Source organism: Ambystoma mexicanum, chromosome 8 (assembly GCF_040938575.1).
Source record: "Ambystoma mexicanum isolate Mex_15411 chromosome 8, UKY_AmexF1_1, whole genome shotgun sequence".
NCBI classification, from domain to species: domain Eukaryota; kingdom Metazoa; phylum Chordata; class Amphibia; order Caudata; family Ambystomatidae; genus Ambystoma; species Ambystoma mexicanum.
The window spans coordinates 1,699,801,585-1,700,089,942 of NC_090929.1; the positions used below are offsets into that span (position 1 = coordinate 1,699,801,585).

Consider the following 288,358-nt stretch of genomic DNA (forward strand, 5'->3'; position numbering starts at 1 on the left):
GGAAACCAGAAAACACTAGAATGTTTAAATGTGGTTCCTGGAGGTAATCCCGATTCCTCGATTCTCCTCCCTCGTGTCAGCACCTGCAAGGTAATCCTCGGGAAGGCAGGTTGTCTCCTTCCTCACCAGTACTTTTTAGGGTAATGGCAGAATGACCACCACTTATCAGTCCATTAGGTACAGGGTTTCTATGGTCAGGAAAAGGTTGGGGATTTTGCTTCCTTTTCCGGATATCACCACAGAAAGGGGTTCCTCCCCATTTCGAAGTGATGATGCCTTGTGCTTTGTCACACCCCACTCCATCGTGTGGCACTGGGTCCCTTCTTCCACTCGCCATTGCCTGGTCACTGTGAAACTGTTGTAAGGCCCGAATACTGTGGGTGCCCTTCCCCCTCCAGCGTACCACAGAAAATCCAACCAGCCCCAACACAAAGAATCAGTCTGGAGAGAATCACCCCATCCAGACGTCTTCCCCATTTCAGGGCCCCACTCTCCAATTCCTGGCCCCCAGGAGACTCCCAAGCACACCTGCACCACCCTTCTGAGGGCTTCCCATGCAGCCCACAATACTGGAGTGCCTCGCCAAAAGGTCTCCCACACTGCCTCTTTCTTTGTCCTCCATTGAGTGTCCTCACTGTGGTGCCCTGCGGGCCCCAACAGCCTGCACCAGGGTCGCTCATGGCCCAGGTCCAACCCAGAGAGTCATAGTCCATCCTCCGAAGCCTCTCCACACTGGGCCCAACACCTCCACTACCACAGCGTGGGCCCCACCCCACTGACACCGGGGTCCTGGCCACGGCCTTCCACCGCAGTCTCTTATCGAACCTGCGCTACATTGTCAATTGGCCAAGGGCAGGCCGTATCGATCCAGGCTAGTTTCTCTTGCGCCTCCTCCAGTCACTGACCTGATTACAGAGCCTGCACTCCACTTGTGCCGGCTCAGCACTGCTCCGCCAGACTCACCCGTCTCCGGGGGAATCCAATCCCGGCCTCCACAACACTAGCCTCTGGGCCACCGCGCACTTGAATGCAGGGGTCAGTGTGCACAGGGAGCCCCCTGCACACGTCAGTTGCGCCCTCAGTCCACGCTGGGCCTTCCTTTGGTTCCCAGGATATGGTGCAACTCTGATGCCTTCATACTCCCCAAATCAAGCCCACACCTGGCCAGTGTCCGGAGGCTCCCAAAGCGAGCCGACTGCAGGGGGTCAAACGCACTTGGTAATGTTTCCGGAGTGGGGACTTAACAGAGCTCTACTTCTGGCAGCCATCTTGGTCCACACCTCCTAGTGGTCTCCGACGCCCGATTTTTCGAACTAAAATACTCCGAGCCAACCAATAGATGGCAGACTATGCCAAGCATGCAGATTTATAAGCCTCAGAAACTAGCGTTTCTGTGGAATTGGACTCCTCATAGGCTGTGAAATGTTCCTATTCATAGGACTCAGAGGGAGAGGTAGAGTGAAAGTGCTCCATGATATATGCCATGCCATTTATAATGCACCTGTACACAAGTGTTTCTCCATGGGAGTGCTTTGCAAGTGGGGGAGTCCAGGTTGGGTCACTCTTGGATGGATCCTGGTCTCTATAAGAGTGGCCTTATAGTTAAGCTTGTAGTTAAAGGTGGCCGAGGCAATTCACTTGGCCAGCCTCACCTTCTCAGAAGTCTGTCACTACTCTAAGCGGTGGGTCCAGGTAAATTAAGAGGTAATTGCTCTCTATTGGGGTCTTATGTCTGCAGTGGACAGGTGCGCAGTTCCCCCTCTAGCAGTTAAGTGCATGGTTCTGCTGGCTTTGGAAATCTTAAGTAGGTAGTCACCCCGCAGGGGGCTGGGGGGGATACTTCCAAGCACGATTGCCCATTCACCCCCCATCTGGGTGAAAACTCTAGGGGTTCTTGGAGGATGTTGGCGGATAACCCACTAATTGCCACTATGGTCTTGGCCCTCAACCCTCACTATGTGGTCTGGGTGATATAGCACCCTGGCCAATATGCCACCTTTAGGGGATATAGCAAGTCTACCTCGGACATCTGCTTCAGGTTCTTGCACAGTCATCCTGCCTGGTCTCTTCCTCACTGTGTTTCCCTGGAATCAGCCACCCCTTCCTCACTGTGCTTCCCTGGAATCAGCCACCCATTCCTCACTGCGCTTCCCTGGAATCAGTCACCACTTCCTCACTGTGTTTCCCTGGAATCAGCCACCCATTCCTCACTGTGCTTCCCTGGAATCAGCCACCCCTTCGTCACTGTGCTTCCCTGGAATCAGCCACCCCTTCCTCACTGTGCTTCCCTGGAATCAGCCACCCCTTCCTCACTGTGCTTCCCTGGAATCAGCCACCCATTCCTCACTGTGCTTCCCTGGAATCAGCCACCCCTTCCTCACTGTGCTTCCCTGGAATCAGCCACCCCTTCCTCACTGTGCTTCCCTGGAATCAGCCACCCCTTCCTCACTGTGCTTCCCTGGAATCAGCCACCCCTTCCTCACTGTGCTTCCCTGGAATCAGCCACCCCTTCCTCACTGTGCTACCCTGGAATCAGCCACCCCTTCCTCACTGTGCTTCCCTGGAATCAGCCACCCCTTCCTCACTGCGCTTCCCTGGAATCAGTCACCACTTCCTCACTGTGTTTCCCTGGAATCAGCCACCCATTCCTCACTGCGCTTCCCTGGAATCAGCCACCCCTTCGTCACTGTGCTTCCCTGGAATCAGCCACCCCTTCCTCACTGTGCTTCCCTGGAATCAGCCACCCCTTCCTCACTGCACTTCCCTGGAATCAGCCACCCATTCCTCACTGTGCTTCCCTGGAATCAGCCACCCCTTCCTCACTGCACTTCCCTGGAATCAGCCACCCATTCCTCACTGTGCTTCCCTGGAATCAGCCACCTCTTGCTCACTGTGCTTCCCTGGAATCAGCTCTCATCCTCTTCTTTCTCTCCCTTCTCCTACAGCCTCTAGCGCGACTCCTGGAGCTTCTACCTTGAGCATCTCTCTAAAACAGTTTGAAGTTGTGCCACCTTTTATGTTGTGAATAATTGGGTCATTGAGGGCTGTGATTTGCTGGCCTATTCCTTTCTGGCTTTCCCATGCCCGGATTGGCCCTGGTTCTTTGAGGTGGGTATACCACCTCCTTAGCTGCACTGCAAATGAGGTTTATTTTGATTTATTTTTAAAAACTTAAATAGCGTTTCTCCAAATGCTGTACAGAATAAAAGAGGGTACACAAATGTAAATGAAAAAGGCAACGATCAAGTAACAGCTCAGCACAGGTATTGAAATAATTTAAGACGATACGGACTGAAGTAAATGAGATTCGAGACGCTTCTTGAATTGAGGGGCAGCAGCAAATCTCAAGCGGGAGGGTACTCCAGAGAGTGAGGGCGGTGGGGGGAGCAGTCAAAGGAGGTTTGGGGGGCGGGAGGAGGCCGAGGAACAGGAAGAAGAAACGGAGAAGATGAAAGCTTGCGGACGAGGTGCTACAGAGAAATCAGGGAACAAAAAAGGTGGGGCCAGAGAGTCAATGTTCTTAAAGACTAGACATAGAAAGTGAAACTCAAACCAAAGGTGAATCGGAAGGAGCAGATCAGGGGAAATTCGGGAAGACGAGGGAAGGTTGAACAGAATTCTAACAGCAGAGTGGAGGGTTGAGCGCAGAGGAAGAACGCCATAGTTAGGGAGACCAAAATATAACAACAGTAGTTAAGAAGAGAAAGGACGAGTTTGTAGACGTTTAGTGGATAAAGATGGCAAATCTTACTATTAAAGAGGCAAAACCAGCAGAATTGCACAGTAGAGGGGATCTGGGGAAGGAAAAGGAGTGTCAAACAGGAAACAAAGATTGCGTGCTTGCTAGCAATGTGAAGCTCAAGAGGAGGAAAGGAAATAGTACGGGAAGAAGGAATAGAGGGAGAGAGGCAGGGAAGAACAATATGTCATTGTGACATGTTTCAGTCTGGCCGTATGTGGGTCCAACATGCTAAAGTCGTGCAGGGGAATCATGGCAGCATCCAGTCCTGACTCACATGTTTGGCGTGAGGCCTGGTTTGAAATACATGCCGGGCTTTGTCCATTTCACGGTCAAGGAACTTTAAGTCCTGCTCCACGCAAGGGCCCTGAGAACAAGCCCAGATCATCATGCAGCAAGTGCTTCTGCATACTGCTGGGGGGGGAGGGGTGTTGGAGGTTGCTAAAGCAGCTATGGGGTCCACACTGGATACCTTGGCACATATTTTCCTAAACATCTTCACCATCAATGTACTGCCTCCAGGTGGTTGCATCACAGACTCTCCCTAACCCCAGTCACCACGTTCTACTCAGCTATAGGGACTTAATCACAGTCCATTCAGGCGTTTTCAGGACATTGAGCCTCATTCCAAGTCAGACTGTCTGGTAAAAAAAAGGCCAGTTTTTGTGGATACCGGCACTTTACCGGACCACCTGAATACGGGTTTGCCGGTGGGGCACCTAGGTTACCTCCAGCTAAAAGCTGGAGCTCAGCCAGGCACCCTACCGGCAATAAAAGCCATCATTACCGTAGGCGGTAAAGACGGCAAATCCCCTCATGGAGACCTGTGGGACTCCATGAATGTGGATGAACTAGTCCCGCCGTCACTTGAAAATCTGGCAGCAATGCCGCCGGACCGAGTACTGATAAGTACCAAATGCTGGTATCCTGGCGGCTCTACCGGCAGGGTGAGAATGAGGCCCATAGTGCGTGGCACTCACAAAGCCGAATGGTAAAAAGACTCCTACTTTGTACCCTTGGCATTCTAGTAAGGTTATCTGTGGGCTGTTTGCACAGGGGCCTCCTTTCCTTTGTCTTACTCTTAGTGTTCACAAAGCATTATGGAGGGTTTCCTTTAAGGTATCCTTTGAATAACAATGCCTCTTGTGGTTTTGAGTGGGAATCAGATTCAAACAGTGTCACCTTCTATGCTGAAAGCAGTACAATATATGCATTCATAGAACATTACTCCTTTTGGTTCCCCGGAAGGGTGGAGGAGTAAATCCTTCACCAGGCAGAAACACAACGCTCTGAAGCTTGTAACGAGGGGCTTCGTGCAGAACCAGCAGAGTTCTGTGAACCATTGCCCCGGCCACTGGGAGCATCAACATTAAGCCTTACATCTGGCCTTAAGCCCTAGAACACATTCATAGACTACTGCCTTAGACATTTCCCCAATCGTCCACTCAGCCCCAATCCTCTTATACGCCTGTTCATGCTCCATCCTATCCATCTCTGCAACCTCTGCTGACCCTCGCACCACCTGTGCCACCCTGGGCGCAGTCACGATGTAGAGCACTCCGTTCCATCCTAGCTAGTTTCAAACTTTAAAAAAAGCTCAAACATCCTCTATACCGAGTGGAAACCTACTGCATTTTCGTTTTATTTAAACCTTTGTATGTGCTTTTATAAAAGACTAATGGTTCAGCATGGCATAAACTCAGCAGCAAGATCTTTATTGTCAATATAAATAGCTTATCCATGAGTGGCCAATGCGAAGTGCAATTGCCACAGCTGTTCACAGGAACATAGAAAAAGTGGATTTTACCGTTTTATTCAGGTGATGTAGTTATATTACGATTTATATAAATTAATCAAAGTTGTACTAGATGGGCTTGCCCACTGTAAAATTCAGATCTGCTAAAACACCTGGGACAAGGAACACCAGGAAAAGCGGTTCATTTTTTAGGTTTTACACGTCCAAGGAGAATGGCAAATGGTAGTGCATCTCTACGCCGTATTCCAACCGAGGGTACAAAGGCCTTTCTGAGTGGCCTCCATTTGAGGCTTATAACGCTAAGGGGTATATTTTACTCCGATAGGCAGCAGCACACAGCTGTCTGAAACAGCATGCACAATGCACTACTCCACAAGGTCCAAGCAAACAGACTAGAATGCCATTTATGCCAATCCCCCCATGGACAGCAACACATTTTAGAAGATAAATTGCAACTTTAAAAACACATTTTTCTTTGTTTGTTCTGTCCCACAGCCGCTGGTAAGGGAGTGGCCTAGTGCAAGGACCACAGCGGAAAAGACTTTGTAAAAATCCCACAAAAACCGTGAAAATATTGTAAAGATGTCCAGTGCCCAGGGCAACAGCGAGTTGAATCTTTGAGGTACCACATGGTGCTGTGAAGAGGTTACAAATCATTGAAGATGTGGATATCACCGTTGGTGAGACGCTCCCCTGACGTGAGGTTTGAGCTTCGGAGCAAGTCTGCTAAAAGCATCATCCTTGAGTCCATAAGCTCCTGCATCCTGTTCATGCGATTGTCAATGTGGTCCAAGAGCCGCTTCTCCATCGCACCCATCTGTCTGGAAAGGACTTCCTCCAGGTAAGAGCAGGTTCCAGGGTGGTCCAGCCTGCAGAACAATATAAAACACTATGTGAACGAGAAGATGACGTCTCAACACATAAATACACGGATGAACCTCAAACTCTCAACAATGCCACAGATCGAATGAAGCCCTACAATGAGACCCAATACTTGGCCTGTCCACCTTGTGTCTAGCACCGGGAGAAGCTTCCCATGGCGGATTAAAACCAGGGGCGTGAGCAGCTTGCAACCGTGCATGCACGCGCAGCCCATTATTCAGCCATGCCAGTTTTCCCGTACAGCATGCACACCTTTGCTACTTCACTTAGAATTAGCAAATCAAACAGAATATCCTGGTGGTAGAAGAATGCTAGAAATAGGGGAAAACACAACTAGGGATTGTCGGCACAAAGATAAGACAGAGAAAGAATTCCTAACACCATGAGAATAAGAATGATGATGTAGAGGGAGGGATAATCTAGGAAGACAAATTAGGTATGATTTGCTAATTCTAAGGGAAGACCAGATTAAAAGGAGCACCACTTGTACGGATGCACCCAGTGCCTGCAACATGCATGTGGGGTAGCCCACATCGCTGCTCTGCACATCTCCGGAACTGAAACGCTTCTGGAGAAGGTAGCTTGGCACAACTTAAAGTCTTGGTTAAAGGGCACAAAAATAGAAATCTTTCCAACAGTAGTTTCAGTACACACGGCCATGACCTGGTTAGTGCATTGGTTAAGCCAGAATTAAATTACCCCATTGGCTGTTTGACAAGAGGAAACAGTTGTAGGAGGCTGAAAAGGTGACCTTATGGAGTCAATGGGGCAATAGATCCCTTTAGGCACCAGGCCCTCCCAAGTAGGGTCTGCAGGGATCAATTTCCACACTTTATGCACAGTCTAAGGTACAGTGACACTGGTAAGATCACACTACGCTACCTCTCGGACAAAACTCTGGTTCCGTAAGACCACTACGGTTGTGATGGGTGCAGTATTGATATTCGATAACCTTTTGATTCTGCCAACTATCGGAGAAAAATAGGCTATTGACTGGGCAATCCTTGGAAATACTACTTTTTCAAGTGCGCAGAGGCAAGTACACAGAAAGTAGGAAATACATGAATGGTAAAAAGGCCAAGGGGTAAGGAATGCAGCAAAATGGAGGGCACAGGGAAGGGAAAAAAGGGGTGGAGACACAGATCTAGGGTTAAAAAAATATAATGTTTTCAAGCTACAAAAAAAGTCTCCCGTCACACTCAGTTCTCCTCATGCACATATTTCTTTCTAAGCTGGAGTCATTTCGAGGCCTGGTAAATAACGACTAAATAAAATCACTTCATACATAAAAAGAACACTTTGCCAAGCCCGGCAGAATGACCAGATTTATTCTGTCAAAAACCTTCAACCGTGTGAATGAGTTGCTTGCAGTTGGCAAGATACCCACGTTTTCTGGAGAAGTGACCCGGATAAGCAAAAGTCAGATTTTGAGGTACCAGACGTTCAAGTCAAGCGATTGAGGGAAGGTGGTTAATGATCGCGAGGGGAACATTGCAACTGCTGGGATTAATCAGGTCAGATTAACAATTCTGGCCAGATCTTGCTGGTGTGGTTAGCATTAGAGCTACTTGAGAATGTCTGGCACATGGTGCCAATCGGAGGATACAAATGCTGAAGAGCGAGTCATCAATTGAAACACAGTTTTTAATCAAACTTTTACTGAGCAGTTGGCACCAGAGTTATGTGAACTCTACAATCGGTTTCTTATGGAGGGTACTTTATGTCCCTCTATGAGAGAAGCAGTAATTTCAGTGATCCCCAAAGATGGGAAAGATTTATCGAATTGCTGCAATTATCGCTTCTGAATGCGAAGGTATTTACGGAAATGTTAACTTCCAGGCTGGATAAACATACAGGTGCTTTAATTGATGAGACTCAGGTGGGATTTATGAAGCAACGTCATGGATATGATAATATCAGGACCCTCTTAGATATTTTAAATTTGTCATCTACGGGATCAGATGATTTACTTTCTAGATTTCTAGACGCCGTGAAGGCATTTGATAGTGTGTCTTGGGCTTTTTGAAATGTTACTTTGGTAAAAATGGGTTTTGGACCCTTATTCATAAATGCTGTTGGGGCCCAACAGTCGGTTATCAGTGCTAGGGTGTGGGTAAATGGGGTTCTTTCAACTTCTTTAAGATTATTTCAAAAGGTACACGTCAGGGATTTCCCTTATCGCCTTATCGATCTAATTTGGCTCTTGAACCAATATATATATATATATATTGGAGAGACTGAAGTTAAGATTCTGGTTTATGCAGATGATGTAGCAATTCTTCTTGAAAATCTTGATTCCTACCAGTATGGCGGAAAAAAACAATCTGAGGATCCTACACGCGTGAGGGATCTTGGGTACAGTGGACGTCACACTAGGGATAGTATTACTGGCACGCCTGTGTCGACGCCCATTTTCGACTTTCGAAAAACAAACTGTAATACTCCGCAGCTTCCACTAGATGTCGGCCTATGCACAGCATGTGATCTAAGCAGATTCCACAAGCCTCAGAAATATATATATATTGGAGAGACTGAAGTTAAGATTCTGGTTTATGCAGATGATGTAGCAATTCTTCTTGAAAATCTTGAAGTAGGGGGTGGCGTTTTAAGTAATAAGATTACTGAGTTTGGTAGACTCTCAGGTTACAAAATTAATTGGGAGAAGACTGTTGTATTCCCAGCTAGGGATACTCCGGCGCTTAGCCAGTTATTAGATTGGAATTGTAAATGGGAAAATTGTCAGGTGAAATATTTAGGGGTATTTTTGTCCAGGGACATGAAAGGAATGGCTGGGTTCAATAAGGTTTTAGAAAACATTAGGAATATTGTCCATAAATGGAGTAGGCTCCCGTTATCCATCTGGGCTAAGGTTAATGCTATCAAATGGTGCTCTTACCTAAAGTTCTATATATTGTTCAATCTCTACCTTTAAGATTCACATACAAAGTTCTGGGTCGTGTAGATCGGGTTTTTCAGGAGTTCTTATGGGGTTTTGGGAAGAAACCTAGGATACCCCGATATTTGATAATTAGAAGTGTACATGATGGAGGTTTTGGTTACCCTATCATTGAAAATTACTACAAAAGTTTTTTGATTAAAATGAGACCCTTCTGAATTGAATCTTTGTACTCTCTTGGTAAATTACCTAAATCGGTCAGTAATTTGCAGACTGTGCTTGCTACCAAAGATGCAGTCACATCAATGATTGTAGGTGGGCGACAGGGGCTGGATTTGTATCAGGAGGCCTCCATTTGGCAGAATCTGGGGTTGCAGATCGATAATAAAATATGTTGGAGAAGTTGAATCAATAAAGGTATATTGCTTATAAGAGATGTCTGGGGTGAGGAGGGTATGTTATCATTTGAGTCTCTGAAGGTGAGGTTTGCACTCCATAATAGGGAACTGAAGAGATATAATTTGTTGAAAGGTTTTATATCTGAGAGATTATTCATGCTTAATGATCCTTTGTTATTAAGATCAGAAAGATGTAGTGTTATTGTAGTTGCTCCTTGTGAAGTGTCTAGTTATTTAAAGCTGTTTCCGGAAGAGGAAAAGATCAGATTTTCATGGAATGCTTTAAGCCGTGCATGGTGTGATGAATTGGGTGGGGACATTTTGATAAAGGATTGGGAAGGTTTATGGAAAGTCCCAGTTAGGATGAAGATTGATCTGAATTTACGGTATATTCAGCAGAGGATTCTGGGACGTCTTTTTTGGAACCCCGGTTGGAATGCATAGATTTGGTTTAAGAGAGGATAATAAATGCTGGAGTTGTTCTAGGGAAGAAGGAACTATGCTCCACATGTTATGGGATTGTTTAAGGCGAAGGGATTTTTGGAATTATATTTTGGATAGAGTTGACTTGATTTGGAACATATCTTTTCCTAGGACACTGTTATCGGTACTTTTGAAATCACCAGTTGGCACGCGTCATTTGAGTAATGCGACTCTGTGTTGGGCTACTAAAGTGTTTCTGGTGGCGACACAGCAAATTTTGCGCCTCTGGAAGACAAGGAAAAAGCCTAGTATTGACGAATGGTTATTACAGGTGCAGGTGCTTTAAATAGAGAAGAATTTTATAAGGAGCAATGTAATGCTTTTAATGAGCTCTATGCTTGAAATGAGTGTTGACAGGTTGTGGTTTGTTTTACAGTCAACTTTAGAGTGGTTAATTTGATGAAGTGTTTTTTATGTTCGTCTTGTTTTGTGTGGTAGTGTGTTTTGTGTTTTTGTATATGATATTATTCTCTTATTTTTCGACTGTCATTTCAAAATGTGATTGTTATATTTTTAATGGGGACATTTGGATAAATTCACTTATTGATTCTGTTCAATTTTTATCAACTTACTCAATGTTATCCTATTTCATTTGAATTTATAATGTTGTTAATATATGATATGTTTATTTGGAATGATGTTTTTCTTTTGAAAATTTTAAATAAAGATGTCAAAATTATTTCTGATCCCAGTATTCACATTCAGACCGGTCCATGGTCACATCATTCCTTAATTACATTGAAGCTAAGTCCCCCTGCAGCACCTCTTAAACTAAACTCTAATCCACGAGTTGAAATAAAATACAGAAAATGTAAGGACATCTCTTCCTCTGACTTCTCCAACGTTCTCGCTTCCAAGTTAAGTGTGATATCTATCCATAATGATACCTCTGATTTGGCCCGTCATCTGTTTAAAACTTTACAGATACAGACGACAGTTGATATTTAACCTCTAGAAAAAACTATGTCGAAAAAGAAGGAAATTCTTTTTAAAAAAATCTTGGTTTAGTGACTCCATCACCGAGTCTAAAAAAGCTAAGAGTGCTATGGAACGTGAATGGCGGAAGAACCCCTGCTCCTCCACCTTAGGCAAATATAAGACCGCAGCACGTAATTATAAAACTATCATTATCGAAGCAAAGGCATACAACCTTAACTCTCGCATTGATGGAGCTAAATCTTCTTCTAGCAAATTATTTAAGATTCTGAAGGAATTTGATACTAAAACCCCAATCTTTTCCCCTATTAAAGATACGGTATGGTGCCAGTCTATTCAGGAAGAATTCTCCAATAAAATCTCGAGAGAAGGGAAGATAGAATGACGATTCAGATAAGGGGTTACCCGAGCGTAGGCAGCCCTCTCAAGAATTTTAGAAAGAAAAGGCAGAGGAGAGATAGGATGGAAATCGGCAGGAATAGACTAGTCAAGAGTGGGTTTTTTCAGAATGGGAAGAATAAGCGCATGCTTAAAAGTGGTAGGAAAGCAAGAATTGGCAAAGGAGGAGTTAATAAGAGGTAAGATAGGGAAGAAGATGAGAATATACTTGAGGGATAAGAGTGAAGTGGATCAGAAGGCAAAGCTTTAGGGTGAGCACAAGCTAAAAGGCCAGAGGTGTCTGAGTCAGCAAGAGGAGAGAATGTAGAAAAAGAATGCAGAAGTAGGGCAGGGCAGAGAGAAGAGGAAGGAGTAACAGGAGAAATGAAAGCTGAGCAGAGCTTTGCTACTTTAGATGTAAAGTAATTACAAAGTCAGAGGAAGAAAGAGACGAAAAAGCAGATGGATCGGCCCATTGGGAGACTGAATATTCTGAAGAAGCCTATAGAGGCGAAAAGGGTAGAAAGTGAGAGTACTGAAAAATATGCTTTTTTGCAATAAGTAAAGCAGAGTCAAAAGGAAGAGTGCAAAGTTGAGAGCGTGACAAGGTCAAAGGGGGAGCCAGAATTTTTCCATTGCTGTTTGGCTTTATGCAAGCTGCGGCGAAGGGAAACAAGACCGGAAGAGAGCCAGGGCTGTGAAGTTATGAGTAGGAGAAAAAGGGTGCAGACGAAAAGTTGAGTCAAGTACAGATAGCACAGAAGAATGTAAAGTACTAGCAGCTGTAGCAGGGGGGAATAACACTCACAGTAGTGACTACCTTACTCCTAGTCCATAGTCCCCCTTCCTCCATACTTTTGGGACATACCGTCCATCGGAGCACCTTTGAAGTATCAAAAATAACTTTGTCCTTTTATTTTTATGCAGGGCCAGAACATGTGACGGTAGCCCCGCCTTCCTGAGCTCCGCCCCGTGCATCGCCCTTCAGTCTTTTTCTATCACCAAGGTCGAATGACCATTAGCAAAACAGATGTAACTTTTTAGAGGGGAAGGAGGGTGGGCGTATGGAGGAAAGGGAACTATAGACTAGGAGTAAGGTAGTCACTACGGTGAGTAACTTTGTTATACTCCTACTTCCCGTCCCCTTTCCTCCATACATTTGGGAGATTCCCAAGCACTGGCCAAGAAACGGGCGGGTGGAAATTTCTTTTACTGGAACAGGTTCTTAAGAACTGCCTGACCAAACTGAGCATCAGCCCTGGAGCTCAGGTCAAGACAATGTCTACAAAAAGCAGAGGGAGAAGCCCATGTAGCAGCCCTGGCTATGGTCTCCCAAGGGACATATTTCTGGAAGGTAACAGCAGCCGCTTTACCTCAGGCCAAACGCGCATGAACGTACGCCCCTTGCGGGCTGAAAGCCTTGAATTATACAAGCTTCCGAGGTACATGAAGTGACCAAGCCAGAGATGGACGCTTTTGAAGCCGGTTTCTGTTTTGGGTCCCCGAAAGTAACAAAGAGTTGTCAGGAGCTTCTAAGTTCGCTTGTTCTGTCAAGGTAAAACTTCAGAGCTTGTCCGACATCTAGGTTATGTAGAACCTTTTCTGCATCCGAGACCGGTTTAGGAAAGAAAACCGGTAAGGATAGTGATTGATTTATGTGGAACTCTTGAGACAATTTTTGGAAAGAAAGAAGGAGGAGTCCGAAGCACAACCTTATCCTTGTGGAAAGTCGAGAACAGGTGTTCAACAGAGATCTTGAAGCTCACATTCTTCTCGCAGGTGTTACCGCAATCAAGAAGGCCACTTTCCAAGAGAGAAACTTGAGCTCAATAGTGCACATTGGTTCAAATGGCTTGTGACACAAAGCGGTAAGGACCACGTTCAGATCCCATTTGGGGTGAGGAGGCCTGACCGGCGGAAAGAGATGAAGAAGACCCGCGTAATGCCTCTGGATTACTGGGTTTGCCAGAGAAAACGAGCAACTGCCTGTGGAAAGATAAGGTGCAATGGCTGCCAGATCTGTTCTGCACAATAAGACGTGGATGCCAGAGGCAGCAAGGTCTGATATAAACGACAAGACTCAGTCAATAGAAGCATGTCGAGGATCAAGCAGTTTAGCAAGACCCCCCCCCCCCAAAAAAAAGAAGGCATTTACTTTTGTGCTGTGCCCTCGTAGAAGGCTTATGTGCCACCTGGATTATGCACATTTTATCCTCTGAAAGGTTAAACTGTGTTAAGGACTTGAACTAAGGTGCCAGGCCGGCAAGCTGAAGAATTTTGGCGATGTGTGCCACACCTGGTGATTGCTCTGGTGTAGGAGGTTGGAATCTGCGGCAACCTGATCAGGTCGCGTATTGATAGGTGCTGCAGCTCTGAAAACCAGAACCTGGCTGACCACCAAGGAGCTTTGAAAAGGAGAGTGCAGTTGGAGGCACTCCTGAGCTTCCAGAGCGACTGATTAATCAACGGCAAAGGAGGTAAGGCATAAGCCTTCATGTTGTCTTAAGGAATCTCGAGGGCATCCCCCAGGGAAGATACTCGAAGACCATCCCTGGAGGCATCGAGTGGTTGTTTCCTGTTGAAGTTGCCAAAAAGGTCCAGAGAACCCCATTGCTGGAAAAGCTTTACAAGAACATAGTTGTTCATTTCCCACTCGTAATTCGCCATAGATTGGCGACTCGGGGAAACTGCCGCAACATAGATGTGACTCGGAATGTGCATGGCCTGTAGCCAGACATTGTGTTGGACTGCCCAATTCCAAATCTGAATAGCTAGACCCGCCAGAGGAGGTGCCCTGGTGCCCCCTTGTTTGTTGATGTAGAACATAGCTACAGAGTTGGCTGTGCTAATTCGCACCACTCTGTTGATGATAGAAGGCTGGAAAACTTTCAATGCCAGAAAGGCCGCCAAGAGTTCTAGGTAGTTGATATGAGACATTCTGTCCTATCGTACACCTCGAGATGACCCAATGTCGATCCCCAACCTAGGAGGGAGGAGTCTGTTGTAACCGTAACTGGTAGAAAGGGCTCCTAGATGGAGGTTCCCACTGAAAGGTTGACCACTATTGAAGAACTGCCGTCATGGAGGATGGTATCAGAATCATTTTAGAGTCCAGATCTACAGCTTGGGAGCAGCAGCTCCAAAGCGCGAGCTCTGTGTGCCTCATTTTCAGTCTTGCAAGAGGTAGGGCTAGAACACATAAAGCCATCATGTCCAGGAGTCTCTGGAACCACCAGGCAGACATGTGCAAGGAGTTCAGAAAAAGAAGGCACGTGGTCGATAAATCTACTATTCTGTCTTCCGTTCGAAAAACTCAGGTCTTGAGCAACTGTCAGACTATTTCCACCTGCTAACCGACAGCCCCAGTTGGAACAGGAGCTGGAGGAGTGGCTGTTGCAGACCGTGGGCAAGGACTACCCAGAAGCCAATCGTCCAAATATGGATAGACATGAACTCCCTGCAGTCTGATGAGGAACGCTGCAATAACCTCCATCATCTTCATGAAGACACGCAGTGCCGAGCCGAGACCAAACAGCAGCACTCGATATTGGAAGTGTTCAGTTCCCACGGAAAACTTAAGGTATTTCCGATGTGGGCCCCAGATCAGAATGTGCATGTAAGCGTCCTGAAGATCTACCACACTGAGCCCTTCCAGAGAGACGGTCGTACTTGGGGTAGGAAAAGATTGAAGTTGGAGAGGTCAAGGATAGTGCGCAAGCCAGTTGGTTGGGTTTGGGCACTGTAAACAGGCGGGAGTAATACCCCTCCCTTGCTCCTGCAAGGGAACAGGTTCCACCGCTCTGAGGTTCAGAAGTTTCTGTATCTCGGCTCTGAGGGAGGGAGCCACAGTCTGCTGAAGAGTGGGGCGAGTGGGTGGGGTATGAGGGAGGGCAAGCAGAAGCCCACTCGATGGACACAACCCATCAGTCTTCTGTATACGCCCTCCTACCGGAGTCTGGTGTGACCGATGGAAAACATCATTTGGATTGTTTGTCAGTGGCAAGATCACCTGTTGCCGATGAGGAGGCTGATGACCAAGAGAAAAACCAGCCACTTTGACTTTGCTGCTTGCGTCGAGGTGCATCAGAGGAACCTTCTGCCCGGCTCTACGCTCCTGGAACCCTCCAAAACCTGAGAACCTTTTCTGGGTCTCAGACCTCTGCGTATAGGCCTGCAAGGACCAACAAAGATTTAGCTGTGTGCGTGCTTGCCTTTGTTTTATGGAGTACCTCATCGGTGAAGGAGTGGAACAGCTCTTTACCTTCGAAGAGAAGGTTGCATCCTTTGTCCTGAACCTCTTTCGGGAACTGTTGCGTGCAGCCACGCTTGGCGGGAGATGTTTACCCCAACTAGAAGGCCCAAAACACAAGTATCTACTTGATGGGCCACGGCCTACCGCAGGTCCTGAGCCAGAACTTTGGCATCGGATAGGCCCTCTTTATAATGTTTCAGCCTGTCCTGTGGGATACATTCCTGAAATTCGGAAAGCTCCTTCCACAGCTTTAGATTTGCCGATGCAAGGATGACTTTGGTCTTCGCTTGCCACATCTGAAAACCTGAAATGGAAAAAACGTTCCCACCCCCTCACCCCCGAATGCGGCAAGAATTTTGTCCCCCTTGGACAGGACCTGAGAGGCAACCATGGAGGATGTTGATGGCTTAGACTGGAGCGTAGCTGGTGCCAAAACGGTTGATGGAGTGGACATGCAGTCAAGGGTATGTCCTCTGACGAGTGTAGCTTGTAGAAAGCATCAATTTTCCGGAATGAGACTTCCCTCAGACCTTGCAGGCTTCAGCAGGCACATCCTTTGAAAGAAGAGGCCTGTGCACTCTTGTGTCGAAAGAGTTAACGCTCCTAAAAGTATTCCTTCTTGTGGAGCCGGAGGCTCAGGTATTGGAATATCCAGCAACGCCAGCATATCCAAGAACCAGTCATGAAAAGCTCTGACAGAGTGGGGCAGGTCTTCATTATCCTGGTCCGCTTGGTCCTAGTCAGGTGTGGCGGGAACAGAAAACTGATGCAGCACGTGATACTTCAGACACTGTGGGAACATTTGTTTGCACAACTGGCACCTTAAGCACTGGTGAAAGTGGAGGCTGTGGTGGCAGTGTATGAAGGGGTCTCACTGGAAGAGGAGGCACTACCGAAACCTTCTGAGGAGTAGGAGGAGCAGGCTGCGGTTTGAGAGGCTTAGGATACATTTCTTTGAATAGATCCTTAAAGTAACCCTTCATCGGTCAGAGTGCATGAGGGCCTGGAATTTGCCAAAGAACGCATCCTTAGAGGAAGATCTAGGCAGAAGAGTGGGTAGAGGCTGCTCTGTAGGGGCATATCCCCAGGATTGTAATGAGGCTGATTGCCAAGATTGCCCTCCCCCACTGGATCCCCAAACTAAGGAAGCGGATGCAGGAGGAAGCAAGGGAATTGTACTTTACCCGACCATAAAGGTTCTCAAGGACCAAAAGCTCAAAATGCTACCACCAACGGTTCGAAGACCAAAAGTTCGATCCTTTGCTGGTAGCATTGTAAAAAAAAAAAAAAAAAGTATAGTGAGCGGGGGTAACCCCTGCAGCCTTCCGTAAAAAACGGAAGTGAAGGGGAACTGGCACCGCAGGGACCCAGCGTGAAGAAGAAGGTAAGTGGGGTTTGTTTATGTTGGGTGTGTAGGTGGGGGTGTGGGTATGTATGTGTATGTGGGTTCACAAGTTACTCTCTTACCTTGTAACGTTCTTTCGATGGGATGGTCCGACGACGTATTCCATATCTATGACAGGTAATGTCCACAGCTGTGCTGCTTTGGAAAATTTCCGGCGTCTGCGTCCTGCGTCGATGACGTTGATGCGCCGTCCCCGAAGACCTCCTCCGCCGTCACCCGATGTGATAAGTAGGACGCACGACGCCCGTAGCCTCAGTTGTAGTTTTTTCCCCCAGAACGTGTGACACCAGTTTTCTGCCAGTCAGACACACAAGGCCTTGCGGAACGCAAGCTGCATTCGCATAAGAAATTCTGCAGCGGGGAAGGTAGGGAGGGAGCGATATGGAATACGTCGTCGGACCATCCCATCGAAAGAATGTTACCAGGTAAGAGAGTGATTTGTTCTTCAAGGGGATTGGGTCCTCCGACGTATTCCATATCTATGACAGAATCCCAAAGCAGTACCAAGCAAGGAGGTGGGAAAAGAATTTAAAACACAAAATTTAGCATGCCCAATCAAATTGGAGAATAAAGGACTGCCTTGCCAAAGGCCAGATCCTGCCCTCGGATGGAATCGAGGGAGTAGTGACGTACAAAAGTATGTACCAAAGCCCAGGTGGCTGCATCACAGATGTGAGGAATAAGAACACCCCTCTGCAGGGCAGTAGACGCAGCCACTCCCCTGGTAGAATGGGCCCGCAAGCCAGCGGGAGGGTCCTTACCCGCCAAGCATTAACACTCGGAGATAGCTAAAATAATCCAACGAGACAAAGTCTGTTTCGTCACAGCTTGTCCCAAACGCTTTCCAGCGTAATCAATGTAAAGTTGATCGTCTACTCTGACCGGGGACATGCGCGAAATATAAAAGCTCAACGCTCTCCTAGGATCAAGCCTATGGAGCATCTCCTCTTCCTTACCAGGATGTGGAGGAGGATAGAACACCGGAAGAACAACCTTCTGGCTCAAATGAAATTCCGAAACCACCTTCGGAAGAAAGGAAGGACGAACTCTAAGGACAACCCTGTCCTTATGAAACACAGTGAATGGTGGCTTAACTGAAAGTGCCTGTAACTCACTCACTCTGCGAGCGGAAGTAACCGCAACCAAAAACAGTCTCAAAGGGCAAGAATGCAAAGGCTCAAACGGAGCACATATAAGAAACTTAAGAACAAGGTTCAAATCCCAACCGGGCACCAGAAAAGGTGACGGAGGGAACACATTAGTGAGCCCTTTCAAAAACTGAAAAATTAAAGGAATCTTAAAATAGGAACATTCTTCAGACGAGCGCTTAAATATGGACAGTGCCGCCAGGTAACCTTTAATGGTCCCCACTTGCAAGCCCCTGTGGGCCAAGGAAAGCAAAAAAGACAGAACCATGGGAATGTCACACTCAAAAGGATCCAGATTCTTAACTCTGCACCAGTCGCAGAACTTCCGCCAACGGCAACGGTACAGAGACTTTGTTGCCGGCCTCCTGGCTGAGAGCAACACCTCCATCACGTCTTCAGGGAGGTCCCAATCCTTATACCTCAACCTTTCAGAAGCCAAGCGTGAAGGTTGAGGGATCTGACCTCTGGATGGAGAACCTGACCCCCCTCCCGTGAGAGCAGATCGTCTCGGTAGGGAAGACGACGTGGAGGGCAGATGGACAAGTCGAGAAGGTCTGGGTACCACGTCCTCCGGCGTGCCCACGCCGGAGCAATGAGGATCATCCGGGAACCGAACCTCCGTAACCTCCGCAGTTCTTGCGGGATGACGGGGACTGGAGGAAACGCGTACAGCAGTGGGAATGACCACTCCACCATGAACGCGTCTCCTAAGGCTCCTTTTGGAGGAAATTCCCGTGAGCAGAACCTCTTGCACTTCCCGTTGACACTGGAGGCGAAGAGATCCACTTGAGGGGTCCCCCAAAGGGCAAAGATCTCCAGGAGAATCTCCTGAACCAGCTCCCACTCGTGAGAGATCGTGCTCTGCCTGCTCAGAGCGTCCGCCGTCTCGTTGTCGTCTCCGGCCAGATGAACAGCCGAGATCGAAACTTCCTGCTGGATGGCCCAGAACTCGAGCTGCATTGCCTCCCTGCACAGAGGAAGTGACCCTGCCCCCCCTTTTTGTTGAGGTAGTGCATGGCCACTGTGTTGTCTGTTAGAATCAGGACACTCTTTCCTCACACAGTCAGCAGAAAAGCCTTCAGGGCTAGCCTGACGGCCCTCAGCTCCAACGGATTGATATGGAGTCTGGACTTCGACGGAGACCAACGCCCGCTGACTGTCAACTCGTTGGCATGAGCTCCCCATCCCGTGAGGGATGCGTCCGTCACGATAGTCACCTCCGGCCAGGGCAGCCAAAATGGGGCCCCCTTCATCAGATTGCCTTCGACGGCCCACCACAGAAGGTCCTGGGCGACCGAGTGCTGCACCTGAACAGGGTCCGACATCCTGCCAGAGGACTGAGACCACTGGAGCTTGAGTGGCCGTTGCAAAGATCTCATCCGCAACCTGGCCTCTAGCACTAGAAGAATGCAGGATGCCATGAGGCCGAGCAGTCTCAAGAACTCGGACGCTGGGAGAGTCTGGGCAAGTTGAAACTTGTGCACCATCTGCTGAATGTGAAGAGCCCTCATCTGGGGAGGAAAACACAGCCCCAGGGATGTGTCGAGCACTGCTCCGATGTACTGGAGCCGCTGTGTTGGCGTCAAATGGGACTTCTTTAAATTGAGGGAGAAGCCCAGCTTGTGAAGGGAGTGGCAGGTGACGGACAGATGATCCAGGACTTGATCGGGAGAGCTCCCCCTGATCAACCAATCGTCCAGGTAGGGGTAGACGTGAATCCCCCCCTTTCCTGAGATGCGCTGCCACCACCACCGTAAGCTTGGTGAAAACCCTCGGTGCAGAGGTCAATCCGAACGGCAGGAATCGAAACTGAAAGTGTGAGTCGCCAACCGCGAAACTCAGGTACTTCTTGTGCTTGGGATGGATCGGCACATGGAAGTAAGCGTCCTTGAGGTCGAGAGACACCAACCAGTCCTGAAGTTGAAGGGCCTGGAGGACTTGAGAGAAAGTAACCATCTTGAACTTGTCCTTCCTGAGGAGTTAGTTCAAACCGCGCAAGTCCATGATGGGTCTCAATCCCTCGTCTTTCTTCGAAATCAAAAAATAAGGGGAATACCATCCCTCGTTCCTCTCCGCTACAGGCACCAGTTCTATGGCGCCTTTCTCCAGCAGGGCTTGAATTTCCTGCGCAAGGAGCGGATCCAGACTCTTCAAAGAGAGGTTCCCAGGTGGATTGTCGTGAGGCCTCTGCCGAAAGGGAAGACAGTAGCCGTGTGTTATGATCTCCAGAACCCACACATCTGAAGTAATGGCACGCCACTCTACAAGATGTTGCGCCAGCCTTCCCCCAACCGGCGAACCATGGGACCTGGCCTCATGACTGAGTGGTAGCGGCTGCGGCGTTGCCTGAGGGCAAAGAGGCAACTGCCCAAGCGGCCTTGGCACCTCGAGTACCCTGTTTTCCACCTCTGGCACTCTTACAGTGGCCTCTTTGACTGACAGCTCCTCTCGCTTTACTGAAGGACGAGTAATAGCGAAAGGAACCTCCCCTCCATTGTTGTCCCCTAGGACGAAAAGGCGGAGGTTGTCGAAATGCAGCGCCCAAGGACTTTGCTGCAGCTTTGGAGGTCTGCAACCTCTCAAGGCTCTCGTCAGCCTTTCTGCCAAAAAGATGTTCACCGTCAAAGGGCATGTTGAGGTGCCGGGACTGCACATCAGGAGCGAACCCAGACTTCCGCAACCACGCAAACCTGCGTATTACGGTGCTCGCTGCCATGGACCGGCTGACACAATTTGCCATGTCCAAACCCGACTGAACGGCCTCACACATGGCATCCTTGCATCCTGAACCATAGCAAGGAAACCATCCCGTTCGTTCCCTTCGGGAATATGTTCAGCCGCTAATGCAACACAGTTCCACAGAGTGTGTGTGAAACAAGACAAGGCACATACGGAGTTGGCCGCCTGAAGCGCCATACCCACTGAAGAAAACACTTTCTTCGCCCAGCCATCAAAACGTTTATCGTCCCTATCCGGAGGGATGGTAGGATACGACGCCTGCTTTGCCGGGGCCGTAGCCGCCTGCACCACCAAACTCTCCGAAGTGGGGTGCCTGGACAAGTAGCAAGGGTCGCTACTGGCTGGACGGTATTTTTGCGACAAAGACTTGCCCACTGCCGGGAGACACTCCGGAGCAGTCCAAGCCGCCGCCACCCTTCTCTGCAGAGCCATATGAAACGGCAGTACCGGGTCAGTGGGGGGACCAAGATCAAGGATGTCCGTGAGATCATCCTGAACAAACTCCCCGGGGGGAGCCGACCATCCCAAGTACTCGGTGACCCGAGACATAAGGCGCCGGTACGAAGAATCGGCATGAGTGCCAGGCTCCGGCCTACAAAACACCACCTCCAGAGAGGTGTCCAGTCCACTGGCATCATGCAGTGTCTGCCTCAGGTCATCAAACTGGCTATGGCCCGAGAGAAGCTCATCTGGCACCGTAACCAAGCCTTCATCAGAGCCTTCATCACCCTCTGAAATGTACTCCAGGCGGTGAGAGGAAGACACCTGAGGACCAAAGCGATGCCTGACCTTAGCCAGAGCCTTTCTAGGGGCTAACCCTGTACCACGGGGCCCCTCCGACACCACCGCCTCGAAAGGCGTTGAGGGCGCCGAACGAGTCGGCGCGCGAGCGAATCGGCGTCAGCCGGAGCGCCGCCAGCGTCGACACAGTCCTCGAAGCCAGAGCTCCGAGCGTGTCTCTCGACGACCTAGGAGCCAACAGCGTCGACGACCCCTTCGGAGGCGGAGCCTCGAGAGAGATCGTCGATGACCTCGGCGCCACAGGCGTCGACGTCTTCCTTGAAGACAGCACAGGATCACTCGGTCTCGAGCGCGTCGAGGACTGGGACCTGGAACGGGCATGGCGAGAACGGCTACCCTTGTCCGAGCGGGACATCTCCCGCGAGCCGTGCCGACCACCCGAGTCCGAAGGCATACGAGCGGTGTCTCTCGACCGGGGCCGACCGACCCCGCTTGGAGGCACGGACGGACCGGTGCCCTGCGATTCGAGAATCGCCAACATTTTCTTCCCGAAGGAAGCCCATTTCTCTGGTGTCACTTGCATGGTGGGATAAGCGACCCCCTGACCGGCGGAGTCCTCGGAAGAGGACAGGGAAGGCGACCGATGCCGGTGCTTCTGGGAATGCCTCGAAGAGGCAGAGGAGGGGCGAGACCGACTCCTGGAAGGAGACCCACTGGACTTCCGACGATGACGCGGAGAGTCGCCTCTCGAGTCATCAGTCAAAAGCCCCGTAGACCTCGACTTCCGGGGTGTAGACCTACCGACAACAACTTCTTGCACTCCCGCAAGGCCTTGGCCGTGAGCGACTGGCAGTCGACAAAGTCGTCCGTATCGTGGGCCTCCCCGAGGCACAAGAGGCAGGTGTCGTGCGAGTCCGTGACCGACATCTTGGACCCACAGTCCCCGCATTTTTTGAAGCCCGGACGTGGGGTGGAAGACGAGGTAGACATCGTCACGAACAGGCTTTTTTCACAAAAACCGAACAGGTTCAAAGAACCGAGAAGAATACAACAAACTCCAAAGAGTCGAGGCGTATCGAGATTCACGAAGCGAACACGTTTGCGGAAAAAAAGGAACTTATCACATCGGGTGACGTCGGCTGTCGGAGGAGGTCCTCGGGGACGGCGCATCGACGTCATCGACGCAGGAAGCAGACGCCGAAAATTTTCCGAAGCAGCACAGCTGTGGACATTACCTGTCATAGATATGGAATACGTCGGAGGACCCAATCCCCTCGAAAGGTGCAAACTTTTGGTGGTTCGCACCTTTCTCATGCGAACCTTCCGGCCGTGGCAAAATAAGCCGCGGTCGGGTCACGTAGATCCGAAGCAAGACCATGTCTGGCAGCGGAAACCGTGCACGTCAGTCTATTGGAGGGAGAAAAGGATATCTATTATTCACATTCCATGGAAAATGCTGCTCGGCCCCAAAGATGGGCTCCTCTGTACCAGCCGTTGAGAATGTTGGTGTGGAAGAGCTCGTCAAAATGGCCACCTCAGAGTGTGCAGGTTGAGCCGCCATTTTGTCACTGCCGGAAGTGATCTGCGGTTTCAGTGAGGCCACTCGAGACTAGGCTCGGTACATTTAGTCCCAGACTAGGAAGCTTCGGGAAAAACCCTGGTCGAAACAGCCCCAGTAACGCTTAACCCCCAGATGGGGAACCTCAGAGGAAAATCTGGTCTTGACAGCCCCCTTGACCGCGTGCCTCGGAAATAACTGGACACCTCAGAGAAAACCCTGGTACCAGAGCCACTTACACCCCTCCTGGAACCAGAAGACCCCGGGAACGAGTCCCCTGGCCGGGGTGCCTTAAAAAGGAAGGAACTTCCTACGCTTCCCTTTTTTTGTCGATGAACTGCTGTAAATGAGGCGGGGATACCCGCTGGAACACCTCCTCCCACCTGACGAGCCTACGCTGGAGTGCTCAGACGGAGAGAGTCGCAGTAGAAACAAGCGTCCCACCGATCTTCCAGGCCCAAGCACTCGAGACAGAGAGAATGGGGATCCATCCTCGCGAAACGACTTTCACACGAAGAACATGACACGAATCCCAGACGCTCCGGCATAGACGGAGGAAAGAAGGCAGTGGAACCGGAGCAGCAAGTTGAAGGACAAGTGGGGGAAAAAACCAAAAAATTCCCTATGATGCAAGTGTGTCCGACCCCGACTGCGCAGAGAAAAATACTGAAAGGCGATGTGTGGCGCAGAGTTCAGGAAGGCGGGGATATGGTCACGTGCAGTGGCCCAACGTAAAAATAAAAGGACAAAACATTTTTGATGCTTCAAAAGTGCTCCAGTCCCATCGCGATCGACGGAATGTCCCAAAAGTATGGCGGAAAGAGAACGGGATATAGGAGTAGGAAGAGAAAATCAGGATTGATGGAAGAGGAGAGTGTTAAGAAGAAAGAAAAGATAGGAGAGTCAAATAAAGAAAGATTACGGCAAGTAAAGACAGTCAAAGAAGAAGAATTAGGTAGCTCAGGAGGGGAAAACAAATAAAGTAGTAGGTGATCAGAAGCATAAAAGGGGCAAGACACAGGAGAGGGAGGAGGAAGTGTAGAAAAAATGTAATCAAGGGAGGAACCATACTGATGAGAAGGGGCGGGGGGTAATGAAATGCAAATGATAAGAGTCAGTGAGTAAAGGGAACAATGAATTAGAGGAGTGGAGGTTGAAACCCCCAAGAAGAAAAAGAGGCAAAGAAGATGGGATAAGAGAAGATCAAGATGTTCAAGAAAATCCACGAGTGGACCAGGAGGATGATAGATGGCAAGAAGAGAGACAGTGAAAGAATTAGAAAAGGACGAAAAATTATATTCAAAAGGAAGGGAGGCTAGAAAGGGGAAGTTGAAGAGTCCACAAGGAGTTATAGAGGATTCCCATGCCCCCACCATGCCTGTGTAGGCGAGGAGTATGAGAGAACAAAGTAGAATCAGTATGAATGGAGGCTGGAGTAAAGGTTGTCCGGACTGATCCAGGTTTCAGTTAGCGAAAATGAAAACTGGAGCGAAGAAATAAGTCAAGGATAGAATGGGATTTGTTGAAAACAAAGTGATCAGAAAACCAAAATGAAATTGGGGGAGAACAAAAGAACTAATGAAGAGACAGAAATATTAGAATTATCACGTGTGCGAGCAGAGGATAGCAGGGGAAAAGTGCTATGGATTATCCTCGATGGAATAGGACAGGGCATGAAGACAGAGGAATATAATGAATAGGTAGGTATCCAGTTAAAATTTCGAATGCATTAATGTCGAAAAACAAAAATGTCGAAAAAATGTTTTCGAATATATATTTTTTTTATTTTATAGCTTTTTTTTGGTTTAGTTAGTAAAAAAGGGTCAATTAAAAAAAACGGGGGGGGGGTCGACTTTCTTTTCTCAACATTTTTCATTCGACATTAAGGCATTGGAAATTATTACATTTGAAAATTTCACTATAAACCGAATAGGTAAGTAGGTGAATAGGTGGCTAGTCGGCACATGATCCGACGCGAGCAGGGGTAAACAGAAATAGTCAAAGCCTTTAAAAGGTTGCCCTTTGAATGGGACGTCCTAGAGGCACTTGCTGATATAGCTGTCATGTGAGATCACGTGACTGCACCAGTCACAAAACACGGGAGGCGGGGCAAAGTTGGAGAGCCCACGGTGGCAGCGTTGTAGTGGCCAACGGAGGAACATTGTTCCAAAGTCCCAGACAGGTGCACAGGCAGCAGATGACAGCAAGTCAACAGCACGCACACACACGCAGCAACCTGCAAGTTGCAGCAGCAACCTTACACTCCTGGGGCACTTCCCAATATGGCGGTAACGTGGAATCACGTGACTGCACCAGTCACCAGTCAAGGGAGGCAGGTAAAAGCTGAAAAGCCTGTGGCGATGTAGAAGCAACTGAGGATGACAGCTCCAAACGTCCCAGACAGGGGCAAAGGCAGCCGGTGGCAGCAAGTATACAATGCGCACATGCTGTGATTTATAAGTTGTAGGAGCACTTCCTGCTACAGGGGTCGCGTGCCTGCCCGCCTGCCCCAGTCATGGGAGGAAGGGCAAGGGAAGTGGCAGTTTCCCAGAGCAGCTGCTTCCAACCTAAGAGGGAAGAGGGAACCTGAGATCTCCTGCCACCACATCAGTTGAAAGGCTATTCTGACAAGCACATGAAGTAGCAAGTAGTAAACACCTGCCACCACATCAGATGAAAGGCTACTCTGACAAGCGCATAAAGTAGCAAGTAGTAAACACCTGCCACCACATCAGATGAAAGGCTACTCTGACAAGCGCATAAAGTATCAAGTAGTAAACACCTGCCACCACATCAGATGAAAGACTACTCTGACAAGCACATAAAGTAGCAAGTAGTAAACACCTGCCACCACATCAGATGAAAGGCTACTCTGACAAGCGCATAAAGTATCAAGTAGTAAACACCTGCCACCACATCAGATGAAAGACTACTCTGACAAGCGCATAAAGTATCAAGTAGTAAACACCTGCCACCACATCAGATGAAAGACTACTCTGACAAGCACATAAAGTAGCAAGTAGTAAATACCTGCTGCCACATCAGATGAATGGCTTTTCTGACAAGTACATGAAGTAGTAAGTAGTAAACACCTGCCACCACATCAGATGAAAGGCTACTCTGACGAGTACATGAAGTAGCAAGTAGTAAGCACCTGCCACCACATCAGATGAATGGCTATTCTGACAAGTACATGAAGTAGCAAGTAGTAAACACCTGCCACCACATCAGATGAACGGCTTTTCTGATAAGTACATGAAGTAGCAAGTAGTAAACACCTGCCACCACATCAGATGAACGGCTATTCTGATAAGTACATGAAGTAGCAAGTAGTAAACACCTGCCACCACATCAGATGAACGGCTTTTCTGACAAGTACATGAAGTAGCAAGTAGTAAACACCTGCCACCACATCAGATGAACGGCTTTTCTGATAAGTACATGAAGTAGCAAGTAGTAAACACCTGCCACCACATCAGATGAAAGGCTACTCTGACAAGTACATGAAGTAGCAAGTAGTAAACACCTGCCACCACATCAGATGAAAGGCTACTCTGACAAGTACATGAAGTAGCAAGTAGTAAACACCTGCCACCACATCAGATGAACGGCTTTTCTGATAAGTACATGAAGTAGTAAGTAGTAAACACCTGTAGTAAGTAGTAAACACCTGCCACCACATCAGATGAAAGGCTACTCTGACAAGTGCATGAAGTACATTCCTGAACTGCTCCAACAACCCTCACAAAGAAAACCTTCCCACCACTGATCCAATGACCCCCCACAGTAGCCCTTAGGAAAGGAACATCCCCTTGGGTGGGGGGGGGGGGGCAGATATGTACAAAGGGTTACTGGCTTTGGTACCAGAACGAGTTGAAATTTATTTATTAATTGACTGATGATATTTAGGATACGTTCTGACCAAAAAAAGAATACAAAGTTAGTAACTTCATTTTTTCTGTGTAAAGAAACAGGCCCCACCATCCCTCCTATGCAGCCCCTGCAGGGCTTAGAAGAGAAAGAAGCCCCACCATCACTCCTATGCAGCCCCTGCAGGTCTTAGAAAAGAAAGAAACCCCGCCATCACTCCTATGCAGCCCCTGCAAGGCTTAGAAAAAAACAAGCCCCGCCATCACTCATATGCAGCCGCTGCAGCCCTTTGAAAAGAAACAAGCCCCATCTTCACTCCTATGCAGCCCCTGCAGGCCTTAGAAAAAGAGCAAGGGCCACCCTCACTCCACTCCTATTCAGCCCCTGCAGGCCTTAGAAAAGAAAGAAGCCCCACCTTCACTCCTATGCAGCCCCAGCTGGACTTAGAAAAGAAAGAAGCCCCACCATCACTTCTATGCAGCCTCTGCAGGCCTTAAAAAGGAAGCAAGCCCCGCCATCACCTCTATGCCGCCCCTGCACACCTGAGAAAAGAAAGAAACCCCGCCATCACTCCTATGCAGCCCCTGCAAGGCTTAGAAAAAAACAAGCCCCACCATCACTCATATGCAGCCGTTGCAGCCCTTTGAAAAGAAACAAGCCCCATCTTCACTCCTATGCAGGCCCTGCAGGCCTTAGAAAAAGAGCAAAGGCCACCCTCACTCCACTCCTATTCAGCCCCTGCAGGCCTTAGAAAAGAAAGAAGCCCCACCTTCACTCCTATGCAGCCCCAGCTGGACTTAGAAAAGAAAGAAGCCCCACCATCACTCCTATGCAGCCCCTGCAGGCCTTAGAAAAGAAACCAGCCCCACCATCACTCCTATGCAGCCCATGCAGGCCTTAGAAAAGAAACCAGCCCCACCATCCCTCCTATGCAGCCCCTGCAAGGCTTAGAAAAAAACAAGCCCCACCATCACTCATATGCAGCCGCTGCAGCCCTTTGAAAAGAAACAAGCCCCATCTTCACTCCTATGCAGCCCCTGCAGGCCTTAGAAAAAGAGCAAGCGCCACCATCACTCCACTCCTATTCAGCCCCTGCAGGCATTAGAAAAGAAAGAAGCCCCACCATCACTCCTATGCAGCCCCTGCAGGCCTTAGAAAAAGAGCAAGCGCCACCATCACTCCACTCCTATTCAGCCCCTGCAGGCCTTAGAAAAGAAAGAAGCCCCACCTTCACTCCTATGCAGCCCATGCAGGCCTTAGAAAAGAAAGAAGCCCCACCATCACTCCTATGCAGCCCCTGCAGGCCTTAGAAAAGAAACCAGCCCCACCATCACTCCTATGCAGCCCATGCAGGCCTTAGAAAAGAAAGAAGCCCCACCATCACTCCTATGCAGCCCCTGCAGGCCTTAGAAAAAGAGCAAGCGCCACCATCACTCCACTCCTATTCAGCCCCTGCAGGCCTTAGAAAAGAAAGAAGCCCCACCTTCACTCCTATGCAGCCCATGCAGGCCTTAGAAAAGAAAGAAGCCCCACCATCACTCCTATGCAGCCCCTGCAGGCCTTAGAAAAGAAACCAGCCCCACCATCACTCCTATGCAGCCCATGCAGGCCTTAGAAAAGAAAGAAGCCCCACCATCACTCCTATGCAGCCCCTGCAGGCCTTAGAAAAGAAACCAGCCCCACCATCACTCCTATGCAGCCCATGCAGGCCTTAGAAAAGAAACCAGCCCCACCATCACTCCTATGCAGCCCCTGCAGGCCTTAGAAAAGAAAGAAGCCCCACCATCACTCCTATGCAGCCCCTGCAGGCCTTAGAAAAGAAACAAGCCCCACCATCCCTCCTATGCAGCCCCTGCAGGTCTTAGAATATAAGCAAGCCCCACCATCACTCCTACACAGACTTTAGAAAATAAACATTTACCTTCCATCCACACACGCTCCCCTGGAATCTCCCAGGAAAGGAACATTCTGCCAGCCCCACACAACCACATTTTCCCCCTTGGTAAATATTTTAACCAGAGATTTCAGGCTCAAGAGCAGGGCTGTGAATGTGGATTTCAGGGAGACAAGAACTAGATAAGTCACTTACTGAATGGGGACATTGCTCTCCCCATACTGGCCTCTCTGGGGCTGCTGGTCCTGGTCTCCGATGCGCAGATTCTTCACTTCCCCACACAGGCTGTGCAGAAAAGGAAGCAGGCTTGGGCTCCCTGTGCTTGTATCTTTTGCTCCTGATGTTTGTAGAAAAGAAGAGACCATTGCTTTTAAGTCATCTCTCGAGTCCAGTGCCTTCCTAGCACCACAGCTCTGTGCGCCATCACCAGTCCCATAGTCCCGAGCAGGATTACTGCCAGCAACGCCTGATATACAAGAAAAGGGTAGAAGGGCTGGTCCAAGGTCGGAGGCGTTCCGCAATCCATCAGCTTGATGACCACCACCAGACACAGACAAATCTGCTTTTCTTAGGAAGTGTTGAACCTGATCGCCAAAGGGGAAGTGATTCTGGGGGCAAAGGGAAAGTAAAGGCATGAATGCACAGCAGTGAAAGATGACACATGCTCACTCTTGTGGACACAGACATTAGTGACCAGGATATAGCCTGAGCGAGAGATCCCACAGAATGGATACCTGGGTGCTCAGCCCTTGAACGGGATACAAGAAACCCCTCACACAAAAACATGTACAATAATGAAGTGCGGTCGAGACATGGAGATCAAAAGTACAGTGAAAAAGGAAGACCCACTAGAGCAATGGATGACAACTCAAATCAAAGATAAAACCACAGAGCGCACCTCAAGCACACTGTTTCACATGCTGCCCAACCTCAGCCAGGCCTGCACGCATGCTGCCCACCCGTCAGCCAGGCCTGCACACATGCCATCAAACCTTCAGTCAGGCCTGCACACATGCCATCAAACCTTCAGCCAGGCCTGCACACATGCCATCAAACCTTCAGCCAGGCCTGCGCACATACCATCAATCCTTCAGCCAGGCCTGCGCACATGCCATCAAACCTTCAGCCAGGCCTGCGCACATACCATCAATCCTTCAGCCAGGCCTGCGCACATGCCATCAAACCTTCAGCCAGGCCTGCGCACATGCCATCAAACCTTCAGCCAGGCCTGCGCACATACCATCAATCCTTCAGCCAGGCCTGCGCACATGCCATCAAACCTTCAGCCAGGCCTGCACACATGCCATCAAACCTTCAGCCAGGCCTGCGCACATGCCATCAAACCTTCAGCCAGGCCTGCGCACATGCCATCAAACCATCAGCCAGGCCTGCACACATGCCATCAAACCTTCAGCCAGGCCTGCACACATGCCATCAAACCTTCAGCCAGGCCTGCGCACATACCATCAATCCTTCAGCCAGGCCTGCGCACATACGGCCCATCCTTCAGCCAGGCCTGCGCACATGCCATCAATCCTTCAGCCAGGCCTGAGCACATGCCATCAATCCTTCAGCCAGGCCTGCGCACATGCCATCAATCCTTCAGCCAGGCCTGCACACATGCCATCAATCCTTCAGCCAGGCCTGCGCACATGCCATCAATCCTTCAGCCAGGCCTGCACACATGCCATCAAACCTTCAGCCAGGCCTGCGCACATGCCATCAATCCTTCAGCCAGGCCTGCGCACATACGGCCCATCCTTCAGCCAGCTTTGCACACATGCCATCAATCCTTCAGCCAGGCCTGCGCACATACGGCCCATCCTTCAGCCAGCTTTGCACACATGCCATCAACCCTTCAGCTAGCCCTGCAGCCATGCCAGCCACCCTTCAGCCAGGCCTGCGCGCATGCCACCCACCCTTCAGCCAGGCCTGCACACATGCCATCAAACCTTCAGCCAGGCCTGCAGCCCTGCCGGCCACCCTTCAGCCAGGCCTGCGCGCATGCCACCCACCCTTCAGCCAGGCCTGCACACATGCCATCAAACCTTCAGCCAGGCCTGCACACGTGCCATCAAACCTTCAGCCAGCCCTGCAGCCCTGCCGGCCACCCTTCAGCCAGGCCTGCGCGCATGCCGCCCACCCTTCAGCCAGGCCTGCACACATTTCGCGGATCGGGGTCCAAACCCTGAAAGCATAAACTTTCTTTTCAGGGTCAATTAATTGAGCGGCAAGAATTTAAGTGTTAAACATTGTTCGAGTGTACAGAGAGAATTGAGTTTTTGTTGTGTCACATAAAGGTCATTATTACTTTTCGGACTAAATCCACATTAGAGTAGCAGTGCATACACTGATGTTATAGCCCTAGAGTAGAGCCAAGTAACCAAAGAAGAAAAGCTTTCTGGGCGCATCCACATTAGGGTAGCAGAGCATACACTGATGTTATAGCCCTAGAGTAGAGCCAAGTAACCAAAGAAGAAAAGCTTTCTGGGCGCATCCACATTAGGGTAGCAGAGCATACACTGATGTTATAGCCCTAGAGTAGAGCCAAGTAACCAAAGAAGAAAGGCTTTCTGGGCGCATCCACATTAGGGTAGCAGAGCATACACTGATGTTATAGCCCTAGAGTAGAGCCAAGTAACCAAAGAAGAAAAGCTTTCTGGGCGCATCCACATTAGGGTAGCAGAGCATACACTGATGTTATAGCCCTAGAGTAGAGCCAAGTAACCAAAGAAGAAAGGCTTTCTGGGCGCATCCACATTAGGGTAGCAGAGCATACACTGATGTTATAGCCCTAGAGTAGAGCCAAGTAACCAAAGAAGAAAGGCTTTCTGGGCGCATCCACATTAGGGTAGCAGAGCCTACAACGATGTAACAGCCCTAGAGTAGAGCTAAGTAGACACTAGTGCAGAGGGTTGGAGTCACTGGAAATATTGGCCCAATGGTTGGACCCGCTTCAGTAGGATCCTAGTTGTACATCCCAGCCACTATCGGATGTGCATATCATGGAAAAATCCTGCAGGGCCAACCAAGTCATTTAAGTGGCATACCGAGATGCCAGAATCGAAACCTTCCGATGCCACCATTGTATATCCAGACTGAGAAAGACTTGATCTTGAATGTAGATACAGAATGGTCTTCAAAACCTTGCAGTAGAAAAATGTGGCTTTGGAATCTTGTAAACCGTGTCTGATCAGGTTTCTTCCATTCCCTTGGCAGGATGCGCTCATCAAGAACAGAACAGAGGCCAATTCCTACTGGACCATCGTGGTTGATCTGGAGTCTCAATTCCCAATGTCAGGCAGGTATAGGGCAGAACCACTGCCATGACCTCTGTTCCTATATTCCCAGCCCATAACCCATTATTTTCTCATCGGCTTCATCCTTCACTTTCACCACATCAGTCCTGCACTTGAACAGAGGAAGTGTGAGTCTTTTGCACCGGGACAGTCTCAGTCTTAGAAGCTTCAGTTGGTCCCAAAATGTGGCAGAAAGAGTAAGTGCCGATGAAACATTGGGAGGAGATGGGATGCCAGGGCGCTTAAAGGTGGATACAGCGCACCCTGGGAAATCATAAAGAGTGGATTGTGAGAGTGAGAAACGTTTCACGAGTGGAAAGTATACCACGAAATAAACAAAGGGTTGTGGACCCAACACGTGGGTTGTACAAGTCTGGGACCTGCACCTAAAGTGAACTGCATTATAAAGTGAACTGCTTAAGAAAGATCTGGCAGGAGAGTATACCAGGCAAAACCAAGTACGTGAAGTGAACTACATATCATAAAAGGATAATCCCAAGGAAGACCCATGCCCTTTGGTTGTTTGAGCCGCACTGAATGAGAAAAATAACCTGGCAGGAGAGTATACCAGGTGTCTTGCGATGCTGGGTATCACATTTGAGTTGTGTTGTTTTTCTGAAAGGAGAATCCCAAGAAAGATCCATGCCTTTAGGATTTGAGTATTACTGAATGTCATAAAGAGCCTTGGGGAAAGGGGTCATTTCTCCTGGAGTGAATTGTGATTCCAAGAGGAGGAGTGATCATTTTGGGCTACTAAGAAGTTGTTTCTTAGAACTTTTTTTTCTGAGAAGAAATCTGGGGAAGGGAGTTATTCCCAGTAACTGTGAAGCGTATCTACTTTGGTTGGAATTCTACCTTTTTGCTAAACTTTGTGCACCTGTAAAATCAAAGACATATCCTTTACCGCTTTGAATTAGTTTCTAGAATGTGATGGGCTAAGATAAGATTTGGGACACAGGACATTTTTGCTTTGCACATCTTGACACAGGACAGACCCTTAGTTTTGGTTGAGGTAGGGAAATACTTAGTAGGGACAATGAAGCTTTCCCCAACCCTTTTATTATTTAAATAAAAGTTCACAGCAACTGCTATGAGTTCTTTCGTGCGTTTGTTTTATTTTTTATTTTTTTATCTCTCCGTCACAAAGTGTACAGCTTGCAGCACACACCAGAAAAGACATCTTTCCCAAAGAAGCTGCCACAAACTTATCACAGTGCATAGTGATGCTTGCATCTCATTGGCCACATCCAAAATGCATTGTAGGGTGCAACATGAAACATTTTAAGTATTTAATGCATAGGAATGATGCAGCCCCTTGTGGCCCGCTCTAATGCAAGTCACTGCACGCCCAATGCATGACAAAGCCTCCACGAGGAAGTATCAGATACCTTGTACTGGGTACTGGTTGGGTGTCTGGTCTGAAGCCTCCTAAGTAACCTCTCTGAGAACCGTTCAACGGGCCCCTCATTGCAGATTTTCTCCAAAATATTGCTTAATAGCTTGGTCTGGAAAGGGTGGTCACCCCTCACTTTGAATAAAACTGACAGGAAGAGGGACAAGGCGGCAACATGCCATTGTGACTTATTACACAGACACCCACAGTGAAACCTGCTACCCGTCTGTACCATTTTGTAAAAATATCTAAAAATAAATGAAACGTAGGTCTTTCCTGTGCTCACCCATGTTAGCAGCTATGCCTTGCAGGCCAAAGGGTGTGCAGATTGCGGGCATGAACAGTGTACGTGTACCAACTACATCTCCATGTGTGTGGCAGAGGAAACATGAAGACTGCCCCCACATGCGGGGGAAAAAAGTGTACCCCTCCAACTGTTTCTGCATTATTAAAGGAAATCCTTCAATGATTTTTCCCTTTTAGGAGGCATCGGTACCCAAATATTGCCTCATTTGTATTGGAGCTTAGGTGCATCTGCAGGAGCACAGTTTGTGTCCCGATACATGTTTCCAAGTATTAGTGTATATTTTGTATGTGAATAAATACAGAGAAACGAGAATAGCATTGTTTTTTAATGCACCAAAATCTTTGTGGATTAAATACTGACCAAAAGAATGATTAAAAAAATTAACATGGAGAGGTAAAGACAGAAAATAAAAAAAAGACACACTACAAAGGAAGGGGCGACTGTGGGTTGGGCCACTTTGGAAATAGTATGTCCCGTCCACAGTAGTCATTGAAAAATATTAATTCACATTGTGCCCGCAAGTGCTTAAAAATGTATTTACTCCTATTGTAATGTGGGAAGATCTGTACTAGAAATAATAATATTCCATTTACTGTGCAAGTTCTGCAGACCGAGTGAATTCCACTGCAAGAGTGTGATGGCATTCTGGATCCCCAAGTAAACTGTACATATTTGTAGGTGCCCCCTACCATCCATCCCAGCATGGTCTCTGTAGTATCTGGTATCTGGTTGTATCTGCTCTGCATCAAGAGCACTGATGCAGGCAGCGGAATGAAGTGAGGAAGCCTGGAACCTAGTGGGGCTCCAGGGTTCCAGGACTGGCAGTTGATCATTCAGGATGGGAGACATGACAAGAGGATGCATATTGAATAGCTCCTACCCCCCCTCTTCCTAGCTTACCCTGAAACATAATAAAGCCCACTTCCTTTTGTATACTAATGTCTCCGGCGAATCCTGATACTTCAGTCTGTATATTTTCGTATAAGGTAAAAGTGGGGTGTGAGGAAATATGTAGACTCACCCCAGCCTGTACCCTTCCAGCTGCCCTCTACCCACCCCGCATGGGGGGGCACTCCCTCGCTTATTCACCTTCTCCTGGAGCTGCACCATCCTCATGAGCTGCTGGGCACCGGAGGAGAGCGGGGAGCCCTCCAGCATCGACTGCACCGAATCCAGGTCGATGCCAGCAGCAGGGAAGCCCCGGGGACGCCTCGGACGTGCTGCTGCCACACCAACTGAAACTCCTCTGACAAAAACACATGCACGGCCCCCGAGTGAAAGCAGCTGTGGGAAGAACACAAAGCAAGGGTTACAGGTCACTCCGCAAGGCAATGCCCAGAAAGGAATAGCCGGAGATGGTGCAGGTCAGAAATGCAGGCGGTTCCTAGGCATGCAACAATGGAAGGGGGATGTTACATACTCCCCAAAAGCCGCTGCTGAGCAAATGACTCAGAAGAAGAAATGGTGTGCTTTTTGCATGTGGAGAACTGAGGGGGGAGCGGGGCGGGGCCAGTGACTCTCAGCCTGTGTACCCGTGTGGAAATGATTGTGGTGGCCTGGACAACATGTGAATGAAAAAGGGGGCAGGAACCCTCTTTTTTGTAAGGGGGCCTGACTCTAGAGGGTTAGGTAGTAGTAGCAGATTGGAGAACAGAGTCAAAGGCTGTGTATTGCTAGTTGATGCAGCAGTCACTTTTTATTTGCCTACTAACCCACGGATATGCATATTGTTTTCTTGTTAGGCATACCCCACGTGCCACTTAAGGCACATATACATGTACTCTTAAATGTGGGTCTATGTAAGAAATTAAACTTTGTTTTAGACATTTCTACTCCAGGGGGACCTCCCGTGCGTCAATGACAAGGGTAGCCTTTGATTCTGTTCTCCAATCTGCTGGACAACATGTGTACAGGTGTCATGCTAGAGCTGGGACTTCAACAGGATTCGGGAGCATTGGTAAAGCGTGTCTGGAAAGTGTCCGGGTGTGCAGCAATCTCACCTTGACTGTGCAGGCTGGCACTGGAGACTCCATCCGCAAGAAGGTCTTATGCAGAGTTACCACCTCATCAGAGCTGGAAAGAAACAAGCAACAGTTTAGAGCTTCTGACCATCAACGGGACACCTAAAGATCGATGCAAACGTGGGCAGTAGCAAACACCAAGCATGTTTAGGAGCATAGTAAATGATGTGCACATGGAGCAAAACAAGCCTCGAGCCCACAGAAAACCACGGTCATTACTGCGAGGGGCGGTTTCACATGCATCTAACAGTGGATGAGAGGCATGGCTTCGGAGAAGTCATTTTCCAAACCCTTACAGACTTTCTAATAGAGATTGTAGCCGTCAGGTTTATGCTCTGTGGTCCTTTTCAGGCTTCCAATGAGATCAAAAGCATGCGTTTATGTTCAGAGATCCTTGGGGTGGCTGGGAGGATCAGTGAGCGCTGAGCACGCTGGGGCAGGAGTGACCCCAATAAGTCGATCAAAGAACCAACTACTTTAGTGTGCCTCAGCAGATGCCTATCGTTGCATATGATTAGAAACTACCCGCTTCTCTAAATGCGCTGGCAGTACAGCTCCCGCTAGTATCCTGAACACAGGCCTCTCTAGATTCAAACGGCTGGATCCAGCATTACCCCACCCACATTCAATGCACTTGTAAAATTAACCCAAGAGAGTGGCTCTCTCTGCACTTACCCCAGTCTCAATCGACCGGGTGCACTTGATCCTCCCCCTGCCTGTGACCGTCTGTGCACTTGCTCCATCCGTGCGCACTGCGCCTGAAGATTGTCTGTCTGTTTCTCCCTTGTCTTCACCCCTTAAATGCACTGTTAAAACCGCAGAATCGCTGTCAGGCCTATTTGCTGTCTACCAAACTGTTTGTATTTTTTACGCACCTACTCTGCCTGTGCAGACTATTATCGTCTCAGAATTTCAAGGGCTCTGAGAGACTGTTTGTTCCCCCCCCCCCAATGTTCCCACCCTCCTGGAGCACTTTGAAACACTTGCCTGTGTTTAGGCGCTATATAAATAAAACAATACCAAACCATTATCCAGCAGCTCATTACAATTCTCATCTGTGGGGCGTGATCTGCCCTGCAGGTCACAGGGTGGAGAGCAACCCTGCTACGCACAAGCCTAGATGGATGCAACAAAGTAAGGTCATCGGAGACTCACCCAGGGGGGTAGCTGGGATGGGTGGGGGAGGGAAGGTTAGTATAGGTCACGTTAGATTTTTCAAACGGAGCAAAAGGGAATCAGGATCTGATTAATTGAACAGATATGACACAAGTATTGCACATTTCCATCATTCATAGCAATATAGTCCACATCAATGTTTTAAATATCGTCATGATGCCTACCCCCGGGCATCCGGATCGAGGCATCCAGATACTCATTAAAACCCCAACAGCCCCGGCTGGGGGCTGTTTGGATTCAGTCCTGGCGCCTTAGGCGCCAGGCTCATCATAGAAATCAGTCCTGGCGCCATAGGCGCCAGGCTCATAGACTTTACTTACCTTATGCAGACCATGCTGCAAATGAGTCCAAGCCAAAGTGAGGCCTGAATGGGACTATTTTATTACAGGGACTATTTTTTACTCGGGTGTGGTTCTGGGGAACTTCTTACCTGGGACTAAACCACGTATTCTGCATCCAGCAGCGTAACGCTCACCGCGTCTGCAAGTCAGCATCCAGTCTTCTGCCACACCCGCCTCGAATCCAGAGCTCCTAGACAAAAGGAAAAGAAAGGAGAAGAGGTTAGATCACGGACATTATTTGATTCCTTACCTGATTCCGGACTCAGCACATCTCCGAGCCTGGAAAGGACATTATTTCAGCACGCGTCGCTTCGCCAGCAGCAGCGCCGCGTTATACTCACCAGTCCACCGCATCTTTCAACTCGGCGCTGCCTCCATCATTTTCTTCGTAGAAACCCAGCACCTGGGGGGAAAACAAAAGGAATAACAAGGTGAGCCGAGAAAACCGACAAAGACAATCTCTTTGCCACCATAGGCTTACCTGCTTTACCACCGGAGGTATTATTCTTTTATTTGCCGCATCTTCCTATGCCACACCTATAAAGGGAGAGAAAACAGCAAGTACACTCATGCAACTTTTACTGGACAGTATTTGGTAATACAGACTCTTACCTGAATGCCATCAGCTGCCTCCAGGCAATATTCTTTTGGACCCAGCTGCAACCTAACGAGGGAATGGAACAAGAGTGAACATCGGACATATTGAACTCTTTGAACTTTATACACACTGGCGTCAATATTCCTCCGGAACTCCTCCAGTACCTTCAAACCAGTGAAGTAACTGGCATCTACGCGCCCCTGCATGCCATGCAGGATGGAGACCTCATCATTTAAAAACATAAGGTGAGGTTACCAAGAGGGGAGATCGGAGGTGATTAGTCGGGAGAACGAGAACAGTTGGGGGCGGGGGGGAAGGGGGCATCACTAAAGTCCACGGGTGGCTAAATCCCTTTCTCCACTTGCAGGAGAATACTTCTACGAGTCCAGCAGACAAGATTAGGCGGGCCAGTCCAGACTGTCATCTCTTCACTACGCATCACGTTGGTGGAGACCGCAGCTGTCCGGGTCCGATCGACGCCCCTGTGGGAACCAGGTGAGCGTAACAAATTTGTTCTTCCAAATACTTCATATAAAACATTTATAGGTCATGGTCATGAATCATTTTATTGCAAAACATTGAAGTAATTCCCAGTGGTACCTTGGAGAATGTGAAGAGACTGGGGGCCTCATTACGACCCTGGCGGAAATCGCGGTGCAAAATGCACCGCGGAGCACGGCGGAAAGCCGCCGATAGCGCCATGGGGGTTGGCGGATTTTCCGCCCCATGCCGACCTTGGCGGGGCGGTAAATCCCCATTCCCCATTTTACCCTTCCCCATTCCCATTTTTGCCCCATAGGGTATAATGGGAGTGGGGAAGGCGTTAATTGCGCCACCGTAAAATACGGTGGCGTAATTAACATCAAGGTCCCGTAGCGCCATGGATTTCTCCGCCCGGAAAAACCAGGCGGAAAACGGCTCCATGGCGCTACGGGAACTCGTAGTAGGCGGACGGGTCCGCCGCGAATAACGCTGGCGTAAACCCACTCCGCCAGGGTCGTAATGAGGCCCTGGGTCTTTTGAGAGATGTGCACACCTATTTTTCGCTGCCAAAGGCAACTATCAAAACTGCCACACAAGTGAGGCATACATTTTCAAACAGAAGCGACAACACAACCATATTGACATAAGGCCAATTGGCTCCAGCGTTTGCGTATTCCATGTGCGCATTGCGTGCCATCATCACGCCCACTCGTATTCCATCTGTGCCTGTACCTCATTATACTCGCGCTTCATGGCACAAAAACTAATGGCCATTAAGTATATACTTACTTCCATGGGGGGCTTGGGTGTATTATGCTCAGTTTGCGTTTTATCGAGGTTGTCTTATGAGACACTAACACCCCATCACATTCAGTGGGACTGGACCCCATACTGCCTCCGCCTACCCGAGACACGCCAAATTGTTGGGAGCAGTCAACATTTCAGCATTATTACCATTTTCCGAATTCTCTGCCGCAGCATGCATGTCCAGGCTGGTGTTGGCGTGGAATAAGGACCCCTGGGGACACCAACGTGGAGATGGACGGTGAATAAATGTAGGGTTAGAATTTGGAGGGCAAAAATAAAATAAAAAATAAAAGTGAGGGCGTGGGGGGGGTGTTTAGGCTGCAGTGCTCCTGCTAACATTTGTATTTTACTCCCTATTTTTTAAAGTGGGAGTAAAATGTTTTAAGGGAGTATAAACCTAAATCCAACTCCCAATGAGAGTATTTAACTGAAAACCAGAAAGGTTTTTGTAATATGTATTTCTTTGCACCTTCGCACATTTATTTTTATTTTCTCATTCATAGCAGCGCACCAAACCCTCAGGCATCAGGGTGCTAGTTAAATGTAGGTGATAAGCAAGCATTACAGATAGAACCTACAGAGAAGATACCGTACACAAATTGTAGGGCCAGAGCCATGCACCTCTGGTGCGAACAACCCAGTCTTCAGATTCTTGCGGAATGCTCAGTACAACAGTTCAGGTCTGAGGTGGTGGGGAAGGGCATTACAGTTCTCAGAAGCAATAACCGGAAAGCTCACACCCCCAGATCTTTTCCGCCTGAATCTTGGGGTGACCAATTTGTTCATTTGAATTGACAGAGTAGGTCTAGTGAAATTGGCCTTTCGGAATTTCAATGATAAGTATCTAGGGTCAGTGTTGGTTAGGTACTCGTGCGTGATAGAGTCTTGAAGATGATCTGCTGTTTAATAGGGAGCCAGTGCGCTTCTCTTCTAGCCGCAGAGATGTGCTCTCATCTGGGGCTGTTCAGGGCTGGATGACCTGACGTTTATTAGTGTTCCTGGTAGAAGTGCCTGCAAAAAAGGGCATTGCAGTAGTCTAGCCTAGACCCGATAACGGCAGGGGCATAGTAAGGCAGCTGTCTGCTGAGAGAAAGGTTCTGCAGGCGTTGATCAACTTCGTGGTGTGGGCAGTGACGGATGCAATAGCAGTGACCTGCCCTTTTAAGGACAGGGTGGAGTTTGGATACATGCCTAGGGTTTTAACATAACTTGAAAATGCTACTGTGATGCTGTTGATTGTAAAAGATTTGTATTTAGGGTCAAGTGTGGTTTGTGAGATAGTCAAGAGGATTTCCGTCCTTACATCATTAAGGCATAACGAGTCGGTGCCCATCCAAGCTTGGATTGTTTGGAGGATAGAATGTAGTGCTTTAGAGTCAAGAGTGTAGGGGAACTTTCCTTGAGCATATAGCAACCGGCTTTCTAGCTTGGTTGACAGGAACGAGATGTAGGGAGAAGACATTGGAGAGCATGCATCCAGGTGCTTGCTTTGCTCACATTAACACAAATTATGTAACTTAAGAGCAAGGGGGAGTGTGCCACTAATGGGTGCAAAGGGGATCTCAGTCAGCAAGTGCAGCACGGGGGAGTGTGCCACTAATGGGTGTGAACAGGATTTCAGTCAGCAAGTGTGGCAAGGGGGAGTGTGCCACTGATGGTTAGGAAGGGGATTCCAGTCAGCAAGTGCATAAAGGGAGAGTGTGCCACTGATGGGTATGTAGGGGATTCCAGTCAGCAAGTGTGGCAAGGGGGAGTGTGCCACTGATGGTTAGGAAGGGGATTCCAGTCAGCAAGTGTGGCAAGGGGGAGTGTGCCACTGATGGTTAGGAAGGGGATTCCAGTCAGCAAGTGTGGCAAGGGGGAGTGTGCCACTGGTGGTTAGGAAGGGGATTCCAGTCAGCAAGTGTGGCAAGGGGGGGTGTGCCACTGATGGTTAGGAAGGGGATTCCAGTCAGCAAGTGTGGCAAGGGGGAGTGTGCCACTGATGGGTGTGAAGGGGATTCCAGTCAGCAAGTGTGGCAAGAGGGAGTGTGCCACTGATGGGTATGTAGGGGATTCCAGTCAGCAAGTGTGGCAAGGGGGAGTGTGCCACTGATGGTTAGGAAGGGGATTCCAGTCAGCAAGTGTGGCAAGGGGGAGTTTGCCACTGATGGTTAGGAAGGGGATTCCAGTCAGCAAGTGTGGCAAGGGGGAGTGTGCCACTGGTGGTTAGGAAGGGGATTCCAGTCAGCAAGTGTGGCAAGGGGGGGTGTGCCACTGATGGTTAGGAAGGGGATTCCAGTCAGCAAGTGTGGCAAGGGGGAGTGTGCCACTGATGGTTAGGAAGGGGATTCCAGTCAGCAAGTGTGGCAAGGGGGAGTGTGCCACTGATGGGTGTTAAGGGGATTCCAGTCAGCAAGTGTGGCAAGGGGGAGTGTGCCACTGATGGTTAGGAAGGGGATTCCAGTCAGCAAGTGTGGCAAGGGGGAGTGTGCCACTGATGGTTAGGAAGGGGATTCCAGTCAGCAAGTGTGGCAAGGGGGAGTGTGCCACTGATGGTTAGGAAGGGGATTCCAGTCAGCAAGTGTGGCAAGGGGGAGTGTGCCACTGATGGTTAGGAAGGGGATTCCAGTCAGCATGTGTGGCAAGGGGGAGTGTGCCACTGATGGGTGTGAAGGGGATTTCAGTCAGCAAGTGTGGCAAGGGGGAGTGTGCCACTGATGGTTAGGAAGGGGATTCCAGTCAGCAAGTGTGGCAAGGGGGAGTGTGCCACTGATGGGTAAGAAGGGAATTCCAGTCAGCAAGTGTGGCAAGGGGGAGTGTGCCACTGATGGGTGTGAAGGGGATTCCAGTCAGCAAGTGCGGCAAGGGGGAGTGTGCCACTGATGGGTGTGAAGGGGATTTCAGTCAGCAAGTGCGGCAAGGGGGAGTGTGCCACTGATGGGTGTGAAGGGGATTCCAGTCAGCAAGTGCGGCAAAGGGGAGTGTGCCACTGATGGGTGTGAGGGGATTTCAGTCAGCAAGTGCGGCAAGTGGGAGTGTGCCACTGATGGTTAGGTAGGGGATTCCAGTCAGCAAGTGCGGCAAGGGGGAGTGTGCCACTGATGGGTATGAAGGGGATTCCAGTCAGCAAGTGTGGCAAGAGGGAGTGTGCCACTGATGGTTAGGAAGGGGATTCCAGTCAGCAAGTGTGCAAGAGGGAGTGTGCCACTGATGGTTAGGAAGGGGATTCCAGTCAGCAAGTGTGGCAAGGGGGAGTGTGCCACTGATGGGTGTGAAGGGGATTCCAGTCAGCAAGTGCGGCAAGGGGGGGTGTGCCACTGATGGGTGTGAAGGGGATTCCAGTCAGCAAGTGTGGCAAGAGGGAGTGTGCCACTGATGGGTATGAAGGGGATTCCAGTCAGCAAGTGTGGCAAGGGGGAGTGTGCCACTGATGGGTAAGAAGGGGATTTCAGTCAGCAAGTGCAGAAAGGGAGAGTGTGCCATTGATGGGTGTGAGAGGGTTTTCAGTCAGCAAGTCTGGCAAGAGGGAGTGTGCCACTGATGGGTATGAAGGGGATTCCAGTCAGCAAGTGCAGCAAGGGGGAGTGTGCCACTGATGGGTGTGAAGGGGATTCCAGTCAGCAAGTGTGGCAAGAGGGAGTGTGCCACTGACGGGTATGTAGGGGATTCCAGTCAGCAAGTGTGGCAAGGGGGAGTGTGCCACTGATGGGTGTGAAGGGGATTTCAGTCAGCAAGTGTGGCAAGAGGGAGTGTGCCACTGATGGTTAGGAAGGGGATTTCAGTCAGCAAGTGTGGCAAGGGGGAGTGTGCCACTGATGGTTAGGAAGGGGATTTCAGTCAGCAAGTGCAGAAAGGGAGAGTGTGCCACTGATGGGTGTGAGAGGGTTTTCAGTCAGCAAGTGTGGCAAGGGGGAGTGTGCCACTGATGGGTATGAAGGGGATTCCAGTCAGCAAGTGCAGCAAGGGGGAGTGTGCCACTGATGGGTGTGAAGGGGATTCCAGTCAGCAAGTGTGGCAAGAGGGAGTGTGCCACTGATGGGTGTGAAGGGGATTTCAGTCAGTAAGTGTGGCAAGAGGGAGTGTGCCACTGATGGGTATGAAGGGGATTCCAGTCAGCAAGTGTGGCAAGGGGGAGTGTGCCACTGATGGGTAAGAAGGGGATTTCAGTCAGCAAGTGCAGAAACGGAGAGCGTGCCACTGATGGGTGTGAGAGGGTTTTCAGTCAGCAAGTCTGGCAAAAGGGAGTGTGCCACTGATGGGTATGAAGGGGATTCCAGTCAGCAAGTGTGGCAAGAGGGAGTGTGCCACTGATGGGTATGAAGGGGATCCATCAGCAGGTGTGGCAAGGGAGAGTGTGCCACTGATGGGTAAGAAGGGGATTTCAGTCAGCAAGTGTGGCAAGGGGGAGTGTGCCACTGATGGGAGTGGGAGGGTTTTCAGTCAGCAAGTGCAGAAAGAGGGAGTGTGCCACTGATGGGTGTGAAGGGGATTTCAGTCAGCAAGTGTAGCAAGGGGGAGTGTCCCACTGATGGGTATGAAGGGGATTTCAGTCCGCAAGTGTGGCAAGGGAGAGTTTGCCACTGATGGGTGTGAAGGGGATTTCAGTCAGCAAGTGCAGCAAGGGGGAGTGTGCCACTGATGGGTGTGAAGGGGATTTCAGTCAGCAAGTGTAGCAAGGGGGAGTGTGTCACTGATGGGTGTGAGAGGGTTTTCAGTCAGCAAGTGTAGCAAGGGGGAGTGTGCCACTGATGGGTGTGAAGGGGATTTCAGTCAGCAAGTGTAGCAAGGGGGAGTGTGCCACTGATGGGTGTGAAGGGGATTTCAGTCAGCAAGTGCAGCAAGAGGGAGTGTGCCACTGATGGGTGTGAAGTGGATTTCAGTCAGCAAGTGTAGCAAAGGGGAGTGCACCGCTGATGGGTGTGAAGGGGATTTCAGTCAGCAAGTGCAGCAACGGGGAGTGTGTCACTGATGGGTGTGAAGGGGATTTCAGTCAGCAAGTGCAGCAAGGGGGAGTGTGTCACTGATGGGTGTGAGAGGGTTTTCAGTCAGCAAGTGCAGCGAGGAGGAGTGTGCCACTGATGGGTGTGAAGGGGATTTCAGTCAGCAAGTGTAGAAAGGGGGAGTGTGCCACTGATGGGAGTGAGAGGGTTTTCAGTCAGCAAGTGCAGCAAGGGGGAGTGTGCCACTGATGGGTACAAGGGGGTTTTCAGTCAGCAAGTGTGGCAAGGGGGAGTGTGCCACTGATGGGTGCAATAGGGTTTTCAGTCAGCAAGTGTAGCAAGGGGAGTGTGTCACTGATGGGTGCGAGGGGGATCTCAGTCAGCAAGTGCAGCAAGGGGGAGTGTGCCACTGATGGGTGCGAGGGGGATTTCAGTCAGCAAGTGCAGCAAGGGGGAGTGTGCCACTGATGGGAGTGAGAGGGTTTTCAGTCAGCAAGTGCAGCAAGGGGGAGTGTGCCACTGATGGGAGTGAGAGGGTTTTCAGTCAGCGAGTGCAGCAAGAGGGAGTGTGCCACTGATGGGTACAAGGGGGTTTTCAGTCAGCAAGTGTGGCAAGGGGGGAGTGTGCCACTGATGGGTAAGAAGGGGATTTCAGTCATGCAAGTGTGGCAAGGGGGAATGTGCCACTGATGGGTATGAAGGGGGTTTCAGTCAGCAAGTGCAGCAAGGGGGAGTGTGCCACTGATGGGTGTGAACGGGATTTCCGTGAGCAAGTGCAGCAAGGGGGAGTGTGCCGCTGATGGGTGTGAACGGGATTTCCGTGAGCAAGTGCAGCAAGGGGTAGTGTGCCACTGATGGGTGTGAGAGGGATTTCAGTCAGCGAGTGCAGCAAGAGGGAGTGTGCCACTGATGGGTACAAGGGGGTTTTCAGTCAGCAAGTGTGGCAAGGGGGGAGTGTGCCACTGATGGGTAAGAAGGGGATTTCAGTCATGCAAGTGTGGCAAGGGGGAATGTGCCACTGATGGGTATGAAGGGGGTTTCAGTCAGCAAGTGCAGCAAGGGGGAGTGTGCCACTGATGGATGTGAGAGGGTTTTCAGTCAGCAAGTGCAGCAAGGGGGAGTGTGCCACTGATGGGTGTGAACGGGATTTCCGTGAGCAAGTGCAGCAAGGGGTAGTGTGCCGCTGATGGGTGTGAACGGGATTTCCGTGAGCAAGTGCAGCAAGGGGGAGTGTGCCGCTGATGGGTGTGAACGGGATTTCCGTGAGCAAGTGCAGCAAGGGGTAGTGTGCCACTGATGGGTGTGAGGGGGATTTCCGTCAGCAAGTGCAGCAAGGGGGAGTGTGCCACTGATGGGTGCGAGGGGGGTTTCAGTCAGCAAGTGCAGCACGGGGGAGTGTGTCACTGATGGGTGCGAGAGGGATTTCAGTGAGCAAGTGCAACACGGGGGAGTGTGTCACTGATGGGTGTGAGAGGGATTTCAGTCAGCAAGTGCAGCACGGGGGAGTGTGTCACTGATGGGTGCGAGAGGGATTTCAGTGAGCAAGTGCAACACGGGGGAGTGTGTCACTGATGGGTGTGAGGGGGATTTCCGTCAGCAAGTGCAGCAAGGGGGAGTGTGTCACTGATCGGTGCGAGGGGGATTTCAGTCAGCAAGTGTGGCAAGGGGGAGTGTGCCACTGATGGGTGTGAGAGGGTTTTCAGTCAGCAAGTGGGGCCTATGAACAGAGGTTTCAACAGAGGCTTCTGGGACTGGATTCGAGAATGAAACATTGACGCATTAACCACACAAGCACTACAGCAACTTCCCGGAATCAATCACCAGAGAGAAGCCGGCATTGTACACAAACGATGAGCACCTTCAGCCTCAACAGTATCAAAGTGAAATTTGTGTTTATTCCACCTTTGTTTTTTCCGGCCTGTAAGATGCCATTAGGAAGGATGGAAGACTTTGCTCAGAAATAAACTGGTTGCACATATAAAGATGGCCACTTTAAGTATAAAGATACCAATTATATTTACTCTTGAGAAAAAGCATCCAACTTCCCAGCAGATAATACATCACCGTTACAAAATGGCAGCAGCAGAGCTGCTGCAACACTGATACAACTTTAGAAACTAAAAGAACCTTAAACCTAAACAAGTTCCAGGGGTTCTATAATGCAAAGCCCAAAAGGGAGCTTGTCGAAAAGCCTTGGTTGTGCAAGCAAGGCTCCTACGTTCCCCTTTACCAATAAACCTCCCGCTGCCGATGGCCATTATGGCCAGTCAGAGGCCTGTGCCAAGGGGATGGTGGTGGCAACACCCTATTAGAAGATAGCCAGGTCAGGAGACGTGAAAAGGATCCAGGACCATTGTGTAGCCAGTGACCTTGGGTAATGTATGGCCTTAGATTCATAGAAAAGTTGCAACGAGCACTAGTGAAAAGGCAGCCAGAAACGGCTGCAAGGACTACACCAAAAAAATCTAAAACTAGCATCACACAGAGTAGAATACATTCAAAGGGGCCATCCTGATGTACAACAGGGACGGGCAAAACGTGCAAGGCTACTGTGTGAACAAAGGTCAAGTATCTACGGAGGATTCAAGTAATTCTGACCACGATCCCATACCAGAGGGGGCAATAAAACACTTGCACCCGTCATCTCTCACAGGTAGAGCTTTACCACAACCTAAATGCAGACTGGTGTGGAGAGTGGGGGGCCTGTATTTTGGACCGACATGTTTGTCTGCAAAATCGAGCAATTAAAAGACAGACTTCCATTTTCTTTTGTGCTTGGAATCTTTTTCTCCTCCAGGATCTGGGATTTCTTAATCCATCCGCATGTCCTGGTCGATGGAATGGAATACTGTTAAACTTCCACCTTTTAAAGCACACGAAACGGGTTCGTAATTAAATCATGCATAGGAGTCACCAGACTTGCAGGGACTAAAAATCTTGGCACGGAAGCTGTTAAGCATATGTACTCTTGACTGGAGTCCCCCAAATCACACTTTACAAAGGGTGCTCGCTGCAGTGAGCCCTTAAACTCTAGAACGCCTTTGTTCAAGAAGGCGGCAACACCAACATATCAAACTGTAGTAAGATCACTAGAGTCTGCATGGACACCTGCATCAGACATCCAGAGAGCAACTGGTTCAAGGATGAAAAACGTGTAACAAAGGCGCTGTTTGGGATCGTCTCCTCTTGAGCATTAAGCAAGAGATTTGGTCAACCCTGGTTTTGGGAGACGGATCTTGAGAACCGATCTGCCTAAAACTATGCCGATTGGGAACACAAACACTGAGAATCTTAACTAAAAAGGTAAATGTTGAAAGTAAGTCACATAAAATAGGAATACCTCTGCCCATCTCGCTATTCGACTGAGAACATGCCACCACATCAGAGTCGCCTGCATTAAAGCCCCCCTCTTTTAAGGAGGTGTTGCTTTTTCTGTCATTAGGGCTGTCGCATACAACCCGCCCTCATTTGGTCTGCTTCTTCCTGGTCCAGAGTTGTTAACAAATAGGTTGTTGGCTTTAGAGCCTTAACACACGACTGAAGATTCAATCTGTTCTCCCTCGTCTTTGACGCCTTTATTGAATAATTGATTAGTTTACACATTCAATTCTCACCGACGTCCAGGTTTCCAGTGATTTCCAGTGTGTGCAGATGCTTCACCAACTCTCAGGTGGTTTTATGACTGCTCATTTTTCAAGTGTTTTTGGATCCTTTATAAATCTGTCACAATGGCGGAGGGAACAGACAACTACCAACACCAGAATAAGCTTCAAGGTTTAATAAAAGAAAAGTAAAAGCATAAGACTATTATTGCATGGAAATTGGTCTAGGGCGGAGGTAACAAAGGTTCTTGGGAAACTTTCAACTCGAAGGACAGCAAACAAATAAGCATCCAGAAAGTTCCAAACATGAAGTTTGTTTCAGTCAATTCTAGGGGTCACAATTCCTCTTGGGATTTGGGGCTGCCTTCCTGCCTTTGACTGGGTCTCTCCTCTTAGTTACTTATTCCCCTCTTCCAGGCCCAAGGGCTCTCTTCTGTTCCTCTTTTCCTCAGGGATATGGTTCCCCGCTCACTCACTCTTCACTGTAGCCCACCACGCTTCTGGATTCCAAGGGCTTTCCTCCACTGCTCTTTTCCTCACAGATAAGCTGCCCTGCTCCTCCTCCCACACCAGGGATATAGCACCCTGCTCACTCATTCTTGACTGGAGCACACCCCTCTTCTGTGGTCAAAGTTACCACCTCTCCTTTAATTTGCATCAGGGGTCCTTCTTCTGGTCTCAAAGGGCTCTCCTCCCACTCCCTAGAGCCCACCACTCTCTCAGTTTCAAGGTGCCCCCCCACACTGGCGCAGACACCCCATTTGGGTTTCAGGAAGGGGGCTCTTCTCCCCCTCACTGGAGCAGACCCCACTTTTGTGGTTCAGGGCAGGGGGTGGAAGGGCTGATCATCTCCCACTCACTGGAGCACACCCACCTCTTCTGGGGTTCATGGAGCTCTTTTAACCCTCACTGGAACATACCCTTCTTCTGGGGTTGAGAGGCTGAAAGGTATCCCCCCTGCTCTTGTGTATTCCTGCTTCCTCAGCAAACTCCTCTCCTCAGCTCCAGCCAAAAGACATGGTTTCTTAGCCTCAAATACAAACCCTTACCGTTCTTCCATTGGCAGAGGCAAACCTTTGAATTAATTATTTAACTGGTTTCTATTTCAAGCCAGATGAAGAAAGTCTTCAAAAGGCTTTCCATCATGTTGAATTTCTTTTAGTTTGCTCCCAAGTCCAGGAGCTGCTGTTTGTCTGCTGCTCTTCTGCCTCGCTTCATGGTTGTCCCTCTGCAGCAGAGGTGGAGGCGAGCCAGGGCGAGCGAGCGAGGCACTGCTGAAAGACCGGAGGGAAGAGTATGCCGGTGAAGTGCTTTGGGAGTCCTCCACGGGTCCTCCAGGAGCAAACTCAGGTCAAAGACCAAGTAGGAGAGTGGAGTCAGGGAACAGACGGAAGAAGTACTGTGCAGCCGATGGAGCAACGGCAGTGAACCAGCAGACCTGGAGAGAAGACCTGCAGCCCCAGGACATCCCCGTGTGGCAAGGGGGAGTGTGCCACTGATGGTTAGGAAGGGGATTCCAGTCAGCAAGTGTGGCAAGGGGGAGTGTGCCACTGATGGTTAGGAAGGGGATTCCAGTCAGCAAGTGTGGCAAGGGGGAGTGTGCCACTGATGGTTAGGAAGGGGATTCCAGTCAGCAAGTGTGGCAAGGGGGAGTGTGCCACTGATGGTTAGGAAGGGGATTTCAGTCAGCAAGTGTGGCAAGGGGGAGTGTGCCACTGATGGGTAAGAAGGGAATTCCAGTCAGCAAGTGTGGCAAGGGGGAGTGTGCCACTGATGGGTGTGAAGGGGATTCCAGTCAGCAAGTGCGGCAAGGGGGAGTGTGCCACTGATGGGTGTGAAGGGGATTTCAGTCAGCAAGTGCGGCAAGGGGGAGTGTGCCACTGATGGGTGTGAAGGGGATTCCAGTCAGCAAGTGCGGCAAAGGGGAGTGTGCCACTGATGGGTGTGAGGGGATTTCAGTCAGCAAGTGCGGCAAGGGGGAGTGTGCCACTGATGGTTAGGAAGGGGATTCCAGTCAGCAAGTGCGGCAAGGGGGAGTGTGCCACTGATGGGTATGAAGGGGATTCCAGTCAGCAAGTGTGGCAAGAGGGAGTGTGCCACTGATGGTTAGGAAGGGGATTCCAGTCAGCAAGTGTGCAAGAGGGAGTGTGCCACTGATGGTTAGGAAGGGGATTCCAGTCAGCAAGTGTGGCAAGGGGGAGTGTGCCACTGATGGGTGTGAAGGGGATTCCAGTCAGCAAATGCGGCAAGGGGGAGTGTGCCACTGATGGGTGTGAAGGGGATTCCAGTCAGCAAGTGTGGCAAGAGGGAGTGTGCCACTGATGGGTATGAAGGGGATTCCAGTCAGCAAGTGTGGCAAGGGGGAGTGTGCCACTGATGGGTAAGAAGGGGATTTCAGTCAGCAAGTGCAGAAAGGGAGAGTGTGCCATTGATGGGTGTGAGAGGGTTTTCAGTCAGCAAGTCTGGCAAGAGGGAGTGTGCCACTGACGGGTATGTAGGGGATTCCAGTCAGCAAGTGTGGCAAGGGGGAGTGTGCCACTGATGGGTGTGAAGGGGATTTCAGTCAGCAAGTGTGGCAAGAGGGAGTGTGCCACTGATGGTTAGGAAGGGGATTTCAGTCAGCAAGTGTGGCAAGGGGGAGTGTGCCACTGATGGTTAGGAAGGGGATTTCAGTCAGCAAGTGCAGAAAGGGAGAGTGTGCCACTGATGGGTGTGAGAGGGTTTTCAGTCAGCAAGTGTGGCAAGGGGGAGTGTGCCACTGATGGGTATGAAGGGGATTCCAGTCAGCAAGTGCAGCAAGGGGGAGTGTGCCACTGATGGGTGTGAAGGGGATTCCAGTCAGCAAGTGTGGCAAGAGGGAGTGTGCCACTGATGGGTGTGAAGGGGATTTCAGTCAGTAAGTGTGGCAAGAGGGAGTGTGCCACTGATGGGTATGAAGGGGATTCCAGTCAGCAAGTGTGGCAAGGGGGAGTGTGCCACTGATGGGTAAGAAGGGGATTTCAGTCAGCAAGTGCAGAAAGGGAGAGCGTGCCACTGATGGGTGTGAGAGGGTTTTCAGTCAGCAAGTCTGGCAAAAGGGAGTGTGCCACTGATGGGTATGAAGGGGATTCCAGTCAGCAAGTGTGGCAAGAGGGAGTGTGCCACTGATGGGTATGAAGGGGATCCAGTCAGCAGGTGTGGCAAGGGGGAGTGTGCCACTGATGGGTAAGAAGGGGATTTCAGTCAGCAAGTGTGGCAAGGGGGAGTGTGCCACTGATGGGAGTGGGAGGGTTTTCAGTCAGCAAGTGCAGAAAGAAGGAGTGTGCCACTGATGGGTGTGAAGGGGATTTCAGTCAGCAAGTGTAGCAAGGGGGAGTGTCCCACTGATGGGTATGAAGGGGATTTCAGTCCGAAAGTGTGGCAAGGGAGAGTTTGCCACTGATGGGTGTGAAGGGGATTTCAGTCAGCAAGTGCAGCAAGGGGGAGTGTGTCACTGATGGGTGTGAGAGGGTTTTCAGTCAGCAAGTGCAGCAAGGGGGAGTGTGCCACTGATGGGTGTGAAGGGGATTTCAGTCAGCAAGTGTAGCAAGGGGGAGTGTGTCACTGATGGGTGTGAGAGGGTTTTCAGTCAGCAAGTGTAGCAAGGGGGAGTGTGCCACTGATGGGTGTGAAGGGGATTTCAGTCAGCAAGTGTAGCAAGGGGGAGTGTGCCACTGATGGGTGTGAAGGGGATTTCAGTCAGCAAGTTCAGCAAGGGGGAGTGTGCCACTGATGGGTGTGAAGTGGATTTCAGTCAGCAAGTGTAGCAAAGGGGAGTGCACCACTGATGGGTGTGAAGGGGATTTCAGTCAGCAAGTGCAGCAACGGGGAGTGTGTCACTGATGGGTGTGAAGGGGATTTCAGTCAGCAAGTGCAGCAAGGGGGAGTGTGTCACTGATGGGTGTGAGAGGGTTTTCAGTCAGCAAGTGCAGCAAGGAGGAGTGTGCCACTGATGGGTGTGAAGGGGATTTCAGTCAGCAAGTGTAGAAAGGGGGAGTGTGCCACTGATGGGTGTGAAGGGGATTTCAGTCAGCAAGTGCAGCAAGGGGGAGTGTGTCACTGATGGGTGCGAGGGGGATTTCAATCAGCAAGTGCAGCAAGGGGGAGTGTGCCACTGATGGGAGTGAGAGGGTTTTCAGTCAGCAAGTGCAGCAAGGGGGAGTGTGCCACTGATGGGTACAAGGGGGTTTTCAGTCAGCAAGTGTGGCAAGGGGGAGTGTGCCACTGATGGGTGCAATAGGGTTTTCAGTCAGCAAGTGTAGCAAGGGGAGTGTGTCACTGATGGGTGCGAGGGGGATTTCAGTCAGCAAGTGCAGCAAGGGGGAGTGTGCCACTGATGGGTGCGAGGGGGATTTCAGTCAGCAAGTGCAGCAAGGGGGAGTGTGCCACTGATGGGAGTGAGAGGGTTTTCAGTCAGCAAGTGCAGCAAGGGGGAGTGTGCCACTGATGGGTACAAGGGGGTTTTCAGTCAGCAAGTGTGGCAAGGGGGAGTGTGCCACTGATGGGTGCAATAGGGTTTTCAGTCAGCAAGTGTAGCAAAGGGAGTGTGTCACTGATGGGTGCGAGGGGGATTTCAGTCAGCAAGTGCAGCAAGGGGGAGTGTGCCACTGATGGGAGTGAGAGGGTTTTCAGTCAGCAAGTGCAGCAAGGGGGAGTGTGCCACTGATGGGAGTGAGAGGGTTTTCAGTCAGCGAGTGCAGCAAGAGGGAGTGTGCCACTGATGGGTACAGGGGGGTTTTCAGTCAGCAAGTGTGGCAAGGGGGGAGTGTGCCACTGATGGGTAAGAAGGGGATTTCAGTCATGCAAGTGTGGCAAGGGGGAATGTGCCACTGATGGGTATGAAGGGGGTTTCAGTCAGCAAGTGCAGCAAGGGGTAGCGTGCCGCTGATGGGTGTGAACGGGATTTCCGTGAGCAAGTGCAGCAAGGGGGAGTGTGCCGCTGATGGGTGTGAACGGGATTTCCGTGAGCAAGTGCAGCAAGGGGTAGTGTGCCACTGATGGGTGTGAGAGGGATTTCAGTCAGCGAGTGCAGCAAGAGGGAGTGTGCCACTGATGGGTACAAGGGGGTTTTCAGTCAGCAAGTGTGGCAAGGGGGGAGTGTGCCACTGATGGGTAAGAAGGGGATTTCAGTCATGCAAGTGTGGCAAGGGGTAGTGTGCCACTGATGGGTGTGAGGGGGATTTCCGTCAGCAAGTGCAGCAAGGGGGAGTGTGCCACTGATGGGTGCGAGGGGGGTTTCAGTCAGCAAGTGCAGCACGGGGGAGTGTGTCACTGATGGGTGCGAGAGGGATTTCAGTGAGCAAGTGCAACACGGGGGAGTGTGTCACTGATGGGTGTGAGGGGGATTTCCGTCAGCAAGTGCAGCAAGGGGGAGTGTGTCACTGATCGGTGCGAGGGGGATTTCAGTCAGCAAGTGTGGCAAGGGGGAGTGTGCCACTGATGGGTGTGAGAGGGTTTTCAGTCAGCAAGTGGGGCCTATGAACAGAGGTTTCAACAGAGGCTTCTGGGACTGGATTCGAGAATGAAACATTGACGCATTAACCACACAAGCACTACAGCAACTTCCCGGAATCAATCACCAGAGAGAAGCCGGCATTGTACACAAACGATGAGCACCTTCAGCCTCAACAGTATCAAAGTGAAATTTGTGTTTATTCCACCTTTTTTTTTTCCGGCCTGTAAGATGCCATTAGGAAGGATGGAAGACTTTGCTCAGAAATAAACTGGTTGCACATATAAAGATGGCCACTTTAAGTATAAAGATACCAATTATATTTACTCTTGAGAAAAAGCATCCAACTTCCCAGCAGATAATACATCACCGTTACAAAATGGCAGCAGCAGAGCTGCTGCAACACTGATACAACTTTAGAAACTAAAAGAACCTTAAACCTAAACAAGTTCCAGGGGTTCTATAATGCAAAGCCCAAAAGGGAGCTTGTCGAAAAGCCTTGGTTGTGCAAGCAAGGCTCCTACGTTCCCCTTTACCAATAAACCTCCCGCTGCCGATGGCCATTATGGCCAGTCAGAGGCCTGTGCCAAGGGGATGGTGGTGGCAACACCCTATTAGAAGATAGCCAGGTCAGGAGACGTGAAAAGGATCCAGGACCATTGTGTAGCCAGTGACCTTGGGTAATGTATGGCCTTAGATTCATAGAAAAGTTGCAACGAGCACTAGTGAAAAGGCAGCCAGAAACGGCTGCAAGGACTACACCAAAAAAATCTAAAACTAGCATCACACAGAGTAGAATACATTCAAAGGGGCCATCCTGATGTACAACAGGGACGGGCAAAACGTGCAAGGCTACTGTGTGAACAAAGGTCAAGTATCTACGGAGGATTCAAGTAATTCTGACCACGATCCCATACCAGAGGGGGCAATAAAACACTTGCACCCGTCATCTCTCACAGGTAGAGCTTTACCACAACCTAAATGCAGACTGGTGTGGAGAGTGGGGGGCCTGTATTTTGGACCGACATGTTTGTCTGCAAAATCGAGCAATTAAAAGACAGACTTCCATTTTCTTTTGTGCTTGGAATCTTTTTCTCCTCCAGGATCTGGGATTTCTTAATCCATCCGCATGTCCTGGTCGATGGAATGGAATACTGTTAAACTTCCACCTTTTAAAGCACACGAAACGGGTTCGTAATTAAATCATGCATAGGAGTCACCAGACTTGCAGGGACTAAAAATCTTGGCACGGAAGCAGTTAAGCATATGTACTCTTGACTGGAGTCCCCCAAATCACACTTTACAAAGGGTGCTCGCTGCAGTGAGCCCTTAAACTCTAGAACGCCTTTGTTCAAGAAGGCGGCAACACCAACATATCAAACTGTAGTAAGATCACTAGAGTCTGCATGGACACCTGCATCAGACATCCAGAGAGCAACTGGTTCAAGGATGAAAAACGTGTAACAAAGGCGCTGTTTGGGATCGTCTCCTCTTGAGCATTAAGCAAGAGATTTGGTCAACCCTGGTTTTGGGAGACGGATCTTGAGAACCGATCTGCCTAAAACTATGCCGATTGGGAACACAAACACTGAGAATCTTAACTAAAAAGGTAAATGTTGAAAGTAAGTCACATAAAATAGGAATACCTCTGCCCATCTCGCTATTAGACTGAGAACATGCCACCACATCAGAGTCGCCTGCATTAAAGCCCCCCTCTTTTAAGGAGGTGTTGCTTTTTCTGTCATTAGGGCTGTCGCATACAACCCGCCCTCATTTGGTCTGCTTCTTCCTGGTCCAGAGTTGTTAACAAATAGGTTGTTGGCTTTAGAGCCTTAACACACGACTGAAGATTCAATCTGTTCTCCCTCGTCTTTGACGCCTTTATTGAATAATTGATTAGTTTACACATTGCCAGCATATCTCATAAACCAGACGTATGTGGTTTGGCTCAATTTCCATATACCCAATTCTCACCGACGTCCAGGTTTCCAGTGATTTCCAGTGTGTGCAGATGCTTCACCAACTCTCAGGTGGTTTTATGACTGCTCATTTTTCAAGTGTTTTTGGATCCTTTATAAATCTGTCACAATGGCGGAGGGAACAGACAACTACCAACACCAGAATAAGCTTCAAGGTTTAATAAAAGAAAAGTAAAAGCATAAGACTATTATTGCATGGAAATTGGTCTAGGGCGGAGGTAACAAAGGTTCTTGGGAAACTTTCAACTCGAAGGACAGCAAACAAATAAGCATCCAGAAAGTTCCAAACATGAAGTTTGTTTCAGTCAATTCTAGGGGTCACAATTCCTCTTGGGATTTGGGGCTGCCTTCCTGCCTTTGACTGGGGCTCTCCTATTAGTTACTTATTCCCCTCTTCCAGGCCCAAGGGCTCTCTTCTGTTCCTCTTTTCCTCAGGGATATGGTTCCCCGCTCACTCACTCTTCATTGTAGCCCACCACGCTTCTGGATTCCAAGGGCTTTCCTCCACTGCTCTTTTCCTCACAGATAGGTGTGATGGGTGTGAGAGGGTTTTCAGTCAGCAAGTGTGGCAAGGGGGAGTGTGCCACTGATGGGTATGAAGGGGATTCCAGTCAGCAAGTGCAGCAAGGGGGAGTGTGCCACTGATGGGTGTGAAGGGGATTCCAGTCAGCAAGTGTGGCAAGAGGGAGTGTGCCACTGATGGGTGTGAAGGGGATTTCAGTCAGTAAGTGTGGCAAGAGGGAGTGTGCCACTGATGGGTATGAAGGGGATTCCAGTCAGCAAGTGTGGCAAGGGGGAGTGTGCCACTGATGGGTAAGAAGGGGATTTCAGTCAGCAAGTGCAGAAAGGGAGAGCGTGCCACTGATGGGTGTGAGAGGGTTTTCAGTCAGCAAGTCTGGCAAAAGGGAGTGTGCCACTGATGGGTATGAAGGGGATTTCAGTCAGCAAGTGTGGCAAGGGGGAGTGTGCCACTGATGGGAGTGGGAGGGTTTTCAGTCAGCAAGTGCAGAAAGAAGGAGTGTGCCACTGATGGGTGTGAAGGGGATTTCAGTCAGCAAGTGTAGCAAGGGGGAGTGTCCCACTGATGGGTATGAAGGGGATTTCAGTCCGAAAGTGTGGCAAGGGAGAGTTTGCCACTGATGGGTGTGAAGGGGATTTCAGTCAGCAAGTGCAGCAAGGGGGAGTGTGCCACTGATGGGAGTGAGAGGGTTTTCAGTCAGCAAGTGCAGCAAGGGGGAGTGTGCCACTGATGGGTACAAGGGGGTTTTCAGTCAGCAAGTGTGGCAAGGGGGAGTGTGCCACTGATGGGTGCAATAGGGTTTTCAGTCAGCAAGTGTAGCAAAGGGAGTGTGTCACTGATGGGTGCGAGGGGGATTTCAGTCAGCAAGTGCAGCAAGGGGGAGTGTGCCACTGATGGGAGTGAGAGGGTTTTCAGTCAGCAAGTGCAGCAAGGGGGAGTGTGCCACTGATGGGAGTGAGAGGGTTTTCAGTCAGCGAGTGCAGCAAGAGGGAGTGTGCCACTGATGGGTACAGGGGGGTTTTCAGTCAGCAAGTGTGGCAAGGGGGGAGTGTGCCACTGATGGGTAAGAAGGGGATTTCAGTCATGCAAGTGTGGCAAGGGGGAATGTGCCACTGATGGGTATGAAGGGGGTTTCAGTCAGCAAGTGCAGCAAGGGGGAGTGTGCCACTGATGGGTGTGAACGGGATTTCCGTGAGCAAGTGCAACACGGGGGAGTGTGTCACTGATGGGTGTGAGGGGGATTTCCGTCAGCAAGTGTGGCAAGGGGGGAGTGTGCCACTGATGGGTAAGAAGGGGATTTCAGTCATGCAAGTGCAACACGGGAGAGTGTGTCACTGATGAGTGCGAGAGGGATTTCAGTCAGCAAGTGCAGCACGGGGGAGTGTGTCACTGATGGGTGCGAGAGGGATTTCAGTGAGCAAGTGCAACACGGGGGAGTGTGTCACTGATGGGTGTGAGGGGGATTTCCGTCAGCAAGTGCAGCAAGGGGGAGTGTGTCACTGATCGGTGCGAGGGGGATTTCAGTCAGCAAGTGTGGCAAGGGGGAGTGTGCCACTGATGGGTGTGAGAGGGTTTTCAGTCAGCAAGTGGGGCCTATGAACAGAGGTTTCAACAGAGGCTTCTGGGACTGAATTCGAGAATGAAACATTGACGCATTAACCACACAAGCACTACAGCAACTTCCCGGAATCAATCACCAGAGAGAAGCCGGCATTGTACACAAACGATGAGCACCTTCAGCCTCAACAGTATCAAAGTGAAATTTGTGTTTATTCCACCTTTTTTTTTCCGGCCTGTAAGATGCCATTAGGAAGGATGGAAGACTTTGCTCAGAAATAAACTGGTTGCACATATAAAGATGGCCACTTTAAGTATAAAGATACCAATTATATTTACTCTTGAGAAAAAGCATCCAACTTCCCAGCAGATAATACATCACCGTTACAAAATGGCAGCAGCAGAGCTGCTGCAACACTGATACAACTTTAGAAACTAAAAGAACCTTAAACCTAAACAAGTTCCAGGGGTTCTATAATGCAAAGCCCAAAAGGGAGCTTGTCGAAAAGCCTTGGTTGTGCAAGCAAGGCTCCTACGTTCCCCTTTACCAATAAACCTCCCGCTGCCGATGGCCATTATGGCCAGTCAGAGGCCTGTGCCAAGGGGATGGTGGTGGCAACACCCTATTAGAAGATAGCCAGGTCAGGAGACGTGAAAAGGATCCAGGACCATTGTGTAGCCAGTGACCTTGGGTAATGTATGGCCTTAGATTCATAGAAAAGTTGCAACGAGCACTAGTGAAAAGGCAGCCAGAAACGGCTGCAAGGACTACACCAAAAAAATCTAAAACTAGCATCACACAGAGTAGAATACATTCAAAGGGGCCATCCTGATGTACAACAGGGACGGGCAAAACGTGCAAGGCTACTGTGTGAACAAAGGTCAAGTATCTACGGAGGATTCAAGTAATTCTGACCACGATCCCATACCAGAGGGGGCAATAAAACACTTGCACCCGTCATCTCTCACAGGTAGAGCTTTACCACAACCTAAATGCAGACTGGTGTGGAGAGTGGGGGGCCTGTATTTTGGACCGACATGTTTGTCTGCAAAATCGAGCAATTAAAAGACAGACTTCCATTTTCTTTTGTGCTTGGAATCTTTTTCTCCTCCAGGATCTGGGATTTCTTAATCCATCCGCATGTCCTGGTCGATGGAATGGAATACTGTTAAACTTCCACCTTTTAAAGCACACGAAACGGGTTCGTAATTAAATCATGCATAGGAGTCACCAGACTTGCAGGGACTAAAAATCTTGGCACGGAAGCTGTTAAGCATATGTACTCTTGACTGGAGTCCCCCAAATCACACTTTACAAAGGGTGCTCGCTGCAGTGAGCCCTTAAACTCTAGAACGCCTTTGTTCAAGAAGGCGGCAACACCAACATATCAAACTGTAGTAAGATCACTAGAGTCTGCATGGACACCTGCATCAGACATCCAGAGAGCAACTGGTTCAAGGATGAAAAACGTGTAACAAAGGCGCTGTTTGGGATCGTCTCCTCTTGAGCATTAAGCAAGAGATTTGGTCAACCCTGGTTTTGGGAGACGGATCTTGAGAACCGATCTGCCTAAAACTATGCCGATTGGGAACACAAACACTGAGAATCTTAACTAAAAAGGTAAATGTTGAAAGTAAGTCACATAAAATAGGAATACCTCTGCCCATCTCGCTATTAGACTGAGAACATGCCACCACATCAGAGTCGCCTGCATTAAAGCCCCCCTCTTTTAAGGAGGTGTTGCTTTTTCTGTCATTAGGGCTGTCGCATACAACCCGCCCTCATTTGGTCTGCTTCTTCCTGGTCCAGAGTTGTTAACAAATAGGTTGTTGGCTTTAGAGCCTTAACACACGACTGAAGATTCAATCTGTTCTCCCTCGTCTTTGACGCCTTTATTGAATAATTGATTAGTTTACACATTGCCAGCATATCTCATAAACCAGACGTATGTGGTTTGGCTCAATTTCCATATACCCAATTCTCACCGACGTCCAGGTTTCCAGTGATTTCCAGTGTGTGCAGATGCTTCACCAACTCTCAGGTGGTTTTATGACTGCTCATTTTTCAAGTGTTTTTGGATCCTTTATAAATCTGTCACAATGGCGGAGGGAACAGACAACTACCAACACCAGAATAAGCTTCAAGGTTTAATAAAAGAAAAGTAAAAGCATAAGACTATTATTGCATGGAAATTGGTCTAGGGCGGAGGTAACAAAGGTTCTTGGGAAACTTTCAACTCGAAGGACAGCAAACAAATAAGCATCCAGAAAGTTCCAAACATGAAGTTTGTTTCAGTCAATTCTAGGGGTCACAATTCCTCTTGGGATTTGGGGCTGCCTTCCTGCCTTTGACTGGGGCTCTCCTATTAGTTACTTATTCCCCTCTTCCAGGCCCAAGGGCTCTCTTCTGTTCCTCTTTTCCTCAGGGATATGGTTCCCCGCTCACTCACTCTTCATTGTAGCCCACCACGCTTCTGGATTCCAAGGGCTTTCCTCCACTGCTCTTTTCCTCACAGATAGGTGTGATGGGTGTGAGAGGGTTTTCAGTCAGCAAGTGTGGCAAGGGGGAGTGTGCCACTGATGGGTATGAAGGGGATTCCAGTCAGCAAGTGCAGCAAGGGGGAGTGTGCCACTGATGGGTGTGAAGGGGATTCCAGTCAGCAAGTGTGGCAAGAGGGAGTGTGCCACTGATGGGTGTGAAGGGGATTTCAGTCAGTAAGTGTGGCAAGAGGGAGTGTGCCACTGATGGGTATGAAGGGGATTCCAGTCAGCAAGTGTGGCAAGGGGGAGTGTGCCACTGATGGGTAAGAAGGGGATTTCAGTCAGCAAGTGCAGAAAGGGAGAGCGTGCCACTGATGGGTGTGAGAGGGTTTTCAGTCAGCAAGTCTGGCAAAAGGGAGTGTGCCACTGATGGGTATGAAGGGGATTCCAGTGAGCAAGTGTGGCAAGAGGGAGTGTGCCACTGATGGGTATGAAGGGGATCCAGTCAGCAGGTGTGGCAAGGGGGAGTGTGCCACTGATGGGTAAGAAGGGGATTTCAGTCAGCAAGTGTGGCAAGGGGGAGTGTGCCACTGATGGGAGTGGGAGGGTTTTCAGTCAGCAAGTGCAGAAAGAAGGAGTGTGCCACTGATGGGTGTGAAGGGGATTTCAGTCAGCAAGTGTAGCAAGGGGGAGTGTCCCACTGATGGGTATGAAGGGGATTTCAGTCCGAAAGTGTGGCAAGGGAGAGTTTGCCACTGATGGGTGTGAAGGGGATTTCAGTCAGCAAGTGCAGCAAGGGGGAGTGTGTCACTGATGGGTGTGAGAGGGTTTTCAGTCAGCAAGTGCAGCAAGGGGGAGTGTGCCACTGATGGGTGTGAAGGGGATTTCAGTCAGCAAGTGTAGCAAGGGGGAGTGTGTCACTGATGGGTGTGAGAGGGTTTTCAGTCAGCAAGTGTAGCAAGGGGGAGTGTGCCACTGATGGGTGTGAAGGGGATTTCAGTCAGCAAGTGTAGCAAGGGGGAGTGTGCCACTGATGGGTGTGAAGGGGATTTCAGTCAGCAAGTGCAGCAAGGGGGAGTGTGCCACTGATGGGTGTGAAGTGGATTTCAGTCAGCAAGTGTAGCAAAGGGGAGTGCACCACTGATGGGTGTGAAGGGGATTTCAGTCAGCAAGTGCAGCAACGGGGAGTGTGTCACTGATGGGTGTGAAGGGGATTTCAGTCAGCAAGTGCAGCAAGGGGGAGTGTGTCACTGATGGGTGTGAGAGGGTTTTCAGTCAGCAAGTGCAGCAAGGAGGAGTGTGCCACTGATGGGTGTGAAGGGGATTTCAGTCAGCAAGTGTAGAAAGGGGGAGTGTGCCACTGATGGGTGTGAAGGGGATTTCAGTCAGCAAGTGCAGCAAGGGGGAGTGTGTCACTGATGGGTGCGAGGGGGATTTCAATCAGCAAGTGCAGCAAGGGGGAGTGTGCCACTGATGGGAGTGAGAGGGTTTTCAGTCAGCAAGTGCAGCAAGGGGGAGTGTGCCACTGATGGGTACAAGGGGGTTTTCAGTCAGCAAGTGTGGCAAGGGGGAGTGTGCCACTGATGGGTGCAATAGGGTTTTCAGTCAGCAAGTGTAGCAAGGGGAGTGTGTCACTGATGGGTGCGAGGGGGATTTCAGTCAGCAAGTGCAGCAAGGGGGAGTGTGCCACTGATGGGTGCGAGGGGGATTTCAGTCAGCAAGTGCAGCAAGGGGGAGTGTGCCACTGATGGGAGTGAGAGGGTTTTCAGTCAGCAAGTGCAGCAAGGGGGAGTGTGCCACTGATGGGTACAAGGGGGTTTTCAGTCAGCAAGTGTGGCAAGGGGGAGTGTGCCACTGATGGGTGCAATAGGGTTTTCAGTCAGCAAGTGTAGCAAAGGGAGTGTGTCACTGATGGGTGCGAGGGGGATTTCAGTCAGCAAGTGCAGCAAGGGGGAGTGTGCCACTGATGGGAGTGAGAGGGTTTTCAGTCAGCAAGTGCAGCAAGGGGGAGTGTGCCACTGATGGGAGTGAGAGGGTTTTCAGTCAGCGAGTGCAGCAAGAGGGAGTGTGCCACTGATGGGTACAGGGGGGTTTTCAGTCAGCAAGTGTGGCAAGGGGGGAGTGTGCCACTGATGGGTAAGAAGGGGATTTCAGTCATGCAAGTGTGGCAAGGGGGAATGTGCCACTGATGGGTATGAAGGGGGTTTCAGTCAGCAAGTGCAGCAAGGGGGAGTGTGCCACTGATGGGTGTGAACGGGATTTCCGTGAGCAAGTGCAACACGGGGGAGTGTGTCACTGATGGGTGTGAGGGGGATTTCCGTCAGCAAGTGTGGCAAGGGGGGAGTGTGCCACTGATGGGTAAGAAGGGGATTTCAGTCATGCAAGTGCAACACGGGAGAGTGTGTCACTGATGAGTGCGAGAGGGATTTCAGTCAGCAAGTGCAGCACGGGGGAGTGTGTCACTGATGGGTGCGAGAGGGATTTCAGTGAGCAAGTGCAACACGGGGGAGTGTGTCACTGATGGGTGTGAGGGGGATTTCCGTCAGCAAGTGCAGCAAGGGGGAGTGTGTCACTGATCGGTGCGAGGGGGATTTCAGTCAGCAAGTGTGGCAAGGGGGAGTGTGCCACTGATGGGTGTGAGAGGGTTTTCAGTCAGCAAGTGGGGCCTATGAACAGAGGTTTCAACAGAGGCTTCTGGGACTGAATTCGAGAATGAAACATTGACGCATTAACCACACAAGCACTACAGCAACTTCCCGGAATCAATCACCAGAGAGAAGCCGGCATTGTACACAAACGATGAGCACCTTCAGCCTCAACAGTATCAAAGTGAAATTTGTGTTTATTCCACCTTTTTTTTTCCGGCCTGTAAGATGCCATTAGGAAGGATGGAAGACTTTGCTCAGAAATAAACTGGTTGCACATATAAAGATGGCCACTTTAAGTATAAAGATACCAATTATATTTACTCTTGAGAAAAAGCATCCAACTTCCCAGCAGATAATACATCACCGTTACAAAATGGCAGCAGCAGAGCTGCTGCAACACTGATACAACTTTAGAAACTAAAAGAACCTTAAACCTAAACAAGTTCCAGGGGTTCTATAATGCAAAGCCCAAAAGGGAGCTTGTCGAAAAGCCTTGGTTGTGCAAGCAAGGCTCCTACGTTCCCCTTTACCAATAAACCTCCCGCTGCCGATGGCCATTATGGCCAGTCAGAGGCCTGTGCCAAGGGGATGGTGGTGGCAACACCCTATTAGAAGATAGCCAGGTCAGGAGACGTGAAAAGGATCCAGGACCATTGTGTAGCCAGTGACCTTGGGTAATGTATGGCCTTAGATTCATAGAAAAGTTGCAACGAGCACTAGTGAAAAGGCAGCCAGAAACGGCTGCAAGGACTACACCAAAAAAATCTAAAACTAGCATCACACAGAGTAGAATACATTCAAAGGGGCCATCCTGATGTACAACAGGGACGGGCAAAACGTGCAAGGCTACTGTGTGAACAAAGGTCAAGTATCTACGGAGGATTCAAGTAATTCTGACCACGATCCCATACCAGAGGGGGCAATAAAACACTTGCACCCGTCATCTCTCACAGGTAGAGCTTTACCACAACCTAAATGCAGACTGGTGTGGAGAGTGGGGGGCCTGTATTTTGGACCGACATGTTTGTCTGCAAAATCGAGCAATTAAAAGACAGACTTCCATTTTCTTTTGTGCTTGGAATCTTTTTCTCCTCCAGGATCTGGGATTTCTTAATCCATCCGCATGTCCTGGTCGATGGAATGGAATACTGTTAAACTTCCACCTTTTAAAGCACACGAAACGGGTTCGTAATTAAATCATGCATAGGAGTCACCAGACTTGCAGGGACTAAAAATCTTGGCACGGAAGCTGTTAAGCATATGTACTCTTGACTGGAGTCCCCCAAATCACACTTTACAAAGGGTGCTCGCTGCAGTGAGCCCTTAAACTCTAGAACGCCTTTGTTCAAGAAGGCGGCAACACCAACATATCAAACTGTAGTAAGATCACTAGAGTCTGCATGGACACCTGCATCAGACATCCAGAGAGCAACTGGTTCAAGGATGAAAAACGTGTAACAAAGGCGCTGTTTGGGATCGTCTCCTCTTGAGCATTAAGCAAGAGATTTGGTCAACCCTGGTTTTGGGAGACGGATCTTGAGAACCGATCTGCCTAAAACTATGCCGATTGGGAACACAAACACTGAGAATCTTAACTAAAAAGGTAAATGTTGAAAGTAAGTCACATAAAATAGGAATACCTCTGCCCATCTCGCTATTCGACTGAGAACATGCCACCACATCAGAGTCGCCTGCATTAAAGCCCCCCTCTTTTAAGGAGGTGTTGCTTTTTCTGTCATTAGGGCTGTCGCATACAACCCGCCCTCATTTGGTCTGCTTCTTCCTGGTCCAGAGTTGTTAACAAATAGGTTGTTGGCTTTAGAGCCTTAACACACGACTGAAGATTCAATCTGTTCTCCCTCGTCTTTGACGCCTTTATTGAATAATTGATTAGTTTACACATTGCCAGCATATCTCATAAACCAGACGTATGTGGTTTGGCTCAATTTCCATATACCCAATTCTCACCGACGTCCAGGTTTCCAGTGATTTCCAGTGTGTGCAGATGCTTCACCAACTCTCAGGTGGTTTTATGACTGCTCATTTTTCAAGTGTTTTTGGATCCTTTATAAATCTGTCACAATGGCGGAGGGAACAGACAACTACCAACACCAGAATAAGCTTCAAGGTTTAATAAAAGAAAAGTAAAAGCATAAGACTATTATTGCATGGAAATTGGTCTAGGGCGGAGGTAACAAAGGTTCTTGGGAAACTTTCAACTCGAAGGACAGCAAACAAATAAGCATCCAGAAAGTTCCAAACATGAAGTTTGTTTCAGTCAATTCTAGGGGTCACAATTCCTCTTGGGATTTGGGGCTGCCTTCCTGCCTTTGACTGGGGCTCTCCTATTAGTTACTTATTCCCCTCTTCCAGGCCCAAGGGCTCTCTTCTGTTCCTCTTTTCCTCAGGGATATGGTTCCCCGCTCACTCACTCTTCACTGTAGCCCACCACGCTTCTGGATTCCAAGGGCTTTCCTCCACTGCTCTTTTCCTCACAGATAAGCTGCCCTGCTCCTCCTCCCACACCAGGGATATAGCACCCTGCTCACTCATTCTTGACTGGAGCACACCCCTCTTCTGTGGTCAAAGTTACCACCTCTCCTTTAATTTGCATCAGGGGTCCTTCTTCTGGTCTCAAAGGGCTCTCCTCCCACTCCCTAGAGCCCACCACTCTCTCAGTTTCAAGGTGCCCCCCCCACACTGGCGCAGACACCCCATTTGGGTTTCAGGAAGGGGGCTCTTCTCCCCCTCACTGGATGGTGCGCGCACACACACACACCCCTACCTACCTTCTGGGTTTCAGTAGGGCTCCTCTCCCACTCACTGGAGCAGACCCCACTTTTGTGGTTCAGGGCAGGGGGTGGAAGGGCTGATCATCGCCCACTCACTGGAGCACACCCACCTCTTCTGGGGTTCATGGAGCTCTTTTAACCCTCACTGGAACATACCCTTCTTCTGGGGTTGAGAGGCTGAAAGGTATCCCCCCTGCTCTTGTGTATTCCTGCTTCCTCAGCAAACTCCTCTCCTCAGCTCCAGCCAAAAGACATGGTTTCTTAGCCTCAAATACAAACCCTTACCGTTCTTCCATTGGCAGAGGCAAACCTTTGAATTAATTATTTAATTGGTTTCTATTTCAAGCCAGATGAAGAAAGTCTTCAAAAGGCTTTCCATCATGTTGAATTTCTTTTAGTTTGCTCCCAAGTCCAGGAGCTGCTGTTTGTCTGCTGCTCTTCTGCCTCGCTTCATGGTTGTCCCTCTGCAGCAGAGGTGGAGGCGAGCCAGGGCGAGCGAGCGAGGCACTGCTGAAAGACCGGAGGGAAGAGTATGCCGGTGAAGTGCTTTGGGAGTCCTCCACGGGTCCTCCAGGAGCAAACTCAGGTCAAAGACCAAGTAGGAGAGTGGAGTCAGGGAACAGACGGAAGAAGTACTGTGCAGCCGATGGAGCAACGGCAGTGAACCAGCAGACCTGGAGAGAAGACCTGCAGCCCCAGGACATCCCCGTGTGGCAAGGTGGAGTGTGCCACTGATGGTTAGGAAGGGGATTCCAGTCAGCAAGTGTGGCAAGGGGGAGTGTGCCACTGATGGTTAGGAAGGGGATTCCAGTCAGCAAGTGTGGCAAGGGGGAGTGTGCCACTGATGGTTAGGAAGGGGATTCCAGTCAGCAAGTGTGGCAAGGGGGAGTGTGCCACTGATGGTTAGGAAGGGGATTCCAGTCAGCAAGTGTGGCAAGGGGGAGTGTGCCACTGATGGGTAAGAAGGGAATTCCAGTCAGCAAGTGTGGCAAGGGGGAGTGTGCCACTGATGGGTGTGAAGGGGATTCCAGTCAGCAAGTGCGGCAAGGGGGAGTGTGCCACTGATGGGTGTGAAGGGGATTTCAGTCAGCAAGTGCGGCAAGGGGGAGTGTGCCACTGATGGGTGTGAAGGGGATTCCAGTCAGCAAGTGCGGCAAAGGGGAGTGTGCCACTGATGGGTGTGAGGGGATTTCAGTCAGCAAGTGCGGCAAGGGGGAGTGTGCCACTGATGGTTAGGAAGGGGATTCCAGTCAGCAAGTGCGGCAAGGGGCAGTGTGCCACTGATGGGTATGAAGGGGATTCCAGTCAGCAAGTGTGGCAAGAGGGAGTGTGCCACTGATGGTTAGGAAGGGGATTCCAGTCAGCAAGTGTGCAAGAGGGATTGTGCCACTGATGGTTAGGAAGGGGATTCCAGTCAGCAAGTGTGGCAAGGGGGAGTGTGCCACTGATGGGTGTGAAGGGGATTCCAGTCAGCAAGTGCGGCAAGGGGGAGTGTGCCACTGATGGGTGTGAAGGGGATTCCAGTCAGCAAGTGTGGCAAGAGGGAGTGTGCCACTGATGGGTATGAAGGGGATTCCAGTCAGCAAGTGTGGCAAGGGGGAGTGTGCCACTGATGGGTAAGAAGGGGATTTCAGTCAGCAAGTGCAGAAAGGGAGAGTGTGCCATTGATGGGTGTGAGAGGGTTTTCAGTCAGCAAGTCTGGCAAGAGGGAGTGTGCCACTGATGGGTATGAAGGGGATTCCAGTCAGCAAGTGCAGCAAGGGGGAGTGTGCCACTGATGGGTGTGAAGGGGATTCCAGTCAGCAAGTGTGGCAAGAGGGAGTGTGCCACTGACGGGTATGTAGGGGATTCCAGTCAGCAAGTGTGGCAAGGGGGAGTGTGCCACTGATGGGTGTGAAGGGGATTTCAGTCAGCAAGTGTGGCAAGAGGGAGTGTGCCACTGATGGTTAGGAAGGGGATTTCAGTCAGCAAGTGTGGCAAGGGGGAGTGTGCCACTGATGGTTAGGAAGGGGATTTCAGTCAGCAAGTGCAGAAAGGGAGAGTGTGCCACTGATGGGTGTGAGAGGGTTTTCAGTCAGCAAGTGTGGCAAGGGGGAGTGTGCCACTGATGGGTATGAAGGGGATTCCAGTCAGCAAGTGCAGCAAGGGGGAGTGTGCCACTGATGGGTGTGAAGGGGATTCCAGTCAGCAAGTGTGGCAAGAGGGAGTGTGCCACTGATGGGTGTGAAGGGGATTTCAGTCAGTAAGTGTGGCAAGAGGGAGTGTGCCACTGATGGGTATGAAGGGGATTCCAGTCAGCAAGTGTGGCAAGGGGGAGTGTGCCACTGATGGGTAAGAAGGGGATTTCAGTCAGCAAGTGCAGAAAGGGAGAGCGTGCCACTGATGGGTGTGAGAGGGTTTTCAGTCAGCAAGTCTGGCAAAAGGGAGTGTGCCACTGATGGGTATGAAGGGGATTCCAGTCAGCAAGTGTGGCAAGAGGGAGTGTGCCACTGATGGGTATGAAGGGGATCCAGTCAGCAGGTGTGGCAAGGGGGAGTGTGCCACTGATGGGTAAGAAGGGGATTTCAGTCAGCAAGTGTGGCAAGGGGGAGTGTGCCACTGATGGGAGTGGGAGGGTTTTCAGTCAGCAAGTGCAGAAAGAGGGAGTGTGCCACTGATGGGTGTGAAGGGGATTTCAGTCAGCAAGTGTAGCAAGGGGGAGTGTCCCACTGATGGGTATGAAGGGGATTTCAGTCCACAAGTGTGGCAAGGGAGAGTTTGCCACTGATGGGTGTGAAGGGGATTTCAGTCAGCAAGTGCAGCAAGGGGGAGTGTGTCACTGATGGGTGTGAGAGGGTTTTCAGTCAGCAAGGGGGAGTGTGCCACTGATGGGTGTGAAGGGGATTTTAGTCAGCAAGTGTAGCAAGGGGGAGTGTGTCACTGATGGGTGTGAGAGGGTTTTCAGTCAGCAAGTGTAGCAAGGGGGAGTGTGCCACTGATGGGTGTGAAGGGGATTTCAGTCAGCAAGTGTAGCAAGGGGGAGTGTGCCACTGATGGGTGTGAAGGGGATTTCAGTCAGCAAGTGCAGCAAGGGGGAGTGTGCCACTGATGGGTGTGAAGTGGATTTCAGTCAGCAAGTGTAGCAAAGGGGAGTGCGCCACTGATGGGTGTGAAGGGGATTTCAGTCAGCAAGTGCAGCAACGGGGAGTGTGTCACTGATGGGTGTGAAGGGGATTTCAGTCAGCAAGTGCAGCAAGGGGGAGTGTGTCACTGATGGGTGTGAGAGGGTTTTCAGTCAGCAAGTGCAGCAAGGAGGAGTGTGTCACTGATGGGTGTGAGAGGGTTTTCAGTCAGCAAGTGCAGCAAGGAGGAGTGTGCCACTGATGGGTGTGAAGGGGATTTCAGTCAGCAAGTGTAGAAAGGGGGAGTGTGCCACTGATGGGTGTGAAGGGGATTTCAGTCAGCAAGTGCAGCAAGTGGGAGTGTGTCACTGATGGGTGCGAGGGGGATTTCAATCAGCAAGTGCAGCAAGGGGGAGTGTGCCACTGATGGGAGTGAGAGGGTTTTCAGTCAGCAAGTGCAGCAAGGGGGAGTGTGCCACTGATGGGTACAAGGGGGTTTTCAGTCAGCAAGTGTGGCAAGGGGGAGTGTGCCACTGATGGGTGCAATAGGGTTTTCAGTCAGCAAGTGTAGCAAGGGGAGTGTGTCACTGATGGGTGCGAGGGGGATTTCAGTCAGCAAGTGCAGCAAGGGGGAGTGCGCCACTGATGGGTGCGAGGGGGATTTCAGTCAGCAAGTGCAGCAAGGGGGAGTGTGCCACTGATGGGAGTGAGAGGGTTTTCAGTCATCAAGTGCAGCAAGGGGGAGTGTGCCACTGATGGGAGTGAGAGGGTTTTCAGTCAGCGAGTGCAGCAAGAGGGAGTGTGCCACTGATGGGTACAAGGGGGTTTTCAGTCAGCAAGTGTGGCAAGGGGGGAGTGTGCCACTGATGGGTAAGAAGGGGATTTCAGTCATGCAAGTGTGGCAAGGCGGAATGTGCCACTGATGGGTATGAAGGGGGTTTCAGTCAGCAAGTGCAGCAAGGGGGAGTGTGCCACTGATGGGTGTGAACGGGATTTCCGTGAGCAAGTGCAGCAAGGGGTAGCGTGCCGCTGATGGGTGTGAACGGGATTTCCGTGAGCAAGTGCAGCAAGGGGGAGTGTGCCGCTGATGGGTGTGAACGGGATTTCCGTGAGCAAGTGCAGCAAGGGGTAGTGTGCCACTGATGGGTGTGAGAGGGATTTCAGTCAGCGAGTGCAGCAAGAGGGAGTGTGCCACTGATGTGTACAAGGGGGTTTTCAGTCAGCAAGTGTGGCAAGGGGGGAGTGTGCCACTGATGGGTAAGAAGGGGATTTCAGTCATGCAAGTGTGGCAAGGGGGAATGTGCCACTGATGGGTATGAAGGGGGTTTTGAGTCAGCAAGTGCAGCAAGGGGGAGTGTGCCACTGATGGGTGTGAACGGGATTTCCGTGAGCAAGTGCAGCAAGGGGTAGTGTGCCGCTGATGGGTGTGAACGGGATTTCCGTGAGCAAGTGCAGCAAGGGGGAGTGTGCCGCTGATGGGTGTGAACGGGATTTCCGTGAGCAAGTGCAGCAAGGGGTAGTGTGCCACTGATGGGTGTGAGGGGGATTTCCGTCAGCAAGTGCAGCAAGGGGGAGTGTGCCACTGATGGGTGCAAGGGGGGTTTCAGTCAGCAAGTGCAGCACGGGGGAGTGTGTCACTGATGGGTGCGAGAGGGATTTCAGTGAGCAAGTGCAACACGGGGGAGTGTGTCACTGATGGGTGCGAGAGGGATTTCAGTCAGCAAGTGCAGCACGGGGGAGTGTGTCACTGATGGGTGCGAGAGGGATTTCAGTGAGCAAGTGCAACACGGGGGAGTGTGTCACTGATGGGTGTGAGGGGGATTTCCGTCATCAAGTGCAGCAAGGGGGAGTGTGTCACTGATCGGTGCGAGGGGGATTTCAGTCAGCAAGTGTGGCAAGGGGGAGTGTGCCACTGATGGGTGTGAGAGGGTTTTCAGTCAGCAAGTGGGGCCTATGAACAGAGGTTTCAACAGAGGCTTCTGGGACTGGATTCGAGAATGAAAAATTGACGCATTAACCACACAAGCACTACAGCAACTTCCCGGAATCAATCACCAGAGAGAAGCCGGCATTGTACACAAACGATGAGCACCTTCAGCCTCAACAGTATCAAAGTGAAATTTGTGTTTATTCCACCTTTGTATTTTCCGGCCTGTAAGATGCCATTAGGAAGGATGGAAGACTTTGCTCAGAAATAAACTGGTTGCACATATAAAGATGGCCACTTTAAGTATAAAGATACCAATTATATTTACTCTTGAGAAAAAGCATCCAACTTCCCAGCAGATAATACATCACCGTTACAAAATGACAGCAGCAGAGCTGCTGCAACACTGATACAACTTTAGAAACTAAAAGAACCTTAAACCTAAACAAGTTCCAGGGGTTCTATAATGCAAAGCCCAAAAGGGAGCTTGTCGAAAAGCCTTGGTTGTGCAAGCAAGGCTCCTACGTTCCCCTTTACCAATAAACCTCCCGCTGCCGATGGCCATTATGGCCAGTCAGAGGCCTGTGCCAAGGGGATGGTGGTGGCAACACCCTATTAGAAGATAGCCAGGTCAGGAGACGTGAAAAGGATCCAGGACCATTGTGTAGCCAGTGACCTTGGGTAATGTATGGCCTTAGATTCATAGAAAAGTTGCAACGAGCACTAGTGAAAAGGCAGCCAGAAACGGCTGCAAGGACTACACCAAAAAAATCTAAAACTAGCATCACACAGAGTAGAATACATTCAAAGGGGCCATCCTGATGTACAACAGGGACGGGCAAAACGTGCAAGGCTACTGTGTGAACAAAGGTCAAGTATCTACGGAGGATTCAAGTAATTCTGACCACGATCCCATACCAGAGGGGGCAATAAAACACTTGCACCCGTCATCTCTCACATGTAGAGCTTTACCACAACCTAAATGCAGACTGGTGTGGAGAGTGGGGGGCCTGTATTTTGGACCGACATGTTTGTCTGCAAAATCGAGCAATTAAAAGACAGACTTCCATTTTCTTTTGTGCTTGGAATCTTTTTCTCCTCCAGGATCTGGGATTTCTTAATCCATCCGCATGTCCTGGTCGATGGAATGGAATACTGTTAAACTTCCACCTTTTAAAGCACACGAAACGGGTTCGTAATTAAATCATGCATAGGAGTCACCAGACTTGCAGGGACTAAAAATCTTGGCACGGAAGCTGTTAAGCATATGTACTCTTGACTGGAGTCCCCCAAATCACACTTTACAAAGGGTGCTCGCTGCAGTGAGCCCTTAAACTCTAGAACGCCTTTGTTCAAGAAGGCGGCAACACCAACATATCAAACTGTAGTAAGATCACTAGAGTCTGCATGGACACCTGCATCAGACATCCAGAGAGCAACTGGTTCAAGGATGAAAAACGTGTAACAAAGGCGCTGTTTGGGATCGTCTCCTCTTGAGCATTAAGCAAGAGATTTGGTCAACCCTGGTTTTGGGAGACGGATCTTGAGAACCGATCTGCCTAAAACTATGCCGATTGGGAACACAAACACTGAGAATCTTAACTAAAAAGGTAAATGTTGAAAGTAAGTCACATAAAATAGGAATACCTCTGCCCATCTCGCCATTCGACTGAGAACATGCCACCACATCAGAGTCGCCTGCATTAAAGCCCCCCTCTTTTAAGGAGGTGTTGCTTTTTCTGTCATTAGGGCTGTCGCATACAACCCGCCCTCATTTGGTCTGCTTCTTCCTGGTCCAGAGTTGTTAACAAATAGGTTGTTGGCTTTAGAGCCTTAACACATGACTGAAGATTCAATCTGTTCTCCCTCGTCTTTGACGCCTTTATTGAATAATTGATTAGTTTACACATTGCCAGCATATCTCATAAACCAGACGTATGTGGTTTGGCTCAATTTCCATATACCCAATTCTCACCGACGTCCAGGTTTCCAGTGATTTCCAGTGTGTGCAGATGCTTCACCAACTCTCAGGTGGTTTTATGACTGCTCATTTTTCAAGTGTTTTTGGATCCTTTATAAATCTGTCACAATGGCGGAGGGAACAGACAACTACCAACACCAGAATAAGCTTCAAGGTTTAATAAAAGAAAAGTAAAAGCATAAGACTATTATTGCATGGAAATTGGTCTAGGGCGGAGGTAACAAAGGTTCTTGGGAAACTTTCAACTCGAAGGACAGCAAACAAATAAGCATCCAGAAAGTTCCAAACATGAAGTTTGTTTCAGTCAATTCTAGGGGTCACAATTCCTCTTGGGATTTGGGGCTGCCTTCCTGCCTTTGACTGGGTCTCTCCTCTTAGTTACTTATTCCCCTCTTCCAGGCCCAAGGGCTCTCTTCTGTTCCTCTTTTCCTCAGGGATATGGTTCCCCGCTCACTCACTCTTCACTGTAGCCCACCACGCTTCTGGATTCCAAGGGCTTTCCTCCACTGCTCTTTTCCTCACAGATAAGCTGCCCTGCTCCTCCTCCCACACCAGGGATATAGCACCCTGCTCACTCATTCTTGACTGGAGCACACCCCTCTTCTGTGGTCAAAGTTACCACCTCTCCTTTAATTTGCATCAGGGGTCCTTCTTCTGGTCTCAAAGGGCTCTCCTCCCACTCCCTAGAGCCCACCACTCTCTCAGTTTCAAGGTGCCCCCCCCACACTGGCGCAGACACCCCATTTGGGTTTCAGGAAGGGGGCTCTTCTCCCCCTCACTGGATGGTGCGCGCACACACACACACCCCTACCTACCTTCTGGGTTTCAGTAGGGCTCCTCTCCCACTCACTGGAGCAGACCCCACTTTTGTGGTTCAGGGCAGGGGGTGGAAGGGCTGATCATCTCCCACTCACTGGAGCACACCCACCTCTTCCGGGGTTCATGGAGCTCTTTTAACCCTCACTGGAACATACCCTTCTTCTGGGGTTGAGAGGCTGAAAGGTATCCCCCCTGCTCTTGTGTATTCCTGCTTCCTCAGCAAACTCCTCTCCTCAGCTCCAGCCAAAAGACATGGTTTCTTAGCCTCAAATACAAACCCTTACCGTTCTTCCATTGGCAGAGGCAAACCTTTGAATTAATTATTTAATTGGTTTCTATTTCAAGCCAGATGAAGAAAGTCTTCAAAAGGCTTTCCATCATGTTGAATTTCTTTTAGTTTGCTCCCAAGTCCAGGAGCTGCTGTTTGTCTGCTGCTCTTCTGCCTCGCTTCATGGTTGTCCCTATGCAGCAGAGGTGGAGGCGAGCCAGGGCGAGCGAGCGAGGCACTGCTGAAAGACTGGAGGGAAGAGTATGCCGGTGAAGTGCTTTGGGAGTCCTTCACGGGTCCTCCAGGAGCAAACTCAGGTCAAAGACCAAGTAGGAGAGTGGAGTCAGGGAACAGACGGAAGAAGTACTGTGCAGCCGATGGAGCAACGGCAGTGAACCAGCAGACCTGGAGAGAAGACCTGCAGCCCCAGGACATCCCCGTGACTTACCAAGATCCCAGACAAGGCATCAGGGGGTACGGGAGACCTGGAGGGGACATGAGCGTAGAAGAGAGGCTGGTTCACGAAGCTCTCGCTCACCTCAGTATTGGGATGCCTGCTACTGGGTATAACAAGAGAAGTGTCTGGGACCCAAAAGCAAAAATTGAGAACATTAAAGGAAATATTCCTCGTCACAGTGGGAAAGAGAAAACCACTGACCACCAGAGAAGGGTCGGGGACTCTAAAGCAGGAACTGAGAGCATTAGAGGAAGTCTTCCTGGTCAAGGAAAGAGAAAACAACTGACTACCAGACAAGGTGTGAAAATATACTTAAGTGTCCTATAGGTATGCATATTGGCCTAAGCACATTCGCATCACGCTACAAACCCACTGCTACAATAATTGTGGCCATGTTGCCATTTTGTTTTTATTCGCCATCTTCGATGCAATGTTCAGCTCAGTTCCTTGCTCATTTCGCCTTTCGCACTCTGAACACGGTAGAAGACCGCGGCAGAAGACTGTGGCATAAACTTTCCGACAGCTACGAGACAGGAATGCACATTCTGCTAATCGTGTTGTTTGTCTTACACTGTAGAACCTTTACGTCATTGCAGAAGCACAGCTAATCTATAAGTTAGGTGCGTGCCGGTCTCGACCACGTTTCTCCATTGAGCCATTAATTGTAATAATGGGCAGCTGCAACGTGCTCCTCTGGTGAAATCCCCGTTTTCTAAGCTTTAGAGCGGACTGACCTCAGGCTTCAAGAGCAACATAAGTAAACTCTACAGCAAATGTTACCTTGTACCAGGGAACACGATATGCCCCCCACGCACGGCATTGCCCCGCTCCCAGACAGTAAATTGTCATTAGGAGGACATGGAAGAATGCACAAACATTGTCTCAGTATTCTCACCTACTTGGAAAGGTCATGAACCCTACCGACTCTGTTACATGAGAGGGCTGGACAAGTGTATCGTATGCTATTCCTGTAATGTATATATGCAACTTTTGACACAAAAGGACCAAGAAAAGGGTCTCAAGCCTGAGTGTACCCTTACGTATTCACACAATAGAAGACTCAGGTTGATCGATTCTGTAGGGATATTTTCACAAAATGTTTAATTTTTTATTTTTAGTTTGCCCTCTAGAGAGGTACTTGGAATTACTTTAAAAAGACTGTTTCATAGATGAAAAAATGATTTTATTCGGTTTCTCTATCCACAGGGTATAAAAATGAGGTACAGATAGATATATTTCTATTGTGTACTGATATTGCTTGTTTTTTTTTTAAAAAAGGATAGTGTTTCAAATCTCCCGTGTTTCTCTTCTGTTCTGATCTTTCTCATAATTTTCCTTAATTTTCAGAATCCAGTTTGGAAGTTTTTAGATGATTCCCATCTTTTTGTGGGGAGTCATGAATCAGGAGGCCCGGATGAGTTTTGAGTTCATTATCTACTCGTCTGAGACTCTTCCTGATATTTGAAGCCTACCGGTTTCAGTGGCACAGGGGCCACATTCATCAGGGCTGGAAAGACACTTAAAGGTTAATGTGTCAATGTCTATGTAGCTGGTTGGATAGTGCTGGGGGATCACACCTAGTTAGAGGGGTCCCCACGAGTATCCGTGTGGTTGGAAAAAATGAATTTTGTACTTCCCAAAGACGCATGAAAAATTTGTCATGCTCTGGAATCTTCTCCGCTTTAAAACTTTCAGGTCGGGGAGGGACGGTTCACTGAGGATGATGCCGGTCCGTGTGCGGTTATTTTCGTGTACAGCCAAAAATATTTTTGATCGATCTGGTTTTCCTAGCACGATTACTTTAGATGACTTACTTGCGCAACCATGCTGCAACCTTGTCGCATGTCCTGGACTTTCTGTCTGGGACCCAACGTGCCGCCGTGCGGTGGCACCCACTGCGACAAGGTTGCCTTAAATTGTTTGATGTGTTGTTTCTTTTATGGACTCCCACAGCTACAGTATTCATCGAGTTTCTTCTAGCATTCTCATAGTATTGTTTCCATTTCCATTAATTTGTTTCTTTGGATTCAGCTTCATTACAATATGTAATATCACCACATGTAGCCAGACAATTGTTTAGTTTGCTGATTATCGTACACATGTACCCGTGAACAGCATTATTTCACAGCCACGCGCCCCACCTGGACGCGAGGCGGTCACGTGTTATTAAAGTATCGTTGCCCCGGCAACAACTGTACGCGGCAGTCGGAGACTTCACTCGCCAGCACACGGAGGATCTCTGACTATCTGTGAGATACACGGTACGTCTTTTGCCTACCAGTGTCCTTTTCTATTTTCCATGCACAATCTCCCATTGATTATGGTTTTATCCTGCATTTTAGCCGCAGGGGTGACGGCATCTGTCCGCCCAGAATCGCATTGGGCGCCCATTACGAACGCCTTAATGGCTTCCATGACCATTTCATCCCTGCATGACTTTTGCACTAAGTCTGCCACAATACACAGGTAATGGATCCCCCTTTATACACTTCTTTTTGCTTTTGCTTTTCATGACGAACTGCAAATAGTTCACTCATACTTTTCATTTATGTGCTTCTCCCATTCTTTCCGGCATATCACCCATTGAAACCTCAACCGAATGGTATGTTTTTCACTTTGATGACATCTATGCGTTTTTTCTTGTTTTATTCCTGATGTGTCTTTTCTTAACAATTATGATGATACTGGATTGTGGATTTAATTAACTTGCACTATAACAGACTAGCCCTGATGAAGGAAATTGCTTTCCGAAATGCATTGGCACATCGAGTCTGATTCATTAACGAGCTGTGGCAACTGCTTCCTCACTAAGAATGTATTAGCAATTGCTCTACTTTGAGACTGTTTCTTTGATAAACCATTATTTTTGAAAACTTCAAAAGACTCATTTGAACGAGTACATCACCTTGGATACATGATCTAATTGATCTAAACCTGTAATAACTCCTCACCCAGGTTGGGTCTAATGGAGAGCGGCTGTGTGACTTGGTATTGTTACTCGGTCTCTAGCTTCACTTGTATTTCGAGTCAGGGTGTCTCCAGACTCATCACAGTCAGCTCCTTTGGAACAAGATGTACCATTGCAACTATATGACCATCTCGCAACTATATGACCATTCAGCAGAGCACATCCAGCCTAACAAACTATTAGACAGCTTTACAACAGACCACTTCCCAATTCTTTCACTTATAAAAAATTGTTTTCCTTTCCAGTTGAAATAACTAACAAAGCAAGCTTCAACTAAAGCAAGAAAAAATTACAAAAACTCTAGATAAGTTAATCACAACCCTCCTGGGGAGCTTTTCATGAAGCAATACTAAAAGGGAATCAGGTACTAAGGACCTTACTATGAAGCAATATTAAGGACCCTGAAGATACAAGATAAAAATCAGACATTAATGACCTTACTATGAAGTAATACTAAGGACCCTGAACACACAAGATAAAACAAGGACCCTTTGTGTGGAAACACCACCAAGGGAAACAATAAGAAGAAGCAATTATTGTACCAAGAACACATTCAAAACCCAACGTGAACAATCAATAAATACTAATTTTTACTCACTTTGTGTCTCTGCTCGTGATGCCAAAATATCTCATCAACAGAAATCTGCAAGCGCAACTTAAAAGGTAATATACCTTTTTCCATGTAGCTCTCGGTATCAAGCTAACCAGGCTACAAGCAGGCGCTAAACAGCTCCCAGCTCCTGGCAATTTCGAACCGTGCCAGGTTTGGGCCAACCAGATTTGCCAGAACTTTTCCCTTCCATTTCCACCTCTTGATGTTCTTCTTCACCAACCTCCTGAGACCGTCCCATCTCCATCATCTAATGTTCTATTCCACCAACCTTCACCTACTACCTCTCTGGCCACCAGCCTCCTCTAATAACTCTCCATTTGTCTCGCACCCTCCTCCCCCTCCCCCCAATCAACTGATCCAGCTAAACTAATGCATTGACTGGGAGCCAGAGCTTATGTAGTGTGGTAACCAGTCCCCTTCGGCTGGACTCCAGGTGAGAATCTGCACCTGTAGCCCCCCACCTAATTAATGGTGTCCCATAATTGGTTTCTTCCTTTAAATTCACCTTGAAAAATGATGCAGAGAAGGGTGCCGGGCCAAGCCTTTATCAGTCACGACCACCATCTTTGTTTTTACTTTATCTGTTTGGGCCATTTGAAGGCTGTGCAAGAGTGGGTCGTGGTAGGGAAGGGGGGGTCACCTCTCTGGTATCACCAGCATATGTGTATGGCATCAGAGAGTTGGCTTCTGTGAACTCTATGGATACAGGGTCTCTGCAACAAATCCGCAGGCCTGACATCCTCATGACAACCAAGCTAGCTGGTAAAACCTTGTTTGGTGAAGAGGTGCAAGGTTTTTGGGCCAGGCAAGAGGTTGTGCTTGGAAATCAGCCACCTGGTCCCTTGGTTTGGTGCACAAGGTTGACACATGGCACTGGGAAATGAAAACACTTGTGTATAGGCGCGTTACAAATACCATATCATATCATATCATATCATACCGGAACATCACAAACCCATGTTCTAACATGGGGTTTGCAGGGCTCCCCCCCCCTAAGCTGGGCAGTGGGACAAAGAGTCACTCAAGCACAGACCCATTGTAGCTAACCTCTGTGTGCACATAGAACAGGGACAATACAAGTGGGCATAAGAACAGCAGTGAATATCACCATTACTAAGGCTCCCTCTGCTGGGGCACAACCCTCAATGCCCCTCTCCCCTCTCCACCTCTTTCATGAAGATGCCTTGCACCGATTCTTTAGAAGAGTACAGACACACCCGTTCCTGTTTGACTTTAGCGTGGACACGTAAAGGCAGATTCTGACGCCTCATCAATATCCAGTACCTGGCCCAACTAATAAACCAATCATCCAAAGACTTATACAGTCAATTCTGTCTATGCCAATACTTCTGTACAACAATTGAGGCCCACCTGTTACTTGGCATGGTGCAGACTTGTTCACCCCGGCAGGTGCCCAGGTATTCCTCACCCGTGTACACTTCAATGGTTCTTGCCTGGCTTTCAAGCCCCAGTGAGAGGATCTCTTCGCCAGAGTGAGGGTCGCACTGTATGTAGAGGCAGCAAGAACGGTCATCTTCAGCGGCAGAACTTCTCTCCAGCAGGACCAAGTCATCACTTGAGAAATAGGAACAAACAAATAGGAGGCATTAAATCACAAATCCAAAGACAGATGGGACAAGGCAATTTCCCACTTCATGCAAGACGAGTGGTTAAGTGCAGCCACCCTATCCCCTTCCCAGGGTGCCACAATCTGGTTTTCTAGAGACCCCCCTAAGCTCCTCCCTTTTGCCTCTACCGTCCGCAAACAGTCCACACTCCTTCCCCAACACCCTCTCGCTATCCACCTCAGTACCCACCAAATAAATAGAAAAAGTACACCGTCCCTTTCCTCATTAATATGGGCGATGGCTATCTTTATGGGAGATTGGGTTTGCACAGATGGAGATCTGGAGTGCAAATAGCTCTCACCCCCTTGTTGGAGTTGAACCGGGCCAGTAACAGCCCTGATCCGTTGCCGAAGCTCAGGTTGATGCGCCATTAACAGCCCGGTACGCTCTTCGAGGCGGGCGATTGTTACATTCATATCAAAGAAAAAATATCCAATGATAGTAAAATAACCAGTAACATTTCAACCTCAAACCCCCACAAGCAGTAAAAGTAGTAACACATTATAATTGATAATTATTAAAATTAAGAATAAAAAGGCCATGGGGAAAACGTTAGATGATTAGAATCGAGATGAAAAGAAACAAACCGAAAGGCAGAAGGGATTTAGGTTAGTAGAGATGCAAGGATCATTGTTAGTGAAACAAATAAATGTTGATAGGAAAAGGGAGGACTAAAACCCACCCATGAAGCCCTGCAACGCTTAGTGAGGGATGTTTCTGCACATTGCTTGCAGGCTCCCAGAATTAATCAGTGAGTGGTTTCGTGATGGATTGGAGATGTGCTCAAGTGGGCCTGAAAGTGGGGAGGCTTCTTTGGCAGGCACGTCCCTCCCAGTAAAGCAGGAGGACAATATGGGTGTGCCAAGGCTAGTGACGAAGCATCAGGACCAAACGGTGTCATTCTACAAGATGAATACAGGAAAAATAAAAGTGAGCGAGAGAAGGCGAAATGTTGACCCTTCAAGACCGAACCTGGCCACCGGAGGGAGGTGGATTTGGGTTGTTTGCCCGTAACGGAAATGTTTGCGACCCAAAAGACGTAGCCAACATGACCGTTATAACCCAAAGTAAATGCCTCCCCAAGCATACCCTAAAAATAGACTCCCCCCCGCCCCCTTATTTACCTTTTGGCGGCACACCTCATTGTGTGCCACCGACTCCCTGGAACACCTGCGTTGCAGGGTCTTTTTCCCCCCCCTTACTTTATTCTCCTATGCAGGGAACACTCCCGCAACCCCAGAATCAGAAAATGCCAAACATGGGGACACCCCGCAATCCCCGTTTGTCATGTTTGGTATTTTCGGATTTGTACAGACCTTTTTCAGTCTTTTGTACCATTCGTACAAATGGATGCGGCCTTTTGGGGTATTTCCAGGGAAAACACCGAATGATTGATGCAGCGAGTCTGTGCGAATGGCTGCAGAAAATTAAATCCGTAATAGTATGAGAATAGACACTGTAAACCCCATCTAAGTTGTATTCAGTAGCACAGGTGAAAATGCCTTCCATTTAATCACACAGACAGACACCATCAGGGGGTTTCTACAAATTAAGGTGATGTAGATACACGTTCCCCGTTTAACTATCGCCCAAAACAACAATGCATGTCTTATTTAAGTGCCCAAGTATATAGAATTGGCATGGCAGCCACACAACCACACTAGAAGTACTGTGCATGCCCGTTGACAGCAATTATACATGCGTGCTAGAACACTTAATGCAATATAGGCAGATGAAGATCAGAATTCTTAATTTCATCTAATGGCACTTTTCAGTCAAGTCAAGGGCTTACAAACGGTACGATCACGCAATATTGAATCTGTGGAGTTGCCAACCATCCATAGGTCTCGGGAACTGGGCCACTGCGAGTTTCGTCTCTCTGGTGGTGGTAGAAAGGATGCTTTTAGTAGCGCTGGAGCTACGCATTCTGGGATTTGATATTCGGAAATGCTAGGGAGGTTGGCTGGAGGGTGAATTGACCAAGCCCAGGAGCCATATGGGTGAAGCAGGACAGCTAACATAATCAACCCAATGGTTTATCCTGAAATGCCAACAAAAGCCAAGGACAGAGGAAAATGGCCGCATGGCAGTCGGTTCATGCAGACTACCAATATTGATCCAGGGTGAACAGTTGGAATTGCTCTGCTTTATCCTGGCATGCTCGGGGCCATCATTCTTTCTCTTCCTACACAGCGGGCATTGAGGCCCTTATTCCAGCAGACATGTCCATCTTACAAGAAACCTGGCCTTGGATGGGTACACAATATTTACTCAGAACGCCTTACTGAATACTAGCGGTCGCCCGAAGGGGGGATTGGAGTTCGCTCCACTTTGGACACTAAATGGTTAAGCATGGAAGGGAAGCCCTCCAACTGCATGGCGGTCACCATAGCCAAATTTCCATCGATTAAATGAAATACGTTGATTGTTAACATCTGTCCGACCTTCTGAGGGAGAGTATTAATAGCACCATTGAGAAATGGTGCAACTTATACCCTGGCAGCAAAATATTGGTGGCAGGGATTTTAATGCGCATTGTTTAACTATTTGGGATCTACAGCGGTTGGATGGGGGCCGTTCTGCAGCAGCCAACCTATATGCATATGAATGAACTAACCGCAGGGCAGTGTGGGTGGATAATCGGTTACAACATCACTTTGAGCCCCTTATACACAGTGGGCAGACTTCTCTAAATCGATATAGTCACGAGGCAGGCAGGCGATTCTGCTTCGAATTTAGATTGAATATTTGTCACCAAAATGCTTTGCCGTCTACTCGTAATTATGCGATCAACCCTGATCATGCAATGTTGAAGACCACCAATCTGCAAACAGCTATAGGGCAACACTGAGCAGGGCCGAGACTTCCGCACAAGGTAATCTTATTGTTTGGTCTGAGGCCAACATCCGGAAAATCTATGAATATAGAGAAGCTGGGTTGGAAGCCTCACAAACTTTTGCCAACTGTAATGGACAATTACGATCCCTGTTGCAGTTGATATGGCAGAGCATGCACAGGCCTGGGCGTGTCCTCCATCAAAATGGCATTAGATCTAAGCCATTTGATATAGGGATACATGAGAAGAAAAAATCCCCAAGACGCGAGCTGGCAAACATTAGGCATAAGAAAGCCTTTTCACTTGCTCAGCAAAAATCTGTATTGGCCATCGTGAAAACAAGGTATAAGAATTGGCTGGAGCAACATAAAAGCAGTGTCTCAACTGCCAATTGGAAATTGTTTTTTAAGCTCATCAAAACGATTCACGTAATTTTGGTCACTATATCGTACCTATACGGCTGATAAGTCTACAAAAGAATTGTGTGGGATTGGTGAACAACGGTGGATTCAATTTATAATGGACACATATTGGGACTGTGAGCCATGTAGTAGCATGGATATTAACCCAACCCAAGAAGCGGAGATCTTAAGGGACAGGATGAAGGGGGAAGGTAACCAATAAAACGAATCTACTGAAAATCACAGCTAAATACAAACTAGAAATCTTACAAACTAAACGCGGAACCTATAACGATAGGATTAATAAAGCCAGTTCTAACACAAGGGAACTCTTTGTCATCCCAAGAGAACTTGAGTCCCCCACCCCTTCCACAGACACTTGCAACAAGGATAAAGCGTTGTGCACTAACATCCAAAACGCACTGGCCAATAAAATATCGTTCCTCCAAAACAAAATAGCAGCCAAAAAAAACTCATCCTCCCGTATCTTGCTACCCCGCAGAGTACCCAATCTAATGATGCTAAACTGCCCCAGTCTCCATAAAAGAAGTGGAAAGCATCATAGCTTAGCTGAAACCCTTCAGATGCCAGAGTGATACCTGCCCTGCCTCGGGAATTAAAGAAGCTGCCAGTGACCTTGCCCCTTTCATCATGAGTTTAATCAACTCTTCTTTCACAACTTCCACTGTCCCTACTAACCTTAGGAACACCCGGGTTTTACCACTCCTAAATTATTTTTTTTGAATCACATCAAAATAATAAATAAATAACTAACTCTTCGGACCCAAACATACCAACTAACTATAGACCGATTACACAAACTAACCATAGACAGATTACAACAGTCCCTTTCTTATTAAAGATAATCGACAAAGCAGCTTACCCCCAGATACAATCGTACCTTGAGTTTAACAACCTACTAGGGCTCCGGCCGTCGGCTTCAGACCTCAACATGGCACAGAAACGGCCTGGATTGATCTGAAGAAGCAAATTGATAAATTTAAGGATAATGGGAAACTAGCCCACCTTCTCCTATTAGACTTGTCAGCTGTGTTTGATTTGGTGGACCATGTAGTGCTTTGTAAGCATCTCTCCACGTCAGCCCACTTCTCCCCGGAAGCAACGGCCTGAATTAATTCCTTCATGAATAATAGGTGATGAGGAACTTCTTGAGGGATACCAACGTTGGGGCCTCTGCGCCCTTATGTCATTTGTAATACCAACACTGTGTTGCATGCATATGAAGATCAAAACGGAGAAAAAAGTTCCTCTACTCCATTTGGCATAAAGTAGTACAAAGCCACTTCATATTAGATCATGCGCCACAAATAATCAAAATTCTGCACACCTGTTTATTAAATCCAACTCAAAAATGTATATCCCACAGACATGAGGGGTGGGAAAAGGGGCAGATGGTTAGGGAATACGAGAGAGAGGGAGAAGTGAAAAAAAGGAGAGAATATCAAATGAGCATTGTTGATAAGTATTTATATAATAAATAATGTGTAGATATGGCCATTCTTAGGTGGAAGCCCACCTCTTACCAGTCTGTGTCAGTTTTCAAAATGCTTGAGTAAAAGGCGAGTCATAGGTTAAATCCCTCCTGGCAAGTAAAAGGTTATTCGTTACCGTTTCACTTCCTGAATAATAGGTCCATGAGAGTGTTCAGCCTCGGCAGACCCCACATCTATAACATGTGGAGTACTGCAAGGTTCTTGTGTATCACCCACTATGTACAACAACTTCACTAAACCACTGTTTGATGATCTGGATCATCTGGGTGTCACCTACACCAACTATGCAGATGACACCCAGATCCTCATACCGTTACCTGGTTTCTATGATACAGACCTGGCCTTAGTTAACAAAATGCACCTTATCATTCAGGCCTGGATGGCCAACAACGGCCTATGTCTGAATGAGGAGAAGACTGAGCTACTGATCTTAGGAGCATCTCCCAGCCTCAACAAACTTAGTAATCACTACCTCTCCTTTAACATTTACAGCATTAACATCGAAATTGCAAAAGAAGAGGTAAAAACCTTGAGTTTCTACCTAGACTCTGCGCTGAACTTGTGTACGCAAGTTAACACCACAGCCTCATCGACAGCCCACACCTGTAAGCTGATCCACGCCTGTAAACCCTTTTTATCTACAGACAGTTGCATTATCTTAGCGAGAGCCCTGGTTCTCCTCTCGAAACTGAATTACTGTAATGTACTTTACCTAGGTGCCAACAAATATATTGTCAGCAAACTTCAAATCCTACAGAATAACGCACTTAGAACTGCGCTAAATATTCCTAGAAGACAACACATAACCGAGGCTAGACGAAACAACAGGCTCTCTACTAAGAACAGAATACACATAATACACTTCAAAGATGGCCTCACCTATAGATGCTTAAACAACTCAGTCCCCAAATACTTAAATGGAGAAAATTGTCAAAAACACATCAACACGCCCCATGAGAACAGCAAACTCCTTTTGCCTTTAAGTCCCGAGATACAAAAAGGAAAAAAGCCGGGGTAGTAGCTTTCCTGTTATGGTCGCCCAGCTGTGGAACTCCCTGCCCACAACTCTAAGAACTGACCAATCCTTCTTTAGTTTTGCCAAAGATTCTTAACCTTCCTCAGAATGTTTCCGTTTATATCCACGTATACTGCCTATTGTATTTATCTTTTGAATAATACTGTGAATTTTTATTTGTAAATAATAGAACCATTGTACTATGTATGTAACCTTTTTATGCAACCTGTACTCAAATACTCTTGTAAATGCTCCCAGATACCTTCGGGTGAGGAGCGCTATATAAATAAACTAAACTAACAAACAAAATGCACAGAGTCGGTTTAATACACTACCATGTGGGTCGTCTGATGGGGAGTCGGGTGTAAGATTTTCGCTGTGAAGAGTTAGCGATGGAGTATCCAAGTGGAAGGGTGGGATAAGCTTTGGGTGTTTGGTTCTAAAGTCCTTCCTGGGTTTTAGGGATGGTGGTCCGGTTATAAGCCTCGTAGGAGAGGAGATGAGCCCCACCGGACAGGGTGCCCCTTGATTGAAGTTCACACGAGGAGATGCAGAGTGAATCAATTTCGTACTAGGATTTCGTGGTTATAGCGCGATTTCCCTTTAAACTGAAGGGTTGGGAGGGTGTAGTATGGTTCCTCAAGTGGGAGCTTCTAGCTGGTTTGTGAAAGGGGATAGGCGCATAATTCATGTATGAGGAGGGGCACAGGGATTGGGGAGTTTCTTTTGTGCATCTTGGTTTGTTGCCGTTTTTCCATGTTTAGTTAGTTTTATTTATTTATTAATACATGTATAGCCTCACAGCTTTATGGATACATACAAACAACAGCAAACATATACATTTAAAATTTTAAATCTATACAATTAAAATCATATTACCTCTAATTCCATATAAATTCTTAAACCAAATTAGGTTAATACAGGGTTGTCTATTAAAACTACTAATCACCAATCAAATACAATTAATAAAACACTCCATTGGATAGTAAGTTTAAAATGTCAATACACTTCCAATAAAATTTGACCATAAAACAAATTAAATTCATGTCATCGCCCTTCATAAAATGTTCTCATATCATGGACACATCAGAGTCATACTGATTATCAAAGGATTTTAAAAAGCGGAATCTGATCAATGTTAGGCTCTTACAATCTACTGACAGATGTTTAATTGTTTCGAATTTAGATTCACCCCACAGGCGGCACACCTGATCATGTTGCAAAATGCCTAATTTTGCACCTTTTCGTTTCTAATACATCACTGAGCTTGAATTTCAGTAAGATGTATTGTCGGAATATCTGCGTGCAAGGTTATGCCATAATATAAAGTGGAGTCGAAACTCGTTCCATTATACACCAAATAAACCTACAACTGTTTCTTAATGTAGACAACTGTGCCAAGTTTTGATCTTTACTGTAGTCATTAATGGTGAATCTCAACCGCCGTTTGAATTCACAAATATTCCTTGGTACAAAATTGACATAACCATCAGTCCATTTTTAAATTAGGGACAGGATTTTAACCAGGGTGCCCATTTTATAACACTGGTCAGTCATCATGAATGTAATTAACCGCAATAGTAGCGTTCTCTAGGTGCCTCCATTTTTCATGGCACATCACTGTTTTATATATGAAATCCGCTTCTATCCCTTTGAGTGCAAATTCTAATAATATCTATTCCGCTGATATACAGCTCGGTAGCCGGAATAATTTATGCAGAATCCTTGCTTCAAATTTTTTTTTGTTCTCGTAGATAGTTATGGCCCCAAATCTCAATTCCATATTGTAGCATTGGCAATATTTTTGCTGTATGTAACAGTAATATTATATGCGCCGAATAGCCCACATTTTTACCAATAAATACGCTTATAGCGTTCAACGCCTTCATGCATTTATTTCTGATTTCACTCCAATGATATTTCCAATTTAGTTTTTCATCTATGTAGACACCTAAATATCTGTAAACCTGAACTTGTTCAATCGCAAGACCTGCATAAATCCACCGTATCTGTTTAGGGGTAAGTTGTTGATCTGAAAAGACCATAGTTTTACTTTTCGCTATATTAACGATCAAATAATGTATTCTTGCATATTCACTTAAAGCATTAAGCATGCTTTGCAAACCATTGGGGGTATGATTTAAAAGCAGGAGGTCGTCTGCATATGCAAGCAAGCTTACTGTTGTTGTGCCTACTTTGACTGGACAAGTATGCAGGTCTGAAAGATGTTTATGCAGGTCTGCAAAATGAAGATAAGAGTGTCGCTGCTACGATGCACCTCTGTTTTACACCACAGTGGGTCAGGAAAGATTGGGATAATTTCCCTTGGCCATCGAGGCTTACTCGTACTGATGTTTCATTATATAGGCGCGTTAGCATTCCAAGTAGCCCAGGCGGGATTTTCCATTATATTGATTTACGCCATTGTTTGTGGCGATTGATGGAATCAAATGCGGCGCTAAAATCAATATAAGCGTAATAGACTTTAGTGTGGCGCCTCTCCCATGAATATTCAATTGCGGACGTGAGTATTCGAATATTGTGTGAAGTATTCGATTTTGCTGTGAACCCTGTCTGATTAAGAGGTAGAATGTTATTTATTTTAATCCAGGTATTCAGTTCATCCAGTAATACTCTTGCAAAAAAGTTTGCGGGATGTCAAGCAGCGCTAACAATCTATAATTGTAAGGAGCGTTCAAGGCTCCTTTTTTGTAAACTGGCAAGATACTACCTTTTCTCCAGGAATCTGGAAGCTTACCATGGCGGCCTATTTCATTAAACAACATGTGTAGCGCGTTGCACCCAGGTTGCTGCTGACATTTTCAGCAAATGATTGCAGACCCCCTTTGGGCTGCTGCTCGTGAATTATGTAGATGTTCAATGATTACGGTTATGTCTAGTATCAACGCTTTCCATTCCCATGTGTCCTTTCCCGGTAACACTAGTACTGCTCCTAGAGTGGATGTAATGTGCTTTATCCACGTTAGTTCAGAGGCACAGTTAATCATTCTCTTTTCTTGGTCCTACATATCACACTCCAAATCTCTGTGTTATTTCGCATTTTAGCAAGATTAGCAATTTTTAACCAGTTCGCTCTTGCACAGTTCCTTGTATGGACCTTTACCCATTTATGATGCACATGTTTAATACTTTTAATATTGGTACTAACGTCACTAGATTATTTGCTTACTAGCGAAGGCTATTTTGAGTCTCATTTGTTTTTGGCCTCAGCAATCCTTCTATCGTATATCTGGCGGGTATTTATCTCCTTATTGGGTCGCTCAAAGGAGGTTTTATATGTATGCTTAGTAAGTAACCTTTCTCTTATTCTTGTCATCTGAGCAAAAGCTGGAGCCAATTCATGTTCACGTGTTGAACTCTGCATCTCATACTACTGTATAAACGCAGGAATCAACTTGCCTTCATCCGATTCTGCTCACTCCAATGGATACGATTATTTCCCTAATTCAAGAAGAGATTTCCATTTTCATGGTACTCATGAGGGACTGACTGAGCTTGGAGTGAATTTAAAAGCACACAGAGATGGAAGTGGTCACTCTCTTCCCGTGGGATTATGGCCATATCACTGATTAAAGAAAGCCCAGCACTATTTGCAAAGACATAGGCCCTCATTACGATACTGGTGCTAAACCATGGTGCTATTAGCACCATGGTTGATGCCGGTATCGTAACGAGCCTGCCAATGTTCAATGGGGAATTACCACCCCATTCCAAGGTTGGCGGGGCAGTAATTCCCCATTGAACATTGGCCCTTCCCCATTGCCATTTTTGCCCCATAGGGCTCAATGGGAATGGGGAAGGCGCCAAGTACGGTACCGCAAATTGCGGTACCGTACTTAGCACCAAGGTCCCTTTGCGGGTCCCTACTTTAACGGCTGGTCTAGACCAGCCGTTCAGGTCGGGTCCTGCAAAGGGGCCACGTAGTAAGGCGCTAATGGGTTAACGGTGCAGCAGCCTTTTACGGCGCCGTTAACCCATTAGCGTCAGGGTCGTAATGAGGCCCAAAGTCTATGATGTATGCGCTCTTATTAGTGATACAAGTGTAGGCCATCTGATTATTACTAGGGCAACAGCCATTAAGTTTAATGAATCCATATTGATATAATAGCTTAGCCCAGGGTCTACCTTGACGATTGCATGCCACAGGGTTAACTGGTGCAGAAGTGGTATAAACATTTGAGTCCAAGTTCCGAATTTCAATTACTGTGTTGAAATCACACATCACTCACATGGGGAGACCGTGTGAATACATTTTCAGGGTGTCCACTACTTTCACATTTGCAACTGTTGCAACATAACTAGGATGGTCATAGAGGTTTAGGAGTAGCACACTCAGCTGATGATAGGTTAGAATGGCAGCTAAAATTGTTTTGGTAGACTCTTTCAGAATTGTAATCTGGCAAGGCTACCTTACCGAGATCAGAAGCCCCTCTCATCCCCCCCGCTTAGGGCGGCCTCTCAGACCCTTAGTTGCTGGCTGCTGCACCATGGTACGGCCATCAAAATGAACCTCTTCAACAAGCCAAGTCTCCTGGAGAGCAATAATACCAAATATATCAATGTTTGCTGCAAGTACCTCCTCTCCAAACAGATGGTCAAACCCATGTGTGTTCCATGAGCATGTCAAGCTTATGTCATCGAGACAGAGATGGACAATGATCATTGCCAGTAACCATCACCTGGCATATCTAATTTCCCACCACAGGGCTGATCTATTGGGTTACCAGGTCTTTGTACCATATCTCTCTCACTTGTGCTTTGCAGCCTGTCACATACTACAACACTATGTGCAACGTGTCTAGTAATACTGGTCACATTCCTTTTTTCTGTCTTGGTACCAGTATTAATAGTAGTCGTATCCTGTGGGTGCCCATCCCTTTTAGAGACCATGGTATTAGCCTGAGATTTGACCCGAGGCAACATTACAATTTTGCAGGTGTAACCTACTCTGTATAGAGGTATCCAGTTAAAATGTTGAAAAAAATAATTCGAAATACCAAAATTACGAATCGAAAGTGGCATCATTTTTTTTACAAATGTATTATTTTTTTAATTTATAGGGATTCGTTTTGTTTAGTTTGCAAAAAAAAGGTGTTAAAAAAAAAACGGTGGGTTACGGGGGGAACCCCGGAAAAAAAAAAGGCATTTGAATTTTTTTTTTTCCACTTTTGTGTCGAAAATTTGGTATTTCGAAAAGTGACTGTCGAAAAAGTCACTTTAAACCTCATACCTCATCATACCTCAAGACATAATCAAGTGTGGCCTCATGAGTAAACCAAATCAACCATATATTAGAAATATATTGAGGTGTGCGTTCAACTTGATCTACAATCTTTATGTCTTCTGAGGATATTTCTCTCAATGCTACCACTATATGAAAAATGCTGAGAACCACCGCTCAATTCAGCGGTGGCAGTGTCTCTATATGCGAGACAGGCTGAAGTTGTAAGGCCTTATGGAGACCATCTACTAACTTAGCAGTCTGTTGGTCAAAAATTGCACTAGGGTCAATGTCCAACTGACAGGGAGTAGATGATATGTCTCCAACATGTCCGAAATATTCAGCTACATCTATAGATACATCTGTTAGATTGATCTCGGCACCAGAATTCACAGACCCATGCACCATTGCAATCACACGCGCTTTTGCATCATGTACGCCAACTATTACGCCATCAATGTTGTCATCAGTAGTGTAAACAGTTTCTAACGGAGAAGGGCCAGCATTTCTAGCATTCCTTTATATATAGGACTCTATGTCACCTGTGTCGAGGCTTTATAAGGTGGTGGATTCAGTATTATTTCTCTCAACGCAGTCGTCCCATCATTGGGTAATGAAATTCTAGAGTCTAGGAGCTTCCCCCTAAGCACCCTAACGGTACACGAAGCTCCGCAATAATTCCCTTTGGAGCGGTTCTTCAGCTACACGCTTAAGGGGCTGGATTTTTTAAAGAAATGTAGTCATTTCTTTCATGTAATCGCTATACTGGGCTTACAGACGGTTTTCGGAGTACACGTCCTGCGGCTGCCTCGCCTGGGAAGTCGCGGACTGCGCACCAAGCCAGAAACACCATTGCCCCAGTCCCAAGCTCCATTTTGTTATTAGCACTTTCATCTTGTGCCATACTATATTTCACAACTGCAATGCACATTCTCCCCAAACACTGTAAGAGCCAGGACGAATCACAAAATGCAGCTACAGATGACTACGAGAGTCGTAGAACATTTACAATAACTACAAGTTAATGCCTGTGGCCACAGATAACGCTACTTTGTACCAATGTACCATATCCGTCTAACCATAGACGGAATGCAGTTACGTGTTTGTTCGCCGGCATAAACAGGTAATAACTAGGGACTCGGGGCATTACTGCACCTCAAGCACGTTTCCCAACAACCACAAACAATGCACTACTGAGTCTTCACTCTTGTGGACATTGATGGCAATGTATATCAGTGCCTTGTGATATGGGTTTAACAGACACGACCCACACAGATATGCTGCTCGTTTTTCTACGGTAACTTCCGCAGTAACTATTAACAGCGTATGCTGTAGGCCACAAATACCATCCAAGGCTAATTCCGTGACGGCGGGAACGAGTAACAGAATATAGTAAGCCCAGAGTAGATCACGGTGTCTTCTTCACACTGGGGCTGAAAGCCGTGAGCAGCGTGCTGGACGTCTAGAGGCTAATCCCAAGACACTGGATAGCAATATACATACACAGCAAATCGGAAAATGCTAACTGCTATAGCACACAGCACACATACACATCACACGAACAGCACTTGCAAAACACACTCTCACAAAAGCAGGCGCTGCTGGGAAAAGGGGGTGGGGTTAGCATACAGTCTCCTAAAAACAAGGACAGATATATGTAAATGAACACTAAAAGTAGTTATACTGAGGACTAAAAGAGGATTGGCTCATAACAATGTCCATGCGGGTCCATCAGATATATCCATACCACTTCTTCAAGAGTTTAGAGATACAGAGGTCCCGGTCTGCGAACAGCACTTGCAAAACGCATTTTCATTCTATCTGAGGAGTAGTCTGGCTACTGCACTTTGGACTCAAGTAGTCTGGCGGTCCGAGAAAGCAGCTGTTTGCGCAGTCCAGTCTTGCTAGTACTAGTGAGATCCCAACACGGGCTTGGAGGATAAATGATCAATATGTTAGGATGTTGGAAAAAGCAGTTTTTGGCAATGGCTGTCCGCTGTGGCTGAGGGAGAGGGTACCATCCATTTTGGTTTGGAGATGCCTTATTGTGGAAGACGGTGCCAGGCATAGGCCCATCTCTCTGGACGAAGGCATTAAGGTGGAGGTTATGGTGCTGGATTGCAAAATCAGACTGGTTTTGGTGGGGTTGAGATTTAGCCTTTTTGCTGCCATGCATGTGACGAGGTGTGCAAGGCATGTTTTAGGGTCTGGACACTTCATTGAAGGATTGTTCTTGAGTTTGTGGATTCTGCATCATCTGCGTAGTCTTAGCAGTTGAGGCTTGATTGAGGGCCATAAGTGGGGTCATGTAGGTGTTGTAAAGGTGCAGCAGCGTGGATGCTTGGGGTATTCCAAAGGACAGGGGTCATAGCTGGAATGTGTAGGTGCCAGAATGGTGGCTTTGGTTCAGCATGGGAGGAAGGAAGTGACCTTGTGTAGAGAAGCTCCTTTTATTTCAAGCTTTTCCAGTCTTCTTCGAAGGATCTTGTAGCCAATTGTGTCAAAAAAAGCCAAGATGTCCAATATAAGGAGTACATGTGTAATGTGTTGGGCTGGTGGCAGACAAATGGGGAGGGGGTTCCCTTTTCTTGACATCCCACCAGTGTGGCTGGGTGCGGGAATCGCCTTACCAAAAGTGGTGGAGGGGTGAGGGGATGCGGGGGAATGTTCAGGATGTCATTTTGAAATTTTGAAGGCCACAAAAAACCAGCCGAAAGAAATAGTAATTTGTTTATGCTGGGCTTTTAGAATGCAGAAATAACACATAGAATCCTGAATTTGTCGGTTTTCTTGGTCTCTGAGATTGAACAGACCAGATCTTGTTCCCCCTGATGGTTTACAGCAGTGCCCAGAAGGTTGTACGTACTGAAGTTGCAGAGTTTACTATATATGAATTGTTTTAGTACTTTTATTTTCCAAGGAAGAGTGTGAGAGAAGCGGGTTACCTAGCAGGGTCATTTTGGTCAGCTGTGTTTTTTTTATTATCAATGGTCTTATGGATGGAAGCTTGAAAAGGAGTGTGTCACAATACTCATTTCCGGATGCCTAGTGATATATCTATATAAGCTCTTCCAGGGATCTAGTTAGGCTGCAGGAGTCTATGGTGGCAAATGGGCCATCTACAGAGTAGAGACAGAATCATCATATTACAAAGGTGGGGGTAGATGGATCCGGTAGGGTGTGAAGATATTCATCCTTTATCTTTTTCCTGAAAAACCTTCTTGAGCTGGGATATCACTTGCGTTCCAGGATGATGGGTTTTGAATATTTCCTTCGGGCTGTGTGGTACTGATTCAATACGTCGGGAGTAGTGCACTTTCTTGCATTTGATGATCTTAGCCATGTAGAAACGTAGCTGTTCATGAAAGGCAAATAGGTCTTTATTGCAAACTGTTTTTCAGTGAACCTTTCAGTGAGTTCCTTCTATTGAATGGTTTTTAAAACTCTTTTTGGAGCAATGCTGCCCCCAGGCAGAAATCTATGGAGTTGCTCATCTTGTGTAGTTGTTGGCGGATCCAGTGTAATGATCAGTTTGTACTTGTTTTTCGGGTCTGGCCAAGGCTGATGGCCTTTTGGATGGTTCACGAGTGCTGGTGCCTCTGAACATTGTGAAGGAACGCATCCGTCGTCTCTCCAGGGAAGATGGCTTGCACAGCAAACTGTGACGAGGTTCGCATTTCATAAAAAGTCCAGAGTGTCACACTACCATTTGAGACATAAAGCAGTAGGATTTGATGTGAGGGATCTTACGGTAGAAGGGATGTTGAAATCCTTCAGTATAGCGGAATACTGATTGATCCATCAACAGGTTGGCAGCCCTGCATTAGAGTGTTTGTCTGCACAGTTTTGGCTGTATGGCAGCACTCTGTACACGAGGAGGAAGCTTAGAAATGAGGTTTGAGAGATGGAGTACGTAAGGGCCAGCGATTCACAGTCAGGCATGGTGTCGTAGGGCGTTGAGAATAGGCCTGTGTGTACCAACGCTATACCCCTCCCACAATCTTTCCCAATGGTGCACTTTGCGCATTTGTTCTTTTAGCCTGGTGAGATTGTCGCTTGGATTACTGGCGATTGCGAGCCAGGCTTCAGTGATAAAGGGCGGACCTATTTTGTCCTCTGGGAAGTGGTAACAAAAATGCCATGGGTCTTTGATGATTGCGCATGAATTCATCAGAGGTGCACACCATTCAAAAGGTCTTGCTTGTTGCTAGTCATCAGCTTTACGGTTCTCCAAGTTAAGGCTTTCACATTGGAAGGCACAGAGAAGGTTGTTCTTAGTGTCTGGCTCCTCATTCAGGCCCCCTTGTGGGGGTGGTTATGGCTGTTGCAGGTTGTTTAGTGATGAACTGTGAAGCAAGCAGGGGACATGGCCACAGGGCCATGCGATAGGACGTGTTTCCAGAGGTGCTCCTGCCGATCCTGAAGAATATGGAACAGAAGCTATGCAGGAATATCGTTCTGAAAGGTGAATTTGGAAGTGCTGATCCATGAAGAAGCACTGCATACAGGGAGCGTTCAATGGACATTATCGGCACTGTAATTCGAGTGTAACAAGCCTGCAGAAGATTTATACAGCTCGCCTACTGAAAATAAAAATGGCGGTACCCCGAGAACAAAGAGAGGAGTTGCAGAGATAAGGAGACGTAGTTGAATGGCCGAACATACCTTTTAGTTTTCTCTAGATTTTTCGCAGTCCAATGAATTCTGTTGCCCCCTGCATTGACTAACAGATCACCAATCAGACTTTGTTCGTCACAACGTTTCCAACCTGACATTGTGAGCGTAAGCATTGTATGGCCACTATACACATTTCCCTTCGAGCTGCCTCACAAGTACAACTGCAGGCTCAGTACAGAACAAAAACAAAACCAAACAAAAAAACCAAAAAAGAAAAACAAAACACAGGGTATTGTGCACTTTCCAAAACGAACCTTCGTCAGCAGCTGGAGCTGCTTTACCTTCCCGGCATTGCGAACTCTCCTTGGCTCTTGCCGGCAACGCTGACCCAACGCTTCCTGGAGGAGGCGGGGCCACGTTTCCCTCGTGACCCGATCACGTGTCTCTGGGCTTCCCTAAAGGGCAGAGGCTACCACCCTTGCGGCCCAGTGCAGTGACTGTTTAGCGACTGTTTGGCGCTGAAGGAGCGCATTAAAGACGCTAATTCTGCCTCATCGAAACTCGGAAAGTTTGGCAAAGCTGCAGTCATGCAGGATGCAGGGCTGCCGCCACCGAAAGCAGGGAGAAATGAGCATGAGCTAGAGATGGACGCAGAACGGGTGGACCCGTCCGAAAGATCGCCCACGACAAGAGTGCTGCGGAGCAATGTCAAGTCAGCTTCTTACAGCGAACGGGAGAAAAGATCCTCGCGGAAAAGAGGTAAGAACCTCGAGATCCAATCCGTAAACACTAAGTTTACGATAGACACTGCCCCATCTTCACCCCCTGGACACAGTGGAGGGTGGGAGGGCAGGGGAAAGCAACGCCTTACCAAAGACACGGGCGAAATAGACATGGCCCCCCCGCAGGAGTCTGAGGTAGTACCCGGACAGAACCACTCAGACGAGGTGGAGACAACACAAGACCAGAGCGCCGCTTGGGCGAGAGGTCTTCCAGCTCAGCCTGCCGGAGGGTGGACTGACCTGGACCTTGCTCTGGTCATGTGTACCAACAAAGCTGGGGGGATCATGGAAGTCTACAAAGAAATGAACCATGGAGAAAATATCCAATCGAGAAAAAATGGAGTAGACGCGATGGAGGAGCAAGCAACACCTATCGAGGCACCATTAAAAGAAGGACTATCGGAAAGACCGGTACCACAAGAGTCAAAGGAAAACCGACCAGAATCCAACCAGACCTCAAGCATAGACATCAAAAGAACAATAGACAGCCCCGGAACCAACAGGAAGGGGCCAAACGCAGGGGGGCAGTCAGGTCCGGCAGTTAAACCGCTGTTGATGATCAAGGCATTAATCCACACTAGCACGCCCGCATTAGAAAACGAGAAGTGGAATTCGAACTCAAAGACAATGTTGGAAGCAGTAGATCCCAGGCAATCAAAAATAGAGCAGCGGGAGCCGGGATGGAGGAAGACTGGCGAAAGTAACCTGAGCATGGCCTCAAACAACGACTTCTTTGAGAGCATCACCGTGGAAAAGGATTTAGAGCCAGGGGAATGGGTGGATCTGCTCCACTCGACAGATGAAATGCCCGATGGCCCAAAAAAGATCAACAAGGCAATCGCAATAAAACGACAATATATTAAGAAAAAAAGCGGAAATCAAACAACCCAAAGAGGCACCTCAACCCTAAACCATCAAGACGAAGGAAAGCCGAAGCAAAATGAGACCAATTCAAGTACTAAAGAAGCAAAAAAACTAAAACGTGTGGGCGTCAAAAAACAGGGGGCGAGCACGGGAACGACCCAGAAACCCGTACTAGCTAATGCTGTATTCAACTTCTTTAAAACCCACCAGAAAAAACAAAAATTAGAGCCGGACGATGAAATATCTGATGCTGATATTTTAGAGGTAATCGAGGGCTCGTTCCCGGAAACTAACATAAGAAAAACAGACACGGAGGCCGAAGTAATAACGATACATGATGAGAGAGAGTTATCAACAGGAGATACGCGAGGGAAACTTCCAGTAGAAAGCGAAGCGTATGAATCCAACCTCGCGGAATTACCCACGCGAATCCACTTAACCCCTAAAGAAAGAGACCCCAAGAGCCAAAAACATACTGAACAAAACGCAGAGCCCAGCGGCTTGATAAACCAAGCGGGTGACGATAGAGTAAGACGCATGCCAAGGGGAGGTCTAAGCAAAAGAGATGAAGGCGCAATGATCTCCCCAAAAAGAGACGAAGTACAGGGCGACCCCCAACAGAGACTAGAGGAAGCTGCCCATGCCCGGAACTCTACCAACACCGAAGGCATCTCGGTGTCAGGGGTATGCCCTCAAGCGGCAAGTCCGATCTCGAGGAGTGGAAAATCGGCAGAAAAAACGATCGCAGAGGCTTAGTCAGGAGATTTCAGTTACAAATGAGGAAACAAGTGAAGTCCACCTCCAGCCACAATTGCAACAAGAGGTGACTGCTCAGCCCAAATCGGTGAAGGCAGACGAAAAAACATCTCCAATCCCCCGAGGCGCCCAGAATTGAACAGAGGGTGCTACATGAGCCCGATGTCGGAGATGGAAGTAACTTAAGAACTGAAAAGAAGGGGGGGGATTGGAATGAACTTTGAGCAAAGGAAAACCTATGGCCAAGACTCAGATGGGAAAACACAAATGAGCGATCAATCTTGAACAAAAGCCCACCTGCAGATGATAGAAAGAGGTGAAAACAGAAAAAAACAGCTAAAGAAGGACTAACACCAAACTTTAATCCCTTCAGAACTTTGTTCAACAGTTCTGAATCCGTAGAAGGCACAAGTGGGCGACCGTTGGGAGCAATCTCAGCACAACAATTCAACATTTGCCCCAGCAGGGATGGCCAAAATACACCAGGCAAGCACAGAAGATACAGTGAAATTGCACCTGACCATCAAAGAGCATCACCAAACAAAAAACAAGATATGACCACAATTATGGCAGCGCTCACAATCGCGCTTGCTCCATTTTGCAAATTATATGAAACCATCGGAGACTCAACAAAAGACAATACAACGATCCTAGGCAAAATTCTAACCAAGATGGATTTCTTAGAGGGATACATCACGGCCATAGAGACAAAGGCAAGAAAGCAGGAAACAAATTGGGTGGGAAAATGGGCCACCCTAGAGGCAGAATGGAAAGAAGTCATAAGAGAGAAACAGCCGGTAAAAAAAGAATATGGACAGAGCCTCCCAGACAACTCCTCAGAAGGAGCGTGGAGAATTGGAACCAATTTTCACTAAGCAAAAAACGACAAACACAAGTGAGCGATCTGTGCAACAAGACCGGAGCCCCAAGATGGGAGCAAAAACCACACCAGTAGTGACTAACCAAAAGCAAAAACTGGGTTTACGACTGGCAAACGATACAAACAAAGGGGTGAGGGATACAAAGAAAAACGAGACCTCAATCACAACGAAGGAAGTGGAAACTATTAATTTAACAAAAAGCCCCACAACTCCACCTTGCAGGAGCAAACCCAGGGCGAAAAGCCAACAAAGGACAGCAACATCGCCCAAAACGACGGAGGAATTTTTGAGGACAAGAGCCCTGTTGGACCTGTCAATCTACAGCGACACGGAAGTAAGAGAAGAAAACTCTAGAGGCGCAGATGGACCGACGGAAGAACAGCCATGGGAGCCGGCAAGGGGAAAAGAAACAAGAGGCAAAAAGGTGACAGGAAAAACCGCACCAGCATCTCTTGAGGAGAAAGACTCTCCGCAAACCCAGAAACACCGTGAGGGGGGGATCAACCCCAGTGAAACAACAACAACAGCGACAGCAGGAAGAAACTGCAAGGAGAAGAGACGAGAAGGAGAACAGGGAAAATCCTAGCAAAACACAGACAGAGAACACCAAGATCCAACCTAACCCCCAAAAGGAGTTAAGAGTCTTCAAACTAGAGCAAACGTCCTGTAAATCCAAATACATAGTGCTGAATAGAAAAACAGTACCGCAGATACTAAGTAGAATCCACTGTCTACAACATCTAAAGACTGATGACTTCGTATTAATAGAACCATACCATAGGGACCAAAAGGCCAAAACGTATCTACATATAAAAAGCAAGGCTGTAAAAGAGGTCACGGATGAAGCATATAAAGACCTACAGCAAGCAGGTTACACCCTGGCTGAACTAGAGCTAAACAAAACAGACCGGAACGAGCTGCCCATAAAGAAAAATTGTGAAAATAAAGTGCATTACATATCCCGCACGAGAGACTTATATAACAGAAAGAGAAAGTTTCCGATGTACCGCACAGGATATGAAAGCAGCCGCCATCAGGAGTGGGAAACGCGGGAACCAAGGAATGAGAGATACAGAGGCACAGATATTAAAGGAACTGAAGATCGTAAGGAAAAGCACACAGAGAAGGGGGCACAGTCACGTGACAGAAGGGAGCGCCGGAGAGAAGAATCACCCAGTAAGCCACAGACAACCCGAACAAAGTGCCAGATCGAGAGGGCAGAAAAGAAAAAGATCGAGAATCAACGAGGGGAGAGACGCAAGTAAACAGAACACCAAAAGGGCCATTGAACTGGCTAAAAGCAACGTTAAACCCACACACCGAGAAATAGCAATCACCAGGAGGTGGGACAAAAGATACACAGCCTCCAACAAATAAGGAAGAAGCCAGGAAAGGGACCGTAAAGCGAGATTTTCTTTCCATGGCCTCCTGGAACACGAGGGGCCACCGGCACCTGACAAACCCGGAGAATCAGGATCTAGGGGCATTCGATAACCTATGCCTGCAGGAGCATTGGCTAACCGAGAAACCGGCCCTAGACGGCTTTGATATCACATTCTCGCCAGCATCAAAGGGCCTGTTTGGACGACCATCCTCAGGGCTATTGATAGCCATAAAGTCGGGAGTCGGAATATCCTGAGTAAAAACCATAGTCGAATCATACGGGGTACTGGCAATCCTTGCGACATGGGCGCAGGAAGAACCTGGAGGAAAGGGAATGGAAAAAGCGAAAATCGCACTAATAACAGCATATTGGAACCCAGAAAGAACCACGACAGCAGATTTTTGCAATTTAGTAGCAAAAACAATTGATGACATCATGGTGGATCACCCTACGGCGCATATAATAATCTGCAGAGATCTAAACGCAAATTGCAGGACAGATAAGGTAATAACACAATCTAAGAAGCTGAAATCCCCAGCAGAAGAAAGAGGAAATTCATGATTGAGGCTTATGAAAGCGAGAAATCTTCATAATGTCGCTGCACTGAAATCATGGATGGTAAAGAATCACACATGGGAAAGAGGCGTATCCAAAGCCGATATTGACTACTTCTTTGTCTCTCACAGTCTAGTAGCAAGTATTCAAGACTACTCAGTGGCCAAAACGAAAGAAAGCGACCATAATCTTGTGGCTATAGAATGGCAAGCAAGACGGCCGGATCCCGAGAGATACAGCAACGCCATTGAAGCGAACAGCCAACAAACCCGCATTCGGCCTACTGCAACTAACATCGAATGCATAACTGAAAAGTACAAAATGAAGGCCGCCCTATGAGGAGAAAAGAACAAAACTCCGGACTATGTTCCTTTCTTATTGCAGTACAGGACGAAATCGCAGGGTAAAAACCAAAAGCAAAAGCCAAATAAACATATATATGACAAAGAGGTCGTAGAAAGGAAGAGAACCCTGAGAAAACTCAAGAGACAAACCATAAAAGAGAACTCGCCAACAGCATAGAACGCATTGAAACAAGAAAGTGCAAAATATAAAAACTGGATACGTGGTCATAGGCACGCGATGTACCAGAAAGACACAGAGGAAATGCTGCGTGCTTTAAACACAAAAAAACCTGGAGACTTCTGGGCGCTCATTAACAAATCTGACAAGAAGGTGGAAAACCAAATCGTAAACGCGGTGAGTGAAGTGGCCTGGATGAACTTCTTTGAAAATCTGGTTCAAGGCACAACCTTCATATCCTCCAAGAAGCAGGAACTCAGGTCAAACTGCTTGGATCGACATTACATCAAAGGTCGACATAGAAAACGTCATAAGGAATTTAAAGAAATCCAGGACCCCGGGGCCAGATGGATTAAGTAACATCGACTTAAAACAAAACCCGGAGATCTGGGCAGTCCTTATCAGTACCATCTTCGAACAGTGTAGACTGACAAGAACGCTCCCGCCGTCTTGGGTAAACGCGGTGGTGGTGCCAATCTTCAAACGAGGGAATCGAGAAGAACCGAGTAATTATAGACCGATTGCACTACTCGATATAATAGGCAACATTTTTTCCACCCTCCTTCTGACCCATTTTCATAGCTGGGCCAGTTCATCACCGGCAAATGACCCGTTTCAAATGGGGTTCCTAAAGAAGGGAAGCACTACAGTAAACATCCTTATCCTAAATTTGATAAAAGCGAAGGTCAAGCAAGGAGCGCCGACTGTGTTCATGGCTTTTGTGGATCTGTCTCAGGCGTTCGACAGAGTGGACAGACGGAGACTGTGGAACAAATTGGAAAAATGGAACTGCCCTAGGGAAATACTGGACCCGGTGAAGGCGTTATATACCAACACTAAGCTAAGAGTGCGCCTAAACAATCAAGGCCTGCTGTCGCAAGAGATACCGGTGGAACAAGGAGTAAAACAAGGGTGCCCTCTAGCCCCGGCCTTGTTTATTGCTTTTCTAGGGGATCTTAAAGACTCGGACGAAGCAGTAAGAGCATTTCCTCCAAAGCTGGGTAAGACCAATATACCGCATCTACTATATGCAGACGATCTAATATTGTTAGATCAAACCCAAATCAGCTTACAACGACAACTCGCCAATTTGGCTCAATATACGGAACAAAACAACCTCAAAATAAACAAAGCAAAAACAAACATATTTATATTTGGAAAAAAGGCTAAGAAAACATCTGCAGGCTACAAGTGGGCATTGGACAATGTAGAAATCGAAGTGGTCCAAAGCTTCAAATACTTAGGAGTCCACATCGATAACTCGGCAAAAGAAGTTACAACGCAGAAGATCCTGTGGGAAAAAACAAAATATCTTGCGGTCCAAATGAAAATGCTAGACCGAAAATATGGCAAGTTCTCCTTGACCCCGGCGATTGAGTTCTATAAAGGGAAGGTGGTGCCAACCTTGACATATGGCATGGGAGCGACCCTGAGCATTCCTAAAAACATATGGCGGAAACTCGAGAGTTACATCTGGAAAACGGTACTGGGTCTGCCAAACGCAACCGCAATGGAGGAATTAAATGCAATGCAACTCTGGAGAAGCACTCTCATCAAGGACAGCTTGCCTATTTACAAGATAGTGGCCGACGAAATAGCAAACCATAGCCTTGCTATTCTAAACAATTGGACAAACAACCTGAGAGAAAAGCTCAATGATTTAGCCTGCAATGAAGAGGACCTTATAAATAACCCTACAAGAGTGAAGTCAAAATTGGAAGACCAAGACTGGATAGAAACGTTGGAAAAAGTGCAGAAGAACAAACTGCCTAAAGATCTGCCTCCTAACTTCAATAAGTTAAAAGAACCAATGAGATATTGCAGCAAACTTCCAAATAAGCAACTAAGAAAAATGTTCATGAGGGCACGTTTCAATCTCCTACCAACCCGGGAAATCCAGGCGATTAGAAGACAAACGAACGAGAAGACCTGCCGACTCTGCAAACAAATAAATGAGATTGAATCGATTAAACATCTGCTGTTATATTGCCCAGAGTTAAGCAAAACAAGAGCCACATACCTGACTACCCTATCTACAGATCTTTCTAGAACACTAGAAGATGCAGACACAACATGGTGGAATAGGCTGATGTCAGGGGAGAAAATTAAATGGACAATAGAGACCGTGAAAATTTTGGAATGTGCATTAGAAGCAATTGCCTCTAAAGTCCCGACGCTGACCGACGACGAGGCCCCCGACCTGGAAGCAACCCTTTAACATGGATGAGGAGGAAACCAGGCGGGAATCGTCCCCGGTTTGGTTTTCAACTGTGGGACTGTTGCACTTTTCTCTTTTCCTTTGTCGCTTTTCGTGTGGCTCTTGTTATTTGACCAACATCACCTTTTTGTAAAAATTGTTAATGCAATTATATAGGAATAAAAAGAAAAAAAGAAAAAGAAAAAAAAAAAAACACACACACACACCTTATCCCCATTCTTCCATGTGCATTTACCAAGTATGTCACCAATCACTCGGCCATTTAGCATAAAACAATCCCAATCATACCAAGTTTCAACCCATGCATTGCCCTTTGATGTCACAGAATTGGTTTACATTTCAGATGTACAATTTACCTAATCAGTTTTCATGATTTCATAATTACAACACCTAGAATTAAAATGTCCACCAATTATAATCAATTCATGTGCCCCAGAAGCTTCAGTACAACCGATGACCCCCACAACCGATTCAGCAATATTGTCAGTTCTTTGTAGGCTTGGGGGCGGGGGGGGTCATACACATTTATAATTACAGCAGACAGGAAAACTCACAGCCAACATAGATGAATGTTCTTCATTATATTTAATTCTAGTGGCTTTTATACTATTTATTACACCAATAATGAGGCCCCATGTGAGCCCCCCCAGGGCCTTTCTTGGCCATAGCTTGGAATCTACCTATATGAAGCTCTGAAAGCAACCAACACTCCTGTAACAGAAATACATCATTTCAAAGCCACAGGTTTAACTAGCCTTCTATGTCGAACAAATGTGAGAATCTGCACGCGTTCCAAAAAATTATTGTCCAAGTTCAGTTCTTTAACTGAGCCCTAGGTTTATTATTCTGGATCAGCCAGTTCAAAACTCCCATTATATTCTCCTGCAAGGCATTAGGGCAACTATTACTCACCACCATATTACTAGCGGTCTTCAACAATTCCCATATGTTTCCTGTTGCCTGGGATTGGGGAGCAATAGGAATCACGGATTCCGCTGCCACATCCAGCTTGTACCCAACATCAAGAAATCTGCTCTTATGTAGCTTGACCATATTGGCAGTCTCTATCGCGGAATAGTGAACTCCACTGCCACATCCAGCTCGTACACAAGATCAAGAAACCTGCTCTTATGTAGCCTCACCAGATTGGCAGTCTCTATCGTGGAACAGTGAACTCTACTAAATTGGTACTTGGCATTTCTAATCGGCTCAAAATATTTAAAGTCCCGAGTATCCAATTTCCTTAATGGGAGAATCTTATGCGTCAGTTTCAGAAAAGTCTGATTGGTTAATGCGTGGCTTACACTTGGTTACATCTTGATAGCTCTGCCTAATTGTGAACGCAGGGTCCTTGTTACTTGCCACCACATCAGCACTTATCTTTACTTACTACACAGCGAGATCTAGTTGGCAAAGACTTGCCAGAATTAACAAGGATTATGGGCTCCATAGGTATTTCCAACGCTATCAGGCTCTTCACTAGTGTTGCATAACACATTTTTCTCTGGCTCCTCTCAAGTTCTGTCAATTAACAACCAGCTTATCAGCTTGCCTTTAGATCTTGCACTCTTTTCTTCTTTCTATTAGTCTTAGAGATCAACATGTTACCACTGACTTTTTCCAGTGCATTAGCTTTCTTCTGAACAACCCTGACTTCTTGCACCTGCAGGCTAGTAGACAGTTTTCGATTATGGCGTTTCATTTGTCTGCGTTTTCCTTATTAGATGAATAGTGGTTGTCTCATTAATAACGTCTGTTCAATAATGTACGGGAAGAAAGGTCGTTTAGGCCCCACTCCCCACCATTCCCGTCCCAACATGCACACTATGCTCGTCCCATGGCTGGCCATGCGTCTCTGGCCAAAGGTGCTGGACAGCCTCGGGACGACACATACAGGTGCAACACCTACAAGAGGGCTGATTACTGACACCATTGTGTATGAACACTGACTTCATTTTGTATCAGTTCTAGTAGGGATCACAGGAGCTACACCCCCTTCCTTCTCCCCTCTGGTGTCTCTGCGACTGTCCTGTTCTCACTGAAAGCTGGGCGCGAAAGGCTACAAACAGAACACTGTATCTCTCGCAGGCTTCCTTACATCACTGCCCTATGAATGAGCAGGCCAGGGCCTGGTCCTGGAAAAAAGGCATCCATCTCCACAAACCTGCCTCTCTACTCGCAGACCCCACTTGGAGGACACACTACTGACACAACCTCTAACCTCACCTCTTATTTGATGTAAGAGAAGCCTCCCCCACAACGATGTGTCACCCGGATTCACCCCTATCACTAATCCCTCGTGTGACCATATATCCTTCTTTGTATTAAAATATAATAAAGTAGCCTTCATGAAGTTTAAACGAACGCTTGATAAATACGTTAGCTGATTGATTGTAGTAGATAAGAGATCTGGGCCCAGGCGCCACTGCCCCACGGTTTAGGCCAATTGCTATCAACATAATATATGCATAGGTAATGATGTAAATTACGTGGCCCCAAGGACGGTAACAATCAAAAAATGTATCTTGCTATAAAGTGGACATTGCCAGGGACGTGTAATTTTTTTTACATTTTTTTATTTTTTATTATTTTATTCAAACCAAACAATACAAACAAACCCAACACGCAGTGCAGTTTACAACAATTCCATTAGACACCATTTGTATTTACATTTTGCCACTGCTCCCCAAGTCCCACCCTCCATTATGAGCCTATTTGTACTTCGCATTCAGTATCTGCTACATGTGGCCGGGTCTCACTATCCTCGGATTCCGTTGGGTCTGATATAGATCTGAACAGTTCCGCTATTAATAATTTCCACGCCATCAGGGTACCCACTTCTTCCTCCCCACTCATGTTGCTCGCCTCCTGCCATACTACCGTTTCGGCCTCCGCCCATTTCTGTAACTCCTTCCACCATACCGCCACCCGTGGCTTTTGGCACTTCTTCCATCCCATGGCAATCCTCTGTTTTGCTAGCACGTATGCCAAGTCTTTCAGTTTCTCAACATGTTTAAGTTTCCGTGGTCTGGAGAACCCTCCCAGCAAGCAAGCCCAGACCATATCTATGACGAGCGTGACCCCCTTTGTCGCTAATTTTTGGGGCACTTCACCCCAGAAACATTTGATTACTGGGCATGACCAAAACATGTGTATCATGTCAGCGTTTTCCATGTCGCACTTAGGGCATGCCTGTCGCCCAGTGTTTCGGAACTTGGATATCCTCAGAGGGGTCATGTATGCTCTATGCGTTATATACAGCTGTATTTGTTTAAGTCTGGCGTTTCTTGACACTTTCTTGTGATATCCCAGGGCGCGCTCCCACATCCCATCTCCCATTGGGGCCCCCACCTCCTCCTCCCAATCAAGTCTCAAATGTGTCAATTCCTTCCCAACCTTGGTCATCACCATCTCATACAATCTAGAAATCTCATGTCCCCCTTCCGATATGTCATATATTGCCCCCACAGTAGCATCTGGTTCCTCTGCCAACACTGTTTCAGGCCACGTTTTCCAAATTTTCTGGACCATCCTATGGTATGTAACATATTGGCCAGTATGTAATCCCACCTCCTCCCCAAGTTCTTCAAAATCTCTAATGGTCCCCTCTTGCTAGATGTCCCCTAACGTTACCAGCCCCACCGATTCCCAGTAGGTTCTGATAATCACCCTCAGCTGCTTGTCCCCTCCTGCTAAAGCGACCAGCAGTACTTGCGGGGAGCACGGGAATGGGTCCTCCATCATACGATATGCTCGACGCCACATTTTCCACCCCAGCATCATCATCCAAGGGCGCTCCTTCATATCTGACTCAGGCAACTATATCATTTCCCTTAAGTAAAATGGGGTACAAACCCGCCCAAACAACCTATGTTCAGTGGTCGCTTCGTCGGAGAGCCAATTGGCCACATATTGTAGTTGACTCGCTACATAGTAGACCTCAAAATTGGGCAGTTTAATGCCCCCCTTTTCGTAGAAGTTCTGCAGCTTCCGTAGCGCTACTCTATTCCGGGTACCATGCCATAGGAAGTCCCTGCACACACTATTCAGTTTAGCGAAAAACTTCTTGGGTATCATATGTGGGATATTACTAAAATAATGCAAAAGCCTAGGTAGGACCACCATCTTAAGCATTGCCCCCCGTCCCATCATAGCTAGGGGCAACTACTCCTAAAACTTCATGCATTTCCGGATTTTCTCAATAGCTACCTCGGTGCTGTGCTTATGTTCCTCTTCTGCCGTGTGATACACATCTATGCCAAGGTAACGGAAAGAACTAATCACCCATGGTATCTGTAACACCGGCAACCTTTCCTCCGGGGTCCCCTTATAGCTACCTAGCGGGAATATACTAGATTTTTGAGGATTTACCGCTATGCGGGACAACCCCGCGTACTTCTCCATCACTTCAAGGATATATTGAAGATTTTCTTCCGGGTATTTCAAGTATAGTAATAAATCATCCGCATATAGGGATATTAGATGCCGCTCCCCCCCCAACCTCAATACCTATCGTATCGTATTGTTGCCTGAGGTATATCGCTCCAGGGTTAGAATGTAAAGCATCGGGGACCAGGGGCACCCCTGCCTGGTGCCTCTACTAAGCTGCCATCTCTCGGATATCACTGATCCCGTTCGAACTCTGGCTAGTGGCTCGCTGTATAGCATTTTCGCCCAGCTGATATAGCCCGGCCCTACTCCATAACCTCCCAGGGCCGCCAGCAGCCATGGCCACTTAACAGAGTCAAAAGCTTTTACTGCGTCTAGGGATACAATCGCCATTTCGCCTTCATTCCTATCCGCCCATTCGATCACCCGGTGGAGTCGCCTATGATTGTGGGTTATATTCCTATTCAGGACATAGCCCGTTTGGTCTGGGTGGATTAATTTGCTAAATACTCTTTGCAATCTGTTTGCCAGGACAGCCATCAGTATCTTGCTGTCCTGGTTCATCATCGACAAAGGCCTGTAGGAGCTACAGCTATACCCCGGTTTGTTGGGTTTAGGGAGCGGTATTTTAATCGCTTCTCTGAGTGACTCCGGCAACCTTCCCATCTCAAACGCTTTGTTAAGCATGTCTAGCATTGGGCGGAGCACTTCTTCTCTATATACTTTATAAAATTCGCTAGGGAACCCGTCTGCTGCTGGGGTCTTACTGGTGGGCAACTGCCTCACAACCTCCTCCAACTCCTCCAAGGTAATTGGTGCATCAAGCTCTTCTCTTTCCTCATCACTTATCTTGGGCAGTCCTATATCTTCTAGTGTTTCGGTTATCTCCTCTTGACTACCCCCTCCTTGTCCCTGTATAGCACCCTATAATAATCCGCAAATTCCTTATTGACTCCTTCTTGAGTGTCTATTACATCGCCATCTTCTCTAGTTATTGTCCTAATCGGGGTTCTAGGGGTTTCGCTCTTGTACAGCCACGCTAAAAGCCTACCCGTTTTATCTCCTCCCGTGTGCTGTCTTTCTACATACTTTTTATAATTGAGGTTACAGAGCCTTTCCCAGTGTTCCGCACACTGCTGCTGTAGTTTAAGTACTAGCTCCGTGTCCACACTGCCATTTTCTAATGTTCTTTCTAGTTCATCTTCTACTCTTTGTAGGTCAGCCAGAACCCCCCCTTGCAGGCCCTTTGACTTAGCTATGGCTGCCCCCCGCATCACCACCTTAAAAGCTCCCCATAGTGTACCCGCCGAGTCAACACTACCAGTATTCGTTTCAAAATAGTTAATGATCTCATCTCTTATGTCCTCTCGAAAGACCGGATCTTTGAGTGCCTCCACTCGGAGGCGCCATGTCGGGATCCGCGCCCTCGGGGGGCAATATTGCCACCCGAGAACCAGGGGCGAGTGATCTGAGAGGACCCTCGCCTTATATTCTATTTGAGTGCTCTCTGCCATCACATCCGGCGTGGCAAAGACATAATCCAATCTCGTGTGTAGCTGCTGCGGGGCTGAGTAATGCGAATATTGCCTACCATTGGGATGTTTTGTTCTCCATACATCTACCAAGCTGAAATCATCTAGTAACACCTGCAATGCTTTGGCCGCTGGGGTGGGCCTGTCAATCCTGCTATCAGATATGTCCACCTTGGGGTTCATTACACAATTGAAATCCCCACCCCAAATAACCGCGTTTCCCACACTCATACTAAGGTTGGTGCACAGAGTCCTGAAGTATGCCGCCGTGTTATGGTTGGGGGTGTACGTATTTACGATGCATACCTCTTTATTCTCCACCAGCCCTCTCAATAGATCCATCCTCCCGTCAGTTTCCGCCATTTCCTGCAGTAGCTGAAACGGGACGTGCGGCGCAACCCAGACAAGCACTCCCCTAGCGTAAGCAGAGTATGACGAACCCACCACAATCCCTTTCCATTTTTTCCCAACTAGCTCCAGCTTCTCCCGCGTCAGATGCGTCTCCTGTAACAATGCAACATCTATCTTTTGCCTTTTCAAATACAGCATGACCTTATTCCTCTTCATATAACTGGTAAGTCCCCTGACATTCCACGTCACTATCCTGAGATCTCACATATCTCGCTCTGATATCTTCCTTCCCCATTTCCAACCGAACCCTCCCGGTCATGCTATGCAGATACAACCCTTCAACTCTTCCATGTAGGCTCATGTTTAAACTTAAACTCCCCAAAACTATGCACACCCCAAACTTCCCACCCCCGCCCCCCCCCACCCAACCCTTCCCCAACAATGCCCCGTCCAACTGTTGCCCAGCTCCATCCCTGGATCTCAGGCACCCCCACATCTAGCCCTGTCCAGCACAAGCTTATGCTCAGGGCTCAGTAGGGTGAAGTCGCCCTAATGGCCACTTAACTATTAGTATTTCAGGGGTGGGTTGCTTCCATCCTATTTCTCCTATTTCCAAATTTATTACGCATTGTGTTAACCCTATGCAGCTTCCAATTACATTTGACCCACTATATTCCAGTCCATGCCGAGCACAAGGCCCGAATGCTATCCAGTGTTCAACCAGTCTCGCTTCCTGGTATAATCCGGTACCCCCCCCACTTACCACCCCAATGTCCGTGGCACCAGTTTTTCAGTCGTCCTGTTCCTGCCGGTCACGGTCCACTTGTTGTTCCGGGCAGCCTTGCAGATCCAGCCACGTTACCACCTCCTCAGGAGTGTCAAAAAAAAGCGCTCTGCTCTTATGTAGCACCTTCAGCTTTGCCGGGTACAGGAGCATGCACTTGATGCCTGCTGCTCGCAGCCTCCTCTTGACGGCCACGTAGCTGTATCTCAGTCTCTGCACCAGCATCATGTAATCCGGGTACGCTGTAATGTTGGCGGATGCTTTCTGTATTGTTCCGCCTTCACGAAAATATTCCAGGATCTTCTCCCTATCTCTATAATTCAAGATCCTCGCAATGATAGGTCTCGGCGGAGCCCCAGGTCGTGGTTTCCTCCTTAAGGCGCGGTGCGCCCGCTCCACCGTGAATCCCTGCGAAAGCTTGTCTGCTCCTATTTCTTGTAGGATCATGTTTTCCACGTAGTTTCGAAGGTCTTGGCCCTCCTCCCCCTCCGGCAGGCCGACCACCCGTATGTTATTTCTCCTCGCTCTTCCTTCCGCTTCTTCGACCCGATTTTCAAGGTTGGCAACCTGCTGTTTGAGCACATGAACTTCCCTTGCATTATTTGTGCTGACATCAGTATTGATCTTTACGGCACTCTCCAGCCCACTTGTTCTCTCCGCCAGCCCCCTGACATCTTGCTGTAACAGGGTAAGTTCAGTCCTTACCGCATCAATTTTGCTCTCCAGGGCTGTCCGTAAGTCCGCCATTGCCGCGCCCCACTTAGTGCTCAGCTCCGATATAGCCTCCAGGATCTGGTGCTTATCTCCTTCTGGGGCTTCTTCAGCAGTAGTCGCGGCCGCGCTCCGCTCCGATGTTGTAGGGGTCCTCTGCGTTTTTGCAAAGACCTCCATTGTGGGTTGTTTGGTCTTGGTTCTCAGACTTTTCATCGACATGATGCAACCTTGCCCACGTGTCTGGCTCCGGCCCGGTGCTGTTTAGTTGTTGTTGGAGTCGTTGGGGTCTCTGTATATCGACCTACACCAATTGTTGCACATGAAATTGTTATTCGGGTGGATTGTAACTTCCCGCATCACAATTTCCTCTCAGTGTCCGTGCCTGTTATCAGCAGGGTGCTGTCGTCTGCATCTCTGATGCTTCTTTCTGGTCTCTGCGCCTATCAGAGGCTGGTGGTACATACAGGGTGTATATACCCACTTGCTGCGTCTGCGGGCCGCAATGGTTGATCTAAGCAGCATATGCGTCCCAATCCTTACGAGGCCGCTTCACGGTCCACCAGTGTAATCCTTTGTTCAGGATCGGTCGCCATTTTGTTTCGGGCGGTACAGGTCTCGGCGTCACTTGTTTTGTCCGTATTTGCTCTTCCACTCCTTGGTGCGGCTTCGGGATGTATTCCCTGCGTGCCCGTCGATTCCAACCTATTGTGGGTACGCTGTCATTCCTTTTGTCCGTTCCGTGTATACATCGTCCCGGTTCAGTGGGAGCGCCGAGGACGTGCCGCCTATCTCATGGCCAGGTCGCCCAACGCTGTATACGTCCTCTCGTCAGCCCGGGCTATTCGTGAGTTTCTCTCAGGTAGTCGGCCGCTCACTGTTCCATCAGCTGCTGCACGCCCGCAGCCCATTCACTACCCGCCTGGCACCCGATTTCAAGTGCCGCCAAGGGTCTCTTTGTGTTGGCGCGCCGCCATCTTAGTATCAATTGCACCGCTCCCGGATCAGGACACAAAGTAGCCTAACTCCCTCTGCTATGTCCACTTTCTCCCGCCGATACGCTCATCTGCTGCCTGAGGTATTCACGCAGATACAGTATCTTTTTTCTGCTGGAATCAGCCGTCAACACATGCGTTTTGCTTCGGATCAATAAGTCGGATCACGGAGCTCCAAGGAATCGCAGCCTACTCCAAGGCTGCTTGGCCACGCCCCCGGGACGTGTAATGTTAGGCATGTAAAAGTACAACTCCAGTTTGAACCAAACCCCTCACAGGTCGTATGTAGAAATGGCACTTGCGAAGCTCACTCAAGACACATTATGTGCATTTCCAATTCCATTGTCTTGTCCAGGCCCCCTCCCCCCGCTGCAGCGCCGCGCAATATGAGCACTGATGACTCCCACCTTTTTTCCCTCCTGAGCCTGTGCTGCCTAAAGTCACGTCCCACAGATGTCTCGATGTTACAAATGTATCCTTTCATCTTCCCACTGAGTCCGTGCTCCCATGCCCCCTTAAAGAACCGACCCCCACACCTTTCCTCTGGTCAATGATTTGGAGTGCTAATAAAAGTGTATATGTGAAATATATGGTTATCTCCCTAAATGCCAAAGAATCATTTATTGTATAATGTGAAGTGATGTGTAGATTAGAAAGCGTTAGCACCAGCCGCTTCACCCAGAACCGACATGACCTTCACCTCCCACCGAGCAGCCCCGCTGATGCACGTGATGTCTGACGTCCCACCAAGCCACCATCCAATCGCATGAAACCGGCCCTTAAAGATCTATATTGGGCCTGCTACCCAACCAATAAAATTGTAACTTTTGTACTTGTATGTATTTTGTCATCAGTGACGCTGTAACCCTTTAAAATGTATTGACAGTATATTGTTTGGCAGAGCGCTCTTGCAGTATGCAGAGTCCTCTGAGTGCCCCGTTTGATTTTGATAAACTTTATCTCTTACATCTCTTAAGTTCACCCACACTTGGTCTTGGTCTCATTCCCTCCTGGGGTGTGTCTGTTATTGACTCTCATTGGGGAGTTTATATTGTTTTTGGGGATTGCTCACTTTCGTTATGCACTGGCCTTATTTCCTCTGGCCGTGTAGCCTGACTTAGTAGATTTCCCTGCTGACATTCCGAGCGGACTGCTTGAAATTCAACGGTTTTAATAAGGGCATCTAGCTCTTTATCTCCATCCTCATTTACTCTAAGGCCTGAGGCACGCCTGATTTCCTCCAATAGTTTCCAATTTAAACGCAACAATACTTTCATTTCAAACTGGAGTACCGACAGTTGGACTTGCACTTCGCCGTAAGCTGTCACTGTGTCCGGAGCCATGTTTAATGAGCAGGGCTCCTCACTCATGCATGCAATGGGTTGTCATATGCCACATCTCGCCTTTGCTGGGGACCTGTTCTTAGAGCGATACTGGAAGGGAGTCGAGCCATCCGTCTTTTGGCTTCCTGGATGTGTAGAGCGGAGTAATAGAGTACACGAACCAGCGCTGGGGTGCCCATGTTGGAAACACTCTGCTGCACTCTAGGATTGGTTGTCTGCACCACAAAATGCCCCACGCCCCCCGGTTTTACGTGGTGCAAGGACAGACAGCACACTGTGCCATACAGGGAGGAGACACTGCAGTAAGATGGAAGGACGTTGGATGTCAGGCCCCGCCGGAGGAATCACATGATGATGGTCAATGGAGGTTTCAGGATATTGGCTGGCCACAGAAGCAACAACAACAAGGATGTAGAGGACAGATGGCCAGTAAATGAGCAGGAAGGAGGCAGCAACCAGATGGGAAGAACCAAGCAGTGAGGCTGGAAGGGTCAGAGGTCAGAATGGAATGGAAGGAGAGAGAACCGCAGGAGCCAAGCAACATGGACCAATAAGTAATGTGTTAAGATGCATCAGGTGTTCATTGTGGATGGCTTAAATCCGAAAAAGATGTACCTGCTACAATGGCTTCAGGCAAAAGGCCCTACCATTGGAGCACCGTAGTTAAACTTCAACTAAGGTAACTATGTTATTTTATTATTAGTGATTTTGTGCACATCTTATCGTGTGATGTCACTTCCCCCTGCCCAACCCAGACTGTCATCCTGAAAGCAGTTCCGAAAGGTTGACAGCTATGGAAATGCACAATGAAATGGCAGCTTAAAAAAACAAACACTCACCACATTCTAACCACACATCATTACCAACAGAAATGTGCATTTTGTTCTTCAATCCTTTCATATGTATGCAGTGCTTTAAGTATAAGCCCTTAGGCCACGCCGCCAACAAGAGCCACCCCACCCAGCACTTTTATTCAAGCCGTAGTTAAACAAATGCTTGCGAGGGTCGTTGACCCTTCCAGGTAACCCTATAACCTCACCGCTCCTTGAATGCAATGGGCTGCCTGCTGCGAGATGTCTCTTTATTCTGAAACAGAAGGAGGGCTGGATTGAGTAAAGAGCTAACACAGGGGCGCAACGAAACCTACATTTCAGGGTGTGTTGGGGAGGGGGGGGATTACTGATGATGGGAGGGGCCACTGCAGAAACTGTGCAGGGCAAACTTAGAGGTTCCGCCCCTTCTGTTCACTCGCGCCCCCATTCACTGTACACTCGCTCATTCACACACACACACACACCCAGTCCCCCATTCATCATGCACTTCTTCACACATTACTTAATACATGTATAAACTCCTTGCAAACATACATAAATGAGCTAACATGCAACATTGCTTCCCTCACCTCTCTGCTTAACAAAAAGCAAGTGCGCACCTCAACCCCTTACACTCAGATGCGAAAGAGCACATACATTATATGTTGGCTCGCATCCGTGGGGGAGAGGGCTGGCTGATGTGTGCATTTGATTTTTGTTAGGCAGAGAGGTGTGAAAAGGCTTTCCTGAAACTAGCAGCTTTAGAGTTTAGCTGAATGTGTGCAAATACATTTTTGTGCACAAACACAGTAAAAATTGAATGCTACAAGTTTCAGGAAAGGCTTCCTTCACCTCTCCACTTTACACAAAAAGTGCACAATAGCTCCCTCCAGGGGAGCAACTAGGCTACAATTTCAGGGAGACAAACCCTTCAAATGTTGGAAGAGGCACCAAGTTAACAGACTGTGTGGGAGGGAAAAACGTACTTGTGTGGGGGCATCTAACTTCTTTACGTATTCTAATGAGACTAAGCTAGTGCAGTATCAATGTTACAAGCAGTTAATATTCTCCTTTACACCTGCAACCAAGGGCTGCTGTAAGAATGCGCTTTCTCCTGTCCCCCAATCCCAATTCCAATCATTCCCCTGGCATGCAAGTACTAATCCCACATCACGATTTCAATTGCCTAAAAAAGGTATACATATGAATGCAAGTGCTAAATAAATGCTATAATTGCAGGGCCTTTGTTTATTTTATTTTGAAGCTTATATAGCGCGCCAAGCCCGGAAGCATCTGGGTGCTTTCTTACAGCAAAGATATATGTAGTATTGTACTGTAATGTTTACACACGTCTGTCATGACGTGTAAGGCACGAGAAGTATACAAGCGAGTGCTCCATGGTATGCAGACACACGCTTGTAAAGAGAAACATAGCGAGCGTTTGAATAATTCGTAGTCAACGTCTGTCAGTTGGCAGAGCTCGATGTATACCCTATCTTTCCCCTATTATAATACGTGCGTCGTGCCATCATTTACACTTCAAGTGGCGACGAGGATCAAGCTCTGCCACCTACTTTGATGAAATTTTGCACCTTCGTTCGTTGCTGTGGCCGTTTTATCTGTGGGCGCCGGGCCGCTCCGTTTATATAATGTAGCAGCGGCTGCAACGTTGATCGTCTGGCTGTGGCCCGAACGTAGCAGCGGCTGCTTGTGGGGCCAATCTGCAAGCTGATAAGCCAATCTGCGAGCTGCTCTATCTCACAAGTAAATCCCGGCCACATTGTCTTGCTGTAATTTCTTCCGGACATTAAACACGCCCCTCACCAACTCGCTTATCACTGCAAATCCTGTTTACCACTGTACACAGTGTAGAGGGGCACTCGCTCTTGAAATTACTGCCCTGTGCCTTATAGACCGGCAGTCTCTCATTGCACTGCAAGTATACTGTTGACACACGTGCATGGACAATACATGAATGTTGCGCAAGTCCAGAATGTCAAGTTTAAGCTTATAAAGAATCACAAAACATTGTTCACTGCTGATCCGCAGTTTGGTTTATACACAGCAAGCATGATGAGAGACTTCTGGGAAGCACAGATGTGAAATACATTGTCTCTTCATACCTCCTACGATACAACAATTACTACAATAGAGTGCTACTTAGACTTTCTGTGTTCCTGGTGCTTAATATTACCGCATTATCAGCTGTGTGGCGTTGACAGGACCAGCAATCAGAGAAATTACCTCTCAATTGCAAATATTAACTCAGCATCAACCTAATCATCATGTCTTTTAGCGGTGTCCCACCTCCCATGTTCTTTCTATCAGATGTGGGGGAACCTGCTATTCCATGGAAGAGATGGATTAAAGCTTTTGAGCACTACTCAGGTGTGATATGCGGTCAGAATTGTAGTGTGGAAAAAAAGAAATCACTTTTGTTACACTGCCTGGGTCCAGCTGGCCAAGAAAAGTTTGAGGACTTGCCTGAACTGTCTCCTGAAGAAAGTGCGGATTTAAATGAATATGAATGTTCCAAAAAAAAGATGAGCAAACACTATGAAAAGAAAGTGAGCACTATCCTTGAACGCTACAAGTTTGGTAAGAGAGTTCTGGAGGAAGGTGAAAGTGTTGATAAATACATAACCGCTTTGAGGAAATTAGCCAGAGCCTGTAATTTGAATGCACAAGTGGATGAAAGACTTTGTGACCAGTTCATGTTGGAGTGCAGGAGCAGTAAGGTGAGAGAAAAGTTGTGGGCTGAGGATGATCCATCCCTTGACACAGTTTTGAGGATAGCCAAAGAAGTTGAACATACGGAAAAATGTGTTCGCGAATTAGAGGACAGAATGCAGTCTACTGAAATCAAACACGATAATCTGAAGAGCAGTGTTCCCGTCAATGCTAATAAAGGTAGTGAATCAGTAGCCCAAGTGACAGATATGACGAGCAGAAGAAGCAAGTCAGAGAAGACTCGCAGATCAATGTGGATCGAGGACAAGAAAAACAAAGGAGTATCCAAGACATATGCGAGGAGGAGTCCACGCAAACAGAGGAATAGTCCAAGGAGGAGGAATACTGGCAGGTGTTTCAGGTGTGACAGTACAGGTCATTGGGCAGATAACCCCGAGTGCCCAGCTTTGAAGATTATATGTAGTAAATGTAAGGGCAAGGGCCATTACGCCAGATGTTGTAAAGCACAGAATACCTCTATGAATTGGATTGGTGATGATAACCACAGTGATGGTGATGAAGATGAATGTGTATTTGTTATATCTGATGAGGAACATGAAGAAGAAATGGAGAGTCCGAAGGCTACCGTATGTGTTGACAGAGTAAATATGCACATGATGATTGATTCCGGTGCCAAATACACTCTTATACCGCAGGATAGGTGGGACAAGAAAAAACATGAATACTTGCATGAACCGGACATTAAGCCCAGAGCCTATGGTGGCGTTAAAATAGACGTTATTGGCTGGTTTTTGGGTGCACTCAAGTTTAATGATAGGAAGGCGAACGGAAAGATCTACATTACGAGAGCTGGGAGAATTCCTTTGTTAAGTTGGACCCACCAAAGTAAACTCAAGGTTAAATTAGATGCCAGTGCCGATGAAACTGTTGAACATTGAAAATGAAGCAATAAGTAAATGCACCGGAATGAAGAGCACAAAGAATACTGATGAGGTGATGAAAGGTGTCTTCAAAGATGAGATAGGCTGTCTGCGAGGTTTCTCACATAAAATCAAGATGAAGCCCGGATACATTCCTGTGGCACAAAAATTACGTAATGTTCCTCTTTCTATGAGAGAAGAAGTGAAAAAGGAGTTGAAGAACCTAGAGGAACAGGGTGTTATAGAGAGTATTGATGCCAGTGAATGGGTGTCTCCTTTAGTTGTACTGAGGAAGAAATCTGGGAAGCTAAGGAGATGTGTCGACATGAGGGAACTAAATAAATGTGTGATACCAGATAGGCACCCGCTCCCTAACATCCAGGAAGTAGTCTCTACTATTGGTCCATCTAAACACTTCTCCACTTTCGATTTAACCTCAGCATATCACCAGGTGAAGCTGCATAAAGAATCTAGGTGTATGACAGCATTTATCACGCCAGATGGATTATATCAATATAAAAGGCTACCTTTTGGTCTCACATCTGCTGCATCTGTCTTTCAAAAGATTATGCATAAATTATTTGAAGGTGACCATGGCGTCATCTGTTTCCAAGATTACATTTTAGTTCATGCTGTTGACCACAGAACACATGATGATAGTCTACGACATGTATGCAGGAAGCTATGTGATGCTGGCATGACTTTAAGTAAAGGAAAATGTAAGATTAATTGTAGGGAAATCGAATATTTGGGACATACCATATCATCTGAAGGTGTACGACCAAAGAAACAACTACTATATGCTATTGAAAATATGCCAAGACGCAAATCTAAAGAAGAATTGCGTACTTTTATTGGCATGGCCGAGTACTACTCAAAATTCATGCGTGATTTTGCTATGCACACCATTCCACTTTGCGAACTTTTGAAAGAAAAAACATTTGCATGGAACACAGAGTGTGAAGAAGAATTTATGTGGATAAAACATGAACTGAACAAAGCACCATCTTTGAGGAACTTCAGAAGTGGTGAGAAAAACGGTTATCACAACGGATGCCAGCAATGTGTGTCTGGGAGCAGTTGTCACACAGGAGATTGGTGGCAAGGAGAGACTGATTGCATTTGCATCTAGGTTGTTGAAAGGGGCGGAATAATCATATGCAGCTATTGAAAAGGAGACATTAGCCATCAAATGGGCTGCTGAGAAATTTTTGAACTTTATTTGGGGTGCGGAAGTGGAATTCCGTACGGACCACAAACCACTGATCCATGTCATAATGAATAAAGGATTGGATAATGTCTCTAATCGTATAAAAAGATGGATCATACTCCTGCAAGAATATAATTGTGTGGTGAGATATGTACCGGGCACAAGAAATCGTGCTGCTGACTGCCTTTCAAGACTTAATAATGTCTCTGAGATAGATGATGATGAGGAGATGAAGTCTGAAGTTGCGCTCAACATTGAAGGATTGTCTATTTCGGAGAAGGAATGGGAAGAGGCAGAAGAGTTGGACACAACGTTTCTAGAATTGAGGCAGATCAGTCTAAGTGGAAACTCTATAATGAAGACCAACTATGAAGAAAACGGACTTTCAGAATATTGGAAAGTTGCCAATGAGCTCAAAGTGGAGAATAACAGGATTATGAGGAACGACAGAATTATTCCACCCACGAGTCTACGCAAGGGAATTATCGAATTGGGACATGAAGGCCACCACGGCATAGTGAAGACGAAGCAAAGAATACGTGACGATTTCTGGTGGCCAGGGTATGATCTACAGATCGAGAGAGTCATACGAGACTGTATCCTTTGCAAAGAGAGTGATAGGGGATGTATGAGTGAGAAATATCCTATGGTAGTCACAGATATTCCAGGTAACACTTGGGAAGATCTTGGTATGGATATATTGGGTCCGATTTACAGTGGAGGTGAGCAAAAATATTGCCTAGTAATCGTTGATCTTTTGACTAGGTGGGTAGAGGTCATGATCAAACCATGCATGACTGCCAAAATGGTGGTTGAATTTTTAACGGAGGTTTGTGGAAGGGAAGGTTTACCCAAAAGCATATTAGCGGACAATGGAGTTCAGTTCCGTTCAAGGGAGATGAAAAGATTTTGTGTAGAAAATTCCATTACGCATAAAAGGAGTGCCATATATTACCCGCTGACAAATGGGATGGTTGAGCGCTTCAACAGGGTACTTAAGGATGCTGTGCGATGGGCTTGGGCCAATGGAGTGAAGTGGGAAGAAGCAGTTAGGCAGAAGATGAATGCTCACCGCTTCACAACACATTGCACAACAGGTCTATCACCATTTGAAATGAGTAGAGGTCGGAAAGCCAACACTAAGTGGCGGAGGCAGTGGCGGATAAGGCGTGCGGGTGGTTGGTGGAAAGGGAGAGTGTGCATTCATTGATTGTCCAGGCTTTGTGCGAAGAGGTGTGATTTGAGTTGCCTGCGGAAAATCCAGATGGAATCTTGTGCTCCGAGTGTGAACGGCAGAGCGTTCCACAGTTTGCTGACAATCGTGGGGAAGCTGCCATCACCTGCATTTTGGAGCTTGAACCTGAGATAGCGAGGCAGTGTTGGCAGGCTGCTCTGGTCAGTCTAGCCCATTGTGTCAGGGGGATTTTGTCCGACAAGTAGGCTGGGACCATCCTGTGAAGGCATTTATGAGTTAAGGTGAGTGATTTGAAAACGATACGTTCATGCACTGGCAGCCTGTGATGCTGGTGTCTTGTTGCAGAAATGTGTGCTAATCTGGGGATGTTCTAAGCGGCTCTAAGAGCATTGTTTTGGAGGACCTGTAGCTTATTGATAATCTGGATCTTGGTGCCAGCATATAAAGCGTTGCAATAGTCGAGGCCGGTAAGGACTAATATTCTGGCTAGCGTCAGACAGCTGTCTGGTGTGAGGAATTTACTGCAGGTGCTGTTGAGTTTGCAAGTGTATGTGGTGGCTGATGTAGTGGCATTAACTGGTTTATTGATGGCGAGTGAGGAATCTAGGTAAAAACCAAGTGTTTTCACTTCATTAGTCACTTTGATGGTGTTGCCTTCAATGTTGAAGGAGCTGAATGCCTTACTAAGTTTAGCAAGTCTGTGTTGAGAGCTAATGAGGAGCAGCTCAGTCTTGTCATCGTTTATGCATAGTCCATGATGCGTCATCCAGGCTTCAATGGTGAGGTATATGGCATTGAGAGTTGCTGTGTCGGTGTCATGGTCGTCAGATATTGGGAAGAGGATCTGGGTGTCATCGGCGTAGTTAGTGTAACAGAGAAGCCCAGGCGCTGTTTAATGTCAGAGTCCTGTTCTGTGCGGCCACAGGTATGTAGGTCAGCCCAGTCGAGTCAACAAAGACCAAAACTTCAGGGGGCCGAGGGTGTGGGGGGGCGGATGGGCTAGAGCCCGATCAGCTCAATGGTGTTGCCAGTGCTTTAAGTGGGGTAAGAAATTGAGGGGGGGCCCTCGTTTGGGGGCGTGGCTTTCATTGTGGGCGTGGCCTAAAAGTGCACAAATCATAGTAAGGTGCGCAAACAAATATATAAATGTATGTGAGCATTTATATGTTTGTATGCGTACTACTATGGTGTGTGTACTTTTCAAGCCATATTTTATAAACATAGCAATGTTACATATTTCTATGTTTATAAAAGGTGGTTTGAAAAGTGCACAAACCATAGTAAGTTATGCACACTTGTGTGCTTACCTTACTATGGTTTGTGTACGTTTCAAGCCACCTTTTATAAACATAGATATTTGTAACATGTTTCTATGTTTCTAAAAGATGGCTTGACACGTAAAGAATTCAAGGCATGACGGACAAAACAAACCGCAAGGTGGCTTTGTCCATCGACAAAGCTTTATAAAAGATGCCTTGAATTGTGCACGTTTCAAGCCGTCTTTTATAAACATAGAAATGTTTCTACCTTTATAAAAGATGGCTTGAAACGTACACAGTTCAAGGCATCTTTTATAAAGCTTTGCCGACGGAGAAAGGCACCTCGGGCTCTGTGATCTATCTGCTATCACTGAGCCCGAGGTGTCTTTCACCCTCTGCGAACCCGCGGGCTCCATGATTTAATCTGCATATTAGATCACGGAGCCCGCGGGGGTCAGTGACCTGGGGAGGGAAAACAAAGGGACAGTAACTTCCTCTGATGACCCTGATGAGGGGTCATCAGAGGGAGTTACACTAACTGACAGAAGTGCCGCCAGCCTCAGCGTCGCTGTGGCTGGCTGGCACTTCTGTCAGCTTGGCCAACATAATGACGGGCGCATCTCCCGTCGCGGCTGCGGCCGCGGCGGGATAATGCATCCCGCAATGTTGTGTGGGACGGGGGGCCCCGGCTGGGCCCCGGCTCAGCCCCACTTTCTGGAGACTGCCGGGGCCCGGCCCCGGCAGGCCCCGGCCCACTTAAAGCACTGGGTGTTGCGCCACTGGGCTAACACACAGTGGAAGCCTTTTGACCAAGCATGGTTAATAGGCTTCCTGCTGCAGGTTAGCGCTTTATTCCGAAACAAAAGGGAGAGAGAGGATGGCCAACCCAGCCCTCCTCCTGTTTCTGAATACAGAGACATCACGCAGCAGGTTTAGCCGAAGTGCTTCTCGGTTACAATGCTGACTTCAGATGTCAGCATTTCGAAATTAGTAAAAAAAAGTGATGCCTTCCTTTTTTCTAATCCAAAATGCTGGCACCTGCAGGCAGCCGGGTAACCGTGCAGCGCTCAGCTATGAGAGGTCAGCATGGCTGGGTCTAGTCGGGGTGAGCCCCGGCAGGGCCCCGGCTCCGGAGCCTATCTCAGAGACTGCCAGGGCTTGGCCGAGCCTAGCCATGGCCCACTTAAATCTTTGTGTGTACAAACAGATCCCGGGAAGTGGCCTGGTGTGCTTTAAATTGCCCCCTTTGCTGCTAACTTGACACTAGTTTCTAGTAGCTCGTGTGTGTGGAACTTCAGAATTGTGAAGTTTAACTAGCCGGTCTAGTGGACCTCTCATCTCACCCACATGTGGAGGGTGTCACCCACCTCAGACACATGTTCATCCTCCCAACACGCCACTTGCTCTCCATAGACTTCAACAGAGTCTTAGTTCATAGCTGTCAAAATGCTTCCTTCCCATTGACTTCAATGGGGCCAGCAGAAACAGCCATCACTCCACTGGTGCTCCCTGGGGAATCTCAAGCTTTCCACTCACCCCTCTCTGGCCTCCTCCTCCTGGGTACCCCTCTGCACGTGCACGACGGAGCTCAGTCCTGCCCCGCAGACCCACGGGGGGCCGCAGCGCACCGACACCCGGTCCGGCATCACAAGGCTCGGCCGTGGTCGGAAGGAAGCCCGGAACCAATTGCCGAGGAACGCATTTCTCAACGGAAGAAAAATGCCATGAACATTCACCCGGAAGAGCGCCCGTGGGATTGGAATAGAGGTGACACTTCCTCCCACTGAATTCTCTTGAGTTCTGCGCCATTTTGGAGCGGCCAAAGTAAAGGCGAGTGACTACGAGAAAAAAATACCCCAAAAATAAAAGTTAGGAGTAATCCATGTCAATAATTATACTTCAATCTTTGTTATGCTGTATTTTGTTCTTGTACTGTTTTACCACTGCAGAAAGGGCGGCCTCACGAGGCCCCGCCGCTACTTTTTGCGGCACGCCGATTGGCTGTCCACGGCGGGCGGGCTCGCTGGTTGGCTGGTTGACGTTAATGTCACGCCTCTTTTAGGCGGGCACGAGCGCAGGGACAGAGCCGGCATTCAGCACGGATTGGATGAGAGTGGCGCGGGGGCGGGGCCTGAGGCACGCTTTAGTGTTGTGCTCTTGCTGCACGTGCTGGGGGCGGGGTTTCAGGCGGAGCGGCAGAGTGCGCGGGTGAGTGTCCCCGGAGGCGGGGCGGCAGGAGTGCACCGGTGAGTGTCCGCGGGCTGACGGGCATTGCTCTCACTGGGACAGCCTTTTGAAGGGGAGCAGCGCGATTGTTCCGAGAGAGGGCGTCAGGTAGTGCTCTGTGCACGCGGAAAGGGCCCCCTTTTTAGACGTTTAGAATACATTTAGCAAATGAGGGACACAGAGGGGCCAATGAGGCCAGTGCTTGAAACACACACGTGCAGGCACCCACCAGCACAGGCTTGCTGTGGAGAAGTGCTGGGCACGCCATTAAAAGCATTGGCTCCCTGCTGAGAAGTGCAGCTACCATGCCTTCCAAACAAAAGAAGGGCTGGAAGGCAGATGCTAGTCAACCCTTTCAAATGAAAGGAGCCTGGGGGGGTGGGGGGTAACTGCCCCATGTTGCCAAGTTAGCAGTCTTGTAACACAGCAAAAAATTCATTTCTCTATTTTCCTTATGGGGCTTAAAATGTGTGCTTTGCAGTGCTCGCATTACAAGCTGCGGTTTCAATTCCCACCAGATATACAGGAGTTGTTATTGTGTCATTGCCTTCTCACAACTGTCAGCCCCTTGCTGACAAAGATGGACTTAGAGCTCTTCAGTGGGCATTTAGTCTTTAAGCTCCCTGCTGGCGGGCCATCTTGTTATGATTGGTGGCTGTTAGCCTTATTTCTTGTTGCCATTGTAATATATGCACCCCCAGGGGTGCCCTGGATGGCTTTTGCTCTAAACGGGGCCCCCAGCCACTATGTTGAAATGGGTCCCTACACATCTTTAGCTGGGTCTGAGTGGAAGTGAGGTGCATACAGAGAAGGAACTAACTCCCAACATATATTTAATGTACAATGGAATGTATATCAGAAACAGGGAAAAGGTGCAGGGCTGATGAAGGCAAGGGACACAATAACTAGATATGAACGAGGGATCTAAGGGCATTGGTTGAGGACAGTTAGGGGACTGGGCCAATAGGGACACATTTTGGAAAATATGGGGCTCATTCTGGTGCTGGATTTGAACCTAGCAGAAAGTGCCCAACCGCCTGGCTTTACAATCCAGATTCTCCTTTTCTTCCCCTTTTTTTTTTTTTTTGTTATAATTTTTGTAAATTTTTTTTTTAGTCAGCATATGACTTTTCGCAGTACAAAGCTTAAAAAAACATAACATTCAATTAAACACATTCATCATGCATAATTAAAAATAATTCTCATTTACAATTCAGTATAAAAATAAAAGACGAGGAAAAAAGTAATGAAAGTCAAAACAATGTCTCAGCCAAGGGAAGACCGATACATTTTCATTAAACCTTGAGTAATGGCTCAAGTTCCTCCACGAATCTAAGACGCTCTAATGATAAAAATGACTATTTTCCTGATGACCTTCGATTCCAAAATTCATCTGTATTCAATCATTCAATTTTGTGAACAAAATGTGAGAAGTGGTCAATCCTTTGCTTGTTAAGCTGGTCACATGATATTAAGAGCTGCTTTACATTCTGGTGGCACGTATATTACAAAGATTACAATCACTATCCTTCAATGGGTCCTTATTCCTGATGGTCAAATGGGCTCTTGTAGCATATAGGTTTAGACAAAACCTTAATAGATCCACCCTCCATCTGGGATTTGGGTACTTTCTCAGATACGGCAACAAGTAACCCATAGGTTTCTATTTTACTGGGATACCCTCAAAGCATTTCTTGTCTATGAATGACACCCTCGTTGTTATCCAATAAATTTGACTCTTGGACTTTTTTTTTAGCTTCAATAGGTTATCCATTTGTTCTATTTCAGAAGAATTACATTTTATTATTGTCTAGGGCTTCACGTTTCAGTTCCCGTAGGCTGGTGTTGGTATTTCTTATCAGCCCAATATTCTCATACAGACACTTTTTCACCGGAGTTATGATTGACGTATACAGTGCAATCCTTCTCCAATCTACATAGAATCTTAAGGACTGCAAACCCAACTCATACCTTGCCCTAGCCATAGGCAGAGATCAAGTTAAGTTAATGACCTGTTTCCAAATTAAACCCTTTATTCGAACCCAATTGATCTTGGATGTCAATTTCTCAATACCGATTCCATAGGTAAGAATCGGTATAACCTTACCCTTTATAGAACTTAATTAAAGGTAGGAGTGTGAATCTACAATAAGCGAAGATCTTTTTAATTTGGCATACAGGTTGATGGACCTTGCTCCCTATGTCTGCTTCTAATGCTTTGATTGAGGGGAAATGTTCTTATCATAAAACCCAAGTGTTTTGTTTCTTTTACTACAGGTAGAATCTGATCTGCCAGCTACCTTTTGACTCCACCTATTCAATCATTTATTTGGATGGGAATAGTCCATAATGAGTTATATTTGGGTTGATAATGAGGTCATTTTGACCAGCGTACTTTTCGAAGGCCGCAATCAAACGTTGTAGGCCTATCAGAATACAGTCTAATAAGACCACATCGTCTACTTAAGCCACGCATGTTACTTTAAGATTAACAATTTTAGGTGGTGCCATTGAATGGTGCCAGTTTGTTCTACAGGTCAGCCAAGAACAGGTTAAAAAGGCATGGTGCAACAATGCAACCCTGTCTTAGACCTTAAGCTGTGTGAATGGGGGAAGACAGATCACCAGCAATAGTTAATCTAACATGATCGTTGTTTTATCATGCTTATAGATTAAGATAGCCAAAAGGCCAGTAGGAATTCCCCATTCTTTCTACTTGCACAGCAGTTTCCCACAATGTATTGTCGAAGGCACTAGAACAGTCTATTCAAGCCCCATAGAGATGTGAATCCTTATCTTGCCTAGTGTTGAGACTGTTTAGGACCTGACCACAAAAGTGATGGGTGGAAGGTTTCGAATTAATCTAAACCACTGGCAATTGCTCTGGGCGACCTTCCACACCACCGTTTTTTAGCCCGTCTGCGCCATTGCAAAAGGGGACCAGCCATGTGCAAATCAGTCAGCAGCTGCCGCCACCGAAGGTAGCAGCCCAGCCCGAACTGCTAGGCCAGCACATTAAGTGAGGTAGATGATCCCTTTTGAAAACCGGCCTGAAACTTCCAAATAATGTTTTCCTTGTCCGCCCATACAGGTCTTTTAAAATAATTTGTGCAATTATTTTGCTCTCTGTGTACATTAAAGCAATAGGGCAATAGTTAACTGCATTCCCACGGTCACCTTTCTTATAAATAGGAATTATTATTGCTGTGTGCCAAGAGTCTGGGTAGTCACGTGCTTTTATTATATTAAACAGGGTGAAGAGGATGGAGGTCCAGAGACCCACTGCAGATCTTAGCATATCATTTGTGAGGCCATTTGGCCCAGCAGTCCTTGCTCTAGACGAGGTACATATAAGGGCCTCCACCTCACTTTCCATGAAGTCAAGGTCCCAGCTTACTTTGGCAGATAACACATAGATATGTGGGTTAGGTTCCTCATACATTTTGGTAAAATACTCGCTCCAAGTCGATTCCAAAATGAAATTTGACTGGGCCGATACTTGGAATTGTTGCAGATGGTTTATGATAACCCAAAAATTACACCCGTTACCTTCCGTTACTACTTTTAACATGGACAATCCATCCAACTGGCTTCTCTCAAATCTTTTGCTCCTTGACCAATTTCTATATTGGTTATGGAGCGTTCTTCTCTCTTGCCTGAATGTCCACTGTTCAAGACCCTCCCTTTCCAGTCTCCTAATGTTACTTTGTATTCTCGCTTACGATTCGCAGTCTATAAATGAAACGAATGGGAGTGAATATTCCTCATGCTACCTTATTTGATAACAGGTTTATCTCTATCCCAGAGAGAATCCACAAAGAATTTAGGTCCGAAGAGTGCCTCGGAGGACACCCTGGCACCCATAAATTGATTTTCCAATTTGTCATTTAAGTTTTACCCCTTCTTGCCTAAATGCAACCAGTCAATTCCACCCTGATTTACAACCGGTATAAAGGTGAATTTTGAGTTCGGGGGACTAGATTTATACACACCAAAGACTGCCAACAGTGGAATGTGATCATTTGTGCCAATGTCAACAGCCCACAGCTCCAAACATTCAGTGAAGAGGAACTCCAAAACTCCACTTCTAGTTTTTGCTTGTGGAATATAACCGGGAATGGATCAGTTTCAATACAAAGATTCCACTCCCCGAAACAATTACGCCATCTATGACCATTCAGCTGTGAAGTACCTTCATAAACCTTGTCCGAATTACCCCCCACAAATCTGAAGTTCAAATCACCTGCCACCAAAATATTGTCACCTGGAAAGATTGAAGTCATAGATCACAGTATATCCGATAAATCCTCGAGGAAAAGCTCCAAGTTGGACTGCGCAGGGCTCCAGTATAAATGAATCGGTATAATGCATTTACACATACGTTTGTCGAAAAAGCAGATTGTTACTGGCAAAATGCCTAATCTTTTAGAAGCCAGTTGTTTTATAGATCTTACTAAGATGTTACTAACAGCAACCACTAGACTCCTGCGGGCCTACCCCCATTAATCCTGTTTGCAAACTGACTTACAATTGTAAAACCATGCAATTTTAAGGGATCCCTCAGCCATGTCTCCTGTAGGAGGATCAAATAATGGTCTCTGAATAGATATTTCATCATTTTTTCAGATTTAAAAGAACTGGAGCCCCGTGTGTTACAAGATGCAAGTTTCAGTATCCCCTCAGCTTAAGTAACTCCAGCACAATTCAGCTTCTGGAACACCTCAGTGAGGATTCCCGGTAACAATTTAGTTTTTCTAACCCCCCTGATCCTTCTTCTATCTTCCTGGCCCCTCTGGACTTCACCACCCCCCAAAACTTTTCTGTGAGAGGATTCAAACCTCCCCCTCCATACCCCGTTTAGGGTGTAGTGACCATGACATTAAGTTACCTGGGCTTGGGGGCAATATAGCAGATACTGCCAGACCTGATTGTTTGAACTCTATATTCGAGTTCAGCATGGCCCTCACTCCCAGTTGCGATTTCATAACTACATTCATATGGAAAACGTATACGATCAATGTCATGTGAGGCCAATAAAAATGGGTCAGGGATTCGTCTAGTTATGGCCAGGATAGTGCACCTATTCAGGCTTGCATTGGGACAGTTCCTTTTAGCCAGATTCTAGGAATGGCAAAGGGACTCTGGTCCTTTCGTGAGGCGTTGATCCAGATCGCCTGCCTGAAGCACCTTCTGTAAATCACTGATACCCCCTGAGGCAGCGTGTTGTCTTCATTCCCAGACCCGGCCTTCCCAACAACCTCCTCCTTTGAGATAGCTGGCACATGGTGATGGATCCATTTGGTTCCAGGCTAGTTTTATCCATACTTCTCTGCTCTCGTAGCTGTTTGGCTTTCTCTTTCAAGAATTTTGGCGCCAGCCGTAGAGGAACCTTCTTCCTGCATTTGGGTTATCAGTATGCAAGCCAACGCTAATTTTGGTCATTATGGGAGTTGGTTCATTTAGTTTTTGCCCTAAAGGTAACTCGCATCCAGGGTTCCCACCTAGATTCACAAAGTCTTTATTCATGTCCACCCGCTGGGAGAAAGGTAAATTAGGTGAGTCTGATGCAACTGGGCATTAAATTCCTTTCCCTGCGTTTATTTTTTTTTTGTTGCTTTGAATGTTTTGCGTTTTTGGATTTCTGTGCCTGCTGGTGAGATGCTTGACCGGACATTTTTTTTTTCTTTCCCCTTCCTCTCCTCACCCCGCCGTCCCCCCAGCCCTCTTCACTAGTTGCTGGAACATTCTTTGGGGAATCTGGCCGAGAGGAGACAGCCACCGGAGGAGGGTCGGGGGCCGATTCTTGTGCCAGATTTTCCAATGGGTGAGTCCCAGCAACATCCAAGTTCTTTTCTGGTGTTACCATGATGCCTTCCTCTGACTGTGCCAACCTTTATAAACTCTTCAAGAGTTGATTGGGACAATGAAGTGTCATCCTGTGGAAGAAATTCTTGTGGCCCCATTGCACTGTGTGGATGTCCAATCATGGACTCCGCCCACATAGATTTTAACTCTATTTTAGTTGCGAGTAATTCCTGTTTGAGACTTACTAATTGGGACTTGGTCTCTTTAGACGTTGATTATAGGATTCTTCCTTTAAGAGAGCCAAGTCTTTGCATACCACTCACATGACCCCACCTCCTTGGTAAGTTCCAGAAGAGTGCTCGACTGATTCTGAACTTCAGTCCGAAGTGAACACCCACCAAGGAGTTGAGTACAATATGCTGGTAATGTGGGGTTTTGAAAGAGGCATTATGAGCTGAAATGACTGCAGATGTTCCTTTCATTTGTTTTCCAAACCATCATCTTTTGAGGGGCCGCTACGTGACAGGCATAGCTGGTAAAAGTTTGTAAGCCTAATTTGCCCCCGGATTTTGTATATCATTGTTGTTTGGCTGTGACACCATGTTAACCATTTCAATGTCAGTAACATCTGTTTCTGGGTGCTTATGCAATAGTTCCAGGAATCTTCCTTCACTAAGGATACTATCACTTAGTGATCTCCTCTGGTTCGAAATCCCTTTAGTGATTTATACGTTTCATTGAGGAAATGGAAAGTGTGTAATCCAAGTTGTTTCTGATTGATGACCCCAGGGTATGTTTCCCAGGAAAGGGACTGGAGGTCGATGACTGGATATTACCTAGGTGGTGCATTTCTTGTGATGGGTAATCAAAAGATTGGGACATTATGACTACCTTGGGGAAACTCCTGCAGCACAATATCGACTTCTGGCACTTTATAAGTCTTTCCAGCACAAAGACCCGCTTTGATACCAGGTTGGCATTGACCCGCGCAATGAGTGCACCTCCCAAAGATATCACCAAACCGGCTATTCATTTGGTCAGTAAATTCAGATATTGCCCGGAGGGCAAATGAAATAAGATAGCAGCGGTTATAATGTTAAATGGCCAGCGGGGCGAGACGTTAGTAATCGAGACTGCTGGTCAAGAAGGGGGAGGAACAGTATTTTTTACCTACTACCCAGCGTCCTCAAGGGTGTTAAAGGGTGCCCGGGCCGATGCCGACCCGTGTACCCCCGGAAACACACTCCTCTTGCTCCGCTTCGCTCTGGAGCCTGCGGTTTTGTTGTGCTGGGTCTGCCTTCAATGGAAACTGCCGAAAGACTTGTGGAAATCAAGGTCCTTCCACAGGGCAACATTCCTCCCGAATTCACAGCACGAAACGGTGGTTCCTTTACCTGTTAAAGCTGCATGCACTGGATTGGAATGGATGCGGGCATGGAAATCACAAATGTTGGCAGCCATGAAAGACATGGGACTAAAACCTCCACCAGTATCGGGATGATGACCCCCAAAGAGGCTCAAACCCAGCAATGCATATTCTGCCTCATGGCTTCCTCACATGGTTATCACCCTGTACACATATCTAATTGAGACTGCAGTGAACATGGTGAAAAGAAATGTAAATGGGGGAGGAATTGGGCTGGAACAAGACAGAGCTGTGCTCTGCCAATATTTATCTTGCCGGAGTGTAGTTCTGGCCTCGACTCCCGGGCTGTTTGCCAACTGTCACCCATAAGCAGCCCAAGTGATTTCTGCAGAGTCTGAGCTTCAGGAGACTTGTGATGAGAGGCGGATTTAGCACTCGGATGATGGACAAACGGCGAGTGGGCCCTGCCATTTCCTGATCCGCCACCTTTCCAATCGCCTCCCATCAGCCACAGCACACATGCCCTCATCCCTTTGTATCAGGAGTCCTCAGTCAAAAGTAAAATCAGTAAAGAAAAGTAATTTAAAAAGAAATTGAGCTTACACCATGCAAGAAGTAACGCAGTTTCATTGGACCGAAACAGCTGGGAGACCCGGTTCAGACAATCTTGTGGAACTGAATTGAATGAAATAAGCTTTTGACGCCACTCACTGCAGCAGTACTTTTCATGCACAAGTTATAAAATTACCATACAACATTTTAGTTACATTTTGGGGCAGGTCACAGGAGCTGATTAGTTGAAATACGTCAGACCCCTATAGTGTTCCTTACCTAGGGGGCTTCAATTGGATAAAAACATTTCTTGGAACAAAATCACATCAACATTCCTTGTGACGTCACAAACCTTCCCACACTGCAGCGCAATTAAGTTATTGTGCTGATTAGTAAAAGAAAACACGTAATGGTCATTGGTTGGCACTGTTCAATATACAAATGGATAACCTGCTGTGTACTGGCTGGACATGGCATTTTGAGATGGCACGGACGAGACCTCACTGAGTCTGACCAATCATGTGCCCTGTGGACATCAGCAAGGACACATTACCATGTTGCACCAAAACCTTTGTCTGCTGATTGGTTCCCTGTTGTGCGCCCAACAACCCCTACTCCATTGCACTAGCCCCCCAGCTCCCATCTCACGCTCTTCTGCCAAATATATTTTAAAAAAAAGGTCCCACACCGTGGCTGGAATTGAATTAACTGTATTTAATTTTTCCCTGACAATTCTCTTTGGACACCCAGGTGCCTAGCCGCATGGTCTCAATGTATCTGTTTGAGGCCCAAAAACTGCTGCGGCCTGAGAACCATTTCTCTTGAAACCTTTCCCCACACCCTTCTTGGACCGGTCGTGGGATTCTCACCTCGCTGTTCCACCGGTTCTGCTCGGCTTGCAGAATGTAACCATATCAACAATAGCTTGCAGCTTTTCATTCTTGGCTTCTTACAAAATGCTTTTCTAACGTTGGCCTATAAAACATGGCCGTTCTGCTGTTGATGAGCTTAGGGGGGGTACTGACCTCACAGACTGCGCTCTAAGTCCTTATATGAGGTTTTTATGTCACCACAGTCGTGGTTTGTAGTTTAATTTTGTCATTTGGTAACCTCAAAAGTAAAAATCTTAAATCAACATACAAATATGCTCCTGTATTATCATGCAAACATGTTTTAATTGCATGTATAAACGTAAAAAGAAATATACAGTGATATGTAGAAGTCAAACGTATGACTTCAAGGTAATTGGGAAATCAATAATATGGAATTTAAACACATTTCATCACAATTGTGTTCATGTGTAAAGGTTACACTGTATCACGCCACGGCAGGAACGTGAACACAGTTGTGATGAAATGTGTTTAAATTCCATATTATTGATATCCAAATTACCTTTAAGTCATAAGTTTGACTTATACATGATATCACTGTATATTACTTTATTTTTACATTTATACATGCAATTAAAACATGTTTGTATGATAATACAGGAGCATATTTGTACGTTGATTTAAGATTTTTAGCTTTGAGGTTGCCAAATGACACAATTAAACTACAAATGTGAAGAGGGAGAGGAGGGCACCACTTATAAATTGTCTTTCAGTTATCGGATAAATTAGATGAATTAATTCCAATACTTAGAATGCTTTCGCCTGGAGCTGCCAGTCCGAAATGGTCCTATAGCACAAGGACCTGTCCAAACATATGATATCCAAAAAACAAAGTAACTCTACTTTGTTAGGAAAGGCGCTTCACAGTTTGCCCCATTTGGTTGCTGCTGATTGATCTGCTGTGAATTTTGCATAAAAGTCTTGACCATATGTCAGTGATAAATTCAAAACAGTATGATTTGTTACAGGAAATGTGTAATGCACATTCCTGAAATATCCGTTAATATAACTTGTCTTTGCAAATCGCACACTGGGTTTACATCTCAGTTTGCCCATAATACGCTAGTGCCAATGCATTTCGGATAGAACCTTCATCAGGGCGGTACTTAGGCAAAATCAGTGTCACATGACTGATATTTCATTCATATCTAGTTGATGTCCAACACATTAAACACATTAAGCCATTACATTTCAGTTAAACCAATACAAAAACACATACCATTCCGTGAGCGAACCACATCCGTTTGCATAGGTAAAGAAAAATAAAACAAAACGGATGTATCAATTAGTTAGTTTTTAGTTTAATATATACTATGTGTATCAGCAAAAGCTGAGTGAGCATGTCCTGCCTGAGTCATGCCAGTTTCTTGATAATGTACGTCTGTACACAGATAAATCTACAATATAAATAAAGACTAGTCACCCTTTTGCTGATGTTAAGAAGGAAAACGTGTAATCCCATGGACACGAGCAGTACTTACCGAGCAGCTTGTGCTCGCAGGACGTGTAAGCCGAATGAGCCGCTGGATTCCGCGCTCGCGGCACGTTTGCTTTCTTTTTGTGTTACCATGGAGACGGAGTGAGGCGTCGTGGTCCAGCTGGAGCACGTACGCCTCGCGCCCCACCCCCGGTAGCGAGCCCTGGGACGGGGATGTCTCCATGGAAACGGACGCTTAGCAAGCGAATGTACGTGTAAAGAAGGTGCGCATGCGTATGTATGTAGTTTACTAGAGGAACGAATGCAGATGCTTGTGCGGGGAAGGAAGCCCACTCCGTATATGTCTGTGGAAACGGTGGGGAGGGCCTGGGGCCACTCCTAATGGTCTTACAGTGAGGGATATCAAATGTGTCATAACTACTATAAATCACGGTGTCACAGCAAGGTATGCTTGTAGTCCGATCAGAGCCACAGGCTATACAGTGGAGAGTGGAAGTAGTAAGTGAAAATAAAGATACTAGTGGTGCCTGGCATGTATAATTAATAAATGTGTACAACAGAAAATGCAAAAAAGCCAAAAACAGCCCTCGGGAGTGAGCACCGATTGGTCCACGTAATGTGGATGGAAAGTAAAAATGTTACCAAAAAACTTGGTGCAACTCGCTTAAATCTGACAATGCAATTGAACAAGTCTTATACAAAGCACATGTAATTAATTTCTTCATTGAGCCCCCTTGGAGTTAAGGAGCTCAGGCGATCGATCCAGAAGGATTCTCTTTGGTCCATCCTTTTTTGGAAATTCTCGTGGGTGTCTCTCTTAAATACCACTTCCAAAATTACAAATTGGATCTGAGCCAAGTTGTTTTCTCTCATCCCAATGTCTTGCCACAGCTGAATTTGGATTGTGGTTCCTTCTACATGACCTTTGTTCATTCCATCTTGGTTTTGCTACCCTAATGGTCTGACCCACATAGTACAGCCCACATGGACATTTGATAGCATAAATCACGTTTAGATTCACATGTAGCAAAACCTTTTACTCTGATTGTCTCCCCCGTGTGGGGGTGCTTCACTGTTTCGCCTTTCATAACGTAACCGCAGTTGCTGCAATTCAAACAAGGGAACCAGATACCATAAAAGCCAACGCATCCCAAGAGGGTTACGCATCCAATTGCGTCCGACATTAAGTAAAGAGTAAAACTTTCGTGAAAAAATGGCAAGCTATACTTATCAAATGCTCTCTAGACCTCATATTGCTCACCATACAAGAGTTGGCAAAGGACATATCTGATCTTAATAAAGAAATTCAAGAAATTGAAGCAGCTTTGGTAAATACATTGAACAGAAAGGAAGTGGATTCTATTCTCCAAGAAATAAATGAGAAATTGGCAGAATATAAAACAGAAATAGAATCCAAAAAAATCCGGAAATTAAAAAGGGATACTTGCGACTATCTCAAAGATGAAGTCTACACCTGGATGGACAAGTATGGTCCCCCACTAAGGAAACCCAAGCCTGCAAATTCAAGCGAGATACGGAAAGAGAACCCCCGAATGGAGAAGAAAACAGCGAGTACCTCAAGAGCATCGAGGGTATTGGAGACGCCACTGAGACAGACCGGCTTCTTTTTTAGACAAAGGAAGAAGAGAACGAGACGGGGGAGGAGAAAGACAAAGGGAAACCCAACACAAGACTTCAACAAAAGAAAATATAGTAATGAACTTATCTACTAGAACACTGACCACCAAAGAAATAGAAACACTACAGAAAGGCTTAAGCTTCGTACCGACGTATGACGGCACACTATTTGAATCTAAAATAGAACTCTACAAATTAATTAGAAAGATGAAGTTAAAAGTATTTTTTAGTGAGCTGGATCATCAACAAGCTACTGAAGAAGAATTGAAAGAGATTAGAAGTAAAAGTACCTTTGTTCCTCCTATAAGCATACCTTCAATAGACATTTTCCAAAAACAGGTGACAAGGGATTTCGAGAAACTCAGATTTAAAGGCCACTCAACACTCAATATGAAACCCCATGAACTCAAATTGATACAGGATTTATATGGAGATCCTTCCATCACAATAAGGGCTGCGGACAAAGGAGGTGGTCTGGTTTTGCTTAACACTACGGAATATGAAGAAGAATGTAAGAGACAATTGAGTGATGTTAATACTTATGTTAGATTAACACAGGATCCAACACCAGAGATACGAGAGAATTTGAAGATACTGCTAGATAAAGCGGAAGAATTAGAGTGGATTAACCACCACACAAAGACATTTTTGATGAATCTTCTAAAATCTTTGTAGAAAATACCACACTTCTACACCCTTCCGAAGGTGCATAAAGATCCAATTAAACCCCCTGAGAGACCCATCGTAGCAGGAATGGACAGCATATTGGAACCCCTTGGCAAATATGTGGATTATTTTTTTTTTTTTTTTTTTTTTTTTTTTTTTTTTTTTTTTTTTTTTACAACCACTCATCCAAAAAACCAACACATATATATATATATATATATATATATATATATCAAGGACTCGGCTCATTTCTTACAACTTTTGAATTCAACACCATTTGATTGCAATAACATTTGTTTTACCATCAACGTCAATAGTCTCTATACATCAATCCCCCACGATCAAGGGAGTGAGGCTGTGGAATGGATGCTTCTCAACGCAGAAGAGATACCAGCACAAACAAAATTCATAATGGTACTTCTCGAATTTATAAGTAACAACTTATACTTTCGATATAAAGATCAATGCTACCTTCAAGTAGCTGGTACTGCCATGGGAGCAACCATGGCTCCCCCTTATCCAAACTCCTTCATGCATAAATTTGAATCAGAATACATATTACAGAATGAGCAATGGCATCCTAAATTGTGCCTATGGATTAGGTACATTGACAATATATTTGGAGTATGGAGAGACACAGAGGAAGCACTACTTAATTCTTTTACATATTTGAACAGTAAAGATGCCAGAATCCAATTTACGTATGAATACTCACAAGAAAATATCAATTTTTTGGATGTAGACATTAAGATCACTAATATGGGATACCAGACCACCATCTTTCGTAAACTTACAGACCGCAACAATCTGCTACAACGACTCAGCTTCCATCAACCGAGTCTCATTAAAAATCTTCCGTATAGCCAGATGCTCAGGGTAAAAAGATTGGTAAGTGACCCAGAGGATTACAAAATTGCCATCAAAGAAATGGTGAAGTTTTTGGATAGAGGGTACTCTGAGGAAGAAGTAAACATAGCACAATCACGTGTAGCTACCCAGAGCAGAGAAGACCTACTGAAAGTGAAGACTAAACAAGATGAGGTTCCTCCTCTAGTCTTCGTGTCTAAATACTCGCGACAGAGTAATCGCATTTAGTACATTATCAAAAAGCATTGGAACACATTATTGTGTGATCAACAAGTAGAACATCTGTTCAAAGAAGTTCCCACACTCGCCTATCCGCGAAGTCAGAACCTTAAAGACAGGCTGGTCCAAACCAAACCAGCATTCAAGAAGAGAATCACGGAAAGGATCGGGACATTCCCTCGTTTGAATTGCAGCAACTGCGGTTACGTTATGGAAGGCGAAACAGTGAAGCACCCCCACACGGGGGAGACAATCAGACTAAAAGGTTTTGCTACATGTGACTCTAACAACGTGATTTATGCTATCAAATGTCCATGTGGGCTGTACTATGTGGGTCAGACCCTTAGGGTAGCAAAAACAAGATGGAATGAACACAGGTCATGTAGAAGGAACCACAATCCAAATTCAGCTGTGGCAAGACATTGGGATGAGAGAAAACATAACTTGGCTCAGATCCAATTTGTGATTTTGGAAGTGGTATTTAAGAGAGACACCCACGAGAATTTCCAAAAAAGGATGGACCAAAGAGAATCCTTCTGGATCGATCGCCTGAGTTCCTTAACTCCAAGGGGGCTCAATGAAGAAATTAATTACATGTGCTTTTTATAAGACTGCATTGTCAGATTTAAGCGAGTTGCACCAAGTGTTTTGGTAACATTTTTAGTTTCCGTCCACATTACGTGGACCAATCGGTGCTCACTCCCGAGGGCTGTTTTTGGCTTTTTTTGCATTTTCTGTTGTACACATTTATTAATTATACATGCCAGACACCACTAGTATTTTTATTTTCACTTACTACTTCCACTCTCCACTGTATAGCCTGTGGCTCTGATCGGACCACAATCATACCTTGCTGTGGCACCGTGATTTATAGAAGGTATGACACATTTGATATCCCTCACTGTAAAACCATTAGGAGTGGCCCCAGGCGCTCCCCACCGTTTCCACAGACATATACGGAGTGAGCTTCCTTCCCCGTACAAGCATCTGCATTCGTTCCTTAATGAAGATCAGTCATGTGACACTGATTTTGCCTAAATACCGCCCTGATGAAGGTTCTATCCGAAATGCATTGGCACTAGCGTATTATGGGCAAACTGAGATGTAAACCCAGTGTGCGATTTGCAAAGACAAGTTATATTAACAGATATTTCAGGAATGTGCATTAAACATTTCCTGTAACAAATCATACTGTTTTGAATTTATCGCTGACTTATGGTCAAGACCTTTATGCAAAATTCACAGCAGATCAATCAGCAGCAACCAAATGGGGCAAACTGTGAAGCGCCTTTCCTAACAAAGTAGAGTTACTTTGTTTTTTGGATATCACAATTAAACTACAAACCACGAGTGTGGTGATATAAAAACCTCATATAAGGAGTTGGAGCGCAGTTTGAGGTCAGTACCCCCAAGCTCATGTTTAATGTATAGGTGATAGTGGAAGGTCACTTAACTTACCACACGGCTGCAGCTATTCTTGTTCACCATATACACTAGACCCTATATCGTTATAATTTTTTCAGACGTGCGCATTACCGGTTTGGGGTTCTCGTGTTTCCACAAAGCCAGACGGTTCTGCTGTTGATATTGCTCAAAAAGCACTCTACCACAATACTCCATAAGGCACCGTACACCCCCACCCCTTGGCCTGCGCTGCTCCAGCTACCCCATTACTAAGCAAGTTACACACATTCCCTCGTGTGACCTTTTACGTTTGGCCAGCTTCTGTGTCTTGACACACTATTTCTATACTACCTGCGCCATGATGTTACCCTCCCCAACGTCCGCATGTTACTTGCCTAATTGGTACATGCGCCCCCCCCTTGACGGCACTGGATATGGACCCTTACAAAATTCCCCTTAGATCGATGCATCTTTTGCCAACAGCACCCTGCTTTTGTCCTTTGGTATCCATACCCTTGTTACCCTGCGCAAGCTCCCCCCCGCCCTCCCCCTTGTGCCTCATACTCTTCCGGGCAATGATCCAATATCAAACAAGCTTCCTCCTTAGTCGCACAATCTACCCAAAAGGCCTCATAGTTGTCTATATCCAGGTGTGGCATTGTAAACGGTCCTGGGGGGTGCACATTCAGGCTTTACATTGTGTGTTTGTAAGTGTCATATGCGGGGTGTCATTCAGGGGCAACACATGTCCCCCCTCCCTATTTGACCTGCACAAACGGTGATGAGTACTAAAACGAGTATTGGGACCCTTCTCCTAAACATACTAGACACCCACGTGGGGACCCAGGGAGAAGCCAGTTGTTGGGTGTTGCTGAGCTCATTTCTGTGATCGTACAGTTCTTCAGTAGCGTTGGGCACTGTTTGCTGGTGCAAACCTAGAGCAGCTGCTGCTTATCTTCTTGCAAACCCCAACCTCCATTGCTGTTAAAAGATCGAGAATGTACCGGTTCTGGACCGCAACCGACCCCAAAACCCTTAGTTCCTCCCTCACTGCATTAGCCCCTTTTCTGTTGAATTCTCTAGCTGAAATACCTCCTAGTGGTTTATCTGGATCCACCTGGAATTGGCTGCTGCTTGAACCCCTGGAAGCAAAAGTGACAAGAAAAATGTAGACTCCTTAGTGAGCAGGTGAATCTGGGGTGGAATGGCTGCCAGTCTTTCATGATTTTTGGGACCAATAATTGTCCCTGCAAATTTTATGCAAGTTCAAAGATCGGGCCAATCGGGTGTGCACCCCCTGCTCAATGCTTTATTAGTATGTAAGTCTTTATTCACCAGTGTAGGATGATCAGCAAAAGAAATAATTCCGAGCGGGGTACCACAAGGGCTGGGCTATGCAGTGTCGCTAGGGAGTAATTACCACCCCAGTTTGGGGGAAGCTGGGCATATGCCTGGGTCCTGCATGCCCACCAAGTCCCTGAGCACTTCTGTCCCTTCCCCGATGTCTGCAGCGCCATCACCTTTTGGCACCTTTTGTTGTTCCCCACGTGGATCGAGCCATTGCACCTGAAACAAAGTATATCGTGTGAGTTCCTTTATGCATAACGTTTTTTTTATTTTCCTCTATCCATTTTAGAGCTTAGACATGCTCGTTCCAAATGATATGACAACGATTATTAATCTTTTCCACCACATCTTCAAACCCTGCCAGTCCTTTCGCCCTGATTGCAGCATTCCCTTCTCCCACCCTTTATGAAAAACTGACCCCTGAATACGCATGCATGGTCTGGCATGTCACCATGGTATACTATGCCACGTGGCATTGGAGCGCGCTAGTTTGCTGTAGGTTGTAAACAGTTGCTCCCCAATTCCTTTGTGATATATTCCAATATCATGTGTCTGCTAGTGCGAGGGGTTAGCAATGAGAGGCGGACACAACGTTGTAATGTTTTCATTAGACATTTTATTAAAATCAAAACATTTGGATGAAGGCCGTCCCTATCCTAAAGGGTTTACCTGCCTAGGAAATTGAAACTAACGATCAGTCTGTGCCTTGTCAAAATGAGGCAAACTATCTTTGTGTCCAAACATATCTGACGCTCACACTAAAATTGAACAACGAAATGTGCAAGCAAGGAAAATCGCTCTGCTTTAGATTGAGCATAAAGTGTGCAAAAACTAAGTATGGCAATCCAACAAAACAATCCTTGCATCTAGGGGATGATTCCCTTCCCCTGAACTGTCCCAGGTAGAATATTGAACATGTTCCGTTCAAACAATGATTCTTTAAAATGAGTAGTACTGTCTCTTTAACACTTTCTTAAGGATGTTTTTTCTATGCAATTGTGTTTTAAAAAGATAGCAAAAGTGTCTCTAAATGAATGGTGGCTTAACACTTTCCTAACGATGATGAGAAAATGTATTAACAATGGTTCCTTAAGAGTAGTAGAAATGTCTTTCACACAACACTTTTTTTAAAGAATGATGAAAAGGGTCTTATCCAAACACTGGTGTTTTGAAGGATGGGGGAAAAGTCTCTTCTACACAGCAACCTCTGAAAGATGGTCTCCTGGTATTCTCCCCTGCCAGGAACCTTTTCCCAATGTATTTTCCTTCACATACTGTAGATGGATTACCTGGTATACTCCCCTGCCAGGAATCCCCCTCTTGGCTTTTTAGATCCCCTGGTAGATTCTCCTGCCAGGTATCCTTTCCCCCAAAGGCTTACTGCCTGATGTACTTCTTTCACCAGGTCTTCTTATAACCTTTTCTTTATCTTTCAGTTCTTTCTCTTTAAGTAGAACACAGTTGTACTCCTTCACTGTTTATATTTTATTGGCTCCAGGTGTTACTTGTTCCAACTTCCCCCATATTGACATTTCATATATGGAGACTTGTTAAAGTTTTGTTAGTATTCCTTGCCTTGTGGAAATACTTGTTCCAATCTTCCCCATATTGACATCTCGCATATGAAGACGTATACAGATCTTGCCTTTCAACTTCTTCATTAATGTTCAATTGCTTATGACAACTTGTACTCCAGTTTTCCCCATATCAAGATCTCACATATGGAGACTTGTGTAAATTCTGTCTTTCGATATTACTTTGTTGATATTCAAAACAAATTTTCAATTGTTTATATGCCTGTCGGCATGCCCCGGGGTTTCCAATACTCCTGGGCAGACTCACCTGTGTTGGCGTTTCCGACCCATGGCGTATACTGTGGCAAAGTCCTTGCTTCAGGAACGTTTTCCGCTCTGCAGACCATTCTGCAGTTCTCCTGACGGCTTCTCATTCACCCACCGGTTGTACCGCTGCTCCTCAATGCGACCGCATTCCTGACAGCCTCTCCACTGTTGCCGGCTCCCCAGTGGTTTTCCTGCAGGGTTCTAAATTGAGATTCAATGAGCAGGAGCTAAAGCCAGCTCCTGAGTGTCGGGCATCATCCAGTAGGCAGGAGCTACCGCAGGGGAACTAGGAGATACCAGAGATGCTCCTTGAACTTTTTGCCCATTTTGTATGGCACATTGTGTTTAAATGTGTATTAGATGTGTTTTCATTATTTTTTTAACATTTTCCAATACTTAAATTTAATGTCACATGTTCAGAAGGCACCAGTTGGCCATGGGAGTCAAACGTAGGTGCTGGTAGCTGTTGATTTAAAGCTAACCAGGCTCTACTAGGCTAGAAGCGGGAGCTAAATGGCTCCCAGCTCCCCTCAATTTTGAACCGTGTCCTGCAACACCCGCTGTGCTTCGTGTAGGAAGCGCCTGCCTCTTTAAGCACAGTCTGCTCTCGTGTTTCTGCTTTCGGCTCTGCTTCCTGCTTCGCCTGCTCTGCATCTCTCTTCTGCACCTTCACTTCTTACTTGAATAGGCACACCATTTTTAAATGTCCCGCACTGTTGATTTCTATTACAACTAGTCCACACATTTAGCTTGGTGTTCCCTTCATTCCACATTATTTCTGTCTTCCTCTTCATCTCAGTATTTGAGGCTTTATGGGAGTTGGAGTCCATTTGATGATTGTGCTTTTTAAAGTTACTTTGGTTTGGATTTTTGTTTAAATCAAAACCATCAGACAGGAGATGTTATACATGTGTTATGTATATGAGGTGTAAATGGTGTTCTGTCTTGGGGGTTTGGCCAGAAGGGGTTTTAGGGTTTTACATCTGGAAGGATCTGTATCATGACAACATGCCATAAGGATTTTAAGAATTAAAGGGCCTTCTTCACATGGATGGGGCGAATTCCGCATCTCCTCCTGATGGGGTCACCATATTTCCCCGACAGCCATTTCCTCTCGTGTGATCCTCCCTCATAATACCACCCCAAGGTCAGGATCAGGAAGTAGCTGCTGTCCCCTGGCCACATGGGTGGAGATATCGGGCTGGGGATCAGTGATGACTGCACAGGAATGATCACAGTGGCCTCTGCATTCGCCATTTTTGCAATTTTCATATACATACACTTCCTCCCCCCTCATCCAGTTGTTGGTAACTGTGTACCTGGAACAGACCCCCTTGTTTTGCACAGCGCAAGGGCATCAAACAGACCCCTTCCCAAAATGATACCTGTTTAGGGAGAAAGAGCTTGTGTGCCCCTGTAACGTGTGGAAAGAGAGAGCACACATAACATATGTCATTAGCCCTCTCTCAACACACCGCTTTCATATGGTCATACCATACGTTGCCAAACTCTGTGCCATGTCTGCCCCGAATGCCATCTTCGAATAATTCCGAATTAAAACACTTTGCTTTTATTTTGCATTTATTCATTATAACTCCTTCTAGGGACAAGCTGTCCCCTTCCAGCTAAAAAAAAAAAACATATTACACTACAAAGACATGGCTTATACAACCCATTCTCTTTTCCTTCTACTTCAACTTTCTGCAACTCCTTTGGACTGCTTGCTGGTCTTCTATAAAGACGAAATGAAGATGAAAATGCTAGTGAATTGGGTAATACTTCCCATCATTCGGCCTTCCTTCTCCTGTAAGGAGAACACTGGCCTCGTCCCGGGGGACATCTGGACGCCTATAGGCTACCATCACTGCTGATGGGGTGCAGTACGTCGCTGTGTGGCCCAGTGAATCGCGGTTTTATCAAAGACCTTCTGAAATTCCAGATTCATATTTTGTTGCCCGGATAGAGGGAGAAGTTCTGTAAACTTCTCAGTCTCTTGTGCTGATGGATTGCCTGTGCTTGATAACAGGTCGGCAGGTCTTCCCTGACATGGTTGTATCTGGTGTGAAATATAGTTGAGATTTTGTGAGCTCATGTAGATTCCCCCTAAATTCTCCTCCTATGAGTTGTGCAGTACTATTAGCATCTGAAATTGTCTTTGCAGGAGTGAGAGGTGCATGCATTCTTCTACCGGTGACCTTTCGTGCAGAGTCAAATGATAATCCGCACCTCGGGAATTCCGTAGTGCAAACAAAGTGAGAGGCACACAGTAGAGCCAATTCTTGCCAAGTGTGTCTGACAGCTTGGCAATGCGCTCTTTAAGCAGGTAGCTAAGGCGCTCTACCATCAGTTGGCGTAGATCGTACGCAAAGCACAGTTAATGCTTGATGCCCAATAAGGTGGTTATCGTCTTAAAAAGATCATGCGGTCTGCTGTTGGACCTCAACACTTTGCATACTTACCACTTAGGCAATACTTCCCATACTAAAAATGTGTGCCATCATTATGGGCACATGGGCCAGCCTCAGGCCAATGTGAAAAAGAACATGTACAATCCTATACCTAATGAGAGCTACACCTGTCCTGCAAATCCCCACAGTCAATATGCAATGCCAAGCAATGTGATTTTCAGTTTCGAGTGTTACCGGCTGTGAATTGCTGGTATGTCAGTTATTTACAAACTCACTTACTGTAAATTTGGCACAAACCATTGTTCCTTAATCTCAGCAGCAACATGCTCATTTGAGACATGTTCTGGATAAGGCAGCCGATTGTGATGAATCTGTTGTATCCCTTACTGAACCCCTGCCTAAAGTCTCCTCCAAGGTGGCCAGGGAAAGGCAGACGCTTCCTGATCCTGACTTTGGGGCTAGTGTACTGCGGGAGGATCACCTGGGAGGAGACATGGCTCAGGGTGGTTAAAGAGATGGTATTTGCCCTTCTTAAAAGGGACAACCTTCTAAAGTTGCCAGAATAGATAATGGCCTATTGTCCGTATGATGTGGCTGAACCACATAGAAGATCTGTGGATCTGAATACAAATACCTTGACACCTGAACAGACCTTAACGGAAAGAACATGTAAGGTACGTCTGGATTAAAATCTTCCCTACTCCGAAGGTGTAATGAAAAGGACACAAGAAATATTGGCTTTAATAGACTGTCTTCCTCTGCAACAACAAATTCTAATGATTCATCCTAAAATAACTTTAAGGGGAATAAATCTACCCTTAAAAAACAGAAGTTATTGAAAAGAACTAACTTTATTGTTATGGACTACAAGTCCCAGAATCCCTTACGTACTGGGACGAGGAAGAGAGCCGAAGAGGCATGTTGTGGTAATAGAGAGGTAATGGAGTCTAATGGCCCACACCTGAAGGTACCTGAGAGGCATGAAGCTTGAACTGTGGCTGCAATGTATGCAGAAGTAGCAGAGGCAGAGGAAAGCAGACATTGGTGGCAATCCAGGAAGAAGTGGGAGAACCAAAGAGACTCCGGGACTTTGATGCATCAGATTTCAACTGCTTGTCCTGCGAGGGTCTTGTTCCACCAACTCTGAGGTGCAGAGGCTGCGCAGCAGAAGACGTGCAGGAATGCTGCCTTTCCCATGTGAGCTTAATTGCAGAGATTGCGTAGCAAGAATCGTGTCGGGGACCGAGGCCAGCAGCTGTTGTGAAGCCTCCTGTGGGTCACAGGAGCGGGAGGGGCTCTGTAATTGAGAGGCTGGACCGGAGACACCTTCCGCAAGGAAGGGTGGGTCCCAAGTTAAGCAGGAAGCAGTATAAGTTATGCCAGAAGCAGTAGCAGCATGGAACACGGATCACAGAAGCCAGGGAGTTCTGAGTTGTTGCGAAATCACTGCTGGCGACAGTATCCAGCTTACTATTCACTCGCATATAGTCAGAAGCAAGCTGAAATTGTTTGTTGAATTCTTAACAAGGGGACAATGGAAAAGTAGCACTCGCATGTGCTCGGATAACTTTCTTTTGCCTCGCGTTAAGAGCAAACACTGCAGAGAGCCATTGTTAAACCCTTATATCTTGTAAACTTTAAGAAGAAGTAGTTATGTGTACTCAATTACGCAGAACAAACATTATGAGGAGCCAGTGTTAAACCCTTAAACCTCATAAACCTTAGGAGGAAGTAGTCGCGTGTGCTTAATTTTGCTTTTCTAGGGAAGAGTGAACTTTGTATCTTCTTTCACGCTAACAAGAATTGCTCATCAAAGAAGTCAAGTGTTTAAATGCTGTATCTGTACTTAGAGAGAGAGCAAGCATTGCCAGAGTCACGAGTATTACCCTTTTGAGACTGATGGCAGCTTTTCCTAAAGCCAGAAAGCAGTCTAACACTATGAGCCCAATAGTTCAACCTTGCTTAAGTTACAAGTGTGCAAACATTCCTTGAAGCCAAAAGAGTGGTACCAAGGCTTCTGGGCAATTATTTTGCCAACAGCTGTCAGAAAGAAAGACAAAGTTGCGGAAATAAAACTTGCTGCTGATAAATATTGTTTGAAGTCGACATAACCTACATTGCCAAAGACTGCAAGCAACAAAGCAAAGTGGGTCATAAAGGCACACTTGGGTTGTTGTGGCAGACAGACAAGAGTCAGAGGCTGCCCCTTTTGAAGGTAGCTACTCTGTGGAAGAGTGCCTTACCTATTTGAAGGTATTGGAGTGCCTTAAAGTAAATCTGGTCAGAACCAAAACCTGTTTTGAGTCATGAAATACTGAAGCTGAGGTGATATATCTGATTGCTTCAGTAGCAGAAATGCGGTTGAATACTATGCGGCAGAGGAGATGCTCTCATGCTAAACTGTATTAGAAGTAAAGTTGTTGACATGGAAGCAGCAGCACTGTGAAGTCATCCTGACAAAGCAATCTATTGTGAATCCTAACCTTGTGGATATAGACATATTAACTGATAACCAAGATTTTGTGTTTCACCACATTTTTTAGAGGTGGGGTTTCTTTTGAACTGTGGCAAGTCTTTGTGTTTGACTGGAAGTGGGGGACAAGTATTGTGTTTGGGAATAACTTTGATGCTACCTTGAGGAAGTGGCAAGGCCTTATTTCATCAAGAAGAAACCTTTTTATTGTTGGAACCTTGGTTAATAGAACTTAACCTTGATATTGAAACACCAAGAACTGATCTGAGACAGTACTACTTATATGGATTTCTTTGTTTCTTTTTGTTGAACATTGGAACTGAATTTACCTTGATCCCTGGGGAAGGGAATTCACCCAGGTTATTGGGAGGTTACCAAGAGACTATGAATAGTTCTGTTGATGATTGAATTGCCATATATTTTCCTTGTATGTTTGATGTTTAGGTGTGAGGGCCAGACACCCTGCGTTAGTGTTTCCCCTTAGTTTTGTTAGGCAGGGAAATGCTTGGCAGAGTAGGGACAGTGAGGTATTTAATATTTACAATTTAATAAAACGGCATGTTTTGAACAATCATCAAAGTTGTCCGCTTCTCATTGCTGACCTCTCACATGATCCAGTGCCGTGTTCAGCAGCCCCTGAGGCATGAGCGGTTTCCCTGTACTGTTCTGTCTCCACACCAATTCTGCAGTGAGCAGCCCCTCCTTTCCCCAACTCCTGCTCTTGCTAGGGTGTAGCCCCCGGTAACTGAACCCCCCCCCTGTAACTCCTGTCGTTTTGACAATGGGTAAGGCATTGAATGGCTCTGCAAGTGTGAAATGCTGCCCTTTACTAATGCCATCAAGGGTGTCTGAACCTTTTTAAAGGGCATGTACAGTGTTGTGTGTATAGTGGCAGATATGCGGCTTCTTTTGCTGCAGAATCAGCCCTGTCATTGCCCTTTGAAACTAAATCTTTTCTATTTGTATGGAAGGTGCATTTTACTACCGCCAGTGCTGCTGAAAGGTGCAGTATGTCCATTAGCCAGGACAATTCTGCATTTTGCACGCGGGCGGCATCCCTTCCGGAATCCCCTCCTTCCATTGAAGATTGATGGATTGGATCATAGCCCCTTGTACCATGACGCTCTGAGTTGTCAGTGTGGACTTTGATTTTTCTAATATCGTGAAAACCAAATGCTCCACATAGAGCATGACTGCACAGCACGTAGTTATGGTTGCTGATTTCTTGATGGAAAATGCCGCTGCGGTGAGGGCCTGTTCACATGGGAAGTGACCTTGCATTACTGGGACTAGAAGACTGCTGTAATGTGCCAGGGACTTGTGTCTTCTTTTGAGTGAGGACCATTGTCATCACTTTGCAATCAGAAAGTGAGAACAAATGCAATTTGTGTTTTTTAGTCCGGGGTAGCTAAAACTGGTGCATGATCGAACTCTATTTAATCCCTGAATTTAATTTAATCCCTGAAGAAGGGGCTTGGTAAGCCCTGAAGAAGGGGCTTGGTAAGCCCTGCAATAGTTGCACAGGCCCAAGAACTGATGCATCGACTTGACCGTGCATGGTTGTGGTGTTCTGTGTATGGCTTCTGCCCTATCTGGGGTAATTCTCCTGCCTTTTACTGATATTTTATGTCCTAAATACACTCTTCCTTTTTGACAGTACTGTAATTTCTTTGTCCACATTGTATCGCTTCTATGCCAGGAGTGTCACAAGTCTTTTCTGCACTCGTCCTCAGTTATGCTGCACGCCAGGAGGTTATCCGTATACTTCATGACTGTGCTGAGTGTTTGCAAGTGGCTTGGATCCATCTGGATCACTCTGTTGAACACATTAGGGAACTCACAATACCCTTGTGGTAAACGGGTGTGTTGGAACCTAATCCCGCGACACAATTCCATAATGCATGGAGTGTGTCATATAAACCCTTGTCTGCTTTTTGTGACGGTGGGTATTTAGCCCAGGGCAACAGTGCCCCTTCCTTTAATTTTTTTCTTTTATTGATTTCATGCAAACAAAACACAAACCAAACAAGCAGCATAATCATAATAGTTCCATTACACATCAATGTATCTCCCATTCCTTTAATTGTATGCAGACTGCCCCTGCAAGTGGGCCGATACTGTACCCACTATCTGCATCCTCTGGGGGACCTGTCTCTGTTCTATAGTCACCAGACATGGGATGCAGATCTGAAATACCATTTCCCCATCCTTTGTCCTCCGAGAACAGTTGTTCGTCGTCGGGTCAATGCGCACAGGACTGTGCACCACCCTGTACCCTCTTTGTATGTACTGTTTAAAATTACCTTGTCCTTCCCTCTAAGTGCTGCCTCTAAATGTATTGGTAGTGTGGTCCCTGGTGCCGTTTCTTTGTGTACTGCTAGTCTAAACAAAAACTCTGTGGCCAATTGATCTTTCATTCTGGGTACTGTGAGAAACCCAAGGGTATTCTCACTCAATCTCCTGGGATCCTCTATGCAGGTGGTCAGGGAAGACCCTCGCTTTTGTATCCCGACCCTTGGGGTGGACAAGCGAGGGAGGATCACCTGGGTGACATGGTATTACCCTTATCGTAATGTCAACCAACCGAGCCCTCCCCCAAACTTTATGGGTTATTGTAGGTCTCCTCCCCTTCTTTCCTCTCTTGGGACACCTGACTGTACTGAGAGGAGGAAGAGACAGATGAGTAACAAACACCACACACTCTCGCTACTTAAGTACTGAGACAAGGAAGAAGCAATTGAGAGCAATGAACACCAGTTACTTTCCCCGTTTAGGTACTGAGATGAAGAAGATGCAGTGGAAGTATGAAGGTCAGGCATGGCCTCTTAATCAGAGTCAGGCAGCATTGAATACACCTGCAGCCCATTGAAGGCCCACAGGTTGTATAAAAGGCAGAGCCATGAAGGAAGCCAGCGAGGGAAGCCACAGAGAGAGACCTGGGGAACATGGACAGACTATTGTACAACCCAGAAGATGGTTCCAAGGACACGACAGTACGCTGACCGACATTCCCACACCAAGGGAAGCCTCCTGTCAGCAGAATCTAGTCTCCCTTGTGAAGTAGGAGCAAAAGGAGCTGCTGTGAGGTGTGAACATCAAGAACGCTGTGCCCAGCCTCGCAGAGGCGGTGAAGCCGCCTATGCTGTCTCTATCTCCCATGCGGGGCTCGCAGGAAGCAGCAAGGACCGCCACACGCTGTCCCCATGTGAGCAGGGCTCACAGAAAGCAGCAAAACCCGCTGGAGGGGAGGGTGCTAGAGAGCCCAGCCAAGATGTCCACAAGCCTCTGAGCTCCCTGCCAGCCCTATAAAATCCAGAAAAAATTCTGCCGCATCCAGCCTGCCACCAGCTCTAAAAGATCAGCAAAGGTCGTCTGAACAGACCAGGTATAGCTATGAAAAAAAACCTAGTTGAATCAGCTGCTCAGGTGATGGCACAGGAACAGAGCTCTTGCAGTCAACAGAAATGCAGGTAGCTTGCCAGGAGGAGGAAACCCTGCGGCTCCAGGGAGGTGACTGGTCACCGGATGCAGAGGGCCTGGAGGCCTGTGGCATAGCCGGAATGGAGGAACCCTGCTGGGGGGACCCCACCTGGGATACGGGACAGCACGCACTGACCCGACACGCGGTGAGTAGGGAGATCGGAACCACGGGCAGGGGAAAAATAGGCCTGCCCACCCGGATTGCAGTGGCACTCCTGCAAGCTCCTTGCTGCGTTCCCAGTTGTGACCAGGTTAATACCGAGCTGTGGGAGTCGTGAGCCCTGTTGGCAAGGTCATGGGCGGCCTCCGCCCCAGCTCCTAGAGTGCCTGTAACATAAACACAGTGCGCCACATGGGCGAAGCATGAGACAGACCCCCATTGAGTGGAGTGTATATATACAAATTGTAGTCTTGGGCTATGCCATCCTGTCTTTGCCCAACTATTTCTAACACCATATAGACAGAACCAATTATTTTAACAAGTTAATCCTTTAGTCTAAATCCCTGTGACTAACTAAATGTCCCTGTGTCTTATTTCTTACCCTCCCTCAGGAGTGAATAAACTTACCTTAGGGTTATGCTGATGTTCCGTCTATTAAGAGGAGGCAAAAGACACCGGGACGTAGCCCTATCCTCGCTCACTACTTTCCTGCAGCTAAAAAGTTGCACACTTCATCAAGGTCGATCCTCTACTTTGTCGTCGCCTTAGGTCTGTGTGTTTTATTTCTCTTAAGTCCTTGATATATAAGATCAAAGATTCTAAAAATCAAACACCTCTGTAATTCCTTGATGGCTGTCTGTACTAAAGAATTATTGATCTTGGGGTTTAGGTCATCACTCCTAAATTTTTAGTCAACCGGTTTCAGTGGTATATCATAAATTCCCGCTTTCTTCAGGACATACAATGCCTTCTATATATTATATTCATCAACAGAACAGCAAAGGACGAACAGGACTGATATGCATTCTTGTCCTATGTGTCCACATTGGTGGATTATGGACGATTTCTCCGGGTTTGTGCTGGCCGTGGCTTCCTGGTCACGTGCCCTATGGGGGTGATGGAGAAGGGGTACCATTAGTCTCTTGTTTGCAATACTCTCTTTGGCTTACCAAATTAAAAACAAGGAGTTTCTCTCCCCTTTCTTGTGTCGTGTGGATCTATCCTTCATGTAGATGCATGTTCCAAAACTCGGTTGATGCATTTTCACAGGTATCTGGAAATCAACCATATATGTGTACTAGTTAACTGTTTGCTATGTTCTATTCATTCTTTGAGTCATTGCTATACTAGCTCTGCATGTTATTACCTACCCAAAATGTCTGGTCACTGCTCTCCAGATCTTCTGTGTTACTGGAGTGGTGGTTTCACTATTGCCTCTTTTGTTCTCGCTTTAAGAAAGGCTGCCATCTGTCTCAATAGGGTAATACTCTTGGCTCTGGCAATGCTTGCTCTCTCTCCAAGTACAGATACAGCATTTAAACACTTGACTTCTATAATGAGCATTCTTGATGTTGGCCTCTACAAGAACGGGAAATGCACGTTACCATCTGACTCTGCATTTCCTGGTCTATGTGTCGATACCACGCTCTGCATACATCTTTTGTTGTGCGCGGTTCCCGGCTACCATTTCTACATAACACAATCGTGGTTAAACGCCTCATATTCGGGAACTAGATTAATCCTACAACTTCCTTACCTTAATGCCCAATTGCATGTGCCGCTCCGCTGTCTGTGATGCGGTCGCCATTTTGGGACAGTCGATATTTGTTTGCCTCGGTCACATGATCGCGTTCGCATGCATCATGGTTCAATGTTTTCACTATTCTTGAGTTTCATCTGATGTTCCTCATTCTCTTTTGTGTTTAATGTGGAGCTGAGCTTTATTTCAAATACTAGATGCCTTATCACTATACTTTACTTCATCCGGAGTCCTGGAGTGGGCAGGAGCCCCTCCCCAGCACCATCGTACCAGAAATCGCTCCTCCTGCACTCTCGCACACCGGCCGACACGTGGAACGAGGACCACTCTGCATGCATCCTGAAGCGGATGCCCCAACACCGATCCCTAACTCCAGCAACTTTCTGCAAGCATCAAAGCGAGCCCCGGTGCTCGCCTCATCCAGGTGAGGCACTGGATCAGCTGGGAAGCCTTTGTTCTCTTTGTGCGCCTGCTCTAAAGATGGGCGCCGGCTATTAGCAGGTCGAACGGCATGAAAACGAGGCTGTTGGGGCCTGTTGCCTAGTAACACCTAGCTTTTAGCCCGGAAACCCCCACCAGCAGGCGAAAGCCGGCCCTCAACCCGAGAAGGCCCTCGCTGAAAAGGCCTGTTTAGCGCATGGAAGCACGGCGTGGCCAACCCCCTATGCCCGACCCATTTGGCCCTACCAATCCATCAAAATGAGACTCTGCTAATGACACTGTCCATGCCCCTATACACAGAACAATTTGCTTCTTCACTTTGCCGCATGCGGTATGATCTATGTATCCTGTAACTCCAGGCATACCGTGTGACTCTACTGTAAGTACACATTCCCACCTGCATTACAAACGTTTGCTTGCCGTAATAATCCTATTTATTGCTGCAGTGCGTTATATCAATGCTTTGTCCTTACAAGCCAATTGCATCTGCATTAAGTACATAGCCTGCTGTTGATAAATTCTCCCTTCTCTGCTGTACATATGCATTTTAGCCATTACTGGGATTGTCAAACTTGGGTGCCCCTCCGCTGTTGTATGTATGCATTTTAGCCATTACTGGGATTGTCAAACATAGGTGCCCCTCCGCTGTTGTATGTATGCATTTTAGCCATTACTGGGATTGTCAAACATAGGTGCCCCTCCGCTGTTGTATGTATGCATTTTAGCCATTACAGGGATTGTCAAACCTAGGTGACCCTTTACCGTATGTACTATAGCAATTCGCCCTCTGCCATTCAAGGTATTATAGATCTTGCGCCGACTGGCTACTGCTTTACTGGTTATTACTGTAAGTGTTCCCCGCCATATGAACGTGCCCCTCCCAATAGCCAGACCCCTACTAGACTCCCCTGAGAGTAATTACGCCAACTTAGACTACTCTCGCCCGGGTACCTATATCTACCTAATCCTGCTGTACCGACTTTCAGCCTGTGTCTTCAAGCCAGTACACAGCAGGTCTGCATTAATTGCACTAGTGTAAACCGCATGCCAGACCTTAGACCTTCCTTGCAGCCTACCTTAGTATCACGCCACCACAGAATCTCTGACTTGTTAGAACGAACGATACCTAGGTCTAGCTCCCATAACTAGCATTTACGCAACACCTTCCTACATAATGCAGTAGTGACCACATTATAACCTAACATGCACAACACCAAGACTCACCTTATATATACACTCTGTTCCCTACTCTGGGCTTCTCTAATAATCACCACAACAATGGCCCACACTAACTCTACACCCTGCAATCTGCAGGAGAGAAACACGCGACTCAGAAGTAGGTTGCCACGACTTTATGATCTCAAAAACAAAAGAACTAGACCACCGGTCTTCACACCCATTCTAACTGCCACTGACCCTAACCCATCTGCCACAGCTGTTGAAAGACTTCCAAAAACACAGATTTACTCTTCATAACCAGAAGAGATCCAAGCACCCCAAACTAAGACCTATCCAAGAAAGAAACGCAACTCCCACCCTATCATGAGCCCTTATCGATGGGAGGTCCCAGTGGTTAAAATTAAGTCTAAACCTTCCAGCCATCACCTTTTTGTTTTTGCTTTGTCACCCCGAGTGGGACGGGTATGCCCAGACGTGGGTCCCGTGCCTGCTGGGCCTAGAGACCCAAGCTACTCCTCACTGATGAGCCCCAACAAGGGCGAAACATGTTTGGGGATGCTTGTGGTCTCGTGCAGAAGGGATGTGGCCTAGCAGTTCGGGCTGGACTGCCCCTTTTGGGGTGGGGCCAAGCCTGATTTGCATATGGTCTTTCCCTTCTGAATTGGCTTAGCAGGCAAAGAACGGTGGTCTGGAGGGTTGCCCAGAGCATTGCCAGTGGTTACGATGAAGTCTAAACCTTCCAGCCATCACCTCTTTGTTTTTGCCCGCACTTATGATTGCCATATCAGACAACTACAATATACTCAGTCGATCGGCCCAACTCGAGAGGAGGTGGCCTGGCCATCATTGCTAAAACTAAGTTAGCATTAAGACTCACCCCCCCCCCCCTCCAGCAATTACATCTTGTGAAGTACTATCAGCTAAACTACCCACTTCTAATAATAGTACACTAACTATTCTCCTTGTGTACAGACCACCAGGCCCTCTAGGTAACTTTGAGGAAGACCTTTCCAGCCTCCTCACTAACAACATCAAAGATTCCACCCAGCTCCTATTACTAGGTGACTTTAACCTGGGATTTAATGATGTTGAGGACAAACGGATCCAATCGATTTTAGTCGAACATGGCCTTACCCAAAAAGTCTTAGCTCCCACACATATAAAAGGACGCACATTAGACTGGATAGCCAACCTGAATTGTCCCACTAACATCTCTAATATTACACAACAAACTTGGCCCGACCACCACCTTATTTGTTTCTCATCCATCATAAAGCCTCTAAAATTAGATACTTGTGAAATGGTACCACCACTAACCAGAAGCAAAAAAGAAATGACTGCTGAAAAACTACTCCCCCCCCCCCCCCCCTCCTACTAGCTCTCACTGCTAGCGCTAACAATTCTGACCCAAATACGCTAGTTGAGACATTCAACAACACTGTCCAAAGCCTTGGATACTATTGCCCCTGTCAAACTACGTAAAAGTAAACCAGAATCGCACCTCAATTCATGGTTCACCCCCATCTCAAAGAACTACGAATCCAAAAACGTAAACTACAAGCAATCTGGAGGCACTCACCTTCAGCTGAGAATAAAACTCTACTTGCTAACCTTGCAAACAAATACAAGAAAGAAATGATCCAAACCAAAAAAAAAACATTTAATGAGAGAATCAGTAAAGCTAACTCTAATTCTAAAGAACTCTTCTCCATCCTCCGGGAAATGGAAAACCCGATTGCTCCCACGGATAATGTCCCCAAGGACAAACAATGGTGCACTAGCATCCAAAATGCCTTAGCAAATAAAATAACTCTACAGTCCAAAATCGCAAAGAAGAAAGCCTCCTTGAGTTCCACAGGAACACATACCACCCCTCTGACAGATGCACCAAGTACAGATAAACTAAGTAGCTGCAAGCCATTCAGGTTTACCAACATATCCATACTGGAAACTGAAAAGGTTATATCATCTCTGAAACCATCTAACTTCCAGGGCGACAGTTGCCCGGCACAAGTTATTAAGGACGCAGCTAGAGATTTAGCACCCTTCATCTCTAAGCTAATTAATGCCTCCTTTAAATCAAGTACTGTGCCCACTAACCTTGGGTACTGCCTCTCCTCAAAAAACAGACCCTTGACCCAGCTATCCCAACTAATTATAGGCCCATTACTACGATCCCGTTCCTCCTTAAAATCATTGACAGAGTAGCCTACGAACCAACTACTAGGATCACGCCAATCTGGATTCAGACCACAAAACGGTACTGAAACGGCCTTAATTGACCTCCAGACACAAATCGACGAGTTGAAGGATGAAGGTAAAACAGCTATGCTCCTCCTCCTTGACTTATGGGCGGCCTTCGACCTGGTAGACCACGCAGTGTTATGCAAGCATCTAGCATCTGCCGCCTATTTCTCAAGTGAAGCTATAGCCTGGGTACAATCCTTCCTAGCCAACCGCACAATGAGTGTTCTCCCCCTTAGCTTCAGCGGACACAATACAAATCACCTGTGGTGCCTCCCCTACAATGTACAACATCTTCACTAAGCCACTCTTCGACAAACTTGACAGACTGGGGGTAACCTATACTAATTATACGGACGACACGCAGATCCTCATACCACTATCTGGCAACTTTGTCAAAGACACAGCTCTAGTAAATAAGATGTACCTCATTCAGGCATGGATGGCCTCTCAAGGCCTCTGCCTGAATGACGACAAAACAGATACTGATCCTGGGTTCCGACTCTAATCTCAAAAAACCTAGCCCCAGCTACACTGCCTTTAATATAGATGGTAATGTAATCAAGGTGGTAACCGAGGTAAAAACAAACACTAGGTTTCTACCTTGATTCCACACTATCGCTTAAAAAACAAGTCAACTCTTTGGCTTCTTCCACAGCCAACACCTGCAAATTAATCAAGGCTTGTAGACCCTACCTCTCCAAAACTAACTATCACACTAGCCAACGCTTTAATAATGTTTAAGTTGGACTATTGCAACGCCCTATATGCAGGTGCCAACAAAACCATCATAAACAAAATGCAAATACTGCAGAAGAATGCTCTTAGAGCAGCCTTGGACATACCCCATAGAGAGCATATATCTAATATCGGGAAAGAACACCACTGGTTAAAAATCAGTGACAGAATTCTCCTCAAGACGCTATCTCTCACCTATAAAGGACTGAACAATACTGCACCCCATATATCTCGGCTAGACTGACCAGAAAATCCTCCAGTCACCACACCAGAGCTTCTAACCATCTCTTACTAGAAATTCCCAGATTCAGACTAACAAAAGCGGGTGGAGTGAGCTTCCATGTTAGAGCTGCCTGTGCCTGGAATGCATTCCCTACTGCATTGAGAGATGATCAGCCCTACTCTAGATTCAGATGTAACGTGAAAAGTTGGCTCTGGACCAATGACCCTCATCAAACTGTTCCCCTGCATTAGATCCTGGATTTCTGCATGTAACCATGATTTTCCTGAAACCTGTACTATACTTTCTCTCCTCCTCCTTTGTGATGTACCCACATCTCGTATATTTGTACCATAAATACTGTAATAACATGTAATGCATCCACTATATGTAACCAAGCTTAAGTATTCTTGTTACTGCCGCACCCGGATACCCCAGGGTTTGGAGCGCATTATCAAATAATAAACTAAACTTCTTCACTGAACTACAAATGTCCTGGAGTTGATGGGACATGTGGTTTCTCGCGATCTGTTTTCGAGTTCGCACCGTTACTTTCGGCCAATAACTGTTCGATATGTTCTCCTATTGCGAATACCTACTTGTGTAACATCTTGCAGATATTATCTATGCCTTGCTGTAGAATATTGAAAAATGACTGAAAAATAACTAATGATCGGTAGGCTTTTGAATCTTTACCTTAACTACAAGTGTCCCGGGGGTTGCTGGAACATGTGGTTTCACTAGGTACATTGTAGTTCGTCCCAATATGGAACTCACATTGTTGTATTCGGCCCATAGCTGCTCTGTGTCTCCTGTTACCTACTCTTGTAACTTCTAATAGTTATAGTCTATGCAATGCCGTTGTAAAAACTGGTTATAATCGGTCACCTTCGAATTTTTACCTAAATTGGGAGTGGGACATGTGGTTTTCTCGCAGTCCATTATCCGTTGTCCCAAAAGTTAACTCGCACAAGTAGGTTCGCGCAATGGAACCTCTACCTGTGGTATCTTTAGCGAATGCCCATTCTTATTCCATAGTGGCAAATTGTACGGTGTTGCCCTTACACAATTTTTGAATTTTTCTTTTTTTTTTTTTAAAACATATTTTATTAACTTTTCAACAAACAATACAAACCAAACAAACAGTGCAGGAAGGACCAATAATCAAATGCACATTGTTACATCCAGGTCCACTGCTTCTCTCCCCCAACCGCCTTCCCCCTACCCGAGCCTACCTCCTTCTTTATTATGCCTCTGCTTCCTGCGTTAGGGGTTCCTCCTCGTTTGTACACATTGAGTCCTGGCCACTTAGACTCATTATATGTGGCTTTACACTATTAAGGTAAAAATTGGAAGCCGACTGATTATAACCAGTTTTTCTTAACACTCAACGGCATTGCTCGGCAGGTCAGAGGTGTTCATTGTGGAAAGGGCCCATAGCATCCCAAGTGGCAAACTCCCGGTACCAGGCACAAGACCAATAATGGCTTGCCTACTAAATTATTGTGATAGAGATTGGGCCCTCAGGAGAGCTAGGAACTAGGGAACTGGGATCCATGGCATACCAAGACGCACCAATCCAACTCTTCCCAGACTTCTCGGAGTGTAATCCTCCAGGAAAACCTTCATTGACGTCAAGAAAAGACTCTGTGCATGGGACATCAAATATGCAATGCTATTTCCAGCTAAATTAAGAGTGGAGCACCGTGGTCTGATGCAGTTCTTCCAAACCTCAGGAGAAGCTAACATGTTCTTGGAGAGGCAGCCTAGGGTACCATGCCGCGAGGAGAACGTGACTGGCATAGAATCACCATAAAGGGACATGAATAGATGGAAAAGTCAACCTTTGAATTAGCAGGCTGAATTCGGTAGTTCTAGTGACTGTTAGGGTGGCTGGCTCACCCAGCGCCCTCCATGTGAGAGCAATTGGTTGTTGTGAAGTGGGTGGGTGGTAGCTGGCAGGTTGCGGTTGATAGTGGGGGCGAGACTATGGTGGGAGGGGGGCCACCGGCAGGTTGGGCTTGCTGATTGGGGGGGCGGCGGCTGAGGGAGGGTTGAAGCTAGGAGTTTTTGTGGGAGTGAACGGTGGAGCCACACGTTGCACTAGCACTACGTAAGGTCAATGGCTACACCCCTATTGTCCATATGGTCGGTTCCCAAGTCGGGTGAAGCAAAGACCAGACAGACACAGAGGACCAGGGCCGAATGGTGGGGAGTTGTGATAGAGGTTGAACGTTCAAAGGTACAGGTGAAGTGTAGATTTAAATGAGTTTTGTCGAAATTGCGAGGCATCACATTCATGCATACAGTGCAAAAGGTGAAATATATGGTCACTCTGGATGTGGGTTAGAGAGGTCTGTGTCGCTTAGAAACATGACCTGGAATGTAAGGGGCCTACATTGCTTATCCAAGGGTCCCAAGGTGCTACTTTACATGCAAAGACATAGGGTGGAAATTGCGTTTCTACAAGAGCCACATCTGACATTGGACACAGTCAAAATTCGTGAGGGGTGGCGGTTGCCATTAGTACTTATCATCCTACTCCTCATACTCCCGGGGGGGGGCGGTGCATTCTCATTCGTAACTGTTGGGTTTCGCCTGGCATTGGCAGTGAAAGACCGGTAGGGGAGAGGCCTAGTGGTGCAAGGAATCATACAGGGTCGAATGCCTTTGTCAGGGATTTTAATGCAGTATGGCCCAAAACTTGGATTGTACGGTGGGAACCCACCGCCTGACACTTTAGTTCATTACAGGACATGTGCTCAATGTGAGAGGTGACCCGATATTTGGTGGATTCGTAACCAGGGGATATTAGAATACACTTACCACTCCTCTGCACACAACTCGGCTTCCCGGCTGCACTTTTTCTTGGACTCCCATACACTAATGGGCTATGTGACTGAAGCATCTATCCTAGCGCACACGTTGTCGGACCACGCCCCAGTGTTATTGTCTGTCCGACTGTCAGGCAGGGGGGAGGGAAGAAATCCATGGGTGTTTAAGCGTGAAGAACACACTGACTGTGGTGTTCCGAGAAGCCCTGACTGGACACATTTTTTTAATGCATATTGGAACGGTCGAGTTAGCAGTGACCCTATAGTAGAGCTTCAAATGTGTGGTTACGAGGGGGGAATGTATCTCGAGAGGATCAGAGGTATTAAGACAAATATGGAGTGATCTGGCCAAATCTGCGGCTCACGTGCGGGGATGTCAGGATACCCAAGCTCTCCTTATTCACATCCAAGCCATTATCAGCTTCAAGGGCTAGTCCACATTTACGCCCCACTTTTTTGCCTCAACACTCTTCCTACATCTCCCAGGCATCCAGAGGGAGAGCTCCTCCTCCGTTGTGGTCCGCTTCCTGGTTCCCCACGTGGTCTCTGGCTCGGAGATTCACATTGCGTTCCAGTTGGGGGTTGAAAGGGAAACGCTGGAATGCAGACTGCCGAAACAGGAAGTCCCAGATGCATGTGTTGCGGCGTTGCATCTTGCCGACTTCTTAAATGTTGCTCATGACTTTTCGCACTTGCTTCTGAATACTTATTTCAAGTATGGTGCGTTTCGTTTGTTTATTGACCACCTTGGATTCTCGACCACGTGCTTGGACTCTCAACCTCACTTTGTCATACCCCCTTATCTTGTATTGGATTTCACGATCCTGAATGTCTGCTCCTTTATCTTGGAATGCCTCTGCTCATTGTTTTCTGGATCCTGGCTTCGCTCCCACAGTACTGACCTCTATGTTCTACAGACTGATTTTGCCTACCGCTTGTCCTTGGCTTTGCTCACTAGTTACTAACCTTGGCTACGTTCTACGGTCTGCTCCTGCACACCGTTCTGTCCTTGAAGCTTCTCCCACATTACTGACCTTGCAGATTCTACGGACTGGCTTTACATAATGTTAATGACATTTGCTCCATTTCCAGTGTTAAATTGCCATGATTCATGAACTTCACTTCCCTGCAATTTGTCATCAGTAATTCCGCTACACGTCTACAACCATCTCAATCTACAGATACCTGTCTTCCATTGTCCTGCGCTTACCATCGCTCATTGGAACTGTTCATCTACTCCACCCTCGCCTGATTGAACTTGAGACTCTGCCCACGGAATTAGGCGTACGCATGCTGGCCGGAACACGTTTCCTTTGGATTGTGTTGGACTTCGTTATTTTTATTCTTTTGAAAATAGATGTACGCGTGCCGTCGGGAATGGGGTTCAATTGGAATTCTTTGGACTTGGTGAACTCCCGTGAACCACCACAACAGTACACGTGGGTGAGGAACTCCCTTATTTCATTTGGAGTTTATTGTTTAGTTATCATGCAGCCATTCACTCTTGGGTTTTTTCTGTTTCAAGGGGAACGTCTGACCGCACAACCTCATATTGTCATCATTCCTGACCCTGTTACTTAAGGTTAGCTCCCTCTACCTGACTCTCTTATTAGCCGGTCCGTTATATCGTTTTGATGCACTAATCTGTAGCCTTTTATTGCAGTCAGCCGTTTTCCAGTTGTGCACCTCCACGTCTTTCCATTAATTGACTGCTCTGCTTTACTGTTGTATTCAGCAGAGTGGTACATTATTAGGAAGAATTCTTCCTCTACACGACTAGTTCAAGATTCCAGGATCTGTCAAACCTTGACGTTGCAGAGGGCATTCTGACAAAATTTAGAAGCCTCAAATTTGGACACAACTGACCCCCTGGAGGCTCTGGCCCAGTTAGTCGCCAACCTAAGGACCGACATGGTAGCCGCTCATGCGGCCAAACAGCAGCATATCACTGAATTACAGTCCGGTATGCAGTCTCCAGTTTCACAACCCATAGCCACGACACCGGTTGCTGGTCCCAGTTTAGGGGTATCTAGACAGGACTCCGGAACTGTGTATATGGCAGCCCAGTTTCCGTTAGCGCCATCAGAGCGTTTTACTGGGGATCCGAAGACCTTTTGAACCTTTATTAATCAAAGCCGCCTGCACTTTTTGTCCCCTGCTCCACGCCCAAGGCGGCATTTGTCTTATCATATTTGGGAGGCACAGTCGCTATTTGGGCTAATCCATTGTTGGAGCAAGGCAGCCACCTGTTGTATGACTGCAACAGTCTTATTACGGCCTTGGGAAGAGTGTTTGACACTCGCTACAGAACACAGGCCACAGATCTTGAATTATTGAATTTAACACGGGACGGCATCCTTACTGTCCCACGTGGCAACATTTCACCAGTTGATTTCCGAGACTGGCTGGCCGGAAGCGAAAAGAGCTGCCCTGTTTTGCAAAGGACTCTCTGAACTTAAAGATAATTTGTCCACAGTTCCCACAGTGTTTCTGGAATTACTGGACCTCGTTTTACAGATTGATGCCCGTAAGACTGAAAGAAAAGGTGAATACAAGGAAATGTCACCACATACTCTGGCTGTTTCATTACCGTCTGCAGGGAATGGGGAACCCATGCAGATAGGGGCTTTACGTTGTCCCTGGTCACCTAATGAACGGGAACTAAGAAATAAAAAATAAATCTGTATTGCGGCTCAGCCGAACATTTCTGGCATTCATGCCCAAAGAAACCGGCAAAGAAGCTGGGAAATGCCAAAGCCCGGAAATGAGTGGAGTCCAGTTGCCGGGCTTTCCACCTCTTGACTCCTGTCTCTCAAGACCATTTGCTATTGCTGTATTTTCCACCTCTATGGGCAATGAATGGACAGCACAAGCTATACTTGATTCCGGTGCCACGGGCAACTATATTGATTCCACGTTTGCCAATGACCAAGGAATCCAGTTAAGCCTTGTTCAGAACTATTCAATGTGGTTGGTGGCAAGACCTTGCTCTCGGGACTGGTCACGGAACAAACCATTGACATGCATATGACTACTAACTGGCACCATACTGAGTCCATCACCTTTGATGTGATCACTGCACCTCAGTATCGCCTTATTTTGGGTCTTTCTTGGCTTCGCCTACACAACCCCTTGGTGGATTGGAGTACTTGGGTGTTGGAGTTTCACGCCTCGCAGTGTCCTAGATCTTGTTTAGTGCAGCCATGCCAGCTACAAGGTCCGTGCCAAGCTATACTGGATTCAGCTGGTAGCATTGGTGTTCTAGCGTCCGTCACATTACCTCAAGAATATGCAGCATTCCAGGATGTTTTTGATAAAGGGGGTGCAGATATCCTTCCTATGTATCCTCCCTAAGGCTGCCCCATTGAATTGGTGCCAGGAGCCAAGATCCCTTCTGGTAGGGTCTACTGTTACTCAGAAAGAGGATGTAGTATTGAAGGAATATATTGACAAGTCTCTTCAAACTGGCTTTATTCATCCGTCAAAATCTCCAGCGGCGTCCCCCTTTTCTTTGTCCCGAAAAAATAGGGGGACTTAAGACCCTGCATTGATTATAGGGAACTGAGGCCATTACAGTTCGTAACCAATACCAAATTCCACTCATTTCAGTTCTACTGGATGAATTGGGTTCCTAGATTTATATTTACCAAGTTAGACCTGCCAGGGGCCTATAACCTTGTTCATATTCGTCAAGGGGATGAGTGAAAAATGGCCTTTAAGACTGTTCGAGTATTTGATCATGCCGTTTGGACTCCAACGATGCAGCTACGTTTCAGAGTTTCATGAATGACGTTTTCAGAGACATGTTGGACCAGTTCGTCATGTCTATCTTGACGACATCTTAAAATTCTCACCCATCATATGAGGCTAGGTAGAACACGTTACCATTGTTTTACAATGTTTGAGGGAAAACCACCTCTACGCCAAATTAGAGAAATGCATCTTTCACACGAAACGGGTTGTGTTCCTCGTATATGAAATCACTTCACTAATCATGGTGTACATACAAGTCCATCTAAGTTCCGAGCGGTTTTAGATTGGCCTGTCCCTAGCAATCGGAAGGCCTTGCAGTCATTCCTTGGCTTTGCAAACTTTTATTGCATATTCATACAGTAATTTTCCGCTATTGTCATCCCGCTTACTGCCCTTACCAGTAGTAAGCGTGATTTTCTCTGGAATCAGGAAGCAGAAGAGTCTTTTTATAAACTAAAGGAGGCCTTCACATCAGCGCCTGTTGCAGCATTCGGATCCGGCCTGTTCTATCTCAGCAGTGTAAAGATACAGGGTTTTTACACCCTATAGCTTACCATTCACGTAAATTATCCCCTTATGAGAACAATTGTACAATAACTGAAAGGGAACTCCTCGCAATACGTGACGCCTTTCTAGCATGGCGCCACCACTTGGAAATCCGCTTCCAATCTGTGTAGTGTTCTACGGCTCATCACGCAAGGTGGCACGAGATCTTCACCATGTTCAATTTCGCGATTACTTACCGGCCAGGTCATCTGCACTCCAAACCAGATGCGCGCTCTTGTATTCATGGCCCCTCGGATCCACGTCATTCAGATGGAACCTTGCTATTGCCCAACCAAGTTGTTTGTGCCTGCTCTATGCAACCCTCACTAAATCCTTGCAGGAATGGGTCCTTTCTACACCACAGGAACTGACTGATTATAACATGGATGTGGTCCAAGACCTTCCATACATTCAAGGAAAGATTTATATTCCTAATGCACTCGCCAAGAAGATGGCTCTACAGTGGTGTCACAACTCAACTGTGGCCACATATCCAGGTAGGAGGAAGACTTTCGACCTCCTTAGGCGGTGGTGCTGGTGGCCAGCTATGTATTAAGATGTGATACAATACTTGTCCTCATGTGCTGTCTGTGCACAAAGCAACACCATGAAGGCTAAGCCTATGGGTCTACTTCAACCACTACCTGTCCCGGAACGCCCATGGGTGGTGATCTCCATTGATTTTATTGTGGAGCTCCCAACGGTTTGTGGTTTTGACACCATATGGGTAGTAATAGACTACTTAACAAAAATGTCTATCTTTAATCCCGTGTAAAGTCCTGCTATCTGTTCCACAATTGGCCGATATGTTTTTGCACCATGTGTTCCGATTATTCGGCCTCCCTGATATTATCACAGACAGAGGGTCACAATTTACCTCGATTTTTGGAGAGCGCTTACTTCAGCATTGGGTATTGATGAGCGGTACTCCAGTGCTTATCCAGACTGATGGCCAGACAGAGAGACTGAATGCCATGTTAATATCTCTGTTGTCTGACTCTGCACCATCAGGAATCGTGATACTCTGTTTTGACTTTAGCAGAGTTTGCTTATAACAATTCTCTTTATACTGCCACAGCTACTACTCCATTTTTTGCTTTGTATGGCCAACACCCACACTCTCTTCTGTTGGAAGCGGTATCTGCTTCGGACAGTCCGGTATCTGCTTCGGACAGTCCGGCAGTTCAATCTCGTCTACGTGACTTAGGTGATAGACATCAGTTGGTCCAACAAAAGCTCACGTAGGCACGTGACCATACTAAGTTCTTTGCTGATAAACCTAGACAGTCGGCCCAGAATATCAAGTGGGAATGAAGGTCTGGTTGTCTTCACGAAACCTATGTCTAGTGGGTCGTCGTTCTTTGTTACTGAAGTTTGTTGTTCCCTACACAGTCCTTGACCTGATCGGTCCTGCGGCTCTTCGTTTAGACATACCGCTCAGTTGGAAGATACAGCCAGTATTTTATGTATCCTTGGTCGAACACTGCCCCTCTGATACCAGGGTGACAGATTGTCCACGTGCCTTACCTGTCCAGGGCTCTGACGAATATGAGGTCCAAACCATTCTTGATACTAGAATTAGGAGGGGTGTTGGCCAGTTTCCTCATTGATTGGAAGGGCTACAGGCCCGAAGATCGCACCTGGGAGCCTGCTAGTAACATACATGCCCCTATTCTGATGTCCCGTTTTTTGGCTGCCCGTGGGGTGAGGGCTTCTTTGGGGGAGGGGACTGTCAGGATACCTAAACCCTCCTTATTCACATCCAAGCCATTATCAGCTTCAAGGGCTATTCCACATTTTGGCCCCGCTTTTTTGCCTCTACTCTCTTCCTACATCTCCCAGACGTCCATACAGAGGGAGAGCTCCTCCTCTGTTGTCCAGTTCCTGGTTCCCTACGAGGTCTCTGGCTTGGAGATTCGCGTTGCGTTCCAGCTGGGGGTTGCCAGGGAAACGCTGGAACGCAGACTGCCGAAACAGGAAGTATCGGATGCATGTGTTGCGGTGTTGTGTCTCGCCCGCTCCTTAAATGTTGCTCATGACTTTTTGCACTTGCTTTCGAATACTTATTTCAAGTATTGTACGTTTTCATCTGTTTATTGACCTTCTTGGATTCTCAACTTCGTGCTTGGACTCTCGGCCTCCCTTTATCATACCCCCTTATCTTACGAGCCTGAATTTCTGCTTTGTTACCTTGGACTGCCTTTGCTCATTGTTTTCTGGATCCTGGCTTTGCTCCCACAGTAATGACCTCAGCTACGTTCTACGGACTCACTTTGCCTACCACTTGTCCTTGGCTTTGCTCGCTAGTTCCCGACCTCGGCTACGTTCTACAGACCGCTCCTGCACACCGTTCTGTCCTTGACGCTGCTCCCACATTACCGACCTTGCAGATTCTACGGACTGGCTTCACATAATGTTAATGACAGCGCTATTTCCACCGTTAAATTGCCATGATTCATGAACTTTACTTCCCTGCAATTTGTCATCAGTAATTCAGATAACATGTCTACAACCATCTGAATCTACAGATGCCTGTCTTCCATTGTCCTGTGCTTACCATCGCTCATTGGAACTGTTCATCTACTCCACCCTCGCCTGATTGAACTTACGCTCCCCATGGAATTAGGCATACACTTGCCAGCGGGAATAGGTTTCCTTTGGATTGTGTTGGACTTGGTGACATTTTTATTCTTTTGGAAATGGACGCATGCGTGTCGTCGGGAATAGGGTTCAATTGGAATTCTTTGGACTTGGTGAACTCCCTTGAACCACAACAGTACACGCGGGTAAGGAACTCGCTTATTTCTTTTGGGGTTTGTTGTTGTATTGTTTAGTTACCAAGCAGCCGTTCACTCTTGGTTTTCTGTTTTAAGCGGGAACTTCTGACCACGCTACCTCATATTGTCGTCATTCCTGACCCTGTTACTTGAGGTGAGCTCCCACTACCTGACTCTCGTATTCGCCAGTCTGTTCTATCATTTTGTTGCACTAATCTGTGGCCTTTTTACAGTCAGCGGTGTTCCAGTTGTCCCTCCACGTCTTTCGATTAATTGACTGCTCTGCTGTACTGTTGTATTCAGCAGAGTGGTAGATTATTGGTAAGAATTCTTCCTCTACGACTAGTTCAAGATTCCAGGATCTAGTCGTCAAACCTTTGCGTTGCAGAGGGCGTTCTGACGGGATACAGGCGGGAGAACCCACACCTGCAACATCAGAATAAGCGGAGATCAAAAAGCATCTGCAATTATTTAATGATCTAGCACGTAGAGAGGTTGAATTCCTCCAGCAGAGACTGGGGAGAGCTACAGTTCGACAATATGGGGAAGGGCAGAGACCAGGTAGATTTGCTGGCTAGAGCGCCAAAACCAAATCATTCCAGGGACTGTGTGCCGTCCATAACAGATACCCAAGGATTTGAGAAATCTGCGGACCTACAAATTCTTTGGGAGTTCTTTCAGTTTTGCGGGCAATTGTATTCATCACAGGTTTGGGTTTCTCAGCAAGAAGTGAATTCCTTTGGAAGGGTAGCTCTGTACTGGTGCACAGACGAGGAGCGGGAGTGGCTGAATCGTCCAATCTTGCTGGAGGAGGTGATCGGGGCAATACGATCCCTCCCATCTGGAAAATCCCCCGTGCCTGACGGGTTTACAGCAGAATTCTACAAATATTAGACAGAGAAACTCGCTCCTATTTACTGCAGATGTATCATCATAGTTTGAGAGATGGCCAGTTGCCAGAATCTTTAAGAGACGCAGTGGTGGTGGTGCTACTTAAATCAGATAAAGCTCTGAATGCATACGCCTCCTGCCAACCCATATCCCTTATCAATTTAGACACTAAAATGTTAGCGTCCAGATTGGCGCCTCTTATGCAAAGAATGGTAAAGGCTGATCAGTCTGTGTTTATACCTGGCTGCTCTACTTCCCATGGTCTCCGGAGGATGTTTGGTCTGATATCCGCATCGCACCAAGAGGAATCCATAGGTGCGGCGCTATTGAACGCTACGAAGGTGTTTGACTCTGTGGCATGGCCATTCTTGTTTGCGGTTCTGCCATAAATGGGGTTGGGGAACAGTTTATTTAGCTAGTGTTACTGCTATATACACTGCCCCAGGCCAGGATTCGAGTGAGTGGGATGCACACTCCTAGCATAGCACTGAAAAGGGGCGCCTGGCAAGGCTGTCCATTGTCGCCTTTGTTCTTCGCTCTGGCGATGGAGCCGCTGGCGGAAGCAATTAGAGTGGAATACATACACAGAGGGGTACAGCTATGTAAACATAGGGTGGTGATCTCCCTTTATGCGGACAACATGGTGCTTTTCATATCTGACCTCAAAAGCAACCTCAACGTGACTATGCAGGATGTGCTGTCATTTGGGGATTTCTCAGGGCTCAGAATCAACCCCACAAAATCGATCCTCTTCCCAATGACAGACAAGGTGGAACCATACGCGGATGGGTGGGTATTCCAGTAGCATGTCAAACACACTAGATACTTAGGGGTTATTATAGCCTGCAACTCCATGGTTCTGTATAAGCACAACCACCAGAGAATATCGGAATAGGCCAAAAGAACCATGGACAGGTGGATGCCCCTGCCACTCAACATTTATGGCAGGATTTCCCTGATCAAAATGGTGCTGTTACCCATGTTCCTACATCTGTTTCTCAATGTTCTGATAGCACTACTTGGAGAATTCTTTAGAGACTTAAGATCTGCGATGCTGCTATTCATCTGTGCGGGATAACCGCCTAGGGTTTCGTGGGACAAATTGGTGGCACCACTGCAAAAGGGGGGGGACTAGCACTGCCTGACCTGGAGACGTATTAGAATGTGGCCCAGGCAGTATTCCTCTTGTATTGGTATGGGGACCGGGGAGACAGAGAGCATGTGGAAGTGGAAAGAGCATTGGCATCACCCTTCCTTTTAAGGTCCATGAACCCTACTGCACCTGATGGAGAATCAGCTGTAGACAACATGGTGGAACTCGCTTGTAGGGCATGGACCCGAATTGAACGTAAATGAGGAAGTGATGTAATCTATTCCCTGGAATTACAGGTTAGTTATATACCGGGGATTCCCCTGACTAGTGAAAAAGGCGATTTCATGTTTGAAACGTGTGAAATTGAATTGCTTCCAACACCTATTGCCAAGTGGGAGGTTTATAACACTAGAAATGGTACAGGATGGGGGGACCTCACAGTTCTGGAAGTGTTTCTGTATTTCTGGCTCCAATAAGAGTTCCCAACCTTCCCCAGACAACCTGAGGTAGCCTCCATACTAGATGGGATACTCCAGGGAGGCTTATGTATGCTATGTCCCTAGATGCTAAATGCAGGGCTAACGCCGCACGCGGGAAATGGGAACGTTCACTGGTAAGTGAACTGTCGGAAGAGGTTTGGAGGTACTGTTGTGAGTATGAGGAAAGTGGCCATCGATTTTTAGATATAAACTACACCAATTCTAGCACACACCAGCCCAGACTCGCTGTTTCTTCCCTGATACTTTGGACCAATGTGCAAGATGCCATGGCAAACCAGCAGACTTCTTGCACCTAGAATGGGCATGCCCGCAGATTTGCACCTTCTGGTCACAGGTATTTGAGATTAAAAAAAAAAAATAACTGGAGAGGAATTGGTCCTTAACCCAATGATGGCGCTACTGGGTTATACCAAGTCTATCCCTGGGGGGACTAAGGAAGCTACTCTGACTGCTTCTACTGGCTAAGAGGCAGGTTTCAGATTGAACCAATGGCAGGCTGATCTTCTGTAGTGTAATGACATGGAGGCGGAGTGGGGTTCATTGTTGCATCAGCAAGCCCAACCCAGAAATATATGGGCCCATACATAAAATATTTATTATTGCATTCACAAGTATCAGAGAAGCAGATCACAATCTCCTATGGACAATGGTAATAACGCAGAGACACAGATCAATATGATATAACATCTACAGACATGTGAGAACGCAAAAATGATGGGTTGTTGTAACAATGTACCTAATGCACCCAGGGCTGGGGTGTCCAGTGAACCGTGTTTGTGATGATCAACAAACTGTACCGAGATACTGCACTTGAATTAATGTAGCGCACCTGAACCACTGTCTTAAGGGATTTGTTTTAAATTGGCACTTCAGTGCTGGTTGTGTTTTAAAAAAAAGTTAATAAACAGTTTCAATTTTCTTTTTAAAAAAAGCCACGCCTACAACCAGTGAGTGCTGGGGGAGCTACCCAGAGACTGGGGTGCTCTGGGCGGGTTATGGCGGTTGCAAACAGCTGAGCTGCTGATATTGAACACCAAATTAAATAAAACCAGCAAAACTGCTAATATTGAATACTGAACTGAATGAAAATAACAAATCTGCTAATCTTGAACAAACCGAATGAAATGGCAAACCTGTTAATGTCTAATAATGAATTGAAAGAAAATAGGAAATTGGAGAACTTTAATTGCAAAGTTGCAATCTTTTTGGCTTTGAAGCTGCCTTTGAGAAATCTCTTGTTATGGAACTGCTCAGAGAGAACTCAAGATTCCTGGTTGCGTGAACTGTAATAGGTGGATTGTGTGGTCCAACAACTGCACCAAGACCAGGGAACCCCTTTATACTGACAAGAGAACCTGCTATTGTGTAAAAGGGAAAACTACAATTGATTCAATAAAGTGTAGAGGAAGGGAACCCTGAGATGTGAAGAATTGTTTGCACGTAGCTCAAAGACAAAGCTTCAAGATACTTTCTTCGGTAACATCCTTGATATTGAACCTGTGGAAGGAAACCGTGAGACCTCCTGCCAGGAAACTATTGAACTTGGGGAAGGGTGCAGTGCAATATTTTGAACCCAAGAGAAGGTGATTTGAACATTGTGAACTGGTTAATATTTAAGAAAAAGAAGCTGAAGGGAGAAGTGAGCTGGAATATTTTTAGAACACTGCTTAATTTATGGTTGACATCCCTACACATTGTTTTGATGTTGGTTGTGAGGGCAAGCATAGGGTTTGGACACAGACAGATCTTTTAAATTGAACTTACTGACACAAACTATGCTTAGTTACTTTAGGTAGGGAAATCCCACCTTAGCATAGGGCAAGTTAGGCCTTAAACTATCCTGACATTTAAGTTAACAAAAGCATTTTTATTACATTGCATCTGTTGTCTGTCTCCTTCCATGATGCCAACCTCAGAGTACCCACCCTAGCAATACTTGTACTCCATAAAGGAATAACTCTGGGTGACGCAGTGAACTTCGCAGGGTGGTGTTTGCACAAAATGGTTGTATGATTGCTGCAAACCACTCTTGGAAAACTCTGGGCATATAATGCCTTTCTCGAAGAATAAAATTGTCCTCTTCGGGGTATTCATTTATCGAACAGATTGGGAACACGTGTCCTCTATGGGATGACCTATTGGGCATTTGGCCTGGTCCTGGAATGGGAACGGGTTAACCTGAATCCCTGTCACTCCTGAGTAATGTGTCACTGTGTTCTGGGCTAACAATGTGCTTTTCCCCCTGTGTGTACCTGAGTGCTTGGGCCTGTAAGGTGTTCTGTGGTACTGTCGCTTGCTGTTCTTTGTTTGTCTGCAACTGCTGGCCCTGCATGTTAGACGGTCTGTGAACGACACCTGCACCTGTTGTGGTTGTATCTGTGCTTGTAGTCGTTGCAACTGTTGCTGCATGGGTTGCACATATACCTGAGACCTCCCTGGTCTCCTTGGCCATACTGTGGCTGTTGTCTGTGTGGGCACATCCATGCAAAGTGACCCCTCTGCCCACACACAAAATGTGGCCACCAAATTCAGGCCCTGCTCCTCCTTATCCATACTCCTTCCCCCTCTGAGAATATCTTTTGGCCTGTTGCTAATCCAGCCTGTGAATAATACCCCACCTTGTTAATACCCTTGTGGCTGATATGCCCCCTGTTGGGGATACCCTTCCTGCTGCTGGAACCCACCTATTTGCTGTGGATATACTCCTGCCTGTGACATGCCCCCTTGCTGTGTATATACTCCTCCCTGTGGCACGCCTCCTGCGGGAACCCTCCCGCCCCCCCTTGTTGGGCGTGAGCTGCATTAAGATATCCTGGAACAATGCTTGTCAGTACAGCCACCTCAGTGGATATTTTTGCTAATTTCTTTTGCACCAGTTTTGCCTCTGCCTTTACTGCATTATCTGCTGTCTTTTTCTCTTTTCTGTTTCCTCTTAAAGTGTATGGTGTGGGTCTGTATCTCTGGCCACCTTTTGCCTTAATCCCAACCGCCTTGTCTAAGGATGCTTGCATGTTCATGGCGAGAACCTGAAGCAATATGTGATAAAATGTTGCTGTGTTCACGTCCCATGATTGTTAAAGTCCACATCTCCTGTAGCTGTTGTATGTATTGTGCGGAGTCTTCGTGTGGTTTCATTTTACATGCCAAAATGACATGCATATCTGGTGTGTCTGGGTACATGGTCCTCGATATTGAAGTGCGCACCATCGTGACTGTTACTGCTCAGTTTTAAATCCGTCGAATCCTGCCTGTTCCCGTATTTTGCACCCCGGTTGCCTAGAAGATCTGCAAATAGGCTCTTGATATCGCAAATGGCCATGGCAATCCCTGCTGTCTTTTTCTCCAGGTTCTATATGAATTTTCCCACCCCCGACATGAGGAATGGCAAACTAGACATCAAATTGTCTCTGTCCATGCTTTGTCATGCTATATATTGTGACTCTTCCCTGTCCCTGGGCAACAGGGCAGCTGTGTCGGCGGTGCTGGGGCAGCCCTTCTCCCTTGCCTTCTCCCTCCGTCTCTTCCTGCTTCTTCGTCTTTTTTCTATTTCAGCTAAGTACTTACTTGCTGTCCCCTGAGTAGTAGTGGCCTTAGCCTCTGGATTTTCACCAAGCACTACTATTGGCAGCAACAATCTAGTGCCAGCCCTTGCACCCCCTCCAACACGTGATACCACAATAGTTCTATTCTACTGCACACGCTTCTCAACAATCGCCATCTCTATCCTCTTTACCTTAAATCTCAATCCCCATAATCAAATGAAGAATGGTGCAACTATACAATCTCCTGCATTGCGCACCACCCTATCTAATGGGAAGTCTACCATCGTCTACGCAAACCTCTATTCTACTATAGACGAAAGGGAATGAGCATTCTGCCGAAGGCCACCAGCAGGATACGGCTGTCTTACTCCGGCTCCTTGGAGGCATGGCTCCCTAGCTACACTGCAGCCCCGGGCCAGTGTCTCGATGCCATTCTCCTCCAGGCTTGCTGCTCTCTGCTTCTTGACTTCTCGGGGTCCGGGCAGCATCCCCAGCTTTTTCTCCTTGTGAAAAATCACACTTTGTTATACTAAAACAATAGGCAAGTGGAGTGAGTGGTCATTATTAAATGCCTGACTCTATTAGTGGGACAGCTCGAGTCCCTTCTATAGTAGGTTGCCCTTACTTTGCCCATGTTGTTTCTATGGGTAATCTTCACTGCTCCCGATTGCCTCTTCCTCGTTCCAGTATTGGTTGAAAATGGGGCAGGGGTGATGGAAGGGTTTTGGAGGATGGATCTATTTCCCGCTACTCTATCAGGGAGTCAACAGTGGACATAAGGAAATCCTACAGCCTGGTTTCCCCCCTTCCATATTCATGATGGTTGATTATACATACATGGGTCTTGATGGTATTCCCTGTGATCTAGATTGGTAGAGGATGAATGGCTATTCATATCAGACTTCTGTCTTTGTTTTAGTTGTTTTTTCTTCCTTCTCCACCTTGGGGAATTTACTCCTTCCTTTCTCGCCCTTGGTTCATGGATGACTGGATTGTAATTGGGGGTGGGTGGGTTCGGAGACCTGGATTAGGGTGACTGGAATCAATATATCCCATGAAGTTGTATGGGATTACCTCCTCTTCTATCGCTCCGTCAGAATACCACGTCTCGCTTGGGGTATTACCACAAAGGCAACCCCGAATTCCCATAACCAGGTGATCCTTGCTCGCCCAACCCCAGGGTTGGGATCAGAGAGCGATGTCACTCCTCTGGCCACCTGAACAGAGGACTCTCGGGGTCTTAATGGTGGAATACCCCATGATTTCGTCACACTTGTATCAGAGGACACTGGACCTTTTTAATAGTTTCAACAACTTCAAAATACAGGTGATTAGAAAGGATTTGTCTACTGGCTTAGGTAATGTTTGTGGTCTTTAGATCAACAACTTCTGGATTTATCAAATACTTGTTCTGAATGTTCGAACGCTCAAGCTACACGAGAAATTAATTTAGGTACACCAACCACTATTTGATGGAGATTTTCAACGTTCAGGAACTGTAAAGATTTGCATTCCCTTTTGTTAGTAAGGAGTGATACTTTGATCAGGAATCTTAATTGTCCACAAGCAACCTCTTTTTTGTAATATCCCTTGTAACAGTTACTTTTTTGTTTATGCAAGCACTTCGATTTGCTTTAGGTGTGCGCGTGATGCATTTCCTTTGTTAGGACTTCTTAAAGCAACTAACAACTTTCAACAACTTCCACTCGCTTCTGCTATTACGCAAGTGATAATTGAGCTGTTAACAGATACTGGCAAGAACTTTTCAGTGAATCTGAATACAGCGCCTCACTCACCACCTCCAGAAACACTGCAGTTGCGGGCTGCTTCCACTTCCTGATTTTTCTTCTTTCTACTACTACTTCAGGTGCTCTTGGGCACACCCCTCTGCAGCAAGGGTGTCTTTGATTTGGCCTCGAACACAGGGATTCTCCTTCACTCCTCAGTCCCTCGGCTTGCTTCTGCATACGGGCATCGGATTGCCGCACAAGTTGAGCTCTGCAATTACATGTACTAGGCATACCTGGGAAGACCTTCAATCACGCCACGTCTCTGTGTAGTCACAGCCAGGCTGTCAACTCTAGGTCTCTCAAACTCTTCCAAATCCCTCTCCTCACCTAAATCTTCCGATGATTTCTTCTTTTGGCCCTTCTTCTTTTGAAGCTTTTTCCGTGAGATGCGGTATGGCTGTCATCGGGTGGAAGCCACCCTGATACCCTGGAAAGACAGGGGAAGAGAGGACCCCCTCCCGAGAACGCCAGTGAGAGGAGAAAAGCGGGAGGCTCAAAAAAACCTCTTGTTGGCTGGTTCGGATTGTTGAAGGAAGGTTCCAACTACGAAGTCTGTTATGGCCGTTGTTAAACAAAGTACCTTGTTTCCGCACAGGAGAGGAAACGGGCAGAGTATCCAGGAGAGATTCTGTTGCTGGTAGTCCTCTGAAGGTAAGGAGTAAGCTCGTGTTGTGGAAAGAATACCGGAGCGGAACCGCCGAGGATGGCTCCGATGGAAGCACTGATAAGAGGAGAAAGCAAGTAGGGTGGCGGAAGGAATACGGAAAGCTTAAGGTAAAAATGGTCGAGAAAGGGGTAGCAGCAACAATGGTGGGGAGCGTGGGAAGATCCCGAGGGAAAGCAGCAAACGAATAAAAAAGAAGGCAAGCCAGAACAGAGGTTAACGGGAAAAGAAAAGCGAAAGCTGAAGTAAGGGGATAATGGCAATAGCAAGGCGGGACTAATGGAAGCCGGTACCTGAAAGGAAAGGTACGGGCGGCGGAGGAAACAAAGCGTCAAGGGGAAAAAAGGAGGGAGAAAACAGGAAACGGGAAGGCCGGGGGCGAGACCCGGAGGATAGGTGAGCCAAAAACGCCACAAAAGGGAGAGCGCCAGTACCCGGAGCAAAAAGCGAAGGGTTACAACGTGCAGGTAGGAAAAAGAGGCGTGGTTAAATATGGAACCACAACAATAGGGACAAAGACTAGACCGGAAAAACAGGAAGCACGGAAACAGAATGGAACATTTCAATGGCAATAAAGCTGCCATCTACTCTATGAAGGCAGCGCGTATGACACAGGCAGGGTTTGTGAATACAGTGCCAACACTGAACCTGCAGGTGAAATCTTCTCCCCTCCTGTTCTGGTGTCCCTTAAGTGATCACACTTCCTCTTGAGCTGCCAGCCTTGTGCTTTTCTCCTTATGCTACTACTGCCAGACTTCGAGCTCCTGCTCCAACTCCTTCCTTCTGCACCCTCTTATACCTCTCAGGCGGTGTAATTAAGTTCAGGTGCAGGCTCATAGTATTAATTGCCTTAACATTGGCAAAGGCTGTTCGGCCTACTTGCCTGTCCTTCAATTCTACATGCCTCCTGAGCCCTCTTCTGTGTCTCAGTCCCTGTGGTATTTTGGGACATGTTGTTCACACGTTAGTGAAGTTAGCTTATTCACTCATTTTACACTTTTAAAGGTAGTTTTAATTCCCTTTGTATTTTTAGAAGAGTGTTTGTGGGTTTCAATCTTTTAGAGACCGATATAGAAAAGGCAACACTTCCACTCTTCCTATTGGTGTACCTTAGGTATTGAAGGACGGCATTTGAGTTCAGGGATAGAAAAGGTTCGTTCTTTTGATGTAAAAGGTTTAGATGTTCTTAGGTTTTACCACCCTAGCTTTACCTAAAGGTTACTAAACCATTAGAACGACAATAAGCCATAACTTATTTTGGAATGGTGGTATGAGTCAGAGGAAAAATACTGTTATCTCATCCCACAGAATCCTCTCGCTACTCTGGGCCCTGTCTCCACCCAGGCGATCCTCCCTCAGTACACCACCCCAGGATTGGGACCAGGAAACATCTGCCCTCTCCTGGCAACCTGGGAGGAGACTCTAGGCAGGTTTTTGATGGGGGATCAGCAGGATTCCCTACAGAATTCTGTTAGGATTTAGCAAACGCGTCGAACAGTGTTTCTGTTCGCTGCACACACTTACCGGTTGCCCTGGAGATTGTGGGATAGGAAGGGCGAAGAATGTTGCTGGGGCTCTGCGCATCCCTGGAGTTGGCCAGGATCACTTCGGGGTGCGGCGTGGCTCCTACCACTCATCTGGGTTCTTTCCTCTGATTGCCCTGTTCAGGAAGAGAGGAAATCACTGACGGGCCCATAGGTCAGCGCTCACCCTCTAGAACTTGTAAGACAAGATAGCAGCACCATGTGAAAAAAGGGGGTGCAGGATTCACTTCAACACTACTCAATAATGAGGACTCAGTAAGTTGGCAAAGGGAAGTCCGTTTAATGACAAGTACATCAAACAAACAAATGGAAATCGGCAGCATTGCGATCACCTGTCTCGCTCCGACTTCCTCGAACTTCAGTCGAACAGTCATTGTTATAGGCAGAACTCGTTATCACTGACGTCTAATTCTATAAAAAATCATCATGCAATATAATTGGTGAGGAAAGGTAACTGAAGTATAGGTGTTATCTGTATATTATGATAGGGCATGCGGATTGGATAACTCATCGGGTGGGCGTCTACGCCCATCCCTCTACATCATGCGTGATAGACGTCATTACAACTATGACGTCTTATTGGTTACATTATCTATAGGACTCCAGTTAGCTTGGTCCATTGTGATTGGGCAGGTTACACCCCTAGTCATAAATTTCCACTTTTAATTAGCAGCATGCAGAATGGACCCCCCCCTGTGCCTGGTGTCCCAAGTTTCACCCTGCCTCCCTTCCATCAATCAGTGTTTTAGGGTGATGTGTCAATTAGTTGGCTAAGGATGGCCTCAAAACTGTAGTCTCTTATTGGGGAAAGTTATGGCATCCTCGGGTCTTGGATGACATCAGGCGATGGTACTTCTTCGCGCCTGGCTGGTCACATGTTAGTTCACCATGAATCTGCTTCAGTTTCCAGCTTTTAGTGCATTTAATTCTGTTTCAGCCTCGCCACCTGCATGGGCCCCCCTTATCTTGACCTTCATGAGGCAGGCTGGTATACTCTGAAATTTGAGTCTTGTTAGCTGACGCTCTACTCCCTTTCTCTGGTTGACCTTGATTTCCTAGGCATGAGCTGCTCTTTGAGTTTCGATTCTGCTCCTTCTCTTGCCTTTGGCTGGGTTATGAAACTAGGCCTGTCAGGCCTCTGGCAGCCTGGGTACATTTCTGCTTTTACAAAAAGGAGTCGCACTTGTATAATGTGCCTTATTGAAGTAGATATATGGTTGGCGCTTGCCGCTCTATCTACTAAGCATTGCAAGCAGTATCGATTTCTTAGCATCTTGCGTTTCAAGCCTATTTACACACGTTTAACAGGTCGGTTGCTTCCATCTGGTCTCGTAGCACTGTTTCCTCACGTTTTAACATTGTCTCTTCTGTGTCCATTACATTTATTTTCGTAGTTACTTGCACTAGCGTGCTTGTCTTCGATGGCAGCTTTTGTTCATTCACGGGTCTGTTCAGGCCTGATTTCCACTGGCCTTCCATTAAGGCTTTTGGGGTCTCTTCGTGGACCGTATGTAGGTACTCTTCGTTCCGCATCAGCGGCTGGTATGGCTGTCTGATAGGGTACTGTGCTGCCCAGGGTTGTTTGGTTATGGGTGCTTCAACAGGTATGGATCTTCTGATGTATACTGGGCAGAGTCCCAGTGCAGCTCTTTGTAGGTTCATTTGCTCTTCATACGTCACATACCTTGGCGAGTACGCTCCTGGTACCTCGAAATGAGGGGAAGGGGTGCAGGCCATGTCTGGGACCTCCTCTACACTCCCCCAACCCCCCCCCCTCCCTCCCCCCTCCCACCCTCTGGTCGGTTCATCGACCACTTCTGCAACCTCACTTGCATTTATTTCTTTTGATTCTTCGGTGTCATGCTAATCGTCTTCAGCGTTTGTACATGATGATGTGAATGCGTGAGCCTTTGGAGTCCATATTTTTATCACTCCCTTCAAACTCCCTGCTGTTTTCACATGTTCGTCTTTGTTCCATGGCATTAGCTAACATTGTCCTTTGGTCTGCAGTAGATCCATTTTCCTTCATACCTTCTTCGTTTCTTAGGGTATGTGAACTTTGTTCCTTCTGCCGCAAATTTGCTGGCTTTCACAAAGTCTCTTATTTCTTCATAAATCGGGTCTCTGGGCTTCCACCCTGGCTCGAACCATTATTTTCATCCCTATGGCTTTCTTCGCAGATTTCTGGCATTGTGTGATTATCTTGATAACACAGAATCCTAGCAATATCATTGCTAGTAGAGCTCCCAGAAACTTGAATATATCTGCCATCCATTGTGGGACCCAGGAGAATAGGTATCTATACCAGCTGTCATCGTCCACTTCATCACTTTCATCGATCATCTGGTTTTTCAGGCTTATCAACATGCTTATGGCCTCTGTTAGGGTTCAGTTTTCTTCGTGTGATGGTACACATGTGCAACATGATTCTCCGATTTTTGCACAAACGCCTCCATCCATTGCAGTGATCATGTCAAGCACGTTCTGTTTTGGAGGGTCATCAGTCTGATTGCTCTCAGCTCTTCTTTGATCACGTTGAATCCTGTTATAGTGGTATTGATGGTCTGCAATAACTCCCATCTGGTTATCTGCAACCATTTAGCATTCACTCCAACTTGGATGTGGGGCAAGAGTAGTGTTGTGACTACTGTTGAGGTGAGGCTGAACAGCCTGTGTTCGTACGGGATTGCATGGAATGCCTCTTCTGATTTGGGAGAAAAGTAATTTTCCCTCTTCATTCTGGATACCAGTTCCACAATTCTCCTCCTTAGATGAGCATCTGCTTTCGGGAAACTGTCCAACTTCAGGTCATTCTTAGGGATCACTAGTGCGGGAACGTGAACGTTCACTAGTGTGCATATGCCTCCCCAGTTTTTCGGCAGCCTTATGTATGCCTTAGATCCACACGCCCAGTAATGGTCCATAATAACTGCAGTTCCTTGTGTCATTCCTGGAGCTTCAAAGATTCGTCTGCAGTTTTGATTCTCTCCCATCTTCCTTGTGTCATTGTTTCTGAAACATAGTTTTGGGCTCTCCACTGGCACTATCTGCAGGGCTCCCCCTCTATCTTTGACCCATGTTAGTAGCTTTACTAGCTTTGGCCACAGGGGTGTGCACAGTTTTTGAGAGTTTTCTATAGCTTCTTTGCAGGCTCCAAGCACCATCCAAGCTTGGCAGATTACTACTCCGTCCTCCCATCCATCTGTGGAGACCACTGACCCCCAGATTTGCATTTGGCCTCGGTTCCTCCAGATTTGAGCCTCTTCTGCAGTCTTCCCTTGAACGTTCAGTCTCGGGTTAACTTCCCATCTTATCCCTGATCCTTTGATGCCAGGTTTCTCATACCTGATCACATGATTTCTGGTGTGCGCTCGGTTTCTTGTTTTAATGTCCTGGACGTAGCCATCTTCATCCGGGTAATCCTTTTCGTTGGCCCATATCAACGAGGCGTCTTTTCCCATAAATTGTCCTCTGGTGTTACACATTGCTAAAGGTGACATACAGTGTGCTGTAGGGACATCAATTTCTACAGCCACGAAGATCTTGGATTTTCCCATGCTATATGGTAGGAAAGCACAGGCGAAGCATTCTCACTGCCTTCGTCCTACTTCCTTCTTGTGCTGGTACCATATGTTTCCGAGATGGGCTGTGCTGTCTAGGTAATCATTAAGTTCATTGTTATCTTCGTGTGGGCTTCCCTTGATTCTCATCGTTCTTCTGTAGTTTGCTATGACTGTCTCTAAATGTGTCTCTGCTGCTTTTCCTCTCTGGGTGTCTCCGTGGAGCAGGCTGCCTCGACTGCATCGCTGTGGTAGGAGAAGTTTGTGTTTCCTTTCCTTCCCATTTGTATGTTGTCATAGACTTCCTCTAACGGCCATTGGCTCCCCAATGCGTGGTCGTGTTCTAGGCCTGAGGCTTGTTCCTTGCGTTGAGCAGGTGTGCTTGCTGTTAGTCTCTATAGCCCTGTCTTTCAGCTCCTCATGCAGTTTCTTTGCTCGGACTATGAAAGGGAACAAATAGTCTTATCAGCATTTGTGTTTTCCCTGTGAATTCCTTTGTGGCTACTTCTGTTCTTTTGAGGGATTTTGCTATGCCTCTCTCTAGTGTTTCACTTGGCTCCTCTTGGGTACTTCCACTGTTTTCTGGAACTGATTGTTCGGCAGGCAGTCTCCTTCTCTGCTGCCTTCGTTGGAGGCCCTGTAGCCATTGACACTTGCCCTTGTCTGTGTGCATCCTGTGTGTATGTGTGTGCAGTGGTCAGTGCAGCATTTTCATTCATTCCGTGCTGATCCTGTCTCCAGCTTTTCTCCATTTGTTACCTCAAATGTGTCTAAATCACTGCTTATTACATTCAAATTTAGTTCGTTATTTTTATCATCAGGTTTTCTTGGGACTGGAATTACTATATAGGGTCTGGGTGCTTTCGTAGGCCACAGATGTTCATTATCTGGTGGGTGCACTGAGATTGGGACACTTTGCGCACAAATAAAGAAGGCAGTTCTGATTATTAATGACAAAAAAACAATAACTATACATACACATAATCGTTCGGAACAACAATTAGCAACATTTTCTTCCAGGGAAGTGGGGGCGCAATTTTTGTTGGGGGTAAAACCAAGTTACTGTTCTGCGCCCCCATTTCGAATGAGTTCATAGTTATTTATTCCTTCTCTTGCTCTGGTCTTGTATTTCGAGAGTTCCTTACTATTAAAGGGACGAGTGCTTCTCCCAATGTCCCCCCTCATGTGAGTGACGTTAGGCTCTGGGTACTCCATACAGTTCCTGTGCTAGACTATGGAAAAGGGTTAGGCTAGCAACTTTGGTACATCACATTCATTATGCATATCTGATAGGTGAGGTCCCAATGCACGCCTCAAATTTGCCTTGGTCCTGAGGACATGCTGGAACTTGCTCAATGCGAAAGAATGAAAAGATGGAACTGCTAAAATCACACAAAAATAAAATGTAAAAATAAAAACAAAAATAAAAGGGAACATATGAAAAAATAGGAAAAAAAGATGGTGAAGTTCTTGCGTCCTCTTTTTTTTGTACCCGTGTCAACTAAGAAGGAATATTCTTTACCCCCTATGGTGACATTCACCCTCGGTTCCCTGTTAGGGTCTGGTGTCACTGATAGGATAGAGCACATCAGCGTCCCCCGTGAGCTGTCCTATTTCATATATAAGTTCCGCCCACTGTATACTTGTTGATTTCCCCCAGCCCCAGGGTTGACTTCCCCCCCCGCCCCCCCCAAACCCCTCCCACCCCCTCCGGAGCTAGCGCCCTGACATTTTGTGATGGGGCCTGCTGGGATTGTCCCTGTGGCAAGTTCCCCATGTTCGGTGGTTGAACCACTTGCTGTGCACCTTGCTGCTGTACAGTGTAATTTTGTGTACCGCCCTGTTGCGGGACGGCATGCTGATTCACCATGCCTGTCCCCATCCCTTGGCTATTTTGCCACATGCCTTGGCTTCTGCACATGCGCGCCACGTGTCCTGTCATTCCACACAGCCAACACACTGGCGGTGGTCGGCCCATCTGTCCATCTGGCATAACTGGACCGCCCATCTGCGCTTTCTGAAACCCATTTTGATTATTCTGAAAGCCTCCCTGGTTACCTCGAAACCCTCCTTGATTACTCTGCTATCCTCTTCCTCCGAAACCCCTTCCTCTTGGGTAAAAACCTGCGTTACCCTGATTATTCTGCGAAGGGTTGGTCGCTTGTTGTGCACTTGGTTCAGCTGGGCTGGTGAGCATGGCTCCCTCGAGAGCATACTTCGAGAGCTTCTTTTGCACCAGCTTCGCCTCCTCGCCCTTACAAGTTGCCTCCTTTTTCCGGTTCTTTTCTTGCAACAATCTACAGTAGTGTGCAATTGTCAACTGTATTTTGGCCCATGGTTTTGCTTCTACTACCTGCACCGGTTCAGGCACCCCTTGGCATAATATGTGGCAGAATACAGGGATAGATTTCGTCCAAGACTCATGCGTTTCGAGCACCCACGAGGCTTGAAAATTCTGGATATAAATCAATGGGTCCTCCTGACTCTCATTTTCTGAGTCATTATAGCCCCCATATCAGAGGTGTCTGGATATAGCGTTTGCAGCACTTTCCATACTGCTGCCCTACAGTTATTAAATGGCGCCCCGTCATGGGAGGTGTTAGTTAGGGTTACCCTAGGATAGCCTGCCCGTTTCTATACATCTTCTCTTTCATCAATTATGGCAATTAGGAGGCCCTTAATATCCCCTGTAGCTAAGGTGAAACTCCCCCGTCATTTTCTCTAACTCCTGTATCCACTTTCCGGCTCCCGATGTCCGCATTGGAAGCTTATTTTTAAGGTTCTCTCGGTCCATGTGTGGCCATGGAATATATTGTGTTCTTGTGCCCCCCTTTTCTAGCAACGGGAATTGGAATGCAGTCCTCCTTCTCTTTCCCCATAGCTCTCCGATCTATCGCCGGGGTGGCATTCCCGCCTTGCCGTCTACCTTGCAATGCCCTTAATCTGTCTGCATAGGTAGGTGCTGCCGCCCCCCTCTGACTGTGGGGTGTTTCTTCATGACGGCTGGACTGTCCAGCGGACTTCAGTGCCCTACTTGTGGACCAGCTAGCGTCTGACCATCGTACCCCTCGGTCCCCTGGGAGCTGTTTTTCGCACCGTCTCCCTTCTTCATGTGCCACATCCTCCGTTTCCCCACCGGAGTCAGATCCTGAATACTCCCAGTTTACACAACTCCTTGCATCTTCTTCGTTCTGCCCAATCTCCAGCCTGTCTAGGGACAGTCCCCTGCTCCCACTTCTTCGGGTACCATCCTCGGTGTCATATAGCTGAGTGCTCTCGAAGCGCTAATCTTCCCTTCCTCCATCTGATATCTGCTCTATCCCCATCTCATTGTATATTTGATCGATCGTTTCCCTGATGCGTCTGGTGTCGAAGTCATCTTCAATATTTGTCCCGCTTGTACCTGGTACCGCATCGCTTGCAGGAAAGAATTCTATGCCTTCCCATTCCACTGTAGGATTGGGTTTAATCACTTCCCACTCCAGAATATTCACGATCCCGTGCCCTCTGTCTGCGCTTACGTTCCATTTCCTCGTCTTTTCCTCGCTTCTTCGATTCTTTAGCCTTATCTACTTCCCTCATCCGTTCATTTCTACATTCCTTTGCCCTTCTACTTTCCTCATCTTCTCGCTTTTTTTAACCTTCCTTTCATGCACTCTCCTTTCTTCCTCTAACTTTAGCATGTTCTGCCTGTACTTTTTATAGGCTGCGTATTGTGTGTGACTGAGCGGTATTCCTTTCGCGATATAGTGGTTCTCGCCTTAGCTTTCTTGTCCTTTCATCTTACTTCCATCCCTTTCTCTCTCCTTTGCGTCTCACCAGACCTCTCCCCTGGCCTGAAATCATCACTTCCTTTTCCATCCAACTTCAGTAATATCTGACCTCCAATCCATTCGTCTTTCGTGATTGCGATCTCATCACCTCTACCTTTATTTCCTTTACTATTATTTCCCTCTGTCTCCTTATCCGGAGGTGCACAACTCCGTGCCCAATCTTTCCCTTCATCTTCGCATCTCTTTGTCCCTTGAGACCGCGGAGACGATATTGTTTTCCTGTTTTTCCTTTATTATCGTCACTACTGTACATAGACGACTCATATGTACATACTGTTAGTGACAAAATTAAAAATGGAGGAAGTTACCCCGCTTGCGCATTTGTGCAAGCAGCTACCCAAGCATGCACCAAAACTAAAGAAATACAGCACGGAGTGGGTTAACGGTACCACCAATAAGATGTTTATGCCTTGTCCGCAGAATGGGTCACTCTCTAAGGCTGTTTCACAGCATATGACGACCTTCCTACACGCCACATATACAGGCAAGAAGCTAGAGAAACGTCTTGCTGTTCTAGAATTGTGGAAGATGTTTGAAGAAACAAAAAGGTGGAAGAACCACCCACAGTTCTCTTAGTTGGTAAAGACCCTCTGACTTCCTTCAATCACTGGCTCAGGCGGGACTGGTGGCGCGGTAGGCTTAGCACCCCCCCCCCGTACATACATTTAGTATCCAGTCTGTGGGTGGTTCTTCCACCTTTTTGTTTCTTCAAACATCTTCCACAATTCTAGAACAGCAAGACGTTTCTCTAGCTTCTTGCCTGTATATGTGGCGTGTAGGAAGGTCGTCATATGCTGTAAAACAGCCTTAGAGAGTGACCCATTCTGGGGACAAGGCATAAACATCTTATTGGTTGTACCCTTAACCCACTCCGTGCTGTATTTCTTTAGTTTTGGTGCATGCTTGGGTAGCTGCTTGCACAAATGCGCAAGCGGGGTAACTTCCTCCATTTTTAATTTCGTCACTAACAGTATTTATACTGTTCTTTAACCTTCCAATAGTATGAGCGAGCACCACATACGCAAACTCCAATCTTTTCCCGCGAAAATTTATACCATCAATTTACTCAAAACCCATCAATTCAATGGCGATTCCCTCTTAGTTACAGAATCCCGTAAAGCCGAAATGCATTTCAAACAATCATTAATAGAATTATTTTACATTTGACATACAACCAGACACGTATTACAGACACTTGACCGACTAGACGAACACCAGCTGGACACACGCATACCTGCCTTCTAATCGATACCCCGACATGGGGTGTAAAAGAACCACTTTGATGCCGTCTTTAATCATCACCGTAGCCTAATCGTCCCCCCTCTGTGGGCTATGAGTTCACGTTTCTTCTGACCGCTGTTTTAAAGCGCAGGAATAAGGCGAATCCTTATGTTTTTATCTCTGGTGCCCCCCTGGTAATCATTACGTTTTTATCTCAGATGCCCCCCTGGTAATCCTTACGTTTTATCTCGGGTGTCCCCCGGGTATCCACTCTTTATTTCTTATGCTTGAGTCATTACCCCCTATATACATATATAGCCTTCTCTACTTCTAACTACTTTATTTTTTTCTCCGCCACCCTCCGTTACCTTTCCCTTACTTACTCTAATGCCTACAAGACATTTGCCAAAATAACGAGTTTGTTGTTCACTCACCAATCGCATCTTTTCCTCTCTGGAACTTCGGGATCACCGCCCCTTCCTCTTCCAGCTTTTAAGGTTTTCGTACGATGTGCTGCCCGTGGAATGAGCAGGGTTATGCTTGGAAAGGCGGGTTCCTTCAGACCCACTGCAGATTCTTGAAATTGTACTCCATTGTCCATGGGGAGCTTCTCAGTCTACTCAGGCGGAATGGCAAAAGGAATCGTTATCTTGCCGAACGCCTAGAGTTACTTTGTGCCGTCGGTCTAAAGGTGTCTTAGTATTAATAATCAATTAATGGCCGAAACCGTCCTCACGCAACCAAGTGTTCAGGAGGAGAGGAAATCACTGACGGGCCCATAGGTCAGCGCTCACCCTCTAGAACTTGTAAGACAAGATAGCTTTACCATGTGAGGAAAGGGGTGCAGGATTCACTTACTCCAACACGACTCAATAATGAGGACTCAGTAAGTTGGCAAAGGGAAGTCCATTTAATGACAAGTACATCAAACAGAGAAACAATTGGAAATCATCAGCATTGCGATCACCTGTCTCGCTCGACTTCCTCGAACTTTAGTCGAACAGTCATTGTTATAGGCAGAACTCGTCATCACTGACGTCTAATTCTATAAAAAATCATCATGCAATATAATTGGTTAGGAAAGGTAACTTAAGTATCAGTGTTATATCTGTATATGATAATTGGGCATGCGGATTGGATAACTCTTATCGGGTAGGCGTCTACGCCCATCCCTCTACATCACGCGTGATAGACGTCACTACAACTGACGTCTTATTGGTTACAGTATCTATAGCACTCCAGATAACTTGGTCCATTGTGATTAGGCAGGTTACACCCTAGTCATAAATTTCCACTTTTAATTAGAAGCATGCAGAATGGACACCCCTGTGCCTGGTGTCCCAAGTTTCACCCTGCCTCCCTTCCATCAATCAGTGTTTTAGGGTGATGTGTCAATTAGTTGGCTAAGGATGGCCTCGAAACTTATCAGGAAAAGTGATGGCATCCTCGGGTCCTGGATGACATCAGGCGATGGTAGTTCTTTGCGCCTGACTGGTCACGTGTTAGTTCACCATGAATCTGCTTCAGTTCCAGCTTTTAGTGCATTTAATTCTGTTTCAGCCTCGCCACCTGCATGGGACCCCCTTATCTTGACCTTCATGATGCAGGCTGGTATGCTGTGAAATTTGAGTCTTGTTAGCTGACGCGCTCCTCCCTTTCTCTGGTTGACCTCGATTTCCTAGGCATGAGCCGCTCTTTTTTTCAATTCCGCTTCTTCTCTTGCCTTTGGCTGGGTTACGAAACTAGGCCTGTCAGGCCTCTGGCATTCTGGGTACATTTCTGCTTTTACAAAATGGAGTCGCACTTGTACAATGTGCCTTATTGAGGTAGATATATGGTTGGTGCTTGCCGCTCTATCTTCTACTAAGCATTGCAAGCAGTATCGATTTCTTAGCATCTTGCGTTTCAAGCCTATTTACACACGTTTAACAGGTCGGTTGCTTCCATCTTGTCTCGTAGCACCATTTCCTCACGTTTTAACATTGTCTCTTCTGTGTCCATTACATTTATTTTCCTAGTTACTTGCACTGGCGTGCTTGTCTTCGATAGACGCTTTTGTTCATTCATGAGTCTGTTCAGGCCCTTAAGTCATTTCCACTGGCTTTCCATTAAGGCTGTTGGGTCTCTTCGTGGACCGTATGTAGGTACTCTTCGTTCCGTATCAGCGGCTGGTATGGCTGTCTGATAGGGTACTGTGCTGCCCAGGGTTGTTTGGTTATGGGTGCTTCAACAGGTATGGATCTTCTGATGTATACTGGGCAGAGTCCCAGTGCAGCTCTTTGTAGGTTCATTTGCTCTTCATACGTCACATACCTTGGCGAGTACGCTTCTGGTACCTTGAAATGAGGGCAAGGGGTGCAGGCCATGTCTGGGACCTCCTCTACAGCCCGGTGCGCATTGAGCTGTATCTGGAGGCAGAGCCCATAAAAACATCAAAAGCAACACGACCCATTGTTCTCTCAATGGTCTACTAAGGTACACTTGTTCCTGAACCTCGTCACTTGTATCAACTCTGCTCCTGTTTGAGAACCAGTTTTCAGTCCTTTTCTTTTCATAGGGAATTAGGTTTCTTTTCTTCGTTGGTGTTTTCCTTTGTTCCTAATTTTGTCACTCAAGTAAAGTCCTTATTTTCCTATACAGATTCCATACAGAACTAGGATTCCAGCAAGGTAGGTACTGCATAGCATCACGTGAGACGCTGCCCAGAGCATTGGTTATGTGTTTCTCTTTAGTATTGTTTGAAACTCCATATTGATACTTGTGTGCCACTGCAGCTCCAGTGCTTTTCCCTGTTGGTTTCACAAAAGGGGGTGTGTCATGTAGCATGCCTGTCTTCTAGTGCCCAGTTACTTGTTATTAAAACACTTGAGGGTAGGAGGGTATTCTCTTCTGTGGCTCTTGAGGATACTCCAGTTCATCCTGAACCTGTCTTCAAGTCTGACAAAATGGGAGACCCGGAAGGGGGACTGAAGAGGATCATTACTGGCACACTCATACTCGCCCCTGTCAAGATAAGCTATTCGCATTGAGTGAAGAGCAGGAGAATCATTACTGGCACGCTTCTACTCGCCCCAGTCCAAATCAGATATTGAGATGGAACGAAGAGGAGGAGAATCATTACTGGCACGCTTCTACTCGCCCCAGTCCAAATCAGATATTGAGATGGAACGAAGAGGAGGAGAATCATTACTGGCACGCTTCTACTTGCCCCAGTCCAAATCAGATATTGAGATGGAACGAAGAGGAGAATCATTACTGGCACGCTTCTACTCGCCCCAGTCCAAATCAGATATTGAGCTGGAACGAAGAGGAGGAAAATCATTAATGGCATGGCCGTCCCAGTGAAGATTAAGCATCAAGAGTAAAAGAGGGAAAAGCTAATCATTACTGGAAGACTGTCCCTGGTGATGGTCTCCTATCACATGCCCAGGGGACTACAGTCTCTACCTGATCCTGACCCTGGGGGTGGTATTATGAGGGAGGATCATCTAGAAGGTGACGGGTATCAGGAGAAGGTGATGACTCCATTAGGAGAAAACCCTTTGGCAACTAGGATCCTGATGGCATACTGTCATACTGAGAGGAATACCTCCTATTTACATAACGCACCTACAACAACCCCAGTGTTGTGCTGACAAAAAATCACCTCAAAAGTCCTATTGGTTCTTTGAACTCCAACTCCCATAAAACCTATAGTACTTTCGTCCCAACGAGGGAGAGGAGAAAAGCGTCAATGTGGAACGGAAGAACCACTAAACTGAATATGCAGTCTAGTTCTGCAGAGGCTCAACTAGGCGGGAGATTTTATAAAGCATGTCCGCATCACTGAAGAGAGAATCGGAACAAAGGATGAAGGAAGCAAAGCCACAGGAGAGGGCAGAGGCGTGAGAATGGGTAGTGCTGCAGGGAACAGGTGTTTTCAAGTTGGTGTTTGCAGGCAAAGCTCACTGGAGAGGTGATGAGCCAGGGTGAAAGCCGCAGGCAGTGACCACTGGCTGCTAGTAAACCGGCAGCATGGAGCAAGCTACTTGCAACACAGTCGAGCAATGAAACCGCAGACTTACCGGCAGATGGGCACAGAGTCAACAGAAGAGCTAAAAAGGGGTCTGCATCATGGAAGACGCAATCCTGGTGTGAATGCTTCACAGCAGCAACGTGATTCTGGTGGAGGCAGTGCCATATAGTGGTGAGTCAGCCCAGGGAACTTGGGGTGGGGGGGTTGTGGGGTGGCGGCGGGACTAAGGCATTATGACCAGTATGTGAAGCTTTAAAGACTCCTGTTGAATATCGAAGAAGCTGAGAACAAGGACAATATTTGCCAAAGTCCCCTATGTGAAATGTCAATACAGGAAAGGTTGCAACAAGTGTTGCCACAAGTTAATGAATATTAATGATGGAAGAGAAAGACAAAACTTAAATGAATGTAAGAGATATCAATATGGGGAGGGTTGGAACAAGTATTACCAAAGCAAATGAATATAAATAAAGTGAAAAGGTCTAAACTTGAACAAGTCTCCATATATGAGATGTCAATGTGTGGAAAGTTGGGACAAGTAGTAATACCTTAAGCCAAGAAGGTGTATACAGTGAAGGAATGCAACTGTGATATATTAAAATACTTTGGAATATTAAAGAGAAGTCCTAGTGAAAAAGTGCATCCGGCAAGGATTCCTGGCAGCAGAGTATACCCAGAGCCTTTCTAAAAGAAGTTATTGATAAGAGGCTTCCTGGCAGGGGAGTATACCAGGACTAAGAAATGCATTTGTTTTTCTTCTTTTTTTTAAAAAATTATTAACATGTGGTTTATTAGGAACAGACAGAACATTTAAATCGGGAAAGGAAAGTCTGTTCTTTCATTCCTTCAACTCAGATCAGCCATCTGGCAGCTGCGAGGTATGGTTTTTGATCTTTGCATAGTTGCCAGGTGATTTCCATCAAATATCTTTTTGAGCAATATTGTATAAGGCAGAAGGTTCTAGGGAAGCTGTCGTCTTGAAGGAGCTCCCAAAAAGAGTCTACGTTTTTGTGTGCAAAGCTGCCACCCATTCATCCAGGTAGCTGGTACGTGGGACAGTTGGGGCTGGACAAAACAAGGTTATCTGCTTTAATGTTTGTTTTGCCAACGTTTTTACAGATTCTACAATTAGCAGAGTCCACTGTTTTATAAATCTGCATCAGTTGCCTACTAGGAAAGAGATTGTTAGGAAACCTTTGCAGATATTTTGGGAGGGTACCTTGCAGCTTGTTTTCAATTTTCATTGTCGTAGGATGTTTAAAGGCGTTTTTTTTTTTTTTTGCATCTTGCATTCTTAACCAATCATCCTGCCAGAGTTTCCATTTAACTTTTGCTGGGTTTCCAATTAATTCTTCTGGGTCACTGTTAAGGTGGCTTGGTTGGTTTTTGCAGCCTTGGCACCATTGCGTGAATAAAACATTGGTACCCTTTTTCATTGTATCAGCTAAGATGAGGAATGATTCGGGGGCCGGGGGGCTGACAAGAATAGAATATATTCCATATAATTCTTAATGGCTCAAAACCAATTGGAGATCGGGATTAGCTTCGGCAAGCCTAATATTTTTCTTCAAAAAAGACTGCGTGAACAAAAAGCCCTCTGCTCCATATTTTAAGACCTGGGAAACATTGGATTTGTAGAAAGTCATACCTGGTTGCGTTGATATCTTTCTGTATCTTGTGTGAATCTGAGCTAAACTGATCCACACTGCTGTTAATTGTCACCCCACGGTAGGTTGCACCATCTGTCTGGGTCAAAGGTTTTTTGTCCACATACCATTTAAACATTGTCATTTTTCGCAGATCCCGAGGGCCCAGCACCATATGTTGGTTTTGATCGAATTCATAGACGAGCCATTAGCCACGAGATGTTTGTGCAAACGGTCAAGTGACGATAGGTGTTGAGTCAATCAGAACTAGGTCATCTGCAAAAAGCACTCGAGGGAGATGGTGATCACCCAGTTTCAGAGGGAAGGCCTGCACATCAGACATGTAGGGTCCTATGTCCGAGAAGTAAAAGTTGAAGAGTAGGGGCCAGAGGACACCCCCTGTTTTAGGCCTCTGGACGTTGGAATCTAGAGATAAGGAGCCCCTTTGCATTCAGTTGCACCTGAATATTTGTGGACTTGTAGAGCAATTTTAATAGCCTCTAATGGGTCGCTTCCATTTTTGACCAACATAGACATCGACCTATGCTGTCAAAGGTCTTTTTAAGGTCAACAAAGGCCAGGTAAATCCTTGGATTTTCTTTGTAGGCTTTTCCCTTAAGTAAATTGAAGAGAAAGAGGTTCAGGGAAGTTCCGACCCCTTTGACGAATCCAGTTTGCCTAGTATCGTCTTAATTCGTAGAGGGAGGTCCATGACTGCAAATGACTCTGGAGGAAGGCTGCAAATAACTTGCCCAAAGAGTCCAGAAGGGAAATAGGGTGATAGTTTGTCGAGTTATTTTTGTTTACCTTCTTGTGAATGGGGACAATTATTGCAGTTTTCCAGGAAAGTTGGAATCTCTGCATTCTTCATAATTTGCTTGAATAGTTCGAAGATGAAGGGAGTCCATTCCTCTGCAGCTTCTTTAATGAATTCGAGATGCCATCAGACCCTGAGGCTCTCGAATGATTAGCCTTCTTTTTTTTTTTTTTATACAATTTTTTTTATTTTTTTTACAAACCACAAAAGAAACACACACCCGACAGTGCACAAAGCTTCTCGACATGTACATTTACATATATTGCCACTGCCATTTACTAACCCTCCCCCTTAACTCAAGCCTACTCCACTGCCCTTTCCGATATCATTCCTCAGGGGCACTCCTCCTTCCGTGCTCCCGGAGGTGTCGTGTTCGCTTGGACTGGCATGGGTGGACCCAGATAGTGTGGCCAGCAGTAGTCTCCAGGCTACCAGTGATCCCACTTCATCTTCCTCCCCCCAGTGGCCGCTTCATACCATACTACCGTTTCCGCTTGAGCCCATTTTAGGAGATCATGCCACCACACCTCTATCCTTGGTCTGACAAGCCTTCCAACCGATAGCTATTCTGCGTTTGGCCAGAATGTAGACCAAGTCCTTAAGTATGCTCACGTGTTTCAGGTTACGTGGTCTAGAGAATCCCCCTAACATGCATCCCCGCACAGATCCCACATCTAGCTTGATTCCGTTATCGGTTAAGCGATGGTTAACTTCACCCCAGACTTTCCCAACCTCCGGGCATGCCAGAACATGTGTATCATCCCTGCGTTCTCTTCCCCATATTTAGTGCATGTTTGTGTCTCTATCTCTGTGCTCTTGAATCGGGCTGTCCTTTGAGGGGTCATGTACGCCCTATGGGTTACATATAGCTGGATCTGTTGCAGTCTCGCATTCCTGGACACCTTTTTATGGTACCTCTGTGCTCTTTCCCATTGCTCGTCTTGCATGGGTTCCTGTCTCAGCTGGGTCACTTCCTTTCCCACCCTGGACATTACCAGTTCATAGATATGAGATACCTCATGCCCCCCTTCCGAAATATAATATATTGTTTCTATGGCCGTATCTGGTTGGTCTTCTAGTTCAATTTCGGACCATGTCTCTTACCCGCCTCATCAATCTAGTGTAGGTTATATATTGCCCAGGGTGTACTCCAAACACTAATCGAAGAAACTGGAATTCCACTGCCTTCCTATCTCGCCACACATCTCCCAGTGTTGCTATGCCCACCGGTTCCCAGTGTCTACGAATCGCCTTTCGTAGTTGCTCATCCAACGCACGGAGTTGGGTTCTCCATAGCCTGACAGGCCTTGCGCCATGCCTTCTAGCCCAGTTCCAGCAGCTTTGAGCACCCTTTTAACTCTGATTTGGGCAACCATATAATTTCTTTCAGGAAGAATGGCGCCCGTTCACCATTCAACAGTCTGGATTCTGCTGTAGTGTCCTCCATTAGCCACATACTGTAGCTGCCTGCCAGATGGTATATCTCGAAGTTAGGCAATTTTATGCCCCCTCTGTTATACGCGTTTTGTAATTTCCATAGGGCAATCCTATTTCTGGTATTGTGCCAAATAAATCCTCTGCATAAGCTCTGGAGTTTGCCAAAGAAGTGTTTAGGCAACAATTTTGGGATATTTACAAAAATGCCTAGGCAGTGCAACCATCTTCAACAATGCCGCCCTCCCAGCCATGGCTAGGGGGAGTTTAGCCCAGAACCTCATGCTGTTTTCAATGTTTGTTACTGCTTTCTCTGTGTTGTGTTTGTATTCATCTTCCACCACGTGATGGATGTCAATCCCCTAATATCTAAACGTTTTGGTCTCCAAGGGTATCTGCAAAACTGGTACGTTTTTTAGAGGGATGCCTTTGTGTCTCCCTAGGGGGAATATGCAAGATTTATTGGGGTTGACCGCTATACCGGAGAGTGACGCAAATCGCTCCATCACTTCTAAGATGTATTGCAGGTTCTCCTCTGGGTACCTCCAGCAGCATGTCATCTGCATATAATAGTAGATGCGCCCCTCCCTTACTGTTGACTCCTACCTCTTCATATTGTTGTCTTAGGTAGATCGCTGGAGGTTCTAGTGCAAGGATGTACAGCATCGGAGACCATGGGCAACCTGGTCTTGTTACTCTACTGAGTTGCCATTTGTCCGAAATAATCGCTCCCGTTTTAACTCTGGCTAGTGGCGCGCTATACAACAGTTTCACCCACCTTAAATACCCAGGCCCCATTCCACATTCCTTCAAGGCCGCCATCAACCAGGGCCACCTTAGAGTCAAAGGCTTTAACCGCGTCCAGCGAGACAATTGCTATCTCCCTTGCTTCTCCTTCTGCCTGTTCTATGACGCGGTGGAACCTTCTATGGTTGTCAGATATACTTCTATTCGGAACATATCCGGTCTGATCAGGGTGTATGAGTTTACTTATGACCAGTTTAAGTCTGTTTGCCAGCACCACCGTGAGTATTTTGCTATCTTGGTTTAGCATGGATATCTGTCTATATGACCCACAGTCTGTGCTAGGCTTGTTGGGTTTGAGAAGCGGGATAATTATCGCCTCTTAGATTCCGGTAGTTTCCCTATTTCAAGCCTCATTTAGCATTGCCAACAGTGGGGGTTTGGGGGTGGTAACTCTGACCTGTATGTTTTGTAAAACTCGCTAGGGAGCCCGTCAGCCCCTGGGGCTTTACTAGTGGGTAATTGTTTGACCACTGTTTCTAGCTCCTCTATTGTAATTGGGGCATCTAGGTCCTCTCTCTTCTGCACTCCGTTTGGGCAGCCCGATATCCTCTAATGTCTCCCTTATCTCTTCCGCGTCTCCGTACAGGTTTTGATAAAATTTAAGAAATCCCCCATTTACGCTCTCCTGGGTATCCCATATTTGGCTGTTTTCACCCTGCGTTTCTCTTATCACTGACCTGGGCTTCTCGTTTTTATATAGCCATGCCAGCAGCCTCCCTGGTTTGTCCCCTCCTGCATGTTGTCTTTCTACATATTTCTTATAGTTTGTTACATAATCTCTCCCAGTGCTCGCCACATTCTTGTTGTAATAGGCTCATGGTTTCGGCGTCCTCCTGTGAGGAGTCTCCATTGCTCATGATTGCTTCTAGTTTCCTTTCTGCCTCTTGTAATGCACATGTTATGCCCCCTTGGAGCCCCTTGGATTTGGGTATGGCTGCTCCTCTCACCACTACCTTAAACGCCTCCCACAGAGTACCTTTTGACGCCACACTGCCGGTGTTATTCTCAAAGTATTCTGTTATCTCCTCCCTCAGGTCCTCTCTAAATGCTGCATCCTTCAGTCGTTAGGCTCCAAGCCTCCACGTTGGGATCTTAGCTCTGGGGGGCTGGTGTTGCCATGTTTAGACTAAGGGTGAATGGTCTGATAGTACCCTTGCTTTGTACTCCGAGCTTTCCATCTCCCTGGTGAGTTCCGGATTGACGAACAGGTAGTCCAGTCGTGTATGTAAGTTTTGTTGTGCTGAATAGTGAGAGTAGTGTCTATCCTGTTGGTGGTACTGCCTCCATATATCCTCCAGCTGGAAGTTGCCCAACAGGGTCTTTAGCGTTTTGGCTGCGGGGGTGGGCCTGTCTAATTTTGTATCTGATCTATCCACTCTGGGGTCCAGTGTGCAGTTAAAATCCCCTCTGCATATGATCGCACCACCCAGGTACGGACTAACTTTGCCATACAGTGCCTTGTACTAGGCCACTGTGTTCTGGTTTGGGGCATATGTATTAATGATGCACAACTCCATGTGTTCTAGCATTCCCTGTCTAGCTACCATCCTCCCATCCGGCTCCGCCGTGGACAGCAGTAGCTTAAAGGGTACGTGTGGTGCTACCCAAATGATTACCCCCCCCCCTGGCATATGCCGAATACGTTGCTCCAATAGTGGTTCCCCTCCATTTCTTCATCACTGTTGAGAAGGATTTCTGAACTGACCTGGAGGGGCAGAGGTTCAGAAGGCCAGCCTAGATTCTTGGAACAGGGTAACCTCTGGACAAGCCAGACCAAGCAGGGTAGCTATGGCAGGCAGTCGAGACTAAGTCTCAGGAGGGGTGAGAGTGACTTGATGACCTCAATGAGCACACAGAGCAAGGACACTTACAAATTACTCCAGACAGGTGTGTATTAAAAATAGACACATTAATTACAAGGCCTTTGTAACATAGACCATAGCAAAGAATCACAGTAACACTAAGTAAACCAATAAATATATAATATGAGAAAAAAAGAGGAAAGAATGAACCGCACTCTCCACGGTCAATTGAAAGACCACAGTCCATGAAAAAATAACACAGCTCACAACACGGTATGGGTCGAAAGGTCTTTAATGTTATCACGAAAAGTACAAAAATACGGCTGAAAAAAGCAGTGGCAAAAACAGAGGCAGGACGCCTGTGAGCACGACCCGCACACAACGCGTTTCACGCTCGAATGAGTGCTTGATCACGTGAAGAGAAGAACTGGAGCACCTTAATAGTTTGACAAATGTAGTCCTTTAGCTGTTTCACTGGAGCTCGATGGGTACCTGGACAAGTGGGAAGAGCGGCAGCCATGATGGAATGGAAAAGGAAAAATAGGCAATACTGTGAGCCAAGTGGCGCTGCAGTAATTAAAGCACTATAAGCACGTTTATGGCAAAAATAACCATGACACATACTCTGATGCACACATTCCATGCCAGGCGGACCCACGGTTCCATGTTGCCACCAATGTAGTTTAAATAAAGATGGTAGTTCATGATAAAAAAAACAGTTAAATAACCACCCACAATAAAAAATCCATCTAGTAAATAAGATTGTAATCTAGCAATCGTCTTACGGCCACACAAGAAAACCTATGATAAAAATCTGAATCATCATAAAATACAGGTATAGATTTCAAATACCAATAAGCTAAGATAAAGTGCGTGTTCAGGCAGTTATAGCAGCAAATTAATGTGCACGAATGCAAGACCAAGGTGACAATAATATATGTGCAATGTGCAACATTATGGCGAATGAAATAAAGTGCAAGTGCATGCAATAATAGCAGCATAATGGAGCGCAAGTGCGCAAGACCAAGATTGCAATATAGAAGTCTATAAAAGAGCATGGTACAACATTATGGCCCCATTAAAAGATGAAATAAAGTGCAAGTGCATAGCAGCATAATGGTGTGCAAATATGCCGGACCATAATAACAATCAATAATAGCAGGTCTAGCAGCCTCAAAAATGTGCAAACTTGCAAAAGCCAAAATGGCGGCATTTGACATATAGAATGGCACGGTCCTTAGCTGACCAGGGAAGATGATATAAAAGATACCAGTAATCATGGATCTAGCATGGGCTAGAAAAGCATGTAATAACTAATGTTAACAGAAAGTAGGAACGGTTAATAATACTAATGACAACTGTGAAACTACATAAAGAAGGTGGAGCTACAAGAATAGGAAAAGCAAAAGCACAACAAAAAATATTGAAAATAAACCAAAACAATGAGGAGCTCGAGTCCCATCCAATCGTGCTGCAGCAAATAAAGTTAGACAGAGAAAAGTCTGAAAAATAAAGACAACAATGAAGTAAGGTGTAAAATAGAACAGACAGACCAAGGATACACTATATGGGGAGGAGATGCCAACAGAAAACACCTACACCAAAAGGAAATCAAGATGCATTAACGAGAAAAAGAACATCACAGAAATTAACCATATCAACCAGACTTAAGTCCCCAAAAACGTATAAAGCTCCTCATCGAGATTATGTCCATTGGGAAACTTGGTATCAAAGTCCACAATAAAACGTGTTTCCAATTGTCTTAGTTTTAAAACAGTCTCCACCCCTAGGATGAATGGGAATGTGTGCCACTGCAAAAAACGTGAGCAAATTGGAGTCATTCTCATGTTCCTGCCAAAAGTGTTTAGCCATGGGGTACGCGGGATCTAAATTTTTGATAGCCCGGAGATGCTGGAGAATCCTGAGTTTGAGCTTACAGGTGGTACTCCCAACGTACCACTTCATGCAGGGACACGAGAGGACATAGACTACAAAAGTGGTGTCACAATTGATGGTATAATTAATGATCTGGTTACATTTAGTGACCGGATGCAAAAAGGATTTGCAGGGAGTGGCATGGGCACATGCTTTGCATTTAGTACATTTCGTAAAGCCAATGGGGGAGACCGCCAACCAATTGGAAAAGGAAGGACTTTTATCAATAGGTGACAAAAAGCTGGAAACTAGCTTGTCTCTGAGCGATGGTACTCTTTTATACGTGATGGTGGGGCGTTTGGAAAGTAAGGGGCATAAATCTTTGTCCAACATCAAAACACGCCAATGTCGTTCAATGATTCTGCGGACACTGTGGGAGGCATAATCAAAAGACACAAGGAGTCTGGGTTCGTCATCAGTTAAGGTGTTATGCAATTTGGTACCATACAATAGTTTGTCCCTACAAAGTCCTCGAGCTTTAGTATAGGCCATTTCGATGTTACTTTTGGTATAGCCTTGTTGCAAGAAATCAGTAGGCGCTCGAGCACAGTGATGGTCAAATGATGCCAAATCAGTACAGTTCCTACGGTAGCGGATAAATTCACCATACGGAATGCTTCTTTTACAAGACACAGGATGACAGCTAGTGGCATGCAAAGGTAAGCCAGTATTGGAAGGTTTTTTATGCACAACTATGTGAAAGCCAGTTTTATCTAGGGTTACCACCACATCAAGGTAAATCACCTCGGTGGTGCTGTGGCATTCAATTCACCACATTGGTATTGATACTTCTCACAAACAGTTGCCAATCCATTTTGCTGCCCTTCCAAATTACAAATATATCGTCGATGTAGCGCCACTATGCAACAATTTGGGTACGAAAACTAGACGCAAGTAAATCTCGTAAGAATGTAGCCTCCCACCAGCCCATTGTAAGATTGGCGTACGATGGGGCAAAAGTACTGCCCATGGCAGTCCCCCTGACTTGCCGGTAAAATACACCATCAAACAGAAACATTATTGGTGAGGCAACATCTCCAAGATCATAGAGCTGTGACCATGGTAATTCAATGAACGTGTCTCCATAAAGAATTGACAAGCTCACATTCCCACTTGGTGATCGATAGATGTATACAGGGATACAACATCGAGGGTAGCCAAAAGAAGACCCTCTTCCCAGGGCGTGTCAGTAATGTGTTGTAAGAAATCCCTCGTGTCCTGCAAATAAGAAGGCAAAGCGGAGACAAAAAGAAACAAAGTCTCATCAATAAATTGGGCCAAGTGCTCAAGAAGAGAACCACATGGTGTGACAATGGGTCTCCCGGGCGGATGCGTAAGAGATTTATGTGTCTTAGGTAAGAAATAAATGGTGGGAATGGTGTGGCAAGAGCGAACAAGAAATTTAACTAGATCCTCTTCTAGGAGTCCATTGTCAGCCCACTTGATACAGAGATTAAGTTCCGACTGGATATCAGGAAAAGGATTTTTTGCTAGTTTGGTATAGCACAGTCGGTCCCTGAGTTGGCGATTGGCCTCAGATACATAGTGGACTCTGTCTTGGATCACTATATTCGACCCTTTGTCGGCCTGCTTGATGACAATATTAGGCAGATTTTGTAGTTCGCCTATGGCCTTAAGTTGTAAGGCAGTGAGATTATATTTGACTCTGTCAGTGCTAGTCCGTAATTTTCTTAAATCACTGACACGTAAATCGTAGAAAGCTTCCAAGCAACCACCCACAGGGAATTGAGGATTGAATTTGGATTTATTCTTGAGCCTAGTATGTGTATCCCAGTTGGGGTCAATGTCAAAGTCTGTAAAATCAACATTGGTGGAATCAAACTGGGTGTCTTCAAGGCTAGCCAAATCCATGAGCACTGGAATATCCGAAATGTGGAGGTCGGTGCGACCAGTCCGAGGTACAGAAGGCTTGACCATGGGATTCATACTGAAGAATTTCTTAAGTTTGATCTTGCGAAAGAATTTGTCAAGGTCTAAACGCACTTGAACATAATCAAAAGCCTTGGTGGGGCAAAAATTGAGACCAAGTGAAAGGACCGAGGTTTGAGGCTTGGTAAGTATGTGGGAGGACAGATTAACAATTTGGCACAGCTTCATGGTATCGGTGGTTATTTTTTGGCTCCAGAGCGCATTGATCTGCTCTCCTGATTTACACCTGAGCCGTTTCCCACACCGGCCTCGGCGAGTCCTTTTCGCGCTTTGTCCTTTTCCTCTGCCTCTTGGCTTGCCTTGGCCTCTGCCACGTTTTTGATTTTTCCCGTCTTGGCAGAGTAGCCGCTCCTCGTCTTAAAAAATTAAGCTTGACCATTGGCTCCTCATTTTCAGAAACTGAAACATCCGATTCAGATGATAGTGCCGAGATCACCAGATACAGTGGATATAGGTTTGATGACGGGATTTTTCCGTAAAGAATCAGTGTTTGGCAAAGGTGAATATCCTTCCGGCCTCATAATCAAGTTTGTCCCTTATGAACTTGCAATGTTTACGCTGTTTGATATCTTCTTCATATATGGTCAAAGCCTCATTGATTTTTGTTCGCAATTGCTTGCCCTCCTCTGTGCTGGGGAGCTTATTAAGTTCAGTTTCTTTCTTATCCAGTTCTTCAAGGGCCATGACTCGATCGGATTTGGCATATTTTACTAGGATGGTAAGAAAATGGGCAGAACAGCCCTTACTGGCTTCCCCCCCATTCTTGAAGCATAAGAGGATCTTGGTCCTCAAAGGAGGGCATTGTCATAATGCGCAATCCTCGAGGTACACGGCCAATGTCCAAATAATTCTGCAGTGAGTGTTCCTCCCACCATTTTGATAACTTTCTTGCGCAGTTTCTCGATATCTTTAAGGTAATTTCCATACTATAGTTCAAGTTAGTCTTTTTTGCCCCAATAATGGGCAAAGAAGGCATCTCCTGCTGTTCGCTGAACAGATTTGGCCTGAATGAGTCGAGCTGCTGCTCAGGCATCCTGCATGTTGAGCCACTACAGATCAAGCCGTAAAAAATATATGTGCAAAAAACAAAATTAGTGCTAGAGACCTAGATTGTGTGAGCTAACATGTGCTCGATTCAGGGTTAAAACCGCAGCATGCCAGACTATTACCCAAAGGCAATATAGGGTGGCAACAAGAGAGGCTGGTGTGGAGTAGAAAGAAGTACAATACCATTCAAGTAAGAGACAAGGGAGAAAGACAAGCACATGAGGAAGACACCTACCGTATGGCCCGGATCTGCGCGTCCTCCGGCACGTTTCACCCGTGCCAACAGACAGAGCTCCTCAGGCTCGCCTCCCTTGCGGGTACGACTATAATATCCAGGGGGGTCAAAAGGGATGACTGCATGAATTATGTTGCCAACCTAGAGGGGAAGAAAACGGGCAGTACAGTTAATCTTTGGGTCCAATTCAACACCAGAGTTTCACCTAACTAAGAGGCAGTCCAAGCCCTAAGAAGAGGGGAGCCTTGTGCTCAATAGTACATGTGTGCCAACGCACGCGATTGTTCCAGTGGGCAAAACAGGGTCTCTTCAGGGGTCGCTAGCAGCTTGGGAAGGTGGATGAGGCGATGAAGGATAGCTTCCCACTATTCAAGAAGGACCTCCACTTGAAGGCCGAGGCAGTTCGAGAGTTCGGGATGGAGTCGCTATTTCACAGTAGCAGTAGACAGGAGAGGGGCCCCCAGGGGCCACTCGTGTGTAAAAATGGGCTCTTCCACTAAGGGCCACCAGTTGGGGTATTGATTGCAAGGAGACCCAAACTTCGGCAGGTTAGTCTAATTCGGTTGTAGGTTCGAATGCAGCAAAAAGGACGTCTCGACACCATTTTAGTTCCTGAGATCCAGCGAGGATTCCCAAACGGGACAGTGTCGATTACTCCGCTTCGGGTGGATGAATCGCCCCAGTTTTACTGCAGCAGGCTTCAGGGGCAAGAGGGTCACAAATGCAGCACACTTGCAAAGGACGTTGCCACAGCAGGGCAACACAGTAACTGCGTTTCTCCGGTCCGGGCAAACTCTTCTCACTAAAGACCTGGGAATGCCAAGTGTACGAAATTCGGTGTGAGGTTGCAGTGGATGCAGAGCTAGCAATATACCAAGTTTTGAGGTCCTCCTCGAACCGATGGCGGAGACAGAGCAAAGGTCCTGCGTAAGCTGGTCAGCCCACTGGTTGGCCCAGGGACACTTCTGAAAAAGCTTACTTGCAGGTTTTGGTGAAGGTGCCGAGAATAGTTGGTCACACTATTCCAATGGGTCGAAGCGTCTTCGCAGACCACCTAGGACGACCAGATGCAGAGGGGTCCCACGGGACGACAGCGGGCTCAGGGTGTCAAACCTACCAGCGCGTCGCCAGCGGTTCCTCGACTCAGCTTCGTAGTTGCAGGATACTTGGATCCTATCCTTTGTTCAGTGAGAACTCAGGAGATCGACATCGTAGTGGTGTTTCCAGCCTCCTCTTATCCAAAGTTTCCTTCGCGCCAAAACTGAGAGGACCCAATGGGAGATCTGCTCAAACACTCACTCCATATGTGGACCAATCACAGACCACGGTGGTATCAGGCATTCAGGACACTCCAGACTCCCTGGCACCCAGGATGTGTATTTGGACCAGACATCCCAGCCCACATCCTGGAGGCACACACGCAAGGCATGCAGAAGCCTGCGAAAGCTTGGGGATTCGCGGGGAAAGTGCATGACCAAATAAGGACTGGCCCGAGTCGACTTGTGCCAAACGCGGTTAACATGGCAGGAAAGGGTTAAAAATAATGCGAAACGATATCTGCCACCAGTCCTGTCCCTGACACATCTGCACAGTTCATAAAAAGTCCAGCGAGAGTATCTCGGGCCTTTGGAAATGACTATAGACCCAAGTGTGCTGTATGGTAAGATACATTGCACACTTGTTACATGTTGCACAAAAATTGCAACATGAGAAAAGGACGTGGGAAAGTCTCCCAGTACTGACTGTCTTAAGGGCATGTCAGTTTCCCCATAAAAAGTGAGCAACAGCACAGAGTAGTACAGCTGAAGGCTGTGCTTCTCTGGCAAAGTCAGTCAGTCAGTGGTGTCTAAACAGCAGCAAAAAGTTTGGGGGTTGACACATGGAGGGGAAAACTACATGCACATATGAAATCTTTCCTAACAATCACCTCTTGCTTTTCTTTCGTAAGGTGGGTTTCCTGTAATAAGGCTATGTTTATTTTGTGTCTCCTCAGGTACATCATGATTTTATTCATTTTCAAGTAAGTCCCCTGACGTTCCAGTTTGCTATCCTAAGGTCTCCATCTTCGTCAACGTCCCTTCCCGCCTCTGTCCTCCCTTGTCCTCCGCTTAATACACGGCAGCGCATAGATGCAAGCTTGTTCCCTAACAATAACCCCCGCAAACTCCCCAACTCCCCCCCCCCCCCACTGCAAACTCCCCTCGGCCCCTCCCCTCCTTAACTGTTGCCCAACTCCATCCCTGGATCTCGGGCGATCCCGCATTTGGTCCTATCCTGGCTATGCTGGTACTAGGAACCCAGCCGGGGTTTCCGAACTACTGGTAACTCAACTAATATGATTAGCCTTCTCAATGAGCATCTTTGTCTACAATATCTAGTGGGAACTTGCATCCTCTTAGGTTTTTAGGCAGAGGATGGGAATCCGGCACCATGTTGGCTGCAAGTAGCTCTTGATGAAAGGCTGTCCACGCAGCCTTGCTGACACAACCATGCGCAGGGCCCCTGTAGCATTGAGGAGTTGCCAGGCACCTCTTGCGTCTTTTCTTGCAATGATCTTGAGCATGGCTTCTGCCTCCTTTTTTTAAATCAAGTTCTGCTTATTGGCTTTTTAGCAAGTTCTTATATTTTGATATCCCTTTGTTCCGCAAAAGGGCTTGTTGACAATTTGGCAGCTTAGTTCTCTGAGGTTTTCCCCAGTTTTTTTTATTTCTGGTTGATGTTCACATCGAAAAAATGAAAAGATGGAGGTGAGGAGTAAGTCTGGTAGAGGTCTTAGATAAGGCTTGTTTATTTTCCAAGAGCAGTGGGATATAGTTAACACTCCCACAAGAACGTGCCTGTCTCATGACTTGTTCTGAGAGACTGGCTGTCTTGTCGGGATATCTTCAGGCGATTTGCTCCTGTGTTCAGTTCAATGTTCATAGGTCCCAAGCATTGCATCTCAAATGGTTTGAATTTCCAAGATCGTTTTAGTAGGGCATGATCACTTGTGGTTTTGAACAGGACGTCTAGTCGAGTGATGTGTAGCATTATGTTTGAGACAAAGACATAGTCCAAAATACTTGATAAAGAGCCATTGGACTAGATGGCTTTTGGAGGGAAGTCGCCATTGGTTTGGCTATTCTATATGTGCAGGTCTCTTACAGCCATAAACTGAGCCCACTCCACTACCCTATTTTCGCTCTGTTAGATTCCCAGATGAGTTTTGTTAATACATGGGAAATGTAGGTCCCCTCAAAGCGTTCCAGTTCTTCGACTGTCACTACTTTTAAGTTTTTATCCAGGGTGAGTAGGCCAGAGGCCGGACGCCATCGGACACCTCTATAAGCCGGATTGAGAAAGGAGGTGTATCCAAGTGAAGGGGCCGATGACAGCCAGGTCTCCTGGAGGCAGATTATAACCAAGTTACCCGAGGCAAGATCTGGGTCGTTGGACAGGTGGAAATTACCACTAGTGTTCAAAAAGGCCAAAGACCAATTGGAAGGTAATTATTTGGGGCCCGAAGAAGCATGCCATCCATCCCCCGATCTCTTGGGGAGTTGTATATTGTTTTAGAAGATGCTTGGACTGCGATGGTCACATCTCTCGATGCTCTGTTATTAGAGACTGTAATGCTAATTGGGGTTGCCGTTTCTTTGGCGATAAGTCCCTATGTTTCTTCATTGTGTTTCCTATTGGCCACCAGATTGGCTTCTTTGTTGATTGGGTCACGAGGAGGTTGAATGGACATCCAGTTGGGTTCTTCATTATTAGTCTCAGTAAAACGACTAAAGCATGTATGCTGCAGGAAAAGACAAACCGACTTTTCTTTGAAGCTACGTCGGCGCATTCAAAGCCCAGTGGTAGGAGGAGGTGAGCCATCTCCAGTATTGAGCCCCTGATTTAATTTGATCTCAAGTGTAGGATGACTGTCGGTTTTACGCTTGAAAATGGCACTTTAGCCATCCTTGAGAAGTGGTTGTTTGAAAGGAACACCTTGTCATCCTTGAAGTGATTGTGTGAAAAAAAACATTAAGAAGTGGTTGCTTGAAAGAGACCTCTCCTATCCCCCCCACAGGCCCTCTGCGCGGTCCTGGCTTCTCATTTCATCTCTAAAACCCAGGACATCCTGTCCACCCTCTCGTCCTCTCCTCCTCCCTCTATTCTCTGGCCCCCCCTACTGCTACCTCTCCTCCCTCTTTCTCCTCATTTCCTCTGTTCTCCCCTGACGAGGTTTCTAGACAAGTATGATCTATGAAAGTCTCGTCAAAACAGGTTCTTCCCTGTTCTTCCAAAAACATCAAGGACCACATTGACGACCCTCGCTCCTGCCCTGGCTGACTTCTGCAACCACTCCTTCGCCACTGGAGCCTTCCCTTCACCCCTGAAGCACTCTCTTGTGCACCCTCTTCTTAAACCCTCAGCCGACCCCATGCCCCCTGCCACCTCCTCCTGCCCTGCCAACTATCGCCTGATCTCCATCCCTTTCCTGGGCAAACTCCTGGAAAAGCTGGCCATCTACCAGCTTAATCTTCACACTGAATCTGTTGGTTGTCTCCATGACCATCAGTCTGGCTTCAGAGCAGCCAGAAGCACATAAACTTCTCTCCTGAACATCTGTGAAGACCTGCTCTCTAACCTTGATTCTAATCTCCCCTCTGTCTTCATCTTACTCGATCTCTCTTCTGCCTTTGACATGGTCAACTATGCCATCCCGATAACCTGGGCATCACCGATCAGGCCCTGGCCTGGCTGACATCGTTCCTTTCTGATCGACCCTCCCAGGTCCAACTTGGCTCCTTCCGTTCCTCTAGCTTCTCTCTACCTGTGGTGTTCCCCCAGGGGTCCAACCTCTCTCCCTGGCTGTTCAACCAATAGCTGGTACGTCTCGCCCACGCATTGCTGCTCTCTGCTCCAACTTTCAGTGCTATGCAGTTGGCACTCGGCTTGTTTTCAGGTTCCCCTGTGCCACCTCTTCTCTCATCTGACTGTCTATCCATGAGTGGCGTGCCACCAACAATCTCTGCCTTAATGCCAGTAAAACCGAGATTCTCCTCATCGGCACACCTGCACCCTCTTTCCCCGTCACTCTGGCCGGCCTTCCTTGGCCCTCTTCCTGCTCCCACCTGTGAGGTTAAGAACCTGTGGGTCATCTTCGACTCCACACTCTCCTTTTCACCTCACATCTGATGTCTATAAGCAGTCAAACTACCAACTGCACCTCCTCAGAGCTATTCTTCCTTTCCCCTGCATCCCTCAGAAGCTCAGTCTCTAGAGCTCTGGTTCTCTCTAGGCTGGACTACTGCAACAGCCTATTTCTAAATCTGCCTACCTCTACTCTCCGCCCTCTGCAATTCATCCAGAACAGGACTGCAAGACTTGTCCTTGGCATCAAGCCCAGGGATCGTATCTCTCCAGCTTTGAAATCTCTCCTTTGGCTCCCAGTGGCTGCTTGGATTAAGTTCAAGACTCTCTGCATTGTCCACAAGGGCTTCTGGGGCCTCGGTCCTCAATACCTCCAACTCTCTGTTCGTAAATACCTTCCTACTTGAGCTTTTTGCTTCTCCACCTCCAGCTCCCTCCCGGTCAGTCGCTTCTCCAAGCAACAAGTTGGTGGTAGATCTTTCTTCGGCTGGGGCCTCCCTCTGGAACAGCCTCTCTGAAACTTGAGGAGAACCATACCTGCTTCCGGAAGCACCTCAAGACCTTCCTCTTTGCTTCTGTCTTCTCTCTTCCTCAGCCCTGCTGATTTCCTGTCTGATACTGCAATGGCTACCCTCTGATTTCGGGCCCTGGTCCCTGCCTGCCCAGTTGCACACATGCACTGCCTCCCGGCAACTCTTGCACTTGGGTCTGTATCTGTAACCTTACAGTCCCCCCTACCTGCACTTTTGAAACCTGCTGTCTGCAGTTACCCTTGCACCTTGTTTTGATTCCATGTACAACACGGCCCCTCCCTTTCCCGTGGCACTCTCCCCGTCCCCTGCACTTTCGTGATCTTAACGTCACTTGGCCTAGTAAGGTAGTTCTGTCCTCCCTCTGTTCACCTTCCTTGCCTCGTTGCACCTTGAAACACTTGTGTATAGGTGCGTTACAAATGCCATATCGTATATCATATAAAAATTGTCTGTGTAACATTAGAGACCTCTCAATGTATAAATATGTCATGGGCTGTCAGCAGGTCTGGGACTGACAATCAAAGTGCTAATTGCAAGTGTCTAAGCTTGGACACTCTTAATACTGGAATTCTAAATCTTTCCTTGACTTTGCTAAAGTAGGACAGAAAAACAGGAAGTGCAGCAAATCATTGCTATGACTCTTACAGCAAGGGCAACTTGTCCTGTCAGTGCAGTTTATTGGTGACAAAAATGTCCTTTCGCCAGTGAACAAAAGATTTGCTTTAAAAGCCAAGATCACTGTCCTTTTCCTTGGGGCGACAAACCATTGAACGTAGGCTGGCCTTACACTTTTGGGGGCAAGATTGCAGTAATAAAGTTGTGTGCTTTGCTTCTGCAATTCACTCTTACTCCTTATTCTCGATCTGAGGATAGAACATGTCTATTAACTCTCTCCTGTCAGTATTGCCTGCTTGCAGTTCATCGCCAAACAAATGTCCAAAATCAAGCTCATGTAAGGATGATTTTATATATTTCTGCTAAGGCGAGGCAGCCACAGGAATTTCTGCTCATAAGATCTCTCACCAGGGCTCGGGTTATTGACAATTGGGGCATCTCCCATAGGCGCAGCCAGTAGATTAGGGTTGCATTGCTATGAGATCTTGTACATACGCTACTTCAAGTTCTTTATGTAACGGGTGCCCTGGAAAGCCCTGTGGTAAACCCATGATGTTCTTGAACATATTTTCAGTTTTTTGTTTTGTTTGGTAATGACCCAACGCGTCCGCACTATATGTAAGCAGAGGTAGTGATTTTGCAGCGTAAACGAAGGGGGTGTGATCCATGGCCAAGCCACTCAGTTTTGCGCCAAATCTCAGGATAGATCTGTTAATTTGAGATGCCTTTACGGCTTGCTGCTTTACATTTAAAAACCAGCCCAAGTCACTAGAGTCCGTCACCTTTGGGTAACAAAACAATTCCACCCATTCAAGACTTTTGCCCCTCTTTCATGTAGTCATAAAATACACTTACCAATCTCTGAAGGGTCTGCTTAGTCCTTAATCATCAGGACTGCATCATCCGCATACAGGAATGCACACACCCTTTGGTTCGCTATCCTCGGGACATCATTCACCAAGTCAGCTAAAACATTCAGTAATTAATTTATATAAAGATTGAAAAGAAGTGAGGCCAAGACACAGCCCTGTTGCACTCCACGAGAGGTCTTAAATGCCTGCGTGTCTTGGTCTTGGTTTCACAGTCTTACTTTTGCCGTCAGATTGGTATGCATATGAATTAAGATATTTATCAACTCATCAGGCATTACCTATGCTCCAGAGCTTGCCATGGTCTACACAATAGAAAGCAGTTGAGAGATCCATAAAAGGTAAGTAGATCGTGCCCTTATGAGCGTGAACATACTTGTCTAGAACCAGACCCAGGTTTACTATCTGATCAACTGTTAATACCCTATCGAAAACCATATTGGTACTCCGAAAGGACCCAATTCTCAGTGACCCAAGCCATAAACTTTTGGTGTACTAGCTGCCCAAATCACTTAGCCGAGGTGTAAATAAGTGAAAATGGTCAGTAACGGGATGGGCAAGTTCTGACTCCCTTTTTGAAAATTGGAAAAATTACCTCCTCCCATGAATCTGGGAAAATCTTCAGGTGCACAGTGGATGTTACGTATGCCAAATCCAAGTAAATAGTGGCACAACATCCCTGGCTCAATGATACAGCTGATATTAATGCTATCAATTTAGCCGCCTGAGCTGAATAATCTGCTGGCATTCTCAATTGTGGGGTCACTTTAAAGTCCTCCCCCTCCAGGCGAACCACTGCTGCCCCTGTGTGCCGGCATCCTGAATTCTGATACATTTTCGAGGACCCATCAATGAAATATAGTGATGAATCCCTAGATGTCGTCCCTTCTTCCCTAGGGGGAAGTGAGGCGTCAGCAATGCGAGGCGGACAACTGTTTATTTGTTCAAAATATGCCATTTTATTAGAATAGAAATGATATCAAAATACCTTGCTTTCCCTATTCTACTGTGGGCTTCTCTACCTAACAATAAAACTAAGGGGAAACATTCTAACAGAGGTTCTGGCCCTCACACTAAACATCAAATACAAAAGAAAATATATGGCGATTCAACATTAACAGTATCTTGATAACCTTTTAACAACCTCGGCGAACTCCCGTCCTCAGGATTCAAGGAGTATTCATCTTCAATGTTCATCAAAAGTATATAGGGAAATCCACATGGGTAGTAAAGCCTCAGTTTAGTTCTTGAAAAGTCAATATTATGGTAAATATTAAAGTAAAGATCTGTCGATCCACAACAAGAACACAAGTTCTTCTTCTGATGAAATAAAGACTTTCCACTTCCACAGAATCGCTTCAATGTTTTCCTTATCTGCTACGCCCTTTTGCCGCTTCCAGTTATTCAGCAAGACTTGACACTGTTCAAAAAGGAATACAACTTTTTGGATGTTAATGGAACAGAGATCTTTGTTAAAGTCTTGGGTAACAGTAGTGAGTCTATTCAGGTTAGAATTCTCTATAGGTACATTTGTCAGGATGACTTCTCAGTTCTGTTGCTTCTACTTCAACAACCTTACTTCTAACCCGATTTACCATGATGGCATTCATGCATTCACTGTCAACCCAAAATTCCTCCACAGCTTCAGTACTTTGTATTTATTTTTATTTTATTGTTCATTTATAACGCGCTTAATACCAGCGAGCGCTTTCTAAGCGCAGGATCAGGATTCAAACATGTGTTGCGCCACATTGTCTTGCTCCCAAGACAAATGCGTTGCCCTGAGCTATCCTTCCTCCCCAAAGACTGGTTTGGACAAGATTCAATTGAAGGCAGTACAACACCTGTTGGTTGTCTCCCTGGCCATCAGTCTGCCTGTTTTGCATCCAGAGGCACAAACTGCTCTTCTGAACATCTGTGAAGACCTGCTCTCAAATCATGACTAACTGTCCTCCTTCTCGATCTCTCTTCTGCCTTCGACACAGTAAACCACAACATCCTGGTCTCCCCTCTCCGTGATACCCTGGTCATCAGAGATCTGACAGAAGACAGATCGTCCTCATTGGGACCCCTGCCCCGCTTTACCAATTTCTCACTGGCTGGCCTCCATTGGCCCTGCGCCCCACCAGCTAGTGAGGCAAAAAATCTGGGGTTCTTTTTTGACTCCACTCTCTCTCCTTCTCTTCTCACATCTCCAAAAAGTCGCACTACCAGCTGAACCTCCTCAGAGGTATTCTACCTTTTCTCACCTTCTCCCAAAGGCTCACCACAATTTTCCTACTTCGACTCTCCGTCCACCCATCTGTCTTCTTTTTTGCAGCGTGGTCTGTGCAAGGTCTTGGTATAATCCGCCAGCCTCGCTTTACATAAGATGTGTTCCTTCTGTCCATATGATGTTGCTACCAGTACATCTCTCGGCTGAGTGCCAGGTTCTCCTGTGCTTGTCCTTCTTTGGCCCACTCGACGTGTCCGGTCTACTTAGACCAGTTATTCCTTCTTTGTTGCCGTGATGTCCACAAAGAGTAACTGTACTGTGCCTTTTAAATCTTTGTCCTCCACCAATTTTGAATGAATGTTTGATCTGTGCAAGCGGTTTTCTAAGTCCTCACATTGGATTTCAAGATTGTGTGCAAGGTGTTCGAGTGTTTCATTGTTTTTTTTTTATGTATCCTCTTACATGTTTCGTACTGCTTTTTCCAGGATATCTGTTCTTTCTTCAAGCTTGGCTACATCGATTCTTAGTTCTTGTAGTGACTGTTTAATTTCGTCTTTCAGCATCTCAAATTGTGTTTGGAAGGAGGCCATACATTTATTTTGAAATTCTTTAAACCACCTCTGGATATCTTCCTTGCATGCCATCGTGCCTTGTTCTCTGGTTGCTGGTGGGGCAGGCTTTGGTTTGTTTCCCCTTTCTTGGGACCCACAGTTTAATACTTGTCTCCTGTCTTGCTTGGGGGCTCTGTTGGGTTATTGATGCTGCCTTCTCCCTCGTTTTGGGCATGTGGGTTCTGTTGGGGCCTCTTTCGGTGTGCCCCTGGTTTGCAGTCTATTGTTTCTCTTTTACTAGCGTTGACTGGTCAATCCGTGGTTATCTGTTTCTGGGGGGGTATTCATTGTTCTGGATTGCTTTCCCCGTCTCTTTCGGGGTTCTTGGCCCCTCAAATTTATGTTTGAGCCGTTGAGAGGGGTGGGGGGGACGGCCGTCTCAGGTGTTCTGCCCTTGTTTGAATTCCCCCGGTTTATGTACCTTACCCCTTTCTCTCCTTGTTTGAAACGGCCAGGCAACCTTGTCCTAATGCCCCTGCCTGGTCTTTGTTCTTTCTGGTGGGGGTGTTGCTTTTCTCGTACTCCTGGGATCCAGGGCCTCCTTTTTGAGTTGCACCGGTTCGACTCCTACTTCCTTGCCTCTGATTGTTCAAGCCCAGGACTCTCTGCACTTCTCCTGCCCCGCTGCCAGTGTTTGCCTTGTACATAGCCGCCCCCCACCTCTGGGTTTGGGCCGATTTTGTGGGTACTGTTACCACCTCTTGGGGGGATAGGGGCTGATCCTCACCGCTCCCCGACAATGGGGATGTTTCCGCCTGGTGGGGTGCCTTCCTTGGTGCGTACTAGCTCGCCGGGGGGGTCCCGCTGGATGGTTGTAGGTCAAATGGTCGAAAACCAAATGGTCGAATGACCATTTGATCGAAGTAAAATGGTCGAAAAAAAGTCGAATTTTATTTTTCTTTTTTATTTTATGGGGGGGTTCCCCCAACCCCCCTTTTTCTTTATTAAAAATATTTTTTAAGCAACCCAAACTAAAAAAATATATATAAATAAAAAAAAATTCAACCTTTTTTTTTTCCCGACCATTTTGATTCGATCAAATGGTCATTCGATCTTTTATTTTCGACCATTTGACCGGACACCCCACTGGATATCTGATCAGAAGGGTTCTTTCGCCTCACATGGGGCGTCCCTCACCTCTCTCCAGGCCGGCGTATGTCTCTTGCCTCCCCTCGGATGAGGTTCCCGTTCCTTTTTTGGGGTGTATTCTTGCCGGTAGGATCGTGCCGTTGTATATCCCTTCAGGGGGCTTATATTCCTTTGCGCGGCTCCACCGCGTATGACTATTGTGTGAGGTGTCTAATCCATTTCCCACATTGAATTAGGAGGGAATTTGCTGTTTCCTTTTTGCCACATATTTTCTTTGGCTGCTTCTGTTGGGTATAAAGGAGGGTAAGTCCCAATTTTTTAGTAAAGGGGGATTGAGCTAAAAACGGGACTTGGTTCTTACAGAGGGAACAAAGGAACACAAGCTCAATTACCCCTCTTTTTGTCCGCCTCGCAGCAGGGCAGGGACAGAGGGATTTTTGGATAGATATATTTCTTGTCTATCTGAGAGTCGCATAAAAATATTTCATTATTCAGAGGGTAGTCACAGTAAAAACCATATTTTAATAGTATAATTTATACACTTTTGTAAGTGGTTGGTGCTTTCCACCAGGCACCTCCAAACTTAGAAAACAATACATACAACTAAAAAGTCCAAACTAACACATACATATTCTGTTTGTGGTGTCTAGGTTAGTAGAGTGACAATTCTAATGATGCACTTTGTCAATTTTAATTTGTTGACTTTCGAAAAATGGGGAAACTAAGACATTCAATGTACAGCATGCAATTTTAAACGCTGCAAGAAAACACAGTTGTTTCAGTGTTAGGATGTCTACATATGTTTCGGCACATAATATGCATCAACACCATCCCTGGTGTTCTGCTATTTTAGTTGTGGCCCTCTTCAGGACAGAATGTTGTTTTTCGGAATGACAAAAAGTTCAGAAAAAACCCAGGTGTTCACGTTGTTTTTCAGTGCTGTAAAGGGTGGAAAATATGGAATTTGTGTTAGTGGTGTGTCTAGGACTCAACTTGCATTAAAAACTCTTCTGATAGAAATTTATGCGACATGGATACAGTCTTCTCCACATTCCCACTTCTCACTGACCTTTGTATGCTTTTGTGGTCGGACTTAAGATTATTATTTTTGTTCTAGGCAAACGTCGAAATCGCTGTCATGCCCTGGATGTCATCATTCAGTTGGTTGCCTATATCTTATTTGGGCTTAATAGTTGGTCCTTACGTCGAAGTAATTCAGACTTTCGAGCCTACGGACACAATTGAAAATTTAAAACAAACCGTTTGTTGCGTTTATGCGTGTTGGTATTTCAAACATAGAAGTTGTCTTCATTGTTTACTGACCTGAGAGTATCGTCAGAGGATATAATTTAATTTGGCGCTAGTTGTTTTTGCAGAGATGCATGTCCCCTGCATGTGGGTTCCCAGGGGTACCTTCTTTTCCAGTTTGACAGAACCTTTTCAGGTTTTATTCCATCTGCCCCCACAGGTTCTGTCAAACGGTTTGTTTTAAATTTTCAATTGTGTCCGTAGGCTCGAAAGTCTGAATTACTTCGACGTAAGGACCAACTATTAAGCCCAAATAAGATATAGGCAACCAACTGAATGATGACATCCAGGGCATGACAGCGATTTCGACGTTTGCCTAGAACAAAAATAATAATCTTAAGTCCGACCACAAAAGCATACAAAGGTCAGTGAGAAGTGGGAATGTGGAGAAGACTGTATCCATGTCGCATAAATTTCTATCAGAAGAGTTTTTAATGCAAGTTGAGTCCTAGACACACCACTAACACAAATTCCATATTTTCCACCCTTTACAGCACTGAAAAACAACGTGAACACCTGGGTTTTTTCTGAACTTTTTGTCATTCCGAAAAACAACATTCTGTCCTGAAGAGGGCCACAACTAAAATAGCAGAACACCAGGGATGGTGTTGATGCATATTATGTGCCGAAACATATGTAGACATCCTAACACTGAAACAACTGTGTTTTCTTGCAGCGTTTAAAATTGCATGCTGTACATTGAATGTCTTAGTTTCCCCATTTTTCGAAAGTCAACAAATTAAAATTGACAAAGTGCATCATTAGAATTGTCACTCTACTAACCTAGACACCACAAACAGAATATGTATGTGTTAGTTTGGACTTTTTAGTTGTATGTATTGTTTTCTAAGTTTGGAGGTGCCTGGTGGAAAGCACCAACCACTTACAAAAGTGTATAAATTATACTATTAAAATATGGTTTTTACTGTGACTACCCTCTGAATAATAAAATATTTTTATGCGACTCTCAGATAGACAAGAAATATATCTATCCAAAAATCCCTCTGTCCCTGCCCTGCTGCGAGGCGGACAAAAAGAGGGGTAATTGAGCTTGTGTTCCTTTGTTCCCTCTGCTTCTGTTGGGGCCTGGTGGGGAGAGATGCTCACGCACGTCTTCCTCCGCCGGGCGCGTTCTTGGAAAATCATGCTTATTCATTTTTATTGTACCACGCTTTCTCTGTACAGCGCCTTGGCTTAAGGCGCTATATAAAATATAATTAAATACAGAGGGTGTGGCATCCTGCGCAGTCTGGTGTCGTGCTCCAGTGTACAGGTGGCACAGAAGAACAGGGTGTGGGCAGCTGCATCTTAGTCTGGGAGTTCTAGGCAAATGATTGGTGGGGTGTAGGACACTTGTACATCTATATGTAGTTGAATGTTCAGTATGCTCGCTCAATAAATGAAAAGTCTGTCACCTGCAATCTGAACCCCTTTGTATTTGTAATTACTACAGGTTAAAGATTGCTTACAGCCCCACATTACCTCTTGCCGCTCAATGGAGTATCCACAAAGCTTGAGTGTTGACTGGCCACCCGCAGGTTGGTATCCTTGCTGTTTCATTTTACAGTATTTTGTGCTGAATGTTTCAATTCTACATTATCCTGGTTTGCTTTTCAAGACATGGGATATGCTGGTTGCTCATTCAAATTCTTCCCTCTTGTGAACTCTTTCCAAGAAACAGTGATACCATGTCATCTAGTGCGAACTGATCAAACTTTTGGTTGGCTTTCTGTTCTGTCTGGGTGTGACTAGCAACAGGTGTCTTAAGGCAATAGATGTCCATTGCTAGCAGGTGTGACTGGGTCAAATTTCAAACCCTCTCAGGGCAGGGGCCGACCCTAACTGGTATCTGGTCTTTCCATCAAAGGTTTCCAACAAAACATTTTCCAACGAAAATTATCAATTGAAAAAAATATGAATCGAATGCATATATGGGTGGGGTAAAGGGTTAATTTTCGTTTGGGTGGGCTTTTAACCCTTTAAGTGCCATGGGTATTTCTCCCCAGTGCCAAGGCCTTTTTTGGTGATTTCGGTATGTGGCCATTCAATGGCTTGTAACTTTTTTTTTTACATGATATGTCGGCCAAATTTTGTTCCTTTTTCTTTCCCACATGTAGGCGGTCGTAACGCCACCCAGGAATACTAGAAAAGGGCGAACATTTTGGGTTTTTTCAAAAATTGCCAATACAATGATGTAAAAAGAATCCTGTGGTTTTTTCCTTGTAAGAGCAAGGAACAAATGATTTGCTGTGCCGAGTTCCCCAATTTCCTGGCTTTCAAGAACAGGTTGAGTGGAAACAGAAAAAAAAATTTGATGTGGTTATCAACCGTTTTGTGAGGTAGGCGATTTTGGCCATTTTTGCCAATTGGACATGCATGGACGGAATGGGAGAGAAGGGTAGGAAAGCCGAATTGGAGGACGGAAAGGCATATATTTCTGAAAAGTAGACAAAATTCCAAGTAGGTCAGGCAAATACTAGGTAGGGGAAAATGCCATTTGATTGGGGGGGTAAGCGGGAAAATGACCGAAAAAAAAGTTGTGTTGGACATGGCTGGCTTGGTACGGCAATGGCTTCTATGAATTCTGAGAAAAGCAATGCTCCGCTACATTTCCCCCGACTCTTGCAGTTAGGAAAGCGCACATTTTTTGTAGTGTTTTACAAAACAAGGAATACCACAAGCCAAACACTGAGCCATGGTACACAGGAGTTTTACGCTCACGGCCTGAACAGATGCACTTAGCATGTGTAAATCGGGAAAACCAATGTGGTGAGGAACGGCAAGCATACATTTTTTGAAAGAGCACAGGGAGACCTTTTCAAGAGTAGGTGACTTGTGCAGGTTACAAAAGTGTATGGTGCGTAAAGCAGCGACTAAATGTAGGGCACATTTGGGAAATGAAAGGGTTGTGTGACAAAGGGCACCAGCAAATGGGTCAAAACGTTATGAAAACCACACAACACATGGCCTACCGTCCCGCGTTCCCACAGGTGTCCCGATGAAAACGGTACCTCACATGTGTGGGTGCACCTACCTAGCCGCCAAGAGGAAAGCCTAAAACACAAGTAACCCCAAGTCTGTTTTCAGACCGGCATTTGAGATGCTCTGCCGACCGGCACAACATACAGATATGGGCCTCGGGTGTCCAAGCCACCAAGGAAAACAGGGAACCCCATGCATTTCCGAAAAGGACACCCGTGGGAATCCGCAGGGGTATGATTTGCCCAAATCGCCCCAGAATTTACTACCCAAACACCCACGCAAAGTCTGAAATGTGGGGCAAAAACGCATTTCCCGCTCATTTCGCTCGGCTCACCCATCGAAACACGCCCCCAACAACACATGGCCTACCGTCCCATGTTCCCACAGGTGTCCCGATGAAAACAGTACCTCACATGTGTGGGTGCATCTACCTGGCCGCCAAGGGGAAAGCCTAAAACACAAGTAACCTCAAGTCTGTTTTCAGACCGGAATTTGAGACGCTCTGCCGACCGGCACAACATACAGATATGGGCCTCGGGTGTCCAAGCCACCAAGGAAAACCAGGAACCCCATGCATTTCCGAAAAGAAGACACCCGTGGGAATCCAGAGGTCTGCCTTGCGCAAATTGCCCCAGTATTTATTAGCCACAATCCCCGACAAAGTGTGATATTTGGTGGGGAAAAAAACACAATGTTCACTTTGTCTGGGGTTCTGGGTAATAAATTCTGGGCCGCTTCGCAAGTCGGACCTCTGCGCATTCCCACTGGTGTCCTCTTTTGGGAAATGCATGGGGTTCCCTGTTTTCCTTGCTGGCTTCGACACCCTAGGCCGAAATCTGTAGGTTGCACACATGAACAAAATGTGCTGTGGCGAAAGGCTTGGGGTTACCAGCGGGTTACCCTTTTCCTTTTGCGCCCCTGGTAGGTGCACCCACACATGTGAGGTACATTTGTCGTCGGGACACCTGTGGGAACGCGAGAAGGTATGACATCTGATGCTGGCAACGTGTTTCGGTGAGTGGACACCGGGAAATGTCTGAAATTGGCTGGAAATGAAGACAATTCTCAGACATTTTGCTTTGGCCACTCACCGAAACACACCGCCAACAACACATGGCCTACCTTCCCACGTCCCCACACGTGTCCCGATGAAAATGGTACCTCGTGTGGGTGCACCTACCGGGGGCACAAAAGGAAAAGGGTAACCCACTGGTGACTCCAAGCCTTTTGACATTGCCCATTTTGTTCATTTGGGCAACCTACAGATTTGGGCCTAGGGTGTCGAAGCCAGCAAGGAAAACGGGGAACCCCACGCATTTTTCAAAAGAGGACACCCGTGGGAACCCACACATTGCCAAATTGGAGGGGCGGCCCATCTCGTGTAGCCGTCCCCAGGGGCAGATAATGGGGGGGGGGGGTAGGGGGCTGTCCTGCACTCCTCCCTGGGCTCGGGCGTTCCTAGGAGTAGATATCTGGTCCCAGGGAGGGCTGCATGACATGGCATCCACTCCATTGTGGCTGGGGGGGGAGGGGGGGTCAATGCCCCATCCCATTAGAAACTTCCCGGTCCCTTTGGGGTGCCCCACAGCCACCCCTAAAAAGCGTTCCACCATTTTCCTTTTTTTTTGTTTTTTGTTTTTTTTTTGTTTACAAAACTTGCCTTGGTGCAGAGGGGCACATTGGTGTGCCAATCTGGCCCCGGGGTGCCCAAACCTTACTGCCCCACCCACTGGGGGGCCTGTCTGACCATTTTTGGGGGCCCTCTCCCTCCTCACCCCAAATGGGTGGCATGGGCACTTCATGCATGCCTCCCTGGGCCGCCCACAAACGGCTGCGTGAGGTACACCCCCTCTCCATTTGGGGTGGGGGGAGAGGGCCCCCAAAAATGGTGGGACAGGCCCCCCCAATGCATGGGGCAGTAGGGTTTGGGCACCCTGGGGGCAGATTGGCACACTAATGTGGCCATCTGCGCCAAGCGTAGTTGGGTAAACAAAATAATACAAAATCGTAGGCTGCTTTTTAGGGGTGCAGAGGGCCTCCCTAAATTGGCAGCAAATGTTGTACTGCAACAGGGGGTGGCACTCACCCCCCCCACCCCAAATGGAGGGCCCCACCTCATGCAACCCTCCCTGGGGGCAGATATCTGCTCCTAGGAAGGGGCATCTGACCCCAGGGAGGGATGCATGAGGTGGGGTCCTCCATTTGGGGTGAGGGGGAGAGGGCCACCCCCCTTTTTCTGTAAAATATATCCCTGGTGGCTAGTGGCCCCCAAACTCCCCCCCCCCCACATTTATTCTTTTTTGCCCCCTTCCCTGGGGGCAGATTATCAGCCGTCTTCCCCAGGGTTGTACACATATGTGCCCCCATGCTTTGAGGGCCAGGGCTGCTTACTGTAAGCAGCCCCCACCCCCCCTTCAAAGACATCCCTGTGTCTAGTGTGCGCCCGATCCGCGGGCAGGAATGCTGTCACAAAGGGTGTCCTTGGAAAGGGGAGAATCTCCCCTTTCCAAGGACACAATTTCTGTAAAAATCCCTAGTGGCAAGGGCCCCCAAACCCCTTCCCCCCGCTTCCCATCACGTTTTTTTTCTCCTTTTTTAATTTTTTTGCCCCCTTCCCTGGGGGCAGATGATCAGCCATCCGCCCCCAGGGTTGTACACATGTGCCCCCATGCAAACGTTTCCCTGGTGGTCCAGTGGGTTGCTAGTCACGGATCAGCGCTCATATATGTGGTGTCCTTGGAAAGGGGAGAACCTCCCCTTTCCAGGGACACCACTTTTTCCTCTGTTCCTGGTGGCCCAGTGGGCCCCAGGGCCCCAAACCACCTCCCACCTACCCCATCCCTCCTACTCTTTTTATTTTCACCCCTGGGGGCAGTGATTATCTGCCCCGAGGGGTCTCTGGTGCTGTGGCCCCATGCTTTGGGGCCACGGGGGAAGGGGGTCGCTTACCTAGTAAGCAACCCCCCCCCCCCCGCGTCACAAACGGATCTCCATTTGATCCGGTGACATTGCTGCCCGCGGATCGCACACCCTGCGCCCGATCTGTGGGCAGCAATGCCACACAATGGTTATCGTTGTAAAGGGGAGAATCTCCCCTTTCCAACGATACCCACCTCGATCTCTGGCTTGAAATACAGCCAGAGATCGAGGCGGAGAAAGGTGAAGACTCGCCTTGTATTTTCACTGCAGCAGCCCGAAATGGCTGCTGCAGTGACAATTACTTTTGGTTTCACGCCGACGTGCTTTACGCACGCCGTTGTGAAACTGAAGGTAATCCAGCCCCCTGGCAGTGAGGGGGGACCTCCCCCTCACATAGCCCCGGGGTTGGATTACAGTTTTGAGCGATCCAGCGATCGCTCAAAACAAGGTGCCGAAAAGGACAAGCTATCTCGTCCTTGGCACTGCGTATGCACTTCCAAGGATGAGATACCTCGCCATTGGCACTTAAAGGGTTAAGGGTAAAAAACCGGGGGTTGAGGGAGTAGGGGGGGGGCCCAAAAATAAATACAAAAATAAATGCATTCGATGTAAAATCGTTCGATGGATACATTTTGTTGGAAAAGGTTTTGTTGGCAACCTTTTCGATAGAAAGACCATAAACGGCCTAACCTCCCCCTTTCCCCCAAGTATGGTTTGTACAACTGTGGCACTCAATCCATTTAACCTTCTGTTGCATAGAGGATCACCTCACCTTTACAAACTCGGACCCATCTGAAGGAGGAACAATTTCTCACACCTTGAAGGAATGTCGTGGCACCTAAGGTGTCAACAAGAGTGGGACACAACAGCAGCCCCTCAGAAGGCCCCCTATTCGAGCCTTGATGATGATCTCGGCAAGATCTTCTCCAACCGGGTATCGGGCTCTCTTCTATGTAACTGCAAGCACGACTTCACAAAAATATATCCATACCCGCACGGCTCGGCCCACTCACCCGCATACCAATCAATAAACTCTACTCGATTATATGCACACGACGCACGCATCATCACAACCTATAGAATACAGCTAAGACCCACGCAAAATTCAGACCAGCCGTTCACATATTCCTATCAGACTATCCTACCCCCTGACATTTTGTCATGGCACCCTTTCTTGCCACACAGATTCACGCTGACTCTTAAAGGGGGTTTAATAAAATAAAGATGGTCAGAATGGCTTGCGATTTCAGAGTTCTTTGGGCCTGTCGGGGTCTAAGTAGAATTGGTGCTAGGGATAGTCTGCCCTGGTCTTGGTCCCCACCTCTCTAACCCAGATGTCCTTAACGGGATGTTAGTAATACTATGATCAGTAACCACTATCCACCTTTTACTATCTGCACTCCAGTGTGTTCCCTAAGTCGCCGGCTGTCTGACTCCCTAGGGAACTTCTCACTCTCCCTTGCATGTTTCTGCTTAGTAATCCACGGTGCCACCTTTTGCCCAGTGTCCCGCTCGCTCCTTGCATGCCTCTTGTACCTGTTCTTGATATCTTCAGTCGTCCTCTCACTCCCTTACTGACCCTTCATTCCCACTTCGCATTTGCACATCCACCATTCGATCTTACTTATTTTCCTGCTCCTGATCTTCCTAGCGGTCTTACCTCCAACTATCCCTCTATCTCGTTCCTCCTCTCCTCCCTCCCTGCCTTCCACTCTACTTCTCCACTTCCTATTGTTCCTCTAGTCACAAGCTCTGTTTCTCTATACCAATATCTACTGCAGTACTCCCACTCACTGTAACTCTTCCCACTCTCTCTCCATGACAGTTCCCACTCCTCGACTACCACTACTCCTTCCAGGACTCTTTGCCCTGCTCACCCTGCTCTCTAGCCCCTGGTCAAACCCTCAGGGACACCCAGGCAGTGCTCCAGATAGTTGGAAGTATTTTACTCCCTATTCATAAACCTTGATAGTGAATTGGATTTCAAGATTGTAAAAGTTAGTTGTCTCATTTGCAAGAGTAAAATGTATGTGACATCCAGCGACATTACCATGTGGCAGCTTTCTGCATTGTGACAGATGCACCTTTAATTATTTCTCTCAGGTCTGGCCATTTGATCGCTCCTGTATATTTAAATATTGAAAACACAAAGACCTAGCCAATTACTTAGTAAAGCATACATGATTTGTATTGTGTGTTTTGAGGTTTGATAGCAGAATTATCTTTTGATGTTGAATAAAAGTCCTAATTTCTTGGACCTATTTCTACCTAATGTATGCCAATGTTATGATACAACAGTACAGAGAGGCAAGGACCCAATGCTAAATTCTATACCTAATCTCATGGTCATTGTTATTTATATAGCGCTTTTGGCAAAGCGCTGTACATAAAACATATTTATCACAATTATCACCAAACCGAAGTTGGTACTCCTTTATCGACCTCGAAAGGATGAAAGGCTGAGTTGGTCTTGCTGTGATTCAAACCTGCAATCTACAGATCATGCACAGATCGCAGCAATGAGTGCTCAATGAGCTGTCTTATTGGCTAACATATTTCAGAGGTTGGTAAACGGATTATCGACCGAGGTATAATAATCATAGTGCCTAGATGTTGGACGAACCATGCATGAAGTGCTACATAAAGTCAAATGCCTATCTAGATTATCACAGGGACAGGGTTTGCCGAGTTCCTCTTTCAATTACAAATGTAACTTCATTTGTTTGTTTTTGAACAGCCCTTGCACTACTTGGAGAGTCAAGTTTTGGATGTTTTAATTTATAGTCTTGAAGATTTGAGAGACTAGAAAACGTGTGATTGGTGTAATGACATAGTCCCCCTTGAGCAAATACTCTTCTGCCACTGACCATTTATAATAATGTACCCCCTTGACTGCAACTTTGATTGGATGTAAACTAGACTGTGCATTCTCATCATTTTACACACTGTTTTTATTAAATTATCATTGTAAACATGATCTACCTCCGCATGATTATGCACACAGCACAGGAACTCTGAAAAATAAAATTGTGCAATACTGGTTTGCTTTCACTGGGAAATAGCATAATTTGTTTCAAACGATTAATTCTCAATTGTAACTTAGTTATCCATTATTTTTCACATTCTGTACTGTTTCAAGGACGTGAATTGAATGTAACTATTTTCCTACGTTCCCTCCCTCCTTGAAGCGCTTTGAAACACATTGATTGATTATTTATATAGCGCCTATACACAATCTTATTAACTATACATCTAAAATGCTAGGAAAATAAATATGCACAGTGCTTCTGTTTGCTCCATGAGCATCTTCACACAACACAGCGGAAGCTGAACGGAAAGAAACCATTCCTTTTATCATGGTGTGTAGTTTCTTTTTTGAAAGGCTTCAGAGAAAAAAAAATCTGTTTCAGAGGCTTTTCTCCATGGCATGCAATTACATCCATGGAGATAAAAATCAAAAGAAGCGTTCTGGTTCTGTCAAGTAACTAGACCTTTGCACTGCCCTCCGCTCTAAACCTGTGTGTAAATGTGTACAGGAAAATAATAAAGCTATAGTATTTACAAGATTTTCATGCGCAAAAAGGCCTGGCACGACCCTTATCTGGAGGCCTGAACCCAGGGATATGGTGCCCTGCACACCCCTCTACCTACTCCTGCACCCTACTATCCACACTCCCAACTACTACCATTCCACTCTACCCACTCTACTCTCGCTCTCGTCTCTCCCACAAACACTCCACAGACCCGCTCCTTAACAATGGCCCCCCGCTCTCCAATCGCTTTTGCCTCCTCTGGCCTCTCTGACATCCTCCACTGCCTCCTGTCCTCAACCAGCTAACCCACACTTACACATTCAGACACACCTCCTTAAATATCCCACCCCTTCTCAGGTTTGGATACTCGCCCTATCCAATCACTTACCTGTCTGCAGGGGGTGTGACCGTTGAAGGCCATGGGAGGGCTTAAAAGGGCTGGTAAACCCACCACTTTCCAACATGGACCTTGCTGCATGGAGCCTATATCGCCTCTCCAGGACCAACTGTTCCCCTGAGCCTGTCCGTTTTTTTTTTTTTAATTTTTTTTTTTTTTTTTCCCATACAAGGCTCCATGGTGCTTTAGTGGGGCCCTGATTTATAGGGCCTTTTTCCCCCTTAGGAATAATCCCTGGTGGGCTAATTTAATCTTCCTCCTGCGGCGACCGTTGTTGTCCCGATCTCCGCGCTCCCCTTACTGCAAGATTGCTGAGCCGTGTCCCTGGCTTGCCGAGTTTGTGGGAGTTACAGCCCCCCCCCGGTTCACTGCAACCCTTCTCCGCATCCTCAGATGTGAGACAGCCGGTGTTGTGCCACTCTCTGTACCTCCTAGGTTTTCAAGTAGACTGCTGTTTCCCATGTCGTGCTGTCCCCCGGCTGCTGGAGTCTTCTCCTGCCTCTGTGCCAACTGTGCAGGTAAGCAGGGTTTGGGTGGGGGCCTGCCGACAATTAGGCCACCTGTCGCATAGTATAACTATGGGTTGTTGCCAGAGACCTAGCCACCCCTAGCCTCCATGTTGGCTAACACTAGCATTTTTTAAATGCTTTACGGTGGCACCAGAAACCAGCCACCAATCCTATGTTTGGGTTGGTGCTGACCCTTATTGTACCTCCTGTTAAGAGTAATTTTCTTTATTTCAAGTAGTGGGGACAGTCGGGGCCAGAATAGGTTTCTGAGCAGCAGATAGATATTTTGTGAGACATCCTGACAAGCACTCTTTTAGATTTCTTTTCTTTAGATTAAGGCCACACTTTGAGGGAGAACTTAGGCTTCGAGGGATTCAAAAATAAGGAAACCTTTAAGCAAGATGTCCCTTTCTCCTGATTCTGACTTTCCACTGTGCGTAGCAGGAAATGACCCGTTTCCTGTTTTTGTCCCTGTTGCAGATGTTGGTTTTTAGCTTGGTGATATGGCTGCTGGAGGTGCACATCTTGGCCATGTGCAGTGCTGGTTGGTTGTGACTGCTACAGTGATGCAGGCTGTCCTGATTCGCTCTTAAAGGGGAAGACAGTGTAGCTCCTTGGGGATGGGGAGGGGGAAGTGGTTGCAGTCAGTGAGAGTTGGTGTGGATGTATCAAGCTTCATGTTAGTCAGCCAATTCTGGACTGCTTGGTGGGGTCTTGTAGAAAAATGAATTTGGGCTTTGTCAGGTTGAGCTTCAGGTAGGCACTTGACACCGAGTCTCTTTATATATAACCTCTAAGCACTTGGAATCCTCAACTGCCTGCTCTAGTACAAAGGATGTAAAATCTATAATGATAATGTTTTTTTATTCTCCCCACTCTGCTACAGGCATTTGCAATCTGGGAAAACCGATCTATGATTAAAAAGTAGAATGTGTTTTTTAAACCTCACTCTTTGATGTCCATGCAAGTTGCTAAATTGGGCATCCCATTAAAGCATGGTCCGATTCATGTTAGTTTGCTTTCCTACTAAATCATGATACTTTTTTCTAAAATTAAATCACATAAATCGGGTGCATCTGTTAATTTCCTTAAATGTGCAAATCTGGACCACGTTAATTGTGGATATGCATGTTTAACTGCTCTCATGCATTTTTTTGTGCGATAACTTTGAGAAATCTGACCCTGCCCAGTGAGTGGTTCGTGTTCAGTTTGTGTTTGTGTGTGTGTGTGTGTGTGTGTGTGTGTGTGTGTGTGTGTGTGTGTGTGTTCCCACCACCCAGTGTGATGTCCTTCTATTAGTTACTGATCTCTAACCAGAATAAAGTGATCTTCTCCTGTATTCATTTATTGGTCTGTGCCCAGCATTCAGCAAGCTTCTCTGTACCCATCCCACCATGTGCCTCTCTTATGCGGAGTTGTAAGTGTATGCCCATCACCCTGTTACTCGCCGGAAGGTGAACTGCTGAGACAGGAGACCACGTCCGGTTTACTTGAGGCTGTTCATTGAAGAGCTCTGGTTGGAGCCTCCACCTGAACCTCCTCTCTGAGGGAAAAACTCTTCCTCTTTGCTGTGTATTGAAGCAGACAAAGAGACCGATCACCTAAAAGAGCGAGGAGAACACAACGCCACGGAGACAGGCTGCAAGAAAGGATAGAAAGTAAACGAGTAGTAGAACCAACATCCACTAATAACCAAAAACAGCAGAATAGTACCCGACTAATGCTCTTTTGTTCTTCAATCCACCAGGGAAGATTATAGGAAGAGTAGAATGTCTTACTGCTAGTTGATTTTAATGTTAGCTTGTGTAGGATCCAGAGGAGGACACGACAGTATAAAATAAACAGGAATGCTAGTAGGAGTGCTAAACCCAGGCGGCACGAGGAGCGCACTAGGTACGAGTTGGTGCACTAACTGCAGAGTGTCCCTTTGTGCACTTGTAGATAAAGAAGGTCAGCAGTCCAAATAACAGAGCTATGTCCAGGGCAGAAGAATTCAGAAGTGGCAGTGGAATCCAGCACAGGAAGCACGTGTTGAAGCAACATGGAGCTGTTGCTTGCAATGCGGAATAGAGAGGCGGAATAGAGAGGAGGTCAAACAGCCCGTAAGGAGGCAAGATTCGGTACACGGGCTGACTTTAAACAGTGTCAAACAGAATGCAAAGAAGTCCGTTATGCGGGCAGAGGTTTCGGTACACGGGAGCACAAGATCAAGGTAGGGCGCAAGATAAGGAGTCCGAAAAGCACAGCAAGGTCTGGTACACACAAGGCAGAAAGATTGCCGAGAAGACAGAACTTCGGAACGCTGGTTGCAACTTTAAACGGAAGCAGCGTTCTGTGAGTTGCAGCAGATTACATCGATGAGGAGGCGGGACGCAATCCGAAAGCGAGGCTCTCGTGCCATTGATGGTGAACTACACGTGTGAGTCGAGCCTCATGGGAAATGTAGGCAGAACTTGTTCTGAGTGCTGCTGCAGTAGCACGTCTCCATGGCAGCCTCCACTGGGCGAGAAACTGAGCTGCAAAGCGCTACACGCCATGGCAGAAAGCTGTAACCTTATAAGCATTCCCATTTGAGTGAGTTTGTCTGCCATGATGCATAGAAGAGACAGGGGGGGTAACGGGCGTCGAGGTGACAGCATCCACCCCCAAAGGCGGAGCCAACCTCCTGTGGGCATGGAAGCAACGGACAAGCGCAGGATAATGAATGTTGCATAGCGGCTCCCAAGACCTGTCCTCAGGACTGTAACCCTTCAATCAACAAGATAGAAGAGCCGACCCCTGCGTAGACAGTAATCCAGAATACCGGCCACCTCGTACTCCTCACCAGCCACATGAATGGGTGGGGGGGACAGCCAAGTAGGAGAACACGGTTTCAACACACGCATGAAAAACAGGGTGCATCTTCCAAGAGGCTGGCAAAGAAAGACGCACAGCCACAGAATTGATCACGGCTGTGATGGCATAAGGACCCACAAACCTGGGGAGAAGCATGCGTTTTCATGGGATCATCTGGTTGCGAGTAGACAGCCAGACTTTCATGCCCACTTTCTAGTCTGGGGCAGGAGTACTATGCCAATCGGCATACTGTTTGGCCCTGTTCTGGGCCCAGAGTAGATGCAATCGAACAGACCTGTGGACAGATCCGACATTCCAAACACATGCCTGAGCTGCCAGGTTATTGATGGGGAAGAGCAGGATCCAACGGCAAGGACTGCGGATGTTGCCCATACAAAGCAAAGAAAGGAGATACACCAGAAGCTGAATGCAATGAATTGTTGTAGCCAAATCCAGCGGGAGGGAGCATCGCCAACCAGGAAGACTGAAACCGAAGGCAGAGGCACCGAAGATATTGCTCAAGAGTTGCGTTGACCCTCGGTCTGTCCATCCGTCTGAGGATTGTAAGCAGAACTAAACCTGTCATTGATGCAGAGTGATGCTGTTAAAGCCCTCCAAGCGTGAAGTGAACTGTGGGCTGCAGTCTGAAACCACGACAGAAGGGAGACCAATAAACTGGAACACATTCTTGAGGAACAGATGCCGGGACAGGAGCTGAAGGTAGACCTACACATGGAACGAATATTGCCATTTTAGTGAAGTAGGCAATAAGTACCCAGACGGTGTCGAAACCATCCACAGGAGGCAGATCTACTAAAAAGACCATATACCATGGCTTATGTGGCACCGGAAGCGGTTGCAACAAGCCCATCGGTTTGGAGCGAGAGGTCTTGCACTGGCAACATATAGAACAAGAGGCCAACATCCTTGGACATAAAAGGCCACTAGGCCCAGCGGCGTAGGGATTCCAAGGTCGTCTGACCTGGATGTGCCGCTATCAATGAGTCATGAGACAAGGCAAGAGTGCGAAGGCGTGCCTCCCCAGGAGGTAAGTACAAACAGCCTTGGCTATAAGGTAAACCCTGCACCATGTCAAGGTTGAGAGCATCGCATCGCATTCCCCCGAGTGCGAGGAAACCCAGTCGTGTGCATCCACAGACAACCCTACAAAGCAATAACAGAGAGCGGTCCTTTTGAAGCATCTTGTGGACCGGGAACCAAATGTGACAAAGCGTCTGCACAGGTGTTGAAACGGGCAGGTCGATATGTGATAGAGCTGTTGAACTGAGGAAAAAAAAGGTGCCAGCGGGCCTGCCGGGCAGTGAGGCACTTCATGAATTTGAACGCCAGAAGGCTACGGTAGTCTGAAAAGACTCACTGGATGACAAGCTCCTAGCAAATGGTTCCTCCATTCAGAAAAAGCGTCCTTGATGGCTAGCAGTTCCCTTTCCGAGATGGGGTAGTTTCTCTCCTATTGTGTCAATTTACTTGAATAGTAGGCTATTGAATGAATCTTCCCCAGAATCGGGACAACGCTGAGACGGTACCGCCCCGATAGCTGAGCCAGAGACATCGGCCTCCACTAGGTACGGCAGAAGTGGATTAGGATGTTGCAACACTGGGGCGGATGAGAACACTGCTTTCAAGGCATCAAATGCCTGTTGTGCCTCCGAGTTCCAGCCATTCTAAAACAGCCTTGACCTTGGAGCGACTCATTCTGATGCCTTGGTTGGTAAGGTCATAACCAAGGAATTCCACCTCCGTGGAGTTAAATATGCATTTCTCGGCTTTGACGAGGTCAAAGGTAGACTACAACAAATTGGTCCAGGCAAGCATGGAAAATGTCATTCATGAATGCCTGAAAAGTGGCAGGTGCATTGCACAACCCAAAGGGCATAACGAGATATTCGTATAGCCCATACCGGGTTTTGAAAGCTGTTTTCCACTCTTCCCCTTTCCGTATTGGAACGAGATTATATGCAACCGATATCCAAGGTAAAGGATATTGTTTTTTTTTAATTTTATTTTTTTAACTGTAATCTCATTCAGTGCCCTGTAGTCGATGCAAGGACGGAGGTCGCCTTCCTTCTTGGGGACGAAAAAGAGAGGGGAGGCTGCGGGAGTACTAGATGGTCTTATGAACCCAGTGACCAGGGCCTTATCGATGTACTCTTTCAGCGCTTTATCCTCCAGCAAGGAGAGTGAGTAAACCCTGCCAGCTGGTATTTTAGCCCCAGGTACCAGGTCTATGGGACAGTCCGAAGGTCGGTGTGGAGGCAAATTATCTGCACCCCCTTTGCTGGAAAGCCATGTACTCTGAGGGAATGCTGGTTTCGGTGGTGGTTATGATCTATTTTATTTATATCTCGCTCATACACAATTGTTTCAGAGTGCAACCAAGCAAAGGGAGGGGGAACAAGGGAGAACAAAAAATTAAAAATGATCTTACAAGGCCCAGTGACATTAAGAATGCATGGAGAAGGGGGGGAAAAAGGGGGAAAAGTGCAAGGAAGGGGGAGAAGTGGAAAGTGCAGAACAGAGGAGAGAAAAGAATAAGTTAAATAAATGAATAAATACAGGCAATGAAAAGGTGGTAGTGCAGCCGGCAAGTGCAAGATTAGTTAGATAGGGTATATCTGATAAGTGCAGAGGAAGAGCGGGGGACTGTGTACGGATACAGAACCCAGTGCAAGGGGAACCCCGGAGGCAGTGCAGGAGTGAGCAGGTACCTGGGCCCAAAGGACAGGGTGTGTAGGTGCACAGTGCCAAGAGAAAAACAGGTCAGCAGGGGAGAAGAGGGGCAAAGGCGGAAGCGAAGAGGAAGATCTTGAGGTGCTTCTGGAACCAGAGATGGTTTTCCTCCAGTTTCAAGATGGCCGGTAGGCTGTTCCAAAGGGAGGCCCCAGCCGAAGACAGATCTGCCCCCAGCTTGTTTCTTTGAAAATCTACTGACCCTGAGGGAGTTGGAGGTAGAGGAGCGAAGGGCTCGAGAGGGGAGGTATTTGCAGAGAGTTGAAGATATTTTGGACCTAGCCCCCAGAAAGCCTTGTGGACAATGCAGAGGGTTTTAAAATGAATCCTTGCATCCACTGGGAGCCAATGAAGGGATTTCAGAGCTGGAAAGATACGATCCCAGGGCTTGAGGCCAAGGACAGCTCTTGCAGTCCTGTTTTGGATTAGTTGTAGAGGGTGGAGAGTGGAAGAAGGTAGATTTAGAAAGAGGCTGTTACAGTAGTCCAACCTGGAGAGAACCAAGTGAGCTTCTGGGGGAAGGAGAGGAAAGGCAAAGTACCTCTGAGGAGGTGGAGTAAGAAGTTTGACTTTTTGGAGATGTCAGAAATGTGTGCGCAGAAGGAAAGTGTGGAGTCAAAGATGACCCTGAGGTTCTTGGCCTCGCAGGTGGGGGTAGGAGGAGGGCTAGAGAGTAAGGGGAAAGGATGGTGAAGGTGTACCGATGAGGAGGATCTCAGTCTTGTTGGCATTTAGACAAAGATCGTTGGCAGTACACCAATTTTGAATGGCAATTAGGCAATCAGAAATGATAGCCCCAATGATCTAGCCCCAATGAGTGCCATGGAAGCCACCAAAGCTTGGCAAGAGGAATCGGGACACACACTTGTGTTTTGAAAGCACTTTTCGTCACAAACCGGAGAAGGAAACTGAACTGCCTTCTTAGCCCAGTCAATAGCAGGATTATGGTGTTGTAACCACGGTACACCCAATAGGACTCGGAACTGAGTAGCTTTGATCAAATCATGTTTTCAACATGCCCTTTGCATACTGACGAGAGATTTGTTTTGAGTAACCAAGCCTGAAATCAAAGAAGTACCATCCACTGCATGAACAGTCTCGGACTGGGCTTTAGCTAACACAGAGACATTGTTAGTGATGGCATAATCATAGTCCATGTAGTTCCCGGTTGCTCCAGAATCAATGATACTGGCTGTCATTGATTCTGGAGCAACCGGAAACTACATGGACTATGATTATGCCATCACTAACAATGAAGAAAACGAAGCGTCGGTTGCTGTGGTAAATACTACTGGCAAACTGACGGGGGCAGAGGCTGTCACATGAGTTCAAAGAAAGTACCCCCAGCGTAGGGACTCGATGTATCGCCGGGTTCTGGCGTTTCCTGCCTTTTTGACAGGTTTCTTTGGACAGTCCTTAGTAAGTGATCGGCTGAGCCACAATACATGCAAAGATTATGGGTTCTTTGATGCTCACGTTGCGCAGGAAGTCAAAGGCCCACGTACAGCCCCCACTTGTATGGGCTCCGGAGCAGAAGAATGAGGACTAACTGAGTCGAGGGGGAGAGGCACTTGTGTTGATGTCTTACGCTCCCCTTTTCTTTCAGATCTTCTAGCGTCTATCTGTAACACTAGGTCTAGCAGTTCACTGAAAACTGCAGGGACAAACGGTACAGTTGCTAGAGTATCCTTCAGCTCCTCGGAAAGCCCCTTGTTAAAGACAGCTGACTTCTTCTCTTCAGGCAAGTCTGTCTCAGCAGCCAGTTGGTTAAACCGGGTAAGATCCGTAAACAGGGAGGTTGTACCTTGGTGCAAATTCAAAAACTTCAAGTCCGTGGCTTGCGACTTATAGCGAGTATCGAAGACCCTGTTCATGGCTGTGATGAGAGCATGAGACGTAACTATTGGCTTCAAGCAAGGTATTAGCCCAGGCCGCCGCTGTTCCACCGAGGTGTGAAAGGACAAACGCTGCTTTAGTAGTGGAATTGGGAAAAGCCGGGGGGCAGCAAAGGAAGTGCAGCTTGCACTGGTTAATAAATGTTCAGTATTGTTTAGGATCAGCAGTGAACCGTTCCGAGGGAGCCAACGGGAACTCCATAGCCATAAGAACCGGGGCCGCAGTAAATCCAGAACTGGAGGCAGCAACCCCCGAAGCAGCGGCTCCTGACCCGTCAACCCCCAGGGTATGGGGATTCGGGAAACTCTGCAGACTATCGATCCTACGATGCAGGGCATCATGCACTGCCGTCATATTTGACTGAAGATCGGCCACCAATAGAACGAGAGTGGCCAAGGGGTCTACTTCTTCCATGGCTTCTGTTTGTTAATCACCGGACGGTGAACTGCCGAGACGGGAGACCACGTCAGGTTTACTTGAGGCTGTTGATTGAAGAGCTCGGGTTGGAGCGTCCACCTGAGCCTCCTCTCTGAGGAGAAAGCCTCTTATCTATGATATGCCTCTTTGCTGTGCATTGAAGCAGACGGAGACCGATCACCTAAAAGAGCGGGGAGAACGCACCGTCACAGACCCAGGCTGTAAGAAAGGATAGAAAGTAAACGAGTAGTAGAACCAACAATCACTAATAACCAAAAAACAGAGGAATAGTACCTGACTAATGCTCTTTTGTTCTTCAATGAGGGCACACACAAGAATCTTCCTGCGAGAGCAGGTGGGTGTTAACAGGTAAGTTTCCAACAACCAGGGAGGGGGGCGCTAGAGCCCACGGCCGAGATGGCGTTGTCTGTGTGAGCTCTCCGTATACTGGCAGCAGAGGAGGATAAACTCCGACCCTTTGGGGCAAAAATAAAAGCAGAAGCCTGGCGGGAAGAGCTGCGGGAGTCCCGAGGCAGCAGTGGAAGGGGTCTGGGTGATCGGCGCGGCTGCTGGGGATCAGCTCTGTGGTGCGGCTGGCGGGGCTGGACCGGCGGCGCAGCTCGGGGCTGCCACAGCCTGAGTACTTGTGCGCTGTTGGGTCAGCGGAGACTGCGTGGCAGTGAGGCTGCAGCGGAGAGGAGGCGAGGAGGAGGAGGTGATTGCCAGCAGGGTCGGCGGAGAACATCAGCGGGCGAGGGCAGCCGGAGCCTGGGCGCGGGCTGGGACTCGCCCCGGCAGTGAGGACCGCTGCAGAGCTGGGGAGAAGCGCCCCCACTTCCCGGCATTGAAGTCGGCCATCTGCAGGCCCAGTGGGGGGCTCCGAGGCACGGTGGGCTCAATCAGAACTGCCTCCCCAGAGGGTCATGCTGGAATATAGCTAGATATTTACCTAGTCAGTCCTGTGGCATGAATGTTTTATTCCCCTTTTTTTGTTTTTTTTAATTTAATTTTATTTTTTTAATATTTTTTTTTAGATAGTTCTCCTCTGCTGTTAAGGTGCGGTAGGCCGCTTGGGAAGTGGTGTCCGGTGCCCATGCTATTGTTTGTGTCTGGTTATTGGGGGTTGGGGGGGTTGGGCGGTTGATCACTGCAAGTTGGGGGAGGGCGCGGTGGGCGGTGGGCGGTGGGTGGAGGGAAGTGGGCTGGGGTGAATGAGGGGAGCACAAACTGCCCGGTTGGCAGGTCTGGGGTTTATGAAAATGGTTCACATCGGGAGGACCATGATGAATGACCGGGCGCGGACACCTGGACACGTTATTCTGGCAATTGTCTCTGCCCTCATCTCAGTTATGGTGTATATGGTAATGAGCTGGAATGTGCGGGGCCTGATTGACCCGCGCAAAGCCAGGAAAGTAGTGCAGTACTGCGAGAGACATGGTGCTAAGATCGTATTGTTGCAAGAAACACATCTTAAGGGGCAGGGGAATTAAGGGGTTGCTAGAGGGTGGGGCAAATGCAAGTATTTTACCACATATTCTGCATACTCGGCGGGGGTGATGACTCGGGTACACAAATCGCTGGGATTCAGGGCTAGTGGGACCGAGATAGATCCAGCTCGAAGGTATGTTATAGTCTCGGGGTGTATGGGCCAATCAAAATGAACACTGGTTAACATATACAGTCCCAATTTGGACCATCCGGGCTTTTTTGAGGGTCTTCTGGAGAAATGCCAAAGTATCGTGATACATCTGTTCTGTGGGCAGGGGATCTAAATGTTATCTTGGACCCTTTGCTGGACACAACGGGGGCGATAAAGAGGTGCACGAGGGCGGCTGAAGCGCTACTGGGAGCTATAGAGATTCTTACACTGGAGGATGTGTAGAGGGTGCTGCATCCGGAAGTGGTGGGCTTTTCGCATCACTCCACTAAACACAACACATCAACAAGAATAGGTTATATATTGGGTTGCCCCCACTTTATTCGTTGCACAGAAGGATGTGAGATGTTACCAAGGACTTTGTCAGACCACTCCCCGGTATTGTGGACAGTGTGTTTGGGGGAGCCACTTCCCTGTCCTAGGTGGAGGTTTAAACCAGCAGCCTCGCTAGATATAGCCTTTAAAAGTAACCTGCATAGCTTGATTAAACATGATTTCCTGGAAAACGAAGGCTCGGTGCAGGGAATGATCTGGGAGGCGTTTAAAGTGGTGCTTAGAGGGGGGTGTTTGTCTGCAGAGCTTGGAGAGCTGAGGATAGTACGGAGAGAGCTCAATTGCTATGGAATTGGAGATAAAGCAGGGTGAGGTGGAGAGACTGAGCTCGCCAAAGCCGCTAGCCAAGCTGAAGGAAGGGTTGGACAAGTTTAGGGCGCTAGCGGACCAGCAGGTGCAGTACTTTGCGCAACCTGCAAGGCCCCGTAAGTATGGAGAGGAGAGGAGGGGGGAGGCCAGGAAGATACCTTGCGGCTCTGGTCAGAGGAGAGCGGGGATTTGGGGAAATAACTGCTGTGGCGGGCCAGCCGGGGGGAGGTCCTAGTTAAACCAAGTGAGATAACTGGTGAGTTTCACAGGTTTTACGAATCCCTGTATGCCACAAGGGGTACACCTTTGGGTACTGAATTGAGGGACTATATCGAGGGTGCGGCGCTCCCCAGATTTGACTTGGAGGCAGTGGAGTCCCTTGCCAGGACCATATCGGTAGAGGATGTGTTAGGAGCGATAAAAGCACTACCCACTGCGAAGGCCCCAGGAACAGACGGCATAACGGCCGAATTTTATTAAGAATGGGGACAGACGGTGGCTAGTCACATGGTGGGGATGTGGGAAGAGGGGATGAGTAGGGGTCCACTCCCTCCTACGCTTCGGGAAGCTGTTATTACGCTGATTCCAAAGCTAGGCAAGGACCCATTCGATTGCTCGTCGTATCGTCCAATATCTCTGATAAACCTCGACACAAAGATTTTTGCTAAGGTTTTGGCGGATCGCCTCTTGCCGTATGTTTCGCAGGTAGTTCACCTGGACCAGTCTGGGTTCATTCCTGGAAGGTCTACGTCATTAAAGGCGCATATTTGCAATTTTAGCGCAAATAGACGCAGGCAGTGGCGGCGCTGTTGGATATGGAGAAGGCATTCGACTCCGTTGAATGGGAGTACTTGTTCGAGGTGTTGGCGTGGGTGGGGACCCCTCCATATTATATGCAGGCCGTGAAGCTGCTGTATTCGGGATGTAGAGCCCTGATAAATATAGGCGGAACGTGGTCGCACCTGTTCTTGCTCGGGAGCGGGACAAGGCAGGGGTGCCCGCTCTCCCCATTACTTTTTGCATTGGCCATAGAAGTGCTGGCGGGCAGACTCCGGAAGCTGCATGGACACAGAGAACTGGGTATGGGCGGGCCAAGAGAGGTAATCTCACTTTATGCAGATGATGCAATTATTTATATTCGAAATCCTGAGGTTAACCTTGAGCCCCTCGCACAGGAAGTGGCTGAGTTCGGGGATTCTCTTGGCTCCGCCTGAATCTTCCCTGTTCCCGCTGAATGAGATGACGATTCCTCCAACTAGTATGGAGGGTTTTGGGTGGGAGCAGGACACGGTTACATACCTGGGGGTGGTAATTAGTAGGAACGCCCAGTCCCTGCTTGATAAGAATCATGGGGAGTATTTAAGGTCATTGAGAGCAAAGCTAGATGGTGCAAGCTCCCACTCACACTTATGAACTGAGTGGCCATTGCTAAAATTGTGGTTATCCCCAAGTTTTTTTATATGGCTGGGGAAAGGTTACTTTCGCGAGGTGAAATCTCAACTGATACGGCTAGCTTGGCATCCAAAAGCCCCACGAATAGGCTGGGAGACCTTGACGCAGCCATGGGAGAGAGGGTGGATCGGAGCCCCAGATGTGTATTTCTTGGCGGCACAGCTGTCTTTTGCGATATGTTGGATGCAGGGAGGGTGGGGGGCCCCCACATGTGCTTATTGAAAGCGGCTCAGAACACCCTTGTTCGCTGCAGGGACTATTGATCTCGAGGAGAGTATCTGACGGATGTAGATTTGATCCCGTAGCATGTACGGTGCATGCTTGGAGGTGAGCTATGAAATGGATAGGAGTTGAACATCCGTTTGACCTGGGCATCTGGTTATGGCAGATCGAGGTCCTGGCGTCCACATGTGATATGTCCATTGTAGGGGAGTGGGGAGGGGCGGGGATCGAACACTTGGAGGATATGTATCCTGAAGGGAAGTTTGTGTCTCAAGAGGAGTTTGGGGACATGATTGGCAAGGGCCTGCAATATACATTACAGTACTACAGGATGAGGGCTGCCTTTTAAAGAATGTTCGCCGGTTTTCCCTGATATCCCCCAGACTACACCCCTACTGTATTATATACGCAACTCCTTGGGGTGATCTCAACAATATACAAGATGATTCTAGCAGATGCACACCAAAATCCCCCCAAGCAAAGGGCACTGGGAACAAGACAGCGCGGTCACCTTAGGGGACAAGCAGTGGGAGAGAATATGTGGCACCACGCACACTGGGGTGTTAAGTTCAAGGTTGTAATTGATTCAATTTAAGAACCTTCATAGGGTCTACATTTCGCCGGTGCGCGCGCGCATAAATTCTATGCAACAAAGCCCGCTATATCCCCAAGGTGTAGGGTGGATCCGGCGGATATGATTCATAAGCTATGGGGGTGCATTGTACTGTGCTCTTTCTGGGAGGGTGTGGTCAGTACCATGACGGAAATCATGGGGCAGGATGTCCCGTGCACGATGCTATGTGGCATGTTGGGGTGGTCACCGGATATACCCAAGAAGAACAGTAAGCTGTTAGTATCTTGTATGATAGTAACTAGGAGATGCATACTCCTGAAATGGACACATACCTCCCCTCCGGAGATGAAGGGATGGCTAAAGGACCTAATCCGGTTGAGTGACTCCTTCTAAAGACTACGCTGCCCTGTGTGGGCCGCAGAACAGACCTAAAGATATCTGGGGTCCAATGACGGTGTATTTGGCGAGGGATGTGGATCTGGAATGAAGGGGGAGATGTGGGGGGCACGTTCACTCACCCTGCAGATGTAAGCGCGAGGAGAAGAGGACTATAATGAGGTGTACCACGTGTGCCCTTCCGCTTGCACGTTATTGTATATTAACCTGCTGTTGTGCTTGTATCTTCCTGATGTAAATGTGATATGGTCTGATGTGGAGATGGGAACCAATTATTAAAGAGATGTTTTAAAAAAAAAAAGGGAAGGATTATAGGAAGAGTAGAATGTCTTACCGCTAGTTGATTTTAATGTTAGCTTGTGTAGGATCCAGAGGAGGACAAAACGACAGTATAACATAATAAACAGGAATGTTAGTAGGGGTTCTAAACCGGTGCAGCACGAGGATCGTACTAGGTACGAGTTGGTGCACTAACTGCAGAGCGTCCCTCCTTGCACTTGGAGATAAGGGAGATCACCATCCAAATAACAGAAAACTATGTCCCGGGCAGAAGAATTCAGAAGTGGTAGTGGAACTCAGCACAATAGGTGCGTGTTGAAGCAGGGTGGAGCAGTTGCTTGCAATGCGGAATAGAGAGGAGTTCAAACAGCCCGTAAGGAGGCATGGTTCGGTACACAGGCTGACTTTAAACCGTGTCAAACGGAATGCAAAGAAGTATGTTATGCGGGCAGAGGGTTTGGTACACTGGAGCACAAGATCAAGGAAGTTGCAAGATAAGGAGTCTGAAAAGCACAGCAAGGTCTGGTACACAAGTCGTAATGCAGAAAGGTTGGCGAGAAGACGGAACTTCGGAACGTCGGTTGCAACTTCAAACAGAAGCAGTGTTCTGTGAGTTGTAGCGGATTACATCGATGAGGAGGCGGGACGCAATCCGAAAACGAGGCTCTCGTGTCATTGATGGTGAACTACACATGTGATTCGAGCCTCATGGGAAATGTAGGCAGAACTTGTTCTGAGTGCTGCTGCAGTAGCACGTCTCCACGGTAGCCTCCATTGAGTGAAAAACAGAGCTGCAAAGTGCTGCCTGCCATGGTGGAGAGCCGTAACCCTATAAGCATTCCCATTTGAGTGAGTCTGCCTGCCGTGATGTGTAGAAGAGACAGCGGGTAACAGGCGTTGAGGTGTGACACACCCTGCCCCCTTCTCCTGAATTCAGTTTTGTGGTGAAGGGCTCTCCTCAAACACCAAAACACCTCTGAAGAATATGGGCGCAAGTGGAGGGAAACTGAAGCACACCAGACAGACCTTCCCCTCACAGCCAATGGAGCAGCTGGGAAGGAGAAGGCAAAGACTGGGGGACATCGAAATGTCAGAGAAGAAAAGCTGGAGGAATCACTCACCAACAGTGTTTCTAGATAAACCAGTACCCAACTTGTAGAGACCTGCCATAAAGGTCTGATTGGGATGGAGATAATGCTGCAACCAAGCCTGGTAAAGCCCTTGAGTGGAGCATGAAATGGAGAAGCTCTAGCTGGCAGCACTGAGGCTGAGGGTTCCTAAAGGCAACCACCTTATCCATCTAACTCCCTATGGTGTCTTCTAGGCTTAACCTGACCTGGTGTCCTACAATAAGCATGGTAACAGGAGCTGGTGCCTTCAAAGCATCACTCGAGCTTCTCCCTCCCATGCTCTATACCCTGATGTTCTGGCCGCTTTCGTTGTAAATATTTCCCAGACAAGCTGCTTTCACTGAATGTCACTGTGAAACCTGGGGGTATTCTCCCATGTAGACTCAGAGAATCCTCAATTCAGGGGGCTAGGGGAGGGCCATTGCTTTTGGATCACATCCCTGGGGGTGGACAAACGAGGGAGGATCAACTGTGTAGGGGAGTCTGGAGTTGTGCCCATGGGAAGACCCCAGGAGAGACGCAGTATCCCAATGGGATGATAGGCGAGGAGTCCCTCAAGCCTTCATGGATATGCAGGTCCCACTGTCCCTGTTCCTAAGAGGGAGGTGGAAATATCAGACCAGAACAGAAGCAAGCAGTGAAGAGGGTCAGATGAGACAAAGGCCTGGCTTTGACCTCCACATAGATTTGTCTTCCCCCATTTCAGACCATAGGGGGTGCTGTCAAGACCGGTGCTTTCATGTAAGGGCACCAAGGGTAAGGAGTAACCCAACCAAAAGGGGAATCGCCCCAGTTGTTTAAAAACCGGGCCAGGGGATTCCCCTCTCATCTATCAATCACCCTATGATTATTCAGCCTATAAATATAGCTTTCCGTCTTGTCTTGTTTCCCAACTTCCCATTTCCAAAATGTACTGGGACGAGGAAGAGGCAACCGAGAATTAGAAAGTTTGCCTGTGTGCAAAGTACTCTGAAGAGGAAGATGGAGAGGTATACATTCTACCACTAACCTGTGCCCTTAAGAGTCAGGCACTTGACACCATCCCTACACACCTGACTCCAATTGACCCTCAGTTAAGGTATAAAAGGTGGAGTTCTACCAGAGTAAATGAGCCAGCTGCGGTTGCTGGATGGATCGGGGACGCCAGGGAACAGGAGGCTGCAGTTGGAGGACCCCGGAGGAGAACGGGACGCCAGTACGCTGACCTAGTTTGTCAGAGGGGTTGCAGCGTGGCGAGGGACTGTCCATCGTGCCGGATTGGGGAAAGTTGTACCCTCTTGGCCGTATCCAGGCCAGTGCTCGTTCCCCTGGAACGTGTGCAAGGCCAGGGGTGTCTGAGCGGCAGGTGGTGACACCCTGACCTCGACACACTTTCCGAGGAAACTGTCCACCAGCGCTCTGACTCGGGAGTTTCATAACCGAGAAACTTGGTTGCATGCGGGTGGCTGTAGCGTGAGCAGTAGCAGCATAAGGTGCAAGCAGCACGATAATAGAAAAGCAAGAGAAAGTAAAAGGAACAAACAATATATTTTAAAAGACCGAAAGAAAAGAGGGTGTGAGCGACCCGAAAGAAGGAAAGGTGAGAGGTGTGAGCAGCACAAAGCAAACAGAGAAAGTGTGCAAGAGGCACGATAAGACAAAAAGGTGACGAAGCAAAGGGTGCAAGACGCAAAACGTGTAAGGAGAGGGGCCAGGGATCGAGTGGCCAGGCAAGGGGAGGAGCCGAAGTCCTGCGTTCTTGAATGTCCCTCCTCCTGCCCCGGTGTTGACCAAAGGTGGTGTACAGCGCCATTTGATATAAAGTGGGAAAAGGAGGAGCTACACTGAAAGCGAAATGGGAACAAAATCGTCCAAATTGAAGCAAAGGCTGTTGCAACCTCACCAGAAAGAACTGTTTTGAGAGCTAAATCCTGACTAGGTGAACGTTTGGTGTTTTTGAACTTTTAAGTGAACTTTGTGAAACAAGAAGGGCCTATGCTTGGGGAAGGGATCCCTGAGATGCTCAAAGGAAACTCTGAAAGACATTGTTGTAGGGAGAAAAGCCGAGGCTTGGGGACGGAAGCCCTGAGAGACCTGAAATGCGAAGTTAGAAGTAAGAAAGTGGGAATCTTCCTGAGCTTGTGGAGGGGAACCCTGAGATGCCTAAAGGGAGCTGAGAGACATTGCTGAAAATAGAGAGGACTAGGCTTGGGGAAGGGAACCCTGAAAGGCCTAAAAGGACCTGTTACTTTTCTTTTGGAACCAGAGGGATCCGAGCTTGGGGAAGGGAACCCCAAGAGACCCGGGACTTTGAGCTGTATTGGTTTACTGCAAGAGCCCTACCTGGAAAGCCCAAGAGCGTGTTGAACTATTTTTAAACTGGCAGAACTAAACCGGACCACCATTTTTCTTTTAGAAGACCTAATATCACGTTTTGTTTTAAGAATGAGGGCAAGCATAGGTTTGAACGCAGACTTTGGTTTTGGACTTGGGGACATCGACAGCCCTTAGAAGCATCAGTTGAGGGAACAACCCCATTAGAATTAGGGCCAGTTAGGCATTACACCAGCCCTACTACTTTTAATAATGAAGGTTTTCAAATGGATATCCTTGTGTCTGTCCTGATATCATGCCTGCCTGCCTCACAGCACCCTGTCGATTAGACCGCATATGGGAGGAGGGGAACAGGAAGTGGCAGATGATGTGCCGCTCAGAACACCGGTCATGGGGTAGGTGAGGAGGGCAGGGAAGAGAAAGTGGGTTGCACTGGTATCCCGGCATTGGAAGAGCATAGGGAGGGGGAGCACCAAGAAATTGTCGAAACAGGCTCAGGAAAATTGGCTTTTGAGGACAATAGCATGCAGGGAAACTAGTCTCCTTCTCCCTGGTCTTCCTCCCATTCTGTTCTCTTCCCCCCCATCTCCCAATTTCCCTCTGTTCCTCTGATGCTATTCTGCCTTGAATCTACTCCTGCTCTCCAACCCCACTACTCCCCAGCCCACCTTCTGTCACCCTACCTCCACTTTCGCACTCGCCCAACCTCACTTACTTCCCTACCCCCCAGATAGTCTTTTACACACATTTCACGCATCGCACACCCATGTACAAGTTTCTCTCCCTAATCACTACCTCGCCTTGCACACACTCTGTAAGACTCTTGCACGCTTCCCTCTTCCACGTCCTTTCTCTGCCAGGTTTCTCATGCCGCCTTCTCCGCCCTTAAGTTCACCTGATAAACCCATAACCTTCTGCTAGGTTTGTCCTGTTTTATTCTCCTCTCCCCCTTCTATTGGTTCTCTTGCTTACCTGGTTCCCCTGTCCAATAGCTACCTTGATATCCCCCATGTGCCGGGTTACACAGGTGGGAACCAATAACCCTCCCTTTACTCCCTGTCTCGAAAGTGGATCCACCAGTGTGTTGTGGTGGCAGCCTGGTAACGTAATTGTTGGTTCCAAAGTTTGTTTGCTCTTTAACAAGATCATCCTGATTTTCAGTCTGAAGCAGGCAGTGCTTCAATGGCTCTGTTGTTGCTGTATCTCTCTGGGTTGTAGACTCCTTCCCTCGCTACAAGGACTTCTGCGATTCATAGTTCTGGCACTGGCCAGCATCGGCCAAGGTTGGTATGGGGTGATTGGAACCAGTACTCTTCAATTGTAACTCGGCACTTGTGGAGGATACAGAGACTGGGGCCACCTAACTCCCTCGCCCTGCTTTTGGGCCAGGCCTGGCTCGAGCAAACCCCCCTAAGTTGAGGGGGGGACCCACCCCCTTGACAGGGTCAGGTCACTGACCCTCTCACAAAACACAATACAAACATGATTGAAATCACCACCAGTGCATCCTAGGAATTGAAGTTGCTAGCCGCTGTTGAGAGACTTAAGTGCCCAGCCTCCTTTGAGGAAAAGAATCACCAAGTACAGGGAGTTAGTCTACTGATGCGGCTACCAATGGTGCAGAGGTCGGAAATTGAATCAATGCATGCTGGGAATTAAGTCCAAACTCCCAGCCACACTTGACATAGAGAGTAGTAGAAGCAGTGGGCAAAAGACCTGTGGCAGCATCCTTTTATTGACTAACTGACTCTGAACACTTTTGTTGTCCATACCTTTTGACTTTACCCTTGTTCGTTAACTGCCACAGATGGAACCCTGTGCTCATCACCACGTGAGCATCTCTTGTATTTGTGTACGTCTGTGCTCTGCGGAAAGTGACATTCTTTTGTGTTCAGTTGTATGACTCCTGAGGACTGAATACAAGTTGTGTTCAGAAACTAACTCTGGCACACTTTCTTTTGTACAGCATCAAGACCAGAGAACAAGCTATTTGTTGGGAATCTGCCAAACAACATCACTGAGGTAAATACTAATTCTATCTTGCAAGTTGCACAAGTCTTACAGGTTTAACCCCCAGTCTGGATTCCACAGAATTCATAGACTCGTGCTTTAAATAGCAGAGGACCACCCTACACCCAAATGTTATACTGGTCTTTAAACAGTACAGCTGTCTCGGTTGCAGAGAACCCTATTGGTCAATCATTAGAAGTTCCTCTCAGGTTGCGCTAAGGCCACAGAATCGTACATTAGACTGCAGAGACATTGCTTTGGGTACAACGTCCTCGCACGTTCACGGCATAGCTATCCCTCTGGTTACGTTACACCCACATAGTACTGTGAGGGGTCAGCAATGAGCGGCAGACACACAATTGCAGTGTTCTCAACATTAGCCATATTTGTTCAAAGAAAATGGGTTTGGAAAAAGGCCCATCTTGCCCTAACCACAACAAACGGTCCCTATTTATGAAACTAAAACTAGTAAATTGACCTTGTATCCAATGTACATCTGAACCTCACACCAATGTACGCAATGAAAAGGTACAAATAAAATGTCTGTTACTTCAACCAAGTTGTGCAAAACCATATATACAAATTCCAACAAAACAATCCTTGTCACCAGGGTTTAGCTTCCCTTCCCCTGAACAGTTTCAGGAAAAGGCATTTGAAATACTCTGTTTCACCAAAGTTCCATTAAAGGTGGTGTAAATGTCTCTATCCTGGGTATTCTCCTTAAAATGACAAGGCCAATGTTCTTTCTACAATACAGATGTCAGTATATTGTTGTTATTTTGCATTTATCTGGCGCCTTATATACCATTGGTATGGTCTGAAGGCGCTGGTAGGTTGAACACCCTTCGGAACCGAAGTTCAGATCAGTAGAGAGAGTAGAGTCAAAAAGGTGCATGTGAGCACCCGGTATGTGTGCAGCTGGTGGGTATTTGTGTAATATCTGCTTCTTAGCGGTAGGTGTGGTGGTTGAGAGATCAGGAGTATGTGTTCGCTCTAGCAGGATTTATCCAGACCGGATGTAGCTGCGTTAGGCCTGAGGAGAACGCCTGGCTGGGGGACTGTGTAACCAGCAGTGTTTACTTAGAATGGTGTGGAGTGTGCGGCGGATGTTGGTATGAGAACAGATCTACCGAATGGTGTCATAGTATCTCTGTGTTCTAGTTGAGTGGTGATGTAAAGGAGAGAGTAAGCATGGTGGTATGATATGATGGGTTATATGCTCTTTCAGATGTTCTCTGCATTCCAAACCATACTGTATACGTTGCGCAATTCTGCGCACTCCGGTCCATTCCATGCACTCCTATCGACTCTGAGCACCCCAGTCTGCTCCATACATTCCAGTCCGCTCCACTCACTTAGGCGTTCCAGCCCGTACTGCGCGCTCGAGTCCGTCCCACACGCTCCAGTCTGCCCTGCGTACTCCAGTCTGATCCAGGCATGGACTCTTGTCTGTTTCACGCGTGCGCTCTTGTCTGCCCCACGCATGCATTCAGTACCTCTACGTACTCGTCCATTCTACGCACTCGTCGGTACTGGATGCAATATGTGCTCGTTTGTTCTACATGCTCGCCCCCCTCTCTGCGCTCCGCCCCCCTCTCTGCGCTCCGCCCCCCTCTCTGCGCTCCGCCCCCCTCTCTGCGCTCGCCCCCTCTATACATTCGCCAGGTCTGTACATCTGCTCAAGCGATCTACAAACTCTCCGCACTTCCGTACTCCTCTGTTTTACGCGTTCTACTTGCATCCGCGCTACATTCTCGTCCGCTCTACACACCTAGCCGTTCTACATACTCATCCGTTCAACATGTTCGTCTATTCTATACCCTCATCCGTTCTACCTACACATTTGATTTCCACATTCATTCAAATTATATAGTCATCTGTTCTTCCACTCAGTGCATTCGTCTGTTCCACTTGCTTCATCCATTCTAACTATTTCATCCACGCCTTTCACTTTGTTCACTCCACATTCATTGTGTCCGTTTCAGGAGTTTAAATCTATTTACCGTATCCGTATGATTTACTCGTATTAACCTTTTCACTGCTTTGATTTACTTTATTCGTTTGAATCTGTTTGTCCTAATTTATAGTAGGGGTTATTAGTTGTCAATTTCTCGCATCTGGTAGTTTGTTGGATCGGTGTCATTGAGATGCTGTTAGTCTGTTTGGGTTAGTTTGGCACGGGTTGATTTTTAGGGGAAGAGCCAGGTTTTCAGCTGTTTGCGGAAAGACGTTAAATCCTCAGTTAGGCGGATGTGGGGAGGGAGTGAGTTCCATAGCGTGGGGGGGCCAAGGCTGAGAATGATGATCTGCCTAACCTGACTGAGTTTGTCTTTGGTATGACTAGGAGGCCTGCTGAGCTTGAGCTTAGGGTGCGTGGGGGGTGATAAGGTTTTAGCTTGTCTTGAAGATATTGAGGTACGGTTTTATGCAGTGCTCGATGGGAGATGCATAAGGTTTTGAAAGTCACTCTTCGGCCTACTGGAAGCCAGTGCAGCGTTTTAAGGGCTAGGGAGATGTGAGCTCTTGGGATGAGCGCAAGTAGCAATTTGGCTGCCGCGTTTTTTGCCCTTTGGAGTTTATTCAGTTGGTACGCGTGGACTCCGAGGTATAGGGGGTTTGCGTAGTCCAGTCTTGATATAACTATCGATTGGACCGCGGAGAGTCTCTTGGGAAAGGAGAGATATGGAAAACTGCATCTAAGGGTTTTAAGGTGGTAGTGGCAGGACTTTGAGACGTTCACTTGGCGTGGGTGTTGGGTCAGAGTCCAGGGTGCATCCAAGATGGGGGATGAGGGGGGGGGTCGGTGTCGGTGAGTTGTCCATGGTAGATGGCCATGGTAGTGGCTGCGGAAGAAGTTCGGAGTTGCCACATATCGTGATTTCCGTTTTGGAGGGGTTGAACAGGTGGCTTTGGGTCATCCAGAGTGCTTTGTCAAGGAGGCAGGAGGGCGGGAGTTGGGTTAGAATTAGTTGAGTGTCGTTGGCGTAGTTGTAACACAGGATGTTGTGTGAATGAATTATTGGTGGGATGGTGATCAAGTAGAGATTGAACAGGAGGGCGGATAGGCATGCTCCTTGGGGGACTCCTGTGTCGACTGGTAGAGCTTGGGAGGTATAGGTGGAGAGTATTGTTATTTGGTACCTATCTTTGAGGAATGAAGCTATCCATTTAAGAGCGGTTCCATGAATTCCTAGGGAGTGGAGGCGGTCTAGGAGGATTGAGTGGTTGATTGTGTCAAAGGTGGCGGATAGGTCAAGAAGGATTAGTGTGGCGCATCCCGCCGAGTCCGCCGTCGTTTTGAAGTCATCCCAGATTGAGGTTGGTTTGTGACAGGCTCTGAAACCTGATTGGGCTGGGTCTAGGACATTGTTGGCTTCGACAAAGGCATTTAGTTGGGAGTAGGCGGTTCGGTCAATGAGTTTGGCAAGGAACCAGGTGTTTGAGATGGGGCGGTAGTTTTTGGGCTCGAGAGGGTCGAGCAACGGTTTTTTTAATTGGGATAGAAGTTTGAGAAAGTGCTCTGGTGATATTGGACTAAAGGATTCGAATGTTGGTTGCGTAGTGGAAGCAGCTGGTGTGCTGGCCGTTATGGGGGAAGAATTGCCTGGTGGATGTAAGAGAGCCAGTTTGGTGTCTAAAGTATTTGTTCTTTCGAGAGCCGTGGTGTAAAAGTGGAGGGAGAGTGAGTCGCACAGTGATTGTGAGGGGGTTGGGATGGTCGTGGTGCAAGTCGTATTGGTGAATTCGGAGATGATTTTGTGGAGTGCTTTGCTTGGATTTTTGCAGTTTACGAATCTGGAGTTGCAGTGGGCTTTTTTTCTTTCCGGATTTCGGCCTTGTACTGATAAAGGTGACGTGCCAAGGTGGCCCTGCTCTCCTGGGTTTTGTCTTTCTGCCATTTGCGTCGTAGGTATTTATATAGTTGTTTAGTGATCTTCAACTCAGGAGTGAACCATTTGGGGAAGAGGCCACGGCGGGTTGATGGTTTGCAAGCGGCATCAGAGATGCGTTGAGCCATGAGTCAAAGGCGTCAGGGGTAAGTTGTTTCTTGAGTTGGCAGGTAGGTGGTGGAGACTGGAGGAGTGCATCGGCTAGGTCTGGGATGATTATTCGTTTTTCCAGCATTTGCGTAGTTTTGGAGGTTCAGATTCGAGTACGGGAAGGGGGTCAGGTGAGCGAATGGTGAACGAGAGAATGAAGTGATCGGACCAGATGATACGGGGTCGGGGGCTTTAAATGGATCAGGGTGTCTGAGCTAAAGATGGCATCAAGAGTGTGTCCTTTATAGTGAGTCGGGCCATTTATATGGGGTTGGAGGTTAATTGTGTCTAAACCGTCAACCAGAGAATGTGTCATAGGGGTGGTGGGGATGTCGAGCCATATGTTGAAGTCTCCAAGAAGGGTGAGGTTGGGATGGTTTAGTTGAAGGGTGGCAATAGAGTCGCAGAGGTTGTTTGAGAAATGTTTATCGTAGCCACGGGGCCTGTAGGATATTAGGAAGCTGTGTGCAAGCGACGGGGGAGGGATAGTTTAACGAGGAGCGATTTGCAGGAAGGAATGCAAGGTTGGTTGCCGGTGGAAGAGGGACTTGAAGACGAATGCTACACCCCCTCCACTGGAGGGACCGTTCAGTGGGATGAGGGAGTAGTCCGGGGGGAAGGTTTGATTAGCGATTGGGGCGAAGTCGTCAGAGAACCAAGTTTCGGTGATGAAAGCCAGGTCTGGTTTGTCAGAGGTGAGGAGGTCAAAGATGTAGTGTCTGTTTTTTGCTACGGATCGGGCATTAAATAGGATGCAGTTCACATCGGCAGGCAAGGTTGGTCTCGGAGCTGGAGCAGAAGGGGGTGGTGGCGGAGAGAGTGGAGACTGGGGAGGAAGAGGGGTAGGGTGGGTGATGATCGATGGGAATAGTGGACCAGCAGAAGAATTGGCGGGCTTTGGGAGGGAATGGGTGGCTGCGTGTGTTAGGATGATCGGGTTTGGTTCGAGGGATTTGAAGGTGGGGTGTGGACAGTTAGGAGTTGCAGTTGATGAGAAGCCGAGGGGTTTCAGGAGGGGCGAAGCCACGGGGGGGAAGGAGATGATTGCGGGAATGAGGTGGTGGGTCGAGACTGGGAAGGCGAAGTGTGCCGAGAGATTGAGGGGGACCAGGTACGTTTCCTCTTTAGTTTCTTTGTTGCGAATGGAGTGTGAGAGAGGGTGGGGGGGATGGAGGGGGAGAGGGATGCGGCTTCGGTTCTTGCTAGGGCAAGGCGTGCAATTTTTAGGGAGGGGAAAGGGTGAGGTTGGGGAGAGGTGACGGGGGCGGGGGGGGGGTTTGTGGGCAAGGCGGGGGTGGATGGTTGCCGGGCGGGGTGTGCCTGGCATGATAGTGAGGGGAGTGGGCATGGTTAACATTGGCTGGTGGTGGAGTTCGGGGGAGCAGTGGCCTTAGGGTGGTTGGCTCGCCATCGTGCCCCTCTGGCTTGGTGTTTGGAGAGGGGAGTGGTAGGGAATGTGGAGGAGGATGGGATGATTTGGGCAGGGGGGAACGGGAGGGAAGGGAGATTGTGGAGTGGGGGCGGTGCACGGTGATCGTTTCCGACAAACGCCGTTGGAGTGGGTGTACTCATACTTGGTACGGGCTTTTAGGTGGAGTTTAGGAGGACTTTCTAATTGTAGTCCTAAATTCAGCAGGGGCACGCTTTTAGGTACACTTCCATGTTCAATTTGCACAGAGATGATATTAGACTATTAGGCGCACTTCTAGGTTCAACTGTACACAGATATTGGGTCTACCTCTAGATTGAATTGTATAGACATTAGGTCTACCTCTAGATTCAGTTGTATAGAGATATTAGGTCTATCTCTAGATTCAAGTTTTGTTTAGAGGGGATATTAGAGAGGTTATTAGGGAGAATAGTCGGTTCAACCACATGGTCTTTGTCTATTCAAAGATGGTCTCTTATAGTCTTTAGGATGGCAAAACAAAATGTTACATTTTAACTAAGGCTTGATAATAGTCTGTTTTCATCAAAACATTGGATTACCTGGTGTACTCCCCTGCCAGGAAATCCTCTAATGAAATGTCCAATTTCAACAAAGACTTCACAGGAAAAACGCCTTTTCAACACATTGAATTTCCAGTATACACCCCTGCCGGGAATATCCCCCTTTTGGCTCACACAGATCCCCTGGTGTACTCTCCTGCCAGGTATCTTTCTAAAAAGGATCAACTGAAAACTCTGGATATCCTGGTTTACTCTCCTGCCAGGAATATCTCCCTTTTGACTCAGATCCCCTGGTTTACTCTCCTGCCAGCTATCTTTGCAAAAAGGTTCACTACCTGATGCTCTCGGGTCTCTTCGCAACATTCATATTGCTCTTAAAATCACACAATTGTACTTCTTCAGTGACATAACTTTATTGACTTCAATTAGTACTTGCGCCAATTTCCCCCATACTGATAACCGCTATATGAGGGTTTGTTCAAGCTCTTTCTGTAAACTTTTCTTACAATGTCTTTAGGTTCTTGGCAATGATTGTTCCAGGTTTCCCCAAACTCACATCTCATGTCAGGTGAATTGTACTACTTTTGCCTCTTTGTTTCTCTTACAATGTCCTTTGCCTTACGGCAATGCTGGTGGTTTCAGGTTTTCCCACCAACTGACATCTCTTATCTGGGGAATTGTACCATGTTTGCCCTCTTGTTCTCTGTAAATCTATTTAGTTGGCATTGAAAACTTTCACTTAATTGCCCATATGCCTGTCTGAACACCCCGAGATCCCCACTCTCAAAGGCCCACTAGTATCTCTGGGCTGCTCCGACTCGTAGTTCGCTGTTGCAGCATAGCCCAGCCTCGGATATGACATCCACAGCTTGTCAAACCCCCTTCCAGGTCCTCTGCCGGCTTCGTGGTTGCTTACTGGTTCGACAGCGTTGTGGACCAACCTGTATGTGGTTGCCGGTTCCTTTGTTACACATCCCCGGATAACGGCCACCCCCCCCCCCGCCACCCCAACCCCCTCACCCTTCCCCCCACGTTCGGTCTCATTCCACTTCAGTACGTTGGGTTGGCAAGTGGCAGTTCAGAAGCACTTTTCTTCTTCAGTCGGGTTCACTCCCGCACCTCTGCATCGCTCCGCTTCCTGCTCCACGTACTCTGCAGCCCGATCCAACTTCTCCTTCACCTTCTCTCATCTACAGGTGATTTTATTAATTTAAATGGCCCGCGTAATGGATTGAATGAATAACTAGACTGTGCGTTACTCTTTGTATTGTTTATACCCATTGACTCTTTACCCCTCTTCTTCATCCCAGTACTAAAAGCTTTCTGGGAATTGAAGTCCAAAGTATTTTCATAGTGATTCAAGTTCTTTTGTTGAACACTTTGTCTACATAACAATCCTCATGAACATCAGATCACAAATGAGTTAGAGAGGTAATGCGCATAGGAAGAATTAATAAAGTTCTGTTCAAGATGGTTAACAGAAGTAGGTTTTAAGACCTCACAATTAAAGGGTTCTGAATAATGACAGTAGGCCATTAAAGACTCTGGGATTAGGGTTTCTTCTACAGTCAAGGGAAGAATACTGCGTCTCCCCTCTCGGTGCCATCGCCTCTCCCTGACAGCCATCTCCTGCCATGTGATCCACCCTCAGAATACCGCCCCCAGGGTCAGGTAGCGGCTGCCTTCCCCTGGCCACGTGGGAAGAGACTTTGGGCTGGGAATAAGTGATGACTGCAGGATTCATCAGAGTACCCCTTAGGTTGCACGGAATTGTACATTAGATCACTATTCCTCAGGTTACACTGCTCCTACAGAGTCCAACATTATACAGCAGAGCTATGCTTTTATAGACAGTAGGGCTATGTTTCCGGTTACACGGATCCTGTACAACCAAGCATTGCACAGCAGCGTGATTGCTAGAGTTAAAATAGATCTGCAGTCAGAAATTGGAGAGCAAAGCTATCCATTAAGTTATACAGCCGTTACAGGCTGCAAGTAGCAGAGCTATTCAGCAGGTTACATAGACCCAACATCATCCCGCATTTAACGCATTGCTATGCATCAAGTCACATAGAGTCCACACAGTGAAGTGTTTGACATAACTACCCCTCCTTGTTTACCCAGAGCCTATAGAATCCTACAATAGAACAGTGCGATTCCTCCGGTAACGCTTAATAAAGCATCACCCATTGGACAGCAGAGCTATCCCTTAGACTATTGAATGTCCGAGGGAACTACTGACGTATAAGATTAGAATTAAAGCATTTTATTGCATGGGAGTTGGTTCATCATAGATTTAACAAGATTCTTGGGAGACTTAGTCCTTGAACTCGGGGGGGGGGGGGGGGCGGGGGGGGGTATAAACGAAGGACAGCAAGCAAAAAGGCGTTCAAAATGTTCCAGACGCTAAGATATACTGTTTAGGTCGCGCTAGCATTGAAACCTTATCACTTCTTCTGGGGACTACAAGGCCTCCCACCTCTCTTGGGTTTTAGGTCTTCCTGCCTTTGCCAAGTGTCCTAAAAGTTCTCACCCGTCTCTGGGGCTATCCTTATTTCTGTTATTTATTCCCCTCTTCTGTGGCGAAGGGGCTGTCCCCCTCTGTTTTTTTTTAGTAGGGGATATGGTGCCATGCTCCCCCTTCGACACCCATGGATATAGTGTCCTCCCCACTAATCCGCACCCAGGGATAAAGTGCCCTCCTCACTAGTCCACACTGTTTGTAACCTGAAACCTGAAGATGTCTCGCCCGCTAGTCCCCGGGGATCTGTCATCCAGGTGGCCAGAACACGGCCATTGCTTTTTGATCCAGTTCCTGGGGGTGGACCAGTGTGATCACCTGGCTGAGGGGTTTTCGGGGAGTGGAACTGGGACACTGGATGTTGAGACGTGGTATCCCCTTCCCTGTAACACCTTTTCTTTATTTTTATTTGGCACATGCTTTATTTCAAACCTTTACCACATGTTTGTACGAGTGGCAAAAGAGCAATGTGAGAAAAAAAATCGCACAAATGAATAACGATAAAAGAAAAGAAGACAGCACAGGACAAAAAAACAAGTATCAAATTTTCATGCATTAAAATCATTAAATACGTTTGAAATAGTCTTCACACTTGACGGTGTTGAAATGGTGTCCTTGCCATCATCTCACCCCCTGAGCAGTATTATTTTAATTGCTATTGTTTTAAAGGATTCCTCAGCTCCGGGGCTGTTTGTCTTATGCCTATGATAACAATTTGGAAATTTCTTTCAGCAATTTTGTTAGGGCAACTATCAGACAGGGATTTTCTTGCCACTAAGCATCACTTATTCTAAAATCGCCCATAAAGGAGCCCAAATACCCTGTTCTTAGAGCTTTGATGCAGGGACAGAGCAGAGTCACAAGTTGCAGTGTTTCTCTGTCTGCTATGTATGTTCTTAAATTTATATAGCGCACCAGGTACCCTAGAGCTAAAGGGCGCTTTGAAACGTAAAACACTCAGACGAGACAAAAAAAACCGAATACAGATAGCAGAGTTCTAAGACTGGCTGGAGAGAGCAGTCCCGCGAGAAGCAGTCAAAAGTAGAATGGAGTCACTTTATGAAAAAAGGGCAGTTTTCAGCCCTTTCTTGACGATTTCGGTGGATGAAGTGGACCTGCATATGGATGAAAGAGTTCCACTTCTGAGGGGCTGCGGATATGAAAGCAGCATCTCTTGATTTTTTTTTTTTGTTTTCAGGCGTAGCACAATAAGGGTGTTGGTTTCATGCGATCTAAGAGATCTGGTATTTTATTTCTTTTTGTTACCATGATTAAATCTTTCAAATACGTGGGCATGATTCCATGTATACATTTATGTGTAATAAGAAAAAGCCTGAACGCTACCCTAGCCTGAACAGGTAACCAGTGTAGACTTTAACAAGATTCTGACACCACTCTGACTGCTCCGTTCTGTAGGATCTGTAGCTGATGGAAATCAGAGGCAGCCCTACAAGGAGGCTGCAACAATAATCGATCTTTGATCCGATAATAGCCCTTGCAAGTGTTTCAGAATTAGTTTCCGAAATAAAAGGTCTGAGACAACGAAACCGCTTAAGAAAATATGAAGCTGATGAAACAAGGCTGTTCACTTGAGCTTTCATGTTCAAGTTTTTATCAAGATGAATGCCCAGCGTTTTGACTTTGCTCATGACATCTATTTGACAACTTTCTCCAGCATGGGGTCTGGCATGGATTCACATGCTCATGAATATTTCCCGTCGTCAGGCTGGGAATCCTCGGTACTGAAAATATCAGTATCAGTTTCGTTTCTGATCTGTCTTTCTTAGTAGTAACCAATCACTGATCTCTGGGTCATACTGCCCCCAGCCAATGACTGCCCTTTCCCTAAGCACCGCCTCTGGCAGCCATCCTCCGTTTTTTACCACATGCTCAAGTGTTGGGAGTCCTCCTGTTTAGCTCTCGAGTTTTTTTGCTGCGTTTTCACGTTTTTTTTTATTTTATTTTTTTAGATTTCTCATTTTTTTAATTTAAATTGAGCCTCAAGCTCCACTGCTTCGACTTCCGATAACGGGGATCCGTTTCAGAATTCTTCTACGCCCCTCAAGAGTGACGTTTTTGTCGAGTTTACACTTCTTGGAGGATTCCGGAAGATCTGCGGCCTACCTCAACGGACATGGCCCAGGACAAGGGGAGCTCGACGCCCGGATCCAAGCTATTCAGGAACTGCCCTGGATGAGGATTATATAACGTTTTCAAGGAGGACGAGCATTCGCGATGCCTCTACTGCCTCCATGGGGACAAGACGCACGTAGAGAAGGACTGTGCGTTCTGCAAGGACCTTTCGGAAACGGACCAAACAAGATAGTCGGTCCCGCCTCGCCACCTGGCTGGATAAGGGCACAGCAAGTGAGAAGGCGAAGAAGTCTGAGCGGGCTTCTAAGTCCTTTGAGGGCGCCCCGGCGACGGGGGCCCAACAGGAGGCCAAACACCGCGAGTCCGCAGGCTCCGCGAACGCCGAAAGGTCGGGCTCTTCGGTTGCCAAGCAGGGCGCTACTTCCCCGGCACGTTCGACCATGAGCCAGCGCTCTGGTTCAGGGAAGAGGAAGCTTGAGAACCCGGGTAGGCTGCTAGAGCTGACCCGGTCATCTCAAAGGTCTCCCCCCCCCCCCCCTCCCCCCAAGGCGAAGGCCCAGGACGCACCTAAGGTGGTGATCCACCTGGCTAAGGCCTCTACCGAAGTGGTCGCTGCGACCCTGGCGGAGCTGGCTGAGACTACGCCAATGGAAACGGTCTCTGGGCCCAGAGTATCCCTGCCGCCTCGGAGGGAATCCTCTTTCCAGCCCATCGCTAAGACCCCCATGAAGGCCTCGGCTGAAAAAGAGGGGGGTGGGGGGGGCCGTGGCCATTACAGACTCGGAATCAGCCTCTGAGGAGGAACTGGTGGAGACCGAGGAGGGCCTCAACGAAAGGTCCATAGGCCTCAACGAGAGGTTCAGAAACCTCAACGAGAGGTTTGAGAAGGTTCGATCCCAGGGGACGGTCCCTGCTGACGTGATCGAAGATAGTGACGACAAACAGGGCCCAATGGAGCAGCCATCCCGTCTGTCGCAGCCATTGCCCGAGCCCCAGGATAGCTCAGCGGCCATTTTGTTGGCAATCCAATCCTTATGTACCGAGATAAGGACGAGATTACCACGCACCCCGACGGAGGAGCCAGAACCAGACCCGTCGGGAAGCCCTACGAACAAGCGGAGGAGAGTCCACCCCGCTCCGCCCTTCGTGCCTGCGCGACCGGTGGACCCCCTCATCCCTCTCTCCGGGAGAGGATATGGCGACAGATACGGGGACGGACGGTGACGGTGGCGATGACACAGCAGACATCCCGTCGTCACCCCCGCCCCCCCCCACGCGGGCGTCCCCAGCCGACGAGGTTGGCTCTTTCCACGCCATAACCAGGGAATCCAAGCTCTTCCAGCTCTGCCCTGAAGAACAGAAAAAGGAGGGGTTTCTGTACCAACGACGAGAGGCTAAGAGGAAGACGGCCCTCGCGGTGCCTTTACTCGACGACACCTGGGACGAGGGGCTTGCGGTCCTCAAGAACCCTGCCACAACACCCGCCAAGAGGGACAGCTACGAGAAGAAGTACAGAGTCCCCGATGCCTCCCCCCACCCCTGTGCCTCCGGGCCCAGCCCACGCCGGACTCGGTCGTCTCGGCAGCAGCTAAGAAGAAGGCAGCGGGCACGGCGGCTTCAACTTCCACTTCCCCGCCGGACAGCGAGGGCAAGAAGTTGGACTCTATGGGACAACGTGTCATCTCGTCAGCGGCGACGACGATTAAGGAGGCCAATGTCTTAGCGATCATGGCCCGCTACGACAGGGAGCTCTGGTTCAAAATAGCTCCCCTGCTAGATTTTCTGCCTGATGACAAAAGGGCAGAGGCCCTAGAAATTCTGCAGGAGGGCGAGGTGGCGTCGGATCACGCCATAATGGTGGCGACGGACATCGCTGATACCGGATTTTGCCAACTGGGCAACAGAGTTTGCCTCTGACGACGGGGATGGCTCAAGGCGACACTTTCGCCAGGACGTCCAGACCAGGGTGTTGGACATGCCGTTCGATGGCAACAACCTCTTTGGTAAGGCGGTGGATGAGTGTCTACAGGCCATCAAGACCGACTCGGAGACGGCCCGGGCCCTTGCGGTGCTTCAGCAGCGACAGCCCTTTCGGAGCCCCGGAGGCAGACAGGGTGCCTCCAAAGGATCCAGCGGTGGCTCCTCCGCTTACCGCCAGGCGGCCCGCTCCTCTTCCCAGGAGGCCTACAGAGGTTGCGGCAAGCAAGGGGGATCCTGCCGTCGTCGTCAAGGAGTATTATAACTGGAGGGTAAGCTCATGAGCAAGTGGAAGGACTTGGGAGCTAATAATATTTGAAACAAGTGGGGAGGCGTCCTGCCACTTACTTTAGGTCCATTTACCTGTATGGTAAAGGCTGAATTTCTTTGCATGCTGATTATGACAGTGGTTATATTATTTAACTGACTGTCATAGGTTTTCTTAAAAGATGAGCAAGAAATAGACCCTTATGGAAATGCATCATAGCATACTTTTATTATTCTGCTAGTGCTAGTAGGTACACAACATATTTTATGCTTTTAAAGTTTTTACAAAAATAAGTGTAGAAAATGCTATTTCATAATATGCATCTTAAATCAGAATACATTCATTTTGTTTTACAAATGCATTGGAAAAAAGAAAGAGTGAGTGACAAACATGGTTGTGACAAACATTCAACAAATGCACTAAAAGAGTGTAACAAATGTGATATACAAAATCACCATTAATATTGTTTGTTCGTGTCTTGAATAAAGCATGTAATCAAGACTGTATGGTTTTTGTAAGCTCTAGAGAAGACGGGGACCTAGTCGTTGGTCAACGTCAGGAATCAAATCAGGTTATGAGACGGGACTGTGGGAATGTAGCCCACAAAATTATGTAGCCCTGTGACGTTTCGGCAATAAGCCTTCTTCTTGGGCCTTGACTTGGTCTCCCCTGTGTGTGGAGAAAAGGAGGGAAAAAATAAAGAAGATTCTAAGTAAAATTCAAGGGCAGACTTACTACAGAGTACATCTAAAAAGAAAGCTGAGTCTGTAGGTAGTTTAACCTGCATGCTTTAAAAATTAATCAGGACCAATATAGGTACAACAGTGGAGTTGTCCTAGTGCTTGCTGGACACTTAGGTACTAACCTGAAAAAAGTACAGGGTTCTAAAGGTGGCTTCACGGAGATGGAGGCAGGGAATACTGTTAGGCTCTCCAACATCAGGTATCTGGTAATTCGAGAGTTGTGCGTGGATTGTTTGGTTACTACAGATACTGGACAGGGAGACAGAAAAAGTGTCTCTCAGTCAAATGTTGAGATTTAACATACTCTGGGTGCTGTTAAAATAAGTATACAGAGTGACCATGCAGTACCTGGGGTATCTTGGTGTTGAGCCCGCAGAAACTGTTGTGCTGAATTCTCCGGGAAGGCAGTCCTCTATACACGATGCCTTGGTATTAGATATCAGGATTTGGAAGGGCAGTCACATAGCCGGTAACAGGGTACTGTGGACAGCTGTTGGCCGTTCTATTGATTTATTCAGTAACCCTGTTAAAAACAATAAAGTAAAATAGGACGGCAACTGATTAGTGGGGGTGGCGAAATACGAGAAATCCACACGTGCGGCTGAAAGCGCACGTTTGTTGCACAGCCCGTGTGTTCTGATTGCTGGTGAGGATCAGCTAGTGGGGCCAGGAACATAGGGTCAGAATTTGGCGTTCCTGATCCCCACATGGTCTAACTTCCATGGGTCTCTCACCTGTGGTGTCGTGCGCTGTAAGGCTGCTACGGATGCGGCGGCTCGCGTAGCTGCATACAAAAGAAGAGAAGCTAAAACTCTGTTTATACAGTGCGCATGTGCAGGGAACCTCTGTTTTAGTTTCTGCGCATGGAAAAGGGAGACAAAGCTGTCACGTTATCTATATAGTAGGCTTGCGCAGGGAACCTCTGTTTTAGTCTCTGCGCATGCGTACTTAGTGCGGTGTCTATGGGTTGTCATGGCACCCGTAACGGAACTAGCTACTGTACGCTTGGCCGCGACCCCTCGTATTGTTTTAGGTTGTATATTTGGACCGTGTGTGCGGGTAGGTACTGCCTACTTCTTAGATGTTATTTTGACGTCTCATGGTTCATAGGACGGAGGAAAAGAAGAGGGGAGGGAAGGATAAAGGACACATTGGGAGTGCAACGAATGACAAGTGTTCACAGGGATGGGTGCATGTGTAATGAGAGATGCACGTTGAAGAGTCAAGGGCGTAATTGAGTTGGCTAGTACCACATATAAACAAGGTGACAATAAAATATACTGTATCAAAAGTGAAATACAAATTTGGCGGAAACAAATTCACAACTCATTGGGATAGACATTATTCTTGTAGTCGCTTGTTGTTAATATTTATCACAAAGTGCAGATATACATAGAGTCGTCGTCAAGGAGGGCAAGGCCTCCTCCAAACAAGACTGACCCGGCTGTGTCGTCGGGCCCCCACCGAAGCACCCCAGTGGGAGGCGGGCTGTCGAAGTTCGTCAGCGGGTGGGAGTCCATCTCCACTGACCGTTGGGTGCTGGACACTCTGGCCAACGGGCACTCGCTGCAATTCCAAAAGAAGTGCCCTCGCATTCCTCCCGTGGCCAGGAAGGAGAATTACGTCCCTCAACTGCTGTTGGAAGTAAAGGCGATGCTCAAAAAAAGGTGCCATCGAGCTCGTCCCCAGGAGGGTCCGGGGCTCCGGAGTGTACTCAAGGTACTTTCTCGTCAGAAAGAAGACCGGCGGTTGGCGCCCCATCCTGGACCTGCATCTGTTAAACAAATACATCAAGGCGCAGAAATTCAGGATGGTCACCCTCCTGCACGTGCTGGGACAGCTGGAGGAAGGCGACTTCCTATCGTCGTCGGACCTGGAGGATGCTTACTACCACATCCCCATTCTAAAAAGGCACAGGAAGTTCCTCAGGTTTGTGGTTCAGGGACGCCACTACCAATTCAGAGCCATACCGTTCGGATTAAAGTCGGCACCCAGGGTTTTCACCAAGTGCCTGGCACCAGTGGCGGCGCGGCTGCGCCTGCAAGGGATCCATGTCTACCCCTACCTGGACGACTGGCTAATCCGGGCAAGGTCAAGGGAACTCGCCGTAGATCATACGGTGAGGACCGTCCGGTTGCTCACGGAGCTGGGGTTCATCATCAACTACCCCAAATCCCACCTGCTTCCATCGCAAGTAGCTCTGTTTTTGGGGGCGAAGCTCGCAACTGTGGAGCAATTGGCCTCCCCTTCAGAGGAGAGGACCAAGTCCATCCTGGGCAAGGTGCGGCGCCTGTTAGCCACGGACGTGGCCAGGGTGAGGTCTATCAAGTCCATTCCTGGGGATGATGTCCTCATGCATCTACCTTGTGCCCCTGTACAGACTTTGGATGCGTCTGCTACAGGAGTTCCTCGACACCCACTGGTTTCAGGCGAGGGGTTGCTTCGAGGACAGGATCCCCCTCAACGAGGAGTTCCGTCAGGCGATCCTATGGTGGGGCACCGGGGCTCACCTCACGACGGGCACAGACTTTCAAACCCTGGGTTTCAAGAGACTGTGACTACGGACGCCTCTCTGGAGGGTTGGGGGGCCCACACCGGAGATCTCCACGCAAGAGGCCTTTGGCTCCCGGAGGAGAGGTCTCTTCACATCAACATCTTGGAGCTCCGAGCAGTGTTCCTCCCGTCCCTCAAGGACAAAGTGGTGAGGATCTTCACAGACAACACCACCACGATGTTCTATATACGGAAGGAGGGGGGGACCAGATCCCCAGCCCTATCCAAGGAGGCCCAGGATCTGTGGCACTGGGCCGTCGCCCAGGGGATGTTTCTGGTTCCCTTCCACATGGCAGGAATAGAAAACACCATCGCCGACTCACTCAGCAGGGAGCTGCATTCGTGCCACGAGTGGGAACTGCACCAGGATTAAGTAGATCGACTCTTCCATCGATGGGGCAAACCTCCAAGTGCCAGAGATTTGCCAGCAGGTTCCCACAACCGAGGAGCATGGGCGATGCTTTCTCGTTCCCTTGGACGGCCTGTTTCTGTACGCGTTCCCTCCATTGCCGTTGCTGCTCCGCCTCATCAACCAGCTCAAGAAGTCCAGGTGCAGGATGATCCTCGTCGTACTGGCGTGGCCGAGGCAGATCTGGTTCCCGGACCGTCTGGACTTGTCAATGTCCCTGCCAGTAAGGCTGCCGGCGGACGCGGATCTTCTCTCCAGAGAAGGAGGCGCCATTCTCCATCACGACCCACAGTCACTGAGCTTGAAGGCCTGGCTCCTGCAGAACTAGAGTTTGGAGGGTACGATATCCCGGCTGATTGCAGAGAGGTTCTTGCAAAGGCCAGGGCGCCCTCAACTCTCAAGTGTTACGGTCATAAATGGAAGAGGTTCTCTGTCTGGTGCCGTGCACAGAAGATTAACCCTCTGCGGATTACGGCCCCTCAAGTGCTGCCGTACCTACTGTCGCTGGCCGAAGCTGGTCTGGCTCACGCCTCCATAAAAATACATCTGGCTGCCATCTCCTGATATACCAGGACTACGGGACGGGCGTCTTTGTGGTCTCATCGCCTGGGGAAGGAATTTATGAAGGGACCATTCCGCTCATTTCCGCCGGTGAAGGCTCTTGCCCCGGCGTGGGAGCTTAATGTGGTGCTAACCAGGCTCATGGGAGCCCCATTCGAGCCTATGCATTCGGCACCTTTGAAGTTCCTGTCATGGAAGACAGCGTTCCTCGTGGCCATCACCTCTGCACGACGAGTGGGAGAGATTCAGGCCCTATCTTGCAAGCCTCCATACTTGACTTTTCATGACACGAGGGTGGTGCTTAGGACGCACCCCTCCTTCATGCCCAAGGTGCCGTCGGACTTGCACCTCAACGAGCCCTTGGTGTTACCAGTTTTCTTCCCGTCGCCTTCGACGCCGGCTGAGAGGACTTTGCACTCGCTGGATGTAGCCATAGCGCTGAAGCTCTACGTGGACCGCACAAAGAGTTTTCGGAAGACGTCTCAACTGTTTGTGAACTTTGGGTCTGTGAATCAAGGGAAGGCTCTATCGAAGACTTACATTTCCAGATGGCTCTCCGGCTGCATCATGCATTGTCACCGGTTGGCAAACTGACCGCTGCCCAGCCGTCCGAGAGCCCATTCGACCAGAGCGATCGCTGCTACCACGGCGTTCCTGTCTGTTGTGCCCCTGCTGGACATCTGCAGGGCTGCTACGTGGAGGTCGACGCACACCTTCACAAGATTCTACTGCGTCGATCGGGACTCCAGGGAGGAGTCCAGGGTCGGCCAAGCAGTGCTGCGCAACCTGTTCGCTTAAGGTGAGCCTGGTGAGGAGGTAAGAGATGCTTAATGTTAAGCCTGTTGCCACCTCCCGTGGTTGTGCATGTGTGTACTGCTATGTATTCTTTTATTCATGAGCATGTGAATCCATGCCAGACCCCATGCTGGAGAAGGAACAAGTTACTTACCTGTAACTGTTGTTCTCCAGCATGGGTCTGGCATGGATTCACATGCAAACCCTCCCATCTACCCCTCTGCGGCTCTTCACTTGGTCATACTGCCACTTGGCGTGCTACCAAATCTGAGGATGGCTGCCAGAGGCGGGGCTTAGGGAGAGGGCAGTCATTGGCTGGGGGCAGTATGACCCAGAGATCAGTGATTGGTTACTACTAAGAAAGACTGATCAGAAACGAAACTGATACTGATTTTTTTTCTTTACCGAGGATTCCCAGCCTTACGACGGGGAATATTCATGAGCATGTGAATCCATGCCAGACACATGGTGAACAGTTACAGGTAAGTAACTTGTTCCATCTATGAGGAATGACTTGTAACTGTTTCCTAACTTCTCTAGTTTGTTTTCTGAGCCATTAATGGCTAGGCCATTGACCACCATCCAATCTTGGATTTGTTTTGTAAACTTCATTAATCCTGCGTTCATCCTCCACATGGGATCCTGAGATGGGGGATGATGCATTGTGTGTCGTCCACATAATTCGCAAATATGATCCCCTCTTTTTCCAGCATCTGGAAAAAGGGATCATGAATATATTATAGAAGCAGGGCGACACACAAGCTCCATGAGGGACACCATACCTAAGCATAGTCGCTTCGGCACTATCGCTGGCCACTCTGACTTGTCTATCCTCTAGAAAGCAATTAACCCAATTTATCGCCTCCTGGGAAAAGTTGGCATTCATCTTTAACCTAGTGAACAGTATGGCATGGTCCACCAGGTCAAAGGCTGACGACAGATCCAAAATCATTATAAACGAAATATGTCCTCCATCCATCCTATGAAGGAGATGGGATTTTAGGGCCAACGGGGCCGTCTCAGTGCCATGATTCATACGGAACCCCGACTGATATTCATGATAGACCTGATTCTGCTCCAAAAAGATGCAAATCTGGTTATAGGCCACTCTATCCAAGATCTTCAACAGGAAGGGTGTGTTGGTAATAGGCCTATAATTAGAAGCTGTAAGAGGGCAACGATTAGGCATTTTCAACAATGGGGTAATCCAAGCGTTTTTGATATTACCTGGGACTTTGACGCCAGGGATGCATTAACGAACTTTGTGAAAGCTGGGATAAGGACTGGGGAACACGCTTTAATTATGGAGGAGCAAGGATCTCCTTGGCAGCTGGTGCTTTTTAGTTGGGAGATCACCTTGGCCAGTTCTTGATCCGAAATGGGCTGAAAGCTGAACATTGCTTCTTCTTCTGATTTCTTGGTAGAGGGCTGTAGATTATTCTCTAAAACCTGTTTAGGCAAATCGAGTTTCTTTATCTCGATCACCTCTTATTTTCTCAAGTTTATTGGATAAGGCAGATTGTATTTCCATACACCATGCCTCGTCTTTAATAATGCTAACTTGAGTGGGGCCGTGAGCATGCGCCTGCTCCTTTTAAGATTTTGAACAATTCCTGACTATCTGATTTTAGCCTTTATTATCCTAGTGTTAAAGGATTCTTTCTTATATAAAATATATGGCTGATTTTATAGTCTCTAGATAATTTCTTTTAAGCATCAAAATCCACAGGATCTTTATTTTTATGCCAGTTGTGAAGAAGTTTGTTTTTCTTGGATTTGAGTGCTTGAATCGCTTCGTTAAACCAGGAATTGCGTACCGCTAAAGGTATTGTTTTGGTTCTGATTGGCGCCAACTTCTCTGTGATTGAGCCAAGAGAGTCCAGAAGAGTAGTTGACATTTCTTCAAGATTATCCATCGTGGTAATCTGGTTATTAAGGGTTGATGCCCAGTCAGCAAGGTGGGTGAGGTTTAACTTACTACGATTTTGTATCTTGAGATGTTTTCGGTGGAATAACTCTTTTTTTCATAATAATCTGTCTGTATTTGGAAACAAATACAGGAAATGATCTGACCAAGGGCAGGCAAGCACCTCTTTATTGGAAAGGCTAAGGTTCAAGGTAGAAACCCAGTCAAGAGTATGTGCCTTGATGTGAGTAGGAACTCAAATATGTTGAGGCATCTCAAGGGAGCCGAGTATATTTTCCATTGTTTTGGCTGTGGCGTCTGTAGCACATCCCAGCCATAAATTAAAATCACCTAACAGAAGTAATTTAGTTTTAGTGAAGGACAGTAAGGTGCTATTTAAGGTAGCTGCAAAGGTAGGATCAGAGGATGGTGCTCTGTATAATAACATATTCAAGGTAGTTTCCGCGTTGACAGATAATTTAACCCTTAGTTCTGTGCCCTGTATTAAGTCAGTCTTACACTCCCATGTTCTAAACTAAGATTTAATGAGAGCAACTACCCCCCGGGCCCCTTGCTGGATATCCTGTCATTTCTAATGATATGATGACCCACTGGGGTGGCCAACTCCAGTATGGGGTCTGCTGCTTCATAGCCCCAGGTTTCGGTGAGAGCGCATATGTCCAGATCTAAGTCCTGAATCATGGCTGCTACCTGGGTGGCATGTTTAACGAGGGAATCTGGTATTTAGCAACATACCCAGTGGGACCATTTGTTCCCTTAAATGTATGTCAACACTGGGCTGAACCCTGTTAATCAACAGAGGCTCAGAGTCCACAATAGTTTGGGCTAGAGGGGTATTGGGCACCTCATGTGTTATACTACAGGGGGCTGTTGGGTTAAAAAAAGAGTCAGGACTATGGTTGAAGGACACACTATCAGTACCAGGGTGAATAATCTGCGTGTTGGAGACCTTAAGGAGAGGCTGACACAATGAGTGGATATCACTCGGTATTTCGGGTGCTAAGGAAATGGGGGTAGTTCTTTCCCTGGAGGCCCATTGTAGACTTAGGGCATCCATACGGTTTCTGGCTTGCTGTATAGCCTCCAGGGGCTCCTTTATACCCATAATGAAAAAAACGCACCTAACAATCGGAGATTCGGACCTGGTCCCTGTCACCCGGAGCAAACCGCTGCTCCTACGCGCCGGCGCTTACGCGCCTGACGTGACCTTAAGGGTGCAAGAGAACTACACATTTCTAGAGAAATGTAGTTCTTTAGCAGTTCTTAGCGTGAACCCCTCGCATTTCAACGTCGGCGCTCAGCAAATGCTAGGTGATATTTCTAGAATCCCAATGTCACCCGTACGAGCTTGCTAGCACTCAAGAATACCTAAATCTAATAGCAGGGTAAAGCACGTAATAAAATCCTGGTCAACTTGTCTATTTTGAATGTCAATTAAAATTCTACGATGCACAACAATATTAAAAACTAAAGCTGGTGTTAGAGCAGCTCGACCCTAGTGGTTCAGACAGAGAAGAATCAATGGGATTGGAACTCCCAGAACAGTAGGCGACATCTTACATTATCTTCCCCCATGTTGTTGGCAGGCTTTGAGGACTTCCTTGGTGTGGAATAGATTACAAGCGAAACTCAGATTTAGATTCAAACAACTGGGGACTGTAATCAAATAGTTTGGATTTTTGTTTAGTGCTTTGGTTTCTATGACTATACACGGATATAGGCTGGATTTTTCTGGTTCTATCAATCCAATCTTTTAGCCATATTTTTTTATTGGCAGCCTCTGCATTAGCTTTCAAGAGGTAGGTCGGTATCTTAGCTTTAAGAAAAGATTAGAGCAATGCTTTAAAACAAAGTTCTCTTTTTCTCCTTTTTCTTTCATCATTTATCATGATGGTTATTTCTCTGGAAAGCAGTCCAGAATTCAGTGTTATTTGAATTGAGGTGTTCATATAAAGGGCCATAATGGGGGACAATACATCTGGGGGGCATTTCCATCGAGCCAGTTTTGACCACGGCAAGTTTCGATCTATACTGTCGCACGCTTGCGCCAAGTCAACTAAGGCGATACAAGTTTTCTTGCCTTTGGTCAGGGCTCTTGCCTTAATGTTCAACAAGAATAGATTTAGGCTGCAGCCAACCCCCTTGACAAATCCAGATTGTCTGATATCAAATTGTCCTGAGTCAATCACCCAGCTTTCAATCATGACAAGAGTAAGGTGGCGTAGATCTTATCCAAAACGTCAAGAAGGGCAATTTGGTGCTAGTTTTTGGGGTCTGCTCGAGAGCCCTTCTTGAAAATGGGGACCACCACTGACTTCTTTTACGAGACAGGAATTTTTCCTAGGGCCCCAATTGTGGTTTAGAGGTTGATGCAAAATGGTCCCCATTATTGAGGGGCCTGGTTAAGCATGAAGTTCGAGAGGCCATCTGGTCCCAAGGCTCTCGTATTGCTTGCTTTTTTGATCAGATCTACAATTTCTGCTCTTGATGTATTTAGGTCCCAAGCTTCTATTATGTGTGGTAGGGCAATGGGACCCAGTTTGGCGTGCTTCCATACAGGGTCCCAAAAAAAAGAGATCCATGTCTCTTCTGTTACCGGACTTAGACTAAGCGCTTTCTGGGGGCCACTTGTTTCATTTATTAGTACATAGGCTTCGAGAGTCTTTATTCAAGAGAGCCCCTAACATTTGTTCTGTGTCATTTTGGGCTATGATTGCCTTGTGCACTTTATCCAGTTTCTTTATTTTTGCTTTCGCTTTCTTATAGCCGGTTTGTTGGATTTTCCTGGTAGCTTTAACAGTTTAATGTCCCTTCTTAACTCACATTTCTTCACCTGTATTTCTTCGTCAAAGGTGTGTTTGGGTTTAAAATGAGGTTTCGCTAACCCCCACACCCCATCTTTTTCCCAAAAGTCTCGTCGGAGGAGTAAATTGCTGCAGCCCGTGAGTTCGATGTTCGATTGTGTAGTATATTGATTGCATAGGAGGGACACATCTGCTCGCTTGAGATGCAGGCGATTTCTGCCTGAGGTTACTTCTATGATGAATCGCCACTTGGTTCTTGTTTCACTTTTCCTCAATAACCGTGACAATTTCACTAGCTCGTGATCTCTGTGCTGCATTTTGACTACCTACCTTTTTAACTCTGGGGAATGCATTTGCTGTGGCGAAGAAGTAATCCAGGGTCGAGAGCTGGCTGTCTCTACTCCAATGTGGGGGAAGATGGAATGTCTCAGAGGATGTGTCCATTTAACACGCGCAAGTTACGTTTGGCTCATTAGTTTTGCCAAACCTCTGCCCTTGATCTTCTGTTCCGCAATTGGAATGGTTTCGAATTGCCCATGTTCTGTGTTACACAGATCAGATTAAGATCCCCGCAAAGTATAATCATTGGGTCATCATACTTTGCAAGACATTCGTCTATTTCTCTCATGAACATGGTTGTGAAACATTTTTCTTTCCACATTATCGGCTTCCAGAATACGTTTACAATGATCAAAGTTCTTTGGTTAGACAGCCTCCCAAGCGGCCAATCGAGATGTTATTGAATGTACAAATTTGGATTTGTTGAAGTCCTAATTGTGGCTACCACATTTTTGTTAACCAACGTCAGGAGACCAGATGAAGGTCTTCATTTTATTTTTCCTTTTTAAGGCTGGATTCATGAGCAGGTCGAAGTCCTAGGCTACCGGGGCAGTGAGGGGCTAGGTCTCTTTCAAACAGAGGATGTCCTATTTTCAAAGTTCATGTCCTTTTGTATTGGAAAGGCGGCTGAAGCCCCTTGTGTTCCATGAACCGGTTATTACGCAATCTTTCTCGAGGGGGTCCTCGGTCTAGCGTGTTTGTTTTGCATTTTGGGATCCAGCCACGCACTCCCAGTTTTCAATTGAAAGTGTGGGCTCTCCGTTTATTTTTGTATAATTATTCTTTCTGTGACCTGCTGCAAGTTGAATGTTATTTGTATGGGGCGTTTGTCTGAAAGTTTAAATTCCTTGTTTTGGAAAGTGACTACACGGAAGACCTCGCTTTGCTTATATTTATCTTTTCCAGACTCTTCACCAGATCTGATCCAATGGAGCTTGATGGATGGTCATGACTCCTGATTTTTAGGGATTGATTTATCGTGCAATTGCAGTTTACCGCTTATGTCATGGCCTTAAGGGCCATAGATGTTCAGCTGAGTTTTGAATCAATCTGAAGACAGTCTTATTTTAGTGGAATTGGAAATTCTACTGCTCCGATATCGCTGGATTCAGTTAGTCTAAGCAATGGAATGTGGTGCAGGAGTTTTAGAATGTTGGTATGATTCATTTTTAGGTCATTACTAGCTGGCAACATTCTTTCTAGATATTTCTGTGGCTTTTTACCATTGTCTAAGGAGATTTTGTTGCCATTTGAATTAAAGTTGTTCTTCTGGTGTCCAGCCTATTTATTTTTATTTATTTGGTATGGAGAGTTTGGTCCTGGAGGGACCCGTGTGGGACTTCTGAGGATGCTGTGCGTGGATTGTGCCTCCTCTCTGAAGTCAAGTCTTGATTGGTGTTTGGTTCCTCATACTGAGGGACAGGGGGGGCCCAGCCTTGTGCTGTGTAACCACTCTCAAGTTTCGCTTTTCCTTCAATGTTATAAAATATTCAGCCTGCTCCCTTTTTTTGCACGCACACTAATTGCATTCTTTTGCTGGGGTCAGATAGTGCTGACAGTGGGACTAGAGTCGCTTCTCTGTTAGGTGCACTCATAGGTCTGATAGGCATCGGGTCTTCTTCAAGATCATATGCTGATCAGTCCAGTAATTCCAGAACGAATTCAAACTCTTTCAGTATGATTAGGGAGGGTTAGATTTTCATTTGGAGCTTTCTCCAGATGTAAAATGTGTGTTTGAAGATTTATTTCTTTTACATGTGATCGACCATTTTATTTTTTTATTTTATTACATTTGTTATACGCCCAGACCCGGGGGTATCACGGCGTAGTTACAGACAATGGGAGAATGCAATCTTAGAAAGTACACAGAGGTTCACAGGAATAGCAGTCAATAATATACAACAAAATGCAAAGCAGTCAGATATGTACAGTTAATTGGAGCGGATTAGTGCTCTAGTTCAGTTAGAACTTATTGAAGAGCCAAGTCTTCAGGAAGCTTTTGAATTTAGGGAAGGAGGTTTCGTTCATAATGTGGGTAGGTAGCGCATTCCAGTGTCTAGGTGCCAGTGTTTTGAAGCTACTACCTCCTGCTTTCTCTTTTGTATCTGGGGGTTTCAAGGTATGTTTTTTTTTTGGACCTGAGAAGTCTAGTCTGGGGCTTCATCGTGACTGTATTGTTGAGGTATTTGGGAGCTTTGTTAGCCCTGCATTTGTGGGTGATGCTCAGGGTTTTAAATAGAATTCTGGCTTGGATGGGGAGCCAGTGGTGGTCTCTTCTGGTGTTAGAGATATGTTCAGATTTTTTGATGCCTAAGGCTGCTCTGAGGGCTTTGTTCTGCATGAGTTGGAGTTTGGCTAAGTTGGCTTTGGACGTGCCCAGGAAGAGGATATTACAATAGTCTAGCTTAGACAGTATGAGTGCTCTGGCTAGAGTAACACAATTTTTGGCTGAGAGGAATTTACGGCTGAGGGAGATGAGTTTGGAGGTGTAGGAGGTGGACGAGGCTAATGTGTTTACTTGTTTGGACATGGATAGTGTTGCGTCTAAGTAGACGCCAAGGGTCTTGACTTGTTTAAGAACAGGGATTGTGGTTCCATCGATGGTGAATGATTTGAAGGCGGGCTCAAGGGTGTTGATTTTGCTGGAGGAGACTAGTATGAGGAGCTCCGTTTTATTGTCATTTAGACAAAGGCTGTTATTGGCCATCCAGTTTTGGATGAGTGAGTAGATTTGGTTAACCAGGAGGGGGTCTTGCTCATGATTGCCTGAGAGAGGAATGTGGATTTGGGTGTCATCGGCAAAGTTAGTATAGATGACACCCATGGTATCCAAAGCTGCAAATAATAGCTTAGTATAGGCATTATACAGAGTGGGGGGATAGGCAAGAGCCTTGCGGCACACCTGCTGGGACAGGCACTGGGTCTGCTGATTCTTTGCTGATGGACACTCTGGAGGTCCTATCAGCCAAGAATGATTTGATCCAGTTGGTAGCGCTCTGAGCTAGGTTGAAGTTGTTTGCTAGAGTGTTGCAGAGTTTGTCGTGGTCAACGAGATCGAAGGCAGCTGAGAGGTCCAGGAGCATCAGCAGACAGTTTGCCTGCTTCTTTAGTGGCATCCATTTGGATCTTCAGATCAAGGAGGGCTGTCTCTGTACTATGGTTGGGGCGGAATCCTGACTGGCGGTCTCCTAATAGTTGATGTTGTTCCAAATGGTTCTGAATTTGGCAGTAGGCTATTTTGTCAATTATTTTTAGGAGAAATGGGACCATAGTAATAGGTCGGTAATTAGTGGGTATTGAAGGGTCCAGGGATGGTTTTTTTAGGAGTGGTGTCACCCAAGCTTTTTTGATACTGGTGGGGACTGTGTTTTTTTGAGGAAAGAGGCATTGATGAATTCGGTAATTATGGGTGTGAGGGTGGGGGCACAGTTTTACTAGATGGGAGGGGAATTGGTCTTCTTTAAAGTTGGAAGCTTTGAGTTTCATTATGGTGTCAGATACTTCTTTGTTAGACACTGGTGTAAATTGAAATGGGGGGCCAATAGTGGCATTTGATGTAGTCGTTGATATGGTGGGTGGAGTTTTGTCAGCTAGGAGCGTTTTTATCGATTTTTGTTTTGCAGTAGGAGAATTTTAGATGAGTGCGTTTTGTATAGTGGTGCACCAGTCTTTGCTAGCGTTAGAAGGTGCTGAGGTTTGACAGGCGTTTTCGAGCTCTCTAAGGATGGTAAACAGTTCTTTGCTGTCGGAGGATGCATTAGTAATGCGGAGGTTGAAGGCATTGGCTTTTTGAGTGATTATTGCTGATTTATGTTTTGTTGGCTTCAGCAAAGGCTAGTGCCGATTCTGAGGTATTGTTTTTCTTATTGAGGTGTTCAAGTGATCTTTTTGTGCGTCTTAAGGCTACAAGTTCCTCATTAAACCAAAAACAGGAACGTTTGTCAGGTCTGCGGGTTTTGGTGGTGATGGGAGCAAGTAGGTCAATAGTTTGGGTAAGGCATTGTTGGTATTGACCATGTTTTTCTCTATGCTTGTCTGTTCCGGGGATTGATGGTCTGTCCCCTCTCTGGGATTTTTTAGGTTTCTAATGAATCCTCGATAGCCATTAGATCAGTTTCCTTTTTTTGATGGTATGTTCTTCGACTTTTTCAATTGGAGAACTTGAGCAGAGTTAGTTTTGTTCTTTGCTTGGCTCTTTCTCTTTTCTTGTGAGAAAGATCTGTTTTTCCCATCTGCAAGATGGATTCGACCTCGAATGAAGACTATCATCTCAATTTTGTCACTAATTTATCTCATTTCTTGTCACTTTTGTTGAAGATTTCATGGTGGTGTGCACCCTAAGTTTGTCTGAAACAGCAGAGCGGATCAGAGGAATGTGCTCCTGCACCTCCTCATCAGTGTGTGATTTGTCGATTCTTTCCAATTGGTTTTCTCTCTGCTCAGTTGAACTATCTAGGATAATTACCATGGAGCCACTAGTTGGAATTGGCATTTCTTTTGGAAGCGCCTTTTGTCCGTTTTCTTAGGGGTTCGTTGCCCAACTTGAGAATTCCCCTTGGTGCTTCTAGTTGCAGTTTATTTGCCCCCGCCTCTGCCATATGTTCACACAGCACCTTTTGCAGAAGGGACTCTGAAGTGCCTTCCCTGTCAGTGTTTTTCCAGTGTGTTTGACGAAAGTCTCGATGTGGATCAACTTGGAGTGCATCATAGCCAACAAGGTGGCTTAATCTTTGTAACTGTCATTGATTGCCTCATACAATTTAATAAATGGAGCGAGTGTGATGGTTAGTGCCGACATTAGACTGCATTGCGTTTTGAAAAGCCGTCTGGTCTTCGTTAATAGTGGTTCCCGCTTTTCTTCTTGGCACATTTATTTCCAAGTACCGTGGGGCAAGGGCCTTGCTGATCTGACGATGAAGAGGAATCCGAGTCGGACTCTGGGGGTGCATGTCTGGTTCCAACTAATTGTGCAGTCTTATTGAGTTCTGTTCTGAAGCCTTCTAGGGGCTTTTTTTTCTTGAAGCTGACAAATGAGAATTTGATAATGTAGCTCAGTTGTCAGGCTTGAAGGGCATTGCACAATGTTGGATTTTTTTCAATTAGTAAAGATGTTGAGGCAATGTCTTTTAGGCATATATTTTCCGAGGTACAGCTGAAGTTTTGGGTGAATGTGTCTCAGCCATGTTTGATGGTCTGGGCGAGGCTCGGATGTCAAGCATGCTGCATCTTTTTTTTTTTTTTTAGCTGAATTTGAAGTTGACAATGATGGAGCATTTTTTTTCATTTTTGTTGTTCTTTCCCCATCTTCAAGCATGCCCAAGTCTCTGACCCCGCTTCGTCTTCTAGTGGATGAGGTATGACTGCTCCTATTGAGTCCAGAGCTTCTAATAAGGGTTCTTCCTCTAAAAGGATCTGGTCCAGGGGATCATTAAAAAACAGATCTGAAGTTCTCTGTTTCTCTTTGGCGATTTCTATAACCTTAAGAGATTTCTTTATTGGTAGATATCGGATCAATTGTAATTATTTTCTGCGAAGAAGCTTTGCCATGGCTTCTTAAGCCAGCGTCCTGTTGTGATGAGAGCAGCACTCCAGTTTGTACAATCGCTGTCGTTCTAATTTGAGTTTGTGGAGGGTCCAGCGGTGCAGAGGCCGGTAACATTTGCTCATTGTTGCTGCCAATTTTGTCACTTATGGGAATTATGCTTGACACAGGGAGAAAGGTGGGGGAGGGATGGGCTGTTGGTTAGCAGGAGAAGATAGGAGGGGAATCTGATGTCATGGGCAGCGCTTTTCTCCCTCTTCCGGGTCGCTGTGCTTAATGCTAAATTAACCAATGTCCCCTCGCACCCTGGCCAAATCAGTCTGATTCTTAACTGGAGGACTGGTCCAACACTCCCTTCACCCCAAGTTTCCTCCGCTCACCTGAACTTCCTGTGATGGCTTAGATGCGAGGAGGCGAATTTGTCGTCTTCTCTTCTGCATGTTTGTTGTGCAGAAGTGGCGTGTAGCGTCAGTTTGCGGCGCTCGACCGTGCACAGATCGCTCTACTCGCTCATCACTCCGCTCCGCAAGTGGTTTAGAGTTTTTGATTGAAAGGTTCCGCCATTCTGGAAATGAAGGTAAACAGACTTCTAGGGAAGACGGCCACAGACCGCTCCACTCGCACACCTGTTCCCGACTTAGGAACGCAAACTTCCCCACATCCCACCCCTTTCCTGACACAAACACTTTCTCACGGACAGCTCACTGTGAGAGAAAACGGACAAACACCTGAGCCGTATACCTGACCTGTCCCAACACAATGGTCAGGCAGTGTCTGGCAAATACTGATTACACACACACCTGACTTCCATCACACTTCCCCCACATGGATAAAAGGCGGAGCACGAAAGCACGCTCTAAGCAAGGCAAAGCACACAAGGAAGCAGCAGTTCCAAGAATGCAGTTTAATACGAGGAGAAAGGCGGCAAGACAGAGGGTTGCAAGGAGGGAAGTGCCCTTGACCTTTTCAGAGCAATACGTTACTTTCACAAACCTTTGAGAATAAGAAACGTAAGACCTGAAATTAAAGCTGAAAAAACCTGCGTTGTGTCGGAGGTACGTGGGGCTCTCCTGTGTCGAAGGCTGGGAGAAGCGTTTGCCACTGTGGTGCTGTCCTTGGCTCCTACAGCAAAGCAGTCCCAGTAAAGTCAGCACAGCCGGTGAGTCAGGAAGACTGATGGCAGACCGGTCTGTGTTAGAACCAAGGTTGCAAGCGGCAACATTGTATGGAGAAATCTGAAGAGAACAATGTGTGAAGCGTATGTGACGAGCGACAATTTAATTGAACATAAAAGGAGTGACTGAACCTTTGAAGCAAAGATATATACAGTATACAGTGGTCCGGCACCACATGGGTGCTCAATCGAAGGTCTCTGTTTGGTATCCAACTGAGAGGTGGCAAATGTAAAAAGGAATTGTGAAATCAGTGGTCCTGCAACAGGTCAAGCTAAGCCCTGTGCACATTCGAAAGTCTTTGATAGTTGATGCAAACTGAAATTGGTCCGAGCCTGGCTGAGGGAGACTAATTGTGTTAGAGGAAGGATCTGAGCCTGGTTGAGGGGGATCCGGGGTGAACCGTGAGACACCTGAGAGAATATTCTCTGAACGTTGGCAAAGGGGATCTGAGCCCGGAAGAGGGGGATCCAGGGTGAAGAGTGAATCACCCGAGTGATTGAGTAATTGTAACAGGAAAGGAACTTTTTTTGTTTGTTTTGATACAAGATCTACCTCCTCATTCAGGCATGGATGGCCAGTGATGGACTATGCCTGAATGATGACAAAACGGAACTCATCATATTGGGGAACACACAAAACATCAAAAGACTAAAAGACAAATACTCCTTTTTCGTCATAGATGGTAACACCATTAAGGTAGCAAAAGAGGTAAAAACATTAGGTTTTTACCTCGACTCCTGCCTCTCCCTAACAAAACAGGTGAGTGCAATGGCATCCAGAACTGCATACACCTGCAAGTTGATTATAGCTGCAAAACCATACCAGTCTACCACCAATTGCCTCACCCTTGCTCGAGCCTTAGTGCTATCGAAACTGGACTACTGCAACGCACTATATATAGGGTCTAATAAACACATGTTGCAAAAGATTCAAACACTACAGAACAATGCTCTTGGAGCTTCCCTAGGAATTCCAAGAAGAGAGCATATTTCAGAGGCTAGAAGACAATCCAACTGGCTTTCCACAGTGGACAAAATTGAACTTAAAACAGCCTCTTTAACATTCAAAAGTATCAACGATCTAGCGCCCAAATACCTAACTGAAAGATTCAATAGAAAAACCTCCTCTAGACCTACTAGAGAAGCATATTCCAACCAGTTAGTGGTATCCCCATTTAAACTAAGTACTGCCGGAGGAAACAGCTTCCCGGTCAAAGCTGCCCAGCTGTGGAACTCCCTCCCTGCCTAAGATCTTCCCAATCCTACTCACACTTCAGATCTAGTTGCATCAAGTGGATTAAAGAAAATTATCTATAAACCGGCCTTATGCCTACATAACCTCGGACTAACAAGATGAACTCTGCATACACCCTGTATATAACTGTATGTATTCCTCACTCATATAACTGTATATATCCTGTAAACTGTATATTTATCTTACTGTCTTGTACCTGTTATATGCAAGTAACTGCAATCTGTTAACATGTGTAACCTGTAAAGCTTAAAGTATTCTTGAACAACGCGCCCGGTTACCCTCGGGTCTGGTGCGCGCTATAAATAAATAAACAAACATCAGGCCCTCTGAATCAAGAGACTTTGATTAAAGAGACCTGGGCACAGAAGGCCTTGATGCTGATAATGGAACTGTATCCTCGAGCCAAAGAAGCCAGAGTGTGCTATGCTAGAGTGAACCACCTTGTCCCGTGCTGAAAACCTTGGGAAGGGAGGCCAACGGCTTGAACATCCTAACATATTTTTGTGAACACTGCTTTCTTTTTCATAAAACTACCCAAAACTATTTGTATGTAGAGGTAAGGATTAGCAATAGTTTTTTTTTTTTTTTTTTTTTTTTTTTTTTTTGTATAGGCCCTTTTATTTTTGAGACTGTACTAGGACTGCATTATTCTTATTTTATGGTTGTAGCTTGCTCCCGTCTGTAGATTTAGGATTAAATGGGTGTTTATCACACCCTTTCTAAAGTTCAGTAAACACCTTTGGACTGTGGTCACTTGTCTATTACTTTTGATACCATGCCTTCCTTTTAACACCTAGGGAATCTAGTGCCCTCCTCACTAATCCGCACCCAGAGTCCGCAGAGTCTTTTGGAGATGGGAGTTTACATTTCATTTGCACTGTTTTTGCTCCTGTGCTGACTGAAGGAGGAACAGTCTTTCGTCCAGCTTCACAGGGGAAGGTTAAAGACCCTGACTGTAAGCAGAGTCAGCAGTGTCTTTTGGAGTACTCTATGTAGGTGGAAATCTACACATTGTATGAGTTCATCACACAGAATTTGCTTGCACATTCAACAACAAAGCATAAGCTTAGCTTCCCGTGAAATTGGTTAATAAAATGTGTTCAGCAAAAGAACTAATACCGAACAGTGTTTCACATGACAGCAGACTAGTAGGAAATCAATTTCCAATTTAGACCCACACGGGGATACAAAATTCTGCTGGGGCATAAAGGCGTAAAAGCTAATAAGACCAATTACCTACTTGATTTAACAGAACATGTCAGCTAAATAATACCTGCGTGGTGGCGCCCTAGCAGACGATCTGCGAGCACCAGAGTGGGAGGGAACATTTGTAGCAAAAGTTCACCCTTCTTTAGCAATGATGGACATACAAAGCCAGCAAGGAATATCAGCGGGGCAAGAAGTAACTGTGTGCTCAGGTCCACAACGCGGCCAATACTCAAGCACACTGTTGTGGAGGAATAAATGGAAAAACTATCTTTGCTTCCTCGTTGATGACTGGAAACTAGTTCACCCTCACTGCGACGCACATAAAGAAAATAATCAGGGAATGCTTCCTGAAGCGGAGGCATGTGAGTAAGGGAGGTTTGTATTTGGGGTCACCTGAAGAACAGACTTTTGCAAAAATTAATTGTTGAAATGGAAAGAATTTCAGACAACGCTATTTTGGCCAGGATCTCAATCTATCCCCATACCATCTAAAGGAAACAAACTCTATCTGTATTAAAATTAAGTGATCAACCCTGGCTGGATCCAACAACGCCAAACCAAATTATGCGTGACTTGACAAATCAAACCACCCCTCAGAAGAACAACCAGGACACAAGTTCAAATGAAGTCACACTAGTAGCTTTGAACTGCGTGCTGAACTCGCTGGTCAATGTTTTTGAAATGCTGATGGGAGGAGTTCAGACATATTCAGGGATGTTGGTAGAAATTTCCAAAGAAGTTGAACAATGTGACTTTTCATTGGTTGGCTTAAACGCTCCTAATAAAACTATTGTACCATCATTAACAAATCTGTCAGAAGAGGTAGTCAAACCTGAAATACTTGGAAACAAAGAGACCCTTAAAGAACTAAATTATGGTGGGGAAAGGAAACACAGTGCCTGATCAAATTATTGAACCATATTGATGGAAAAAAGATCGCCCCGGCAGGAGAATCTGTATCCCCAGAAGACGGGATGACTGTGCTATTCGAATAACGCCTCCCTCTCAGAATCCATTTTGGAGGAATTTCGTAGACTAGCACTGGTGGTGGAGAGTGAACCAAGCAAACCTATGCATCCCCCAAATGATGCGATCTCCATCCCTGAACATGAAGAGAATAACACGTAAAGTATTTGAAAGGAGAGTTCACAGCAGAACTACAGGGGGAAAAGTAAGGCTAAAAGAAAAGAGGAATTTGGAATCCCTACCATCGGCAGAAGGGCAGGAGAAGAAATCAAAGAATAAGAAAATAAAAAGAATAAAGAACACAGGTGCAAATAGCTTCATAAATGGACTAAGTGACCCCATCAACATGGTCCCAAATAAATCTAAGTCTGTCCAATCTAAGCCAACCCAGAATGAAAGTCAGGAGAGTTCCATCAAACCGATAAACCATAAAATAAAACTGAAACAACAAATTAACAAAGTTGAGTCGCAGGAAATTCCAGATCTGAAAGTGGTAAAGGCGACCATAGGCATACAGACGGAGATTCCGGAAAATAAGACTTGTGCCATATACTGCCATTGAAAACAGTCCTTTTGAACCTAGGATATCGGCAGACTGTGGGAAAGTATTAATTATGAACAGAATTGTACAGGGAATTCAATCAAATGATCTTGATTTCCATCCCAAGAGGAAAACCTATCCCATTAGACAAACGGAGAGTGCCGTCCATAAAACAGCAACCCCAAGGGTTGAAAAAAGCCCCAATTTTCTTAATGGGGAAATGGAGAGCGGAAACAAAATCGGCGAATGATCAGTCTCAGGAAATTCAGCCTAGAAGCCAGGGAATGTGCCACCCACTCACCTAGGTAATCTGAAGGAAGGTAAAAAGCCGACTGAAGAGAATATGGGTACCAGATTGGTGGTTGACCTGGCTAGAAGTCAAGAATTATTGCCACATAACGATGAAATTGCCCCGTATGCTGTTCCAAGACTGGTTAAAATGCAAAAAGCCTATTTCAAACTGTAAATTCTTTAATAGAGGGGCAATTCTAGCTTATCGGAAGAAAATCCCAGACTTTGTTTTCATCAGACGATATCGAATATGTAAAGTTCCTGAAACCGCTTTGATGGCAGAGGTCGGGTTTAAATCTAAAGTGGGGGCTAAGTTAATTTTGACAGCCACAAGGTCTTTGCATTTACAGGGTCTGGAGGTTTTCATCGCTCGGAAACAGCGTCCTCACGTTCTGGGAGGTGTCTCTAATACAAACAGGGGCCCCAATACCACAGGAAACCCAGAAGTGGAGACCAGCAATAGTTGTCTGGCGGTCCAGGAAGATCCACAAAAAAGGCCTGGTCAATGTTACCTGATATTTTAACCCATGTCTTACAGAGGCTAGGTGTGGGTCAGGAGTCTCTTTAGTTGGGGAAAGCTGAGATTTGTGAGTTGGAACACGCAGGGGTTCTGGTTCCTTTAAAACTGTGGTGATGAGGGAAAAAATCTTTGGGGGAAAAGATAACTTGGTTAGTAATGCTCCTCCAATTGGAAGGGTTTAAAATCTTCAGCGAGCCTCCGCCCCGGGGAGGGGTAGACCGTCAGGAGGTTTGATGATAGCCTGTAAGACCGCTTCCATAACGTAGGCTGAATTAATCCCTAAAGCATTTAGATATGTAGAAACGGTGCTGTCCTTGAAAATATTAGTTTGAAATGATTTTTACACTGTTTAGACCAAAAAAATATATCACTCCTGGGAACTGTTTATTAGTTCATTGTCTAAGGCCATTCTGTGCCGACAGGTGTTTCGACCACTTTGGTGCTTATCAAAGCGGGGCCTGGTTATAAAGGTTTGATATTTCATTCCAATCAAGCTTGGGGGGGTCAAGATTAGACAGACCATCAAAAATTGTTAGAGGATACAGAACATGTTGACACATAAAGCATTAATCAAAAAATGTTTAGGTCGACATGTTTACAAATGCAACAGTATTCATTCAATGCATTAATGTTTAACCAATACAAAATCAAAATATAACAAACAGATGCAAACATTTTTTAAAACGAGAGAGACAGAAAAAGAAAGAAAACAATGTTAGGCACACCTGTCCTATGATAAGAACAATGTCACCATAATCTACCGTCATTCCGTGATTACCGTGAGTGCCAATTTAAAAATAAGTTCATGAAAGGTGGATACATGACAACCCCAAGGCGGGGCCAAAGGTTAGGGAGCCCTAATTGAGATAAAACTGCTTGTGAACACACTATGAATGTTAGCCAATTATGTGATGCAAACTGCATGCCAGTATGTCCCAAAGCTCATGCATTTGGTGTTCCCTGTTAAAAGGCATGCCCTATGTGATGATCAAAAAGTCGCCTGAATCTTCTATTACAGCGGGAATTAAGAAATGTTCTCACAATTGATAGCCAATGCCCTTTTTAAATGCAGCTGTACCTTATAATTACTATGCCGTAAGTTGGCAGTTGATGAATTTCCCTGTGTGGTATGTTGCTGACGACTTGTTTTCCAACAATCTCGTAATGTGAATATTGCTTTCATTCACCCTTGTGCACACAATAATTGCGTCCTAGGAATCATAAATTAATCCCTAGTCGACAGGAGGGGATTTTTGCAGAAATGTTGGCTGTGCGATCGGATGTGGGCTCACGAAATCGCCATAAATATCTATTGGAACCCCCTGTACAAACCTCACAATCTTTCTGGAGTCATTAGGTGATCTTTTGACCCGAGTTAATTTGGATCATGAAGGGACTCTGTTTTAGTGGCGGGAGATCTGAACTTGCAGTGCTGCCACCATGGCAGGGGAGGATGGATTGAGAACTAAACGTGTTACTGCAAAGTGTAGAAGGTGATTATCTTTCTTCTCAGAATGGAACATGAGTATGACCAATGGTTCCATAGAAGGTGATCTCCCCCCGCAGTAACATGGAGTCGGGAGGGCAGGGGGGGTGTAACACCCATTATAAACTATCTTCCTATCACCTTTGTTATTTGAGATCGTACACATTTTGAAGTTAAGGACTGGGGATCAACTGATCAAACTTCTTGAGGCAGTGGCAGTTCACTAAGAAAACAGAATACCTGCGTCAATCCATAGCTATTAATAATGGCAAAAATAGAGTGGTCAAATAGAAGAGACGGGTTCTACCTAAATTAATAAATTCAAAGCGCCAGCCGCGATATACCAACCTCCGCTTTAAAACGAAGATGTGGTCCTCTGTCCTTTTAAAATGTCTTGTGGTCTATAGATTGCCCTCGGAGTAGGAGACAACATAATATAAGGGGAGGGGAAGCATTAGATAATGAACAACTAATCAAGAGTTAATACTGTTAAGAGCGACTACAACTGGTCAAAACAATGACAAATCAATTGCCTGCAGAAAGATGGAGAGATGATGCTTAAGGCCCTATGTGAGAATACATAACATAACTTTTGGGCTATTAACTCAGCTGAGAATCCACAAATAACTAACCAAACAAATATAGTCTCGGAAGCTAATTGGTTAAAATGCTTGTCCCTTCAATACCACAAGCCGGGTGGGGGGGCATTACGTTTTAAGATCCCTGATATACCTTGAACTCTGGATTTCTCAGTGATGTGGTAGATCTGATTTTAAAAAAAAGTTGTTATCCTCCCGAGCTTCGGGACCCAATGGGTTAACCTATCGTTCTGAAAGATAATAACCTGTGGTCCAGAGTATTAACACAGCTGTTTAATAAAATCATGAAGAGAGATTATTTCCCCGTCTGGGAAGACGTCTATCATTACCATTTTCAAGAGGTGGGGGACCGAATGATTCCAACAAACTATCGACCAGTAACCCTTTTGGATGTGGAAAGTAAGCTTTTTGCCGGTCTCTTGTTGAGGGAACTACAAGACTGGGCAAAAAAACATCCTGTCAAAACATCAGACTGGATTTCGTAAAGGTCTTTCCACATCACTAATTGGTATAATTATGCCTACCCTAAGTGAAACATCTGGTATCAAGGGGGAACCAGTGTTATACGGCGCATGAATTGGTCCCTCAGCGCTTTTGATTTGGTTAATAGAGACAGTTTGTGGTCAAAACTTGAAAGTTGGGGTGCACCAAAACCGCTCCTGTCTGTATTATCTTCTTGGAGAGGCCAACATAGTCAGAATAAGACTTAACATCGAGGGCTCACTCTCAGACCATGTGAAGGTAGAGAGGGGTGTTAGACAGGGTTGTATGGCTGCTCCCTTTTTAATCAATCTCTTTTTGGCAGACCTGGGGAGGGAGATGGAATCTGCAACATTAGCTAGCTCTAAAATAGACAGCAATTTGATCAAATGGTTAGCCTACGCAGGTGATATTGTCTTGCTAGACAATCCAGTGGTGGGGCTCCAGCGGCTACTTAGCTCATTCCTCTCTATGTAAGATTCTAGAGAGTTATCTATTAATCTGGATAAATCCAAAATAGTAATCTTCAGAAGGAAAGGGAAACCGGGTCGTAAATTTATCTGGTTGGTGGGAGCACAGACTATTCCGGTGGTTGAGGAAATTGTCTATCTAGGCTTCACCCTTTATGCAGTCCCGAAAGTGGGACAAAACATTCAAGACTTCACTGGTAAAGTAGCTCAATTGAAATCTCAAATGAAGAAAATATTGAGGCAATATTGTAAGTTCTCCATACTGCCAGTGTTAAAGTACTATCTGTCAAAAATCATTCCCTCTCACTGGCCACCAGGGGGCCTACGGATGAGCTCCTGTCATGTGAGCTCTGTACACTATGGCCCTGCAGGTGATGTGAGCCCCCACCTTTAGACTCCCCCTCACCACCCCCTGAGAAAAACTGGCAAAATTTCTTAATGAAGGTGCCCCCCACCAAGGGAGCGAAAGTCCGATCAAAATCGGAGAAGATTAGATGCCGAAACGCGACGTTGAAGGCAGTCTCCCTCCCCCGACTGAAAACGACGCCTGACATTGAAAGTGGAATCCAATTTGGAATGTGTGAATGGTGCCGTCGCGCAGATGGACACAACGGAGGACAATGAAGCCTCTGGATGCTAAGAGATGCACAGACCGGGACTGCCCCCATTAGGTACGCCAGCACCGAATGTGATCATAAGTGCCCCGTTCCGAGTGAACAGTAGCAACCCCCGCGGAGGCCTGTGCCCACCTACCATGCTGTCTGTGGAGCCGCAGGCCCATCGACATCCCAACCGGAGGACGCCATACGGAGAAGGGCCGAACTGTGGATCAGTGCTGAACCTTTATGGCAGCATATGGGCGAGTCCTGTGCTGGGCTAGATTCAGGCTCTCCATATCATTAGACTCCACGCCAGGTTGCCTGATGAAACGAGCGGTGGCGACCGGGTGAGCAGACTTGTGCAAACCCCTAAAAATGTGTGTGGGCTCTGTATTACACGGATTACCCTAGGCACCAGACCCGCTCCCACGGCTGCATTTCAAGGCTGGTACCCCACACGAAACGTGGTGCCGGAATAGCTCAAGTGAAGAGGGGAAGAGACTAGCCCTGTTAGACATTGTCGGCACCGGTCTCGAAATTAAATGGGTGCTGGATATAGCACCCCATCTAAGACCTCCCCACCGGCCCCCCACCCAAAAATGTACAAAATGTGTGCACTTCAACCCTAGCCCTGACACGGCACCAGAAGTGTAACAAAGGGGTCACCATACCCAGCAGGAACGCTGGGCACTGCCCAGGGTAAACCAGAAAAACTGACGCGCTCCCTCACAGTAGATGCAGTGTGAAATCAGGCATAACAGAGTAACGGAACAGTGCCATGGCCCTGCCCACTACACAGGCCTGGGAAGTGAGGTGAAAGGTCTTGATGCAAAAGTGAGGTCTGCGGTCTAAGTGTGCCTGTATTACCACTGTACTCCTAGAATCACCCTGAGGACATCTGAGACACACTGATAGGCCAATCATTGGTAAGGGGACTGATTTGATTCTAACAGTCAACCGTTGACGCTGGGGGGAATTATAGACCACACTATAGAACAGTGAAAGAATCGGCAGCAGAACCCTCCCTGAGAAACGGTGTACCTGTGCCTCTCCCTTGATGGTCTGGACCCTCCACCCCCTTTGCGTGCAGATGCAGCACATAGAGACCGCACAGTCCACATCACGCATGCGATCCTGTATGCTGCAAAGGGCTCAGTTCTCACACACCTGGGCAGACACAAAGTGGTGTGCAACATGAATATTAATAGAGGGTTGGGCCCCTGACACTGGGGCGTTTGCCCTCCTGATAAATCCTCACGACCATTGCAACAGGCTGGCCCCGGAAGCCAATAAACCTCCATTGGTCCTTCAACCATTGAACATGCACCTCTCCCTGCCATTGAGACCTAACCAGTGCAGACCTGTGACCATACATTTATAGACTCATCTGATGCACCAAGAAGCCCACACGTGGGCCCTACGTCATTGATCTCTTTCCCGGACTGAGATGGTTGGGCCCCCATTTCTGGGGCGTGTGCCCTCCATATACAACGTGACAAAGAGGCACGACACGCAGGCGACGCCAACATCTAGTTACCCAGAAGAATTGAAAGTCCTCTACTGCACCTGCGGACGCACTGTAGAATAAGAAGTGGAAAGACCCTGGAAGATAGTTTTACAGGTGTGCTCCACGACTCCTGTACGGAATACCGTGCCAGACACGTGCTCCCCGCCGAGCACCCCTTACTGAAGCGCAAATCGCCCGGTAGACAAATATATAGTGCCCACCTCCTGACACAAAGAAGGGACCCCACTTTACATCATAAATGAATGGGTTCTAATTTCGAACACAGAGCTGCCTTTAAGTCCATGGACCTAAAACTAGCCGAGTTTGCTTACTCCCCCTTCCCTTCTCCACTCGAAACCCCCCAAAACATAGTCATGGCTACCACAGGAACTGAAGCAGCAGCTACCAAAGGGGATGTTGCGGCCTTACTGAACGAGATCAAGAACATGGGAGCCAATATAGGAGGGAAAATAGATAAGATGACGCAGCGAATGGATAAGATAGAGGAGAGACTTGATGGGGTTGAAAATAATCAAACATCTCGAAGTACTCTCGAAACTCAAATGGACCAAAGAATTGCAGAAATGGAACAAAGGGAGGAAGAGTTCCGTCTAAAAATGGATGACTTATAGAATCGTGAAAGATGGAACAATCTACGTTTTTTTGGCATCCTGGAGCAAGATGGGAAGTCGGAGAGACGAGGCGCGAGTTAGGATCTTTCAAGACTTATACTCCCCGACCCTTTCCCTGAGGCGCATGTGCCTCCCACTTATAAATGGCTGTAGGAATGCGCTATTCGCTATAGATGGGGTTACCCCTTCTCCCTCTTGGATGAGAATGAAGGCAAAAAGGAACGGCTGAGGTCTGAGAGGGACATTAAGAACTGTACATCAGAACTACTGGACAACTGTGACGAAGGAAGAGTACAAGTAGGCGAGGAACAAAGTGGAAGACAATGGCGCATTCAAGGACCAAGGCAAAAGCACGTTAAAGGCTTGAGGAAATTCAGCAGAGGGAATACCTCGCCGGAGGAGGAAGGCTGATCATACTTGAAATTGTAACGTGTTTCCCAAACGCCACACACCACCCAATTAGGAAGGGGCCTTAGGTCTCGAAGACATATGTTGCTATTATGATATGGCTGCTACACCGATCCCATTCACGGGCCCCTATCTTGCTGCCTCGCTCAGGCCCTCTAAGGGAGCGCCTATCCCACAGCCATGGGAATTCGAAGTTTCACATGCTTTAGACACCAAAGTAAAGACCTTTTGTTGACCAATATCGGTTGGAACTCTCCCTGTCCCGTGGTCGGCAAACTTGGGTGCAGGTATGATTTCACCAACTTAGGCGCCCCTCGACAGGGAGGGTGAGCCGGTCACTGTGGTTGAACTTTAATGGAAAACAGATGCACACCATGTGGGGTTATTCTGAGTGTGGGGGGTGGGGGGGTGGAAACTATAATTGTGAATTTCCTATGCAGTGATCCGGCATTGACACAGTGAACTCAACTGGGTTTGATCGGACACCAACAGGGGGGGGGGGGGGCGACTGGGTGGAGGAAGATGGGGTAAAGGGGGGGGGCAGGGTGGAAGGGTGTAAGGGTTGGAGCAGAACCCCTGTCATGGGACAGAATAGTGAAGGTGCTGATGGGCTATATGATATGGCATTTATAACGCGCCTATACACAAGTGTTTCATTATGAGCTTGGTCGCTGGCCACCGCTGAGGGGTCACTTTATACAGTGAGGAATGGCAGTTAATTCAGAAGCACAGAGGAGAGGTCTCCTCAGGGTGGGGACTCTAAACACAAAAGGCCTGAACTCCCCTACCAAGAGATCCCTGGTGTGTAGAGAATTTCGCAGAGCGAGGCTTGATGTCCTGTTGCTGCAGGAGAACAAGTTTGCCCGCGGAGAAGAACAAAAGATATTTTTAGCCCGCGAATGGGGATGGAGCATTGGGAGGTCAGGCCCTCTGAGACATACTGAGTTGGGATACTCGTTTGGAAAGGGTTGGACTTCACACCTGCAAAGACATGGGCAGATGCGGAGGGGAGAGCATTACCTTAAGAAAAGTATCCATCACGTTTGCTACAGTCTACTCTCCGAACTCTGGTCAGTCCCGATTCCTTGCCAGGACTATCCCCAAAATCATGTTGAATGCAAAGGGACATGTCCTCCTTGGGGGAAGGGGGTGCTTCAATTTATGGGCCGACCCCAGATTGGACAGGAGGGTGGGTAACCCTAATGCAAAGGAACCAGTTGAAGGGGGTCGTACAGATGTGATGGATATGATGAGCATATACCGGTTACACAATGCATGGAGGTTGCTCCATCTGGGAGAAACGGGGCACACCTTCTATTCTGCCCCCACAATACATTCACCCGGATAGATTACGTGTTCCTATCCGAGGAAATAAAAGATGCAGTGGACAGCTCTGAGATTGTCCCAGTCACCTGGTCCGATCATGACTCAGTCATGGTCGACATACACTGGGACGAACTACCAAAAAAAGGGGTACGATGGAGATGCAATGAATCTCTTTGGAAAGACCCTGTCTTTAAGACGGCGATGGAACACGAGATCAACAAATATTTTAAGGCCAACAATACAGGAGAGGTCTCCAAATTGACGGTGTGAGAAGCAGGGAAAACAGCATGGCGGGGTATTCTAATCGGAGAGGGTGCAGATAAGAGGGAAAGAGCCCTGGTTGAAGGCAAACTTAGGAAGGAGATGTCAGTTGTATGAGGAAGTAAGGGGAACTGAGGCCAGAAGGACCGACCAGATTCTACTAGCCAGACGGAAAAGGAAGGAGCTCGGACTCCTCGAGGAGGGGCAAATAGTCCGGAAATTACAACTTTTAAGACAGAAGTTTTATGAAAAAGGGGACAAGGCCGACGCCTTGTTGGCGGCCAGATTGAGGGAACAACGTACAGAACGAAGGTTTGTGGAAATAGAGCAGAGGGTGAACCCCGGAGTGCAATATGGGAGGGCATTCCTGAAGCTTTCGCTGCTTTATGAAACATTATACAAATCAGAGGTAGACCCTTGAAAATTGGGAACGGAAGACTATCTTAGCTCTATAGAGATGTCGAAACTCTCGGGCAAGGAATCCTTCGCCTTGGATGCCCCGATCATAGAGGAAATAAAAAAACACAGTAAAGAGGCTATCTCTTGGGAAAGCCCCAGGCGAGGATGGATACACTGCTGGGTTTTTATAAATCCTTCCTCTCCTCCCTTCTCCCTTTTATGGTCGAACTCTTCAATGAGATCCTCGATACTGGGAAGGCCCCCAAGTCATTTGTTCGAGCCCTCATCTCGGTGATCCCCCATGGAAGAGCGGGTCCCAAATAATGTGGCTCATACTGCCCCATATCTTTACTAAATATAGACTCTAAGATCTACACCAGGGTCCTTGCCGCAAGGCTAGAGACATTCATGCCTCACCTGATAAATGCTGACAAAGTGGGATTTATACTGGGCAGGCAGGGTGCTGACACCATGAGAGACTCTGATCAACGAATCTCAGAAAATGTCCAATGACCCTGCCCTCCTGTCAGTTGATGCAGAGAAGGCCTTCGACAGGGTCGAATGGGGCTTTCTGATGGCAGTCCTCCAAAAGGTAGGTGTAGGCACGCAGTTTAGGAAGGGGATCCAAGCCGTATACACGTCCCCCCAAGGCCTCGGTATTCGTGAACAGGGAATAACCCCGCTGGTTCGAACTGCACAGGGAAATGCGACTGGGATGTCCCCTGTCAGCAATACTTTTTGCACTCTCCTAATAGCCTCTAGTCCTGAGGCCGAGGACTGATCAGGTGGAAGGTCTCCGAATGGGGTGGGGGAAGAGTATGAAGTGGCCCTGTACACCGATGATTTACTCTTAAACATATCGAATCCCACGACATCCATACCCAGAGCTGTCTAATTAATCAAGGAATATGGTACACTCTGGCTTTAAAATTAATAGAGCCAAGTCCATCCTGTTCCCCCTACATGATCCCACACAAGATGATTTGGATAGGTTTAACGGTGGAAAGGACCATGCTAAAATACCTAGGGATAAATGTCACGCGGGATATTGACAAACTGTATTACGCCAATTTTCCCCCCTTCACTGCCCCTTCCTGGCTAGATTCCACGCGGATCTAGCCAGATGGAAGAACCTCACGGTATCATGGATGGGAAGTCTCAATGCAATTAAAATGGTATGTCTTCCCCCGATTCCTTTACCTGTTCCAGATGCTCCCTATACAAATACCGAAACATTTCTTTGACAAAGTTAAAAAAGCAATGTTGAGGTTCCTTTGGCGGGGGAAGAAGGCAAAGGGTATCCTATGAAACTTTAACACTACCCAAAGATAAGTGAGGAGTCAGCCTCCCAGATCTGAGGAAATACTATGAGGCTGCCCAACTAAGAATCCTGATTCCTCATCTAAGGAATTGCAAAGAACCCCAATGGATAGCCCTAGGCACTACTTAGCCCCTGCAACAGTCACTGAATGGCTTTGGGTACCGAGGAACAAACTCATACGGCGACTAAGGGACCACCCAATTCTGGGGACCATATAGGAAATTTGGAGGGAAAAGAGCGGGATGCAAAAGATTACTTCGTGGCCATCCCCTCTGAGCCATTATGATCCCCGGGCATCAGTAAGGCCATTCCCAACTTAGAGAGATTCCAATCCTGGTATGAGACTGGATTGGAGCGAGTTGGCCAGCTGTGGAAAGACTGCTCCTTCATTACAATCACGGAATTGGAGGAAGCCCTTGGCCCCCTATCTGTTTTGTCTTCCTGCAGTTTAAAGGCATCCTATCAAGGGATAAGTGGAAAGACAGACTCAGTAGAGCTCTCACTCCGTTCGAGAAGCTCTTGAATTCCAGAACAGAAATGAAAGGCCTAATATCTGCTATGTACAGGGAACTGATGGACACTGGGAAGGTATCCACCATGCATTTGAAGAATAGGTGGGAGGATGACCTTGGTGAAGAGATTGACTTGGCTATGTGGGGGAGGATGTGCAGGGCCGCATCCCAGGTTTCGATTGCAAGTCAGTATAATCTGCATGCCATCACATTGTTACACAGATGGCAATACGACCCGCACAGGCTCTCTCGGATGTTCCAATCGATCAGCCCGCTATGTTGGCATGAAGTATGAATTACTGGCACATGTGGTGGAGCTGTCCCCGTCTAAAACATTTCTGGGATGAGGTCCTGGGGTGTATCCGAGACCTTGATGGAATTCAACAGGTGGCAGAACGCCTTCTAACTTTATTTGGGTTTGAGAGATGTGAGGATGAATGGAGAAGAGTCACGGGAATCGCTGCTCCCCTTTAGTTGGCTGCCCGTGCCACCCTAGTAATGAAGTGGAAATCTAAAACTGTACCGAGCAAGGGAGAGTGGGTTCAAGTAGCCATGAATGTGTTATGGAAAAAATCACTGCCTTACATGCGAAGTCTGCACAGTGTGAAACCATGTGGGGGGACTGTGAATAAATACATGTCCGAGACTGTATGAGGCCTACAGCAAGGAATTTGGTATACCCTTGCTCGCCCGATCATAGAAAACATGAGATGTACGCCTCCAGAGGAGACCTTTATGTTTGTTCCAAAGAACATACAAAGAGGCGACCACGCTTACTGTAACTTGTAAAATGCAATTTATATGCACTGATCACAATCTGAAGAAGTAAATCAAAATGTACGACAAGAGGTTACACTGCTCCGGCAGGGGATGCGGGTGGAGTGAGGGGGAAAATTGGTTGAAATGTTCAACGTATAAGTTGATGAGGGGAGTGGGATAGACGGATGTACATCGCCATGACCTGTCTTTTTAATATTTACACGTATTGTTCCTTGTAATGTGTAAAGTTCAATAAAATTTAAATTAAAAAAAATCATTCCCATACGTCTATATGGGCTAGAAGCCAAACCACTGGCATGGGACCTACATTGGCATAAACTAGAGGGTAGCATTTGGAAGAAGGTCCTGGGTTTACCCCATATCCTTCCCATGGCCAATCTAAGGTATGAGCTCGGCCTCGGGTCTCTTAAATCACATGCAGACTGGCAGCTATTCTCTCTACTGACAGATAATGATCCCACCAGCCAATACACTGAGGATTTACAGGTTTCATCTAAAATAGTACCAGTCAGACCTTTTGGCCAATCTTCAAAACTGAGCCGTTAAAGCATTGGCTGACTGACCGCGATCAGGTAACCCTGATATCCAAACCAATGAAGACGAAACGAGCTCTAGAGACCATGGATTGGATAAACACAATAGATCAAATGCGCAGGTCAGCAGTAGCAGTTTTTTTCCTTCTATGATAAAGTTAGGCTTCCTCCCGAAATACCTGAGAATTTCCAGACTGGAAAAGGAGACAAAACTTAAGAGCTGAACTCAATTTGGTCCATACTGGGGCAATGCTATCCTGCTGGGGGGGGGGCAGGGTGGAGATGCACAAAACTGTGCTCTGGCTGCAAAGATCCAAGCGGCAGTCCATTGCACATGTTCTGCTAGACTACAAGGGGACCCTGAATGTAAGACGGATTCCGAAAGACGGATTTGTCTTCAACTGTGTTGTGGGACAGACTAATTGCAGGTCATGAAATATCGTTGACTATAAATGTTTTTCGAGTCCTGCAGCTGTCTGGGTTTATTCCACCAGACCATTGTTAGAACTATAGAAATGTTCAAATGTTGTTCTTACTTTCCTTTTTTGTTTGAAGAAAGTTCACAAAATGTTTTGATATATTTAGTTGTGTTAACATACTATCCGTTAGGATTTATGCGCTATTTTATGTAATGTATGGATTTTGTACTTGTGAAAAAACGAATTTTGGTAGTAACACAATTTTCTTCCAAAACGCGGCCAGTCCCTCTCTTTCTGTGTTTTTCTTTTTCCCTCAAGCATTGGATCTTTCATAGATTCACATGCTTGACTATCCCCTGTATTCAGATTGGGAATCTTCAGTAACTTCAAAATAAATGTATGTGTATATATTTGTGAACAAGCGCTGAGTGGTGCGCGAAACGCGTCTTTTGTAGCAGGATGGCATCCTGCCTCTGACC

At 47.0% G+C, this 288,358-nt stretch overlaps 1 protein-coding gene across 1 annotated transcript; it reads right to left on the reverse strand.

The window, feature by feature from the left end:
* Window positions 1-5,433: 5,433 nt before the first annotated feature.
* C8H10orf88 (chromosome 8 C10orf88 homolog) lies at window positions 5,434-122,808 on the reverse strand. The gene is made up of 6 exons (XM_069612013.1): window positions 122,549-122,808; window positions 78,977-79,180; window positions 36,075-36,147; window positions 35,164-35,358; window positions 29,271-29,683; window positions 5,434-6,364 (listed from the first exon to the last, which is right to left on the reverse strand). The coding sequence occupies exons 1-6, from the start codon at window positions 122,656-122,658 to the stop codon at window positions 6,142-6,144; spliced, it is 1,218 nt and encodes a 405-aa protein (XP_069468114.1). The 5' UTR covers window positions 122,659-122,808; the 3' UTR covers window positions 5,434-6,141.
* Between the last annotated feature and the right edge of the window lie 165,550 nt (window positions 122,809-288,358).

What these genes read in the sequence shown, in the direction of transcription:
- C8H10orf88 (XM_069612013.1), bottom strand. Translation starts at nt 122,658, where the DNA reads ATGCCGGACCGGGTGTCGGTGCGCTGCGGCCCCCCGTGGGTCTGCGGG. An exon ending in TGCACCATGCCAAGTAACAG is followed by an intron (nt 36,148 to 78,976) that starts GTGGGCCTCAAT and finishes GTTTCTTTCCAG; the next exon opens with CTCTGATGAGGTGGTAACTC. An exon ending in TGCCAGCCTGCACAGTCAAG is followed by an intron (nt 35,359 to 36,074) that starts GTGAGATTGCTG and finishes TTCTTCCCACAG; the next exon opens with CTGCTTTCACTCGGGGGCCG.